This window comes from Leptonotus elevatus, chromosome 16 (assembly GCF_054856555.1).
Source record: "Leptonotus elevatus isolate MCC_2025b chromosome 16, RoL_Lele_1.0, whole genome shotgun sequence".
NCBI classification, from domain to species: Eukaryota; Metazoa; Chordata; class Actinopteri; order Syngnathiformes; family Syngnathidae; genus Leptonotus; species Leptonotus elevatus.
The window spans coordinates 10,957,274-11,215,297 of record NC_141254.1 but is presented as its reverse complement, the minus strand read 5'-3'; the positions used below and the strand labels follow the sequence as shown (position 1 = coordinate 11,215,297).

At 40.8% G+C, this 258,024-nt stretch overlaps 15 protein-coding genes and 1 pseudogene across 34 annotated transcripts in view; 5 read left to right on the top strand and 11 right to left on the bottom strand.

Annotated features, from left to right (window-relative positions):
• Positions 1 to 14,899: 14,899 nt before the first annotated feature.
• On the bottom strand, positions 14,900 to 79,490 carry rapgef6 (Rap guanine nucleotide exchange factor (GEF) 6). Of its 8 annotated transcripts, none has more exons than XM_086098488.1 (32): positions 79,069 to 79,490; positions 69,089 to 69,159; positions 67,895 to 67,951; positions 67,687 to 67,770; positions 59,358 to 59,427; positions 56,687 to 56,827; positions 54,766 to 54,783; positions 37,462 to 37,593; positions 36,360 to 36,540; positions 35,299 to 35,435; positions 35,053 to 35,211; positions 34,488 to 34,640; positions 32,474 to 32,638; positions 31,075 to 31,182; positions 30,791 to 30,994; positions 29,588 to 29,696; positions 29,241 to 29,484; positions 28,723 to 28,734; positions 27,619 to 27,776; positions 27,450 to 27,464; positions 26,071 to 26,311; positions 24,093 to 24,476; positions 23,815 to 24,026; positions 23,345 to 23,468; positions 22,223 to 22,246; positions 21,081 to 21,301; positions 20,831 to 21,004; positions 20,494 to 20,751; positions 20,160 to 20,412; positions 19,007 to 19,515; positions 17,844 to 18,134; positions 14,900 to 17,009 (listed from the first exon to the last, which is right to left on the bottom strand). In XM_086098488.1, exons 1-32 carry the CDS (start codon positions 79,141 to 79,143, stop codon positions 16,987 to 16,989), a joined length of 5,007 nt encoding a protein of 1,668 aa, XP_085954614.1. In that variant the 5' UTR covers positions 79,144 to 79,490; the 3' UTR covers positions 14,900 to 16,986. The 8 variants fall into 8 exon arrangements, with proteins under 8 accessions (XP_085954614.1, XP_085954619.1, XP_085954617.1 ...); XM_086098493.1 differs by having other exon boundaries at positions 17,844 to 18,071; XM_086098491.1 differs by lacking the exon at positions 22,223 to 22,246.
• A 1,069-nt stretch (positions 79,491 to 80,559) lies between these two features.
• Positions 80,560 to 107,863, bottom strand: fnip1 (folliculin interacting protein 1). Of its 3 annotated transcripts, none has more exons than XM_086099060.1 (18): positions 107,661 to 107,863; positions 99,660 to 99,789; positions 97,596 to 97,739; positions 97,412 to 97,512; positions 97,272 to 97,346; positions 97,097 to 97,191; positions 96,056 to 96,139; positions 93,912 to 93,983; positions 92,016 to 92,151; positions 91,685 to 91,886; positions 91,294 to 91,379; positions 88,725 to 88,871; positions 87,008 to 87,177; positions 84,485 to 85,703; positions 83,620 to 83,785; positions 83,306 to 83,506; positions 82,170 to 82,285; positions 80,560 to 81,978 (listed from the first exon to the last, which is right to left on the bottom strand). In XM_086099060.1, exons 1-18 carry the CDS (start codon positions 107,750 to 107,752, stop codon positions 81,900 to 81,902), a joined length of 3,315 nt encoding a protein of 1,104 aa, XP_085955186.1. In that variant the 5' UTR covers positions 107,753 to 107,863; the 3' UTR covers positions 80,560 to 81,899. The 3 variants fall into 3 exon arrangements, with proteins under 3 accessions (XP_085955186.1, XP_085955188.1, XP_085955187.1); XM_086099062.1 differs by lacking the exon at positions 107,661 to 107,863 and adding an exon at positions 103,921 to 104,468; XM_086099061.1 differs by lacking the exon at positions 96,056 to 96,139.
• A 201-nt stretch (positions 107,864 to 108,064) lies between these two features.
• On the bottom strand, positions 108,065 to 110,840 carry LOC147160718 (uncharacterized). The gene is made up of 8 exons (XM_086057941.1): positions 110,776 to 110,840; positions 109,837 to 109,968; positions 109,701 to 109,735; positions 109,485 to 109,622; positions 109,289 to 109,328; positions 109,178 to 109,212; positions 109,051 to 109,094; positions 108,065 to 108,658 (listed from the first exon to the last, which is right to left on the bottom strand). Exons 2-8 carry the CDS (start codon positions 109,863 to 109,865, stop codon positions 108,437 to 108,439), a joined length of 543 nt encoding a protein of 180 aa, XP_085914067.1. The 5' UTR covers positions 109,866 to 109,968; positions 110,776 to 110,840; the 3' UTR covers positions 108,065 to 108,436.
• A 661-nt stretch (positions 110,841 to 111,501) lies between these two features.
• acsl6 (acyl-CoA synthetase long chain family member 6) lies at positions 111,502 to 149,875 on the bottom strand. Its single transcript, XM_086057940.1, has 22 exons — positions 149,672 to 149,875; positions 137,089 to 137,224; positions 129,853 to 130,073; positions 128,541 to 128,655; positions 128,396 to 128,460; positions 127,894 to 127,995; positions 121,107 to 121,206; positions 120,644 to 120,822; positions 120,240 to 120,272; positions 118,888 to 118,939; positions 118,505 to 118,578; positions 118,337 to 118,414; positions 117,573 to 117,707; positions 117,083 to 117,217; positions 116,871 to 116,966; positions 115,598 to 115,670; positions 114,359 to 114,447; positions 113,986 to 114,102; positions 113,773 to 113,916; positions 113,467 to 113,568; positions 113,324 to 113,395; positions 111,502 to 112,313 (listed from the first exon to the last, which is right to left on the bottom strand). The coding sequence occupies exons 2-22, from the start codon at positions 137,132 to 137,134 to the stop codon at positions 112,173 to 112,175; spliced, it is 2,169 nt and encodes a 722-aa protein (XP_085914066.1). The 5' UTR covers positions 137,135 to 137,224; positions 149,672 to 149,875; the 3' UTR covers positions 111,502 to 112,172.
• Positions 149,876 to 151,128: 1,253 nt separating this feature from the next.
• Positions 151,129 to 155,711, top strand: irf1b (interferon regulatory factor 1b). 2 transcript variants are annotated; one of them, XM_086098370.1, is made up of 9 exons: positions 151,129 to 151,272; positions 151,619 to 151,712; positions 152,268 to 152,367; positions 152,446 to 152,607; positions 152,690 to 152,721; positions 153,378 to 153,651; positions 154,583 to 154,605; positions 154,691 to 154,772; positions 155,061 to 155,711. In XM_086098370.1, the coding sequence occupies exons 2-9, from the start codon at positions 151,626 to 151,628 to the stop codon at positions 155,234 to 155,236; spliced, it is 936 nt and encodes a 311-aa protein (XP_085954496.1). In that variant the 5' UTR covers positions 151,129 to 151,272; positions 151,619 to 151,625; the 3' UTR covers positions 155,237 to 155,711. The 2 variants fall into 2 exon arrangements, with proteins under 2 accessions (XP_085954496.1, XP_085954497.1); XM_086098371.1 differs by having other exon boundaries at positions 155,028 to 155,103.
• An 11,569-nt stretch (positions 155,712 to 167,280) lies between these two features.
• Positions 167,281 to 171,994, bottom strand: slc22a4 (solute carrier family 22 member 4). The gene is made up of 10 exons (XM_086098578.1): positions 171,587 to 171,994; positions 171,258 to 171,361; positions 171,017 to 171,171; positions 170,184 to 170,355; positions 169,973 to 170,099; positions 169,269 to 169,369; positions 168,612 to 168,826; positions 168,091 to 168,273; positions 167,860 to 167,995; positions 167,281 to 167,784 (listed from the first exon to the last, which is right to left on the bottom strand). Exons 1-10 carry the CDS (start codon positions 171,992 to 171,994, stop codon positions 167,709 to 167,711), a joined length of 1,677 nt encoding a protein of 558 aa, XP_085954704.1. The 3' UTR covers positions 167,281 to 167,708.
• Positions 171,995 to 172,987: 993 nt separating this feature from the next.
• slc22a5 (solute carrier family 22 member 5) lies at positions 172,988 to 177,155 on the bottom strand. The gene is made up of 10 exons (XM_086098638.1): positions 176,520 to 177,155; positions 176,347 to 176,450; positions 175,392 to 175,546; positions 175,152 to 175,323; positions 174,956 to 175,082; positions 174,578 to 174,666; positions 174,285 to 174,499; positions 173,554 to 173,736; positions 173,332 to 173,467; positions 172,988 to 173,218 (listed from the first exon to the last, which is right to left on the bottom strand). The coding sequence occupies exons 1-10, from the start codon at positions 176,907 to 176,909 to the stop codon at positions 173,107 to 173,109; spliced, it is 1,683 nt and encodes a 560-aa protein (XP_085954764.1). The 5' UTR covers positions 176,910 to 177,155; the 3' UTR covers positions 172,988 to 173,106.
• On the top strand, positions 173,399 to 189,140 carry LOC147160713 (organic cation/carnitine transporter 2-like; annotated as a pseudogene). The gene is made up of 11 exons (XR_015097400.1): positions 173,399 to 173,421; positions 178,522 to 179,012; positions 180,876 to 180,979; positions 181,191 to 181,345; positions 182,785 to 182,956; positions 183,032 to 183,158; positions 184,430 to 184,521; positions 185,235 to 185,449; positions 186,368 to 186,550; positions 186,673 to 186,808; positions 187,731 to 189,140. The product of XR_015097400.1 is annotated as an organic cation/carnitine transporter 2-like (transcript).
• Positions 189,141 to 189,347: 207 nt separating this feature from the next.
• On the top strand, positions 189,348 to 195,680 carry LOC147160712 (solute carrier family 22 member 4-like). 2 transcript variants are annotated; one of them, XM_086098465.1, is made up of 11 exons: positions 189,348 to 189,642; positions 190,650 to 190,832; positions 191,348 to 191,451; positions 191,531 to 191,685; positions 192,203 to 192,374; positions 193,239 to 193,375; positions 194,481 to 194,568; positions 194,629 to 194,843; positions 194,933 to 195,115; positions 195,217 to 195,353; positions 195,432 to 195,680. In XM_086098465.1, exons 1-11 carry the CDS (start codon positions 189,436 to 189,438, stop codon positions 195,486 to 195,488), a joined length of 1,638 nt encoding a protein of 545 aa, XP_085954591.1. In that variant the 5' UTR covers positions 189,348 to 189,435; the 3' UTR covers positions 195,489 to 195,680. The 2 variants fall into 2 exon arrangements, with proteins under 2 accessions (XP_085954591.1, XP_085954590.1); XM_086098464.1 differs by having other exon boundaries at positions 195,420 to 195,680.
• Positions 195,681 to 196,379: 699 nt separating this feature from the next.
• Positions 196,380 to 199,140, top strand: ufm1 (ubiquitin-fold modifier 1). Its single transcript, XM_086098762.1, has 6 exons — positions 196,380 to 196,445; positions 196,549 to 196,605; positions 196,991 to 197,048; positions 197,301 to 197,340; positions 197,918 to 197,950; positions 198,850 to 199,140. Coding segments are annotated over exons 1-6 (294 nt in total). The 5' UTR covers positions 196,380 to 196,443; the 3' UTR covers positions 198,954 to 199,140.
• A 1,463-nt stretch (positions 199,141 to 200,603) lies between these two features.
• On the top strand, positions 200,604 to 208,829 carry smad9 (SMAD family member 9). 4 transcript variants are annotated; one of them, XM_086098881.1, is made up of 10 exons: positions 200,604 to 200,778; positions 200,952 to 201,164; positions 202,664 to 202,858; positions 203,113 to 203,367; positions 204,339 to 204,554; positions 205,428 to 205,697; positions 205,958 to 206,065; positions 206,142 to 206,363; positions 206,741 to 206,997; positions 208,176 to 208,829. In XM_086098881.1, the coding sequence occupies exons 4-10, from the start codon at positions 203,172 to 203,174 to the stop codon at positions 208,317 to 208,319; spliced, it is 1,413 nt and encodes a 470-aa protein (XP_085955007.1). In that variant the 5' UTR covers positions 200,604 to 200,778; positions 200,952 to 201,164; positions 202,664 to 202,858; positions 203,113 to 203,171; the 3' UTR covers positions 208,320 to 208,829. The 4 variants fall into 4 exon arrangements, with proteins under 4 accessions (XP_085955007.1, XP_085955006.1, XP_085955005.1 ...); XM_086098880.1 differs by lacking the exons at positions 200,604 to 200,778; positions 200,952 to 201,164 and adding an exon at positions 201,881 to 201,990; XM_086098879.1 differs by lacking the exons at positions 200,604 to 200,778; positions 200,952 to 201,164 and adding an exon at positions 201,888 to 201,990 and having other exon boundaries at positions 202,660 to 202,858.
• rfxap (regulatory factor X-associated protein) lies at positions 208,693 to 210,213 on the bottom strand. The gene is made up of 3 exons (XM_086098884.1): positions 209,534 to 210,213; positions 209,141 to 209,251; positions 208,693 to 209,049 (listed from the first exon to the last, which is right to left on the bottom strand). The coding sequence occupies exons 1-3, from the start codon at positions 209,960 to 209,962 to the stop codon at positions 208,942 to 208,944; spliced, it is 648 nt and encodes a 215-aa protein (XP_085955010.1). The 5' UTR covers positions 209,963 to 210,213; the 3' UTR covers positions 208,693 to 208,941.
• Positions 210,214 to 210,776: 563 nt separating this feature from the next.
• dclk1a (doublecortin-like kinase 1a) lies at positions 210,777 to 240,477 on the bottom strand. Its single transcript, XM_086057869.1, has 17 exons — positions 240,244 to 240,477; positions 239,581 to 240,021; positions 238,546 to 238,913; positions 231,837 to 231,936; positions 229,634 to 229,735; positions 224,285 to 224,382; positions 217,363 to 217,444; positions 217,098 to 217,270; positions 215,989 to 216,108; positions 214,749 to 214,895; positions 214,544 to 214,677; positions 214,383 to 214,460; positions 214,213 to 214,309; positions 214,045 to 214,125; positions 213,788 to 213,895; positions 212,766 to 212,839; positions 210,777 to 212,441 (listed from the first exon to the last, which is right to left on the bottom strand). The coding sequence occupies exons 2-17, from the start codon at positions 239,981 to 239,983 to the stop codon at positions 212,384 to 212,386; spliced, it is 2,223 nt and encodes a 740-aa protein (XP_085913995.1). The 5' UTR covers positions 239,984 to 240,021; positions 240,244 to 240,477; the 3' UTR covers positions 210,777 to 212,383.
• Positions 240,478 to 241,587: 1,110 nt separating this feature from the next.
• On the bottom strand, positions 241,588 to 244,380 carry ccdc169 (coiled-coil domain containing 169). 2 transcript variants are annotated; one of them, XM_086057874.1, is made up of 8 exons: positions 244,184 to 244,380; positions 244,024 to 244,106; positions 243,834 to 243,944; positions 243,238 to 243,278; positions 243,035 to 243,133; positions 242,897 to 242,950; positions 242,724 to 242,797; positions 241,588 to 242,336 (listed from the first exon to the last, which is right to left on the bottom strand). In XM_086057874.1, the coding sequence occupies exons 1-8, from the start codon at positions 244,252 to 244,254 to the stop codon at positions 242,171 to 242,173; spliced, it is 699 nt and encodes a 232-aa protein (XP_085914000.1). In that variant the 5' UTR covers positions 244,255 to 244,380; the 3' UTR covers positions 241,588 to 242,170. The 2 variants fall into 2 exon arrangements, with proteins under 2 accessions (XP_085914000.1, XP_085913999.1); XM_086057873.1 differs by having other exon boundaries at positions 242,897 to 242,966; positions 243,036 to 243,133.
• Positions 244,381 to 244,811: 431 nt separating this feature from the next.
• On the bottom strand, positions 244,812 to 253,569 carry LOC147160706 (SEC14-like protein 2). Of its 2 annotated transcripts, none has more exons than XM_086057871.1 (13): positions 253,503 to 253,569; positions 252,731 to 252,941; positions 251,641 to 251,716; positions 249,378 to 249,421; positions 248,817 to 248,879; positions 248,536 to 248,724; positions 248,353 to 248,448; positions 248,192 to 248,252; positions 248,026 to 248,109; positions 247,842 to 247,948; positions 245,560 to 245,699; positions 245,237 to 245,406; positions 244,812 to 245,138 (listed from the first exon to the last, which is right to left on the bottom strand). In XM_086057871.1, exons 2-13 carry the CDS (start codon positions 252,782 to 252,784, stop codon positions 244,987 to 244,989), a joined length of 1,236 nt encoding a protein of 411 aa, XP_085913997.1. In that variant the 5' UTR covers positions 252,785 to 252,941; positions 253,503 to 253,569; the 3' UTR covers positions 244,812 to 244,986. The 2 variants fall into 2 exon arrangements, with proteins under 2 accessions (XP_085913997.1, XP_085913998.1); XM_086057872.1 differs by lacking the exon at positions 253,503 to 253,569 and adding an exon at positions 253,235 to 253,431.
• A 230-nt stretch (positions 253,570 to 253,799) lies between these two features.
• The window catches only part of sparta (spartin a), a 9,672-nt gene continuing 5,447 nt past the window's right edge, over positions 253,800 to 258,024 (bottom strand). The window contains exons 5-9 of one of the 3 annotated variants that reach the window (XM_086057953.1): positions 256,683 to 256,877; positions 256,441 to 256,599; positions 254,948 to 255,038; positions 254,787 to 254,864; positions 254,377 to 254,518 (exon numbers count right to left, since the gene is read on the bottom strand). In XM_086057953.1, coding sequence (XP_085914079.1) covers positions 254,819 to 254,864; positions 254,948 to 255,038; positions 256,441 to 256,599; positions 256,683 to 256,877 — 491 coding nt within the window. In that variant the 3' untranslated portion in view covers positions 254,377 to 254,518; positions 254,787 to 254,818. Of the gene's footprint in view, positions 254,519 to 254,786; positions 254,865 to 254,947; positions 255,039 to 256,440; positions 256,600 to 256,682; positions 256,878 to 258,024 lie in introns of all 3 variants that reach the window. The other 2 variants (XM_086057952.1, XM_086057951.1) reach the window with 2 other exon arrangements.

Genomic DNA, 258,024 nt, shown 5'->3' with positions numbered 1-258,024 from the left:
GTTCGCAACCGACCTTTTTTTAGGTCGGACCAATCGGGCGTAGTTTAGATTGGGACATGCAGCTGTGACGAAACCAGGAAGTGCCAACGGCGGGGAAAACAAACAAACCAACCATAGGCGAATGGACGCTGAAATTAATTCTGTTCTCGCAGAATTACTCACCGTTTCCTTGTTGAATGTTGAACAGCGAGAGGCACGAAACTTTTTACCTGCTAAAGATTTTCGTGCTGTTTTTTTTTTTTTTTTTTATAAGACCAGACCGAAGACGACATTGTCATCCGTTGCCGTAATTGGTCCAAACAAACGGGCACAAGGGCATCGTCCCATCGGCTCGAAGTATTGTACAGCAAGTACGGAACTGCCGAGTGAAGTTCCAGATTGAGAATGTGAAGAACTCCCTCGAGTGAATCGCAATTATCAATCTGACTTGTGAGCTTACATCATTCAATGCGTACATTTGAATAATAGGTTTTTGACGAGACATACTGTATGATCCAAAAATTCAAGATTCATATTATGGCTAACACTTACTAACACGTAACAACATCAGGCAAGTGCTGGGGGGAGAAAAAACTTCTAACACGAGCAGTCATCAGCTGCGGTGTATAATTGCGTTAAATCCGCCTGATGGCACGTGTGAGGAAACATCTCCAGGCTGTGACAAGTGATGAAAATCGGGCCAGATTAAACTTGTGCCACCTGAGCCCTTTACGAGCGTACGACGCCTCCGCCATCCGTCCTCACCAAATGCAATAAGCGCCTCCTTCTTAAGCCGTCTTTGCGCGTCTGACCTTTTCCGGCGTACTGAACGCGCAAATTATTCTTGATTCGGTCACCGGTGAACCCCGTACCCCCCCCCCCCCCACCCCCCACCCCTCCTTCCCCAATCTCCCCACCCTTTCTTTAGTGTCATCGCCGCGAAAAAGAAAAACGCACCAAAGCGCCAGTCAATTTCCCGTCAGTCGAGTCATACATCATGTTTGGAGTGTATGGATTTCTAATATCTCGCTAGAGTGCTCAGGATGATGTCATGGTTTCTGAGCATATATCAAATATGACCCTTAAAGAATATGCAAAATGGGCACCGAGAGAGAGACTATTAATAAAGATAGCCTCCGATACCTTGGAATTGCATCGCACCGTTGGGGATTATTAGGATATTAGGCAGCGGACATTAACAGCCAGCAATGAGAATAGCAGTCATCCACCAAGGGCGAGCAATCTACTTTGGATCTTCATGGATATGTTCTGGACGGGAATGAATTTGAAATTTGAAAACATTTTGGAATCATTTGCGGGGAAAGCTTTAGGACGAGAGGACGAGCTTTGGTTTGGCGTTAATGGGATTCAGGGTTTGGGGTTGGCATAGGGTTCAAGTTAGGTTAGGGGTTAAGGGTAGTGGAGTTTGGGGTCAAGGGTCGGGTTAGTGTAGAATTCGTTTAGTTGAATAGAATGAATTGCTGTAGAATCCGTTAATACTAGAATTAGAACAATATAATAGAATACAGGAGTTACGTCGTAATATTTAATTAATATTTGAATGACATTGAATTAGTTCATATTAATTCATGCAACGTTTTATGGTTGGATTAGTGTTAAAGTGACAGTAAGGGTTAGGTTGAATATACGACTTCTGGATTAGGTTTAGGCTATGGGTCGTCAATTTGACCCATTAAAGGTTTAGTCTTATTTCATTCTTTAATATATTTCATATTTCATTCTTTAAAAGAAAAAATAAATGAAAGGGGACAGAAAGAAGAAGAAAAACGTATGATATATGATCATCAACACACACAAAAAATGTAATAAAAAATAGTCAACACAAAATAAATGACAGCAAACAGTCAAGACGCTTTCAAAATCATTCCTTGTGCTAATGATATTTTTCCAGCAATTGTGCTCTCATACTTTTTTTTTTTTTTTTTTTTAATACAAATGGACTGGAATGATTTCGTTTTATAATCCAGATTGTTCTACAGACTGACACCTTAAATTGAAATACATCGTTCTTTTGTTTTGTTCTGTATTTAGGTTTGGAAAAAATATCTGTTCCCCTTAATTCGTATTCACTTTCCCCCTTTTTTTAATTTTTTTTTATTTGCATGTTAATTGGTAAGATTTCGTGATGGGCTTTATACATTATTTTAAGGCGATTATCTATTCATTACATTTTAAAGTTTTAAATTGTATGGATATTGGATTAGTGTGGTCTCTCTATCCACAACCGAAAATGACACAAATAGCCCGTTTTCGTAAAACAGTCTTTGAAAAATATACTTAATAATTGTCATTTTAAAACATCCGCTCCACGATGAATTTTTGTGATTCTGCTTTTCCACATCTCGCTGCGTGAAACGACGCGTCAAAGACCTCCTCACAAAACGCCTTCCTTCAGCAGAAAAAAAAAAAAGTGTTAACCTCCCAAAGAAGAACAAACATTTGACTTTGACGCTCTCGCCGCGTTCCTGACAGGGCGTCTTACTGGGGTTTTGCGCGCGTACGCCATCGCAGCGGGGTAGCGACAGGTATGTGAAGCGCTCACAATGCCGGGGCTTCCACTGATAGTCAGCACCGGCAATGTGGGGGGGGGGGGGGGGGGGGGGTTTGCACGATGGAGCGAGAAGGTCCCAGCAGGAGGTCTTTTACTGGGGAGAAAGGGGTGGCGGCGGAGGATGATCCTAAAAAGGTTTCTTTCTTGACTTTTAATATATAGCTTGCATGCGAATAAGGTTGTCCTTGCAAATGTTCCCGCTTACCTTTCATCTCATTTACTCCCACTCCAAATAGCCAATTCAGCAGCTAATACGTCGCCGCGAGGTGCCGCTGAGTGCAGCGTTCTGTTTGTTTGGAAAAGGTGAAGCGGGGGGAGAGGGCGGGAAGAAAATCATTTCCCCCCGTCAAATACCATCAAAGTGGCGCGGGTGAATGTGAAGGACGGCAAGTGAAAGCGAGGTGGGACGGAGATGAGGTTTGGGGGGGGGGGGGGGGGGCGAAAACCTCCCGCTTGGCTGCTGGCGTTAGCCACAATGCTATTAGCAACGATTAAAAAGCCATCATGCTAACAGCTTGAGAGCTCAAATAATCACCGGGTCCTCTCTTCCCGATGACTCCCCTCCATTTTGTGATGAGACAGGAGTGCAGGTACTTTTCCGCCGTGGTCCCGGAGGAGCCCGTAATTGCCATTAAGGCTTCCTTCCGGGCGTCGCATCATCCCAGCAATCATCTCAGTTAGAGTGCCTACCCAACTATTTCCCAGCAGGACGTGACCCTCACTCATCCATCTATATATTGTAGATAGAAAACCGATGAACGTATGTTCAAGGATTTATTAAATAGGGGTTAGGTTTAGGTTTGTGTTCTGGTTAGGTTTGTCACAATGACCTTGAGTGCGAAGACTCATTTCTAGTCGGCCAATTTGCAGTGGATTTACAATTTGTCCGTCTAAAAATGCGGAAATGAGATTAGATTAGATTAGATTAGATTAAAGTTATGTTTAGAATTTAGGGATAAGGGTGACGATATTGGGCATTTTGACGAATATCGGTGTTGGCCTTTTTTCCCCAAATCCGATGGATAAAAGATTAAATTTTCAGTTAATTTTATAAAAGATGCAGCTGTCCCTGGGAACTTTTCGAACCTTTTTTCCATCCATCCATTTTCTTAACCGCTTGTCCTCACAAGGGTCGCGGGGGGCGCTGGAGCCTATCCCAGGTGGCTTCGGGCAGTTGGCGGGAAACACCCTGAACTGGTTGCCAGCCAATCCAGGGCATTGAACCTTTTTTGTTCAATATTAAAACAAAGAAATGTGAAAGTTTAAGATTTCTGTAAATTTTAGGAAAAAAAACGAGCTATGGTTTTTACTTGTTTAAGTTTCCATTTAACTTTTTAAGACGTACTGATAACCTTGGGGGCTCCCTGATTATTATTATTTTTTAATTTAAAATGAAGTGTATTGTAGATGAAAATAAATACATAAATAAATAAATAAATAAACTTCTACATTTTGAAAAGTCTGAAAAATTGTTCAATAAGCATTAATGCTTTAAGACATTATAACAAAGTCAAGATTGGCATTTGTATTATATTAAATTATGACGCTAATAGCCCCCCCCCCCCCTTTGACTGAAAATGAATATCGACTTCAAATATCAGTTGACAACCAACATTGGTATCGGCCCTGAAAAAAACACATCGCTCTACTACAGATGGGGATTATTGGCATTGAAGGTTATTTAAATTTTGAATTCAAGTTTGCTATCAAATGGGCGCGAGTGCAGAAAAGCAGCAGGCAAGTTTTACTTTTAAACACCAAAGAATCCCAAACCTCCGCTACTATACGGGAAGGAAAACAACAATTTTAGACATTTGTTGTGCGCCACGGAGGACGACAAACGCGCCGCCGAGGCGTCACGTGACGCCATTTGCGAATGATGTGCAAAAAAAGACGGAGTGAGTCATCACAATGGAAGTCTGGCCTGGGAGAAGATTGTGGAGTAGAACGGATGAAAACGCACACGTGCAGGCCACCTCATCAGGAATAGCAGCACCATCTAATGAATGCTGCATCAAAAATTCTTACAGGAAGTGAGCCTGCCGCAGAGAGAGAGAGAGGTGGGAAAAAACAACAACTTTTTTTTTTCCCCCAATAGCTGCTTGGTGACTGACAGGTTCAACATGCATTGCCCCTGACCTTGGAAGAACACTGCTGCTCCCACTCAAGTCTTCAACATTTGGTGTCAAGTGCAACTCAGCACATTCACGCTTTTTTTTTTTATGTGGCACTACATGGTCAAATAAATAAATACATAATGTGCTGGCAATATGAAGGACAGGAACAACTCACAGGTAGCCATTTTATTCCACTATATCGCTGATCTGAAGAAACTGATACACTTGAGCAAACCATACGTAGAATTTTATCTATTTCAATAAGACTGAAGAATGATGCCTGATAAGGAACACTGCGAAATGGAAGCAGTTGGATTTCTCACATACGCCAAACTGTAATTGATTTGGAGTTACAGCCCGGCGTTAATGCCGAGTCAGCATAAAATGTATTCAATGGATGCATATTGGTTGTCCCAAGGAGAATCATAATCGTAGTCTAAACCGAAACGAACCGAGTTGACTTAACCTGAGATAGGAAACCGCGTATCTGGTTCCAGAACACTGTAATCGGGTTCAATCGCCTGTCGTTATGCTCGCCTCGAGTAAAGAGCTCGCATGACCACAGCAAAACCGCATATTTCCCCGAGATATCCATTCACCATGGCAACAAAGAGAAAAAGGTCAAGTTAGCTTTCCCCCTTGGAATTGGATGCGCTAGCGTAAGCAAACGATGAAAATAAATTCCATAAGAAATCAAATCAACACTGTGGCCGCCGCGAAGCGGCGTGGGAGTACATTGACGCACAAATCAATGCTTAGATTAGACTGCACAACTACTCGATGCGCCGACGGATATTGAATAATATTTGATTTTGTACTTTATAAAAGATGTACAGCAATATTAATTATTCTTTGCAGGGGATAATAAATATATGCCTGAGTATTGTTCTACCATCTATCTACATGCGCTGATCCACTGTTTGTGTTCAAATATGAGTTTGTTGAAGGGTTGCAACACCGATGCTATTCGTTAGCCCATATATGGCGTTTGACATTGTTTGTTAGCATTGAGCTTAACGGACTGATTAAGTTTGCTCAACACCCGCCGACCTTTTTCATATCGTTCCATTTACTGACGTCTGCTAACCTCAACTTTTTGCGTCCTCGCCCTTCCCACACACACAACACACGCTCACAAACACACACACTGCAGCGCAAACCCGTGGAGAGCAAATCCCGTCGGCCTCTGGCAAGAGAGTGCGGGCTGATGAGGTGAAAGTAATCTATCGGGCACGGCATCATCACACCTCCTTGGTGGCATATGGCAACTATTGCGCTGGAAATAACCAAAAACATGAGATGGGGTCAGCAAGCGGTCGTAACTCCCCCCCCCCTTGTAATTGCAAAATTGAAGGAGTCAAAACAAAGTCACCAAACTGTTTTCTGTTTTATTTGGGCGCAGATGAGCGGGCCAGAAGGTGTTTGTGTCTCCGTGTTTGCACATGCGTGTGTGTATGGGAAAGATGCCCCCGCCCTGAGCTGGTTGCTTGGCAAATACAACGGAACGCCAGCGCCAGATTTGACTCTTCCTCAAGGACACGCTGACCCGGTCGCCACGGACGCTAAATGAGGAGGGAATTGGGAGCAGGTGATCCTTTTGGGAATTTTAGGAAAGAGGCAAGCAAGCAACACAGGAAGACGTTTGATAGTGATGGATGTTTTTGTAAAAAAATAAAAAATGAATTTCATACAAACAAATGCATAACCTCTTTTGAAAATGGCAAATGTTTTTTTTTTATTATATTTTTTGGGTGATATAAAAATTGGCACCATTGGGAAACTTTTCCTGCAATTGATGGAATGTAAAACCTGTACAACTCATATTTAATTTAAACCAACAAAAAAAAAACTGAAAAAAATGTACTTGCACAAGTGTACACACCCGCAACTGGGATGTTGCTGTATTCAGAATTGACCAATCACAATTAAATTATGTTAAATAGAAGTCAGCACATATCTGCCACCATTTAAAGTGCCTCTGATGGACCCAAAATTAATTTCAGATGTTGAAAAATGTCCTTGCATTTCAGCTTGAAGGTTTTGTGCTTTTTCAAATTGTTCATCATTTATTGATTCTGAACATAGCCACAACTCAGTCAGAAAAGAAAACCAATTGAGTTGTCCATGTTAGAGGTCACGCAAATGATGGAAAAAGTTCTGAATTCACCTCGGCCTTTTAATCACAAAAACCTGTGTGCTGATTTTCTTTTTTATATCAAAAGCATCTAGCTACTGATCTATTTATCTAAAAGAAGAAGACATCCTTTTGGGTTTATTCTTTAGTTCAAATGAGATTTTACAGAGGAAATACTGATATTTAAGCTTTTTATTTCGTATTATTCCCCATGCATGTTAGCCATTTACCTTTAAAAAAAAAAAAAAGAGAGAGAGAGGGAGAGCAATGATGATGACATGTCAAATCGGTAAAATTACCGAATGAACAATATTGAGCTCTCCCGGGAAAAAAAAAAGCCATTTACCTGCATGCAAATTGAGTTTTATCCCAGTCAGAATTGTATATTTTATTTAGCTTTCCATTCCACATCAAAACATAAAGGTGATAGATCATCTCTAGAATAATCCCCATATTTCATTTTTGATCAGATGGAGGAGAATAAAACACAAAAGGGAAGGTATCAAGGTGAGCAAACTATTTATCGTTCCCCAAAAGGCAACAAGTTGGAAAGTTCCAGAAGGAAAAGATGTATGCGGAGATACTGTATGCCATTTTCACTTAGCCCCTTTAGCCCAACAATTTTCTTTTGGCTTTATCCTTGGCTGGGTGCCACGCTGATGTATTCATAGGAAACAATAAGCGCTCCTCCGCATGCTCACAATGGCAAATCTCGGCCGGTAACCTCCCCTCTGTCACTCCCTCCCCCAAGGCTGTGCAGTATCTACACAAATGTAATCTGCGCGTCTGTATTAAAATTCATGAGGGGGGCGATAAGAAGAGACTTTCATTAGTGTGGAGTTAGCGCTTTTGGATAAAGTTGACCAATCCCCCCCACCCTAAAAAAATAACTTTCAAGGAACCTGAGTGAGGTTGAAGGTGTGAGGTCAAAAGAGTGAGGTCACAGGAGTAAAGTGTTGTGTGGCCGTCACATTGAGGCGAGGAGTGCAGGCAGATGAGTGAGGTCATCAAAGTGAGGTCATCAAAGTGAGGTCAGATGATAAAGGTCATAAGAGTGCGAAAATGAGAGTAATGTTAGAAGACTGAAACTTAAAGAGTGAGGTTATAAGACTGAGGTTAGGTCGATTATTAAAATCTATATTTTTTGTTAATAGTTTTCTTATTTTATTTTTGTAGTACTGTATTTCTATGATAAAAATTTGCTAATTCTTATCTGTCAGATATACGCAAATATAAAATTGTATATAAAATTATATATAATTATAATGTTTTGACTTTAAATACTAAAAATAAGTAATATTGCCATTTTTAAAAATTATTTAATTCTAATATATATATATATATATATATATGATTGACGGATGTAAACCAGAAAAATCTGCCAAATGCATTCCTTTCGTTAAAATTATGTCAATATTGACATTTTTTAGATTATTTAATTTTAATTTAATAATTTAAATATATCTGCTATTTGCATTCCTTTCATTAAAATGATGTCAAAGTAGCAAGTGAAAAGTAGTAAAGTAGTAATAAAGTGACATCATACAGTAGGAGTGATGTCTTTGCTTTGTCCAATGAGAGCTTTGCACAAGTCACAGTTATATGGGAAATATTCCTCCATCTGTTTCTATTGTATTGCCTTGAGTCATTAGCACACTTAATGTCTGCTGCGCTTAGTCCAACCCAAACAAAAGTTGCTGGTGAAATGTGCTGAGTCCTGCCTGAAATGTTAGGCACTTAGCAGAAAACAATGTTTGATGCTCGCCGAGGTAAACATGGCTGACAAATAAAAGCCATTAGTGCGAGGCGGCGGGCGCTAAGGAAGACAATGCCTTTTACTTTTATGCCGTTTTTTTTCTTTTTCTTTCCATTATCTCGATTAACATTGAGCGGCCTACGACGCCGACGGGCTGTTTTGCCCCACTCCAGTAAAAGCTTTACGGTTAATTAAGTCATCAAATATGTTGTTGTTATAAACTGGATGATGCACTTTTGGGGGAAGTATATAAAAACGACATGAAGTGTATTAATGGTGGGAAATAAGTTGTGTAGATAAATAAAAAACACAAATCCGCAAAACTCTCACCTCAGTGTGACACTTTCCCTTTGCCGCGCTAATTGAACATAGCGGCAAATTAGCAGACATGACTGTATGAAAAAATAACGTTTTTTTTTTGTTTGTTTTTAGCAGGATGAGACTAACACCCACCCACTCGAGCTAGTTAATGCAGATGTAGCTAATAACAGCTAACAGTCAAGAATATACCGGGAGTCGGGACTGCATTTCATGATTGATTAGACAGCTAAGCTACATTTAGAAGCTAATTAGCAAATGTAGCTTCTATCTGTATACAGTACTATGACATTCGCTTGTCATTGCTTAGCCTGGTCTAATCACTTATGTAAAGCTGTACACATTTGTGTTGAAATTTGTTTGCTGTGAATTTGTCACTCTAGTCTGACATTGTTTAAAGCTAGCCCTAACCCAAACTTTTAACCCCTAACATTAATCTACCCTAACAGCCTACCCTAACCCATTAACACTAAGCCCCCAACCTTAGCACATCGCCTTATTGGACAGTTGTGGCAATTTTCCTTTAGACAGTTTAATCAGTCTAATTTGATTCCTCCCTCACGCTTTCCTAAAAAAAAAAAATAATAATAAAAAAGCAAGCAAAGTGTTAGAAAGTGAGCATTGAAGAGCGTCAAGGAGATAAGCCGAGCGACTTTTTGTGACGAAGACAGTAGAAGAATCAAAAAGTCACATCTTGCGTGCGACGGTGCGAACTGAGGTTTGTTATCACGTTGGAACAGTGTGTGCGGAAATGTATTGCTTTTGTGATGCCAATGCCAGCGGGAAGCAGAGTTGCGCAAAAGATATAGAATAAAGACAGTTTCCCATGCATGAAATTGGAACTGATTTTGCGATATCAACGGGAGACAATTCAGGGATTTTTTATATATATATATAAAAAATTTAAGAGATTAAAAATAAAATCTTGATCACCCAAAGTCAATAGATCTTTGGACTGTATTGACTTTTGTTTGAAAAAAAAATAAAGCAAAAAAAAAATAAAAACACACATTATTTTGTAGCTACATTAGAGGTGCGGTATGTCACAATGTGTTAAAGTCAAGTTTATAAGTCCACCACAAAAGAGTCTCAAACGGCTTTCACAGGCCCACAGTTGGCAAATATTAGCAACATGTCCTAAACTAAACCCCACAACCGGTTGGTTCGCTAGCTAGCAAGCCAATCAGACAAACAGAAAAACAGACAGACAAGATAGCAAGATAGATTTATGTTGTTTTAATGGCCAAGCTGACCTGACTTTCAATCCTCTTACACGAAAACACAATAAATCATCAGCATCTGCGGCACAGCTGACTGGCAGCATCCGCGATCATTTTATTTGTCAGGAAAATTGATATTTTTCTCCCCACGCATCACAATGCGGAAGATTATTAATAACAAAAGAAATGCCAAGGCACACACAATATGCAGGCTTAATCCTGTTGCTCTTAGTTTTTTTTTGTAGAGGGGGGGGGGGGGGGGCTGCTGTGTCATTGGCCTCTATGACAAACTCATTCAGTCATTAAACACAGCCACACAGGTAAAAACAAAGAAAATGCTTTACAACAAGCAGTGTGAAAGGGGGGGGGGTGCACCACGTTTACATAAAGCAAACATGTAATACACCATAAAGTAGTCAAGCTGCCCGTTCTAAGTCGTGACTGACTTAGTTAGTTCAAGGTGGCAGTATGAAAACAGGGTTAAGGTTAGGCCTTGGGGGAGGTTGCCACCAGCTCTACATTCATTTTAATCACAACAAAAGTAAGTGACTTCAGATTTCCAATGCACCCGAAGACATTTTAGAAATGTCTTCTCGATGCAAACGACTGTCTGCAGGGCTTAATGAGGTTGAGACTGAAATGCGGATCAGATATGGGAACAGCGAGTCTCGCCCCACTTCTATCCAATCAAGCGTCTAATAAAGGCCTCCCCTCAATAACGAGTAAGTAACTCCGCCGTTCATTTGTAACGAGGCTGTCAGGTTGGCGACATTTCTACCTCAAGGTCGTGGATTAATTTCCTCCTTTCCCGCGGCCCTCGAGCATTTGCGCCGTCGCTCAATTTTTAAAAGGCTGCTTTTTTCAAACTCCGCCACCGCGTCTGTAATCAGCGGCTCACGCGGAGAGATTTGGTCGGCGCGGGCGACTGCTTGCTTGGCCAGTCGGCACGGTTACATTTTCAAGCCATTCCAAATGATGGACTTCTTGCAAATATCACTCGCAATAACCAGCTATTGATTGCTTGGAAATGTCACATGCGACCTTGCGGGCCGTAAACATACAAGGCAAGAAAGAAACTGCACGGATATAACAAAAACAAAAAAAAAGGCCTTTGCCTGACCTCTTTTGACTTGAGTGAATTACGATTTTATTGTAGTGATATTTCTGTAAGAAAAATGATTCAGATGCCTGGCAGCTAAAACCTAAGAAGCTTGGGGACACAATTGGACAAGAGTGGTCCTCGAAGAGCTGCGATAGTTAACTTGCTCATTCACTCGCAGCCATTTTCATTGAAGCAACCCCCTTCGCTCCCGGCTGTTTACTGGATTTTGACGGATTTTGCAAGGCCCACCGAATATTGTGTTCTATTGCTATAAAAACATGGAACCTACCAAAAGAAAGATTAGAGTCATACATTTGTACCCGTTTCCGTTTTGCAGCAATTAGCATTAGAATATAGCTAAATTTAATCAATGTTCACATTCCTGGTGAAAACACTGGCAAAAAGAGCTTGTTGCAACATGGAACCAAAAAAAATGTATACGGTATACATTTTTGGGAGTGAATATCAAAGTATTAAAAAACATATTTACACGTTTTTAGGTTTGAATGAGTTAACTTGCAAAAACAAAAAACATCAACCCAGATTAAATCCCAGAAGAAGACAAGTTTCTAGAAATTTGATGGACAATGCTGGATCCTCTACCCACTTAAGAAACCCAAGAATGTTTTTTTGGACTCAAGGACTATGACAAGGGCACTCGAGAGTGGTTCTCAGAGACTTGAGTCTATGACTAATGCAGAACCATCAGTCCAAAGGGTACACTCACGTAGTGATTAGTTAAGAGGGGCGCATAAACAAATCTCGTGGGACCGAGGTCTTGGAATGGGATGGGGTATAAATCGACAAGAACTTCCCACTTTTTGGAGGTCGTATCTGAGGCAGGACAACACTGACCCTAAACAGGATAAGATTATAGAAAAGGGGGCGATCAAAGACGTTTCAGGGCACTGGAAGAAAAACTGGTGGATTCGGGCAAACTGGTGGTATGAGAAAAAGCATCCATGAGGTCCAAAAACGGAAGTCGCAGGTCCTCTGTCGACACTACAACTTGCTTCGGCGTTTAATGGCGACATCTTTGTTATCGTAAGTCGTACAATTAAAACAGGTGCTGCTTTAAAATAACCAGTCGGCCCATTAAAATGCGTAGTCAGCGGACCGGGGTGTGCGAAGTCATCATCCCGTGGGGGGTGGGGGGGGGGGGGGGTTTTCTTGCCTAGGTGGATCTTTGTCTGCTTGTCGGCCCGTGAAAACGTCGCAGCAGGTGCAAGATAGAGCAACTATCTGGCAACTCAAATTATGCTAATAAGTGTGTCTTGCGTTTTCCAAGATAGCAGAAGTCATCTGCGACATGGGCAGAGTGCTCATTATCTGCTAAATTACCCAGGATCCTTTGGGAGGAACCGGCTGGGGAGATGTGGGTAAAGTGACATTTGATAACCGGACTCTGCTCGCAGCTTTGATTCCGGCGTGAAAATGTCCTGACAGGATCGGATTTGATTGGCGGATGATGAGGCCCGACGGAATCTTGACGCTGCACTCGCTGTTTAAATGTCAACAATCAACTATGGCTTCCACTGCATTATTTCTTATCGGAAAATTCAACCAAAGTCAAATCAAATGCAAAATGTGCTCAATTTATACATCACATATCCTATACTGACATCATCATCATCATCCCGCACCCGGAAGCAGAAAAGTTCAAGCGCATATTGATCTGAACAAATGCCGATTTTAGCAGGGAGGCTGTCGTTTTAAAGATTTACAGATTAATCTGTTGATATTTTCAAGCATGAAACCATTTCAGCTGCATTTTAGGTTTGCCAGCAGGCCAAGCCAAGGTGACACCTCGCTATCGACACGGCCAGCCGCAAACACTCAAAAGAGGCGCCCACGCGGACCTGCTGAAGCGTCTTGCGTGTCATGTGAATGTATGCGATGAAAATATGGAAAGAAGGGAGGAAAGACTGGATGAAGCATCCCATCATGACAGTAATCTACACTCTGCTGCGGCATACTAAGCGCTAACGCACGCACGCACGCACACGGGCAGGTGTTGGTGCCTCGCCGCTAACACGAGGTGACATATAGCAATCTATCACGCATAAGCTTGGGCGATATGGTCTGTAAATGACTTTTTCAGTCAAATCTGATTTCTGATTGTAATCAATTATTCCCATTCACTTAAAGAAAACAACAAAATAAATTGATTTAGCTTGATACCAAGTTCAGTTGGAAGTTATGGGCTCGAGGTGGCTTTAACATGAACAGTTCGTTTTACACCAACATGATTAACATTATGAATGCCCTAAATTAATGTGACGACCTCGTGTGATTTATCAAGGTGTTGCAACAACAGATTATTTACGTTGGTTCCTACGGGTTTGAAAACTGTTTTGGGGATAGAATTGTCTTTTAATCATGCCATAAATAAACATTCTCCCAAAGTCCATTATGTCAATAATAGGAACAGGACAAACAAAATGACCTTCTGCCACAAATCTGAAGTGTTTTTGGAAAAGCAGCACTGCCCCCTGATGGTCTCTGGGGGAAGTACATGATAAAACTGCACAATATTATTGTTCTCGGCAAAAGAAAGGTATCTTACGGATTTGCCGGCAGCAGCAATTATAAAAAGAAAAACAAGATAACGAAAGACGGATTGTGTGAGAATCCGTTTAAGTGTTACCTATCTGATTTTGTTTTAAATATTGTAAGTACTTAGTAGGCCTACTGGTGGTGTCAGCAGTATTTACCTCAAGACAACACGTCTTTGAAGCCAGGGTGGTCTTGTCTAATGTTCAGCTTTCAGGAGACCGAGCAAATACGTCTGAAGAGGACAAACAAGACATTTGTGTCCATCTTCTCTACTCTGTCAAGGTTAAGGAGAGAAAATATGACATTTAAGGATATATATATATATATATATATATATATATATATATATATATATATATATATATATATATATATATATATATATATATATATATCACATAAAACTTTCAAAATGATGTTGAGGTTTCTTGTGTAAATATTAGAAATGTTTATTTTTCCTTCCAATTTTGTTATTTTAAAATATAACTTATTTCTGTGTAAACTGTGTTTGTTTTATGCAAATTTCCTTAGCATTAGCAGAGCTTTAAAACACGACTTTCAGGTCAAGTTTTATCTACTAAAATGTGTAGCTTTTCGGATACTTAATTTTACACACAAAATAATAATAAATAAAAAAAGACAAACAAAATGACTCTCTAGTACTCTTAAGATGTGTAGTGTAGTAAATGTAAAATGAGCGACTTTATGTTGTCGCATTATTGTGACAATAAAGGGAAAAAAAAGAAAACTTGACGCAAAGGGCAGCACAGAACTCTTCCATTTGAATCACTACTGTTGCTTTGTAGATGTTTCTATCATTTATTTTACGTCCTGGCGCTCTAAAGTCACGTCGTCAGGAACCGTCGACTTTATATCGCTGTTGTCGATGAGGCACTAAAGTAGTAGTAAAGGTGGCCAAATAGTCCAATATCAGTTTTGTACCATGCGGATGCGATGCCATTAAATAATAAATATGAACACAAGAGGGCGCCCAATTTACATCCATGGCGGAATGAGAGTAGCTGTACTGAGTTTGCCCACCCCTGACCTACTTGTTGAAGAAGGCCAGGGAGTGAATGGGAAGGAAATGAAAAGTAAGTGTACCTTAAATTTAAAGTCACAAATCCAATAATCAAGCCAGAGTATCCATTTTAGGATTTTATTCATTGTCCAAATTCTTATCAGTAGACTTAAAAGGAAATAAAATGTCCTTTGTTCTTCTTTGTTTTAAATCCTTTGTACATACACATCCTCTTAAACAAAAATAGAACAACTATGTACAATCCACCGGTAAAAAATATACATATACAAAGCGTACGAGGCCAAAATGGAGTCGTCTTTGTAAAAGACATAAAAAACAGCAACGAGACGAGTGCCACTTGCACGCACACACACACACGGAACGTTATTTGTGCAGCCAAGACTCACTTTTACAGCTTATTGTGCATCCTCGTCATCGCTTCTCATTCACGTCGCTTATTGCATTCTTGTGGGGGGGGATAAAATGGAGGGCCAGGAATACTACATGGAGGTTTAAAACTCGTGAATCGACTTTGTACAAAAACTCACACCTGAGGAGGGTTAATACTGACACGTGGTTTGGAATTAGAACGTTAGGAGTGGAGCTGTGCAAAAAAAGAAGAAAGTGTCAAAATGGCGACTCAGTCCGTGTGGAGGATCAAACCTGGGGGGTGTTGTGATGGGGTTTATTGGGAGTGTCGGGACAGCCATAAGCAGACCTTACCAGGCTAAATAACACACATGAGCGGGTCCAGGAGACCTGGAAGGCCTACTAGGGGCCAAGAAAGCATGCCAGAGGTCTAGAGACCCAGCTGGGTACCAAGTGGAGAACCACGAGGAGTATCTGTGACATAAAAAGAGGGTAAAGTGACCACAAAGGACCCACAAGGGTCAATAGCTAAAAATGCACCAAGAGGACCCGTGAGAGTTCCAGGTGGTGACCTATCAGGGGTGTTTATATGACAAAGAAGGTGCCGAGGATCGTGGGGACACTCACTGGAGGGCCACAGGAGGTCCGACAACAAAAGGGGCCTAGGAGTGCTAAAACAGTGGGCAGGAGACCCAAGAAGGGACCTTTGGAGATCCAAAGAAACCCAATGAAGCCTGAGACCCAGATAAGGCCGTTGAGAACTTTTTGTTATGAGTTGTAAGATAAATAAAGCAATAAAAATACACCCCCCCTAACACACACACACACACACACACACACAATCACAACCACACACACAGCAGCGTCTATACGGCTACGAGAAGCACAAGCGAGGAGCCAGCAAAGAAAATAAAAATGTGTTTTTTGTAACAAAATATTCAAAAATCTATACACCATTATTAATTTACGGCAAAATCAACGACAAAAAAAAAAAAAAAATATATATATATATATATATATATATATACGCTTCCATTCATGTATTTATACATATGCAAACATGTTAGCATTTCAAGTCTTCCGAACGATGCTAAAGGAGCGGACGTCAGGCGGCAGGAAGACCAATCCTTTTTCTGTATATTGAACACGGCAGTGGAGACGCACTTCCTGTTTGGCTGCCATTAAATAAAAGGGGGCGGAGCTAGCGCTCATCCAATCAACACTGTAAACAAAACACTCCCTTTTCCCCCCCTTCGCTTGTCTGCGCTTGTAAAAATAAACAAAATAATGTGTTGGTTTTTTTTTTGCCCCTAAAAGGTCCAGGAGGTAGCGCGCCATTCGAGTAGCTAGTTTCAGGAGGCGGCCATTTTGTTTCATCCAAGAACAGTAAGTGCTCCACAAGTTGCTTTAACTCATTCATTAACTCAGTCGGCCATCTCGTCTCGAGGAAAACATGGTGCAAAATAAAACTGATCAAAGAGTTAAAAGCTTAAAAAGCATCAAACGTTTTTCTTTCTTATCCTGGTCTGAAGACTTAAAAAGTTTCTTGTTTTCAAGTGAAACAGGCACAAGTTTCGGGGAGTGTTGGCAACAAAAAGAGACATAAATCCTGGGAGACTTCTGTCGGCCATCTTGTCCCAAAGAAAATTTGATGCTAGTTCCGAGGTGCAAAATTAAAATTATTTTAAAAAAAAAGGTAAAAGGTTCAAATACACCCCCCCCCCCTTTCCCCCAGGTCAGAAGTCTTTAAAAAGTTTGGTATTTCAAGTGAAGCAGGCACGAGTTCCAGGAGGTGGTCAGAATTGTGCTGAACCATCGTCCACAGTCCCGTCGTCCACGCGTCTACACGGCGGAAACTTGTTCGTCTGCAAGACAGCAAAGACAACAAAGAGGAAGTCACATTTGAGGTACGTTTTTTTTCATTTTCTTTTGACATTAGAAAAAAATTCTACAGGTTTAAAAGGGGCGAGTCGCCTGGCATTATGAAGGCTGTTAGCACTTTCCACTTGTCATGATCCTCTTCAAATCTTTATTGGCATTAGATTTTTTTTTAAAGGGTACAAACACCAAAGTATCATTTTTCAGTGTCACTATTGATTTCTGAAAAGCATACATAAGCTCTTCGCGTATTGCTTTGGAAAGGGTACAAGACAAAGTGACATTTGTAAACATCAGTCAGACAACACACCATATTGATTTTTAAAGGACCCAAAGTGTCATTTAAGATTTTTATTTATTTTTTACAGATTTTGCATTAACTACAATAATATCTGCGTAAGCTGCAGGTATTATTTTTGTGTTGGGTTCTTATCCTACTGTAGTTTCTTTGATTTTGAGTGTGTATGGCTTTAAAAGGTGGGGCCTGTCCTGGTGAGTGACGTGGGCGTCAGCGGATTAAGACTATAGAATTGTCTGCCTGTTTTCTGGATACTGCAGGTTGAGTTTTGGCCACGTGTAGCTCATGTATATGCTTATTACATTTTTTTTCTTCCTATCATTAGTTCAAAATAGCCGAGCCAGCAATACTTTAAGCTCCAAAGAGCGATGCTAGGCTATATTAAATTAGCTCACATTGATAGTAAAAAATGCGATTCAATGAACCTATCAGATCAAGAACCTTAATTATTTTTGATGGCTTTTGACAGTTTGGGAATGACGCAGCAATCCCGCATTGCCGCAAAAAACAACCAATGACGTACCGTCCTCACTGTCAGCCATGTCGCGAGTTCCCAGACGGCTGCCGGCAAGCCTGCGGGCCTGGGCCAGGCTCCCAGCGGCTCCCGGGCTCTGCAGCAGTTTGCTCCTTTGCATGGCCACGCTATAATCGGGCGGTTTGAGGTGGGGAGGCCTCGTAGACGGTCCCGCCGCCACCACGACGGCGCCACTGCTTCCATCTTTGACGTCACCCAGAGTCAGACCCTGGTATCCTGGAGGGGTGGGAGGAGGAGCTCGGTAACGCTCGTCCTTGGCGGGGGAGGTGATGCAGTACACTGGATGGAGGCGATGGAGGAAGAAAGAACAAACAAACAAAAAAAGCAACAGGGAAAGGAGTGAAGGGGGGCAACACAAGAAAACCATGGAGAAATTAAATGGTGGAGACGACTGGGAAAACACCATGAAGCAAAACATGACGAGAAGCAGTGAGATGAAGTAATGGCAGCTCACATGTAAACATTACTGCAACGAGCGCTACCTCGTTACAACTTGGAGCTAATATTTAGTTAGCATCTTTAGCGCCAACTACCAGTGAGACTTATTTATAAAACTAGCTAACTACGCTCCTCTAATATTCAGTTTGCACTTTTATAACTAACAGTGACGCTAACATAACCTAAAACGAGCTTACCAAGTTAAAACTTATTTTGTTCAATTAGCATTTTAGCGCTAACAATGAGGCTCAAACAAACATTGATTTGCACGAGCTAACCTCACAACTCTTGCTAAAACTATGAGCTAACGTTCCGTTAGCATCGTCAGCGCTAAATACAACTGAGGTTAACACAAACACGCCCTTACACCCAGTGTTAATTCAATAACTTGCCGCTTCCCCTAAGATTCAGTCAGCATCTATAACACAATTTACAAGTGAAGTGCATACAAACACAAATTTTTGAGAACTGAATCGCTAACCTTGTTAAAGTTATTAACCAAAGTTTAGTTAGCATCTTTAGCACCAAATACAAATGATTAATTTTTACAATTAATGCTAATTCCCTAACCATGCTAAAACTACAAACTAACGTAGTTAGCATCTTTATTGCTAGCTAAACACATTTTACATCTACTTCGCAAATCTCACTAAAAATACCCACGCTAATGTTGAGTTAGCATCTTTAGCACTATCATCCATCTGAGACCTCACCTATGAGCCCCTTCTCCGTGCTGGACGTCACAGTTTTGTAGGCGGGGTCTGTGTTCTGCGCTCCCTCGTCATTGGTCGGCGAGGCGGTGCCAGGCGGCGCCTGCTGCTGCTCAGCCGTGTTTCTCCGCTTTACGGTGCCGTAATTCCCCTCATACGTATCCGACAAGGAGCCGGACGACGCCCAGCTCTGCCGCGACTGCTTGGCCAGCTCCGAGTCGCGGGCGGCGTCTGCCTCGGCGATGGTGGTGCCGGCCAGTCGGTGAGCCAGCGCCAGCGGGTGCCCATGGACGCCGTGGTCCCACGGGCGGCAGGAAGAAGCGGGCAAGCTCTGGAAGGAGTCGTGGGAGTTGGAGGAGCATGACGTCCAGCTGCCTCGCCCGCTGTCAGCCACAGAGTCCAAGGAGGCCAGGTCGGGCGTCAGCTCCTCCGTGGAGACGGACGACGTGAAGGTGGAGCCTCGCGTGGCGTAGCCCCGAGACAACAAAGCCGCCGCCGCCGCCGAAGGAGAGCTGCAAACAAAAAAGTCAAGATAGTCAATCCCTATGCAAAACGATGTACTAGGACAGATACAACCAAGGGATCAGTTGACAATCCATAGCAGGGAACGTCATAACATGCTTCGTAGGGATGGATTAAAAAAAAATAATCAAAAAATCAATATCGAATCAATTTTCCTTTTCAAGCCCGATATCCATTCATAAAACCATGAATAGATTATTTTAATATCTCTTTTTCCCATAAATTCTTAAGAAAATAGAATTTTAAAGGCCATTTCCCCCCCTTAGTTTTCTTGAAATTTACTGTTCACATGAAATTGAAAAGTATTTTCTTACATTTATGACTGACAATTCAGAATATTTGTCATTTATATTTACAATTATTGAATTAGAATTATGGAAATGTTTTCAGTTTGTGTAACACTTAAAATTTAATTTGTGGAGTAAAATGTTTTTTTATCATTTTATTATTTTATCATTTAAGAAGAATTGATGTTCAGATTGAAGTGAAGTGAATTTAATCGAATGGTGAAAAATCAAAATCACTTTTGTGAATCTAAATCAAATCGATCGAGGACATTAGAATCGATACCCAGCCCTAATGCTTCAGGCTTGTAGAGTAAATATCAAATATTGACTAGCTCAAGTGGACTTACCTGGTGCTGGGCTGGCTGTAGTCCACATTTAAGTGCGTGGCCGCTGCGCTCTCGGGCGTCGGCACGCCAGCCGGCACGGTGGGGGCGGCAGTGGCGGACGCGACGGACGTCCTGGCGCCGACGCTGTTACAGCGCTCCTCCAGACCTGGAGCGGGCACAGAGTCCATGGAGCAGATGCTGGAGCGAGATGAGATCTCGCTATGACTGGAGTCGGACAGGTTGTCCATTTTGCCCGGGGGAAGCAGCGCGTAACCTGCACAGTGAAGAAAAAAAAAGAAGAAGGTTCGTTTGAATCCTAGCCCCCGATGGTTCGGTTGGGTAGGGCTGGCCTTACCTATGCCGTAGCTGCGCAGGCTGATTGTGCTCGCTTTAGTGCTGGCGTCGCTGGTCAACGACGACGACGAGCCCGAGAGGTTCATCTGGCCCGAGCAGGTCTGGGCTTTGGCCGAAGGGCCTTTGCGTGGCGAGCCTTGCGGCGACACAGTGGGGCTGGACGAGATGGTGGACACGGTGTCATCCGAGGGCCTTTTTGAGGTCCACTCGTCCGCCGAGCTGGCGGGGGGCTTCTTCACCACCTGAGGGGAGCTGAAGTCTGGAACGAAAGATACCACCTGGGTGTGAATTTTTGGTGCCATACTGTGGATGCTTAAGCCAGCGATCCAGGTACTCACTGGGCGGGCCTACGTCCTTGGCGGAGCTCTTCTTGCGTAGCGGGTTGAGCGGCACCTGCACCTGAAGCACCTGCGACACCCGGTTCTGGGTCTTCCCCGAAGGCAGCGCCGACCGCAGCGACACAGGCGACATGTCCGACTTGGTGGACCGCCGGTCGCTCAGAGTCTTCGAAACTAACAAAAGAAGGAAAGTTGTAGCTTAACTGTAATGACCAGATGCATGATTGGAGTTTTTCGTGTGCGCACTCACTGGTGGTGTAGGCGGGCTCGCACTGCAGCGACATGATCTGGTGCTTGTCCTCGTCCGTTTCCACCGCCAGGTTGGAAAGGTACTGCTTGACTTTGCGTGCCATCTGCGCGTCCTCGTACAGCTTCTTGGCGTTGAGCAGCGAGCTGCGGCGCACGCGCTTCTTGTGACCGCCGCCCTGCACGTCCAGCATGTTGGAGTTGGTGCTGCCCTGACTCAGGGACCTGAAAAGAATTTTACAATATTTTGTTACTTTCAAATGCAATATGTAAGTACTATTAAAGCAAGTTGGAGAATTTTTTTTTCTATATGTATATATATATATTTTTTTTTTTTTTTTCATATTTTTTAAATTAAGGAACAAATTAGCAACATTTTGTTATAAACATACAGTACTACAAAAATAAAATAAGAAAATGTAATGTAAAAAATATGAACAAATAGTCATAATATTTGAATAGAAAAAATACATACACAAACACTAACAAAACTTGCAAAAACTTTAAAACAGTACCTTTTCAAATATTAATCCATTGAAATTATGATGAAGATTAAATAATAAATGTATGATGTTTTTAAATTTTTCATAATTTCTAAAATATCAGTAAAACAATGAATGTGGGGAAAAAATAAAATGCTAATGAAGTAAAAATATAATACTTTAAATAAATATAATAGGAATATACAAATAATGGCTGATTATGCTGGTGCACCAAATGCTTGAATATACCCAATAAAATGTTGTTGTCATTATTAATATTAATATTATAATAGCACAACATGTCCATGCAGCTCGCCACGCCATGCTGTATACGTCAGGAGGGTTAGGGAGATGGTGACAACTGGATACGGGGAATATTATGGGATGCAGAGTCCACGTAGTACCTTCCGGCCATTCGTTTATTAGCCTGTTAGCATTTGAAGCTACTAAAGGACTCGCACACACAACGGATGGCTCAATGGTGATGGGATGGATGCTGTGAATGGACCATGTTAATGATGCACAAGCACAGGCAAACATACACTCAAGTCAGTTTCTTCGCATGCTTTTTTTTTTTTTTCTGGGGAGGGGGTAGCCGATGCGACAAAATGGCGCCTGGGTGGTGAGGTTGGGTGAGTGGGGGTTGGGGGGGACAAAAACTTACCCTAAACTCTTCCACCTCTTCTTCCTGCAAGCAAGAGGCGTGGAGATCGAAGCGTGAGGACAGAAGTTGTGTTTGTTTGTTTTCCGGAAGGGTTTGGGTCATGAAATGGAGGTGAAAAAACAAATGCAAAAATGTGGTGGGATGTGACCGCAGACCAGGAGTGGGCAGGCGTTTTGTGCTCAAGGGCCACTTTCAATTTTATAAAATGGACAGAGGGACAGTTAACCAATTATGTAATAAAATGGTTAAACTTCTATAAATGTGTATGAACAAATTTCAATCCTATGTAGAATCAATTCATCAATAAACTATTCAGTTAAAAAAGTAGATGTATAATTTTGAATTTTATTCATTTTTATTTACAATAAATCAATTGACCAATTAGTCAATTACATAAATTTGTCACAAATATAAACTAAATACATGCACATTGTATATAAAATCATAATTAACTTTGATGCTTTCATTCTATTATTTAGAATCAACAAACCAATTATTTAATTAAATAAATGTAATTTAAAAAAATGTATACAACATATTTAAAATGGTTTATTCTAATAATGAATAACAAATTTTTAAGGATTTTTAAAGGTTAAATTAGTTTATTTGAATTATAAAGTAATTGTTAATTCTATTATGTATCAATAATTATAACAATTATTTAATAAACAATTATTTAATAAATATAATATATATATATATACATACATATATATAACTGCTATTTGTACAAATACAGCAATTATTTATAATTATAATTTTAATATAATTTTCATTTACCTGAGCGCTATAGTAAATGAACGGATGGATTTACTAAAACTGGCTAAATTAATGCAACAATCATTATAGCACTTCTGATAATGTAAATAATATGCCCACACCTGCATGGACAAAAGTATCGGGACACCTAATAAGAAAAGTCGCAAGCAAAGCGTCCCAATGCTTTTGTCCACTCGGCCATCCACTCTTGTAGTACACCAAGAGGGTCTGCGGGGGGCAGTGGCGCTCCTCTACTGCAGACCCCCACATGCTGACATTGTGACAGAGAGTGGATGAATGTGGGAGGATGACAATTACAATACCCCCACCCCCTAACATGACAGGACTACAAAAATGGCTGACCGTTGCCTGAACATCAGGGCGGGGTCCATGTTGGCCGACGTCATCCGGACCACGTGTCGGATCTCCTTGGCGATCATCCGCAGCTTCTCGAAGTTCACCAGGCCATCCACCATTGAGTCGTTGCCTGGTGGGATGTAGTATCGATATCGATTTTGGTATTGATATTGATTATTGCTGCGTCATAGCTGTTTTTTATTGATTATCACAAAAGTTTATTCATTGATTATCACAGTTTATATGGCTATATCATGATGATACTATGATTTGTGCAGTATCATATCCAATTCCTTGATAAGCTGAAGTGAGCCTGAGCTGGTTTTGGGTTGACTCAGAGTGAAATTTAATACGCTTAATGGCGGAAGCTTTAGCAGAAGTAAAGCTGCTACTGAGCTCCAAATAACACCAAAGAGGAAGTCGACAATTCAAAACCCACGCAGTTACTTATTTCTTGTATGACAAAACAAGCGCACCTTCATGCAGGAACGTGAGGTCCTTCTTGATTACGGGGAAGAGCGGGATGACGGGCGGCTGCATGCTCTGGCCGCTTAGGACGTTGCGGTACTTGGACATGTTGCGCGACGGGTCAAACACGTCCTGCAGGTCGCTGAAGAGTTTCTCGTACTTGCTGGGCAGCTTCTCCCACGAGCTGCGAAGGCGAGCCACCGGGGCCAAGTTGAGACCGCTAAATGGGACACAAATAGAAGATTCAGTACATCTTGTTGACGTCGACATTTTTTCCCGCCCGTACCTGATGATGGCGAACATGGAGTTGAAGTTCTTGCACTCCTGGCAGTGCAAGGCGATCTTGATAAAGTGCTTGACGGTCTTCATCCTCTCCCGGGCGTTGGGCTCCTTGAGGATCTCGGTGGCCACCCAGAAGGTCTCCTGGTTGATGACCTCCTCGAAGCGCTTCAGGTGGCCTTTGCCCGCCGCCGAGTCCAGCTTGAACAGGTCGTCCACGTACTCGGTGGACTCGATGTTCCTGAAGAGCTCAAAGTCCCGCATGGAAAGCTGGGCGGCCACCTCCATGGTGCTGAGCTGCAGCAGCGAGATGTGACTCTCGCGCAGCAGGTCCTGCGCGTCCTCGTCCGAACACAACGTCTCCGTCTCCATGTTGTTCTTTAGGTAGTACCTTGCACATGAAACACACTCGGGTTAGCAACATTCAAAAACAGTGGTTCTTCGCCTTGTTGGAGGCTGAAGCCCACCAGTTTCATTGCACCAAACACTTTTATTGAAAAAAATTAATAAATACAATTTTTATCTCAAATTCAAGACATAAATACAGTCGGGATAGACCGATTATCGGCCCGGCGACAAATATCGGCATCTGCCTTTTTATGAATATGAAAGCCTGAATGCTTGCGAACGTAGCGAATTTAGGGTTTTCATCAGGATTTGTCAGCTGTTCACAGGCAGGTTTTACTTGTCGCCAAGACATTTTGAACATATTCAGACAATTTTTTGCTGTCTGCGAAGATCTTTAATTCAAACATTTTACGAACCTTGACAAAAACCCTAAATTAGCTACATTCGCATGCATTTGTTGCTCAGTGAAATACAAGGAACTTTCATATGGATTTATTTAAATTTCCACTTTAGAAAAATGATGCTGACTCCCTACACTTTTTATATTTAAAAATTAAATAAATAAAATTAAGATATGTTGAAATTTTAGAAAACTTTATTTACAGTTGCTTGCTTAGTTTTTAATTTAGCTTAACAGATGCTGATGGCCCTGGAAGCTCCCTGCAATTTGTTTTAATCTTCATATGTTTAAAATTAAAAGAAAATGTTTTTAATTTTGACGCTAATATGTTATTTTTTACTGCAAAAGAATATCGGCTTAAAATATCGGTTAACTACTAATCATATCGGTCATCACTAAACTATAGCTGCTTACAGGTGAAAAAAATTAACCGACTCCCATCACTCAACTCTATATCTATATTTAAAACAACCACCACAGATACAATCAAAACTGCAGAGGCCCCAGAATTGAACCCTGTGGAACACCATACGTTCCGTTATACGTCAATTCATATTGCACAGATTCATCTGATCACTTTTTTTTTTTTTTGCACGAGTTAGTATGAAAGGATTACAATAATAAAGAAAAAAAAATAACACGATGTACCATCACAGCAGCCACATGTCGACGACTGAACGAATCATTTGAGATGAACCACCTGAGATGGACTCACCGAACCATCTTTTACAGGCTTTGATTATAGAAAGTGATGATAAACGATATCATCTCCAATAGGCTTAATAATAAAAAGAAAAAATGGCACATGGAGGAAAGAAAGCGACTTTACTACAGGAAAAAAAGCAGTGAAGCAGGACCAAGTGAGTCACTGAGGCCTGTGTGTGTATTTGTGTGTCAGGATACACTCTGTTACACTGTAGAGTGTTTTGGCGGGTAAAAACATGTCCAGCTGTCAGCTTGACTGCGCCCCGACTGGACCTGCTGCCAATCACCAGCCAGGTAGGAACAGCTAGCAAACTATACCAGCCGCACTATTCCACACAATTTCTTCTCCTACGTTTTTGAACATTCAACTCATTCATTCATTTTTGATTTTTTTTTGATTCAACACCCAAAAGCCAGTTGGCTTGGACAGGTTGGAATTCAGCAGATCATGAGTGTGCCACACAAAAAAAAAAGTTCTCACGAAGGCCATTCCCAGGTGTCTTCCCCTTCGAAAAGCGACACACAGTCTTACCTGCCGTTGAGCTGAATGCGGTCGGCCAGCTTGGAGAGCTGGTCAGGCAGGCGGCGCTGTTTGATGACGCCCTCGGGGCTGACAGACACCTCGCACAGCGAGTAGTTCTCGGCGGCCGGCGTCAGTCCGAACTCGTTGACGGCGTGCGCCACCACATCCTTGGCGGTGGTGTCCTTGCTGATGATGATGTAGCAGCTCTGCTGGTCCGCCTTGAAAACCCGGATCACCTGGTCTGGAATGTCTGGAGAGGGTGCGAGAGGGACTTTAGAGGACAAGAGACCAATTATGTGTCACTTTGTTTGTTTTTTTTGTTTTTTTGAGCATGCAACACTAAGGACATTTTGTCATTTTTGTTTAAAGCGGACATTTTAGGGACATTATGTGTGAAGCATGCTTCTTTTTATTTTTTCAATTCAGCCCCCAAAGCCAGTTTTTCTCTTAGCAACATCAAATTTAGTAAGCTAGTCCATCACCTGTAGACCCACAAAAAAGTACGTCGGCCATTTTGGCTTTCAAGAAGCCATTTCAGGTTGGCCATTTCCCAGGGGCTTTCAGGGAATTCCCTTAACTTGTTCTACAGATTTTTGTCCTCTTTCTACCATACTAGAAAGACGTTTGAGTACGGTAGTGATTTTGCATGTTTATGTCATGAGCAGACCAATAAAAAAAAAGAAAGAAGCAAATTCATGCCCAAAAACACACAGCAAGTCTGCCATTTTGCTATGAAGCTACCATCTCAGGTTCATTTTGGCCCTATAAAAACAAACCCGTCTAGTGATTTCGTCCCATTGCTAGACAATTTCACACTCGTATACAGATTAGCTCCACAAAGTCAAAGCTTGACCAAACATCTTGTTTTTTTGACAATTATATGTTCTATGCAGCCCAACTAGTCTAAATGTGGTATTCTAGTTGATATTGTGTTAGTGGAATATGAGTTAGGCAGCAAAGTCCAGCCGTTTTTATCCATCTCAGGGGACGGCCATTTTGTCACTTGCTGTCGACTGAAGATGACATCACAGTTGCTCAGGGCTGAGGCGACGACCAATCACAGATCACCTGTTTTCTGAAGCTGAGCTGTGATTGGTCGTTGCGTCAGCCCTGAACATTGATCTCATCTTCAGTCGACAGCAAGTGACAAAATGGCCGCCCCCTCGGATGGATAAAAATGGCTGGATTTTGCTTCATAACTCATATTCCAAAAATGTAGTATTAATCAGAATGTCATGTTTAGACTTTCACATATAACATATTATTGTAGGTTGACTGGACATATGAAACAAAACAACCTCAAGGCCTGATATTGTTTTCAGACAAAAGCGCATGCAAAAGACGACATTTTAGACATGGACAGAACAAAGACAAGCGTCCATACTCACAGTACAGTCCCAGTGCTGGACCAGCAAAATGAGAGAAGGATGACAAGGAGAAGAAAACAACATGAGAGGAAAGAATAAAGGCCGTGAAAAGACGAAAAGGTCGGTGGAAAAACTCTTGTCTCCTGTAATCTATTCACGTAGACTTGCGTGCATGGTGGTGGTCTCCTACCTGCTGGGTTGGAGAAGTCCAAGACGCTGGTGGCGGGCTGGAGGAGGTCCGGGCTGCTTGACGACAGGCTGCCGGGGATGGGCATGATGGCCACGCTGTGCCGACACTGTTTGGTACCCACGATGCTGTCGTCCTGCGACTGACCCATGCCGCCGTCGCTGAGGGTGGAACAACACCATATGCCATTATTTGCAGCTCGTGCGCAGAAGATTTCCATGGTAACGGATGGAGATGTTACATAACATGCAAATGTTCATTTCAAGACGTAAGTGACAACGGGAATGACATAATGGACTGTGTATAAAATACTTTTTACACAAAGATTCAAAAGTAGGTCATTCATCTAAAAGTAGGCTAAATCACTACTTTATATGACCTTGGACAACTAAACTGAACTAAATCTAAAGTTTACTTCCCGTTTCATTTCCCCTGCAGTCCATTTAGGCGGGTTGTTGCTAATCATCTGAAAAACCTTCACTACCATGTAAGGCCTTGGCCATCTTGCGCCTTAGTGAACTCAAAATGTGCCGCAATGAACTCAAAGTACCCTCGTAAGGCTTAAACAAAAGTGTAACTATAAAAGAAAATGGACTCAAATAAGTACTGTCAAGATAATAGTCTTAATTTATAATCCAGATTCAGACCATCGACATTTATACAGTTCAATTCATTTGAATACTTCATTGTTCCTTTTAAAAATTTTGTTTTAGATGAAAATACTACTAAAAGGCAGTGTTTTACATTTGTCATCTTAAAAGTAGGACATGACTCAGCAGAATCATGGAAGCAGCTGAACAACCAAAATGTTATGAACAATGCTGCATGTGTGTGGCCATTTTTTGTTAGGGAGGCAAGTGTGCTGTTATTTCTACTCTCCAATATTCATTTTACATTTAATACAGAGTAGTCATTCCATTGCGAAAATTAAAGTGAACCAATGAGCTTGTGTCATAATTCACAAACTCTTGGATTTGGACTATTTGCAGCCGAGTGTTGCCTGGTCAACCCCTGTCAAGTCCGCCTAGCAACAAGTGGCCGAGAATTGGATTGGCTGTGTGTGTGTGTGAGCGCATGTGTGTGTGTGCACTGAGCATCAAGTCTTACCCAAAGAGGCCCCTGAAGCAGCAAAGCAAGGGAAAAAGAAACAGAAAATTTTAAATAAAATTGAAATGTAACAAAAAAAAAAAGACAGGAGCGGCACCGCTAAATTCAGGGATAAAAAGCACGGCAGGAGCGGCAGTGTGTGTGTGTAGGCGTGTGTATGTGTCCATTCATAGTAGCTTGCGTGAGGAAAGTATGCATACGTGCAGGGAGAGGACATGCAAATGCTAAAAAGTGATGTTCCTCCTCCACGCATGAAGTTTATTTCTCACAGCGACTGTTTGACCTCATCCGAAATAGAAAGGTCACGCCGAGTCAGCACGTTGCAAAATGAATGCTTTTTAAAGTGGACATATGATTGCGTGTAGACAAATAGTTAAAGCATGTGTGACATTAAATATTTATGTCAATATTTTGTTCTGTGCCTATATCTGAAAATACTCCTGTAAGTGACAAAGTGCAATTTGCTAATTTGTCGTGGCCTTTCCCGTTAGCGTCCAGCTTAGCCTAGCGCGTCCCACCTGAAGGGCTTGGGCGGCAGGATGCTGAAGCGCGTCTTCTCCAGCATCTTGCGGATCTTGTTGCGGCCGCCCGACACCGTGTTGGCCTTCATCTTGCGCGTGGTCTTGTGGTCGGTGGCGAACTCCATGTCGCCGGGCAGGTCCGGGATGGAGAAGCGGTTTCCCTTTTTCTCCTGGATCTTGGGGATGTGCGGCCCGCCGTTCTTCTTCTCGTGCACGATCCGGCTCAAGAGCTCCTTAAAGACTGCCGCGCCAATTGATGGACGACATCACGTTATTCACATGTCGGCATATAATATCATGTTATGGAAAAATGACTTTTGGAGTAATTTGGTTGGTTCACCCACCAAATATGTTGGTCTTGACCGTGAGGGACAAGTGCGTGTTGTTTCTCAGGATGTCCACGGCTTTGGAGAAAGAGATGTTCTCAAAATTCTGCCCGTTGATCTCCATGATCTGAAATGGACATGGCACATTTTAATGTATAGAGATGAAACTCCGGTAGCAGTTTTAAAGGGTAACAAAAAGTCACCAGCGCTTGTTTATTCACACTAAATTAAATTAAATCAAATTCTTTGGCTGGACTTTGGCCGAACTAGTGTCTGAAATATTTAATTGCTGCTCCTAAAACCACAGAAAAAGGACAGGGAGATGCGGAAGAAACAAAAAAAGGCAAATTGAAGTGACTATATTCAACAAAAATATAAATATAATATAAACACTTTTGTTTTTACTACTATTTTTTAGGAGATGAACTCGGCTCTAAAACATTTACCACATACACAATATCAGCATTTCTCTCAATTATTGTTCACAAACCAGTCTAAGGCCTCGTCCACGCGGAAGCCAGTTTCAACGTATCCTCACAAGTTTCTTACCGTTTAGGCCGTTCGTCCACACGATGGCGCGGTTTCGGAGCTTGAAAAACTTTTGAAACCGGGCTCCAGAGTGGAAAGATTTCAAAAGGCGTCCGTCCGCACACCATATGCAGGGTACTCCTCAAATGATGACGATGCATTGTCGCAGATTGATGACGTATGCGCCAATTCTCGCGTGACCGCACGCGAACCGTCAGTCTGTCAACAACCGGTCGTAGTCGTTTTGCGCAGCCTCCTTAGCTTGCTTATGCAGCAAAATATTTAGCTTCTTTATTCCCATGTTCGACAATCGGTGTTGTACTTGAATCGCCCGCCATTGTCACTTCTCTCGTGTGTCTTTTTCATGTTTGCTCTGTAGATTGCAATAAAGTTGTTTGCTTTCTTCTTCTACGCTTTTCATCAACTCCCTGTGGCTGCGCATCAGCGCCACCCCAGACTTGGCATATACATTACAGCCGTTAATCGTCCTCAGCGTTTTCTTTTGGACACATGCAAGTCTTGAAATGCTTCTGTGTGTACGAGATTTGTTTGAGGAACGAAGCCGGCTTTGCTTCCGTCTGGACGGGGCCTTAGACATCTCATAAAAAATGGGTTTATATTTTTGTTGAGTATATACAAGTACGCCTCTCACTGGCCTCAATGTAATTGTGAGAATCCCCAATTTTGTCTCACCTGGTCTCCGCGTTTGAGTCCCGACTCGGCCGCTTTGCTGCCGTCCTCCACCGACTCGACGAATATTCCGAAGCCGCGCTCGCTGCCACCCTGCACGCTGAAGTAGAGCGGCGACTCGCGCGACGCCTTTTGCAGCGTGATCTGCCGCCACTTGGCCTTGGCGGCGCACGCGATATTGAGCAGCCGCAGGTGGCCTTTCATTTTCTAAAGTAAAAAATAAATAAAAATAATGTAAAAACTTGTGCAAAAGCTTCAAGGTGACACGGTGAGATGCGTGAGCTTACGGCGACTTCCAGCAGCTTCTCAAAGTCCTCCAGGAAACGCGTCATGGCCGTGTCGCCCTCAAAGTCGTTGAAGTGGTTGTTGACCCACAGCAGCACGATACGAGTCACCTGCATTCCAAAATGTATGCATTTGAAATCAATCCCTTCAAATTTGACATAAACAAAACACATTTTTGTTGCGCTTCCACTGCACTCGTTTGCAGGGTAAAACTTGACTGCTATTGGCAGAAGTGTGCACTAATCCTCACCCGAAGCCCCTACGGACAAGCAGAGTGTCGGCCGTGCACTATAATGGCCGCCAAGCTCAAGGACCGCTGAGCCTGCTGAACGTGCGTATCGATCGAAAACACAGGAATTTCAACAAAGCGCATGAGAATACTAAATAAAAAAAAGAACACACAGAGCGCTGAGAGAAGCATAAAAGACGAGCACGGAAACAACAATGTGCTAGGGATAAATGCATAAAGTGGCATTTTGTTTTATTCATACGGTGCATCGGAAAGTATTCACAGGGAGTCACTTTTTTTGCATTTTGTTTTGTTCTTGTTCTTCAAATGTCTGCAGGATTACAACAGGAAAATGTTTAATCTGTATGCAAATTTACCTTCATAGCTGACAAGAGGTTTGCTCTTAAAACACCTTCAACACTTCAGATGAGTTAATCATTTAAAAAAAATAATTATCAATATATTCTTTATCCTCTGTGAAGAGGAATTAACTCATTCACTCCCAGCCATTTTCACTGAAGCAATCCCCTTCACTCCCGGCTTCATCAGGGAAAAATATATATATTTCTATCTGTTTCCATTTTTGCATTAGAATATAGCTAAGTTTCATTTTATTCACAAATCTGCTTTAAGTTGTGGGGAAATTAGCTTGTTTTCAACATGGCCCTGGTTGATCTCTTCTATGCTGCTGCCACCTGTTGGCCGTTTTTGTAATAACTACCATTTCTTCAACCGTTTTGTGCAGTTGAGAGGCTGCATCAAAGCCTTCTGTATACTCTTGCATAATTTTTTTTTTATAAATACATCTTTGGGACACTTAAAACATTTAAAATAGAACGTATTTCTACGTTTTTGGGAGCAAATGAGTTAATATTACTGTGGTAAGCTTACTGAGGCGTGACTGTCTCCCATTTGTAGCAAAATATTGCGCAATGCTGTGAATATTTACAAGTATGTACATTATTTTTATAGTGCAGTTATTTATTTTTAATACCTTTTCAAAAATCTCATTAAAATGTGTAAAATTATTAGAAGAAAAAAAAATAGTAACAAAGCTGACATGCGCTGTAGGATGCACACACACATTCCTTAGCATCGACTGACTACTTGACATTTCCACAAGTGCAACACACAGAATATAAACAAACCTGTTTACACACACACACACTGACCGTGTCTCGGAGCGTGTCCATCTGGAACCAGTCCAGCAGCTTCTTGCCCACTTCCATGGGGCTGGACACGAAGGTGCGGTACGTGAGCAGGAAGTCCTCGATGAAGGTGGGGTCCACCACCGAGGGCTCCTCCACCAGGTGCATGATCAGACGCTCGGGGGTCCCCTGTGGGTGACACGGAGCGGAGCGCATTTACAATACGGCAGGTGGCCAATAAACCACTCGGCAACATGTTGACATTAATCATATAAACGACAAGGACATAAACTATTAAGTCAAAGCTGTCAGTCAAGAAAATGCACAGTCTGCCTTTTTGTCGCCTTGGTAATGCGGTGCTTTGTTTTATTAATGTCTTTTTGACATTTTTATTTCTTCTTCTTATAATTATTTATTTTACTTTTTTGGGTAAACGTTTTATTTTTTATACATAACATTTGTGGAGCTTTTTGTTATCAATGCAGTAAAAGTTATTTTCAATTATCATTATTTTACTTTCAATATTTATTATTTTATGCACTTATTCATTTACACAAATAATTATACTTTTTGTGTTATCTTTTTCTATAGTTTTCATTGGCTTGAGTCAGTTTGCAGGCAACGTCCTCTCTACAGACTTTAATATGACAGGTCACCATTCATCCTTCCTTAAGCCAAAATATTAATTGTAAAAACATACATCGGTTTTTTTTTTTATTCATAAATCGAGTACAGCCTTTGAGAGGGGAAAAAAGATACACATTAGACTAAATGGAATCCTCTGGAAGGAAACGATTCTTTTTCGGCGAGGAAGCGAAAGTAGCAAATCATATCCTCTCTTCTCTTGGTCCGACACAAAAAGAACAACAGAAAGAGAAGCGGAAAAAAACAAAAAACTCCAAAACACTCGAGTTGAGAATCGACTGGTCTACACTGGATGTGTTTTTGGATCGTTGAGGCCCATTATATGATCAATATCCGACTGGCTCTGGAGAGTCTGAGAAGCAAAAAAATAAATGACGGAAGATCAAAAGGGGCCTTGGCGGACAAGAGGAGTACTAATCGCGCTAACTCTTCCTCTAAATTAGCAACAAAGAGCGCTGAGCCGGCGCATTGATGTTTCAGCAAGTAGCTGCTGATCGATCGGCGATAACCTGAAAGATGCGAATTAGCCGCTTTGGGCTAGCAGCCTTGTACTCTTCTGGTGTCGGCATCCAAGGTCGCAAAATCAGTGGTTGAACTTGAACTTTGAACTCAAATGGCAGCTTCCACATATTCTCATTTTGCGCTAATGCTACAAAACAGAGATAACGTGAATGAGTTGACCTTAGCTAAATTGTGTTGGCCACTCAAAAATCAAAAGCACGCTTGATTGAAGACTGAACATTGATCCTGAAAGGTTTGAAGACAATCCGGTAAAAATCGGAGCCTGGCATAGCGCACAAAATAACTAACTGTGTCCTTTGATGGTAGCTAAGCTATTTCGGATGCAATGAAACCCCCTAAACTTTGTGGATTAGCACTCAAAAATCAATAAAACACTTGCTTGGAGACTGAACAGCCATCCCTACATGTTTGAAGACAATCCAATAAAATTATGGCCTGGCATAGCTTGCAAAATGGTAAATGGACTACTTTTAATCTCGCACTTAATCTACATAACTAGTCAATTCCTTTGATGGTAGCTACTAGCTAAATTAGTTCAGATCCTATGAAACTCCCCAAGTTTAGCGGAATAGCACTCCAAAATCACCCCAAAAATTTGCTTGGAGACTGAACAGCCATCCAGAAATATTTGAGGGCAATCTACTAATCTTCTGGGTTGGCTCAACAAGCGCAAGAAGGCCAAGGACACCCCCGTAAATTAAGCAGGATATTGCTTCAATCAAAAAAACAAACAAAAAAATCAATAGTACACTTGTTGGTGATGGAACAATTCACATTGGGTCTGATTACATTCAAAACCATTCTTGCTCAAATAAGACACAAAAACTCTAGTTCGGATCATTCTAATTATCATTATTATTATTATTTTCACCTTGATGACAATGTGCCCCTTGCGGGTGCCGCTCCGGTCCAGCTCGCGGTGCTCCTTCACCATGACGATCTCGCCCTCCTCCTCCACCTTGTGCGTGTTCTTCTCCACGTGGTTGAGGATGCGCCAGTAGTCCTCCTGGGCGATGCACACCAACTGCGGGCGAGAGCGCGGGCGGGTGAACCGGCGGCTGGTGCGTGGCGCATAGTGACCCATGTGGCATCGGAATAAAAGCAGTCAGACGACTTTCTAGTGCGCCCGCCGCATGAAAAAAAAGCCAGCTTCCCTTTCTACAAATAGCAACTTTGCTGACTTGCTCAAGGTCTGACGACAGGAAGTGATGCGTACTGCACAGAAAGTGGGCGACCACTTGATGTGTATGTGACTTGAAATGACCATCGAGTGCCTTTTAAGGAGACCTATTATGCCTTTTATTTAATTTAAACATGCTTTAGTGAGGCTAGCAGCTAACTAACCCATGATGTGCTGCATTATGTAAAGAAAAAAAGAAAAGAAAATGTAACTTCAAATCATTTTAAATTAATAGTAACAGCATCCTCGCTCTTACCTGACAGTCGTCCCCTTTGGTGCGCACCTCGCCGTTCATGTACTGTTTTTGCAACGACGGCGAAATGCCGAAGCTGTTGCCCATGCAAAGCGTCTCCGCCCGGCCCTCGGGGCGGCCGATATCCACCGCCCCGTTCAGGATGACGTACCACAGGTCCAGCTTCGGTGTGAAAACACGGATGACATCATCATCCATGTATGGTGGTGAGTCGCCATTTGGGTTTTGTGCGTTAAGTGTGGTTCTGACCTCCTGCTTGTCGTGCAGAATGACGGTGCCCGCCTGCTCGACCACCTCGAACACCATCACGCCGCACAGCTCCCGACGCACCGACATGGTCATGTTGGCGAAGGCTGGCAGCTGGTGCATAAACTCCAGCAGTTGCTCTGCGGACAGAACATGAAATATGCTACATTAGAGTTGCCTAGAACATTAAATACCGCTATGGAAATATGGCACATTAAAGTTGTATGGAACATTAAATATGATGGCAACATTTAACTCTTTTACTGCCAAACGTTATCCAAAAAGACAACCCCGACAGTGCCAGCCCATTTACAGCATTCACTCATCTTTTAAGGCAAACAGAATATTGTGTGCTATGACTACATAAACATGGTGGATACCATATGAAAGATTCCAATCTCATATTAGAAAAAAAAAAAGTATGAATCTACCTTATTCCATTCACCATTTGAAAATAGGTAATTTGAGAGGCACCAAGCTATAGTGAGAAAAAATAAGGAGAAAAACTTTTTATGGAAAAAACTGACTTTGACACTAAGATTTTTTGTGTAGTGACGCTCTGTGAATTAGATTTAATGTGACAAACGCTTTGATAATTCACGTCATCCTTGAAAACGTATTTCCTAAGATCTGCCATGCTTTCATGTCATTTGATCCACGGGAGCCCATTGAAAAGAGATGCAATGCTACCATCTGCTGGTCAAAGTTAGTGGGCGTTTTTTTTTTTTACACTCTTTCATGAAACCAGAGCTTCTCAAGACGTTGCGCTGCCCATTGGAAAAATAACAACACAGTTGACGTCATTTAACGTTATTGGTGGTAGTCGTTTTGATTTCCGTTAACGTTAATTAACGTTCTTGGCATGAAAAGATTTCCTGATATAAATAGAACATTAAATATGACGCAAATGTGATGCATTAAATTTGTATAGAATGGAAAATGAATGAATGTACGTATGGTACATTTTAGCTGATTAGAATAGAGTTGTCTAGCACATTAAATACCGAGTAAATATGCTACATTAGAGTTGTATAGAATACTAAACATGATATGTATTCACTGACCGATGTCGTCATCGTTGCGGTCGGCAGGGTCCTTCTCCAGACATTCGCGCACCAGGTCTCGGCCCCGAAGTGCGTCCGAGGCTCTGTCCAGGTCCTCGTCCTCCTCTTCCTCCTCCTCACTGTCCACGGGAGCCTCGGGAAGACCGGAAAGGTCCACATCGCCTAGTTCACTCTCCGTGGCCTGGATAGGGACAATTTCCAGTTTGAACGCTTGAGAAACTCTCAACGTCACTTTTCTGCCATTTCGCATCAATAATTCAGTTTAATTGGAATTGAATTCTGCCTAGCAACAAGTGAGTGTCCTACCAGATGGCACTGTGGTGAGGAATGTATATATTTTTTTCTGTTTCTACCATATCCCTCCGTCCTTTTTCTGCAACGTTGATGCAGTGGAGCCAGCAAACGAAAGGCAAAGAAACGTCTATGAAAGCCTCCCTGGCGGAGGTAATAACCACTATTACTCGGCCATTAACACCGTTTACGCCCCTCAATGGGGCCTCCACATTGATTGTGGAATCTCATTAGCTCGGAAGTTATCAGCCAGCTAAAATGCCTACAAGATGAAAAACATTTATCGGATTATATTTTGAGAACAAAGGTGCGCTGAAAGGATTTGAATGATTCAATATATGTATTATTGATTTGGAATAGCTGTGACAATATCAACAAGAACAACAAGAAGCTGAAGGGCGCGAAGCTTCGAGAGAAGTGTACTCTGCTCGGGAAAGGTCAGGGTTATTTCCTGCGTCAGACCTTTGCGCCGCCACATGAAGTAGCGAGCGACAAGCCGCCAACGCCGCAGCACCAGTGATAATTAGCTTGATGAGGAAGGAAGCGGGCCCCACCGTTGATCAATAAAAATAATTAAATTAAACATTAGAGTTGTATAGAACATTAATAAATACAATGCATTGTACATTATAGTTGTCTGGAACATAAAATATGGTAGGTATGCTTGAGTTGTAAAAATCATTTAATATGATGTAAATGTGGTATCAATACATTTTCCAGAAATATGATTGTACATTAGAATTGTATAGAACATCAAATATGAAGCACATGTGGTACATTTCTGTTCATATCGCTCCCCGGACTATCTCACCTGGTAGATGTCCGACAAGCTGCTGCTGCCGGAGTCGCTGGCAATGCTGCAGCCGGACTGGCTGGCGGGCACGTGCATCACCTGCTGGTGGGCGTGGTCCGTCAAGTGCATCTTATTGAGGTCGGCAGGAAGCTGCGCAGACGTACAGAAAGGAAAGGAAGCAGGCGGTATGAGACGACGATCAGGTGGGTTTTTTTTTGTTTTAAATGCAAAATAAACAAAACGCACAAACCACAACGTGCACACACATTTTCTAGCACCAAGCTAACACGTTCAACTGTAAACAATCAGACCTTGTACATTGCATTCTACTCTTTGCGATCCCTCCTCTTCCCTCATTTCTGCAGCAGAAGCTTCTGCACTGAATCACGATGAGAGACGTTCCTAATGTTGTGTCCCTCGTGGGGGCACTAAATAAGGTGGCCAAAATATTCCACGTTGTCCACATTCATACGCTGCTGCTTAAAGGGCCGGGTGCACATACTGTATACACACACATTCACAACTGTAGAATTAGGTATTCATTTTATTATTATTATTATTTTTTTTTTATGTTTATGAACAAAAGCCTTCACCTCTCAATTCTTCGCTTAATTCAGTGGTGGACAAAGTATGGCCTGCAGGCCGCAAAGGAAACGCGAGGGAAAATCAACAACAACGAAAAGTCAAATAGACAAACTTTTAAAATTAAACAATTGGTTAATTCATAGTTATTAAAGAAGACACAACATAATAATACATTATTTTATTTAAATAATTTGAAATAAAAGGTTAAAATATTACACCAAAATGAAATTTTACGCATGTATTCAACACATAATTGGTTCATTATTAACAATTACATCAATAATAAACAATATGATGTAAAAAAAATGCAAAAATAATTGTAAAATTTACAATTTTACATTTGTTTTATTCAATTACAACTAAATAAATTGCAAACAATACCATTTAAGAATTTTATTATGAAATTGAATGACCTTCCATTCCCTATTTTCATCTATCTATCTCCAAACAGCCTGGCCCATCCATCTGTCCATTTTTTAAAAATCAAATCAGTTGGCCCAGCCCTGGCTTGGCTTCAGGAACCACTCCATCAACTAAAGTCTTACCAATTTGGGTTGTGGCAGCGTCAAATTGAGCGACGCCGTCCTCCGGCGACACCGTGCCAGCCCGCACCAAGCGTCCTCCATCGAAACCCAAACGCCCGCGACATCCAACAACAAGCGGAGGTGGAACAGGGTGGAGAAGCCACCGTGCCCACATGAAATATTAAAGACATGGTAGAGGGGGGGCGGGGGTGTTCCTTTAGTACACCATATAATTATTGAGCAGAACCTCCGACCCCATGGAGGACACGGGAGCGCTGACATTAAATGTCATATTTAAGGATAATAAAGGCATTCATTTCAGAAAGTCCAATTTGCATCTTTCTAATTCATAATATGAATGATGTCATATTTTGCCATCATTGTTGGACAATGCAAGCCTATAACATTAGCAATTTCCAACCCATCTTGGAATCTACATAAACTAACATTCCTTTATGTTTTTTATTTTTATACAATTGAATAGATTAAATACATGTATATATTTTTACTAATAATTAAAATCAAAATAAAATAAGAACATAAACAGATTTTTTTCCCCATTCAAGATCTCAACCAGTAATTTTATGTAAGTAAAAAAAAAAAAACTGCCATTGTTTAGGTTGTGGATGTTTTTGAAAATGGAAGCATGGGTGCCTTCCGACTCTATTTTACACCCTTTACCTAATCCCGCCTTAATCCCCACGCACTAACGCACTTTCTCGCTCCCTGTGTGGGGGCGGGGCTCTCCCATTCGCCTCATGCATTAAAGCATGAGAGTCGCTAGATGAAATATAAATGTGTCAGCTTCCCTCAGCTGTACAATTACATTAAGACAACAGGGAGGACGGGCGGACAGACGTGCCACCGTCAAATCCAGAAAACACAATTTTACGCTCGTGTTTGTATGTTTGTTGCAGGTAGAGCTTGCACTCGCAACCAAAATCCACATTTGCTACTCGTTTACCATTTAAGCAGTGACTCCCACTCCCAACTCGAATGAGTTATTAATTGTCCACGTGCAGCCACGTCAACAAATGGATAGATTTAATCGTAATTAATCGCATAACTTCAATAGTTAACTCATGATTAATTGCAAATTTTATATCCGTTCTAAATGTACAATAAAATATTTTTTTCTAAGTTTTCATAGTCTTGTTAACATAAATATGGGGAAAAAATTATAAACTAATAGTAATATGGCTACATCTTTTAGTCATTGATACAGTAATTTCATAATAAATCATAAAATTTAGTTAAAATTTTGGAGAAAAAAAAGTGTAGTGTACTGTAAAAAAACGAATGTCATATTAATTTGTGTTGGTCATATTTCTGCCACTAGATGGCGTAATTGCATTTACAAGACGTTGGTAACAGCTCCGAGCATTTTTATTTTCATATTAAGAGCCATTTAATCTTTAACGTAACATTTTTAAAATTGTAAAATACAACTTGACCCCAGTCTCCACAAATATATGCATTATTATTACATTTATTACTGCTAAATTTTGACGTGGACGTGTCTGCTGCGTTGCGACTGGAATTCCCCCAGTACAGGCTTTTCAAGTAAAAGGCGGTCATTAATCGCGCGATAAAAAAAAATTGTGGCGTTAAAGGAACTTTAAATTAACGCACTTATTTTGACACCCCTAAAAATAACTTACTTTAACTTCCGGGATCCCTCACCGAACACTGGCCAACAGCAGAACCCAGGATTTTTTTTGCTTTTGGTAAAGTTTTAAATCCATCCGTGCTCTGTTGTACCAGCTAGCTACAATATTAGTTAGCACTAAGCTAACCTGGGAGGGTTAAATTTGCATGTACTAGATTACAACTATTATAACATCTCCTGATGTTAGCGTTTGATTCAGTCAAGTACGTAAGAGGTTTAAGGGATTTGTTACAGCTCTTCCCATCGAGTATTCTAGTGTCGCTCCAAAAGTCTTCATTCACTCTCACGTTAGCGTTTCATTCAGTCAAGAGTTGTAAGCAGTTTAAGGGATTTGTTACAGGTTTTAGTATTCCCAAGTGTTCCAGCAGTAGGTGCCAACACAGCTGAGTCCATACAGGCACATGGTGACAGACGGCCGGGTCAGTGGCTGGCCACCTGCCATGACCACACTTGGCCCGTAGGTGTCAGCACACAGCCAACCAACATCATTAAACAGTCTGAAATGAATGGACTCTGGCGTTTAGGCATGAACCCCACGGCTCTGCAAACACTCAAAGCAAACCCCCATCTTGAATCAAAATTGCGTCAACTTGACAATTTCTCCATCCTCGCAACGCTTCACCGCCTCGTCTGTCTCCGGCGGTCAGTCATTTGACTTCCTCGCCAGCTTTCTTTCAGCCAGTCCATCCTCCCTTTTCCTGGCATTTTCATCCCCCCCCAAGAACTTGAATTATAGATGAACTACTGCTGCCGCCACCGACGTGCACATGGTACGGCACATAGTAATCCGCAAAAGAGGAAGTGGATTGACGACGAGCTGCGAAAAATTAAGATAAAAACATCCCAAAGAATCCATTTTCCGACCGCAGTCCAGACCTAAATCGTATATTTCTGTGTGAAATAGAGAAGTCATTAAAAGGTAGCAAACTAGGTGAACTTTTAAACATCAATGTATGCAAAGTATCAGTTGGACTGCTGTGAGCCACTACTGGATGGATCCAATTCGTTTTTGTATGATCCATATTATGAGGCATTAACCGGGGTCTGGATCCAGCTGGAAAATCTGTTTTTATTATATTATTATTATTTTTATTTTATCAGATGGAAAATTTTAGTATCAGATCGAACTGTGTTCGGGATTATTATTTCACAGCCGCTCAATTATTTTAGCAATGCTGAGATCAAATTTATCTTGGCAAGCCACCAAGGACGATATTAAAAAGCATATGAACAGGCAGCCCACGCATACGTTATTAGAGTTTCATGTTTTATGGCCAGTCGTCAAACTTCACTGGTGTGCTACGCACACAACAAATGTCTGCAATTTAGTGTCGTCCATCTCAAACCATAATGACAGACTTACCGTGACTCTTTAAATCACGGGGAATATTCCTCGACCGCTCAATTATTTGAGCAATACACGCTCAGAAATATCTTGGAAAGCAACCAAAGGCAATAGTAAAGCTTCTGAAAGGCAACCTTCTCAAAAGTTATTACAGCTTAATGCTGTCCAACTTTGCCGGCATGCTCCGGCGACAAGCCACAACGGAAACTCAAGATTTCCACAGTTTGGCGTCGGCAATTTGTCAAGTATGCACCTGATTCAAGTTTGGTTGAATGTGACAAAAGGACCCCGGAAATTGCCAAAATGTTTCCAAAATGGAGCCTTTCAACCAATACGGCAGACTTCCTGTGTCTTTTCAGGCATGGCTTCTCAAAACATTTTTTGTGGGTCTACTCATGATAGACACGCCTACCAAATGTCATGTTGCTACGAAAACAGAATTGGGCGAAGCGGTCTATCATAGCAGGACACAAATCTCAAGGGCCCATGTCTGAAGTTTAAAAGGAAGTCAGCCATTTTGGTTTGAAGCAGCCATTATGGGGAGAATTCCATTCCCCAATTGATCCCTTATCGAACTGAGGTATCAGACAGACAAATGGGACACACTAATTTGCTCTTCTTTTTGCCATTGCCATATTTGGCGGGCGGAGCATGGCATCAAGGTTTGCTGATTTCATTTAAAGGAGACATCAGGAAAAAAGGGCCCTTTTCTTGTTGCTTTAATTTACATGTGTTCCGGCATGCCTGGCGAAGAAGGTAATCAGCACGGCTCAGTGAGACCTCGGGGAGTCAAGGGCTGCTCTTTGTCAGACGAAACGAGGGAATTCCTTCCATTTGGCAATCCCAACCGACTGTTTTGTGTGTGGCAGCAGATGGCAGCGGTTACCAGTACACCCTCCCCAAAATGTCTCTTCTGACGGGAATAGTCGCAGCCTATATTCCGCTTGGTGGTGAGGAGCTACAAACAGTGAGCGAAAAAAAAAAGCCTGCTCAGAGCACAAAAGCATTTTTAGATGTGATGTGTCAGGAGTGGCAAAGCACTGCAGAACAAGCCATTTTAAACACTCAGTCGGGCTTGTGTGGTTTAGGTTTAAAAAAAAGAAGAAAAAAAAAGAAGATTTTTTGTGTGTCTTTTTTGCCTTTACAAAATTCACCACCTTTTTTCTCATGAGTACGAAATGTGGCGACAAGCTGAATGGGAATCAGGCTTGAATTTATCATGAGAATGCTGTGGCTTATAAAGATGATACTTTGTTTCATGCTAAACGGACCGGTTTAAGGAAGCCAGCATGCGGATAAACACAAATTGCAAATGGGCGGGTAAATCCCCAGAGGAGCCATGGATCATATCATAATAAATACCTGTGGAAAGGGTGGGACACCAAAGTCACTGTCCAACTGGCACAGAATTTTTGGGGGCTTTTTTAGGGGGGTACGTACGCCTTTTTGGGCCCCTGAGGAAGGTGGGCCTGATGCCTAATAACCCGCTATGAACAGATGCTTCCTGCTCCATGCAGAGAGGCTGGCATCGATACCGCAAAGGGCCCAGGGGCCAGTCGAGGGGCTGTTTTTGTTCAAAATGGTTCCCAAAACTCCGCCCCTGTCTGCGTAGACAATAAATCACTAGCATGCCTCGGCAGATCAGGAAATTGACTTTTGTGGATGGAGCAAATTTTGGTGTTGATCGTACGTTTTTTTTTGACAAGGCAAAGGGAAGTCAAATTAACGAGCTGATAACACCACATGTTATCGAAAATGCTCCCAGAAGAAAGTGCTTTGTTGTTATTATTGAACTATTTTTGATTCAAATGTTGAGGGTTCTATGCCAACCTAGCTTGACCCATTCAATGATTAACAGGTGTGTCCTGAGACCTTTGTCAAGACCACAAGTGCGTTGCCAGGTTCGAAGTCACTTGGACAAGTTTGTCTACAAAGTCTTAGGAGGAGAAATTGCGATCCAGGGGAACAGAGAGCTCGAGTCTAACCTAGATTGACTCATTAATTGAATCATCTTTGTCAACAAGTGCATGGCCAGGTTCAAAGTCATTCGGGCATACGCACATTTCACAAGAGGGAGGACAAATTAAGATTTAGGAGGAATTTAATCCAACCTAGACTGATCTATACATTTATGAAGAGATGTGTCCTTTGACCTTAGTCACGTTCAAAGGCACTTGGGCAAGCAAAAATGTGCCCGTAAAGTCGCGATAAAAGCAAGAATTCAAATTGGGGCAGCTATGGGTTCTAGTCCAATCTGGATTGATCAATGTTTTGGTTAAAAGAGGTATTGTCATCCCAGAAGTGCATCACAAGTTTGTCCACAATGTCTTGATAAACAGACAAATTAAGGGGGAAGTAAGGGTTCTAGTTCAACCTATGATTGATCCGTCCAAACATAATCGACCTGTCCCATCTCATATTCATTAACGGCCTTGAAAACGATCCACTCAAGACCCTCTCTTGCTTTCTGGTTGCGCAGGCAGCAGTGTGGAATCAATAGCAAAGAGATAATGGGACCATATGAAATTGAGGTGGTGGGGGTGGGCCGCGAGGCGGTGGGTGTCATCATCAAGTGTCAAGGTCAGTGGGGACAGTTTTGAGTGGGTTAAGGTCATGTCTACTGAAGTCATAGGAGGGCATGATTTATGAGTACTGCAAGTCTGCTTCCATTATCACCACGCCGTTTGATTTTAGTGTCCATCGAGGACCTTTTATTGTTTTCTTGCATCAGGGCCAAATGGGGAGTCATCAGGTGGACAAAAAAGCTTGTTCATTGAATCAAAAAGTTTTTTTTCTGCTCAAATATAAGGCCTAAAAGGCATTTTTAACTGTGGATTGAATATGTGTCATTTTAGAGGCTAATTAGGGCTCACTATGAAGTTTTTTAAGGGTGCACTGAAACCATGTAGCTGTGCAAGGCACCAACGTAATCTACCAAAGTTCAGTGCAACACTGTGGCCCAGGACAAGACGGATGTCTTTTTGGTTTGTTTTGGCCTTGGCGGAGGTCTGTTTGTGGTGTAAAAGAATAGAATGCAAGATTAATCCGTTCTGTTAAGCTTTACAGTCGTAATTGGTGACTTGTAGAAGGCGACCTGGACACTGCCTGGTGTAACATGACCCGCATTGATCGTCTTTGCCGCGACTTCCTGCGCATCTGAGCTTCCAGACGTCCCCGCGGCAGGTCTTAAAAGCCCACAAACGCCCCCTCACTTGGGGCGGGGGTATGGGGCAGCGTTGGCGAGGGGGCAGCCCTCTAATAATGGTCTTAACTGACACCCCCAAGCCCTGCCGCTGACCCCCTCAAGCTTATATTTCATGTCTCAAAGGCCACATTAGCTGGCGTCACGTCAGCCTATCAATCAGGATGCCGGCCTGCCCGAGGCCGACTCGAGGCCATGACATCATCTGGCAAAGATCGCCCTCTTGTGGCATCCCCTCCCCCCTAAAAAAAAGAAATATGATGCAATTTTCAGTCTGCTCTGTTTGATTATATTTCCCTGTATTCCTACTTTGAGATTCCAGTCACTACGCCCCCATGTGGCAGTCCGTCCATCACACCCACGCGCCTGCCCTGGCACCGAATCCATCAACCTGTCTAAGTCTGGCTCATTAGCAGCCAGCGAAGCCTCTTCGCTATATTCATTGCGGCTCCGACACAACAACCATCCAACGCTGATCGTCGAGCAGCACCCCCCCAAAGCTAGTTTACCTTTACGACAGGAAATTTTGGTATACATGTCCATCATCCAAAAAAGTGTCAAAGTGCCATGCTTGAAAAGAAGTCCACCATTTCGGAGTATGACCAAACGTCACCATGAAAGATTCAAAGTACTGTGACTTGGTTCCAAGGATTTATTATCAACTAGAATCCTATGCAGTACATGTGAGATATACAAAGTGTTGGAAAATAGCTGATAATTGTTGCAGTCGTGTAAAGATGCTCGGTAAGACATGAAGCACCTGAGAAGTGAAGGTAACACCCGAAGAGGTGAAACAATTGTTTATGGAGGTGAACTAATGTAGCATTCCCAGAGTGTACACATCCTGTTTACGTCTGGACTGGCTTGCAATGTTTGTCTTTGCGCCCGTCATCTGATACTGTGGTTGCAGCCAATACTTCAATATGCATTATTTCATCTGACCTTAAGAAGCAGAGTGGTAGAAGTTCCACTCCAAGCAGCTAAATGGCAAACCCAGCCATTAAACATTTGATGGAGGACATGAGTCTGAAGGCATCTCAGCACTTGTCATGTGGGGAGGTTATTTAAAAAATGGCTGACAGGGCCTGACTCCATCGTGGAGTGGACTTGAGTTTCATGGTTTTTGGTGAATAACCAAACTTTGCCAACATGCTAAAAAAATATATATAATTTTGTCGCTTTAAAGCACAATGGTAAACTTCTTGTAAGTTTTTAGCAGAGTTCTTGAGATGTTTTTGTAGGTCGACTTATGCCAGGAAATCTTAATTAACCTTTTGCGACGGTGGCACAGACCAATTAAATACTGACTTCAAACGGGGCGAGCTGGCGGAAATCTACAGTATAGTTGTCGACAGCGTAGCTCTTCGTCCAGTTTAGTTTGACATTCTAAAACTACGGAGTAGGCTTCGAAGTGAAGTGATTTAAAACTCTAAAAAAATAATAATAATAAAAAAAGGAGAATTTGATCTTTTTCTTCTTTTGCAGCGACTTACTGAGACAAACTAACCTTGCGTGTAGCAGAAGACCTGATTGCTAATGTTAGCGCTGGTGTCCGTGCTCGCTGCAACATGTTTACATTAAAGCAGTGGTGTCAAGCATAAGGTCCGCGGGCCGGATCAGGCCCGCCGAGGGGTTTAATCCGGCCCGCGAGATGATCTTGTAAGGTAATTTTTTTTTTAATGTCGGACCAATTAATCTGACAGCTAACATCAAAACATACATTTGCAATTCCACACGCAATCCTCAGATGAACAATTCAACTTGTACACAGTATTGACCTGGATGTCATTATTTTACACACAACCTTAAGATACGGTTTCTTGAAAAAATAAAAACATAGACCAACATAAAACAAACGTGCTGAATGCGACATACATTCAGATACTAGTAACACAAACACATAACATGGATTAACATCCTATAACTTCATTAACTGCGCCACACAATGCATTCTGGGAACAATATATATCCAAAACAGGTAGCTATAACACGCCCGGAACTCATATGGGCCAAGTGTTAGCGCGTCCATTTGCATTTGTCTTCTTTTTTGGAACAATATATTTATTTATTTAGGGCTGGCCTGCACATCTGTGTATAACTGCCAATTCTTTTTAAGTTGTATATCATGATTTTACCTGTCTGGCCCACTTGGTAATATATTTTCCTCCAGGTGGCCCCTGAGCTAATATGAGTTTGACACCCCTGCATTAAGGTGACAGGATACATTTAGAACTGATATTGAACAGATTTAATAGTCGAAAAATCTGGAATATTTTATTTGCGGCAGTTAGCAACTGAGACCTTCTGTGAAAAGCGAAATTTCCTGAAAAACTGATCCTCCAAAAATGTTTATAATTGCCTATAGACGCCACAAAATGGTGGCAAAGCATTACAATTGTCTAAATAAAACTCCATAACACACTTCAACATAGCTACTTAGCATCGAGATGCCACAAGATAGCGGAAAAGCACTACTTTTGTCGAAATGAAACTTCTCAACTCACTTCAGTAAAGCTCCTTCACATCATGATGTCATCACAAGAATATGCCAAAGTAAAAAAAAAGAAGAAAAGATTACTGCTTTTGCCATGAGCATAAAAAGAGCAAATAGGGTGAGTCAAATAAGGGAGGGCAGGTTTAAAAATAGAATAGGTTATTTTGCAAATGCAGAATCGCAAATGCGTATTTCAATGTCTCACACACACACACACACACACACGGTCAGAGTCAATGGGCATTACGACATGGCTTACTTTGGAGGACCACGGCTGCAAGCAGTTGGCATAGCAACGGACCAGGAAAGCCATCTCTCCAACTGAGGGGAGGAGGAGGGAAGTTCCCCCTCGTTCGACCAAAGATGGTGAAAGAAAAAAAAAAAAGCAGGGACGAAGAAAAAATTAAAATAAAAAAACTCCAGATGGGATGGTATGCCCACAGAAATCCTCCCAAAATGATTTCAACTGGAAATTAAGGACAAGTAATCCTAGTTTAGAAGAGAGTTTTTCCCCAATGTGATGTCCAAGTTGAGTTGCCGGTTTTCCTTTTGGAATTTTCCCAGGAGAAAACCCCCCACGGTCAAGTCAATTGGATCAGAGTGTCCCTTCCTCGCCGTCAAACTCGCGCCGCAACTCTGCCAGCCAGCCGGCAAGTCTCCATGACCGGCTGCCGATCCCCCAACGTTAGGTACCACCCCTGCAACGCGGGGCTACGCCAAGTCCCCAGCCCCTTTCATGCCGGCATTCCGACGCTTTTTGGGGGGGTGGCGGAGGGGCTTTGAGACGCAAGCCGAGCCGAGGGTTAGGATGCTGTGCTGCCGTGTGCCGGGGTCGCTAATGAGCTAGCGGTGGAGGGAGGAGAGGGAATCCAGCTGAAAAAGAATGACATCACCTGTATAGCCAGCGAGCGAGGGATGGAGAGAGAGAGCGGGAGAGAGATAGGTAGGGAGGGAGGGGGGAACTGCATTAGATGGATTGGCTGGCCAGGAAAAGAAAAGGGAGCATCTTTATTGATCGGAAACATAAAGCTATCGAGTCTACTGGGGCAACAACAAAAAAAGCCACTCCTCCTTTTGTGCATAAATTACAAAGAAGAAGAAAAGGAGGGGGCGGTTATCCCACCCACCAACAGCCCCCTTTCCTGCCTTTTTGCTTGCACAAAAAAATGGGATGATGATGAAATGGGCTTCCCCCTTATATAAACACTTCTTGCTAAAAACATGTTGTTTTTGCTTTTAGCATTAGCTCAGGCATTTTGCAGCAAGCGGCTAATGTTAGCGTCAACCAGTGAGGTCATTTTATGAGAAGAAATGTGCTCGGTCACAACACGGACCGTGACGACAAAATGAGTTAATATTATTTTTAGCATTAGTCCAAACGTGTGGTAAGCACCATTGGCTAACCTTAGCATGAAGCTAAAAGCTAAGTTTGTGAGACATAGTCGCACACGCACAATGAAGAGAGTCACGTCACATCACTATGTTGTTAGCCTTATTTTTCAGCATTAACATTAGTTCAGACATGTAGCAGGGAAGGTCGGCGGCTAACATTAGCTTCAACTATTCAGTAACAAATTTTAGCATTGGCATAAGTCCAAACGTGAGAAGAAATGTGCTCATTAGTAATACAAGCATGTCAGTATTGTTGTTAGCCATGTTTTTAGCATTAGCGAAAATTATGCATCGAGTGCCAGCAGTTAACACTAAGTGTCAAGCGTTCTTGTTTGTTTGGAGACCTTTTGGCTGAAACAATAGTTCTGATCTGGTCTAGTCATGAATATCACCACAATAATGATTAAAAACCTCATCGAATTAAGAAACTGTGGGAATTCATCCCACAAGAAAAAATGTGCTGTGTGGAAGATGCAAAAAAAGTCCGGCATATTCTACAAAGATACCGTTTGCACACAACTCATACTCCAGCATCTGTGCATCTCAATTTGCACTCCCTCCGCCCCTCCCCAGCGCCAGGGTATGACATCATCTTTTTAGCAGGTGGCCAATGGGAGGCGAGCACATGGAGGCCTGCCTTCGGAGGAGCCAGTGTACACACAAGAGAGGCAGAGCAGACGGAGGATGGAAATAGATGGAGGAGGGAAAAAAGATGAAGAGACAGAGATGTGTGTATGTGTGTGTGTGTGTGTGTGCGGGGGGGGGTTTAAAAAATAGATCATACTTTTAAAAAAAGACTCCAAAAGGAGGGGAGAGGAGGAATTCTGATCCTAATGTGCCACTCAAAAAAGGCAAACATTTACATGAGCCAAACCGATTATAACGCATCGACTGGATTAAGGAAGGGGCCGTGCTGTTTTAACCAAATAAATAACGTTCAATAAGCCGTGAGAGTTTGCAGAAGGTTGACAATTGAGGCCATTTTGAGAAGATGACAAGAAACGTGTCGAATTTGGACCCATCTTCAGTCTAGGCATACTTTCTTTAAAATAATAATTTGAACTACACTAAGTTAGCTAGCACTGTGTGCTCATATCTGGATTGGAGGCCCAAACTTGGAAAGGGCACGTCGCGGTTCTGCCGATGATCGATTTCATTGCCATGATGAACATTTCTTTATCCTTTTGTGATGCACTCGCCGCCTCATGCGACACACACACACACGCACGCACAGAGTTACAGGAAATGTTTCCTGTGCGCCGCGCATCCGGTTGCGAGGTGCAGTCGGCGCCCACAAAACACGTCGCCTTTTCTTCCTCTGTCCTATTTTTGTGTTCACAACACCAAATACTTGTGACACACTTTCACAAAAGTAATCTGGAGCCCAAAACGGTGCCGTCTAGATTAGGCCTTTTTTGTGTTACTTTTGAAGAAACGATGGGGGAGAAGGGGCTGATGGTACCGCCCTTCTAGATAGTATAAGAATATTGTAAGTGTCAGCAATCTTGGCACTTGTGATGAGAAGCAGCCATTTGTCTGTCATTCATGAGTGACCGGAATATTCTGTAAAATAAATCCTTCGAAGGACCTGTTCACCGATCTCCAGTCTGTATTCAGAAAATCAACATTCTCTCCACCCGAAAAATAACGAACACGCGGAAGAAATGATACAATTCTTCAACAGTGGAAACAAGAAAAATGCCATAAAGTATTCTACTTGTTCTATTTTATTGTAGGGCTGCTCCATTACAAAGAAAATATTAATCACAAATATTTTGGTAATAATTGAAATCACGATTAGGATGATGATCATTTATTTTTTGGTACAAAACAAGGAAATGTTTAAACGTAAAAAATTATTAAGATAAATAAAATTCTTTAAAACACTAATTATGCAAGTTCCTCTTGGATGAAACAACATTTATTAGTTATTTTAAAATTTTAAAAAGTGCAAATGTATAAATTTAATATGTTAATTTAAAATGTATAAATTTTTAATATTTATTAAATTCACAATTTCTATTATAATCCTTTTTTTGCCGATTATGCTGATTTTGTAATTGTGGCATGTAACAATTGAAATAATTGAATTTCGATTAACAGCACAGTCCTACTCTATTCTCTTAAGAGTTACAGTAGAGATTGTCTGCATCTTAAGTCTCGACTTCCTGCTTCTCAACCACAGGCATGACATGCCACAGTATGGGGGAATCTTTGGCCTTTAAAGTGAAAATATATTAAATTGGCAGCAATAAGTCATTCATTTTCCCCGCAAAACGCAATGGAGGGGATTTTGTGAAAGCATTTGTTACGTCAGAAAAAAAGCAGCACAGAAACACGCCATCGGATGTTGCGCGTTTGCAGCGTGTGATGTAGAGCAAGGCAGGAATTCCTGCCATTTAAAGCGAGCCCTTCCCTTCCTGCAGTCGGCAACAAAAACAACATAAAAAATGTATCCCTGGCTCCCGATCGCCATAAACCAGGTGGAGGTCCTTTTAAAACGGGACGATGAAGGATTAGCAAGCAGAGCAGAAAGGAGGAGGATGGAGGGAAGATGGAGCTCGAGTTCAGCAAGGTTGTCATCTCAGTGCGGCTGATGTCATCCCTAAAATTAGCATCAGCAACCCGCCGTACTTACTGTACAGGCAAAAGACACTCGGCCTAGCAATGCAACAACATACGTTTCTAATGTGCTCTGGAGGACTAGCAAAGGAACCAACATTTTGCGTGCTCTTCAACTATTGAGTCGGACGTTCGAAAGTCATCTTGTGTTGGAGTTAAGAAGCGTGGTATAGAAAAACAAAAAAAAAACAAAAAATAATAATAATAATATATATTTTTTAAAAGAAGCGTGGTATAGATTTTGTCCCAAAGATGAGTCTAGGATTTTTGACTGCACCCCAAAGCTGACTCAAGACGCTTTGACCTTCTCGCTTTCTTTAACTTCAACCAGATCCAGAGCCAGTCAGGATTCCCTTTTCCATCTCGGTCACCTTGGTTTGGTCTCACTGTCAGGCTTTCATTTTTACTCTTTTTTTTTTTTAACCCTCAATCGTTTTTCTTAATAGTTTTCTTGTCCTGCTTTTGCTTTTCCATCATTTCTGCGTTTGCGCTAAACCCTTCAGTTTGTCCTTCAAGGCGACCTACTGCTTTCTTGCTTCTTTACACAGACGAGCCAAAACGAGACAATGATAGGAGAAAGTCCGAAAACGAACAACATTGATGAGCAAAAGGTAGGAAAGATTAAATGAGGAAAATAACAAGCCAAAACGAGAAAGAGAGAGAAAAATGGAAGTCCAAAACGTAAAAAACAAAACGGATTGGCCAAAAGTTGAAATTGAAAAATAGCAAATGTTTCCTTGTCTTTGCAATTGCGCTCACCCCTGTTTTTATTACTAGCGCAAGGGTTTCCTTGAGAATTCTCTCTTATTACCCTGCTCTCCGATTCTCCCGCAGGTCCTGCTCCGAGCTCCTTCAGGGGCTCGTCTGACTAAGACCAAAGATGAGCGACGGAATGGACTGGTCCCAAGGCTTTTCAAAAAAGGTCCAGGATATTGCTTTTTTTATTTTTTTTATAAATAAGCCTCCAACCATCTGTAATAAAAACAGTAATGTGGTGGTAAACCGGGTACCGTCATGAAAACCTTCTTGCGGGTGACTTTAAAACCCTGAAGGTTAGCGGATGACGCAGAGGTTGTTGAGTCACACCGGACGCATCATAAACCTATTCTCAAGTATAATTGCGTGAATTCTAGGTAACCCGAATCTTAACCCAAGGATTAATTAGGATTAATTTGTTTGAATGTTAGATAACCACTTCTTCTTTTCTTTTTTTACCAATACCTGTAGTACTTCTGATAAACAGTATAAAATTTCATTCAACACAAAAAAAAATTGTTTCTTTCTGACACAGATGATGATTGGCTGATGAGTCAAACAGCCGCAGTATAGCGCCAACTACTGATGAGGAGGACTTGATGTCGGAATTTTGTTTGCCTTAGGTATCAGTGACTAGTATCAGCAGCCTCCTATTTTATTTGTTATTTATTTATTTGACTACCTTTCAGGCAGCACATTTGGGCAAATTAAATGCAGTGTGTGTCAGCAAATTATTTATTTATTTTTAATACACTTTCTAGGGGTCACGAATACGACTGAAGTTATGGGGTGTTGGGGACCCAATTTTTCAAGCCAAATGAGAAAATGACTGAAATGAAAAGATGACAAGCCAAAATTTAAAAATAATAACCGATCGCGCCTTTTGACAAAACTTCTCTCTGCCAACCTGGTCTCGCGTCGAGGTGCTGGTGATGTAGCAAACCCTTGAGAGGGGTTGAGGAAATTCAAACATTTTGCCTTGTGACACAGGAAGCGAGCAAAGCAGAGCAAAGCGCGACCGTGAGATGGTTCCAGTGTGGCTGAACACACACACACAAAAATAAAAAACAATGCACCCTGCCCCCCCCCACCACAAAGAAAAAGTGCATCCAATTCCGCATTGGCCGATTCAAAGCCCGTCATGTGCAGACTTCCTATCAGATTAACGATTCCGGGAATGAAGACCCCCTTTCAAGCTTGTTTCTCCCCCCGCAGGCAAGCGAGCTGATGGCTTCATCCATCTGGCTTTGGCTCGCTCGCTCTATTGAACGCCGTAACCCGGTAAGGTCCCCGGTGCCTTAATAAAGTCCGCGTCTGTGTGTTAAACTCAAGCGAGTGGAGCTAATGCGAGAGTTGGAAATGGCGGGTGGTCGTCACTCGCTGGAAATGAAGTGATAAACTTGCGGATTTGGAAACGACGGGCCCAAAAATGAGAAAATGGTGGGCCAAAGCCAGAAAATTATGGGCTACAGCTACAAAATGACATGCAAAAAAAAAAAAAAACACTGGTCAAAACAGCTGATTCAATATTCAACACAACAAAGCCCTGCGTTCATAATCAAACTCGTCATCACCAAAATTCTTAGCAAAGACGGATTATTTATTGATTTATCAAACTCATCAAGTCATGTGGCATTTCCATAAGACGCCAAGAAACAAGCACAACCCTGCGCGTGTTGTTGTGTTATGTTATGACAGTCATTAGTGAACATAACAGGAAGACCACCGGCACTCCCTGCCTACTGTGGGGTGGGGGTGGAGTGGAGGGGGTTGAGATCTGGTTTCTGGATCAATATTGATCGATCATAAGCACGGTCATGGTGGAAAATGAAAAATGATAACGGAGCGACAAGGATATACTTTAGAGACGACATTCCGTAAACACATTTAGAGAGAGAGAAAAAACTGGAAAAGAGTTCCCGCCTCCAGTTCTTAGATTCAAGCCTGGAAAAGATCAATTCAAGCCTGAAAGACAAAACATTGGCTAAAGCGATTCATAGATTGAAAAGGTGACATTCCCCGCTGCCATTCATGGCCTGAGCATCTCCATTGAGTGCAGGGCAGAAGCATTAAGGCCGACAGCACGCACAGCTAATGGATCACTGATGTTATTATGTCTCAATAACAACATCCTGTGTCTTTATCCTTCGCGGCGTCTACAATACATTCAGAATCTGTGTACTGTACAATTCATAAATATATTCAGTACATAGCCAACATTAGACTGTAAAGAATGGGCAACCATTTTACGATGAACACCCCCTACAAAATAAAAAAAGTCACAAATGGGGACAGCTTTAAAACCTTTTCCCAGCATGCATCTGTTCATTGTAACGACAGCGCCCGCTTGTCTGTGCCACCCACAGTGCTTTCCTAACAAACAGGTGTACACACACACACACACACACACACACACACACACACACACACACACACACACACACACACACACACACACACACACACACACACACACACACACACACACACACACACACACACACACACACACACACACACACACAATACAGTGGAACCTCTAAAGTTGCACAAAACAGGACGTTTCATGATGACCACATTTTGACCCAGAAATGGATTACTTCTATTTTCGTTATTTCCCATTGGGCGAAAAAAAAATAAGAAACCCAGGAAATTTGATGTTGACGTGCACTGTGCTCGCCTTGAAAAGTTCCACAGTACTTAAGAATGTCATGAATAAATTCAAGGTCCTACCTGGTTGTTGACGTAATCCTGCAGGGGGAAAAAAAAGAAACAAATTTTAGGTCACAAAGAGTCACACTTGATGTCATAATATTTTTATAAACCCACACGAGCCCGAGTTCAGACTCGAACCCAGAACCTCATAACCGTGAGGGAGACGTGCTAAACATTACGACCCAGTAATGCCCCGCTTCTTGATTAAAAAGTCTGATTCTGCAACCTGTCCACATTGACCCCGCAGTAGAGTGGGCGGGCTCATTTGCCAGAGACAGACCTCAAACCAGGCCAATTGTGATAACCTTGATATCACAGCGAGGTGGCATGGGCAGGAAAAAATATTAAAAAATTTTGAAAAAACCTCTGAGTAATTCTCAGCAATGTGTGAGCGTGCGTGTGTGTGTGGTGAGTGGCGATTACGCGAGCCACTAACTGACATGACACACAGATGCTATCAGTGGGAGGAAAACTTGTACAACAAGCCTCATGCAAAAAAAGCAATATAATTTTTTCCGTCTAAAGAATTGTTGCTTCCTTTGCAAAATATTGTTAAATAGAAAATAGATTGATGGAAATATTGTAATCGTGGGAATGCTGCACTTGCGCGAATAAAAATGCCGATCGTGATAATGCCGTCAAGTTACCCCAAAAAAACCTGGACCCACATGTTAGCAATAGCATTTAGCCTTGGTCCTTGTAACATTCGGTTTGTTTCCCATACATCACCCAGGGTTTTTCCTGTGTACAAAATTCAGAGGCGGCCACCTCCAGCATGAGTGACTGATAATGAATGAATGCTTTAATATGATAATAGTCATATTCTTATTGGAACTATTATTCTTATTATTGAAACATGGAATTATTATATGTTGCATGTAAAAAATTGAAAGCGAGTCAGTTGAATTTACAGAATACATGCACGTCATGGCGCATGGTCAGGATTAGGGATGTACGATACCACTTTTTTCACCGCAACTGGTACCAGATGTCGATACCAGTAGTAAATAAAATTCCCCACCTATACATGACAGATGATTTTAAAGAAAGGCCTATATATCCCAATATATTATTTTTCCTTAAAATTGCATGAAGTTAATGACAACCTGTATTCATGTAATTTCTAATTTCTTGTCCCTGGGCGGCTGATAATGGTATCGGTCACCGCCTTGAGTACTTAAAATAAGATGAAGGGCTGGGTTTAAAAAAATAATAATCGATATTCCTTTTCATAGCCCAATATCGATTCATAAAACCATGAATCGATACTTTTAAATATGGCTACCAAATGCAAATGTCCCTTTTGTTGTTCAGAGTACCGAGTGTTGTTGGATTTCAATTATTATTTAGTGTTTTGATCAGGTCGTGTTCAGTAAAACATACATGATTAATGTAACTGCATTGGATTCAATTTTAAATGTAAATATTCATATATTTGTTTCATTCTAATGCACCAAGTAAGAGTAAGAAGTTTCTATTTGCGGCATTGATACTTCTGAGAATGTCTTCCATATAAAAGTAAAATTGGTACTGCATGAAATCCTTAACTGAATCGAAAATAAATGTGAATCGTGAATTGAATCGAATCTAATAGATTTTGGAAATCTGAATTGATACCCAGCCCTAATAAGACACCGATACCTGGTATCAATAGTCACCCCATCATAGTCAGGATGATACCACCTCTGCCTCAAGGAAACCATCACCAATTATTTTTTTACCCCTCAATGTATCGTTTACATCTGAATCGCGATTATATCAAGTTCTTCCATGATAATAAACATTGGCAATAGCTCAAAATTAAAAAAAAAAGCGAATAAATATTTCTCAACAAAAATCTTCATTGTTTAATCAATATCAAATAGATATTTGTATCGATTACCGCTGTTTCAATCATAGTTTTGTCACCTTTAGCATTAGCATTTAGCCTGGCTCCTACCTTGTATCCGGCAGGTTCTTGGCCGTCCGTGATCAGCTCCCGCTCACCCTTGGGGTTGATCCTGCGGAAGCGCCGGCGGGAGCGTCGCTGCGAGCCGTCCCGGTGCAGGAAGCCGTCGTCGCCCTCGCCGCCGTTGTCCACCTGCAACACACAGCAGGCACCCTCCTCAGAACGCAGAACCGACGGATCCGACGTCACTTCAGAACGGCTTCGCTGGAGAACTTTGCATTTCTCGATGTCCGTGGCCGAATTACGAGGCGAGGGATCCGAGTTCTGTTTAGTGAACTTGACTTTTGCAGTCTTATAATCCACACTGTGGTCCTCATCCTTTGCCGGCGCGTCGGTGGGCTCCTGGTTGAAGATCCAGTTCTTCCAGAGTGCCGACAGCCGATTCCAGCGCAGCCCACTCATCCGGACCACAGGCAGTATAAATAAATAAATAAATCCAAAACTTTCAGGAAAAAATCCTTTCTTTACATCCGAGTTGCGTCCGCTCGACACGTTGCCGAGGCTGCGAGTGGCTCACATGCTTGAGGCCAGGGCCGCTTCCTCCAGGAAACGACGCAAACATCCTTCTCACGAGGCGTAGCAACAAGAAGAAGAAAAAGAAGAAGAAGAAAAAAAACAAAAAGAGCAGATTCCGCAGATACTGAAAAAACTTCCCAGCAGAGTTTTTGTGTTGGCTGTTGTCGCGGCAGGAATGTGTTTTCTTGCCCTGTTGCGTCACTCAATGGTGTTATTGTGTCACCACGCGGGAGGAATTTCAAATATGTGGTGCTTAAATGTTGTTTACGTTCTCTTTTCAGAAAGAAGTCGCTTATTTTGGGAATTGGTAGTAGCAATTTTTTTCTATATTTGTTTTTATATATCTATTTTGTAATAAGGTTATTTTTGTTTGTATTCTAGCTACTTATATTGCTAATATTGTATCATTGCTATATTTATTATTTACATCATTTTATTTTATTTTATTTATATAGTTGTTTTTTTTCATTATAATTTGGGTAAGTATAGAGCCCCTCAAGTGGTATGGAGTAAAAAAAAAAGGTGAAATACTAAAAACGTTTTCTGATGAGAAATGTTCTCATCCTAATGAGAAACTTGTTTTTTTTGTCCCCATGACACTTAAGGGGCTAATTGTAATTTAATACAATTGTTCTTTTTTAACGTTTCAAAATTATTACTATTATTTTATAAATCCTACTATAATAATATGATCATTGTTTATACTGTAGTTTTTAATCTTTTATCATAATTATACATTGTTATATATGTTATTATAATAATATTCTGTACATATTTTATTAGCTTTTACTATAGTATATTTATTAGTTTAGATATTTTATTTATTATGATTTTATCAAAAATTATTTTATTATCATTATAAATTTGAACTATAGATTTTGTTTTGCAATATTATTTTGGCCATTAATTGGTGTATGATTATTGTTGCTAACAAAGCTTTTAAATCCACAACCACAGCGGCAACCACATTATTCGAATGACGATCAACGATTTTTGTGGCGTACACACTGAAGGGATCCACCATAAAAGATATGCGCAATAATGGCTTTGCTCGGCTATAAAAGTAAAAAAAAAAAAAAAAAAGGGCTCCAGTGTGTCGCTTTAATGAGCCTCATGGGACACACTGTAGATAATACGCACGACACAAACACACACTCGCACACAAGACACACACTTGTGTTAAATGTGACCGGACGATAATCCTTCTCGCTCGCTGCCCAGGACAGAACGACGCGTCATGTGACCATCGGCACGGCTGCAATGTGACCACACATCCTGTTGCCTCATAGAATGCATGAGTGTATAGGTGTGTAAGTGTGTGTGCGTGTGTGTGTGTGAAACTCATGTCACAACTAAGCATGACACGCACGCACACGCACGAACGCGCGCACACACACACACACACACACACACACACACACACACACACACACACACACACACACACACACACACACACACACACACACACACACACACACACACACACACACACACACACACACACAAACGGACGCACTTGCCGGTGAATGTCACCCTACTTTACCGCTATAACTGGACTATTCACCATGTTGCTAATTAGCCAATTGGCAGTTTTTCGGTACATCGACATGCTAGCTTGCGCATTGACTAGCCAAAAAATTGAGAGAAAATGGTTGAATTCCTGTTTTGCATAATTAAGGGTTAACTTAACGGGGCAACGTTACAAAACGTGCGCTACAAAGTTACGGATTTTATTGCAGAGAAGCTACAGTGCAAAATTGCACTAGAAAGCTAGCTAGCAAAATTATGCTGCAGAATTATGTGTCCACTATGCAGGCTACAAAATTACACAGAAAAGTTATCCAACAGTTACACATGAAAGTTACGTTACAAATTAGGCTACAAAGTTGTGAACTTCCTTCTCGAAAAGAAAAAGAAAAAAATAATCTCGACTTTATTTCTTCATGACATTTTATCTTTTTCAGATAGGGCAGGAATGTTTCAGGATTGCTGTTTTTCAACAAGGAAGTGAATAAAGTAAACGTGACTGATCTGATCTGGGATCAGCATCTCTGGGAGGAATTTCGCTAACGTTAGAGTTGTCTGGAATGCAGACCAAGAAGAAAGAAAGAGACAGATGGGAATCAAAAGAGTCTTGTCTTACCACGATCATTTCTGATGGCTCCAACGTGATGCATTCACAGCCTCGCCGGCCTCCCAGCTGCTTGCCGAAACTAAAGATGACACACACATGAACGCAAAGTGTGAACATGAGAGGCAAAACACAGCTGGAGACCGCATTTGCCAACGTTTACTTCCACGCAACAAAATGTAAAAATACATCTAATGGACTAAATAAAGTATTGGGACATCTACAGGTCCGAGTTTTTGGGGGAAAAAATACTGTTAAAAAAAAAATGTGTTCCCAAAAATAGGACTTAATTACGGGGGTTATTTCTTGTAAGATTACTTTTTTTTTAAAAATTTACTTTTTAAAAAAATTACTTTTTAACTTTTACCGCCAAAAACGTTAAATAACATTTACTAAAATCCAAATGAGTGCTGCCAAAAACGTTAATTGACGTTTACTACGTTTTTTCCCCCTCACTGGGCAGTGCAACGTGCAGCGCTGCCTTGGTCAATGGGCTTGTGAAATCAAAAACCCCCACTAACTATGGCCAGCAGATGGCAGCATTGTATCTCTTTTCAATGTTCTGTCGGTGTATGTAATTGCAGTGAAACAGATTGATGCGATGTAATAGAATGTTTTCAAAGGATGACGTGAATGATCAAAGGCTTTCTCACGTTAAATCTAATTCACAGAGCGTCACTGAACAAAAAATATTAGTGCCAAAGTCACTGTTGTGCAGAAAATGTATCTTTTCACAAACAGCTTCTTTTCTCCTTGATTTTCGCTCAATGTCACTCAAATTACTTATTTTCAAATAGTGATTTCTAAAGAACAGAATAAGGTAGAAACAGACTTTTACTAATGAAAGAATGGAACGCGATCTTTCATGTGGTACACATCATGTTTATGTAGTATAAGTACACAATATTCAGTTTGCCTTGAAAGATGAGTTAAAATCCTCGAAATCGGCTGGCACAGTAGGGGTTGATTTTTGGATAACGTTTAGCAGTAAAAGAGTTAAAATTCAAACGAGAAAACATTCTATTGAAGAAAAAAAAAAAGATTATCCTAACTCATTTGCTCCCAAAAACGTATAACTACGTTCTATTTGAAATGTTTTAAGTGTCCTAAAGACCTATTTATAATTTTGTTTTTTGTTTTGTTATGCTAGAGCATACAGAAGGATTTGATGCAGCCTCTTAACTGCAAAGAATGGTTGAAGCAATTATTACACAAATGGCCAACAGAGCAAAAGAGATCAACCAGGGCCATGTTGAAAAAAACCTATTTTAATCACATTTCTAAATAGATTTGTGAAAAATTATGACATTTAGCTACATTCTAAAGCTAATTGCTGCGAAACAGAAACAGATAGAAATATACTTTTTCCTGATGAACAAAAAGACTAATCTTTCTTTTTGTAGGTTACAACTTTTCATCATGAAAACAATGGATTTCTTGAAAAATGCAACAGGCTTTCTTTTTTTAAATTCTATTTTATTATCGTGGAAGTAAAAAAAAAAATCCTCAAGTTTACTGCTTATTTCTTTAAAAGAAAAAAAACACCACTAATAAAAAAAAACGTATTACTTAATTCCAATAAGATTACTTTACTCTTTTACACATGACAGAAAAAAGAAAAAAAAAAAGAAATTTTCTTGTATACAAACAGTGTGTCCTTACTATATTACATCCCTGCTAGTATAAAATGCTGTAGATGATTAGCAAACGTACGATTGTATGAAATGTTACTGAAGCGCTACGTGTTAGCAGTGTCCTCGTCGAGTTCGCACAATGCCACCTTTTGTCTGCTTTGTGTGATAAGAAAGCGGACGAAAGGGTGGAGGCAGGCGGGAACAGCTGAGCCCATGTGTGTTTGTCACATGGATTGGGTGCATGACGTCGGCCCGGGTTCAATCAGAGAGCGCGTGAGGTGACTGGAGAGCAACAATAAAACTAATTCATATACTGTAATATTACAATTAAAAAAATAAAACAATGTGTAGGCAACCATAAGGTATCCAACCCCAGAACGTTAAGAGTTGCTCTACCTAGTGGGCAAGTTGAGAAATGGCAGTGTATCTCAATAATGCAATAGTATCAGAGTCAAAAGTAAAATAACAAAAAAGTATATTTGCCAAAAAGACTTTCTTGTAAGACGACTACTTTAAAAAATATAGACAATTTTATTTTCCCTCAAAAAATTTTACATTTGTTTTGTTTTGTTTTTGTTTTATTTCAATTTTTTTTCCTTTTTACTTAAAAAAAGAATTTAAATTATGATTCCCTCCGAATAGGATTTATGCAAGTACTTTTGTGAATCCAACCCCCCCCCAAATAAGTATCTAAATTATTTTTCCTGAAAAAAAATATATATTTCTCAACATTTCTTAATGTTATTATTTTTTTTATATGTAAAATTCTTACATGCATTTTTTTTTATTCTAGCCAAAAGTATGATTTGGGGTGGGGCATATCTCTCTCCTCCCTCCACCATCACCCCTCCCCCACCCAAAAAAACTATACTCATTTGAAAAATAATTTGACTTAATTTTATTCTCATATAGTAAGATTTGCCTTTAAAAAAGACAACTTGTTCCTCCAAAAAGTAATTATCTATTCTTCAGAGTAAAGACTTGAATTGATTTAATTCTAGTAAGATAACCATTTTATTCTAGTTTCTTCTATTTTAATGAATCACTGCCCACATATTGCTGATTCAACAACAGTGGTGGCCTCACATAGCCAAACAAAAACATGCAACCTCATCATGGGAAAAGCCCTCAACAGCCTTTGATAAAACGGCAAATTTGTTGACATCCTAATTTTTTTTTAAAAAAGGCATCCCTTGTCATTGTCTGCTTAAGATAATTATAAACATGCTGCTGGTTTTCCCGCCTCGCCATCCACGACTGTTCATACGATTCCCTGCTAACAGATTGGGCGCACATGCGGCGCTGCCTTTGGCGATCTGGAGTGGCGACTCAGCATTGTTTGAGGAAGCATGCGGGCGGCTGCTGTTAATTACGGACGTGAGATGAGCCGCGGGGACGGCCGTCTGATTACGAGCTGACACTTTTCCACCCATCTTGTCTCCTTAAATAGTTCCACATTCCATCCTCGCCGCAGCTACCGGGAAACTGGACCTACACGTCGGTTATCCTCAATGTCGAGCTCAGACCTTGACCGAGTACAATATGACACTTTTTTAAATAAAAAAAAAGTGTAAGTTTTTTTAGTTGTTGACGCCAAGGTGGAGTATAAGCATGTGAACAATCGAAATTACATACAATATTTTTTGGAGGGTGTAGTTTTGTGAGAAAAGCACCAAAAATGTCGTAAAATGTTTTAAATGCACATTCTTTGTTTTCAGCAGGCCCCAAACTGATGCTGGGCTTGAATATGGCACAAGAAACATAGAAATCAATGGCAACACACTTTTTTGAGATGTGTTGCGTGGGAAAAAAATATACGAACCTGCTAGGAAATATTATTATATATATTATAAGACTCGTCTTTTATCGTAGTAAAGTTCTTTGTATGTTTTCACCTGGCTACCGACCAACACTCCTAGCTTGGGTGTGGCACATTAAAAGTAGATTTTTATTTTTTTTATTTTTTTTTTTTAAGTACTACTACTGCTAACTAGGGTTGTCAGGCGATCAACATTTTTAATTGTAATTAAACGCATCAATAGTTAACTCAAGATCAATCACAAATTTTATATCTGTTCTAAATGTACAATAAAATGTCCCAAAAAATGTTAAACTATTATAAATATGGCTGCATCTTTGAGTCATTGATACAGTAATTTCATAATAATTCATAAACTGGAGTTAAAATTAAAAATAATTACTGTAAAAAAAAAACTTTAAAAAAAACGAGTGTGATATTGATTTGTGTTGGTCATTATTCTGCCACTAGATGGCATAAATGCATTTGTAAGACGGTAACAGCTCAGTGCATTTTTCTTTTCATATTAAGAGCTATCTAATGTTTAATATGAAGTAACTTGTGAAATTCTGCACATTTTAAAAATTGTAAAATACAACTTGGCTGGACCCCAGTCTCCACAAATATATGCATTATTATTACATTTATTATTATTATTTTTACGTGGACTGCTGCGCTGTAACTGGAATTCCCCCACTACAGGCCTTCCAAGTAAGGGGCGGTCATTAATCGCACGTTAAAAAAATTTGTGGTGTTAAAGTAACTTTTAATTAACTCTCCTACTGCTAACCTTTGTAACCTAAAACCGAGTTACACTCCAAGTCAGTTTGGAGAGCGTTTTTGTCAAGTTTGATATTTCAGAACCCCCTGGTTGAGCGTGAACATTCCCAAAGGTGTCGTCTTCCCTACCAACTGATGAGATGCGCAATCAAACCCAAGTAAACCCTTCGCTAAAAGTTAGGATGACCACCCAGAAGCAACGCAAAGTCTACCCAGCACCGTCTGCAGCCTGGCTGGGCTCGGGACTTGTCGCCAAGCCCCTCCCCTCCTGGAGGTTAGGCCGGCTGGTGACAGATGTCTGCGCGCTCCAGCGAGGCGAGACTGTCGCAGCCTGCAGAGGTTGCCGGCCTGACGACTGACAGATTGCAGCGAACACATCCTAGAGATTTTGTCCCATTGCTCGCCAATGTTGTATACTGAACAAATGGATGACGCTGAATTGCGAAAATCTGGAGTATTTGTTAGTGAGTGTGGGCAGATCGTGATGACTCACACAAAGAAATGTTTTTGGAAAATTTTGCATGAAAGCATGACATTTAAAATCAAGCATAGACCCACAAAAAAGCCTCAAGAAGCCATGTCCAAAAAAGACACAGTCTGCCATTTTGGTTTGAAGCAGCCATTTTAGGGCTACTTTTGCCATTTCAAAAGGGGCCTTGAAAGACAAACTCCCAACAGATTTTGTCCAATTTATACCAAATTGGGAACAATCTTACTTTTGGGCATTGCGTATGCAAACAAGTTTGATGAACTCAAACCTCTCAGAGTTCCCGAAACTGAAACAAGAGCCGACATTTTTCATCTCATTTGGAAAGTACCGAAAACTTTCAAAGAGCCAGCTGTCAAGTTTAATCAAATAGAACCTAACAGGAGGACACTAATCCGAATCCATCCATCCTCAATATGTTCCTTCAATTACCACCACCCGTTTAGGCGGCAAACAAGTCAGGCCGATGACATCCCCTCTTCAAACCCAGCTGGTATGCTAACGATTGTTGATATGACAACCTTAAAACGTTATCAGACAAATGTTGTCCTCCAAACCACTTTGCCTGTGTGGAAGAAAGGCGGCTCAAAGTGTCAAGATTTCAGCAGGTGATGATTTTCTGTGCCGCCACACATCTTTCAGACCCGCTTTTAAGAAACAAGTGTCTGTGTGGAGGTAGGAGACTGGGAGGGGGGGGGGGGGGGGGTTGGTATGGTTGGGGGCTGACAGGTCCACTGACAGCTGCAGTGCCACGGGGGGCAATAAACCGTGACAGGCGGCGAGGAAGCCAGTGAACAACCCCCCCCCCCCCCCCCCCCCTCCTTCCACCACACACACAAACAGAAACAGAGTGCAATAATGTTGAGAAAAAGGCAACTCTTGAAGATGTCAAGTAGTTTGGATGTGAGACACAATTTGAAAGTTCTCTGAGGTTGTCTTTTCTTACTCTGTGGGTTATTTCTAGTAGTAAAAATCCTGCTTCATTTCTATTGTGCAAGGTGACGGTTATGAATAACTGGCTTCAACAACAAATAAGAATAAATGGATTTAAGTAAATACGAGACTCGCATGTGGCTGTGGGTGATTGAGCTCAGTGTGTTTTTATGTGGATAATTTCTAGTGTGGATTTTTATGGGCATCATGAATGACTGGCGAGAGATAGTGGATTGATCAAGCTTGCCGTAAACATTTTCAGTCCTGCTCATTACTATTGTGCAAGGTGACAGGTATCATGTTGATTATTTCTCACAGTCTGGTTGATTTCTACTGTGCAACGTTATGTTCTCGTCAAAAACAAGATTGCATGTGGCCATGTGTGCGTGCAGTGGACTTTTTTTAATTGCACATTATTTCTAGTCCTCCTGTTTCTTTCTATTGTACAAGGTGCCATTCAGTTGGTTTCTATTGTACAAGGTGGTGGTTATCATAAATTAACTGGCACAGAATGGCCACATTTCAGCCAATGCATCAATTCAAGTGAGGTGCACGTGTGTGATTGAGCTCGCGCTGAAATTCTTTGACTATGGATTACTTTACACATCACCCTGCTCATTTCTATTGTGCAAGATGAGAGACAACTTCAATAACTGGCAAGGAATAGCCGCACTCCAGTCATTATAAGACGAAGTGTGGGCCTGTGTGATTGAGCTTGCCATTGAATTCTTTTCTGTCGATTATTTTGAATCACCCTGCTCATTTCCATTGTGCATTGCTCCTTTTTTGTGTGCCTAAAGACTACATTGGTTAATCGAAATTCGACATTAACTTTTTAAAAATAAATCACATTTGTAAGAAATATTCCACAAAATAGCAAACCTGAGATCTCAAGCAAGCATGATTGAAATGTCCAAACTGGACAAATCTATTAGAGCGCAGACAGCATTTTCTATGGGGGGGAGGCGGGGCCAACAGCTCAATCCAAACAGAGCTGCGGATCCATTTGGTAACCACCGTTTCCATGGTTACCAGGACCAAGCGGAAAGGCAACAGAAACAAAGGACGGACACGCACACACGTAACTTTATGAGTCATTGGCAAAACAACAGCCCATTTGATTTTTGGAGCACTCATCAACCGTGTTGTAAATATTTCATTGGAAACAAGGAAGAACATTCCAAATTTCCACCATTTGGGAACGTCATCAGTGTAGTAGTTTGTGAACTTACATATTGACAATATATATCTCATGCTTGTGTATGTGTGTGTGTGTGTGTGGGTATGAGAGCTAAAACAGTGACATTTCTGCCCAATCCAGAAGAGGGTTAAGGAACATGCTGGGAGAAGAAGAAAGAGGGAGTTTTCAAACAGCTCACGGTAGGAGGCGGGAAGCAAACGACGGAAACCACAAAGTTGACTAACCGGGAATTTTATAGGTCCGCTTGTCAGGATTCCGTGGAAGTGGATGCAAATCCAGCATGTTATCCACAAAAGGCGGAGAAAAAAATAGGGATCCCAAAGTTACTCTGCCAAAAAGTTTAGGAGGGAGAATGTGTGTGTGTGTGTGTGTGCCGCCTCCTGCTCGATACTGCCCTGTCTGTCGCCCGCCTTTGCATGTGTGTGTGTTGCTCATTTCCTGCCTGATGTGCTGGCCGGGCTCCAGGCGGGCAGGCTGCACAGGAACACATGGCCGGCCACTGTTCCACCCAGGTCCACACATTCCACACGCACGCACAAACGTGCACGTACACACGCACACACTCTGACCTGCTCTTACACCCCCGACTGTGACCACTAACCAACACACACCCTCCGGTCATTTTGCATGTTTGAAAACCTCCCCCACACACTTACTATTACCAACCATGCACACATGCATGCCCGCACACACACATTAGCGGAGTATGTGGAGCTTATTCCAGCAAGTTTAACTAAAACATACTACACTCAATACTTTACTGTCTCTAAAAAAAACACATATTGTGGAAATAAGTAATTTTCTGTTGCCCTACAATAAGCTGATTTGGAGCGTTTTTTTTAGTTTTTTTTTAATAAATTGTAATATGTTGCTAAAAAGATAAATACATTTTTTGAGTGAATTTTGGGGTTCTGTGATTTAACAAAATTATTTATTTTTATTTCTAAATAGATATTTGCCAATTTTGAATATGGTATTTTTGTAAATAAATCATTTTAATAATAATTTTAGATTATTTCATTTCTGGAGATTTGGGCTACCATATTATTCATAAATTGTATTTGTCTATTTTTTTAAATTAATTAATGTGGGGGTGTTTTATTGTTTTTTTAATATATATATTTTAAATATTTATTAATATGAATATTTTGGTAGGAGTTGTAATTTCTAAAAATAATTTTAAATAAAAAATAAAAATAAAAAAACACATTTAAATAAACTTTTTTAATCATTCTTATTTATTTATTATTTATTATAGAACATCCGCCATTGAATCTGATTGTTCTGTGCAAAAATAAATAAATAAATAAATCTATATAAATTTAAAAGGGATGAGCACGGCGCAGTTTGGGAATCCTCGTTCATGACAATAGATGGCGCCACAAACAATCTCACACATGAACAGTGTGTGTCAACATGAAATACTGCAGTCATTTCCACGCCTCCTCGCCTAGTTTTAAGCATGCATGTGCATGCGTGCGTGCGTGCGCGTGTTGATGTGCACATACCAGCACCTAGCCAGGTACATGTGCTCCTTGACGAAGACAGATCCAGAGAGCAGGACGTACCAACAGCTGGCGATGCTGTCGGGACTGCACAAGAAGAAGAAGAAGATCTTGTTGAACTTCATGACGTATGAGCTAAAACCTGTTTTGAACCCCTAACCCTAGTTTGAAACCCTAACTAGAAACGCTCGAGTGTTCCGAATGTACTCACTAGAAGAGGATGCGGTTGGCCTCGTGTCTCTCGTACCTGGCCGAGGTGCACATGGACCTGAGGGAAGGGGAGGGAAGGGACAACAAAACATTGCTTTATTTGAATGGCAGTTTTCATACATTAAAAACATCAAAAAGTTATTCACAAAACAAATGATAAAAGTCTGTTTTGCACGGTTTGTAACTATTTTACTCTGTCGCTGGTTTATTTTGGGTGTAATTCTACTGTCGACCAATAGATGGCACTATTTTGTTAAACAATAAATTTGACTGAAGACGAATGAAAACCGGAAGTATTTCAAGTCAGTTTAGTTTTTTGTGAAGATTGTTGAATGCTAAATCCTCTTCAATCCTGCTTTTTATGTCTACAGAAAGTGACGTCTGTAGATTCATTTTAGAATGTACTTGCTGGGCATGAATATTGATGCAGATTGTAAGATGTTAAGTTTGTTACTTAAAAACGGGATTTGTATAGAGGGATCGGTACATTTTATTTATATATATATATATATATATATATATATATATATATGTATATATATATATATATATATATAAATAAATATCATAAATGCTATTTATGTATGGTACTGTATTCTATATCACAGATTTCACAAGGGTGGTCTGGAACATAACCCCTGCGATGGAGGCAGGATTACTGTATATTGTTTATTATTACTAATTGTCGTCACTGTCACCTGGCATCAGCTGAGGGAACATTCCGGACACGTCGCACATACTGTGGCCACATGCTGTAAAACCTGTTTGCCATGTTACCAAAAAAAAGCAAGCAATATCTCAGAAAAGTTGCACCTAGCGCCAGGGGTGTGCATACTTTTCTGATCAAGGGCATTGTTTGATTTTTTTTTTTTAAGGACAAGTGGGCCAGCAACCGATTAGTTAATCATGAAAAGTAAAAGTACAAAATTAATAAAAGTAAAATGTTTTATCCCAAAAATATTTGTTGGATTTGAATGTTTATAATAAAGTCACTAATTGTTTAATCAAATAAATGAATAAAGAATGATGCAATCTAATTTTAGAGGATAAAAATAGCTAAATCAATGCTTATATTGAAAGACTATTGATAATGCAAATGTTTTGGGTTAAAGAGCCCAGGCTGTATGTGACCTGCGGGCCATAGTTTTCTAGTTGCTATCGCTAGCATTGTAGCATTTTGTGTTAGCCAGCGGACCTTAGCTGGTGCTCTCTGAGGTGAGAGAGGACATCCATGTGGTAGAGGTGGCAGTAGATGGTGTGCAGGTCCTGAAAGACAGAAAAAAACATGAATTTATTGCATTTAATTCATCTAAATAATTATTATATTCATGTTCTGAGTTTTTGGAACCATGATATATGCGTTTTCCACAAAAAAACAGATTGTCCGGCGTCTACTGTGTACCTAAAATGTACAATATGTATTCGATCATAAAATGTTGAGCTGGTGTACCTAATAAAAAGACAGGTAAGTGTCTGACTTGTTTTCTTATCCATGCGTGTTTATCTCAATGCTGGGAGGCTGCGGGAATATTTCCCGAACGTCCTGACGCGTTAACGGCGTTCACCTCATTGATGCCGACAACACGCTGACAGAATCTGCCCGACGCGCTCCCGAAATAGCGCTCCGTCAAGGCCGGCTGTCAAAGCGCTAAGAGGCTGACAGAATGCGGACGCTTAGCCGATAAGCGGCGGTCAGAGCTCCGGCACGGCCTTCAGGAGGCCACTTCATTGATCAAAATGGAAAGCGCGACTTGATTTTATGGCGAGTCATCAAACACCAAAATTACCCTAAAATAGCAGACTTCAAATCAAAATGGTTTACTTCCTGTGTGTTTTCAGCCATTGCTTTTTGAGACTTTTTTGTGGGTCTAGTCAAGAGGGGCACGTCTGCCAAATTTGATGTTGCCAAGCGCAACTGGCTCCAGGGGCTGAATTTTGAAGTGCGCAGCAACGGTTCGGCGGCAGCGTATTGACTTGCATGAAGTGGGTTAGTGAGCACAATCAAGTGCTGCGGTAAGCACCCCGTTGTGTTGTCAGCTCACGCCCGAGGCAAGCAGCTCTCACATGTGAGAAGTCTGATTGTGCCACTGCCTCCCTACTGTGGCCCCTTCCCACACTTTCAATTTCCACCGCAGCCCGTTGATGCAGCAACGTACTTGCTCGTTCATGAAAATGCCAGGAAAAAAAATGCAGCAATGATGAAAGTTTCCATAACAGAAGTGAGGAAATCGCTCACTTCACTTTACTGCCTGAACGGGCTGCGGTAGAAGGTGGTCCTTCTATAGTTTCATCTGCAGTAAAGTTCAGACCTTTTTCCATTTTTACCTCAACCTGTTGACGCAGTAAACAAAAAAGTGTGCTTTTCCAGTCAGGAAAAAAAATCTGGAAATTGTCTCCCTCACTTCATATTTATTTTGGATTTTTGTCGCAGCCCATTGAGGCAACACAGTTTTTGGTCCTTCAAGAATGCCAATTTATTTTGTGCACTTAAGTTAATATCTTTCCATTCCTACCGCAGCCCGTCAAGATAGAGAGGTTCATACTTTGAGAAAGCATTTTTTTTTTAAATAACTTTAATTTTATTCACGTGGATGTCCTTGTATCTTCTACAAAGTAATTTGTTGTGTTAAGGTTTAATTGTATCCAATATCCATGTGTGTTTCCGCAGTTAAGTTAGGAGATTGCCTCGGGTTTTTTTAAGCTGACTTTTCCAGTTTGTACCACAGCTCATTTAGGCAGCAAAGTACTTGGTGCAACGACAAAAGAACTTTGAAATGTTTTTTTCAATAAAAAGTTAGGACATTCTGTCAGGAGATCACATCTCTTTTGAGTTTTGATTATGATTCACCGCAGCTCATTGCAGCAGCAGTCTTTGGGTTTTTTTTTATTTTATTTTTTCCAGAATGTACAATTTTATTTTATTTTTATTGATTTATTTGTTATTTTTATACTTAGGACATTGCATGTCTCTTCCAGTTGTCTTTGAATTTCTACCACAGCCCATTTAGGGAGCCTTCCAGAAAACATTTAAAAAAGGAATTAGTAGCTGCTAGTTGGTAGTCGGCGTGAAGCAGGAAGCAGCTTCAATGTGTCAAAAACACTTTTTCATCTCCCAAAACAGCAGCACTTTAAGTTGTTGCTATTTGTGGAACCAAACACTTGTGAGGTCTTTCTTTTGAGTCTGTGCTACATGTGTGTGAGGAGCATGACTGCAATGATGCTGCCACCTGCTGGCAGACACAAAAGCGGCACTCAACTCAAGCCAGTTGAAAAGCTGAAAGCAGCTGCTAAAAAAAAAGTCTAATTAAACGACTTTGACCTTTTCCCCGAAGTGGAATCCAATCTTTGTTTTGGCCCACACTAAATGCTACGCTAGCGGAGGACTTTTTATGTGCGTCAACTGGTGCTCGCACAAAAAGGCTCTTGTCGCCATGGACGCCCACTCCACGCATTTCTGATGTTCACAATTGAGAGGACGCTTTACAGTCACATGCTGGATTTGAAGTCATGAATGTGAAAGAAATGTTGATGCTAAGGTATTTAAACTAACTTGAAGTTTGGACACGTTTAGGACTTTTAGGGAGCTTTGTGAACAATTGATTTTCAAGACTTTGGGTGATGTTTCATGCACACTTTTAAGACTTTTAGGGGATCATTTTTAGACAAATTCGTAACATCTCAGCAAGTTTGTTGGATCCGGAGGAATATGCCGCCGTTCTGCTCACAGTCACACAGAGGCTATTGTGGACATAAGACACAGCGCGCCCCTTCAAAATGGCTGAACAAACATCTCGGCCGCATAGCTGACCCTCAACATTTACATCAACCTCCGACTCCTCCGGGCTTCGGGTCAACGTCGCACTCGGCTGAGGACAAACAAGGCCGAGCAATGTGCTTCGACGGGTCTGTTTAGCAAGTGAATGCTAAATGAAAAGGCAAAATCAAGTATTCATTAACGAGCCACAAACCGCAGCACTATGTGATCCTTCTCAAAAGTATAAAGAAAATTGACTTGCTCTCCTCTTCAATTCCTACCGCAGCCCGTTGAGGTAACTTGCACTTTGGAAGAATTACTACTCTTTTCTACAGTAAAGTTAAGGCAGAGCTTTGCTCTTTTCAAGCATACTTTCAATTTCTAGATTAAAGTTAATCATATCTTACTTTCAATGTCTATTGCAAACTGTTAAGGCAGCAAAGTACTAGATTCTACTAGAAAGCTCTGAAATCTAAATTCATTCATCTATATCAATACCTGCCCTAGCTATCCTGAAAAGGGTGATCTCTTTATTTGCATCTAGTCTTCTTTCAATTTCTACTACCACCCGCTTAGGCAGCAAAATACTGGCTCAAATAGACTGCTCTAAAATCAGACATCTGCATACATCTACTGTAGAAAGCAAGAAGAAGAGATTTTTAAAACTGCCTTGTTCTCTTGACATTTAATTCTATTGCAGCCCGATGAGGCTGCAAGGTAGTTGGTCCTTCTAGAAAGTTTTAAAACACACATTTTTTCCTCCGTGATAAAGTTAGGATATTGTCGTCCTCTCCTTTTATTTTGGATTCCAACCACAATAATTATGACATTGCCTTGTTCCCTTCACAATTACTTTCGATTCAGACCGTAGCCCGTTAGGGCAGGCAATTACTTGGTCCTTATAAAAAGGTTCCCATCCTATCCCTACACATTAAAGCACAAATTAATATAAACAGGGTAAATAAATTCAAGGATCTCATTTTGCTGTTTTTCAGATTTATCTTGGATTCTTACTACAGCCTGTTGAGGCATCAAAGTATTTGGTCCTCAAAAGTTCCAAGATAGTCCCTTTTATTTTAAATTTTCTACTGCAGCCCGTTGGTTGATGCCACTTGCACTTGGTGCTACCATGAAGTTCTCTATGATACTCGAGAGTCTGAAATCCTTCAAGTCAAAAGTTATCACAGGCAACATCAATGTGGGGTTACAAGAGCACTTGTAGCACTTAGAGCTAAATCCCCTCTCTGGGCCGTACAAAGGCGCTATTCTTAGCAACAAAGCTCACACATACACACATACACACACACACACACACACACAGACCCAAACATCGCTCGCCGGTGTAATTGAAGACACATGAGGGCGATCGGCCGGCAAATCGCTTAAAAAGTGGCACAGAAGCAGACGCGTGGAAAGAAATACGGGAAATGTGTGCAGTTTCCATACCCTGGAGGTCGGGTGTGCTAACTGGACATCATCAAGAGAAAGTGTGAAAAAGTCACCTGGAAACTTTTTGCATCCGGGGAAGGACCGATTGGCGACCGGGCCTGGAAAGTGGCCGCGTTGCCCGCCAAACCACGCAAAACACACACGCCACACGCACTGCAGTGGAAAGTATGACCTTTCGGCGTAATTTTAGATGACTTTTCTGCTGGAGTGAATGAAGTGGCAGGAGGATGTTTCACGGCTGTGTGCGCGGTCTGACGAGACCAAGCCACTAGATGTCAATGAAGGGCCTTCAGTCAGTGTGCAAAAAATAATAATCAGGCATCTTCGTCCTGTTTACAGCCATTTAGCTCGTGGTGCCACGTAGCAATTTAATTAATGTTACTTTCTATTTCAACCGCAGCCCGTTGAGTCAGCTAAGTACTTGTTTTTCTAGAAACTTCACACAAATGCTTTTTACTGCAGTGAATTTAGGATTGTCCTTTGTTCTTAAGTTTTTTGTATATATGTATTGCAGAATTTTGAGTCCTCTGTCCTTCTAGAAAGTTTTTAAAGTTTACTTTGGATTTCTACCACAGCCCGTTGAGGTAGGAAAGGTCATGGTCCTGCTAGATAGAATGTTAAAGAAACCTGTTGTTTAGCAATGTTAGCAGCTTGCCTTGCTCTCTTCACTTCACTTGGACTTTTTTTTTTTTACAGCAGCCCGTTGAGGCAGTATGGTCCCTGTTTAAGGTTATTCGAGAAAGTCGTAAAACTGCCATGCGGTCTGACGACGACAAGGCAGGAGATGTCAGTGAAGAAAAAATATCCTTGAGCTCTGTGCTGCTAACAGTTAGCTCAAACTCAAAGCATGCCATCAAATATTTGCCATTGAAATTAACATTTACTTTGGATTTACACCGCAGCCTGTCGAGGCAGTCAAGTTCTTGCGCATTCTATCAATTTCTAAATCAGTATTTTTTTTTACTGCAGTTAAGTTAGGACCTCTCCAAGATATACGTTATTCTAGAAAGTTTCAAAACATGTTTTTTTTTTTCCGGGAATGGTTGACGATATCCCCTTCGAGTTTACTTTGAATTTCGACTGCAGCAACATAGACTGTCCTACATATTATACAATTAGATCACAGGCTAATTTTACTTTTTATTAGTGATCTTGGCATAATAAATATGTCAATAAAATTGACACGCAAATCACATTCAAAGGTAGTCAAATCGCAGGTGATTTGAGAAAACAGGACTGCGCCTTCATAACTTCCATTTGTAAAGTCAAAGTGTGCTGAAGTCGCCATGTAAAAGTTCAACCCTTCACCATCGCGGCTGTGGAACCACGACTGAGTCACTTCCTGTTTTCCATTCAATTTCTTAAAAAACAGCAGCTTTTTATATTCTCTGTAACGGCGGCAAACAGGAAGCTTTATTTTTGTCTTCTGCTTTCATTGTTCGAGGGTAAACGTTCCGGGAATGCAGTTGTCACATTCCTAGCGTTCCCCACGAGACGGCAGGTGCATTCCTTTCAAACCTGTCAGGTAGCGTGTTTGAGAAACTCAAATCTGTCAGGTACCAAGGACACTCATGGCGTAAAGTTCGAAGAAGACTCTGTTGGTATTTGGAGTCATAGATTAATTCAGAATTGCGGCTGCCCGAGAGTGGACGCAAAATTTTTTGGGACCACACTTTTTATACCGGTCAAACTCAAAAGAATTGTTTCTGTAATATTAATCTCTAAAGTAGATGAGTAATTTATGACTTTCAATCAATCAAAATCATTGAAAAAAATATTCTGATCATTACGGTCGCATCAAATATTGAGACAGTTCCTGTCATCTATATGGCTGTCGTTGAATTTATTCAAGTCATATTATTAGGTATAAGGTATATAGGTATAAGTATCAATGCCAGATATTGCCATCGAATTGGCAAATAAAATCTGACATTGAGCAAGTCCTCCTCCTGGGCAGTATTAAATATCGATAGTTTTGCAACTACGCTGTTTTTCTTCCAAAGTAGGTATTACAACATTGTATGATCAGATGTAACAATACGGCATCGATACAGTATTGATACCAGCGCACAGAATATCGCAAATATTTTTCTTTCAATCAAATTAATGCATTACAATATTCTCATCAGCAAACTCTTGCGATATCATTGTATCGGATGGCAACGATTTGTATCAGTGCATGTAACAATATCATCACATAATTTAATCATGATGTCACTATTATCATTTTTAAAACTGGATGATATCATTGATGAGCATTAACACTGCAACATTAAATAGCAATATTTATGTCGTAATTTTCAATGTTTTTTTTTTATTGTTTATAAATTATTATAATAACTAATTATAACTACTATGACTATCCCAAAATCAAGCTCACTCTTTATCAGCAGACTCTTTCCTTTTAAAGGGGATTTGTAAAGTGAGACGGGTGAGTGAGTGAGTGGGTGGTCTTATGGTGACGGAAATTGCGTAAAAAAATGTGCGTCGGCAAACGACGTCATCCTCTGGTTGACCAACCTCCATTAATCTCTACCTACAGTAGCCCTGAGGGAGGTATTTCGTCTTCACGTTGCATCACAGGTGGGCGATGTCGCACCTGAGGGGGTTGTCATGTCATGCATGACAACACACTGCAACAATCTAAGACACGTCTGACGAGAAAGTCACAATGCAAATGTTTGAGACTTTCAAGTTTTGCTTTTGGTCTTTTAAACGCACGTAAACAAAAACTAGATCACGTTGGATCAGCAAAGCCGTAAATGGCTCATGCTAATGTGCGCATCCAACAACACCGCAGCTCTGCTTAGCTTCTGATGATGTGATAGCTGTTCCATGTAGTCCATCGGGACATGAAGATGGCGGATCTTTGCTCCAAATTCATGAGTGGTGGCTAGCTACCTGTTAGCTTACGCTACGCAATGCTACCAACAACATTGCAGCTCCGCTCAGTTTTCTGCTTTGATGAGATAAAGGTGCTAAAATTGGCATGGCCAACAAAGCTAGTTAACTAAAGAGGCTTAGAAATAACAACAAAAAATAAATACAAAAAATAAGCCTGTAGGGATACTTTACTTTGGCCCCACCCCTCGACTGCGATAATCTGACTACATTTTACTAGGCGAGTCTACCTGTATCCTCCATGCACATTCCATGCAGAGAGCCGTGTGCCTGTTGATGCCTGCTCTGCGGCATGGAATGTACACACACACACACACACACACACACACACACGGCGTGTTGTTAGCCCACGCATGCGCCAGCTATGACGCGAGGCCGCGAGGCCGCGACAGCGCGGCGGCCCGAGAACGGGTGCCCACAGGAAGCGGCGGCGTGTTTACTTTCAAACAATAGCCGGCAGGCACGGCATGGAACGGACGCTTCCTGGCTCTTTAAAACAGGTTTGCTTTTCGGAAAGGCTGCTGGAACACTTGCATTAAAAAAAATGGTGGGGGGGGGGGGGGTGAATAAAAACAAAACATGTCAACAACGTGAGCTAACTATCGACACATAAAGACTCGTTGTCAACTACCTTGTCAACTTTGAATTGACAGAATTGCTGCTAATCGAGAGCAGGCGAGAATCATGTACCGATTTGATCATTGATCTCTGCTACCGCTGCGTCAAAAATTAACATGACTCTAGGCATGGTATTGAACACAAATCCACAATAACCAAAGCTTGGCTGCTCGAGAGTGGACAAGAAACACAGAGTTGATCATTCGCACACATTAACGAGATTCCTGCCATGACTTGGAATTAAACAAAAATGTTGACAAAAGGTGTGATTAAGATTCATTCAGAATCTTACCTGATAGAGAATGGATAAGAAACTTGGCAGAGATCAAGAGCACTCACCGTGGATGGTCTATGCCTAACAATTAAAATCATCCGGGTTCTTGCTCTGACATGACGGAACATGAATCCCCAAAAGATTTGGAGTAAGAGTCACCCCGAATTGGTTCAGCTCAAGAGTGGACAAGAAACACCGCATACCTTTCTTTCACCACAAACCATGGATTCAAAATCAACTGAATTGTTGCGTTGAAATTGAACAATTAAAAGTTTTCTACTGATTTGGGGGGGGGGGGGGCTACTCGAGAATAATGACTGCTCGAGAGTGGACGCGAAACATTTTACTGAATGGATCGTTAGCTAAAGCTACCTTAAACATCTTCGACTGGTTATCCTGTAACAGCACATATTCATAGGACTTTTGCCCAGATCTGGAATAATAACCCCCAAAGATTTGGAGTAGATTCATTCAGTAATATGGCCAGTGGATTAGAAGCATGTGCAGACCAGAACCAACTAGAACATCTAGGATTGTTTATTATTCAAAATCAAAAGGACTATTTCCCTGACATTGGGAAAAAAAACCACAAAAGTTTGAAATTTTGAATTGCGGCTGCTCGAGAGCGGACGAGAAACATACAGATTGGCTCTTTGATCCCAGCACACAGCTGGCAATCAAAGCTGTTTGAGCTTGTTTTTCTTTTTAATGAACACATCCTGCAAAGTTTGATTTGGATTTAGAATTCACATAGTCGACCTTTTGACGTTCATTGGTGGAGCGAGCGCTTGTTATGGTTTGTTCACGTGCATACAAAAGCGCTCTATGGACGGCGTGAAAGAGGCTTTCTGGTTGGCGCGCCGATGCAAACAAACAAGGGATCAAGAGGCGTCAAAAGAGGCCCTTTATGAAAAGATGGAGGTACTAAAAAAAAAAAAGAAGAAAGAAAACAACGCTTGCCCCATTGCGTTTCCACAGAGGGGACGTGAGAACGCACCACAGATCGCACTTGCATCCCAAAAGGCCGTTGTCATCGGACCCACAATGCAACAGGGCTGTCGCTGTCAAAACGCACGCTGACAAAGCAAAAGTCAATGACGGACATCTAGGATTGCGTATCCTTCAAAAAAAAAAAAAACAGGAAGCGTGCGCAGAATTTGAAAGAGGAAAAGTTTGGAATAAGCTTCATTCAAAACTGTGGCTGCTCGAGAGTGGACGAGAAACATGTCTTGGTGGGACCTTTTCCCCAGCTACCTTGAGCTTCTTGGGTTTGGAAACTTCAAAATCTATAGGATTCTTGCTCTTTGAATGACTTATGCAATTTTGAAAAAAAATACGTTTGGCTGTGCGAGAGTGGATGAGACACGTCATAGCGATTGGACGTTTTAAAACAGGCGACTCCATCATCTTCTGTTAAGAAGCATTCTCCAAAATCTTTCGTAATCTTGCTTTGAAATAGGCCAATATCCCTGAACGCTTTCAAATTGAGACTGCCCGAGAGTGGACGAGAAACATGTGGGATTAGACCATTTTCCCAACTATCTTGAGTTTCTTGTGTTTGGAAACTCTTCAAAATCTGTATGCTTTTTGTTCTTGCTACGACATACACAATTTTGAAAAAGAAAAAAAAAAGTGGCTGCTCAAGAGTGGACGAGATGCCTTCAGGGACAGTCTGAAATAATAGACCAGCAATTGTCAGGTGCGCCCTTTGGGATCGTCTGACATTTCAATGTTGCACTCAGTGGCAATATGACGTCATAACCTTCCTCACACAACTTCATGTATTGAGGAGTTGCGTTAATGGACTGTCTGAAATCACAATATCCACAACGTAACTGACGTACATTTGTTCAAGTGTGGCCTTCAGGGACAGTTAGAAATCGTATCCTATTCTAACCCTCTTTGTTGTGTCTACTTTTAATGCGTGCAGACTGTAGCGTACAATATGTAACGTCCCCAGTTTGACTCGGCGTGGCTACCATCACAAACTCGGTGTTTGTACACGGCCATTTAGTAGTCCAAGCCATTTAACTTCACTTAACTCGCGATTAAATAGCATTTATTGCAATTTAATAACGTAATCCGATGGCAAAACAAGTGAGTCTATGAAGTTGTGAGCTAACTGAGGGGAGGGAAAAAAAGCGATGTGCTAATTTACAAGAGCGATGGCTTCACGTACCTCTGTCGTCCGCAAGGCGGGCGGCTTCCTCAGTGCCAGCTTGAAAGAACTTTCCATAGCTCCGGTCATTTTCATAACGTCGAATTGCAACTAGGAGGGATTTGTCCTTCCTCTTAAGTCGATTTTAAACTTTGGGTGGTGTCACATCTCCCGCGTTGAAGCTTGTCCTCGCCCGGGCGCGCATGGACGGTGAAGTTTTCCAGCTACCCGCCCCTCCAACCGGGCAGCAAAAACACGCAATTAAAAAAAACTCAAAAGGCGTCAGAAAAGATCGTTGTGATCCGGTTAAAAGTGCCACAAAGTTGTATCCGCGTCGTCATGGGTTCCGTACGTCCATCTCGACCGCCGGAACCGCCGCGAGTTCCATCTGAACGGTGGAGATTTTGGTTCCCTCCTCCCGGAGAAAGGAGCGAATGTGGCGAGTTGACGACATACATCTGTTTGCCAATAAAGTGGCGCTGCGTTCATGTACACCAGGACGGGGAGGAAACGAGTAACGGCGCATGGCGGCTTCCTTATAAAATTGACGTAAATCCTGATGAAGTAAATTCCTACTGATACAAACATATCAAACAAATTATCTTAACTTGTGTTGAGCTATTGAGAATTGACATTGACCACACTGTACTGGTAAAGCCAACTCCACCTAATTTTACGTAGTCCCTGAAGGCATCACTGACTGCTGACACTTTCAGTAGCTGTGAAGTGTAGCGAAATCTGACTACCGTAATAAAAGCCAAGAAGTTCATAAATAACACGATTTTATTATGGAAATTGTATCACTTATTCACTGGTCAACACACCGCATTATGTAATCGTGTCATGACAATATACGGTGCGTGTTCTTAATCTGAGTCACTTTCTTTGGACACTCCTTGAAGTGCTCGTCTTTTATTGCATAACTGGGGCGAGCGCGATCGTTTTACTCCACTTTCGCTACCGCAGGGGGGCGGCATCAAAGGGGGTTTAGGTTCACATGGTGATCACAATCAAACCGCCACCGAGTGAGGCGGTAATTGTCGTTTTTTTAATTTTTTTTTTATTATTTACAAATTTTAATATGACTAATTTACTATTGACACTATTTAAATTTAAATTAGTACAATAATAATATTGGGACAGAATAAAATGTACTTTACTTGAAGTCCAATAATAACATTGGAGCAGAATAAATATATTTTGAACTGTGATGATGTTCGTTATAATACTTTACAAAAAAAACACTTAAAAAAAAATATATATATTTTAATGTAAAAAATACAAAATATATTTTAAACTCAAGTGATGCTTTTTGGAAATCAAAATAGATTTTAAATTATCAAATAAAATATGCACTATTGATACAGCAATTTTGAATAATTTTTCAAAGGCTTTATGAATAAAATAATCCTAAAAATTGGACTTGCACTAAGTTAGTGGTTTAATAAAATGTGCATGGTTTTGTAAGCTGACAATTGCAAAAAACAATATGAAAAAAACCCAGGAGACTCCTTTATGTCCAAATGTCTGCATCTTTATTGCACAACATTCCCATAAAATTGGGAAAAAGATATTTGCGAGGAGACAATTGTTGAAAAGGTATAAATACATGGAAATGAATTGTACAGTCCACAAAAATAACTTAATCATATACAAAGGACGCCTTTAACACACAAACAACAAGCGCTAATCAACATTAGCGGCTGTTTGGAAGCCTGCGATGATATCGTCATTTCCCATTAAGACAAAAAGGAAGAAAGCACGGTTAAAAACAAGAAGAAGAAAAAAAACTCAGAGGGTTTTCCTGCATCTTGTTGCGGTTACTCCTTGCCGTAAACATGGTATAAAAGTGTGAAAATATTCAGCATTTTATGTTTTGGTTGTAAAATAGACCCAGCGATGATTCCACGACGGGTGGGGAAAAAGTTACATGTTGATTTAAAGAGTTAGAAATCCCTTTTTAATAAATGACCTCAGGGTAGTTTTGTGAATGGTGCATAAGAAAATCTTGAGGTAGAGTTTGGAAATTTTCGGAACCGGTTTGTCATGGTATATTTGAGTAAGAACGGGGGTGTAGTGGAGGGGGTGTCAAATTGGCTTGTAAAAAAAGACAAAAAAATTGGCATCCTTGTTTTAAAAGACTTCTTTCACCACGGCTGGCTTGTTGGAGATTGTACGGGGAAAAACACAAAATCGAATAGAAAATACCTCTAAGTGTCTTTCTTGGCGTTAAAAGTTAAACAAGTACCAAGGAATGCTTAGGTCCACAGTGAAAAGAGATTTTAAAAATGACATGGCCAGATTCAAGTCTGAATCTTACAAGTCAAGAATTAACAAGAAAAAATAAAAGTGGTATATTGAAGAATAAGCTCGCTTATTTGAGAACAAAGCACTTTTGTATCATTTTATCAAGAGAGAAATTTGCATATTTTCAAGAAACCAAAAGTTTAAGGTGATATATTTTTGACAACAAACTGTATTTAGTAATCTTGAGGGATTTTTATTAATTTTTTTGGAAAAAGTGGTATATTTGAGGCAAAAAAACTCAAAATATACACTTTATTTTTCTCCAAATAAATGTCTTAGTTCTCATAAGACTCCGACTTAATTTTGGTCGAGTATTATTTTGTTTCTTTTCAGTGTGGTCCTAACACTCCTTTCGTCATAAAGTCTTTGGCTTGGTGTCCGAAAGAAAGAAAAAAAACATTCAAACAAGAGGCTCTTCCTTTCTTGCCCAACGGCACCCTCCTGTGGTGTGTTGGAGTACTGCACCTGTCAGCAGCAACAGTGTGAGAGGTCCACAAAAGAATGAAAAGAAGGAAAAAAGGAAGCCGAGACTCGTTCCCTCGTCCTCACAGCAAGATCTGGGCCACGTATGGCGAGTGCGTGCTGGCCACGGCGGCCAGAAGCGGCAGGTCGCTCGATTCGATTCTGAAATAAACCAATGGCATCATCAGAAATAATGATCCAAAAGTATTTGGCTTTAATTCTGTCCCTTCTTCCTTGCTCATTTAAAATAAGTTAATTTCAAGTGTAGTGTGTATGGACTTTTGTCCCCCTACTTTATAATAATAATAATAATAACAATGATGATGATGATGATAACAATACTGGGTGCTCACCCTAAGACCATGCCCAATTCTTTGACATGGACTCTCTTCTGACCCTTCAGGTACTCGGCCAGCATCTTGCTCTTGAAGTAGATCTCTTGCAGGCGGTCCTCCAGGTGCATGATGCACTGAGGACAAAGAACATCCGTCAAGATATGCGCCGCGGAAACCTTGCTCGACAAGCTAAAGTCTCATGAGATTTGCTCAGGTCACAAAATATATATATTTTTTTTAGTTTTGCTGAAACTTTTGTGGAATCTTGTGAGATTCGATAAGTTACTGCAGTCTCATAAGCTTTGCTGACGTCTAAAAAGATTTGAAGTCTTAGGAAACTTTTCGAAGTCTCACAAGTAGTCTTTGCTACAGTCTCATGAAATTTTCTCAAGCCTCAAAGATTTTCCTAAAATGTTTTGAAATTTGCATCCGAACATTTGCTGAAGTCTCACGAGGTTTTATCAAACCTTGTGAGATTCGCTTTTAAGTCTACAAGATTTCTCAAAACGTGCACGTTTTTTTTTTATTCGAGTTGCGGAAGTCTCACCAGATGTTTTATCACCAGATTTTTTGGTTTTAACAACTTTTGAAGACTCGGGAGATTAATTTTTTTACAGGTTTAATAAGATTTTCTCAATTCTCAGAAACTTCTCTGAAGTCGGAACAGATTCTGGGAAGTCTCGGTATTTGCAGAAATCAAGAGTTTTTCTGAAGTCTAACATCCTCAAGTCTCAAAAAGACACTTGGCTAAAATCTCATTACAAGATTAGGGACAGTCTCTTTTGTGAGATTTTCTTCTGTTTTAAGAGAGTCTTACTAGATTTGCTGAAGTTTCACAAGATTATCCAAAGTCTGAAGAGATTCTGGGAAGTTTCGGTATTTGCAGAAGTCAAGAGATTGTTGACGTCTCACTGGATTTGCTCAAATGTCACAGGATAATCCAAAATCTCATGAGATTCTGGAAGATTTTTTATTTTCTCACGAGAAACAGAAGATTTATTTAATTCTTTCTTCAAATCTCTCATGACGACTGTCCCACCTCTAGATTTTCTCTCAAGTTATTTCTCTTTACATCAATTTCGGTAAAATTTCAAATTGTACCAATTTGGAGGTGAAAATATGTCGTCGTGTGGTTGCGTGTGTGTGCTACGTACAAAGTTGGGGGACATGTTGAGCTTGTAGAGCTGCTGCGTGGAGTGCAGCAATCCTGACACCAGGCTGGACACCAGCACCTCCTTGCCCAGCTTGCCCACGTCGGTGGCTCTTCTCTGGCTGCTGGCCACCTGCACCGTCCACTTGTCCGTGTCGGCCACGATGCACACGGCCTCGGCGATGGGCTCGTCCAGCACCGGATGCTGCGTACAACAACACCGGCTAACATTACACCACTTTCACTTTTTTGGGTCCAAGCACCCCTTACAAATTATTTGTGGCCCCCCATTTGAAATAATAAAATGTATTTGTTTACTTGGACGGCGTGCGTGAGTTCAGCCATGAGGCTCTGCCGGAGCTTGTCGTCGCTGGGCATCCCGTGCAGTACAAAGTCCGGCACGTAGGTGGGGCAGTAGCCGCCAAACAGGGAGCGGCCGAAGTTGGCGATGGTCGGCTTGGAGTAGTTCTCCACCAGTTTGGAGCTGCCGGTAAAAACAACACGTCTGTAAGTTTGGATGCACAATTGTTATTCAGCTTCGTGACGGTCTGATCAATGCATTCTTCCTGTGATACTTTTTCATTTATGTGGAATAAGAGCACCAGTAATTCAGGTCCAGTTAATATGTTGTCAATAGCAAGAGGCACTTTAACGCTATAAAGCCTGAACCATGAAATATATGAGAGAAAATTCAGATTATATGTAAATAGAGTATATATTGGTCCTTCCTTTTGAACACATTTTTTTTCTTTTAAATCAACTTCCACATATGACGTTTGATTTGTGTCATATTGGATACATCCGGTCACAATGCTGTAAATTCGTACATTTATAGCTGTCAAAAATATTATAATAAACAGACATATCAAACATTTAAGTATTTCAAAAAACGAGAAAGAACATTTCCCACTATCAATAAGTATAGGTGCCTCTCCTTTCTCAATTGGCTAAAAGCCATCAGCTGGGTGATACTGCCCTCTAATGGATTATCTGTGCAATGCATGTGTCTGATCATATACCCCAGGGTTTTAATGGGGAAATGTGGATTTAATATGGCGTTATAAGGTTAAATAAAATAAAATAAAGTCAGGTTAAAAGGAACGCAGAAACGTGGGGCAATTTGCAAATACTGAATCACGGTGTATCTAAGAAGAGTGTTTGATGCATTGAGACACACACTCACCCTGGGAATGGCACCATCACCTCCTCCTGCCAGTCCTCCGTCTCTTCGCTCTCGCTGTCGCCCAGCGCGCTGTCTGAGCTCTCGTTGCGCGGAATCTCCCAATCGTTGAGGGGAGCCGCCTTGCACTTTTGGTCCTCACCGCCACCTCTGCCGTCGCCTCCGTCCCGGTGGAGGACGGGCACGGACAGGACGAGTCCCTTGTCGCACGAGTCCGTCGAGGCGCACCTGCACCTCCTCTGCGCGTCTGACAAGTCGCTCGCATCCTCCACGCCGTCCTGGACGCGGCGTCCTGCCCCCGAAGGGTCCAGAAGGTCTTTGTGAAGACCGGCCATGGTACCGGCAGCCTCCTCCCGTTTGGCCACGTCGTCTATTGTCCTCGTTTCCACCGGGTTCTCCGGACAGAAGTACTCGTCAAATTGGCTGTAATCCGGAACGTCGGGGTTCCACTGGGGAAGTTTGCTAGACACCCGCTGCAGAGATGGGGGTTCCTGCGATGGAGGCGGCAGAAGCTGGTGGAGCTTTCTGTGCTGCTTCATGTCCTCCTCCACCTTCCTTCGCCGGCTGTCTGTGTCCGACTCAGGCGACATGGAGTCACCGATGAGGAAGGTGACTTTGGTGGACGGCTCCTCCGTCACAATGAGCGACATGGGGCCCGACATGGAGGTTCCAGGGGAGGAGTTCTTATCCGGAGGCTTCTTCTCTGGGAGGAAGCCTAACAGGGGGTCTGCGACGGGTTCCCTACCCAAACCCTCGTCCGGTCCACGCTCCCTCGGTGAGCACGAGCCCACAGGCAGCACCGTCTCCAACCGGGCCTCGGCAGTCAGCGGGCTGCCGGACTCCCTGTGAGGCCCCTCGGGTTCCTCCGAAGTCCGGCAAACATCATCCTGGAGAGTCCCGAACGCTTGGCTCTGGTCCTCGCGCTCGTCCTCGCCCTCGTCGTCCTTCTCCGCCAAGTAGTCGCCACCGGGCTTGTGCACCGTCACCAGCACGTAGTCCGACTCCTCCACCTCGCCCTTGCGCAGCGAGGTGGTGATGAGCGAGCCGGGCAGAACGATGGCCTCGTCCTCGGCGCTGTCCAGCATGTGCGTCTCCAGCAGTTCCGAGCAGCGGATGAAGTACGTCAGCACGTAGAGGAGGCGCTGCACCAGCTCCTGACGGCGGCCCACCGCCACCGTGCGCGCCAGGCGCACCGGAGAGCCGATGGCGCCGTACAAGTCACCTGAGAACGCATGATGTGACGTTAGCGACACTTTTAGCTTCTCCTTTTTTTTCTCATCACAAACAGCACAAAACACTGCGTCAATGACTGTTTTTTTTATGTGCGTGAATGCATTGCAGTTCTTAGCTATGACCACTCGATGTCCCCATGAACCTACTTTCAAATGCAGCATGCTAGATATAATTTTTACCTATTTTTATTGCGCTAATTATATAACTAAGTCTAGAAATATTTTTGTCAAACTATTTTAAACATTCACTATATTTGGAAGAAAACACCATATTTTGTGATAAAATTAGCCGTTTACATTTACTTTATTTTGCAACAAAACTCCATATTTGCACCCCCCAAAAAAAACACTGTATTTTGTAACAAAATAGATGAATTTGTGTAACAAACAAAATATGCCTAGTCAAAATTGAACAAGTTTTGCAACAAACACAATAATTTGCAACAATATGCCCTATTTTATGCAAATAACATCACTACATTTTGTAATAAAATTCATTATATACTGTAATTATTTCCGTTGCATATTGTTCAATTTTGTTTTGCAAAGGTATCAACTATTTTTACACAAGAATTCATCACAAATTTGTGAAATCGTCTTACAAAATTCACTACAAAAAATGACCACATTTTGTAATACAACATTTTGAAACAATATTTACCATTTTGCAATTTGCCATGTTTTTGCAACAAAATGCACTGCATTTTCTGGCAAAACGCAACACATTTTGTAATCAATATCACTGTATTTTCAAAAAATATGTGCTATATTACAAAATCTACATATTTGAACAAAATGTGACAATCCACTATTTTCACATAAATATTCACTACATTTTGTTATATTTGCCAAATTTATCAAAAAAAATTTAACTAAATATTTTGTTTACACTTACTATATTATAATTGGCCTTTTTTTTTCCCAAACAAAATTATCTGTGACAACATTTTCAGATTTTGCAACAAATTTCACCATACATTTAGTAACATTTACTCTATTTTGGCACATTTGCGTATTTGAATGAGCAGTAGGGCTTTTTTAAAATTCATTTTTATTATGATATAAATATAAGAAGAATACTGCCCAGGGGCATTGTTTGTTGTTTTTTATGCAAATCTAAATAAAGGCAAACATCCAGGAATGAGTTTCCAAGAGATGAGACTAAATCCAAATATTATTATGTTTCAGGTTTCCCAAAAGAGGACAGTTTGGCCTTTGCAGAGATAGAAAAAAGTTAGTTTGAGGTCATTTATTTATTTATTATTACATATATTCTATATATGCCGTCTCTCACCGAGCTGCGCCCACAGCGGGTTGTAAGGGTGCGTCTTGGCCAGCATGTCCACGCTGGGCGACGAGTGCTTCTCCAAGAAGATCTTGATGGGCGGCTGGCCGTTGGGCATGACCGTTGGCACCCAGGCCAAGTGGTTGGTCAGGACGGCCGTCAGCAACGCCGGGAGGAACCTGCCAACGTCACAAGATGGACAGGGTGAGCCGACGGGAAGGGAACGCCAACCTGGGGGCAACCGCGGGGGCTTTATCGCAAGTTGAAAAGGTCAAAAGTGGACAGTGAATAAACACACGCGCATAGACACGTTTTCACACACACACACACACACACACACACACACACACACTCATTCTTGCGGCATGATTCACTTCTCATTTCTAAACAAGCGTCTACTTCCCTTCCTGTCTCATGACTCCACTTTGACACGGTGGTCGACAACACAAACATTAGGAAGAAGCTAACACAACTGTATAACTTGATTACAGGATGAGGGAGAGGGAAAAAGCAATTAGAATTTACATGCAGGTATTAAAATTTGCATAAACAACGTTTTTTTGAATAACTGTCCTGGCGCTAAAATACAAATTGCTTTCTCCCCAAAAACGCAAATGATAATTTTTTTTGTCAGGAAGTTAAAAAATGGAAGAAGAATTACCTTTACCTTGGAATGAATAAAAAATATATATAAATAAATAAAGTAAAACTATTGGAGTCATTATATTATTATAAGTATTTTATAGTTATTAGCAAAAAAAAAGTATTTTTATTTTCAATATAATCATCTTGATTAGCATTTTAAGATTTTTAAAACTTTTTTCCCCCCTCTTCAGGAATTAAAATTTGTGTCAAACATTATTTTAAGCGACCCCGGTTCGATTCCTGGGCTGTGTGGTCCTTTCCTTCAGCTGTCCTGTCAATTAAAGGTTAAAAAGCCCCCCCCCCCCCCCCAAAAAAAACTGTCATTTCTGGTTGCTAAAACATGAATTTTTCTTTCGTCACAATATTTTTTAATTAAATTTAAAAAAGCTAAATATGATTTCCTAGCGATTAAAATTTATCTAAAAAATGTGTAAAAAGAAGAATTTGAAAAAAAATCCTGATGTATTATTTTTGTAAGAATTAAAAAAGACAAGAAAATAAACACTTACAAAAATAAGGGCCTACATTCAGATTTCCTTTTTTTTAAATTAATTACAGCAATTATCTGGTGTATATAGATAAATGTAGTTGGAAAATGTATACTTTATTTTATTTCCCTAAATTTAAAGTTAAAGAATAAGTACATTTTAATTTATTCTTTTAAAAGTTAAAATGTTGGTGTTCAAATGTGAAGTATTTCTAAACATTAGTTTTTTGTTTTTTTGTTTTTTAACTTATCTTCATTGACTGTTGTATGTGACTAAGGTGTGCAATCTCACCAACAAAGAAGTCACACTTCAACAAAGCCAAGCCTTGGTGGTGACCTAAATAATAAAGTAAACATTCTAACATGACTGAAATTTGTTGCACTTGATGCAGCCCTCCGCGCTGTGTGCTGAATACGTTTGCATGTGTTCAATACCAGGCCTTTGCTACCCAATTGAAGCGTGCACGAGCAGCAGCTCTCTGGCATCTTTTGTCAAGGCGACAATAAGCAATTTGTGACCGGCACGGACGTGGGTGAGGGGTGGTGGTGGGGGGCTGTTCAACCAGTCGGACAGAATGGAGCGTGCCACTCAACTGGTTCTTGGAGGCCTGCTCCATCAGCAGCGAGAACTCTCGCATGAAGAGGCTGCACAGGTGGTTCTTCTCCGACGCACCCGACATCATGGTCAACCACACGGGCTCGGCCACGCGAGGCATGCTGTACAGGTCGCATATGGTCATCCTGGAAGGGGAGCGAGAGAAGGAGAACAGACGCGTTATTGTCCGAGAACAAGACCTCGCTGTGGAGACCCCCACCCTACCCGCCCTACTGCAAGAAGGCCAGGAGTTTCCAGGGGGGGGGATTGGATGGAGGGGTGGGGGTTGTCGGGCACGTCTCGGCCAGACGCCAGCCTTGGACGCGGTGGTGGGAATCGCAGCGGGCCCAAGGAATGTCAGGCTGGAAGCACGGAGCTGCCCGAGACCCACTGACTGTTCAACTCGATTTAATGCAGTCAACAACTGCAACTTGGATGCTCAAAAAATGAAGCCGTTCTTATCGAACACTCTGGGTGTGTACGTGGAATGCGCTGAAACCACGCTCGGCTCGCAGTCGTCACAGGGGTTCTCCTCACCATGACAATGAGGCACTCTAAAGCGGCCATGCCAATCCGAAGCACCTCCGTCAGCAGCTCTAAACTTATCTGCTTGGTACCCGTTTAGTTCCAGAAATTACAAGTAAAATGAATTGAAAGTGGAACTTTATTTATTTTAACTTTATTTACTTCCGAGGTAATTCAGAGGGACAGGAGAAAACCATGCTCTGACGGGTAGTTCGTACTTTTGAGTAGTGATGTTCGATACCACTTTTTTTTTCAGACCGACACCAATACTCAACTCTTGAGAAGTCACCGATACCAATACCACTAGTACATACCCCCCCCCCCCCAAAAAAAAAGACCTATGAATTCAAATGGATGAAATTAATGGTAATTTTCTATTCCTCAAATTTTTCACGAGTACTGATACCTTAAAATAAGGCTGGTATCGGTAATGATCGCCCACCCCTACTTTTAAGAGGTCCTGCAAACTTCGGTGGAACTTTAGGGTGGAAATGCATTAGATTATTACATATATAGCAAGAAAAATGTAGGTAGGAAATGGCTGTCTGATATGTAATGAAATAAACTTTGGTGTATTACTACACATCATCATCTTATGTAAATAAAAGAGAGTATTTCACCCCCTGCCACTCTCACTTCGCCTGATATAGACGCTTTTTATGCTTTCGCCAAGTGCGCGTCTTATCTTTGTCAGCATGCGTTGGCGTTTGTGTGTTCCCACGTCACAGCTGCGTGGGCATGCGAGGGTTGAGGCATGTGGTGCTGTTTTGTAATGTTCCATGAGGTCAAAGGCACCCATTGAAAAAAGGCAAAGGCCAACACGTTTAAATTAAGCCCAAGTCTGAAGGTGAGATTGTGCAGGTATTTTGTTTGTGCCCGACTCTACTATTTGGAGTTTGGGGGGTGTCCGTTAGATAGGGTTGCCACTCAGGTGGGCCGGCTGCCATCGGGCATATGACTGCGACACGCAGGGGATCTCAAGCCCCGCTGCCAGCTGCTTGTGTGTGTGTGTGTGTGTGTGTGTGTGTGTGTGTGTGTGTGTGTGTGTGTGTGTGTGTGTGTGTGTGTGTGTGTGTGTGTGTGTGTGTGTGTGTGTGTGTGTGTGTGTGTGTGTGTGTGGCGACACGAGGTCCACTTTAACCCTCTTGTTATGTTGCAGGTCAAATTGACCCAGTGTGAAAAAAAAAAAAGTGACATAAGAGGAGGGTTAAAGTGGGCCTTATGTGCGTGCCAAGTCGAAGCATTTATCACACTCGGTCCATTTTCAGCCACTGCTTTTACTGCGGGTCAAACTGACTGACATTGTGCCATTGTTTAAAAAATAAATAAATAAATAAGCGACAGTGTGAGTGGGTACAGACAATCACATACAGATTAGGACCATTTTAGTGACCCGATGTCACCTAAAAAAAAAGTGGGTGGCTTAGTCACACACAGATCAGGTTCACTTTAGACATCAGATGGGTCAAATTGACACAATATCCCATTGTTAAAAATGTTGCGGGTCAAATTGGCCCCTTAAAAAAATTTTAATAAAAAAAAAGTAAGAGAGATTGTGTGTGTGTGTGTGTGGGGGGGGGGGGGTGTGGGGTGTGTGTGTTCAACATAGACACACACAGACATGCACAGACTAGGCCCACTTAAGCCATCCTGTCATTTTGTGGGTCAAATTAACACAGTAAAAAATAAATAAATGAATAAATAAATAATAATAATAAAAACAAAACAAAAAGGGATAAGACTTTTTAAAATTATTTCTGAATATGTAAACAAACTTGTTATCCAAAACATGTTTTGAAGGACATACCTCAGATCTAAAGTTTCAATCAAACTTTTGCAATATATAATTGGACATTGGAAAAATCATTGCGCTCATATTTTTTTTCTTAATAGGAGTTCCTATTGTTTTGTTTTGAAATAGTCACGAGAGGGGTCAAAAAAGCAGATAATGTTTACCACAACATTATGAGTAATAAAAAAAAAAAAATCCAGATAAACTGGATTGAATCTGCAAAGAACATAATGTAAATGACAGCAAACTACCTGAATTCGTTGAGCCCATCCACCATGCGACTGTAGGCCAAGGCCCTCTGGCTGGGCTCAGCTGACCGCCGGCTCATCTTCATGGCCTTGTGGGAGGGTGACATAACACACACACTTTTTTAGAAACGTGACACTTTGGAATTCATGGGAAGGCGGGGAGCGAGGAATGTGATGTGACCATGATGTCGCGTGAAAGTGCTCCGGAAATGTGACGCTGCCAAGTAAACAACATTTGTGAGTTACGGGTGAACGTCAATCACTGCAATATGACAGCTTACCGTTTTATTTATATGGCCATTAGGTATACCTGGAACTTTTCTGACAATCCTTGTCTAAAACCAGCAATATTACTGGGTAGTTAAAAAAAAACCCAACAACAATGGAGATTCACCTGTTCAATGGCGCTCTTGAGCTTGTTCATGTGGCTCTCGAAAAGCGGGAAGTGTGAGAAGAAGAAATCTTGGAATCGACTGTTCTCCTCGGTGTTGGACGATAGCGTGAAGATAACGCCAATGGCGATCTTCTTCTTGCGCGCCACGCCCAGGCTTTGCCCGCCGCTCTCGTCCGACATGTTGAAGCTCTCCTCCACTGACCTGACGGCGACCATGGTACAATCGTGAAATTGGACAAATATAACAGAAATGATTGCATTTGATGATGGTTTAATAGCGTCAGGCAGGTTTTAACTGGCCTGCTTTTCTGAATGAGCGCCATTCACTCACCAGCGTGGGAAGACGCCGTTCTCCAGGCTGGTTGTCTGGCTGCGCCGCCACCGCCGCTGGTAGCTGGATGCGCAGCTGCTGGTCAGAGACGAGCCCGGCGACGGGAAGGGCGTGATCAGGAGGCTGCTCAGAGATGCTGGAGGAAGGGAAAAAATGCATTTAATATTTGTTTAATTAGAAATATTAAAATGTTTTTTTTAAATCACAAATTCACTTATTTATTTAACCTTATTTTTTTTATTTCAATTAAATTAATTTAAATGATTATGCCAGTTAAGTCCAGGTCTCTCATGGATGGAGGGGTGGACATAATGAGCATGTAGAATACATGTAAAATTGTTTATTTTAATTTAATTAATTTTATACTTTTATTATTCAATCATAAAAGGGCTGTGCAATTCATCGAAATTCAATTCCAATTTCAATTATTACACCACAATTACAAAATCGGCATAATCGGGGAAAAAATAAAATAAAAGATTATTAATACTAATGTTGTATATATATTTGTACCTTTGTTATTTTAAAATGACTAATTTAATAAATCTTGTTTGGTCCAAAAGGAACTTGCATAATTATAACGTTTCAAAGAAATTATTTTGTCTAAATATTTCTTACAGTTTAAACATTTTGTTTTGTACCAAAAACAAATGATTGTCTTAATCGTGATTTCAATGAATCGTGATTAATATTGCCTCCATAATCGAGCTAAATCATAATGAAATGAAAAGAAAAATGTCAAATGGATTTATATCTAAAATGAATCATTATTACATGAGATCAAATTATAATTTGTTGTGTTTTAACATTCATTTGTAGATTAAGTTAAATGTATGTAAAACGTGGGAAATCGTTTATGAAATTATTTACCCTCATTTTTTAATTGCATTATTTGTGATGTATTATAATTTACCAATTATTTTAATCAAATTAATTCTCAAAAGACAAAAGTACAAATTGCACTATTATATTATTAGGTAAAAATACATGAATGCTAAATGAGCTGAAATAATTAAAATAATTAGACTTTTTTTACTTTTTCCTTAATAAATTGACTCATTGAAATACTTGCTGTGTCACACTTTGCCCACCATTGCGTTACTCAACATAGAAGTCAACCCTCCCTTAAATCCACTCTTTACATTTCTAAAGCTGTATTTCACAGAGACATCAGTTCGCGTTCCCATGAGATCTAATAGAGTCGCATGCTCATCCTATTGACGGCTTGGCACCCCAAACGCTGAATATGAGCCCGTCACATGAGGCCGTATAGGATTCCTGCATCGCTGAGGGGATCCGGTAAATAGGCTAAAGTGTGCTATGGACTTCAGGGGTGCGTGCGTGTGTGCGTAGCGATGAGATGAAGCCTGAATTAGAAGCTCATTTATAAGGGGCAGCTTTTTCAGAGCTGCTAAATTTAAATGCAGCGCATGATCGGGATTCGAGCAGAAAGCATCATAACCACTCATACCAGTCATGCCAGTGTGTGTGTGTGTGTGTGTGTGTGTGTGTGTGTGTGTGTGTGTGTAATGTGTACACTTGGAGGCAAACAGCTGATTTCTACTGTGCATGAAATTAATTTAATTTGCTTGAGGGAGCTACATATACAGTGTGTGTAATGTGTATTAGGGCTTGACCGATATTCTTTTTTTCCAAATTAACTCGGCCAGCTAATTTAATGCATAACTCTACCAATACACTTTAGACCCTGGCTTAATGTTGTTTTTTCCCCTCCACACAGTGCAACCCAAATAAAAGTTTTACAGACGAGTGTTTGCCCAAAGGGTAAGTGAATTAACAGCTTACGCACGGCAGGTCCAAACATAGCTGTGCTTGTGTAACTGTTCTTGACCTCCGACCCTTTTTGGGGGGGGGGGGGGTGTCTGGTGAGCGTACCTGAGCGGGCGATGCCGCTGTCCCTCTCGTCGTACAACCCTCGCCCCGGCATGTCCATGGGGTGACTGTGGCCTGGTGAAGGAGGGAGAGGGTTCGAGGGTGACAGGACAGGAAACGTAAGAAAACAAAGAAAATTGATAGCAAATCAGCACAAAATTAAAACAGGTGACTTTATAATACAAACAAGTGGAGGTGCCATCCTTGATAGTCTTTTTCCGTCGAAGGCTGGATTTAAACTGTAAAACTAAAATCATTTCCAATTCTTATAACTGAGCAAATACCTTTTGTTGGTTGTAATTGTAAAGCAAGGAAACTGAATCATAGACTAAATTTAACCCAATTTTAAAAATGTATATAATGAAGTATTTGTTTTTAAACATTCTGTAACATTTTAAACTCTATTTTACTTAGTTCTACTACATAACTGTATTTTAATAACGATACTTGGCAAGCTAAGGTTTTTTGAGGTGGTCATTTTTTGGTAAAAAGTTGAGGAACACTGGCTGCTCTATGCTCCTTTAGATCAGGGGTGTCAAATTTATTATTCAGGGGAGACTTTCACCTAAATTTGACCACATTGTCCATGGCCTAAATAAACAGGTCAGAATATTTCCTTTTTTTTGTGTGAAAATAATTACGAGTATATTCTGAAAACATTCAAATTTTTGGATTATCTTATTGCAGAGTCAATTTAAATTTTGTAACAGAAACGAGTGCAATATATTTGTTTCAAAAAGTGAGTAACAGCCACATTTCAGAATGTCATTTAAATGGTCATCCATCAGTGGGCCTTTCAGGAGACATAATTAGCAAAAACAGTTCATTTTATTTCAGGCCTGCTGGCTGTATTTTTGACAGATGTTAGCGAACAAAATTTAGACAATAGACCAGTAAATCCAGCCTTGTACAATCTGCAACTTTGTGTCATCACATCCACGACAACGCATCATGCAACGCTTCACACATACTACATGCAATGAAGAAAAAAAAACTGCACTTCCTGTCTTGTATAATCCGGACACGGGACTGATAATGCAACAGGCGCTGCTGGTAAAAGGCAGCGCGTAGTGATGGGGATGTTATAATATCAATTTATGAACTTAATGCTTCCACTACTGCGGTAATAAAACATTAGACACTGCGTGCGGTAAAGAACAAGTACACGTGTTGTTGACATTCTAACAAGTGGCCGCCCAACCGCAATGTGCAAGCGTGTTTATGTGCTCGGACGCAAAGCATTGCTCAGGTGGGTGATTTCCATGCAAGTGAAGAGAAAATCATTCATCACCCACAAAAAAAAAAAGCACACAATCATTAGGTTAGTACAAGCGTGAGTTAGTAAAAACTGCAACTAACACCTGGATTCACCCATGCGCGCTCCGGGAGGGCTTTCATGAGAATACAAGAAAGATGAATCAACCCTCCTGGTATGTGGCGGGTCAAAATGACCCACTTTGAAGTCTAAAACTGTTAGATATAAATAGTTGACATTTTCTTTGGATAAAACAACTTCTGCTGGTTTTATTTTCTACTTTTTATATATATACTGCAAGTTAGAAAAAATCAGTACTATATTACACACTTTTGCTATTTTGCAAAGTGTTTCTAATCATGTAAATAAATATTTCTTATTTTTCCCTCCATCCAAGTATATTGTTTTATAATATACATGGTATACAAGTGGCCACAATATGACAACAGCTTGTTAATTCATTTGCAAATACAGTATATATGATTGCCGTCAAAATGTTTAAAAATACAAATGCCAATTTTGACTTTGTTGTAATGTCTTGAAGCATTAATGCTTACTGAACTTTTTTTTTTTTTACTTTTCAAAATGTAGATAATAAAAAAAATCTCAGACAATATACTTTATTTTAACTTTCTAAAAAAAAAAAAAAGGTTCAGGGATAATCGGCCTGGTCTATCTTAAGTTTTCACCCCCCAGATTTTTTTATTTTTAAAGCGGGTCAATTTAACTCGCAACACAAGAGGCGGGTTATCCTAACCGCAAACCTGTCTGTCCTTGAATGCCCCCATAAAATGGCCATGTCAAGTGTCCAAACAGCATAAGCTGCAGCAAAAAACATGCAAGTTGCGTACACTGGTGGCCTGTTTTGTTTTTTTTGTTTTTAAGCGCCAACCTGAAAAGAAAGATGCGCTTTTGATGAGACGCAGCGGGCCCTGCTCAGAGAAGGCCCGTCGAGGGCTGCAGAGCTGAGAAAATCCTGCGCAACACAAACACGGAATAGAGAGAGAGAGAAAGAGAGAGAGAGGGGTGGCGGGAATGACGGGAGGGAGGGAAACGAACAAAAAAAGAAGAAAAAATGCTTGTTAGTGAATGAATAGGGAGGAAAGTTGGCGGCCTCCTGTCATCATAGCGGACCTTACAACAAGGAGCTTTTTAGTTGGGCATGAACAAAAAAAACTGCACTAAGACCTGCAGTCTGTCCCAGAGGAAGGCCAACTGCCATCTCACAGAAATGTCCTCACATTGAGGAACTAGAATACCTTGAGTATTTTCTGTGAAAAAGGAAGAATTTGCACAAAAATTTGCCAACAGTTCTTCATAGATTCCTTGTATTGTTTACATCACTCATTAAAAAAGATTTGCGATTCGGGGGAAATGTTTCAAGCGGAAGTGTTGGCAAAGTCTTTGGAGTTCTGTTGAAAAAATGTTTGAGGGTTAGCAAGAGAAACAAATGCTGCTGCATTCCCAATATCCCAAATGTCAAAATGTCAATCTGCCATATTGCACCTACACGCAATGGCAAAAGCTAAACATCCTCTGAAATTTAGCTTTGTCTAACACACAAGGCTAAAATTAAGTAGAAATTGGACATGTATTTTTATTTTATTTTTTAAATCCATTTACCCATATACAAGGCTAAAATTTGGTACAACATCTCTAGCCTTGCAAAATAGTCAAAGGAACCCTAAAATAGCCACTTAAAGCTAAACTGGCAGACTCCCTGTGTCTTTTCAAGCATGGCATCTTGAGACTTTTTCTGGCTCCTGTTAGACACGACGACCACATTTCATGTTACTTCAGTCAAACAGGCTTCAGGCTGAATTCAAAGAGAAAAAAAATACTCCTCCAAAACACACATTTTCACCAGGATGAACACGCCTCATGGTGACTGGAGGCTACAGGAGGGCTGTTTGTGTGTTGTTGCTATGGTTACCTATGTTCCCCAGGAGATTATTTGGCGTGGCGTTTTGATCGGGCTTCAGGGTGTTGCTGCTGTCCTGCGTAATAAACTCCAGACTGTCCTGTAACCTGTGAAAAAAAGCAGATTATCAGGAGATTTATGGGTGATGATTTAGATAATAATTACCCAAATGTGTGTGCGCGCTTACGTGTTGAGGCTGCCGTACACGCTGCCTCCCGTCCTGGCTGTGAACACCTTACTCAGCATTAGCTGAGGCGGCGACCTGTCACGATGAGGGACAGATTATTAGGTACACACCCTCACCCAAATGCATGCTTTCCTTCTTACCTAATCTGATGGATTTTCAGCGTGGAGCCTTTGTAGCTCATGGCCACTGATCCAAACATCATCTCCCCCAGCATGACCACGTCGGATGAGCACCTCGAACCCTGTCAATGTAGGCCGGTTTGAATGACTGCGGAGGAGTTCATTTTGGCAAACTGGCATGTTTTTGTTCTTGAATGGGCACTACCTGGAAGCGGAGACCCTGCTCTTTGTTTTCCCTGGATGTCTCGGACGCACAGGAGGACGAGGAGCTGTCCAGGGAGCTGCTGCTGCCCCCCGTCGGTCGAAGCCGGCAGCATTTGCCGAACATCTTCACCTGGCCCTCCGTGCCCTGTGGAGGTACGACAAGGCAGCAGGTGAGACAATTACTGTTCAATGTGCATTGACATTTCCTCTAAATTTTGTATATTATACATTTTGAAGCCACGTCACTTTTTCAAATCAGCAAAACTAATGTCATGTTGTCACTCAGGAGCTTGTTGAAGTTTTTGGTGTCACAATGCACAATAGCTATCAACAAAAATAACTACAAACAATTCACCCAAAAGAGGGCACACTACACACCCAGCAAATCATGGGTCATACACTGCCATTGACGGTTATAGATATAGATAATATATATATATAAACTAACTATTTCTATTAGTTTAACATTTTTTCCACTTTTGTTAACAAGAGTATGAAAACCTCGATTTTTTTTATTGTACATTTAGAACACATATAAAATGTGTGATTATTTGTGAGTTAACTTGTGACGTCATGCAATTAATTACGACGCTCCTAATTTCTAATAATAATTTTTTTTTATCGCATCAGGCAATTAAAATGTTTAATTGTAATTAATCGCATGACTTCAATAGTTAACTCACGATTAACCATACATTTTATATCTGTTCTAAATATACAATAAAAAATATATAGGTTTTCATACTCTTGTTAACAAAAGTGGAAAAAATGTTAAACTAATAGAAATAGTTCAAATTTATTTTTGACATCAATGGCAGTGAATGAGTTAAGGTGCCGGATCCACACACACACACACACACCACTTATTTAGGATAACCGCCACCTTGCACAATAGAAATCAGAACAGATAGAAATAATCCGGCCAAAATTCTCTCTGTCACATGGCACTCAATGGACGTGTCATAATTAATGTGATTGTTCCTCTTGCCAGTTCTATGATAACTGCTCCCTTGCACAAAATAAATTAACAGAACTAAATGCAAGCAGTCAAGAAAGTCCACAGCACACATTTTGCGGCTGACATAATTAAAGAAATGTCTCCTCTTTGTGATAAACACCACCTTGCCCTATAGAAATCAACAAGGCAAGAAACAATGTAGTCAAAAAAAAAAACATGATGCACACTGTCACACAATGGAGTTGTATTGAGGAATTAAAGTGATTGTGCCTCTTGTTAGTAATGCATGATAACCGACACACTGCACAATAGAAATCACCAAAACAACTAGAAATAACAAAAGTCAAAACAGCATAGACGCACATAGATAGCTTATCTGAAAGCAGCCTGTGTCATGTGCTTCTTGACTTTGCTTGTTAGGAGAGGCGTGTGTGTGTGTCTGTGTGTGTGCGTGATTTGTGTACACAGAAGCCAGCAGCAGCATGTGACTGTCAGTCATATGACTCTTGCAGGAACTCGTGAGTGAGCGAAAAAAGCAACACAACAATCACCGCCGCTGCCTCCTCTCCCTCCCTCCCTCCCTCCCCATCATCATCATCATCATCATCATCCCTTGTGTCCTTCCTCCTCCTCCTCTCTTCAGCCTCACTGTGGTCATGTGACTTCAGGTAAGAAGCAGAATGGCAAATAAATCGATTATTACGGTTGGCAGCGGCCCAAGACAAACGGCGCACGCAGTTTGCACTGCCAGGGCGGCATTAGCCAGCGGCAGCTGGCAAAGGAGGTGGGTGTCAGTTACATTCGGTTACTCAGGAAAACAGACAACTTGCACAATAGAAATCAGCACGTCAATTATAAATATCACACAGTCCCCAAAGAATAATCCACGCCACGCACACGTCACGGGTGTACAGTGTACATTAATTTGTTTTTCATTTGTTATGGTAACTGCCATCTTGCACAAAAGAAATCAACAACCCAGTAAAAAAAAAAAGAAAAAAAAGGTACACTTCAAATCTCATATAGTTAATACGATCTGTCCATCTGAGATCAGAACAGATGCCGCCAAGTTCGCCAACACACACACAATACAATCATGTGACTCACGGTGAGGTGGGCGTCATCCGTGCCCCTCTTCTTGGCGTTGGAGTCAAACAGGACGTTGCGGCCACGCCTCTCGCAGTCCTGGTACACAATCAGCCGGATGTGACTGGGTTCCAGCTGGGGGATCGGCCAGCTACGTGGAGAGAAGAAGAGTCGTTATTAAGTAGGCCTGAATGATTTTGAAAAATAATCCGATAATCGCCATTTTGCTCCCTCAATATTACAATTATGATTGAGATGATGTGAAGAGATTATTCTTCAAGGTCCTCTTCCCATGTATTCTTGATGGCCTTTCCCGCTTGAATAATGGCATACACTTGAGGTATAGACTCCACTACTAAATAAATAAATAAATGTGTCTGTGCCAAATGGTACTGGTCCTCACTAATGCAAAGCAATACAGAAGCAACATCAACAACACTAAAGCCCGTCGAAGACTCATCTTGTTGTTGAAAAGCCAAGTCCGGACAACGACACGCCGCCCTGATTTACACAAAATCAGACAGGGAAATCTAAGCGGTTTTAACCGGTCCGGTGCTGTTGCCAGGCAACCGGCGGCTTTATCGTGCCGCCGTGGTTGATCCGGTAAAGGATGGGGGCTTGCGTGCCTTAGAGATAAATGCTGCCAAGGTACAATCGGCGTGGTGGGTGGCTGCCCTTCACATAGTCCGGGGTAATCCCCGTGCTTTTGAGGAAACTCGGCGCGTGTGTTATTTAAGTGCAGCTGTAAAGTTGACAACAGGGAGGCTACATGGACACTAAATATAGCATTTTTATTGATAGTCTGGTATTATCATGGTTAGTCTCAAGAATAACCGGCAAAGTCAGTTAAAAATGACACAATGTGTTCTTATGTGGATTTACAAAGAAATTGTGCAAAAGAAACGCTGTTGTTGATTAGTTGAGTTGGCAGCAGCCCAAATCAAATGTCAAGTCACACAAAGCTTTTTTTCTTCTTTTTTTTTTTAACACAAATTTGCATAACCCCATTTGCTGGTGTTTTTACAGGAAATCCTACCAAGTTGTGGTCACCTCACGGCAGACTTCAAATAAGGGTTTCAGATCTGGGTTAGAGCTTGAAACCGTGGTTAGGGTTTCAAGCCTGGGTTACGCTCTCAAACAAGAGTCCAAACACACAACTGCTGTCACTGCAAACACTGAGTGAGAAAGGCCAGGTCATGTGACACAATCTTTGTTAGGCTGTCAAAGCAAAGTAATTTGTCATACTCAGGCCTTAACAAGGAAGTCATACGTTGAGCACTAGTTATTTTCTGAAGTTATCATGTGCTCTTTCACCTTTGCTTCCACTTGCGAGTCGACAATAACACTCGATCTTGCTGTCATGTGACGACGTGCCTGGGCCAAAGCTCTAACCTCAGCGGCTTGCCGGGTAGCTACGCTGCCGCATTAACACATCGCACGCGCACTCAGGGAAGATTAAACCACTACGGGGACAAGTTGGCAGCACAACCTCAATTAGGTGCAAAGCTAAAGGGCCAAAACTACACTACAACATTCTCCGTGTGTTTGTGGGGAACAGGAACACATGTTGGGAATGCTATTCAGCTCACGCTAGTAGAAGTGGGATTTGGAACGAGGGATGGGCGTTGATTTACATATTACCATCAGTACTGTCACCCACGTGCTAGCTAATAAAGCTAAGCTAAAATACAGAGCCACACTTTTAGTGGGTTGTAACAAGCCGAGTAGACTTGGGGCGGTCCGCTCAGGATCAGAAAAGAAACCAGAGCTTCTGGATCCCAAAAAGAAGCAGACTTTCCTACCCGAGGGGCCTGAAGGCAGGAAATAATCTGAGTGGGCCTTGTGGAGTTTGCTCCAGAGTCTTCATGAGAACCGGGACTATGAGAGGGCAAGGCAAGAGTGACTTGTCCCATTCAAGGAGCCTCTTGAGCATGCAACAATCCGACCACACCTGGACAGCTCTGTCTGGAGCAAAATAAAGGACCTTGAGCAGAAGTGTGAAATCCAGGTCCAGAAAGCACAAACCCTGCCACAGTTTGGCTTTAGCCTAACCCTACCCTACTCAACCGGCAGGTAAACTAGCTCCCCGGTGCCGGTTGAGTAGAAGCACCCGTGGCTAAAGCCAAACTATGGCAGAGTTTGTACTTTCTGGACCTGGATTTCACACCACTGACTTGGAAGGGGGCGAGGTTAGCATGAACATGCCAAGGCAATTTCTCATGAGAACCAGACTTTGAGAGGGTGACTTAAGTATGACTGTTCCAGCCAAGGCTTCTTCTGGGTGAGCAACAATCCGTGCAGGCTGCCACAGTTCACTCTAGAGCGTAACAGAACCGTAACAGACTTTGAGGGTTGAGACAAGCATGACTGACCCAACAGAGGCCACTCATGAGTGCGCAACAATTTGAGCTGGACTGGGAGGTTCGGTCTAGCGCTTTCCAGATTCGTATCGATTTCTCCTCTTGATCCAAGACCTGAGAGTGCTAAGTGTGTGACATAATGCCTACCTGGCCTACATAATGATCTCAGATAACACATTACCCCCCCCCCCCCCCCCCTCGTGAGTCGGTATCCAGCTCTTGTGTGTAAGATTACACATCAGGCGGTCATTTTAGTCAAGTCACATGCCTTCTTGCAACTTGGCCACCGCCTGCCCAGCCTGTTCGGTTTGAGTCACATTGCAAATGTACAGAATGTTCATATTCAATTTTCAAATAATTTAATATGGCTACATTCACTCACGCAAATGCCCTTGTTCCGAACACAACAACTAGCATGAGTTGAATAGCCTTAGTGGAATGTCAACTGTGCATCCATAATTACAAAATTTATATCATGTCTCTCTAGTTCCCAATTCTAGCTTCTAGTGTTAGCTAAATAATCTTGGCAGAAAGATAAACGTCAATCCCGCGTTCCAAATTTTAGCTACTAGCATTAGCGGAACGTGACATCCATACATAGTTTTGAAGCTTAGCTATTAGCAGAATGTAAAATATCCCTCCTGTGTCCAGAATTTTAGCTACTAGTGTTACCTGAATAGCATTAGCAGAATACCAAATGTCCTTAGCTTGTTACAAATCATAGCTAGAAACAATAGCAAGCCCGATTTGCTCCGAGATGCTACCATGTGTTTGCACTTTACATAAAATTTAGACAAATCCAGCCTGTTCAGATTTGGCAGATTAAAGACAAATTGGGGGATTTTTAAACTAATAAAAAATAAAAATCCAAAATCTATTTCAAGCATGAGCATTGAGCTAGCATAGCAACACTTATGGTTCTGGGTGGGTGGGGTATGAACTTTTCCTACTAAATCCTGGCAAGCGTTACATGAGTTGTTTACAGATTCAGGCCGATTCTCTGCACAATGCGGAGACGGCGAGTTGACTGCCGCCATTGTTTTGAAGATGACAGCTAGAGGACAGAGCCAAAGGAAGACACAAAGACATTCTGTCTCCGACTGTAAACAACAGCCAATGAAAATTAAAAATAATAATAATAATCAACAAAAATTAGAAGTTGACAAAATAGGGCTGGGCATTTGACTTGATCAATTATTTCAAGTTTGTCATTTTTCTTTATTGAACTGATTGACGTGGCTGCTAACAAAGAGGTGCTACAAAAGAAGTCAGTGTTCTCAAGTTAGCAATTTGGCCATTATATTTAGTGACATTTCCGACCCGAGCGAGGTTTTAATAACATTTATAAAAGCGCTCAATCACATTGATTATTCCAAGAGCCATGGTACCCGATTATATTATATGTTGCAAAACCAGGGACTTATCCACAATGGACATTTTTTTACCCTAAGTATGCGTTTCGAATCCGAAAATTTTGCTGTACAAGAGACCCGATATGTGTGTGGAACTCAGAAATCAGTTAAAATTGGATTTTTGTGGGAAACTAATCAGACATTTTATTCTCAGGCTATATCAGACAAAGTAAAAAAGACAGGGGTCACCCAAGTACACAAAAAAGCAGTACTGGACCCATGTGAAAGTGAGGAAGCGGTGATGCGGCAGAGAGCTTGTGACTGTCACAGAGCGGCGAGTCATTCATAAAAGCGGCACATGACTTCATGAGCGTCACATACTTGCACAGTTGCACTGTTGGCTCAAAAAATAACCCACCTTGATTATTTCCAACCGCCAACAACTGACTGTGTTGTAGTTGCTTTCGAAAACCCTCGATGGATTTCCTTACCCCGGATATAAACTACAAAGCAAATGATACACGCCAACCTTGTCTGACAGTAAAGACAAACGTATTAGCGGCTCCTTACCTGAGCATGGCTGTGACTGTGCCAGTGTTTCCGATGGGCGCTCCGGCCCCCTTCGAAGCTGCCTCTCTGCACTCGCTCAGCCTCTAAGAATAACGGCCGACTAGATTCGCACAACATGAGACATGTCAGGTGATTGCGGCGCAAGCGGCAGGCTTGGAGCGGCGGGCTAACGACGTGCTGCTGACTGCCTCTCCTCCCTCTCCCTTGTTTACAGCCCCTTTCGCGCTGCCCGTCAAAACTGGCTTTTTTGTTGTTCTGTGTTAAAGGTACAGTACTGAGGGAAAACAACTACAAAAGGAACAATGGGGGTGGACGGGTGGTTGAAGTAGCGCTGTAAATTACCCTAGCTTCTGAGGTAGTACTGCACTTGTTCAGGGCTGGACTGGCACACAAAAAAAAAATCAACCATGGAATTTTGACTTAAGGCCGCCGGCCCGACTTCTGACCACCCTTGCCTAACAACACATAGTTCTGCCACTGATATTGACTGATGTTGGCTCAGGTTGTTGTCTATATTCAAAATTGATTAATGGACTAGTCCCTCTAAATTGTGGGTCAGTCTCTTGGGGTAAAATGGAGGAAAATAATGATTAAAAAGCACTGCATTGCCCCCAAAAGATGTTGGCCCACCAGGCATCTGCCCTGAATGCCAGATGGCCAGTCCAGCCCTGCACTTGTTGCTTCTGTATGAAAAACCTAGGTGTGATAAATGCTGCCTATGATTCAGAAGTGTGACAGAAAATTTTCATTACTAGCGTAATGGTAGAGTATTCAACAGGGGTGATACCAGTATCAGCGTTGATACTGTATGCCCAAAATTGTACTTAAATTATTATTATTTTTAATGTTCCGATACTATGACACAGATACAACTTAAATAGCCTTCCAGGTAGTAGTTAAATGACAACACTTTTAGCCAAATTTTACTAAATGGAATCAGCTCGGGAACCACCCAGTGAGTTGCGGCGGCGGGACAACCAGCAAGCACAGTTTCGCTCTGAGATTATAACTTTTTTTCACTTGGGAAATCTGACAACCCCTGCATTACAGCGTGACATCCATGAATCCAAAAGCCATGGCCCAAAGATACTACGTGCCTGCTTGCATCGCAGCTTTATTCCACTTCTCTGACGTCAGCAACAGCCTGCTAACTGACCTCAAAGAGCCTGCACGCTAACGCCGCCACTGCCGCACTTGCGAGCACGCATTTGTGCAGCCTGGACGGTTACATAAATACCTCCTGCGACATTCCTCCGGACACATATCTCCCTCTTTTATGAACATGGCACATAGGTCCATTTTAAAAAATCAATTGGAATGCAACCGTAGACTTCCAAATGAATCCCCCACCCGCCCTGACGGAGGCGAACTCTCCCCTATTAGCCCGACTTGCCTCGAGGCAAAAAGCAGAGCACCTGACTACCTGCATATCTGCCGCCTTTGCCGCCGATGAAAGACATTTTCCCATGAAGCGCATCTGCATTCCTGCAATCACATGAGCATCAGGGAGGCGGTGGCCAAGTTCACTGCAATGCAAGCAAGCATGCAGCCCAATGTAGCGCGTTTGTCGTCCTTGTCTTTTGATAATTGTTTGCAGGGAAAGGCAGAAACTTTGGCATCCATTTTAAAGAACCGTGGGTCAATTTTATACATCTTTACCATGACCCTGTACTATTGAGTAACCAGAGCACGGCCACTTTAAATAACCCTGAAAGCAACTTGACAGCATTCATAGTCACACACAAACATGTATTCCCGTTGTGTTGTGACATGTACACACGCACGCACACACCCAGTTGACAGGCCTGTGATTGATGCAAGCCTCACATGACACGCTCAGTTATGCAAGTACAAACGCTGTTCGGGAATCAGAGACTTCTCGCCTGCCAACTCTCAAGTGAAAAAAAATGGACACTATTAATAAATTGGATTCAGGTTGTTTTTTTGTCCTGTCAATCACATGACCTCCGTTTCATATATGATTTATGGCGAAGCTTCCTCAGCAGTTCGCGAACAAATATGGGGCCGGACTCCAAGGATGATCCATGGTAGGGATCTGCTCGGTGACATGTACAGTATGCCCATTATGGGTCATGTGCCTCAAGCCAGGGAAACGGGAGAGGAGTCAGAGGTCGGCCAAGCCACCGGCCCGGCTGGTATTCCGCAGGGCTTGCGCTGGAGACGGGGCTTTGGGTGACGCGCCTTGGCCGTCCAACGGTCATCAGTTTGCAGTGGTGATGACGGCGATAAAAGTTGTGAGGATCAAAGAGCGTATTTGCCCCCTGAACGCTGCCAATATTTAGTGTGATGGGGTAGACAACAATAAACATATTACTGCTTTAATTTTTTATTATTGCATCTCAGAGTAAATTGTGTTAAAATTCAAAACGGGCAATTTCACCGTTTTAATTATTAATTATCGTTACTATCGTCTGTCTTGCTCTTTGAAAGAATCAATCACATTTTTTCAAGTTTTACTAATCGGAAGAAAGAAGAACCCATTTTGTATTAAATTCAGGGATCATACCAGGAATTTCAATTTGATTGGAAGCAAGTAAGATTATAGTAAGGTTGTTTTTTTTGTCGCCATCCAACACGTGTGGACGATGTCTTAACAATAATGTTATTACATGCAGCCTCACTAGCCTAAACACCGTATTCTGATTAATATTGAGTTTGTGGAATTTAAAGTAAGCAGCAAAATATATCCGTTTCAATCCATCTCAGGAGGCGGCAACTTTGCCACTTGCTGTTGACTGTAAATGAGATCACAGTTGCTCAGGTAATGTCCAATCACGGCTCACCTGTTTTCTGAGTTTGGTCATGTGACGTTCACAAGGTAAACCATGATTAAGCTAAACCTGAGTAACTGTGATGAGTCTTAAAAATAACAATGCCAGTTCACAACTGGCAAAATGGCCGCCCCCTGATGGGTTAAAAGAGGTGGCTTTTGCTGCTTCGCATATTCCGCAACGGCAATATTAATTAGAATGGCGCATTGCCGTGTTATGACTAGTGAGGGCGCAGACAACATATTAGTGTATTTAAAAAATAAAAAATAACGTTTGGGTTGACTTTCTTTGTAGACTCACTATCAATAAAAAGGGCTGATCATTAGGCGTTTTGCCTTTTATTCTGCAGCAGCTAAACCAACTGAAAGTGTTTTCATGCTTCAAGAATAAAACCTTACAACTTAGCAGATGGACGCAAGTAATGTGACGTCTCGGGCTTCAATTAATCGATAAAACTGCATTAACAACCGGTGGTCCCATCCACTGCCGCCCTGCGCGAGACGCGTAATGACGTCACGCACGCCAGACTTCCAGTCGCACACACCGGCACGTTCTGCACGTCGACACGAGATGCACTTTGAACCCATTCGAGTTTATACCGTCGCGCATCTTGTGAAATGACAACAAAAGAAGCCACGCGACTCGCACACTCAAACGTGGGGGTGTTTGAGGCATCAGAAACACAGTTTTAAGTCTTACTTCGACTATTTTACGTCAGACTTGAGTGGCGATAAACAGGCTAGCTTCAGCGTTAGCCCAGCTAGGTGCTAGCCCCCGCCAAGCAGGCTGAAACGCGTCGCCCGCTTACTAGGAGACTGAACTGACGTTATACAAAACCCGCCCGGTCCGAAATTACCACCACAACGCGTAAATCGACTCTTGACAATTATGGACATAATAAACGGCGCTACTGTACTTGTAACGTACACAGACATCCACATGAGGTACCTGAAAGCTGGCTCCTCTTTGTTGCATCTCTGCGGCGGGGGCGAAAAAGCGATTTTCTTGTTGAAAAGTTTGTGAAACAGAGTCGGAGGCATTTTGTACCAAGGAGGAAAGGTGAAAAAGAACAGAGTCCCTTTTCCTTTTTTTCAAATCCACGAGCGAGTCTTGTTCCTCGTAACTGTCTCCATGGTGGGTGTCATAGTCATATGACAGGCATTAGTCACGGGAGCCGCTTGGTAACCGACATACCCCTTCTTTTTTTCTGATTGGCCAACTGGGTGAGGGAATTACCCGATTGGTTGGCTATTTTTGGACCGCGCACCACGTGGTCAATGGGTAACCCCTCCCCAGTGTTGACGTTTTGTCGGGCTTCGTAAGGCACATAAACGTGTTGTGACGTCTTTTTTTTTTTAATTCACAGAAATCCAGCAGAGCAGCTTTCGAGACAATGAACGAAAATAAGACATGTTCATACAACTTATTTATGTTAATCAGTTTTTTTACAATCAAGGTTGCTTGTATTAATTTGATAGGAACATCTGTCTTGAAATGAGTAAAACATAACTAAATGGCGTACATTTAAATGCATAACTGCATGTGCAACTCTTGTTCATCGGGAAGTAACATGTCTGACATCTAGTGGCCATTCAGCAGATCAACCTTAGTAAATCTATTTAACAATTCTATGTTACAATCTATGCAATGTAATTATTTTCTACACGAGGTGTACAAATGTGCAAAGAAAAAAACAAAAAAAAGAGGGCTGCTCCAAAACAGTGCTAGGGGACATTTGGCCTCACGGGACGAAAGGAAAACCGGTGACCGCCTGTGAGTCGGGCGTGCCGCTCTCGGGCTTGCTGAAAGAACTCCTCCATGACGGAGGAGGAGGCAAAGTGGAAAAACCTGACTACCGGCCTCTGGCTCATCTTCTGCTCCGCATCCAGAGAGGTTTTGACCCGCTGAATCTTCCTGTACGTGATGGGCCTCTTGGCGACGGCAGACTAAACAAAAGAGAACGTTTATTACTTCAATTGTACGTCTACTATTCCTCCTGCTTTTAATCATTACCCCCCTCCATGCTTTCACTACCTTTAAGAGCACTACCCCTATAGCTCCACCACTGGTCGCCATGGTAACGGAAGACTTGGTGTTGGCCCCGCAGTTGAGGGTTGCAGGGTGAACAATGGCTTATTTGCATGAGACTGGTGAGGACTGCTACCGCAAAACGTATTTATTTTTGGGCTATAATTATTTATCTCTGGGGTAATAATAGCGCCCAGCCAATGAATCAATTTTTTTTTTATTAAGACCCCTGAGAACCGTTTCAAATTGTGAAGAAAAAAAAGTACGAAATGTGTCATTTTTATTAGTCATGTTGCCGTGATTTGCTTACTTCCAGTGACTTCCCCTTCAATGATTCGTCAGCAGAGTTGATGACTGAGATGACACAAAATTCAGTCAAAATGACACAAATTATTGACTGCGTTTGTTGCTATTATTATATGACGACGACCGTTTACCCAATGGAGTTTGATCTGCGGTCGCTCCCTGGTCACTGCACAAATCAGATACCGTGTTGGAAATGTGCATGTTTGTGAATTTATTTTGCAAATTGGTGGGGAGGGCCTCACCTTATCTGGTCGTTTGTGTTTACCAACATGGAGGGAGCACCTGAAAACACAAGTTGGGTGAAATGGCATGGTATGACCAAAATAACAAAAACAAAAAAAGCCTTTAAGAGCTAATATGATGGAATAATGGTATAGTCAGTGTAGTTATACTCGCAAAAGCCTTGGTGGAGGTCTCTCACAAGCAAGTTTTACTCACAAAGGATGGTGGATACATTGGGAGGCTGGTGTCTGGTGATGCTCTCGGCGTGGCTGCTGCCCAGCAAGGTGGAGTTCGTCACCCGGTGCTGCTGGACGTTCACCGGCGCGGCGGTGGCGTCCTCAGCGGAGAAATCAGCTGCCAACAAGTAGGGGGATTAAGTTCATCAAAGTATTTTTTTGTTTGTCACTAGACAGACTTTAGACTTGTTATAACCATTATATCTGAAGATCTCCGGGGAAGGAAGACTGCTGGAGGTTGACAAGTCGCAGACTTCATCATGGTCCGAGGAGTCACTCGAGTTCTCACCTGGTCTCACAGTCAGCCCTGCTTCAAGAGGGCTAGCCCTCACCTGACCCCCGGGATGATACAAAGTGACATGGTCGACCCTCTCAGCTGACGATGACGGCGACGATTTAGGCCAGACGCTGGTGGTGGAGCTTGGCTGAACCTGGGATTTGCATCGCGAAGGCCTACTGTCGGGCTGCAGGGATAAAAAGACAACAAGCCAGACCCCCACCAAGGCCAAACAAGATACCCAATATTATTGAAACGTAAGGTTTCAAAATGGAGTCCATTAAACGAATGGTAACCGTTTTGGACGTAAAAATGTCCAAAATTGCGCCTAATGAGACTGTTTGGCCCTTGAAAAGCATACTTGTACCTTTTAGGGACTCAAAAGGGTAAATTAAAAAATATAAACAAATAGTCCTTTTTGGACCTGTAAAGGTATCGAATGGACTCCAATAAACAGAAGGGGAATAGAAGAGGAAAAAAAACCTTTACCTCTGTATCAGGTCAGCTCTTTTCAGCCCTCTACACTCAAGCCATCTCTTCAACTGAACATTAGTATGTTCTTCGACGTCTATACCAGTGAATTCGGCACCAAGGATATTATTCTCGGACAGAATTTGTAGATTTAGCGCAATAGAAGTCTTGCTAGTAGACTAGTGTTTACATGCGTCAAGCATGACTGGCCGGCCGAGTTTGACCCCCCTCACTAAACTCATGAATATTTATTAAGTGTAATGACGTACGGTACCCCATTAAACATAATTTTATCATATCTGGACCAGGAACAGGAAAAATGGCATTCAATGAAGCAAACATACTTTTACATCAGAAAATTGTACAAAATGGCGTCCAATAAACATACTTGTACATTTTAGGACCTGGGAAACGTACAAAATAGCATCCACAATACTTCTATTTTTGGACGTGAAAAATCTACAAAATTATTCTGGAAAAGGTATTTTTAGTGTTTGATTTCAAACGTAATCAAATTACTCACCCGTAAGTGACCACTTTCTGCAAAGGTGTTGCATTTAGGCCCCTGTTCTGGTATTGCTTCAAGACGTCTCCTAGCTTTGAGTGAATTGCATGCATTTCGTTTATACAGGCGGTGGTTCGTGGTCAAATTCACGACATAGTTTCTCTTACCGTGTCGCCGCCGTGTCAGAGGCACCTTCAAGGGCGTTTCTACCTTATAGCGGGTCCTCGATTTCAACATTTTATTTTTTAAAGCAATTAACAAGCTGAGGCGTTATGGTCAGGTAGACGCTCAACTCGTGGCTAACGTGTGGCTAACCTGAGGGTCCTCACGTGAGCAGGGATGGTAAACTGCGGTCCTCGAGGGCCTTGCCTTAGTCCTGCAGGTTTCGACTGCAGGTTAGTCCTGCAGGTTTTAGAGGTGTCCCTACTCGAACTGCAGCTGATTCCAATGAACAGGTTTGTTATCAGACTTTTGCAGAGCTTGTTGATGAGCTGATCATGAATCAGTTGTGTTGAAGAAGGGAAATATCCAAAACCTGCAGGACTCCGGCCCTCGAGAACCGGATTTCGCCATCCCTGGTCTAGAATGTCAACTCATATAACTTCTGATGCATTTTATTTCATTGTCATTGCATGTTCATTTTAATCCACTCATCAGAAACCATGCGAGACAGTGGTTCAAAATCATTCCAGAATGTTGTTTTATTTCATGAACCAGGTCCCCCCCGCCCCTCCCACCCTCAAGCCCCAGTCATCGTCATCATTGTTATAATTATCATTACAAGGATATGCTGCTGATTCAACTGCAGGAAAAAAAAGAAAGAAAAATAAATACGTACAATTTGTCCCACTACACACACGCAATTAAAATAATAAAAAGTAATACAAATTTCATTCAAACCACCGACTTGAGTAGTCAATAAATAAGCTGACATCTATAGTGTAGCTGTCCTCATGTATGTACATACATCATTCATTTTCACACTTTGGGACAAGAATCAATCTTGAAAAGCTTCTACATTACATTACTCGTGTGTGATTTGGAAGAAAAAAAATACAAGCTGCTGTTTAATTCAAAGTGAATGGTCGCACTTTATTTTCACAGCAGGACAACCGCATGCACTGCCCCACCAAGTCCTGCTTTTGCCCTTTTTGTTGTTCGTTTTGTGCAAAAAAATAAATAAAAAAAATGACAGGAAAGAAAAGAGTGTTGGGTGTGCGCCTCAAAATGGCCACCATTACTGGTAAAGCAAGGAGGTACCTTTGAGTAAACCTACAAAAAAAAAGTCCCATCTTTGATGTTAAAAATGAAACTGTACTACATATTGAGGTCGATCTGGATGGATGGAGGGTGACTTTTTTTGCTGCTTGTTCCCGAATGCACGTTGTTGTTGTTGTTGATTTGGAGGTCTGCCCTCACATGGAGATGGTGCTGTAGAGTTGCTCGATCTTCTCTTTGAAGAACTCCCGCAGCTCGGGCCGCTTGGCCTTCAGCGTTGGCGTCAGCAGGCCGTTCTGGATGGAGAACATCTCGCTGTGGATGTAGATGTTCTTCACCTGGTTCCAGACAGGAGAAGAGAAGAGGATTTAGGGAAGGCGGACACGCATTTTGACAACACGACACTCAGGAAGAGAAAAGTCAATCATTTAAAACTGAATTGTTTATTTAAAAGCTAGAAATGTATGAAAACATGTATGTTAGGGTCATCGCTGGGCTAATCAAAGACACTTCAAAGATTCAAAATTGTGGGCTTTCACTTTGTAAGACTCAAAATCCTCATAATTGTTTACAAATACCCTTTGGTTTATCAAAGACACCAAATTATGTTGACTGTTTAGGGAAACACAGATGCTACTAGCTTAATTAAAAGATTACATCATTTTGGATATTTACAAAAAGACGTTCGGTTGCTCAAAGACTCACAATTGTCTTCGATGTTCGCAAAAACGTTGAGTAAAACATGCAAGTTAGCTTTAGCAAAAGACTCCAAATCATCCCTGATATTTATGAAAACACGTTTGATTCCTAAAAGACTCAAAATCGTCCAACGTTTTGCAAAATTGTGCATTCTGTTTGTAAATCATCTTAGTTGTTTACAAACGCACGACCCTTTCATTTATCCAAAATTCAAGATTGTCTTGTTTTGAAAAAAAAAAAATGTTTGCATCATCAGGAAAATATGTGCACTTGTTGAAATTCATCCAAGATTTGGAAATGTCTCTGACGCTTCTGATTTATCACAGACTTGAAATGGTCTTTGATGCTTATGACAACATAGACGCGAAATGATCTAGAATGTTTACAAAAACACTTTGTAATTGACATTATGTGCTGTTAACGATAACATTTTGTCCAGTTGGTCAAAGACTCACAATTATCGTTTCTAAAATATGTACGTCAATTCATCAAAGTCTCAAAAGTCGAAACCAACTTCTGTGTTTCCGAAAACAACTAAATAGCATGTTAGCTTAAACATAAAAATCAATGACAAGTCCGAGTCTTGTATTTTTATTTTTATTTTTAATCTATTTAAATAAACATGAAAAAAAAAAATCTTGTTAGTCACCTGCTCAAAGGAATGCAGAGAGCTGGCCTTGCCAAGACGCACCAGATCCTCGAGGATGGCCTTCTTCAGTTCCTATGAACACACGCATCACAATTCACGGGGTCCCTCCAAAATGCCATTTTGTGTACAACCGCGCCACCTACTGTGTTTTTACACAGGTCCTTGTAGGTGCCTAAGATGCCTTTCTTCTTGGCCCACGTGGGCATGACCTCCGGGTCGGGCACGACAATCCCCACCAGGCAGGACTGCGCACAGGGATCATATATGGGGAGAGATTAGTCTCAAAACTAGTTACGCCATTTTCCCCGTGTTTTTTCAGATCTACGTAAATATGCACATCCTTTCGTGGATATCAAAGATTATTTTACATTTGGAAAATCACAGAATCAAATCCCTCTCCATAAACATGTTATTAAAATAAAGATGGACATTTAAAGTGCGAAAGTGACCTGGAGGCTGTCCCCGTGCACGTAAAGCTGAGCCACGGGCTCGCTCCGGATGTAGATGTTCTCGATCTTCTCGGGGGAAATGTACTCGCCCTGCGCCAACTTGAAGATGTGCTTCTTCCTGTCCACGATCTTCAGCGTGCCGTTCTGCAAAAAAGGACAAGAGTACAATAATCAATCGACTATCAATGGATGGGGTCCATTTACGAAACGCACGGGCAGCCATTTGCCGATGTCGCCGGTGTGGAGCCAGCCGTCCGGGTCCAGCGTCTCGGCGGTCCTCTCGGGATCTTTGAGGTAGCCCTTAAACACGTTGGTTCCCTTCACGCAAACCTGATTGGAAAAACGTCAAATGCAAACAAGGAACTTATTTTAAATTCAAACATATTTTGAAAATGTCACATTTCTTTGTACTTTTGTGAACGTTAAGAAACTTTATTTGTGTTTGCAAAAACCTGTTAGGTTTGTTGAATATTCAACATTATTTTAAACATTCGTGATGCAAACATGTTAGTTTAATCAAAGACTTAAAATGATCTACATTTACCAGACTCATATTAGCTAAATGTTCTTCACTGTTTACACTTACCTCGCCCTCTCCTTTGGCGGCAAAGTAGTTCTTCTCGGGAACATCCACTAGTTTGATCAGGTTGCACGGTAGCGGAGCGCCGACGTGACCTAAACACCAAAATCAAACAACTTGTTAGGGGGCAAAATCATACAACATCTTCTTCACTAACAAAACGAGAATCTATATTTCAGCAACTGCTTCTGTAATACCAGTACTGTACAGCAGGGGGCAATGCTGGACTACATTATGCTACCAAGCTCAGTATCGTTTCTTTGAAATGTAGTTCATTTGCAGGAACAGGTTGCATGCGTTTAAACACACCAGCTACTCCGTCACCATATGATGACAATATGTTAAGATATGAAGCAAATTTTGCAATGATAAGTTTTTATAGTAGAAGCCTACTGTAATAAATAGACAATAATGTACTGTTTTTAATAGTAAATAGTAAATACATTCCTTATTTTAATAAAAAGAATGTAATCAATAAAATAAAAGTAGTTAAAAGAAATAATACAAATATTGCGATTATACTTTTTAAGTAATAAAAGCCAATCTAATAAATATATATGTATAGATTTTTTAAATAAATACAATTAATTACTTATTTGAATAAAAAAATAATGTAATCAATGAAATAAATTAAAAAAGAAAAAGTAAAATATAAAAGTGTTTTCCCCCCATTATTTTATTATGTTATTCACAATAAATAAACTAATTGTTTCCTGAGATAAATGCATAAAAGGTAAATACAAAAATAAATAAATAAAAAGCCCAACCGCAAATAGCTACAATCATCAAATAATATACGCTCCATAATTTGCCATGGAAAAAAAAACATTCTGGGGGTTAAAAAAAACAACAACAAAAACGCAAATAGGCAAATAAGTATTACTGCACTTTATATGTAAACGTATGACTTCTGTTTCTTTATCATTCACCATAGCTTTTCTTTTCATGCTTATGCAAGAAAGCAATTTTAACTCATCCTATAATTATTTAATCTTATAATGATTGGTTTGAAAGGTGAAGTTGAAGCGTCTTCCTTTTCAGTCCGTCATTCCAGATGAATTCACGTTTGAGTCATCACTTGAACATGTTGCGTCTGTAATGCTGCCAAACCAATCTCGTCTTCTTTGGCTGAGTTTGCGACCGCATTGCAACGCTTGTTAATTACTCGACTATTTTTCCGCGCCTTTCTGACCTATTGGATTAGGGTAAGGCCCGAGTCCCGTTGCATAAACAACGAGCGCTCACCTGGGGTCCAGTCTCCGGGCGTGGTGAAAGTGCAGCCGGCCGTGCACTCCGTCTGCCCGTATGCCTCGTACACCTGCAGGGGGAAGCATGGGTCAGTCTTATAGTGGATTTGATGATTTGTTTTAACACTTTTATGTCGGAATCAATGTTATAAAATGAGCCTGGAACAGTTTATCACTAGTGGGTGGAAGGTTAGGGAGAGAAGGCCTAAACACAATCAGAAGCAATGAGCTACTTTTACAATCTATATTTATAGTACAACCTAAAATTGAAGTTGTTTATTCATTCTAATATGCTCCATGAACTTGTATTAATTTATTTCCTAGTCTTTTTTTTCTTCATTTTATAGCATTTCTCTTGGCTGCTCTGTTTTCAGTACGATTCGGCAATATATCGCGATGTTACAGCGCGCAATCGATTTTTAAACATACATTGTTTATGGGAATATTCAACAAAACGTCTTACTTAGGGTTAGGATTCACACATTAAGCATGGAAGAATGTTATATTAATGGAACATTAAGCCTAAATATTTGATTTCAGTGCTGTTCAAACATGAAACAGACTGCAACCTGTTTGTTAAATGCAGTGGCTCAGTTATAAGCCAGAATTTTCAGATAAATAAATACATTTTCATACAAATCCTACAGTGTACATGTAGAAGTTTACTGATTACTATTTTCTAAATGTGAGTAAAAAAAAAAAATCGCAATAATCAATTTATAGATTTGTATCGGGATTAATCGGTATCGAATCGTGACCTATGAATCGTCATACGAATCGAATCGCCAGGTACTAGGCAATTCACACACCTAGCGGATACCAGTTTTTTTGTTTTTGTTTTTTGTACAATCAGATTTTAGTTTCTTGTTGTTGCCATGTCAATCTAATCTGCCTTGACAATAATCAAAGCTGGCCGATGGAATTTATGAGACTCTTTCTTAACCAATCAGAATTCAAATTCATCCACACAGGGCACTTGAAGATGTTCACATTTTTCTGTCCTATGATTGGTTGGTTGGAGCAAAACGTATTATGAACAACTTCAACTACCAAAAGACATCTATAGCAATGTGTAAAAATGTATACATTTAATAGCCAGCATCTCTGGTGAGTTTGATGTATTTTAGCCATTTAGAAAAAATATTTTTCTCATGTTGTTAGATAAGTATTCATTCTGATGCCATCCAAGGAAACATGTTCATCTGTGCGGCCACACATATTTCACATACCAGAAACTGCCGATGTGTGTGTGTGTGTGTGTATTGTATAACCTGGCATCCTAAAGCTGCTCTGAGGAACCCCAACACGGTAGGAGATGTGGGAGCCGCCCCTGTTATGATCATCCGCAGTCTCCCACCCAGGCTGGCCTGCAACACGCGCACATACAAACACGCCTCATACTTTTTCTTATCCTTGTGCTTGCAGAGATGAAAGGCATTTTTTGCAAGTCAGTGAAAAAATGGTAACAAAACAAAAGTGTTACCTGAATCTTACTGAAGAAGATTTTGTCCCAGACGCTGTCGCTGCGAATGATGCCGCTGCTGACCTCGGCGCCTTTTCTCTTGGCGGCAAAGTTGAGGAGCCAGCGCTTTAACGGGCTGTTGGCCTGGCTGAAGATCTGCAGACCAGAATAAATAGAGCCCACTTTCAACTAGAGCTGTCAAAATTAATTGATTAATCGACAAGTAATCCATTATCAAATTAATCGACAACTATTTTAGTAATAGAGGAATTGTTTGGAGAATTTCTTTTGGAGCCAAGTACAAAATAAACACCAATCACTGGCTAATAAAAAGCAATCGAGAAAAAATAATCTTTTGTAATACACTTTGATGCAAAATTAAAATTAATCCAATTAATTAATTGAATGAGCAATAGATTAATCACTTCTAAAAATATTCGATAGTGACAGCACTATCAACTTTTTTTTATTTTTTTTATCTTGTCAAACAGTGTGGAGTTCTCAAACGCACCTTGTCGTACATGCGGTTGAGCAGGCGGGGCACCACGGGAAAAATGGTGGGCCGCAGGGCCTTCATGTCGTCGGGCAGCAAGCGGATGTCGCCCTGGTAGAAGCCGATGCGCCCGCCGTGGCAGTAGACCACCGACTGGTTGACAAAACACAACACTTAGTGTGGCGGCGCTTGTGAACGCAGCTCATTTTCAATTGCCTATCGCTGCGTGACAAAAAAAAATTAGCAGTGGGACAGGTTATTATTGCTGAATTTGAAAAATTGCTCACCTGACAAAGAAATGTAACTAATTAATTAAACAATTAAATTTAATACAAACATATCCATATAAAAGTAAATAAATATATGATCCTAACTAAGATAAAAAATTTATTAAAAAAATTAAATCTTATGTACCCTAGCATATGTACACTTTTTGACATGTTAACTTGCTAGCTTCATGCATAGCAGTCATGAAAGAAACATTTTAAAAAATTGATGCAATTTTCAAAGTGATTATGAAAGAGAGATAAAAAAAAAAACACACACATAAACGATTCACGGTTGTTTTTTTTAAAGCTGAAAACAACATTTCTGTTCCCTTGCCTGAGCCAGACATGTGGCAACAGGCAAGTGCCCAAATATGGACTTCCAACAACCCCCTGTTGCAGGGCAGAAGTACAGTAAGTGGGTGGAATGATAACAGGGCCACTTCCTGATTGTTTGTGAGACGTGTGTATACGTGTCTGTGTGTTGGGAGTGCCACACACAGGAACACTGCTTACTTCGATGAGCCTCTCGAACATGTGAGCCAGCGGCAGGAAGGAAATGAGGCAATCGTCCTGGTTGGGGAAAATCACTTTCTACGAAGAAGAAGAAGAAGAAGATGCAGGAAAAACAGTCATGAAAATAGTCGAAAAAGTGAAATAAATGCTGTCGATTTGTTGACTCACATCGGTCACTTTGAGGAAGCCCGAGAAATCAGCCACCACGTTCCCGTGGGTGAGCATCACCCCCTTCGGGTTTCCTGAGCGGGACGGATAAAAGGTGAAGGTCAACACAGGGAGGGCCACTTTATTAGGTACAATTGCATTCACACATATATACAATTTTAATTGAATGTAATTCATGTATTTCATTTATCATTTATAGATTTTCTAATTTGATATTGAATGTGATTTGTTATTTTTATTTTTTTTATATATTTTACCTGTGTGGTGCACATTGAATAAAAAAAATAACAATGTACAAAAGCAGGTTACAGTGTTAAGTGTTGTTTATTATTTCCGAGTGATGTTTTGTGGATGGACTGCAGTGGTTGCGGGTCACCTCTCACCTGTGGTTCCACTGGTGAAACACACAATAGAAAGGTCCTGTGGTGAGGGCGGCTGTGTGGAGGGGAAAACAGTCACATCATCATTTCATATTCATGATTTCATCGACATCAGACTATTATAATAATGAGAAAAAAATATTGTGCGTAACAATTAGTGCTGTCAAAGTTAAAGCGTGAACTAATTAATCACAAAAAATGTGCGCATTATAATCATGTATTAATGCATGTTAATCGCACTATTAATTTTGACCACAGATGATCCTTTAGCTTGTCAGTGGCTGGTTACGTTAAAGGTAGCATAGGTTGTGTTTGACCAATAAACATAACTACATGCATTAAAGTCATTTTTTTAATAAAAGTTTCTGTATGACATTGAGAATATTATACTGTGGTAATTTTTTCTTTTTCCATTTTAATTAGTAATTAACTAAAAACTCAAACTCAAATTTTTTTGACAACATCCTCATAACATTAAATGTTGAAAGAATTAACATATAACAGGTGATCTTCAAATTTGGCGGGCAAAAAATGATAATAAAAAGCCTTTTTATTTAAGTGAGTAATCGTGATTAATCAAAATTCTAAGATGTGACTAATCTGATTAAAACATTTAATCGTTTGACAGCTCTAGTAACAACACATGAGTGGGGTGAAAATGCATGGCAAGTGTGCCAATATTTTGGAAAAAAATAATCTAATTTAAATATGTTTTTATTTTATTTTTTAAAACTACAATTAAATGTTCTGCAAAAAGTAGTTATTAAAAATATAAATAAAGGTGCATGAAAATAAAGTAGATAAAAAATGAAATAAAAGAAATGCTCTGCAAAAATACACAATAAGAATTCTCAGCAAAAACTGAGCTAAAACAAATGCAATATATAGAGAATTATTTATAGAGAATTCATAGAAAAATAAAATTTCCACTAACATTTTAAATATTTGAAAAGAAATGTGGATAATTTTGTTAAAAAAATAAAATACAATCTTTTTGTAAATTTTGTAAAACATAAGTAAACATTGCTCTGTAAAAATGCTTAGAAATAATAATAACTGAATGTTTTAATGTAGTAAAAATACAAATGGTTATGCACAAATTTAAAAAATAACATTTTTGAAAATTAAAGTTTTTCAAAGTTACAACAAATTTAAATTCAACAAAAAATATATAGTTTTTTTAAAGTTTAGAAAAAAATAAAAGAAAAGAAAGGAGTGAAAAATAAATAATCAATAAATAAATGGTGAGACTTGGAAAACCTGTGTTCTGCTCTTCCATTGGAACTCATTAGATTGTGTACCTAATGAAGTGGTTGGTGAGATGAAACGTATCCAGTTATTTTTTATTTACTTACAAAAGGTGTTTGATGGTGATCTCTGCCCAGTGCCTGTGGGCAGACAAGAACAAAGAAGCTATTTTAAACCTGTGTTTCCGTGTAAATCGTTTTGTGCAAAACACGTACAGCAGAAGTGACAAACCAGTTTGTTGTCTTTTGACAAAAGCTCATGACGCAATATAAGTGGCACAACAACAATGTTATTAGGTAGCATGAGATGTTATTTTTGTCACGCAATTAGACAGTACCCTGTCATTCATTAGCCGACAAACTCGCAACTGTGGAGCAAATGTGTTGAACTGACAAATGCTTATGTTGCTAATTGTTCGGCGTACATCTGCATTATCTTACACCACAACTCGACTGGCCACTCTTCGGTCTGACAAATGCTAACGTTGCTCAGCGTGGCAGCAGTGCGATACCTCCACTTCCTGCATTGCCTGCACGTGCACGCCGCAGCCGCGTCCACGTTCCACCAGGGCGGCGTCCAGGTCGTCCATAAGAACAATGCGGCGCAGGGCCGGCGTCTCTGTGCGCTCCACGTTAGCTAGCAGCACTTGCGCCTTGTCCACTTTGTCACAGATAACGGTGGAGATGTCGGCTGCGGGGATACAAATCGCACACTAACGTACTACCCACATCTACAATTATAGTTTTATTTATATAGCGCTCAAATTATATAAGAAAGTTGTTTTTTCCTTTACGAAAATGTCTAAATTGTCACAATCAAAAATCATATCATTGTCATATTAAAGCTTGTGACCAGAGCTGTCCAGATTTGTAATTATTTGTAATTATTGTATCAGTAAGTTATGTGTACATCTGCTCTTGTCCAGTTATAAGATCACCATGCCATGTTAGCGCAGCGGCTAATGAGTGTCTTACCCGTGTTAATGATGAAGCGTATGGCGTCAGGACCTAGCGTGTCGTAGAGGGGCACCACCACCATGGAGTATGTGTAGCACGCTAGCTCCGAGATTATCCACTGCAATAAAAATGCTATATATTAATACAGTTACAAATGCTAACATGTCAAAGGGAGTTTGCTTACATTAGCTTATAACAATAAACCCCAACATTAGTGGCTTACATTTGCTTACTTGACTAATTATAATCAAGTTTGTTCAGTCAGTTAACAATATGGCAAATGCTAACATTTGAATCCTTTTTTTATTTTATTATACGGTTTGGAAAATGGATGGATGGAAGATGATAATCTCTCAAAGCAAATAAAACTAACATGCTAATGTGCTGACAGGCAATAGTTTATGTTAGTGATGAGTTATTAACATTGTTTTTTAGTTTTAAATTATATTTTAGCCGTTTATAATTTAGTTAATTTAGTATGGCTGTATGAATAGACCTATATTCTTATCTGTGTTACTTTCATGAGAAAGAGCAACGGGTCTGTCTATTCATTCGTAATCTAAAAGGGAGTGTATGGGTCTGGTATCTGTCTCTTCCGAAGGAGACGGGCCGATGTGTGATTGTATTCTTTTAATCTGATTTATACCCATGGGAACGGATTCTCTTGTATCCAGTTGTAACCAGGTGTGTTGTGGGCTGACCTTTTTCTGAACCCTTTTTGTGAATAAATAACGATGTGAGCTGGAGAGAGGGAGCCACATCAGAACAGACCATCGCTTGGATGGTTTGTATATGTGGACCAGAAGCTTCTGTTAATTAAAAACCTTTGCAAAGGAACTCCTTCAACAGAATCTCACCATTCAGTTAATTGAACACGCAAAGAGTACAATACTTAATATTGTCTACTCTAACAAATGGTGACCGCCGACGCTGAATTATAACGAATGGTCTCCTCCGTTGAACCAAACGGAAGGTGTTATTCTGACGTGGAACAAGCTGCGGCGTTCAAAGACGGGCGGAACTTCTAGGCCTAAATAAATAAAGTACGGTAAGTGGAGATCTTTATCCACGTAGAAGAAGTTTTGTCTGTCTGGTCCGCTGCAGCTGGTTTTTTCGTCTTCCAAAATTGTCTAAATTTTAAAAGAGATCTGTGTGAACGAGTGTAGTTTGATGTCGTTCTATTGTGAGTTGTGATAATTCCGACGATATTGAACTAAACACGTCGTGGAGTGGTGCATTTGAAGGTGACGTGATGCAGACTCGAAGTGATGAAGCTTTTTTTGTACAGGAAGAAATAGCGGTTAATTTTTTGATTTGTTTTGTTTTTCGTCAACGCTATGAAGAATCCTTAGACCATAATATATATTGAAGATTATGGTATGCGCTCTGCTTTTTAAGCAGTTTTGGCCGATTTGGGGACGAGTATCATATTTGTTCATGGCTCTTATTGAAAAAGTCCTATTTACACGTAATATGTTTTTTTTTTTGAAAAAGCGCCTGTTTGAAATTGAACAGAAAGGGGTCCAGGTTGATTACAGCGATGATTGGATTTTGTATCACTGTATTTGCAATCGAGAGATTACGTGATTTATTTTATTTTGTAGGCGCTTCTACAATATGTAGTTTTGAGGTCAGGATTCCCGTTTGAATTCCTTTTGTTCCACGGTTGAATTCGTGAGCGCGTGACAAATTTCTTAAAAAATAAGCGCCTTGCAAAAATTTTGCAATAAAGGGAGAACAGTTTAGCTCAGCGGGATTGGGTAACCGCTGTGTATAAACGAGAGGTCACGTGATTCTTATGTGTGTCTGTGTGTGGCCATATGTGTTAACATATTGAACTATTAATACTAAAAGTGAGACGTCACTGTATTAAAACCGAATGTATACATCAAAAACTACAAACAAAAATGGAGGCGATTTCGACCCGGATACAGAATGGTTTGTCCTGAATGCGCTTCCGGTTCAGCGAAAAATAAAAGCGTCGATGAACAATGAAAAAACGAACTATGGATCGATTGTATATTAAGCTTTTGCTGGACAAAATGGTATGTCAGACTTTTGTATTTTTTTTGTTGGTAATGGAAAAAGGCTGAATTTGATGCTAAAATGACTCCAGCATTTGTGGAGCAGTTTACGGATGGGTTGTTCAAAGTTACCCGTTTACTGAAATCACCGTATAAAACTGCAGTTTGAATGCTATAAGATTTGTAGACAACGAATTGAAGGAATAACACCGTTTATTTTTTTTTATAATGACTGAAGAGTGTGTGCGTATGCATTTGAGTGTGTGACCTAGCTTCTAAAAAAAGGTGGGGGTTTGTAAGTGAGAAGTGTGCATATGGGGATTTTGTTTGTTTTTCTTTAATATTTTAACTAAGTTTGGTGTTGTTTTGTGTGAGATGATACTGTTGTGATAGTGGCGTTTGTTTTATTAATGGGAATATGATAAAATAGGTTTTGCGATTTATAATGTTAAGATTCCTCCCCCCCCCCTTCCCCCGTTTCTAGGTTAGAAAAAAAGGTGGGGGCTGGGCTGTGCGCTGTGAGCATAATGTGTCCTCGTAATGGGACTCTTTTTTTGTCAAAATGGTAAGAGAGGAATGATAAACAATATAAAATAAGTAATAGTATTTGACTGAGCTAATAAATCTTTACACTTTAATGATTGATGACGATGGTTAATTTGTTAACTTTCCCTTTTCGGGACAAATGAATAAAGAGTAATGATAAAATAATGGCATTTTGTTTGAGAGTTGATATAATTATGCCTACATCTTTATAGCTGTGGCTGGAAATAAGATAGTTGAATAAAGACATGTTGATAATGATTTTTAATATTTGTTTTTTCTCTGAGTGTGTCATTTCAGAAACTGATGTTTGAGTTCCAAGGCAGATGAGGGTTTGATGGCCTTCACTGATTACAAACTGCGAACGGGATGCGCCCCAGCTGCTGATACGTTGTATGGCTAGTAGCTATTTGAAGGGGTATTGAAAAAAAAAAAAAAAGAGAAATGAATAAAGAGGCTGTGTTTTTTACGAAACATTTTTGAGAAAGCAGGGAGTGAACTGTCTTGCTGTGATCCCATATCCTCAGTCTGGCATTTTTAAAGCATTGTATCAACGAATGTGCATTTTTTGATCAGGTGAGCTCTCAGAAAGACTGTGTGTCATCTGATCCACATTGCAGACAGCGTCTGAATGGATGTGGCAGAGATCAAAGGTCAAAAGCCGCAGAGCAACAGTCTTCTCGTCCTGTGCCTAAGAAAAACATGATGTTCAAATTCCTCGATGCCCAGTGACTGTGTATACGCCTCATTCTAGTGACTTCTCCCCTATGGCTGTTTTGCATCCAGAGGAAATCTAAATGCCTGCTCTGAACATTGCTGCCACAACAGCCGCCATGCTGGCCAGGACTGAACATTAACAACAGCTGCCGTCCTGCCTTTTGCTGGGGGTCTGGACAAAGAAAGTTGGTGGTCGGAATGAGATGTGATCCATTCAGTAAAATGCTACATAGTGATATGCAAGGCATTTTGATGTGTTGAGTGGGGAACTGTGATCTATAGCAAGATATTTCAGGAAATTGAAAACGACATATGTAAATTTGAAATGAGGGATTTGAGAAAATTTATTTCAATCTATAGCCTACTAAATTTTTGCCTATATTTTTGGGAGAATCAGTTTCTGAATTGGTACAATGGGAATTTTATTAATATGTTATGATATGATATATTTTTATTTTCCCCGTGAGGAACTTTTTTGGACTTCGTCCAGCTGCAGCTATAGTATAAAATAAATAATAGAATAAAATGAGTAGTAACAAGTAAAAGACTAACTAAGAGTTTGATGGCTAAGTTTGATATATATATATTTTTTTTACAGCACTGTGATTTATAAATCCCAGAAATATTTTTGTGTGCTGTGTTTTTTATGAGCCCCGCTAATATGTGAAAGATTAGCAGTTTGAAGATGATTTTATCCTCAGCCCCACTAATCTATAAAAGAGGTGAGGTTGATTGGCAGTTTAAATAATTTTCGGGACTCTAGGAGAATTAGAGTAATATGGTTACCTCTATTTTTATGGCCCCAAAGTCATCATATATTAGTGTCTTAAGTTGTATCTGCTTATGTTTAGTTTTATAGTGTTTTGTAGCTCTTTTGTTTATCTCATAGCCTGATTTAGAGGGTTGAGTTATTTATGACGTCTTTTGAGTCATGAGGTTTTTATTTTGTCCTCCCTTTATCTTGACGTGTTTGAAAAAATCAGTGGATCTTTGTCAAATGAGGGAGTTTATGTTTAAGAATTGAACCAATGTAGACGGTTTAGAAAATTAAAATCAAACTTAAAAACGAAATTAAAAAGGTTGTGGGGTATCGGCCTACACTCCAATTGACAGGATGAGTTTGAAAATGATAAATCCACAGTTTGAAGAAATCTATCAGAGGAAATCGATCGCAAAGTAAGTCTGAAGCAAGCAAGGACAATAATGCATATTCGCCGAATGAAGGTAATTATATTATATTATATCTTTTATCTCAGAATCATATTTGAAAAATGTAATGTTTGGAGCCCAGTATTTGCAAAAGAGTATAGATAATATGAATATATGTGAATTTTTCCCAGCATGCCAGGATTCGGCCGGTCATGGGATTCTGGGAAGAGAATAAGATATGAAAGGCACAGTTATGCAAATTTAGAACAAATTTAGTCATGGTAAAAAATTACCTATTATTGAACAAAACCTATTTGAAAGATAAATATTTATAAGCTCTGTCTTATATTAATGAATGAGCGAATGTCATTCAACTCAATCAAGGGCTGGGCTCTATTTTAATGTCACAAAAAATAGATCTTTTCCTGTTCCAACAGCACAGGACCTACGGATCTTAATCAAATAACATTTATTAATCCCAACTAACAAAACTATCAGGGTTTTTTCCTCCAAATAAAATTTATGTGAGTTTATGAGAAACTAAAAATGAAAAGTTTCTGCACTCAGGAGAACGGCCCCAGGGGGTTGATGAGGAGAAATTCCACAACTGGAAAGGAGACGTGTCAGGCTCGGCCATCTCATCAACTGATGCTCTCAGGTTGAAAGGAGAGACGAAATTCCACAACTGGAGCATCAATCTTATCACCTCCGACCTGGAGCCACGTCAGCTGAATCCGTGCCCGGTTCCGGAGCTGCCGTTTGAGGACATCAGTCAACGGATCAAGAGCAAGTGCCTTTTCTTGGGCAATCATTCCTTTGATCAGTCACATTTTGGGCAGAATAATCCCAGGTGACAAATCGAAGAATTTGGGTAGTCTACCCCAAATTCTTAAAGAAGAGACGAACTATTGCGACACTCTTTTCATTAAAAAAAAAAAAAAAAAAAAAAGACCTTCAAAGAACTTCATCACAAGATGGCTTCAAAGAACACATATTCGTCTGCCGATATATTGCGACACTTTTTAATGAACAACATTTTATGTTAAGCCTCACATATGCTATGCTTATTCCACTAAAAATCTTTTAAATGTATCAAATTGTTTTTTAATGTCATATGATTGCTAAATTACCTCCTCTTTTGCTAAAGGGATGTTTTAAGGATAATTATTTTTATCACACAACCATTGAAAAAAAAATGTTTTAATGTGTTGAGCTCTCAAGAGCTCAAATGAGGGAATGATGAGTTATTAACATTGTTTTTTAGTTTTAAATTATATTTTAGCCGTTTATAATTTAGTTAATTTAGTATGGCTGTATGAATAGACCTATATTCTTATCTGTGTTACTTTCATGAGAAAGAGCAACGGGTCTGTCTATTCATTCGTAATCTAAAAGGGAGTGTATGGGTCTGGTATCTGTCTCTTCCGAAGGAGACGGGCCGATGTGTGATTGTATTCTTTTAATCTGATTTATACCCATGGGAACGGATTCTCTTGTATCCAGTTGTAACCAGGTGTGTTGTGGGCTGACCTTTTTCTGAACCCTTTTTGTGAATAAATAACGATGTGAGCTGGAGAGAGGGAGCCACATCAGAACAGACCATCGCTTGGATGGTTTGTATATGTGGACCAGAAGCTTCTGTTAATTAAAAACCTTTGCAAAGGAACTCCTTCAACAGAATCTCACCATTCAGTTAATTGAACACGCAAAGAGTACAATACTTAATATTGTCTACTCTAACATTAGCTAATACTACTTACTTACTTACTTAAGTTTAACAAAGATTAGCATTGATAAATGATCCGTTTGCTATCATTACCTTACTTCAGTCAAACTGACAAATGCGCACGTTAGCGGCTGTTTGTTTACTTGAGCGGACTAGTCAAACTTGAATGATGAGTTTAGATAGAAGTTTGACAAATGCAAATTAAGTTGTCAAAGATAATTAGTTTACATGAGCTCACTTAAATGAAATGTTATAGTAGTTTGGCAAACGATAACGTTGCTGTTTTCAGTTTTCTGAAATGTTTTGGTTTATTGACTTTAAGGTAAATGCTGACATTAGCACACTTTATTGATCATAATAGAGTTCGACCAATGCTAAAATTGCTTGTTAACATTATGGGAAATACATGCTAATGCTAATGGCAGTTTGTTAACATCAGTTTATGCTACTAATTTAGGTATTTTGCATTCTTTATGCACTATTTATTGTTTATTAATGTTTAGTTAATACCTTTGGGATGGGTACATGTTACAATGACAGTAAAGCTATTCTATTCATAAACTGCAATGTCAACATGTTTTATGGCTTTCGGAGGCATTGGGTAAAAGTTGTAATTGGGAGGGCTGAGTGAGAAAAGGAGGACAACCTCGGGCCGGTTCTGAGCAAAGACCCCAATGAACTGGTCTGGACTGGCTTTGCAGCCCTGGTGTAGCAGGCCCGATCCCAGATGCTCGGCCCGCGACGTGACCTGCGTGGGCACCACATGACAATTACTGTATGACAAGGGAATTTACCACACTAGACACGCAGACACACGTTGCAATAAAACAACAAGTTCAAATGATCACTGTTACATCACTCACTTCTCATGCGGCTTCAAGTCTGACTGGAAGTCACATGACTTCTGCTAGGGAAGCCTTAAGTGCAATGGGACTTTGACTAGTAGCCAGGGCATGGAGTTATTGCATTTAAACATTTTGACAATAGGGGGAGTCTGTGAATCATACCAGGATATACCAGGCTTGAGTTTGGTATTATTCAGATATGGTCTCATAAGGACAAATAATGTCTTTGAAAGACCCCTGAAAATGGCTAAAATCACCCTAAAATATCTGCTTTAAAATCAAAATGTCGGACTACCACCTCACCTCTTTGTAGGACATCCATTTGTAAGGCTGGTTGGGGAGTCGCGAGCCCAAGCAAGGCCCGTCACCTGAAGATGACAGTTGTCACCATGGCAACCAAACATTGCATCGATTTGTGGGATCGATCGCTTCGATAGTCCTCGCTTACCTGATACATGGAGGCCTCGCTGGAAGACCTCGTACATTGTCCTAGCGTCGTCGTGGTAATGAGTCAGCAGCTTGGAACTATCCCCCATCATGGACCTGCGACCACCATCTTCGCGCTTCATTAAAAGATACACCAATACGAGCAAGTTATTTTTCTTTCTTCTATCTTTCTTCTTTTCTGAAAATTTATTTATGTGAAATAAATGTTAATATTAATTTAACAAAAAATACTAAATATTAATATATTAAATATTAATTTATGTAAATATTTGTCTTAGTGAAAATAAATATAAAAATAAAGCTTTTTTTTTAAACAGAAATCTTATGATAAAAAATTAATATACAACAAACCCAATTGACTTATACGTCATATTTAAGACCTTGTCGGCTGCTTTCTAGATGTGACTTATTTTGTCAATATCTCCGCATAGGACAGCAATATGACCAAAAAGTGTCTTTTTCATCACGACAATGTTCGAAATCTCAAGATTAAAATCAGTTTGCAATAAACCACATCAACTTGCATGTCATATTAAAGGCCTTGGTGGCTGCTTTCCAAATATACAAATATTTTGTCAATGTCTTCTCATATGATGACATTATGACCAACAAATTTTTTTGTTGTTGCGAAAATGTCCAAAATGTTCACAGTCAAAAATCTATTTGCAACAAACCACATTGACTTGTATGTCATATTAAAGGCCTTGATGACGGCTTTTCAGATATGCAACTATTTGTCATCATGTGATGACAATGTGACCCAAATTTTTTTTTTTGCAAACTCGACTCATATGTCATCTTAAAGCTTGTGACCAGTACTTTCCAGATATACACTTCTAATGCTGATGCAATAATAAAAATATTCCTATAATCTCACAATCAAATATGTGTTTTTAACAAACCTCATCAAATCGTACATCGTATAAAAGCTCTCGACCTGAGCATTCCAGATCTGTAATTAGTGTTCCCTCGCTATGACGCGGTTCACTTTTCACGGTCTCTCTGTTTCGTGGATTTTTTTTTCATTTTGCATGCATTTTTTTACAGTAATGTATCTATTTTAAAAAATGTATTAAGGTTTGAACATTGAGAATGTTTAAACAAGTGAGAAATGTAAGAAAATGTAAATGCCTTGATGAGAAAAGTGTATAAACTGTGTTGTGAGGGTTTATAGAGTCTTAAAACATTTATAATAAATGTCAACCATAAAGCTAACTATTTTGCGGATTAAATTTATTGTGGGTATTTTTTGGAACCTAACCCCAGCGGAAAACGAGGAAACACTGTATTTTCAACATTTGTGTACATCTTACCGGCACCTCCTCGGACTGGTGCAGGAGGCTGCATGGCGGTTTGATGGGGCAAGGCCTGGTGGCCAGCCAGTAGGCCAGCATGGCAGCGAGGGCGCCGATGCCCACCAGTGTGGAGGTGGGCAGCGAGCTGAAGAAGTTGCCCAGATCGTCCATGTCTGGCACCCTCAGGCCGCTCAGCATCTCCTGGGCCTGCATTTTCTCCATCAGCGTCGAACTCAGCTCTGTGGGACCGCAGGGAAATCGTCAACATCACTGCACAGCACCGTGCTGCGTTCACTGTCTTCCTAGGCTGTGGGAAATTATGTTTAGTTGGGTTGCCTTCAGTGTCTGATAAATAGGGATGTAACGATGTCCAAACATCACAATATGATATTATCACGATACGAGGGTCACAATATTGTGGGGAGGTTGGCGAAAGGTCACAATATTGTGAAAAATTTGCCCATACTAGAAAAAACACAATATTGTGCTTTTGTACATTGTAACAAAGAAAAATATAAATATAATATATCAAAAATATATAAATATAATATATATATATTGAGGCGCTTACTTGCTAATGCAAGCACACATTGGTTTCCTCCACATATCGCTTCACAAGCATATTACATTTCCCTTCATCTGACCATTAGCGTGGAATTTAAACATAGAGGGCCAAAATGTGCCTTGTGAAAATTAAACTGCACAAAAAAAAAAACTAGCCACCAAAGGGTGCCAGAACTGCACAAATGGAAATCAACCCACATTTTTTAACAGATGTACTGTTTATATATTATAATATCGTGACATGACGACGACGATATATTGCGGCAGTTTTAATATCGCGATATCGCCGTTATCGTTACATCCCTACTGATAAAACAGCAGTAATGTTTGTGTTTAAACAAATCTGAACATGTTGTGTTCAAAAGAGCAGCATGGTGTTGCGTTCACCCATTAAAAGTCAGTATGATGCCACCTTTGCCTCCATTTGAGCCAGGAAAAACCCTGCATAGGATCATTTGGTTGCATTCAGGGTCTACTTGGCGTTACTGTGTTGCATTCAGTGTCCAAGGAAGCAGCATTGTGCTGCATTCAGGTCTAAAAAAAAAACAAGAATCATTGTGATGTGTTCAGTGTCTGCGGTGACGACAAAGCCCGACAAGATTACAGTTTTTATTAAATGCTAAAACACAAAAGCCAATGTTATAAACCAAATGACCAGTCGTCGAAACACATTTTAATAAATGTAAACCTCATTTGCCAGTAGCATAAACACATTTCACACGAAGACACAATTCACAAAACACAATCCTCCGGTCTCATAAATCTTTGCAACACATTTTGCCTCGCCAAAACACAAGAAAAGAACTCTGCTCACATTCTCAAATGAAAGGTCACGTGGTGCAAAATTCTTGCCACAGTCAGCAATAAATAAATTCATTACACACAACAATTCAAAGTTGAAGACACTTTTTGCTCGTGATGTGACCACACCCATGCTGGGAGATTCCAAACAAACACAATGGATGAAGGCAGAGCCAGAGGAAGAGGAGTTTTCGAGTCAGAGGGAAAGGAGCTGGCCATGGAGGAAGAGAAGAAGATCTCGCACCATTATTACGGACGAGATGTGAGCAACTCTCATTGACCATGTCTGAAGTGATCATCTGGGAAAATGGCCGCTTCCACGGAACAAACCAAATTAGAAATTGGATCGCCACCAACAGTAAAGTTTCTACACATCTGTCTTCCACCTACTCGCCTTTCCTAAAGTTATATGGCCTGTGATGACATCCCAGTGGAGGCCTTCCAAGGATGGAATCGCCAATCTAGGACGTTTTTCCCGCGGTGCAACGGTATGGGAGAATATAGCCTATGATGTGGATGAGGTGATGTGGCCCGATGTATCTCAATGACATGATACCGCACAGTAAGTGTGATGTGTGGAGTGAATAAAGTCAATAAAAAAAACTTCACACCCTGAACATGTTTTCAATGAGTACTATTGTGTGCAATAGAGTCTCCAAGTTGTGTAACTTAATACTGTATTTTCTATAGATTGAAATTTTCCGTGAAAGTTAAAAAAAAAAATGCATTGGCAGTTATGAAACAAAAGATCTTCTCACAAATTGAACATTGTGTTTTGAATTGTCTTGTGTTATGACGTGTGCAGTGTTTACATTTTTGGGTGTGAAAGTTTCAGTTTTCAAGAGAAGGCGCGGTTGTGTTGATGTCGCTTTAGAAAAGTGTGTTGTGTTGAAACATCGGGGGAAATGTAGTTAAAGTTTGTGGAATATGTTTTAGCATTTGAGAAAAACTGTAATCAGCATCGGAGAACAGACACAGTCAAAGGGTAGAAAGCTGGCCGCCGAATCTAAAAATAGACGCGCTTCGTAACCTACTGGCATGCACACACAAACACACAATAACGACACTCTCCATTCATCATGACGGTGATCTGTCACTCGGTGTATTCTAAAGCAACAATGATGAAATTCTCCCATGAAGGTGAAAACGCTGACTAAACAGAACAATTAACATTTCGTTGTAGGCTCAGCGCAACTACAGTATGTCCATAATATACTGGAACCTTGGAAGCAGACTTATCTAAAATTTTAAAAAATTTACACTCTAAAAACAGTTGGGTCAAAAGAAACCCAATTATGGATCAAAAATGGACCGATCCACTTTATGTGTCAATTCGACCAAACTTTCTGAGTTGTTTTATACAAAACGACCAAATTTTTTGACCTAAGTAAAGGATCTGACCAATATTTATGAGTTGTTTTGAACTAAAAGACCCATTTCTTTCTTCTTAAAGTTGGGTGAAATTGACCCAAGTAGTGGATCGGTCCATATTTGACCCAACTGTTTTTAGAGTGTACTTTTACACTGTTGTTTCACGTACTAACATTGTGTTCGCTTTAATTGCCTTTAGTGTCTGAAATAGCAGCACTGTGTTGCGTTCACTGTCGACTGGGAAGCATCGTGTTGTGTTAAGCGTCTAGAACAATTTAGCATTGTGTTGCGTTCAATGACTATCAGGCGGCATCATGTTGCGTTCAAGGTCCGACTAAAGAGTTGGTGTTTACTCAGCTGTGTTGAATGTCTGATATCAAACTAAGTGTCCTGTAGTAACTTCACGGACTCCCTACGGGGACACGCAGAGGTTGTGGAGTTCTTAAACACCGCCTGCTAAAAAATGTTGTTGCCACAGCTGTCGCCATGGCACCAACACAACATCTGCAACCATTTGGGAAGATTTAAAATAGTTCCTAATGAATAGTAGAATGAACATTTTTCAACAGCACTGGACTAGTTGTTGTTGTTAAAGAGAATGCCCATTTTTGGACTTCCTATTGAAGGTGCCGGAAGCACCACGGGTCCAGGTCCTGAAAGGTCCGCCCCATCAGGCCATCGAAAAGGCTGTTGCGGGTGATTAGCGTCCAGCTTGAGGATGTCAAAGCCTATTAGAGCTGAGACGGATGGACGCCTCTAACCTGGATCTCGCTCGCTCGCTCGCGCTCTCGTTCTCTTTCTGTCACTCTTTAGCTCGCTTTATCGCCACTTGACAGTGTTGTGAACAGATGTCAGGCTTTAAAAACCACAGTGTGACATCATCACGAGCGGACGCGTCATTTCCTGTTCCTTCCACGTGCATTCAGAGGTCGCGTCCTTCTAGAGCAGATGCGGGCAATCTCGGTCCTCGAGGGCCGGAGTTCTGCAGGTTTTGGAGGTTTCTCACTTCCAGCACAAGCTGATTCCAATCAACAGGATCCTTATCGGGTTTATGCAGAGCTTGCTGATGAGCTAATCATATATCAGCTGTGTTGGAGAAGGGCAACATGCAAAACCTGCAGGACTCCGGCCCTCGATGCCCACCTCTGTTCTCGAGACTGCTGTGGTGTATACTTTCAATAAAGCCAAGCTCCTCCTCTTAAAGGAACAGCAAACAATTTTGACATTGTTTTCTGTTTTCTTGAAAAATATATATTATTCTGACAAGATTGGCAGTAATCTTTTTTTTTTAATACAATTAAAATTATAATAAAATTACATTACTAATTTTTTTTTTCTAAATACAATAAAATGCTTTCCTGAATCCTCTACTAGAATTCAACTGCGTCTAGTTAGTTGATGTCATTGATCAAGAAATCAAAAGTAACAATCTATGTTACGCTATTGTTAGCATTGTGAAGCTAAACAGCTAAACTTCATGCAGGCCCTTAGCGGTGATTAGCGTCTCATGGCTAATGGTGAGATTAGCGGTGAAGTGTGCAAGCAGTCACCTCATTTGGCCCCTCCCCCTCTCAGCATCCTCATACACACGCACAGCACACAGGTAATGGCAGAGAAAGTTTCTCCAAAGAAAAAGCAAATCTTAGTTTTTCAAAACCTTCATTTTTTCCTAGTTATGATTTTTCCATTTTTGTTTTCTACAGAAAATCATTTGATGCATTTTTCAAAGAAAAGAAGTCTTACTTTTTTCGTGGAGATTTTTTTTTTCCATTTTCGATGTGGCCCTATTCCAATACTAATACTACAATAAAATGTACATCATATATTTACTTTAAAATAGTCATTGTTTAAAGTTGAGTTAAAATTATGTCTTTCGTTATATTTACTCTGACACTAAACAATAATTTATCAATTTAAAATCTTCATTCTTGAAAATAACAAGTGTCACATACAAAAGCAGACATGCAAATTGCCTTCAATACAACCTCCTGTGCTTATTTGACTACACTTCCATGAGGCGTTTAGGGCCCGCATGTAATTTGCAAAATCCGTCAAAGTCATAAAAATGCAACACGAGTTGGCTTCAGGACATGTCAGCGGTCAGACAGACAGGTAACAGCCCCCCCCAAAAAAGGACAACAACTGACGTTTAGTGATAAAATTTTCCCGATTACATTGAACACACCGCAGAGGAACAAGCCTGAGTCAGCATTTACCCATCAGCCATTATGTTCCGCTCCGCCACGAGGTGATGAATGCTGAGGAAGCAGAAGATCACTTAAGAGCGGAGGTACTAACGTTGCAAGTCATTTTTATGGGAAGAAGAATAAAAGAAGAAAATCTTTTGATTTTAGCAGTAGTTTCGCGGTACTTTGAAGGTTTATAATTACTGGGACATTGATGTGTATTTCCACATTTCACATCACAATGTTCTCTACTATTTAGGGCTGATAGTGAAAATTTTCAAGCAATTGATGCCCACCCAAAAATGTTTGTGATCGCCTATAGGTGGGCACAAGATGGCGTCAAAGCACTTTTGTTCTATTAAACAAGGATATGGCCCGACTAAATGAAGCTCCTCCCCTCACTTCAATGTACTTCCTTGGCCCCAAGATAATGTCTTTTTTATTATTATTATTAATAGCAAATCAATGAGTTTTTCAGCAAAAAATTGGCACCCCCCTTTGCTACTAAAAAAATCCTGTGTGTGTTAGCATTTAGCAAGCGACGCTTTTGTTGTATAGTTTGGTTGAACATTTTGGTGCCTTTATGGTGTCCATTTGCAATGGCTTAAAACAGCAGTTGGACATCTTTAATTAAAATTTAAAGAAAAGGAGTATGGTTACACACATTGTGCTAAGCTAAGTAGCATGAATTTTTAATAGCGCACAGCAGCAGCAGCCAGGTGAAGGGATGGGACGCCGTAACAGGTGTCGGGTCATTTTTACGTTGTTTTTTTTAAGAGCACAAGTCAGAGTTTTCTGAGAAAATGCTAGTATTACTTTTTAGAGTAGTGATTCTCAAAGTGTCCATACCTAGCGGTATGTGAAAGAATTACTGAATTCAATGTTCAAATGATGTGTTATGTAAAGTGTGTTAAACTTACTTTTAATCCAGTACAGTGCATTTGTTAAGTACAAAGTTTTTTCAGTTCCGAATATTTACTTAGGTGTAATTTGCATTTCAATACAAATACCGTATTTGTATTTCGTATTTTATTCTTGTAAAATTGTGACTTATTGAAATAATCAAACAAATAATGTTGTACCACAATGCTGCATTTTAACTGACATTTGACAATACAAGTGGTGACTTCTTCTTGACCCCCCCCCCTTGTTTTTTTATTGGCTGTTTCTCAACTGCAGGCCATACAAGTGTTGACTTGCGATAAATTGGGTCATTTTATTAGATACGCGGTACTGTGCAAATTGTGATCCATAGGTATTTGCTTTTTTTTCCATTTTTTTTTTATCATTTTAATTATTTTTAAGAATATTAATGACTTACTACTATCGGTAACTACATTTTGATTGTTTTTTTGTGGCAAGACATTTTATAACTGCAACCTATTTCTTTCTCTCTCTTTTTAAAGCAACAAAAAAATCTCAAACAATTCATACTGGCTTCACTGATTAAAAATTATTTTTCACATAATATATTTTATATACATATGTATCACATATTGGAATATTTTTAATATAATGTTTAGAGTTATTCCAATGAATAGAAATAGAAGTGAACTATAACAATATTTAAAAATAAATAAATATTCATTACTGTTAAGGCTTGAAAGGGCTAAATTTAATAATATGTACATTTTGTTGACTACGTTCTCATTCATATTCATACAACTACATCCTTATTAAGTCACATTAAATATATATATATTTTTTAAATGCATAAAAATGTAAGGGGAAAAAAAGGTGGGAATTTATAACGTCCCACGTACAATGGGGAGGGTCTCCCTGTCCACATACAGGCTTGCTCTCCCTCTTACCCCCCCCCCCTCTTTTTTTTCAGCACCACCTCTCGCGTGGACAGCTCCCGCTCCATCGCCCAATCAGCTTGGACAACCCAACGTCATACACCCCCCCCCCAACCCCCCACCGCCTCCATCTCAGCTCGGCATGGTGGAGGACATTAGAACGAGCCGAACAACCTGATTTGTGCACTTTTCACACGCACACATACACGCGCACACAAACACACGCGGATGCATCCATCCGTTACTCAAATCCAAATAAGCATGTGCGGCCTTTGATGACGTATGTAGCCAACCACTAGCATCTCAGCTATCTTAGCATCTCACCATAAATGCATCCAATGTGACTCATGGTCCTTTTTTGTTAAAAATAAATGAAGACTCAATGGATTTAATACAAAAAAAAGCAATGAATGACGCACACTGCCGGCCTTGTGCGTCACCCTGCGCCCCCTCCCCTTAAAAAAACGCATGAAGGTGAACGAGGGAGGAGGACAAATTGTGATTATTGAGAATAATGCTGATGATAGGCTCACCCAAAAGGATCCACAACGAGCCGGACACCAGCACGAAGGCAAGCATGTCTGTCTCATGTGGACGCGGGGGGGGTCCCGGGTGCGGCGGCCGTGGACTGGACTGGATGCTTGCTTGCTGCAAAGAGGCACCGGCAATCTGGAGATTAAGGAGGGAGGGGGGAGGAGGAGGGGGCGAGTGGTGGTGGAGTCAAGGCAATGCAATGCAGCTCATCTCCTTTTTATAAAATAAAATATATATACTTATATATGAGTGGGGCTGATTTTTTTTTAAACCTTACGAAAAATTATTTGATCTTGGAAGCGTTTATTTATCGGCAGTTAAAAGGGGAAAGTGTGGGGGGGGTGTACGTCACTGATATGGGGCAACGTTGCGTCACGGTCACTAAGCCACGCCCACTGAACTAAAGTAACCCCTCCAGGTGGGCTGATGCATGGATGGAGACAGGATGTCACAGAAAGGATGAAGACGTAAATGCCAAAAAAACAAAACGTTTCATAAATATTATACATAACTTTAGAATTAAATTCATAAACAGCCCTGCTGAGATGATGATTCAGAGTGCATGGTGTTAAGTAAAAAAAAAAAGGTCCCATACAAAATAATACTTACATAGGCTATATTATATATATATATATATATATATATATATATATATATTAAAACAAATATCAATATTTGTGAAGCTAATAAAATAAATATTAAATAGGAAAAAAAAGCCATGGAACTGAATATCTAAATAAATAGTTTATTTCTAGATATATATTTTTTTTTTTTTTTTTTTTTTTTTTTTTTTTTTTTTTTTTTTTTTTTTTTTTTTTTTTTTTTCTTTTTTTTTTTTTTTTTTTTTTTTTTAAGAGCTCAGTATTGTTCATTCGGAAATGTCATCATCATTGCTCTTTTTTTTTTTTTTTTTTTTTTTTTTTTTTTTTTTTTAAATATACATATATATATATATACACATATATACATACATATATACATATATACATACATACATACATACTTTTTTTTTTTTTTGTGTGTGTGGGTGAGTATGTGTGTGTGCGTGCGTGCGTGCGTGTGTTTGTTAGCTCACCAGAAAACCTATTAGAAAAAAAAATCTTATACCGTTCACCTAAATCGAACACCAGGAGACCCGAGGGGACCGAAGAAAACCAAGGAAGGTGAAATCCAGCACCGACCAGACACCCCCCACCAGAACTCCTCCCCAGCCCAAGAAACATCCAGACCCCAACAAATCCAAAAAACATAAAGTCAGGGAGGCCTCAAGAGACCAACGGAGAGACCGAGAAAAGGAAGGAAGGACAGACGAAGCCGCGTGAGATCCGAGACACCAGCCTCCACCGATTCAATAACCTGAGGAGGAAACAGATTGTGTCTGAGTTTCGGTAGATGCTGGTGTGGTGGATCTGGCATGCATGAAAATCTCCACCAAAGAGGGGAGCCGTCGACCCCCGCCGGAACAGAGCAAGCGCAACACCTCAGGGCCCCCCAGGCCGCGGCAGCGCCAAAGGACGACCCCCGGGCCCCACCAGGGCCACCGGCCGGAGAGCAAACCCAGGAGCAGGAGCGCCCCCCGCCCCAACACGGCCCGCGCCCCCGGCCCAACGCAGCAGGACGGGGCACTGCAGGCCCACCAGGCACCCCACCGGCCCCCAACCCCCGCCCCCCCACCACCCCCCGCCCCCCATCCACCCCCCGCCACCCACCCCAACCCAGCCCCAGCCGCCCCCATGCCCCCAATCCCCCAGACACCCCCCACCCCCAGCACCCCCCCACCCCGCAACCCCCACCACCGCCCCCCCCCCAACAAAGCCCCCCCCCCCCCCGACCCCACCCCGACCAACCGGCAGCCCCCCAACCCCCAGCCCCCGGGGACCACCCGCACCCAGGCACCGGCGCCGAAGAGGGGCCGGACAGCGGAGCGGAGAGGGCAGCCGCGCCCACCCCACCCCCCGCCGTGTGGAAGGACGGAACACCGGGGGCAGAAGGGGGAGATGGGGGCACCGGAGGGCGGCCGACACCCCCGAACCCCAGGCCCAGCGGGGGAAGGCCCCGGTCGTCACCCCAGCGTTCTTTGTGAAAATTAACCCCTGTTACTGAGTCCGCCAGCTCGCGGACTGGCGAACTCTACCCCTAAACCGTGAATGTGACCCCACCCAGTGTATATACAAGTGTGTGTGTGTGGTGCATTAAAATTAGGAGCAGGTGAACCGGAGCCGATGGAAATGATATTCCCACGCTCCGATCCACCCGCCACCCAAGCATGTTGCTGAGTGTATGTGGTGCATTAAAAAAAATAGATAGGGCGGGGGGGGGGGGGGGGGGGCGGGTGGCGACACGGACAGGGGACCGCAGCACTGCTCTATACTGCGGCCCCCAACCGATGGCACCCCCACAAGCCCCCAAGCCCCCCCCCCCACCCACAAGTTGTGTGGTGTATTAAAATTGGAGGGGAGTTGTAGGGTGAAGACGGTGTTTCCACCCTACCCCACCCCCCAAAGTGTGTTATGTGCCCTATATGTCTATAAAAGTGTATTGTGCAAACCTAGTGTAGTGAGTTAAGAGGTGTGACCAGCGGGGCCCCCCCCAACCGGGCGGGGGCAGGAGGCGCACCGGCCCACCAAGCCCCCACCCACCCCACCAGGACCCCGGCGGGCATATGGGACCCGTCCGGCGGGGCGATAGGGCTCGCCCCCCGGATACTGGGTCCCGCCCGAGGTGTCAGGACGCCCACCGGAGCGGGGCGGGCACGACACCAAACCCCAGCCACCCCCGCCGGCCCCCATAGCACCGAGACCCGGGCCATGGATGGAGCCCCCGGCCCAGGGGAGGGGAAGGAAGGCGTACCGGGGAAGGGGAAGGGAGGAGGGAAGGGGACGACAAGAAGGGCAGGGGGCAGCGGCAGGGACGCAAGGAGAGGGGGAGAGGAGGAGGAAGGGCGACGAGGGAGAGGGGACAGGGAGGCGGAGGACGGGCGGGGAGAGGCGAGGAGGGAGAGGCAGCAAGGGGGAGGAAGGGGGAGGGGAGAGGGAACCACCGGGCACCCCGGCGGCCCACAGGCCCCGAACCGCGTCGCCGGGCCCAGAGCGACGGACCGCGCCGGAACGGCGCCGCCCCCGACACCAGGGAAAGCCCCGCAACGCAGCACCCCCCAAGAGACCCAGGGAACGGCCAAGACGCAGCCGCCACCCAGCAGCCAACAGAGGGGCAGACCCGCCCACTCCCCGCCAGGGGGGACAGCACCCACAGAATTAACCCACTGGCATGCCGTGAATCCGAATATCAACCCCTGGTGCCCATCGGAGGTGAATCCGCTCGATCCCGCTGGCAGCAGCCGGGTTCCTGACTATGGAAACACAACCATTAGTTACAAATTGCCTAATACAGAAACATCAATGCCAGTTATAACGCTGCTGTGGCTCTCGCTAACAGGCAGAATTAAAATCCAAGTTTAGGTTAAAAAATTCTATATACGTAGACCATGTTTCTTTAAATTTTGACATTTGGTTTTTATTTGAGGCAGATATTTTTTCCATTAAAATATGATTTATGAGGAGGTTAGACCATTGGTCGATATTCAAAGTTTGTTTATTTTTCCAGTTAACAAGAATTGTTTTTTTTGCGATAGTAAGGGCTACAAGTATAGATTGAAATTGTTTATGTGGTAAGTCAATTGTTGTTAAGTCACCTAGCAAACACAAGTTTGGAGAAAACGGTATCCTACAGTCCAAGACAGCGGAAAGTTTTTCTAAGACTTTAGTCCAGAAACACATAACCGGAGTACATAACCATAAAGCATGAAAATAAGTGTCTGTAGTGTTTTGTAAACACTGGAGACAAATGTCGGAGTCTGAGAGTCCCATTTTCTTCATCATATATTGAGTAATGTATGTTCTGTGAATAATTTTATATTGGATAAGTTGTAAATTTGTGTGTTTTGTCATTTTAAAAACATTTTCACAAACTTGAATCCAAAAGACAGATTCCGGAGCTATAGACAAGTCTGTTTCCCATTTTGAGATGGGTAAAGACGTTTTATCAGTATATGAAAGTAACTTATATATTTTTGAGAGTTTTTTTGTTGTTGTTGGAGAAAGCTTGGTAATATCTTTAGCTAAAACAGGCGGTTGGAGCGTACCCTGGAGTGTTGGAATTTGTTTCTTTATCATACTTTTAACTTGCAAATAATGTAAAAAGTTTCCGTTTTTTATTTTATATTTTTGGAGCAAGGATGTATATGATATAAACATATTATCTGAGAAGAGATGGTGGAGATGTGTAATTCCTTTCTGCTCCCACACATTCAAATAAAACGATTGGTTGTTAATTTGAAAGTCGGGGTTATGCCATAGGGGAGAAAGCCCGCTGGGCTCCACTTTGGCTTTTGTCATTTCTAGTGCCTTCCACCAGGCAGTCAGGGTGGCGGAAATCATTGGATTTTTAAAGCAGTTATGGCGCTTAATCGATGTTGTAATAAAGAGTAAATCTAGGAGTCTGAGGTTATTACAATCCTTCTGTTCTAGTTCCAGCCAACAGTTAGTATCTCTATTGGGTTGTGCCCATAAAATAATATATTGTAGCTGGTTGGCTATATAATAGTGCATAAAATTTGGTGCCTCTAGACCTCCTTTGGATTTATTTTTCTGAAGAGTAGATAGACTAATCTTTGCTTTTTTTTTTTTCCAGTAAAATTTTGTAACGGCTGAGTCCAACAACTGGAACCAGTTAGCCGTAGGTTTAAATGGAATCATTGAGAAAAAATAGTTTATTTTGGGTAAAACTTTCATTTTAATAGTGGCTATTCGTCCTATTAGAGAAATAGGAAGATTATTCCAGCGCTCCAAGTCACTATAAATGCTATCCAGAAGTGGAGTGAAATTTAAATGAACTAAATCAGTTAATTTAGGTGAGATTTTTATGCCTAAGTATTTTAAATTACCTATAGGAAATGAGTAGTATGGGTCCTGGCTTGCAGGGTTCCATGAATTTTCTGTAATAGGTAGAAGTGTTGATTTTGTCCAGTTAATAGAATAGTCTGATAACTGTGAGAATTTAGTTATTAAGTTAAATACTTCCCCTAATGAAATAGCAGGCTTTTCTAAATAAAGTAAAATATCATCGGCATATAGATTAATTTTATGTTCTGTTACCCCAGAGTGAATTCCTTGAATCATTCTTTCCTGGCGTATGGCTAATGCAAGCGGTTCAATAAATATTGCAAATAATAAAGGCGACAGTGGGCATCCCTGTCTTGTGCCTCTCTGTAGAGTAAAACTCTTAGATATAATCCCATTAGTAGTAACAGTAGCTTTAGGAGAATCATATAATACTGACACCCAGTGAATAAATGACTTCCCAAAGCCAAATTTATTTAAAACAGCAAAGAGGAAGGACCAGTTAACTTTATCAAAAGCTTTTTCTGCATCCAATGATATAATAACTGCCTTTTTATCATGCCGCTGTGACATACTAATAAGGTTAAAGAGCCTTCTAATATTATTAGTAGAGTGACGCTCTTTAATAAAGCCTGTTTGGTCGCTATGAATGATTGTCGGGATTACTGTTTCTAATCTAGATGTAAAAGCCTTAGTGATAATTTTAATATCAGTGTTAATTAGTGAAATCGGACGGTAACTTGATGGAAGGGTGGGGTCTTTTTCTGGCTTTAATAAAAGTTTAATTGCTGCTGTATTCATGTGTGGGCGTATGTGACCATTAGTTTTAATTTCTGTTACTACTCTTAAGAATAGTGGAGCAAGCATTGACCAGAAGTGCTTTAGAAATATAGCCGGATAACCATCAGGGCCGGGTGCTTTGCCATTTGGCATACTATCTAGAGCACTGTACAACTCGTTTATAGTAAGTGGTGCATCTAACATATCTTTATATTCAGTAGTTACCTGAGGTATACTTAAGCTACTGAGGAATGCCTCAATATGCTCTGGGTTAGGTTTATTAGTTTCTGAGTATAAATTGTGATAATAATTATAAAAAATTTGATTAATTTCTTCTGGTGATTGTGTACATTCACCAGTTGTACCTTTAATAGCCGTTATAAGCGATTTTTCCCGATTACGTTGAAGTTGGTTTGCAAGAAATTTACCTGATTTGTTATTATATTCAAAGTTGTTGTATCTCAATTGTTGTATTATAAACTCTGTCTTTTTAGTTAACATATCGTCTAACTGTATTTTTGTATTTTGTAAGTCAGTCCATATTTGGTTATTTGGGTTTATTGCGTACTCATCCGTCAGTTGTTTAATTTTATCTTCCAAGTCTTTTTCTAATTTTTGATCCTGTTTCTTTTTATAAGATGAATATGATATAATTTTACCTCTAATTACTGCTTTCCCGGTTTCCCAGAGAAGAGCTGGAGATAGGTCTGGAGAGTCATTTATTTCCAAAAAGTCCGCCCATTCTTTTCTTATAATTTTGTCAAATTCTGCGTCGTTTAGTAGTGAGATGTTAAAACGCCATGTGGGTGGTGGTTTAAAGGTATAATCAACTTGTAGGGAAAGGGAGACTGGTGCATGGTCGCTAATAATAATAGGATGTATTTTTGTAACGGTTTTATCAGCAATAGAATTATTTGTAAGAAAAAAATCAATTCTTGAAAAGGACCGGTGCACAGCGGAAAAGAAGGTAAATTCCTTCTTATTTGGGTTTTTAAGTCTCCAGCTGTCGACGAGGCCAAAGTCATCCATATATTCCCCTATTACTTTTGTGGATTGTGATCGCCTTATACATGTTGTTTTATTAGAACGATCTATTAATGGATTTAAGGTTGTGTTAAAGTCTCCTCCAATAATAATAGTAGAGTTCGCTGCTAATTCAAACAGTTTAGAGAAAAATTCATGGAAAAAGGCCGGATCATCATTATTAGGGGCATATAAATTACCGAATGTATATATTTTATTAAATATAGTCACCTGAATAATAATGTATCGGCCCTCTGGGTCTGTTATTGTATTATTTAGAGTAAAGAGTAAATTATTATGTATGAGTATACAGACTCCCCTTTGTCTACTGTTATAAGGGGCAGAGTACGCTTGGCTAAAATTTTTATCAATAAGTAATTTTTCTTCAGATTTTTGTAGGTGGGTTTCTTGTAGGAGGCAAATATCTGCTTTTAATTTTAAGAGATGGTCTAAAGTTTTTATTCTTTTTGCCTGTGAGCGAGCGCCACAAACATTCCAGGAAACCAAAACTAATTTATGCATACAAATAATATAAACACAGTCCTATGTATATATCTGTATAGGCCATTTGCCACCACTGGCATGTTATAGGATATTTATTTACATTATGTATTTCTTTAGAAAAAAATAAACAAGTGGAAATATTGTCTTTTGGTTTGTAAAATTAATCTGAATCTAAAATTATTTAAAATAAATTTAAAAACCACCAAAATTAAATTTTTTGTCACAAATAAAACAATAAATAAATTATGTATTTATTTTTATTGTAAATCAGATAAAAAAAAATTGGGGGGTTGGGGTGGGGTAATAAATTAATTTAAAAATAACATTTTATTATTGTTGTTGTTGTATTCAGGACTGAACAGACTTCAAAATTTTATTTTGGTTATTTGTGAAACAAAAAAACCCAACCATGATAAAGATATTTGAAAAATCTAGATAAAACATAATATTGAAAATATATAAAATAAAGAACTACAGTACATGAAATACTTTTCTTTTTTATATTAAATGAAAAAATAAATATAAAAAAAACAGTTATTATTTTTTGTCTTATCGAACATTTTAAACACGCAACCAGATATCATATTAAATATATGTTATTGTCTTTGCAGTGACGATCTAAGTATATGGGCTATTTGTGAAATATCTGAAAATCAATCTGAAATCTGAAAATCTTAAATCAATAAATAGTAAAGTGTTTGTAAAAAAAATAAGGGAAACAATAATGCTTGGAACAGTGGTTTGCGAAAGGGGAGGAGCTGAGGGTGTGAAGACCCCACTTATCCAAGGGGGGCATCCAAACAAAGCAGGTTGGCGTTAATTTGCTCCCCAGATGATTGATTGAAAAGTCTGTCTATCAGACCCAAACACCAAATTAATTGTGGAAAGGAATTAATTACATCATACATTTGTATTTCCTCCTTTTAGTATCAGAAAGCCTAATTAAATATTATAGTTATGAAGGATAAGGTGGAAAAAATCCAAACAAAATATTCAAATCTTATTTCATTCATAAACAGGCGTTGTGTTTCTTCACATGCGCACACACACACTAACGCTGGTGTTGTGGTCACGTGACTCATTAAAGATGTCAAAGTTCAACACGTCCCACCTGTCACTTGTGACAATGGGTCATGCCAACTAAAGGTTACAGCGCAAGTGTAACTAATCTTATGTCCGCAATCGTCCAGTGAGAGGATATCAACTACAGATTGTCCCCATGGGAAACAACCGTTGCTGCATCAACATATAACTTGGACAGGATCGTTTAAAAGGGAACATATGCTCAGCCGTTACAAAATTTTACTGGAAAAAAAAAAAAGCAAAGATTAGTCTATCTACTCTTCAGAAAAATAAATCCAAAGGAGGTCTAGAGGCACCAAATTTTATGCACTATTATATAGCCAACCAGCTACAATATATTATTTTATGGGCACAACCCAATAGAGATACTAACTGTTGGCTGGAACTAGAACAGAAGGATTGTAATAACCTCAGACTCCTAGATTTACTCTTTATTACAACATCGATTAAGCGCCATAACTGCTTTAAAAATCCAATGATTTCCGCCACCCTGACTGCCTGGTGGAAGGCACTAGAAATGACAAAAGCCAAAGTGGAGCCCAGCGGGCTTTCTCCCCTATGGCATAACCCCGACTTTCAAATTAACAACCAATCGTTTTATTTGAATGTGTGGGAGCAGAAAGGAATTACACATCTCCACCATCTCTTCTCAGATAATATGTTTATATCATATACATCCTTGCTCCAAAAATATAAAATAAAAAACGGAAACTTTTTACATTATTTGCAAGTTAAAAGTATGATAAAGAAACAAATTCCAACACTCCAGGGTACGCTCCAACCGCCTGTTTTAGCTAAAGATATTACCAAGCTTTCTCCAACAACAACAAAAAAACTCTCAAAAATATATAAGTTACTTTCATATACTGATAAAACGTCTTTACCCATCTCAAAATGGGAAACAGACTTGTCTATAGCTCCGGAATCTGTCTTTTGGATTCAAGTTTGTGAAAATGTTTTTAAAATGACAAAACACACAAATTTACAACTTATCCAATATAAAATTATTCACAGAACATACATTACTCAATATATGATGAAGAAAATGGGACTCTCAGACTCCGACATTTGTCTCCAGTGTTTACAAAACACTACAGACACTTATTTTCATGCTTTATGGTTATGTACTCCGGTTATGTGTTTCTGGACTAAAGTCTTAGAAAAACTTTCCGCTGTCTTGGACTGTAGGATACCGTTCTCTCCAAACTTGTGTTTGCTAGGTGACTTAACAACAATTGACTTACCACATAAACAATTTCAATCTATACTTGTAGCCCTTACTATCGCAAAAAAAACAATTCTTGTTAACTGGAAAAATAAACAAACTTTGAATATCGACCAATGGTCTAACCTCCTCATAAATCATATTTTAATGGAAAAAATATCTGCCTCAAATAAAAACCAAATGTCAAAATTTAAAGAAACATGGTCTACGTATATAGAATTTTTTAACCTAAACTTGGATTTTAATTCTGCCTGTTAGCGAGAGCCACAGCAGCGTTATAACTGGCATTGATGTTTCTGTATTAGGCAATTTGTAACTAATGGTTGTGTTTCCATAGTCAGGAACCCGGCTGCTGCCAGCGGGATCGAGCGGATTCACCTCCGATGGGCACCAGGGGTTGATATTCGGATTCACGGCATGCCAGTGGGTTAATTCTGTGGGTGCTGTCCCCCCTGGCGGGGAGTGGGCGGGTCTCCCCCTCTGTTGGCTGCTGGGTGGCGGCTGCGTCTTGGCCGTTCCCTGGGTCTCTTGGGGGGTGCTGCGTTGCGGGGCTTTCCCTGGTGTCGGGGGCGGCGCCGTTCCGGCGCGGTCCGTCGCTCTGGGCCCAGCGACGCGGTTCGGGGCCTGTGGGCCGCCGGGGTGCCCGGTGGTTCCCTCTCCCCTCCCCCTTCCTCCCCCTTGCTGCCTCTCCCTCCTCGCCTCTCCCCGCCCGTCCTCCGCCTCCCTGTCCCCTCTCCCTCGTCGCCCTTCCTCCTCCTCTCCCCCTCTCCTTGCGTCCCTGCCGCTGCCCCCTGCCCTTCTTGTCGTCCCCTTCCCTCCTCCCTTCCCCTTCCCCGGTACGCCTTCCTTCCCCTCCCCTGGGCCGGGGGCTCCATCCATGGCCCGGGTCTCGGTGCTATGGGGGCCGGCGGGGGTGGCTGGGGTTTGGTGTCGTGCCCGCCCCGCTCCGGTGGGCGTCCTGACACCTCGGGCGGGACCCAGTATCCGGGGGGCGAGCCCTATCGCCCCGCCGGACGGGTCCCATATGCCCGCCGGGGTCCTGGTGGGGTGGGTGGGGGCTTGGTGGGCCGGTGCGCCTCCTGCCCCCGCCCGGTTGGGGGGGGCCCCGCTGGTCACACCTCTTAACTCACTACACTAGGTTTGCACAATACACTTTTATAGACATATAGGGCACATAACACACTTTGGGGGGTGGGGTAGGGTGGAAACACCGTCTTCACCCTACAACTCCCCTCCAATTTTAATACACCACACAACTTGTGGGTGGGGGGGGGGGCTTGGGGGCTTGTGGGGGTGCCATCGGTTGGGGGCCGCAGTATAGAGCAGTGCTGCGGTCCCCTGTCCGTGTCGCCACCCCCCCCCCCCCCGCCCTATCTATTTTTTTTAATGCACCACATACACTCAGCAACATGCTTGGGTGGCGGGTGGATCGGAGCGTGGGAATATCATTTCCATCGGCTCCGGTTCACCTGCTCCTAATTTTAATGCACCACACACACACACTTGTATATACACTGGGTGGGGTCACATTCACGGTTTAGGGGTAGAGTTCGCCAGTCCGCGAGCTGGCGGACTCAGTAACAGGGGTTAATTTTCACAAAGAACGCTGGGGTGACGACCGGGGCCTTCCCCCGCTGGGCCTGGGGTTCGGGGGTGTCGGCCGCCCTCCGGTGCCCCCATCTCCCCCTTCTGCCCCCGGTGTTCCGTCCTTCCACACGGCGGGGGGTGGGGTGGGCGCGGCTGCCCTCTCCGCTCCGCTGTCCGGCCCCTCTTCGGCGCCGGTGCCTGGGTGCGGGTGGTCCCCGGGGGCTGGGGGTCGGGGGTTGGGGGGCTGCCGGTTGGTCGGGGTGGGGTCGGGGGGGGGGGGCGGCTTTGTTGGGGGGGGGCGGTGGTGGGGGTTGCGGGGTGGGGGGGTGCTGGGGGTGGGGGGTGTCTGGGGGATTGGGGGCATGGGGGCGGCTGGGGCTGGGTTGGGGTGGGTGGCGGGGGGTGGATGGGGGGCGGGGGTGGTGGGGGGGCGGGGGTTGGGGGCCGGTGGGGTGCCTGGTGGGCCTGCAGTGCCCCGTCCTGCTGCGTTGGGCCGGGGGCGCGGGCCGTGTTGGGGCGGGGGGCGCTCCTGCTCCTGGGTTTGCTCTCCGGCCGGTGGCCCTGGTGGGGCCCGGGGGTCGTCCTTTGGCGCTGCCGCGGCCTGGGGGGCCCTGAGGTGTTGCGCTTGCTCTGTTCCGGCGGGGGTCGACGGCTCCCCTCTTTGGTGGAGATTTTCATGCATGCCAGATCCACCACACCAGCATCTACCGAAACTCAGACACAATCTGTTTCCTCCTCAGGTTATTGAATCGGTGGAGGCTGGTGTCTCGGATCTCACGCGGCTTCGTCTGTCCTTCCTTCCTTTTCTCGGTCTCTCCGTTGGTCTCTTGAGGCCTCCCTGACTTTATGTTTTTTGGATTTGTTGGGGTCTGGATGTTTCTTGGGCTGGGGAGGAGTTCTGGTGGGGGGTGTCTGGTCGGTGCTGGATTTCACCTTCCTTGGTTTTCTTCGGTCCCCTCGGGTCTCCTGGTGTTCGATTTAGGTGAACGGTATAAGATTTTTTTTTCTAATAGGTTTTCTGGTGAGCTAACAAACACACGCACGCACGCACGCACACACACATACTCACCCACACACACAAAAAAAAAAAAAAAAAGTATGTATGTATGTATGTATATATGTATATATGTATGTATATATGTGTATATATATATATATATATATATATTTAAAAAAAAAAAAAAAAAAAAAAGAGCAATGATGATGACATTTCCGAATGAACAATACTGAGCTCTTAAAAAAGAAAAAAAAAAGAAAAAAAAAAAAATAATAAAATAAAATAAAAGGGAACATATGAAAAATTCAGGTGAGGAGGAGGAGGAGAAGTGGCGGTAAAACAGGCCGAAATCCAGATGTCAGTGAGTGAGAGACTAGTTGCTCATTCAGTGTGGTTTAAACAAATGCGAGAGTACAGAGATAAGTGACAAGTTCGAGTGCACACACACACACAGACAAAAAATCCAGGAATTTCGAGAAAGTCACCTGACTTCCATCTTCCTTCGTTCGTCCTCCCTCCCACGTACTCTCTCTCTCTCTCTCTCATTTTAGGAAAGTCATCTGACTTCCATGCTACTTTATTCAGCCACTCCTCCTATCCATCGCACACCCACCAACAAAGTGGGGGAAACCAGGGGATGATGTCAGAAACCACCTGGAAAAGTACACGGAACTCCACCGGACTCGACCCTCCAACCGGGAAGTCCCTAAAAGGACCAGCACACATGCGCCAGCATTAACACACTCGTGTCACGCGTATCAACAGAGGCGGGTGCCTCTATCTTCTTTCTGCCTGCTGCTGACGTCACACAAGTCGCCGCCCAAATCCAGCTCATGGACTCCCCCCAGCGGCCCCTTGAATTAATGCACCATTTCGGTGAAGGCTATCGGCTTCTCCTCACCAGACTTTTCTTTTTTTTTTCGAATACAGCAGTAAGACATTCAAACTCGGCATCAATCAGCAATCAATTTTCCATACGAATCAACAATAACTGCCAAGGGAACAGTAGGTTCTCCTCGCCAGACTTATTTACGCCAGAAACGGGGGCAGGATGAAGATGAGGGTAAAGACGACCATGGTGGCATAGCGTGGGTGAATTTTGGAATCTGCGGTTTCAAAAGAAAAAAAAAAGACAGAAAAAAACCAACACACGTGGATATTTTGTCATGTTCACAATTTAGAGCAGGTACGATTGCGGTTATGAAACCTGATGAAAATATCCTTTTGACAATGACATTTTGATTTATTTATTTACATTATGAATTTGTTTCATTCTAAGAACTACAGAACACACACATATATATATATATAATTTTGACCCTACCATTTTTGTATGGGACCTTCTTTTCTTTCTTTTTTTACCATGCACTCTGAATCATTATCTCAGCAGAGCCGTTTATGAATCAAAACGAGTCCCCGTTTTCTCACGTGACAACATAACATAACAATACCAAGCACAGCTTTTAATTAAGTTTAAAAAGGTTGACAATTGATAATTATTGTTAATAAACATCACAGAAGCTAACCACGCCTGGCTGAAACTCGTCGACTTCCTTGTCCCTTCAATCACGTGACTTCAGCGAAACAGCAGAGCGGCTGGTTGGAAACTAGTGCGCATGCGCAATACACTGTAAAAAAAAATGCTCCTATCCAATGAGACGCTATAGTTCAAGAAAGTTAATGCACACAAAAAAAGATGGACTATTGCTGTGTAATTCTCTGTTTGATACTTTTGGGTTGCTGCACACTCTAAATAAAGACGTTATCCAAGTCAAAATGTGAGTAAAATGGGCATAAGGACATATAATAGGCTTCAGTAAACACGCGATAACATACCAGGTGTTTTTTTGCAGCGGGAGGAGGGGCGGACACTTTCTTGCAGTGCGCGCCTCCGAGTCATGTGGGGGATTACCAACCTTGGCCCGCCTATATAAGAGAAACGAGCCGCTGCACGAGGCGCTTCTAACAAGAAGAAAGCAAGAATAAAGAATAAGAAGGTGCGGGAGAAACACTTCTGGAACAAAACTTGCATTAAGGATTATTTTTTTCCTGCCTTTCCTTTTCACCAGTGACCACAGAAAACCTTGTAAGTGGGCATGCTGTATTTATTTAATTGTATAGTTATTTATCTGCATTTAAAAAAGTTTTCCAATACACTTTTTGGGGAATTTTGCATGACTTAAGTGTTTACAATGTGATTTTAAGACAAAAAAAAAAGTCTCAATGAGTGCTTTGTTAACAAGTTATACGCTGCAACTGCACTCCTCTGCACGTCTGGCTGTGACCTGCCGATGCACTCTGACAAGCGATAGGCAATAAATCCTCAAGTGTGTGTGTGTCTGTGCGGGGAGATATCACCGCTTACTCCAAGATCGCACAGTAAAAAGAACGGAAATAAAACTTGAAGTAACTCCCCTGGGCGTTTTTTCAAGGTCAAAAATGCCCGTGTCCAGGATGAAAATGCGACCATGGCTGGAGAAGATGATCGAGTCCAAAACCATCTCCGGTCTGGCCTGGATAGATAAGGTGAGCACTTCTTCTTTTTCCTCTTCATCAGCCTGCACAAATATCCCTGCTGCCACTCACATTTCATCATTATTAGCTTTCTTGTCATTAGTATCAACCAGGTAGGAAAGCAACCTTTAAAAAGACATTATTAACTACTTTATTATCATTACCACCTTTTTCTTGTCTTCAGCCAGCAAAGGGAACTTCTGCTTCTTAAATTAAAGTGTAATTCTTCTCCATGGTCAACAGAGGGCATCTCCATGTCTTAAAATCTAAATTAATTCATTAATTTGCTCTATTGCAAAGCATTAAACGATTCTAACGGAAATACTAAGTCTATGTCATGTATTTTACTCAAAAATTATGATTCAATCCAATAAATAATATTATAGTTTTAATGGGTCGGTTGCAGGGCACATACAGAGAGTCACTGCATGGATACTGAACCCACACTGCCTGCATCAAAGTCAGCTGAATGAACCACGACACTATCAGCGATCCTTAAAAGAAACGAGAAATGAAAAATAGACACAAGAAATGTACAAGCATGACTAAATTTCTGTTGCATTCCAGGACAAGACCATGTTCTCCATTCCTTGGAAGCATGCGGCTCGCCACGGCTGGGACATGGACAAGGATGCTTGCCTGTTCAAGATGTGGGCCATCCACACAGGTGAGCCCAGACCCGTACCTGCACGTTGGCCGGCACGGCGGAATGTTAAGCCTGACCGTGGGTAAAAACCTTTCACAGGGAAATATGTAGAGGGTGGGAACCGCGACCCCAAGACCTGGAAGGCCAACTTTCGCTGCGCCATGAACTCTTTGCCCGACATTGAGGAAGTGAAGGACAAGAGCGTCAACAAGGGTCAGATGGCCATGCGAGTTTTCCGGATGCTGCCCCTGAAACAGAGAGGTAGGTCCAATTGACACCATCTCCTTGAGTCCGTTTCTGACTCCGCGTAAATTAACATCTCGACTGTTTTGTTCCCTTGCAGTGAAACGAGACAAAGCAAAGTCCAGGAAGCAGGTAAACACTTTCTTCAAAGTTTTTTTATGGGCAATATTTTATGACACTTGAGCAAACAGGTTAGAATATCTGAGTCATTGCTGTGGTACCTTCAGATTCTGCTTTTCAACACTATACCTTTTTGAACCGAGGTTAAAATTACCCGTGAGTCAAAAACCGCATGCCACTTCTTTCTCCTACGTATCTTGCAAATTCTCCGACCCTTTTGACCTTAGGTCCCAATGACCACGAGCCTCGAAATGAACGCTCCTACTTTTGATCTTGCCTTTAAGACCCAAGATCCAAAGTCAACACTGCAATACATGGTCGACACCGACTCCTCATTCATACTTTTACAGGAACACACCGCCACCTTCTTGATCAGAGAAAATGGTCCAAATGACCATGAGTCAACTGATCAGGTTCCAAATGGTCCACACACTTTTACAGAAATGTACTAGCACCTTTTTTGACCTAGATCCAATCACCATAATTCAACAACCTCGTTCCTTAGGTTACCAAACGGCAGCTATCTTAAACACCTCGTATCGTTGATACTTTCGCAGGAACGTACCCTCGCCCCAGAATAGGTTCTACATTATCAGGAATCAACAATAATAATCAGTAAGATTTACAACACGCCAACTTGGACCTCACCGCCTGTCTCCTTCCCACAGGCTAAGATCGTGGCAGAGGACACAGACTACAGCGATACCCAGTCCCCACCTGACTCATCTCGGCTGCACGACGACCCGGCATCCGCTCAGGACAACGTGGTAGACAGCACGGTGTGCATGGACTTCCAAGACAGCGGGGACCGGATGGCGAGTCGGATGAACGAGCCGGCGCCATGGAGGGATTCCTTTTCGGAGATCCCTACGTTTGGATTTGCGAACGACGTGTGCAGCAGCTTTGAAGACAGATTCCAAGTATCACCCGAACGCAGCCCCGGTAAGATGATTCGGCTTGGCCTCGTGTCTTCCTACAGTGTACATCTATCAACCTTCTCTTAGGTTTTCTTCTAGCCATCTTCTCTGGCAGTGCCATCCTCACCGTCCTACCGATATACTCACTATCTCTACTCTGGATGTGTCCAAATTAGTGCGTTCATTTTGAGTTCATTTAAAGTTGCTTTATCGCTACGATTTTTTTTAAAGCCTGTACTGAGGGAACGTCAAAATTGAGCAGTAATCAATTTGATAATAATGCCGATATTTGTGGAGACTGGGGTCAAGTTAAATTTGGCAATTTTAAAAATGTGCAGAATTTCACAAGTTACTTCATGTTAAAGATTAAATGGCTCTTAATATGGAAAGAAAAATGCACTGAGCTGTCACCAACATTTTACAAATGCAATAATGCCATCTCGTGGCAGAAAAATGACCTCAACACAAATCAATATCACACTCGTTTTTTTTTTTTTTACAGTACAGTACATCTTTTTTAATTTTAACTCAATTTTTATGAATTATTATGAAATGACTGTATCAATGACTAAAATATACAGCCATATTTCTATTAGTTTAATGTTTGTTCCACTTTAATGTAATAAAAAAATATGTTATTGTACATTTAGAACAGATATAAAATTTGCAATTAATTGCGAGTTAACTATTGAAGTCATGCGATTAATTGCAATACAAATTTTTAAGTCCAAACCATCAAAGTCTGCTCTGTCTAACCTTGTCTCCAAAAGATCTAACCTCGGTCGTCCCTCTGATTAGCTCATATCTGATCCTCACTATCTCTTCTACCTGCATGCCTCCACCTTGCTTCACTTTGATTGTACTTTTGGGCACGCCGTTGAAAACTCAGAAGTGTATGCTCATATTTGTCTCTCTCTCTCTCTTTTCCCATCCCTCCATGACCGGTCGGCATCCAGAGTACGAACGCGACATAGTGGAGGTGAGCCATCATCGTGGGTCCAAAACTGTCCGGCCACAGACAAACGGTGCAAGAATGCTAAACTCCTCCTGTGTCGCTTCTTTAGATTTGCAAACAGCTGGAGAGAGACACGCGGACGTTCGTGACTCCGTGCACCAGTCCGGGAAGCCAGTGGAGCGAGTCTTCAGGTAAATGGAGCTTGCCAGTCATGCCACACACATTTTTTTTCACAAACTTTTTTTTTTTCCTCCAGTTATTTGAACACGCATAACAGCTCACGCTTAGACACTCACACTTAGACTTGTCACTCTACCAGGCAGCTATGGTTGCGATATGGTAGATTTTCACCAAAGGGGGGCGTAGACCTCAATTGATTTTTATTAGAACATTTTGGTCTCTGGATCTCTGAGGCAGAATTTTGTGATTATAATGTGTCCTTCAAGGTTGTGACATTGCACCTCCTCTTGTTTGAACAGCCGATGATGTGGACGAACTGTCGCTGCCTCAGTACACCACCCTGAGCTCGGGTTCCAACATGCCGGCGGACGACCTGTGGAACAACTCGTGTTTCTCGCCATTCAGCAACTTCCGTTCGGGACTGGACGATGGTTACTCGTTGGACTTGATGGGCCCCTCGTCGTTTATCATGTGAAGTCCTTCCAACCCGCCCCGCCACCGTCCTGTGACCAAACTGGAGCGCCCTCTCAGGAATTGTTTTTTAAAGAACGGCATTTTGTCTCGGTTGCCCAAAAATGTTCTGGTTCTGCTTCTTCCATGCCACACACAGCTCTGTGGTCTTCATGCTGGTTATGCCTTTAACTACTATCACTGCAATCTTCATGGGCAACGCCTGAAGGAATTTTGACATGAAGGGACGCCAATGGACGAATAGTCTAAATCCCCCTCCGTTTCTGAGAGTCTGTCCGTCCGCAGCACTCAATCTTCGTATGTACAATAGCTGTTATTATGTTGTTATAATAAGATCTCATTCGTTTTGTTATGACCGTGGTAGCCAGACATTTAACCTTTGCTCTAAAATCCCAAATGTACAAGTTGTAAATGTTTATGAATATAGTTGTCTATTGTGTGTGTGTTTTTCTTAATAAAATGAAAAGAAATACAGTACACGTGAAGAGTATGTTTGCTTCTTTAATTCTAACACGCAGGAAATGATGCTTTAGAAAGTACGCAAACCCAAATGATGTATGTCACTGGCCAGTGAAAAAGGTGAAACTGAATTATATAAGTAGTCAAATCAATTGGAAAAAGGTTTTTAATATTTTTGCAACAGAGTTAACCCCCGATAAAGAGATAACCCCTGAAAATTTCCCCATACTGTAATTGTTTGACATAATTTTTTTAAAACAGATTTATATGAATGTACAGTCAAATAGTTTAAAAGCTATGAATGGTATTGAAAAAACCCAAAGTGAAAAAAAACTCCTGCTAAATGAATTTTTTTAAACTACACAAGCAAACAACCCCAGAATTTTCTGTAATATTTCAAACTTTCAATAAAATATTTTGCTTACATTTTTTTATACTTCTGAGGTTACTGAGGAAATGCATCATTTGAGGTTTTAGTTCAAAAGGACAATTTTTGACAGTAGTATTCTATGAAGGACCAAAACTCACCCAAAAAAGTAAATAAATGAAATGAATTAAATAAATAAATGACAGCAGTGTTTTATTTATTGATTGATATTTAATTATATTTATTTATATCTATGGAGGACCAAAACTGTCACCAAAAAAGGTAAATAAATACAATGAAATTAATTAAATAAATAAATGACAGCAGAATGTTTTATTTATTGATTGATATTTAATAATATTTATTTATTTGTTTTTACATTTATATTTTATATGTCGTTTATTTTTTGTAGTTTTGTATTTATTTTAACTTTATGTAACTATATTTTGTTTTTATTTCCATTCATGTTATTTTTTTGGTGTTGAATTTTGTAATTGTTTTATTGGGTATCCTTTTTTAATTTTTCCACTTATTGATGTAATTATTTTGGCACTTTTGGGCCTCCATAGTATTCAACATACGACATAATTTTTTCCCCTCTCTTTTTTCCTCATATCACCTGGAATAGTTGTGGTCCCATTCAGAGAGTTTCCCTGTCAGAAAAAGACAAACACCTTACATAACACGCACGCACACGCACGCACGCACGCACACACACACACACACAACTGTGTAAATATAATAAAGGAAGGTTTGACATTTCCCCATCCAGTGATGTCAAAACTCATCAAATTACACAAATAAATCCATAGTATTTAAAAAATGTTTTTTAATATCAATGTAATATTGTCTGATATTTTATTTAGCAACACAACATTTTTTGGGAGCTAATATCTTGTATTTTTATATCTAATGCGTGTGTGTACAACTTTGTAATATTTTGCATTTCTTCTAAACTGATATTTTTTACACTACTAATTTTCTTTCCTTCCTAGTATTTGCCTGTTTTTGATGATTGGCATGATTTGCCTCGCATGATCTAAAATTCAAGACGTTAAGAAGAGGAGCAATGTTTTTGGTGCTTTCCCTGTGGATGGTGTAAACATCAAACCGTGCTACCCCGATGAGTCCGCTTTTTTTAAAATGATATCAAGAATTCTTTGCCCAATATATCTCTTTTTATTTCTAGTGTTTCTGTATTATTTTTTGATGTGTTTTTGTGTGTGACTATTATTAAATCAGTGTTTAAAATTAGTTTTACCATTTGTATTAATACTTCTAACATATATTCAGGGGTTGCAATTAATTATTATGCGTAGATTTACTTTTTGATTAATGGATGAATTTGTTATAATTGATATGTAATTATAATAATAAATATGTAATTATAATAATAAACATCTATTTTTCAACCTTTTGCATCTTTTGCTTAATATTTTTGAAAAGTAGTTTCTAATGCTTCTGTGATTTTTCCCCCCAAAATTTTCATCCAATATTGTTATGAAATGCCAACGCTATTCCGGCTCTAATTGTGTGACTAATTTAATGACGGCACAGTGTTTACAGGACCTTGTCTAAAAATAAAGAAGTGAAGAAGAAGTGCAATATCTTTGGGGCTTTCCACAAAGATGATCATACCAGTCAGCTTCTTTTCTCTATTGTGAAACATTTTAATTCCAGCCCACACAAGCCAACCCCCCCCCCCCCCTTCCCCCTTTTCCTACTCGACAAAGTCAGCAACCTGGCATTTCCCAGGGTCAGACTCAACTACTGTGTGTGTGTTTATTTCTTTATTTTTAGATTAAATGACGTCAGATTAGAGAAGATGAAAAGTTGCTGCAACAAATCCTCACTAAGTATAGCGAAAGAAGTCCCAAAATGTTGTTACTGCAGTATTTGTGTAGCTACCTTACCGGAGACAAATTTCTTGTGTTTTTTTTTACACAAGATGATTCTTAATTGGCAAAACATCATCCCACTCCTGAAAAATTGCACTAAATACAGTAGCAATGCTAATTACAATTTTAAAACAATAATGCCCAATATGTGAAATGTTATCGGTTCATTGGTAAAGAGTTAATTGGTCGACCAATTAATGGGTCGGCCGATGAAATCTTTTAAAAAAAATCTCAGTTTTTTTTAAATAGCTCTTTTAAAATTGGTGGATTTTTGCTAATTGTCCCCCTCCCCCCAACACATTAGAATTTTTTTTCAAACATTTCTGTCAAAAAACAACCCCAAAAAAGGCCAAATAAATTGGCGAAATTTTCTCTCCAATGTATAATTAAACAAACACTAAAGAACAAAGTCTTGTAAAACAGTCAGATGGTCTACCTGTAATTATATCTTTATTTTTGTAAGCGTGAAGTGACCAAAAAAAACCAACTTGTTTTTTAAGTAACTGACCGATTAATCGGTTACCAGAACTACAGAACTCTCACAGTCCATCCGGGCCAGTGGTGGGAAATTGCTGCACTGCACTGTGCGCACATTTGCTCAGTCACGTTTCCTTCTACGTACGTTTGCCAGGGTTGGGGAGTCCAGGTCCAGAGAGAACAAACCCTGAAACAGTTTGAATTTAGCCACAGGTGCTCGCTTCTATGAGCTCGTTTACCTGCAAGTTAAGTAGAAGCACATGTGAGTTTTTACTTTCTGGACCTGGATTCCCCAACGCTGATGTTTGCAAAGAGGGAGCCTCATGCATGCTGCATTAGATGTGGAAATGACAAGAACGGATGTGGGGACGCCATTATACTGACTGCACTATGTTTAACACCAGCGACAGGAAGCAACGCAGGCGAGGCGAGACAATCCGAGAGCAATGTGCTAAATCCCGTTCAAATTCAAGCTGGGCTTCTCTGTGGGAATGTTAGTGTAAATATTGACGAAGAATTTCACCTAAAAGACCTAAAAACTGCATATTTAAGATCTTTTAATTCCCTATGAGACCTTCAGACCCCTCAAGTTGTTTCATGTTTTGTTAATATTAAGCTAGCAGACTTGTTTGATAAAATGACAACATTTTGGTGTTTAAATAGAACATGATTCTCATTTACTTAAAATGTCAGTTGAACAGTTATACTATCTCATTAGGACATCCGGACAGTATAGATGCCACAGCTACTTGCTATTATGTTTTCCGTTATGTGTTAGCTTAAGCATTAAGCTAGTTGACTAAAGGACAAGGCATGTGTTTGTTTAGTGTTTAGTGTCATATCTAAAGAAAAAAAATCTAAATAAAATAATAATAACAATAACATTTTATTTATGTATTTATTTTTGGTTAATCCATTAAGGTTGATCGTGAGTTGAATTAACTACTAATTATCTTCTGCGCATGACCATTATTAAACACCAACAAAAGGTAAACAAACTCTAACTACCATTTAGTTCACACAAAATAGTCCATGAGTAAAAGTGACGTCATGCGCGTCCCCGCGGCGCAGCAGACATGTGGCGTTGTGCTAGCATTAGCCTGTGGTGTTAGCTAGCGTACGACACTGTACGCATGAGCTGCTAACTTTCCACAGTTGGGATGCTGCAGTCACGCTTTCGGCCAGAGGTGGCAAGTGAGAATTATACTTGTAATTCAACAAAAGATGCCTCTGCCAAATCTAACATTGGGGTCTAAGGAACTGAGCGATAAAAGAAAAAGGGCGTTGTCGAAGCATCACATGCCGTCAACTTGTTAACAAATAGTGACCCCCCCTGCCAAACACCCTCCGACCCCTGGCCCTATACTAAAAGCTGTATACGTCTAATCTGTGCGTCTACGTATAGTTTATACAGTAGTCTGCTCGCGAGATGGGAGGAGCAAGATGGCCGCCCTGTGGCTTCAACGGCTTGCAAGGCCGTGTATGGGCTATCGGCTATCCGGTAATATATACAGATCAGTGGCGGCACACACAAGGGTGCAAAGTTTCGATCGAGGCAGACATTTTCAAAGTTCAACTTTTTATCCTCACCTCAAGTGTCTTCTTTTTAGGAAATTAAGGCTTAAGTCAAGTGTTTGCTATGCAAAAAATGTGCTGGAATTGACTAAAATGACGATTGTTTGATGCTACATGACTAGCTTATGATTTATTGACACAAAGCATCTGCTCGTGGTTGCACATTAACTTGACCACAAGCATTTATGACTCATTTTGAAGCACACTAAAACCTCTGAAGACGTCTCGGTCATCCCGCAAGATCCTCGCCTGATTTGGAGAGAATCTGCAGGCAAAATTATTTTTTATGAATTTATTGGCGCCAATCCAGAGCGGTTCGATGACGACTGCGAACGTAAGCCATGACATGTTGCCGCTGAGAATCCTGGCATAGTTTGGCCCAGTTTAATTAGACAACTACTCAACGGTTTTAAGGACGCTCACGCCCAAAAATTCACAATAGCCCAAGAAGAGTACCTGCAGGCAATCAGGTGTTTAAGGTCGACACTCCAGAAATAGTAAATTGGACATCCAAGTACTCAGTGCTGGTGCCAAGGTTTTATGAGGGAGTGTTGTCAGGCTGCGCTGCGTGGGTGTGCGCAGTGAGAAAGGTCAGCTGCTTTACAGGAAACGGCAAAACTGTTGTGGAAAGAGCACGGCGAGGGAGAAACTGTGCAGCCAGGACGCGCAGCCACTTCTCATGGGGAAGGGGGGGGGGGGGGGGTGCCCCCCCTCCCCATGAGAAGTGGCTGCGCGTCCTGGCTGCACAGTTTCACAATCTTTGAGAAACAAATAGTCATGAAATAATCCGATATGCCGTTTTGTAGTGAATGACATTTGTTTTTGGACAAAATACTCATGACAACAGAGCAAATGGAATTGCATTACTTTTTGTACAAATTCCAATGAAAAGACATTTATAGAGGTCCAACAATTCATGAATGAATCGACAACTAATCCATTATCAAATTAAGCGCAAATTATTTTTGATAATTGATTCTCCTAATCCTCGAAATTTCAGTTTCTCGTCAGTAAACTGCGATTTCTGTTGTCCTCCATGACAGCAGACTGATTATCTTTGTGTTGAAGCAAAATATAACTTTTGCTTTTACTTAGGAAAACAATGATCATGATTTTTGCCAATTTTTGCCAAAAAAACTGTAATTTATCCTGATTAATTCATATTTTCTGCACTGTTAATTTGATATAATGTCCTGTTTTTCAGTAAAGGAATGGAAATTAAGGGTTAGGGGTTTTAGTGCTTTTTAAAAATCCACTTCATCGAATAATCAACTAAATAATCGACAGATTAATTGATTATTTAAGTTAATCACACTGCTTTACTTTCGTTTTTGTAGGAATTGTTACTAAATTTTCATGAGAATTTTTGTACAAGTTCTTACTAAATTCTACGGAGCAAAAAGCGAAGTCTTATTTTGTTTGTTGTTTTGTTAATTTCTATTACATTATATAAAAATTTTTTAAAGACAGCTAATTACATTGCTTTACTTTTTTGTAGGATTTTTTCCTGAATTTAGATTTTTTTTTAAACATTGTTTGAAAAAAGAACTCATCTGAGTAAAAAAAGTATTTTGTTAAATTAATAGCATTAATTATGTACAAATGAAAACTAAATTCTTGTAGGATTTTTGGGAATTTCTGTTTAAATGTAAAAAGGAAAAAAAAATGAAAAAAACAACTGTACTAATCATATTAATTTTGTACAAATTCAGACTAAATTCTTGTAGGAATTTTTACAAAATTTATAAATGTAGGTTAAATTTTACCCCCCAAAAAATAATTATGCTAATTGCATTACTTTTTTTTACTAATCCATACATTTCTTGGATTAAAAAAAAAAAGTTTTACAACAAAATAACTGTACTAATTGCATTTACTTTGTACAAATTCATATTGGTCTGGTCTGGCCAAGACAACCGGCGTACGTCATTCTCAACGTCTGATGTTATATGCCTGCTCGGTTGCCGGCATGCCGAGCATGCTACGTGCGTGTGGGTGTATGTGACAGACAGTATATGTATGTTTCTGCGTGAGAGAGAGGAAGCCAAGGGGAGGAGGAGTGACAGAAAGTCAGGTGATTTAGAAGAACGGCCCAAGCAGCCGACTGCATGTGCCAAGAAAGATGGGAGGACGCACACGGATGCAATTCACCCCCACCCCACCAGTTTTTTTGCTCTTATCAAGACAACCACGCTGGAATGAACACACACACAAAGATGAGGGAGGGAGCGGTGCTTTCTGGCGGGATGGCAAGATGCCTGGAGTATTTTGGGGGGAAGGAGGTGAGGGAGGGCGAGGGGAGGGACAACACCAGGCAGTCCACCACTCAGTTGGATAAAGAGAGCTTCCAGCTTTGTGTAATGTTGCATCATCTTCACACAACGAGGTCTCCCTAATTTGTTGGAATTTAGATGCTCCCGGGGTTGGTGAAAGACTCTGGTTGGTAACTCGGTGGGTAGTAGGTGATGTCTGTTCGGTGCTGGATTTCACTTTCCTTTCTTTTCTTTGATCCTTCCTCGGGTCTCCTGACAACCTCACGACTCTAGCTGGATTCTGAAGTGTTCGGTTTAGGTGAACGGTATGGGATTTTTAATAGGTTTTAGGTGAATTAATGAGTACACACTCACACGCACACACACATGCACATACTCACCCACATTCCCCCCCAAAAAAAGAAAAAAAGAGAGAGAGCAATGATTATGACATGTCAAATCGGTAAAATTACCGAATGAACAATACTGAGCTCTCTCAGTAAAATAAAAAAAATAAAAAAATAGAGAGCAATGATGATGACATGTCGAATCGGTAAAATTACCGAATGAACAATACTGAGCTCTCTCAGGAAAAAAAAAGAAAAGAAAAAAAAGAGAGAGCAATGATGATGACATGTCGAATCGGTAAAATTACCGAATGAACAATACTGAGCTCTCTCAGGAAAAAAAATATTCGCACAGCGGGTCGTTAACACTTTAAGTGTAAATGAAATAAAAGATACGACATACAAAAAAAAGTGAAACAGTGAACCCCTGTTTATCGCCAGGGGAAACACAAAAAACAAATTGCACACATGAAAAATAATATGCATTTCAAACATCAGCAACTTAACATGAATTTGAACGCCCCAAGTTATAAGAGGGTGTGCACAATTGTGCAACCACATGATATATATATCCATCTATCCATTTTCTTAACCGCTTGTCCTCACAAGGGTCACGGGGGGGGGGGGGGGGGGGGGCGCTGGAGCCTATATATATATATATATATATATATATATATATATATATATATATATATATATATATATATATATATATATATATATATATATATATATATTCTTGATCCCAAACTCTCTCCAACAGTGAGAGTTGATTGTAAACCTAAGATATGCAATGTATGACTTTGTCTGTTATTTGCTTCCTTCCTGGGCGAGGAGGAGGGGGTGTCTCTCAAAATGACTTGGTGTGTCATCATCGCTTACAAATGTGAAGAGAAAGTCCTAGCGGCTTATGGCTAGCTAGCTTGCGGAACGCTCCAGTATCAAGGGATTCCTACGCCGCCATGCATGAATGATCCGTCCAGTTTGAGAAAATTAACGGCTGCTTTTGTATTGCTGGAATCTGAACGATCTTCAGTGGGGGGTCACACTGCGGTTAGCGCAGGAAGTAAATTGTTCACACAGCTGACAGCATGCCACACACACACACACACTTCCACACAACAATATTTACGAGTCGAACGGCACTCATGTAGAGAGTGGACTTCCGCCCCCAAATCTGTCGTAGATACACTTCCGCAAAATAGGTCAGGTTGTGTTGTAAGGATAATAAAAGTGATTATGTAATGGATAGGCCTATAGACACAAATTTGAGGTCATTGCTGTTCAACTGTGGCCTGAAAGATCGATTTAAGAACAGTACTGCAATTAAAAAAACAACAACATACACACAGCTATATTGTTATGTCATCTACAGCGTTTTGCAACGTGTACTAGCATTAAGCTAGCAGACTTTTGGAAGACAGGGGGTTTGGTTGAATACACTATGTGTAATTCTGTTTGTTTTAGGTTTAGTTTTATCGTAAACTTCAACTGGGAGCGGCCACAAACATCTTGAAGCCTCGTGCCTGTGAAGAGTTGTTCCCCCTGCTTCACTTTTCACAAATTTACCATTTTTGTTTTGTTTTTCCTGCAGAACCGAACCCCAGAGTTCACTGAAAACTCCACGTGCAGTTTTTGTACTCAAAAACACCCTAAGACAGTACTACCTCAAAAAAATATGAAACTTTCCAAGTATCAGCCGTGAGGGCTAACATTAAAATACTACGGCATAGTAGTGTTTGTAAAAAGTGTGTATGAAAATATATATATTTTTAACTTATATAACTCAGGTAAAATGCAAAGCACCTAAACATTAAATATTGCTCTATTGAAATTGTTCTAAAATAAAAGCTCAAATCAAACCATTCTTACATGAATTTGTCTCATGAAGAATGTATTTAAATCACGTTTCTATTATCGGTGCAATGCATGATGGGATATACTTCACTACTTTTTAACTGTGGGCACAAGAAAGGGACTAGCGTATACTCACTAGTCACTATACATTCAAACAGCACAACTAAATGGCTAATTTAATATATAGGGAATTAGAGAATGCATACAGAGAGTTTCTGAACACAGCCCATGATTGTTTAAAAAAAAGGCACTATCTAAACCAGGTTGTAGAACAAATAGGATACCAAATGGAATGTTTTTCTGCCTTGTCTTTCTGGGCAATCAAACCAGCGGACACACTGGTAACAGCCAATAACAAAAACTTTTTTTTTTAACATAAAGAAGACAAACGGCAACCTGTAGAACCAGTTCATATGCACCAACTATAATAATAATTTACCCCCCCCCCCACCCCCCTCTAACCCCCAGCAGGAGTCTGTAAGTTTAGGAGCCATTTTATGACATCAGGTTCAGAGTGACTGCAGTCTGATTTAGGGGAAGTCACATGACTTACAGCAATTGCATTGTCCGGCAGGAGGCGCTTGACAGCAGGCGTGCCGAAAGCATTTCCAAAGAAATGCTCCCTCGTGCTGGGAAATATGACTCTGGGTGAGTGGCTCACATCTGCCATCTCGTGGTTTGTACACACAAACAAATCAGAACACACCTACCAGGCCTTTTAATTCCATTCCAACAAAAATGACTGTATGGTAGGCAGGCGCAAATATTTGCATGGCGGGATTGTGACACGCATACGGGCCACACTTTGCAGCAGCCTTCACGCCTAAACAGTATCTGGGAATGTTTGCATGCCAAAGTTGACCTAAAAATATAAAAGACAAAAAAAAGAAGCATTTGTGAGGCCGCCATATTTTTATGTTGTGCACAGTTTTGGCAGCCTGGGTTTATTTTAAGAGTTTGTCAGTAATCTTGTAGCAAACTACATGAGCACACAGCTAAATCCTAAGCGTGCATAAGATAGGTGGGAAAGAAGATTCAAAGCACATAAATAGGCGACTTTGAGTTTGTTGAATCATCACGGGAGGTCGTCAGAAACACTTCCTTTATCCACATTCCTTTTGGATTAAGTAGGACATTGGATGGATGTCTTTTCTTCGTACTCTGGCACCATCTAGGGGGTTATTCCTGTCACAGCATTTTACACGTGACCATGAAGCTGGGATTTCAGCCTGTACCCTGAAGTAAACACCTGTATACAACAGTATAAATGATAAATACCGGTTGATGTTTAGTCGGTAGATGAGTTGTGTGAGGAAAGATATGATGTCAAACTGTACCTGCCATAGCAGTAAACAACTGTAAAGGACAGATAGAGTACTGCAAATCAACTGTGTGAGGAAAATTATGATTTTGCGCAGAACCTGAATGGAGCACCCAACTTTAGATAGTTTGGGCATCGTGCAGTCTGTAAGGGCAGCTATTGTATCAGACTGTTCCAGAAGGCAACGATAGATATTAGATGGACAAATATCTAGGTAGCTGACTAGCTAGCTATAACAATTATGATTCTTCTTTTAATATAATTTCACTTTTACTTTCTCGGCCACCGTAGTGGACAGACATCGTCCATGGACTTGTATTTGGCGACAACTAGCGGCTAATAGTGAGAAGGCAAGCATTAATTAAAAAAAATATATTTAAAAAAAATACTAGAACTGTACAGTAAATTAAAATCATGTTCTTAACATATCAGCACAGTGTGAAAAGTGGACAAAAAAACAAACAAACACACTTTGGACAGCTAATTTCCCCCGCTCAATTGTCCACATTAATGTTGAAATTATGGGTAAAACAAAACAACTTACCTCGAATCTGGCCAAGTATTCCAATTGTAGGTAGGAAAATTTTTAATAAATATACTAGCTAAGAAAACAAACGCTTCCGACAGACACAGCAAAAGCTTACTTTCCCCTTTCTTTCTGCACGCAGCATAGCAACTTACAACAAGTTACTTACAGTCTAACTTTAACAGTTTAAAAACACACACCCATACCCATACAACAATGGACAGACAAAAAAAACTAAAACACATCCAGGTCGACTTTTACGTATTGTAAATTTGATCTATTGCCGAAATTTGGAGATTTCACAACTTGGGCGAGAACAAAAACAAAACATTGTTTTCGCCGTAGCCAATCAAAGCGAAGGATTGACAGATGAGTAGTTGCATCACAGATGTTTCCGACGGAAGAAACAACGCTTAAAAATGTGTTCCTATATTTCAATTAGCTTTGTCTTATATTTCAATTCAACTAACTTAAAAAAACAATGAGATAATAACAATGTATTTTTGCCCAAATATGCACTGGAAGTCAATTTTGTCCAAAACAAGCCGGCGAGTCTAGCAAGCTACTTATTTTGTCCTGAACACATTATAGCATGGGGATACTTTTGGCGGCCATTTTAAATCTTCTCATGTTTTCAGTTAAACCTGTTAAGAAGTCAAGTTACTCATCATCATGGTTTTTGGGGGAAAAGGTGAGTTTACATGAAACAAATTTAGTACCCTGGTATATTTTGGAAACAGGTAGCCACAAAAACAACAACATATGTAACTTTTATTCGTAATATTAATGTTTACATCTGACAGATGAGCACCGGAGCAACACTATACATGTTTCTAATGTTTCTTGTGTGGACATAGCACTGTTACTGTGATTATACATTTTTGGTGATAGATTTTTGTGTGTGTGCTTTTCCTATTAGCAAAATGACTAATATTTTGTGTGGGAGAAAGAGGGACTGCATGGGGCAAAACACACGGGTACACCAGAAATGTACATGTATGTACATTCAATGTTGAAAGAGACCCAACATCCAAGAAAAGGCTCTTTTTTTTTTTAAACATCGCTGCAAAATACATCCCAATAATAAACATCACATCTGACAGTGTCACTGAAATGCATATTAATGGCAACAATTATGTTCCAAATGGCGCACGTGTAAAGCTAGCGTTGAGGCTTGATAAAATATTACCGAATTAGTTCTGTTAATCATTTCCAGTCAGTAGTAAAACGTTTATGAAATGAAGAGTTGGCAAAAGTTCTCACACTTTGTACTTAATTAGGACTGCAGGTACTTGTGTAAAAAAGAAAAAAAAATTTTTTAAGCTTTGTCCTTAGGGGAGGTCATAGTGTATTATACAAAAACACAGGTGACAAATCCAGAGTCCAGCATTGATTTACTACAACTTGGATTCTTTACTCTGACAATCTTGCACAGCTTTGTCGCCCACTTCCTTTTTGTCTTGAGCTTTTCGCCTGTGGAAACCGTGAAAAGACCATGTTTTTGGTTAGATTTCCAGATCTTGCATGGGATCAATACTCAAGACTTACCTGCATACGGTCTGCATTTGAGATAGGGTCTCCGGCAAAGGCTTCCCAAATGACTCTGGCAGCAGCAGACAGAGGAAGGATCCAGAAATGGCTAAAGCTCCCATCAAAATGTATGGCAGGGCCTTGTAAGATTGTCCTATTGTAGAGAAATCCACATTTTCATTCAGTTTAGTTCATTTTCTACCGTGGAAATCTGGTGGCGGGGGGGGGGGGGGGGGACACTGTACGCACCGAGGTAGATGATGAAGGGCGAGATGATGGTCCCGACACGAGCCGCCATTGAGCAGCAGCCCATGGCCGTGTTCCTGATGACGGTGGGGAAGAGCTCGGACGTGACGGTGTACACAATGCAGAAGGCTGACGTCACGCCGAATTTGCCCAGCATCTCCAGCAGCACGGCCACCCACTCGAGATCTGATCACATGACAACACAACAGGTTGGTATTGTAGATTTTGCATTTGCATTGCAGTGACCCATCAGTTTGATTTCTGCACCCGCGAGCTGGAGAATTTGCCAAATATTTACCTGTGAATAAGCTGTGTGACATTAGGAATAAGCGTAACACTGATGAGTCAATTTGTTTGTGGTTTAGAAATGTGTTGATTGTGAGAAATTTTGTTGAGCTAGCATTTGTCTTGATAAAGTTCAGTCTTGATGAGTTTTCTGGCTAAAGAAGCAGATTAAAACGGTGAATCTGTGAATAATAACGCATTGCAAATAGGCGCACGTCAAAGTATTGTGTCACGGCTACCTATGGGAATGAGGTGGACGCACAGGATCATGACTCCGCCCATCAGCAGCGTGGACGACTGACACAGGCGGCGGTAGCAAAAGTGTAGCAGCAGCAGGGCGATCAGGTACGCCGGAACCTCCGTTACCGCTGACAGAAAGCAGTTGAGGTATGGGTCGCCGTGAAGGTTGGACGTGTTGAGGATCAGGGCGTAGTAGCTGATGGTGATGACAAACCTGTGGGGCCCGATAAGGATGCCGATCAATGCATTTGCTATCATGTAGCATTATATACTGCTACTAAAGTTGGAGGTATTGGAATTTCGGATGGAATGATGATTAGATGCAGTGATTTTACAATCAATCTATTTAGACATAAATTACACGCTACAATTATGTTCTATAAAAAACTTTTAAGTCGACGTTTGTGAATAGGGATTCATAAATCGACGAGGGGCCACAGTACAATTGATACTAAAGATTTATATCAAAGCCTGTTAGTTCATCCATTCCTACCACCGCAAGGTTGTTAGCCTGTCTTTTTTGTCAAAGTAGCCCGAAGTTGAACAATTGCGCCTGTCGAAAACTCGCAGGTACTATAAATGAGGTTTCTATTATTGAACTTAGCCCGACTTTGATGAGGAGTTGCCCGGTAAGAACTCACAAAAGAAGGACATACCACAGAATTGAACACAACAGGGTGATGGTGAATATGTTACAGCTGCGCAGGATGGAGCCAATGTTGTATTTTATGTCTTTCTTCAGCGTTGCATCTTCAATCTGAAACAAAATATGCGATTTGAAAAACTCCAAAGCTCCACACTTGCAAATTGTTTTTCCAATGAAAGTACAGCAAATCGGAATATGCGTCTTTAAGGTGAAATTTTATTATGAACCTAAAGCACACTCGTGTATAACCTTTCCAAGTGAACTCAATTTGACCTTCTTTAAACTTTACTATGCACACGTCCAACTGTTCAATGTTTCTGCACTTATTCGTCTTTACATATCAATCGACCATCTGTTACTGTCTTGAGACTCAGAGGCGCCAATGCGAGAGGGAGGGGGTTTAAGGGCAGAGCAAGGGAAGGGGCTTTTTGGGATGCTGGAATTATAATAGTGATTGCTGTTGAGAGAGAAAATACAAACACACGGGGAATCCATGGCATTTGGTCATAAAATGTGTGATGTCCAGAAATTTCTGTAAAATAAATCCTTCGAAGGAACTGTTCACCGATCTCCAGTCTGATTTCACGAACACGCGGAAAACTTAAGGATTGTTTTCCATCAAGGACATCCACTTTTATGCTTCTCTGAAACTCCTAAACTCTTTTCACACTGCACTCAGTGTGAAAGTGTTGCAATAGACAATTAGACTCTTACCTCTGCCTCTGTGAAAATGGCCTGCGGCATGGCAACCTTATTCATCCTGGCAGCATCCTTCAGGATGGTCTCAGCTTCCTCCACTCTGCCCTGGGAGAGAAGCCAGCGTGGCGACTCGGGTATGAACCTTGTGCAAACGGTCGAAATTGGTAAAAGTCTGGCACCTCGCAAGGGAAGGGTACATTACTATGTCACCTTTACATGCCCTTACCACCATAGGGGTATGTAAATCAGTCCGCTGGCGGCCATAGGGATCAGAAGCAGCCGCCAGGAGCGCAGGAAGTAGGCCACGGGTGACATGAGCATGTACCCTATGGCTGAGCTCATGAAAACCCCCAGGGAGCAGAAGGCCACGCGGGCTTTGGGGCTCAAAATTTCTGTTCCTAAGTACAAAACATGCAAAAACTCCCCGTAAAACAATAGAAATGGCGAGTATAAGCATAGCAAAAATAGAAAGACTCCGAAAACTGGTAAATGCCAGTCGACCCATCAAGACGTCCAACTGCCAAAAATGCATTGTGAGATGTTATGAATTTCCTCTTCACTGCGATGTAACAGTTTGACTCATTTACATGATGCCGCCCCCACATCTAGTTTCACCACCCAGGACTTGCCAGCCAAACCGGCCCAAGATCCAGAACCACTTTCAAGTGACTGCTGGAGTCCGGAGTCCGGAGTCCGGAGTCCGGAGTCCACTTTTTGACAAAATATAATTTGGCGGCTTAATTCACTGCCAACAATATAACAATCTCTGTTTTGGAAAGAGCCTCAGTCTTTACAAGTTTAAAATGACACCTCTAATATAGATTTGTTTGTAGTTGATTTAAAAGAAAATAGTGGAGGTCTAGATCCGCTAGGTGCCTTAGCTCGGTTGTTATGGCAACTCAAGCTGGACTCTGCACATCCATGAGCCAGAGCAAACCTCCTCCACCATCCCAAACCGAAAGACGAATATCAAGAAAAAACACTAAGAAACTGTTTTGAATTGAGACAAAAATGCATATGTCTTCTTTTAAATCATAAAGCAGCCTTTAAAACATATACCCAGCACAAAGGCGATGATGTAATTGGAGAAACCGCCAGCACCCGCCAGGAAAAAGGTGAACGTGAAGATCTCCCAACTGTTTGAGAATAACTGCGCCGTTATGGCCACTGTCTGGAGGGCCATCATGATGAACAGCGCTGGCTTCCTTCCATATCTGTGTATGCCAAACACAGAAAATTCCTTGTTTTTGAATCAATGCTTGAATGCATCTTTAACAGCATACATGGCAGTTTTGCCCACCTGTCCGACACCTGGCCCGAGATAAATGCCCCCACCAGCACGCCCAGGTAGTGGATGGAGGAGGATAATGGGATTTTGTGTGCGTCCTCACAAACTAGATCCCACTGAAAAAAGTGCGCATGTCAACTGTTTGTTACCAAGAAGTAAAAACAAAGAAATTGAACTTTGCCAATGCTGAAAGGTTTTCCACTCAGTCCTTCAGCTGGGAGTCATGCACATTACAAAGTGGAACTGCCACACACTGATCCATTTGCTGAATCTGCTAGGTTCCTGACCCACATGGCCCCAATGCTTACAAAAAATAGGCTAAGTGAAGACTTTAAGCTCACCTCGGTGACAATGGTTGACTGGTAGATGTCTTTGCTGTACGTCCACCCATCTCGGCAGGCTTCTAAAGGAATGTCGGCCACATCAACCCCAACATTCGGGACCACGTGGTTCTGAGAGTAGTTCTTGACCATCTCCAGGTTGAGCCTGGTGCAAGACCTGGGCCTCGCGACGCCATCCACCATCTCCATGGGGATTGTCACGTTCCTCCATGCCTGACTGATATTGGAGTTCTCCGGGATGTGGCACTGGTGAGAAGGCGTGTCTGCGACGAATACAATGTAAATGCCAATGAAGCCATTGGGGTAGATGCTGATTGCCAAAGCGAAGAAAATCCTCCGCTGAAAAGCTCCCCACGGTCCCAGAAAGGACGTGATGCTATCGTAGTCCCTGAGTTTCAAGTCGCCCATCGTTAAACTTGCCACTAAGCAAATGATCAGACGACAGGCATCTGAGAGAGAGAAAAAAAACAACTAAGATGTCCTCATCTGTCAGGGGTAGTTAACCAGCAACTGTCGAGTCTGCACTTATTACTTAGAGTGATAGAGAATGCCCCTGTCTTGAGGGAATTGGCCTTGGACGATGTCTTGGAAAATGTGTTAATCATCAACAAGTCGCTGTACAACTGTCATATAATGCTTACTCACTCTTGACGAATTAGATTTTTTTCTCTCTTCAAAACAAGCTAATTGTGATTAGGTGCCGCATTGGAGTTCTCCAGGTACATCACGGTTTATTGTTTCTGTATGTCTCATGGTGCGCTTTTTAATGCTTAGATAACATGGTCTTATGCGTCAGCTTTGCACTGTCAGAGATACAGTAACAGTACCAGAGTACAATTATGTTCCACAGGTAGTTAAAGTTGACGGTTCTCTGGGTGAACAACTCCAAATCCAACCTAAAATGATGGTTTGGAAGTCAAACAAAGATCTAGAATTTAAACCAAACCTTGACAAGATTGCACACCAAATTGCAAATCACTTGCAGTTCAGTCGTACGGTTTGATTTGGCTCTTGGTTTTCATTTTGAATAGCGAACAGATGAACCTGCAATCTGCTTTGATGATCAGCTCAGTGTTGCTGATTAGGCATGCAATGTCATGTCTGCACTGGCCTTAGCAACGGTGTCTTTCATTTGACGTTTTTAGGAAAGCCTCCATACATTTATGACAGATTAGGATGCATTGCACTACACAACTACAAACTACAACCACCACCGTCTAGAATATTGATGGTAAACTCACGTTGTAGCCAGAAATTGTCTGAGACCTTGTTACTGTACAAAACAGTTGAGATTGTTGAGATTTGGTTTTATTTACATGTAAAGTAATTAAAGACAAGTGAGGTATCCATGGGTTTTCATGTCAAACACAAATGGAAAGTTCTACAAAGTAATTATCAAAATGCAAATCAGCAGCCATCAACCAATTCAAAAATTCTAAGATTTCAAGTAAAAAAAGAAAAAAAGAAAAGGAAAACTCAGATCTTTGACACACAAAATTTAATCAGTGCTATGTGGGAAGCTACAGAGTAAGACTTTGCAGGTCACTTTTGGCTTCATTTTGTTTGTGCAGGTTTCCGCTTCCTCCGTTTTCCGCATACCGGCAGTTCTTTTTTTTTGTTCCACAGCAAAACCTAGAGAGACAACACTGTTAGGGTGGTCACAACACAGAACAGATGCACTGCATACTCTCTGTCTGTTTGTTTCTTATATTATGTTGTAAATCTTTAGAGCAAATTAGCCATACCCTTGCCATTTCTGCATCTGTTCCAGAGTTTCCGGAAGGTCTCTGTTCAAGGTCTCTGGAAGGAAGATGTTGACCACACAGGAGCCTATGGTGAGACTTCCCATGAGAATGTATGGCAGAGCCTTGTTGTAAGTGCCTGCAAATGGAAAATGCAAAATGTGTTTTAAAAAAAAAAAACACGACAAGTGCGATAAAATACGGGAGCATGATAATGTGACAAGCCTAAATAGATGACATAGGGAGCTGTGATGCTTCCGATGCGAGCGGCCGACGAGCATATTCCCATGCCAAGGTTCCTGAGCACGGTGGGGTATATCTCCGCTGTGTAGATGTAGACTATACCAAAGGCCATGGTGAAGCCAAACTTTCCGGTCATTTCCAGAGCTAAGGCCACATACTGAAGACCTGGGAGAGAGAGCGACCCAAAATCCCCCAAACTTTTACCATTAAGTTGGAAACACAATAATTCAAAACGTCTTATTAATAAATGGAACACACCTCTTAAAGTCCCTGTAAATTGAAAATGAATGTCTTATAAGTTTGACAGACCCTAGAGAAGAGTGTTTTTAGCACACTTACCAACCCTGTCAAATTTGAAGAAAATATCGCTGTTGTTTGCTGAACCCACTGGTAACTGTTGAATGCCAAACATCTTTCTTACATGTAAACATCCCGATATGTCTGAGGCGTGAAAATATATGCGATTAAAGCCTTTGGTGGCTAGAATATATCCCACCGGATCCTCATGTTATCCACTAGCTAACTCTCGAGCTAACTAGAGCTCAGCTAAACCCAGCAACACATGCTAGTCAGCCTGCGGCTCACACTTCATGAGACATTTGAGCACATGCTTCCTGCCGTGTCATACATTTAGAACCAAATCTGTGTATTCGCTTCACACAGACTTGAAAGATTTTGGCATAGTGCTTGTGTGCACTACGCCCAAGACTTACTTGCCGGAATGAACTGGATGAGCAGCAGGACTCCTCCACCGATGACCAGAAAGGTGGACAGTAAAGCCCTTCTGGGACATCTCTTCAGGAGCCACGTGGACACAACGTAGGCGGGTACCTCAATAGTCGCCGACAGGAAGCAGTTCATGAAGGGGTTTCCACTGAGGTTGGATGTGTTCAGGGATAAACCAAAATAGCCCACATTGATGGCCATCCTGGTTGGGATAAGACGGAAAATTCAGCAGCAAGCATTAAGCTGTTGAAGTTCTCAGTCCATTGTTGATCGTGCTCACCACAGAACGAGACACATCATTGTGATGCATCTTACGTTCTTGGATCTCAGGACGTCAAGCATGGTGTACGTCTTGCTCGGAGGCAGCGACTGAAAATGCAATGAGGACCAAAATACATTGTCAACGCTTCTTTTCAAAGCCAACGTTCTGAACGTTACCAACATTGGTTATTGAAATGGACCTGTGAATTTCCTGTCTTTTCAGAGGCGGGGCATCAGCTGTGAGAAAAAGGAACCATGGAAAAGCCATGACCCAGTTTGACCCTTCCTACTCTGTCTTTTGTGTAAACTGTATTTGTCGCCATCTTTGCTATGCTGTTACGTCTCTGCGGAAAGTTAGTATGAAAGCTACTTGTAAAGTGCCACACGGATACTTCACCTCATATCCTCTGAAGATAACGAGCGGTGCCTCGACTTTGTTCTTCCGGGCGGCTTCTCTTACAATGGTTTCGGCTTCCGCCACTCTACCCTGAGTGATAAGCCACCGGGGAGACTCTGGGATGAACCTGCATGCACACAATTAAGAGTTATGACTTTAAATCCCGGTAGCTTCTTGGGGAACTTGGCTAGCGTACCACCACAGAGGGATGTAGACCACAGAGGTAGTTGATAGAACGGCAAGGAGGGTTCTCCACTCCCTGATGCTGTATGCAATCCATGGAAGAATCATGTAGCCGATGCCGTAGAAGAGGAACGCCCCGAGTGTTGTGAAGATCACACGAAGTGTCTTGCTCAACACCTCTGTTCCTGTCCAGGATGAATAAGAAGAGACGCCGACTCAGGACAGACACGAGGCGGGATAAACGAGACCGTACCTAGCACGAAGGCAGAGATGTAGAGGGAAACCTGCGAGGCTCCGACAAACACGTACATGATGCAGAACATCCTCCACGACAGGGAAAAGGACTGCAACAGGACCGAGATGCACTGAGCTCCTAGAGAGATGAAAACGATCTTCTTTCTTCCAAACCTAAAGAGAGAATAATGATGGAAACTTGGGGTTTTGTCCCTTGATGTCAAGGCTTACCAAAAATGTACGACAACTACAGATTTCTCATATAATGTGAATATTAAACCACTTGCCATGATACAAGTCAAATCCTTTGATCCAAGTTCTTATAGCTTTTTACATACAGACAAGTTATTTACAGATGAAGCTACTACTGCTCATATTTCCGGTTTCACTTTAAAGCTTTGTCTTCGCCAGATATTTTTTGCTAGACTCTAACTACTAATAGTTGGGAGTGTTGAGTGTTGGGGATCAAATGAACGATGGTTTGGAAGAATATTTGCCAAGTGTGCTTCTTTCTTGTTACTTAAATTCGCAAAAGTTCTAAAACTCAGGCTGCCTGCTGTTTGCACCCTTATGTCACACTCTCTGACCCTGCAGCTGGCCACAACTCCGGCGTGTTGCCTTTGCCTCACATGGTGGGGAAAAGGGCAGCTGGGGGGGGTTAAGGTTACACTATAGGGGGTTTTACAGCTGTCAAAGAATAGCATTGAGAATGAAAAGGGACGCCTCCAGCAATCTCCAAGATAAAGTACTTAGTCACTGTTAGCTCATCCTCAGTCGATGTAATTGAAACATTGCAAGACAAATGTTATCGATAGTGTACACCAACAGCAGATGGCGCTGTCTTGTTGAATGAATGCAACAGGCCCGGGCCACCACATGCACAATGCTCACAATATCTGCATTCCTATCCCTGCATTATTAAAAAAAAAAAAAAAGAGAGAAAGAAGCTGAGCTGATCATTGGGGATGAAGTACCTGTCAGAAAGCTGGCCTGAGATCAGCGATCCCAGGAGATATCCGACAAACAGAGTAGAGGAAGCAAAAGGAACTTTCCACTGGTTGTCACAGACCAAGTCCCACTGCAAAGACACGTGCAATAAATTCTAAACGAACATTTTACATTGTTGTCATGTGATAGGCATTCTGACCTCAGTGACAATGTTAGCCTGGTATATGTCTTTGCTGTAACTCCAGCCGTCCAAGCAGTTCTCCTGCTCCAGGCCCGTGAGGTTTACGTCCGTCCCCGGAGCATATCCCTCTGCTGAGAGGTTCCGGACCACGTCCAGCTTGTAGCGCCGACACTGGCTGCGTACCTCACGACCGTCTGTCTCAGTGATGGGAATGATGGCGTCCTGCCACGCTGCCGTGAGATTGACCTCTGGCACGAGGCAGCGGTGCTCGGGGGCCGCCCCAACGAAGACGATGTAAAGCCCGTTGAATCCGGTCGAGATGAACATGGTGTTGAGAAGCATGAAAGTAATCCAAAAGTAAGGTCCGGTCTGGCCCAGGAAGGCTGTGTCTTCGTTATAGTCGCCCATGTTGGATGGTGCGTGTGCTGTGGTGACTCTCAATCACTGAGCAGGACCCTGAGTGGGCCAGTGAATCCTCTCAGCCCCAGCAGAGCATTAAAACCCCCCTTTCAAGACGAACCCGCTCTCGTCTGGGGAAAACAATCAGGACTCATAGGAAGAGAAGAGTAAATGATTTATCCAGACACATCCCCTCGACCGGCTGATTTGATGTACTCGGATATGATCAAACGCTTTTTAAAAAAATGACCCAGTCCATCTACGTTAACCCCGTCCCACCACCGCGGCCACTTGCACAGCAGAGTGTGAATGTTTGCTCCAAACAACATTCCACACTTTTAAATACTCTTTAGACGTGCACGTGCTTGTACTCTGAATGGTGCTAAGTAGCTTTCAAGCACCCAAAAGAACTGTTGTAAGGCTACGCTCAGCGGAAAAACGCCATTTCAAAGTTCAGGAGAGTTTATGCTTAATTGTTAACATGGAGCAGTGCTAATGTAAAACGTAGGTCACATTTAAAATAAAAACACACAATCATTTCCTCAAACCTGTTCATCATCCTCATGAACAAGGAAGAAGCCAGCGAGCTAACAACACTTTGGTTAACAATTTCACCAGGGCGGAAATCTGCGCTGTACCGAGTGACATTGCGCTTGCATATGCTCATATAATAAACACCTTCGGCAGAAATGACTTTGCGTCATCAAAAGACACTCAGTTTTGGCACAGGAAGTGGCAAATTGGCAATGAAGAGATTTACTTATTAAGCCGCACTTGACCCAGGTCACAAACGACTGTTTTCAAACATAGATGATCCCATGGTATAGCAAATAAATATATCGTCACTGCTATGTGAAAAACACTTAGGTCCATATTTTTTTTTAGGTTTTTGGGGTAAAACTGAATGCAGACATCCTAAAAACTTAAAAAATTTAAAAAAGGAAGAAAGAAAATGGACACAAGTGTTTTTCACATAGCAGCGACGATATACAATTATAAGCCAACTATTGGTCAAATGAAGAGTCTACTTCAATCTCTTTATGTTATGCCTTGAAATGATAAATGTCTACCAAATTTCAAGTTGCTCAGTAAAACTGTTTCTGACATTGACAATGAGTTATTAAGAGTTCCCTGTTTGACGGCAAGTTATCCAACTTTACCAATATACTCATGCATTGACGAAAACTCAGCACCAAGCATATGTCTCGTATATGTGGTGGAAATTTGAGAGCATTATGGCAAAATCTTTTGGATGGTTTGTCTCTAAAGAACCACCTGGAATGGCCCAAATAGCCCTGAAAATTATTTAAATGAAAGAAAAAAAAATGAGATTTTTTTTGTAGGTCAAATCATGATAGATAGCTTGTCTGCCAAATGTAATGTTCCAGAGAGAATCTGGCTTGGGGCTGATATTTCTTGCATAGATCTCAACAAAATCAGTATATGGGTCTACTCTTGACTGACGTGGTATGCCAAATATTATGTTGCCAAAATAAACTGGGTTTGGTTGCAACGTTTTCTTAAGTCTTTTCCTCATGTTGCATTTCAGTACCGACATGAAACATCTACTAGTTAAAGGTGGACTTGAGTTAATGTTGTGCTTTTGTGTGCGTGTGCGCAGGAGAGTATGTGTGAGGGTGGTGGGATGGTTTCACTTGAGTGGACCAGTCCTAACAAAAAAAGAAAACTCCACTCCAGAATCAGCCGCCAGCGTACAGCATGGACAGCGTGAATGACTACGAGGCCGACACGGAGTTCTTGGGGGACTGGGGGCCCTTCCAACGTCGCCTCTCCCTGCTGCTCTGCATCACCATGATCCCCAACGGTTACGGCAGTCTGGTGGTGGTCTTTGTGGCCGACACACCGGCCCACCACTGCCTGGTACCCGCGCATGGGCTAAACCTGACAGAAGAGTGGCGCAACGCCAGCATCCCACTCGAGGAGGACGGGCGGCCCGCAGAGTGCTCCCGGTACCGTTTGGACACTCTGCGGGCTTACTCAGAGGCGGGCTTGCTGCCCTCCGAGGTCAACCTGACCGCCGTGCCCCGAGAGGGCTGCCTGGACGGGTGGGAGTACGACCGCAGCATCTACACCTCCACCATTGTGTCTGAGGTTAGTCACATTTTGAGGTCCTTGGAATCCCTCAAAACTCATTCATTAATCAATTCGGGGAATATTAGGTCCGACACAAGTCTTACTGATTGATAAGAAATTGAGTATGGCGGACCAAAACTGCCCAAATTCAAAATAAATAAACAAATGACTAAAAGTGAAAATAAAAACTGATATTAAAAAATGTATTTTATATTTATATATATATACATTTGTATTTAATTTTTGAATTATATTTTTATTTTCACTTTTAGTCATTTATTTATTTATTGATTGATTTAGTCATTGATATGTTAATTCAGGCAGTTTTGGGCCATACTGCCAGGATGAAATGTTATTCAAATGAGGGGGCGGTCCTAAGCGTGTCTTGGGTTGGACTCCGCCGTTGGAAACTGCCTTTCAATGGTCGAGTGAGCAGCTCGGCGAACAAGGAAGTCACGCCGCCTTGCATTGTAGAACTCCAGCAATGGACGACTATCTTGTCCACTGTCCCCACAACTTGCGACTTGAGTTGCTCGACAACAAGTTGAGGTGACAGTTGACCAGATAGTCGTCTATTGCTGGACTTTTTGGGGATTTCATTTTTGAATTCTATTTTTATATCCATTTTTATTTTCACTTTTTGTTAATTTTTTTTTAATTTTGGCAGTTTTTGTCCTCCATAATTGAGTATACATGTCAGGATGCATGAAAAAGTCTCAGGGTCTAACCCTAGAAATTCAACAGGAAGTTAGCCATTTTGGTTTGAAGCATCTAATTTGGGGCAAATTGTGGGGCTTGCATTGGTGAAAATCGACAGCAGGTTCACTGATCAACATGAAATTCGTTGGACTCTTTGATCATAACTGAATGCAAAGAAAATACGGAATTAGTCCAATTTGAGGCTTTATTGGAAAATTAATTCTAGCTGTAACTAATACGAGTGACACCTTTTACTCGCCCAAAATGCTGATTCATCAAGCCTTGAATGAATCAGCAGTGTGGTGGTCGTAACATGCAAAAAAAGATTTACAAAAATGTGCCTCCTAGTTTGACTGATATTGATATGAAATTTTCTTGGAATAGTCTATCATAATACGACACATACAATAATCTCAGGGACCCATACCTGAAATTGAATGGGTTTTTGGTCTGAAGCAGCCATTTTAGTCTGAATTCCAGGAGTTGCCATAAAACGCAAAAGGATCACTGTGGATCTTGGGAAAGTTTGAAAAAAAAAAAAATCAGCCCCCTAAATCGGTTTCGCCAGTTGTCATCAAATTGGGTTGGCTTGTGTATCGTAGTGTACTAGGGGCTGCGTGGATTACTGGTAAAGGGGTGGTCTCCTAACTCAGAGGTTGTGGGTTTGATCCCATGCTATTGTGACTCCGTCGAAGTGTCCTTGAGCAAGATACTGAACCCTGAGTTGCTCCTGATGTAGTAGGTGGATTAGTAGGCAAATGTAAAGCGCTTTGAGCGCCTTGTAACTTAGGTGGAAAAGCGCTATAAAAATGAAGTACAATTGACCAAAACAGTCTGCAGGATTCATGCCCAAAACTGGACACAAAGTCCACCATTTTTTGACTGAAGCAGCCATTTTGAGGCAAAGTCCTTCTAGAGAATTCATAACAAGCCCAATTAAGCCATAACAAGAATTCCTACTGTGGAATTCGCCCAAATGAGCCCCATTTTGAAGACCGGTGGTTGATTAGGTTTGACAAAGCCTTCACATATACTCAACCTAATGTGGCTGAAGAATGGCGTCAAAGTTTAACCGTTTTTCAGGCGCATTGTTGTGAAAAGGGGGTTGTGTCAACTTGAATTTGTATTGCGTTGAATTTTTGGGTGTATTTTCGGTCCTGCGTGTGCGCGTCTGTGTCGCAGTGGGATCTTGTGTGTGGGCAGCAGTGGAAGAAGCCTCTGACGACGTCGCTCTACTTTTGCGGCTTCCTCGTCGGATCCTTCCTGTCTGGCCAGCTCTCTGACAGGTTGATGCACATGCACCGTATTCTCTGAATTGCTTCATTGTAATTTCATGAATTTTACCCATTGATTGCCGGTAGCTATAAGTGACTGTTATTGAAAAAAATCCCTAGATTGTATTGCTGCTATACATTTTTAAATCACTTAAAAAAAACTTTCCTCCATTTTGCGCCACGTAGCTACCGGTTGATTGATCTTACTCTATGCCTTGTTCAGGTTTGGCAGGAAGATCGTGATGTTTGTCACCCTCGCCAGCCAGACGTTGTGCACTTTCCTCCAGGTCTTTACTCACTCCTGGATGGCTTTCTCCATCCTGTACTTCATCGGCGGCATGTCGCACATCTCCAACTACCTGTCCGCCTTCGTGCTTGGTACGTGTCACAAACGAACGCTCAGGAAATCCTGAACAGTTTTTCCCCCCAAAAGTTTCTTTAGTAAGAAGTTGTAATCTCCGAAATATAGTCTTAAGGACACACTTGCACACATGGTGTATATGTGACTTACTCTTCTTGTAAGATTCTGACTTTTTACCTGGAAAAAATAGGGCTTGGTATCAATTCTGATTTCCTGAATCGATTAGATTTCGAAGAGTTCAATTCGATTCGATTATTCCCGATTCGGTACACTTCACTACAATCTGATATTGATTAATTATGGAACATCAATTCTTCTTAAATATCAAGGACGTGATAATAATAAAAATAAACTCCACAAACATTCCAAATTAAATTTTGCGGCGGAGGCAGTAAGTGGTTAAATGATTTAGTAAAGCTTATTAAAAGGAACCCCAACTGTAATGACAAGTTTTCTCTATATTATTTATTTGGTTGTTACTAACATAACTATGAGATGTATTTTTCAAAAATAATTTCCAGTTTCATACGTTTGGTAGAAACTTTATTTGGATGTACACCGCCATTGTTATTTATATTTATTGTTATAACAGTGCATAGTGACGTAGAATGGCGGATGGCTCTCTGCCGAGCAATGTGAAACGTCTATAAAGAAAGCAAGTTAAGCCTCGTAGCGTTCCTAAAGAAACAACATTCGATCGGGAGAGTCACCCTCCCCCACGCCGTGCTCTCGTTGTTCACCAAGCGCATTCAAGAGTTTTGACCGTTTCTGTAGGAACGCTTACCTTGCTTTCTTTATAGGCGTTTCACAGCCTGCCGCCATTCACATCACTACGCACTGAATGCGTTGCGACGTAAATAACAATGGCGGCGTACGTCCAAACAAAGTTCCTACAGAATGTATTAAACTGGAAATGATTTTTGAAAAATAAATCGTTATGTTAGTAACAACCAAATAAATAATATAGAGCAAACTTGTCATTACAGTCGGGGTTCCTTTTAACTCATTCACTGCCATTGACGACTATAGACGTCAAAGATCCATTTGAAGTGGGCTGGCAGTGAATGAGTTAATGGAAGTAACGTGTTATAATCACTTTCCGCGTTACACAACCGTTGACATCAGCAAGGATGAGATAAAAATATTTTCACAAATCTAATTCAATAATTGTAAATATAAATTAAAAAGATTCACAATTGTCTTAAAAGTGCAACGTGTCAAGTCTTTCACAAATGTAAAAAAAATGTTTTTAATTCATGTGAACAGTAAATAAAATTAAAAAAAACAGTAAGATGCAAAAAAAAAGAAATTATGGGAAAAAGATATTAAAATACTAAATTCATGGTTTTATGAATTGATATCAGGCTCGAAAAGTAATATCGATTTGATATCGATTATTATATTTCTTAAACCCAGCACTTTTACCAATGAGTGAGGTGACAGGTTTGTCTTCCAGGTACGGAACTCCTCAGTCCTAAAGTGCGGCAGTTCTTCACCACGGCGGGCGCGTGTTTATTCTTCGCTTTGGGCTACATGCTGCTGCCACTCCACGCCTACTTCCTGCGAGATTGGAGGATGCTGCTGCTGGGCATCAGCACGCCCGGCTTCCTCCTCTTAACTCTCTGGTGGTAGGTTCTGGTGCGATTTCATATCCTGATGCCGATTTAGCCGCCCAATTCTTTGAAGCTCTTGTTACCTCGCAGGTCAATCCCCGAGTCTCCTCGTTGGCTATTGTCCCAAGGAAGGATCGCCGAGGCCGAGGCCATTGTGAGACGCGCCGCCAAGAGGAACAAAGTAGAGGCGGCGACAGAAATCTTCACTCCCTTGCAGGTTAATGTCTGTCTGTGCACGACAATGCTGAACAACCGTCGGGAAGAGGAAATTAGTGCTCAAATGATCAATGTAGAGTTATTGATTTTCAAACGCTTATCTTGAGGATCAGTGGTTTATATTAGTTGTAACTCACAGGATTTAAATCATATTTATATCAAATTTTTTTGTGGTATAATCTTCAGAGAAAAAGTCAGAATTTTCAGAAATGAAATGGAGATTTTTGAGAAAAATAGTATGATTAAATTTGGGTTTTTTTTTGTTTGTTTTTTAGAAAAAGCACAGCATTTTACCAAAAAGGCCCTAACTTTACAAGAATGGTCTTTTTTTTATTATCAGTTTTTTATATTTAAAAGAAAAGCTTTTATATAAACAATAATGCCATATTTTTTGCCAAAGAAATCAATATCCTCTGTGAATTTTTTTGTTCCTAATTTTTAGGAAAATAAAATCTTTTTTTTGGTAGGATAATAGTAGACATTTTCTCAAAAACTAAGACTGTAACCGGAAACTAGAATTTCCAATAAAATTTTAAAAATCATCTGAGAAAAATGTTTGTCTTTCAGGAAATCATGTCGTAATTCTTGAGAAAAATATTGTTTTTTTCGGTAATAAAAAATTTCAGTTGGATTTTTACAAAAAAAAACAACCTACAATGAACATTTGAAAATCAACAACTCTAAGTCGATATTTTTAGGACTGACTTTCTGTTGATGACGATGTTAGTGAGATTGGCCATTTTGAACATACAATAACATACATACAAAGTCTGACTTTTCTTTCTTACGTACTTTTACAGTGTATACCGTCCATACGCACTTAATCCCAGCATGTCACAATCAACCATTAAGACACCATATCTGCAGAAGTTTTTGCTCTTGTAAGAGCTTTTGTTGTTTGTTTTTGCCCTCCTTATCTGGTTCACTGCTCAATGTCCAACTCTCGACAATAATTGACACGCTGTCGCACGCGTGTGTGCGCGCTTATAAGTGGAAGCCAGCAGGGGAGGCAGAGGGCCCGCTGGAACTGGAATGTCTGGCAAAACGTACACTCTCTGACCCCCAACATGTTACGACCCTCAGCCTAATTTTTGCGTGTGTAGCGCCACTCGCAGAGTCCAATGAGAGTCGATGCAAAAACTAATTTACTATTATAAAGATGTTAATACTAATGCTCATATGCCATATTAGTTGTACCGTATTAAATAAGAGTTTGAGTATGTGTGCTCTTATTGAAATGAGCGTTCATTGACAATGTTTACTGTTCTGTAGAAAGAATGTGGCTCAGAAAAGACGTACAACATCTGCGACATACTCCGCTCTCGCAACATCCGCTGGATGTCTGCTGTGCTGTGGTTTGTCTGGTGAGTTGTGCACACGCACGCACGCGCACGCACGCACACACCTAATGACTTGTCTGGTGCTGTGAGGCTCAAAAACAGAACACAAATTTGGTTCTAATCAACCAAGGACTTCGAAAGACACACTAGGAAAGATATAGATTTAGGAAAATTGTTGCTATCCTTACAAGAATAAAATATATATTTTTTTACAGAATTAAAAATAAATAAATGATAAAGCTGGAATTTTGTGTGATAAAGTCTTACTGGAATAAATATAATAATAAATATTTGTTTGTGGAAAACCATCAGAATCTTACTAATTTGTTTTTTTTTTAAATGTGAGGAAAAAAATCACATATTTTTGCTCTTTTTTTTTTTTTACCGGAATTAAGTTATTTGACAGAGAAAGTTGGAATCTACCTAGAAAGGCAGACTCTTCGGAGAAGGTGTATAATGTGTTTAAATGTGTTTGCATTCTTTTAAAAGTGTGTTCAAAGACATTAAAACAAATTACCGGTAAGAGCCATAAATGCTTTAAAATATACCAAGAGAGTATTTAAATAGGGTATATCTCTATCCAGATCTGGAACCTATGAACCATTTTCAGTCCATCGTGAAATTTCACCCGAAAGCCCAATCTGTATCCCTCGGAAGAGGATGGATGAATGCAAGCCCAATATCCCAAACTTTTTGCGAGCAGTGAATGAAGCGGCGTCCAATCCCCCTCTCCGCAGGAACACGATAGCCATCGCCTACCTGGCCCTGTCGCTCAACACGCCCAACCTGCACGGCGACGCCTACTTCAACTGTTTCCTGTCGGGAGCGGTGGAGATCCCGGCCTACATCATCACGTGGCTCATGTTTCGCCGCTGCCCTCGTCGACTCACCATGGCCGGTAGTCTCTTCTCTTCGGGATTCTTCCTCCTGGTCATCCAGCTCTTTCCGGCAGGTACGGACCCCCCCCCCCCCCCCCCCCTCCCCGCCAGGCTAAAAATCCTTACACACTAAATTTTTGGTTAATAATTACTTATTATTAAAATGGGTTAATTACTGTTATTTGGCAGATTGGGTTGAATCCTTGCTCCCTATCAGAATCAAATCCTCAACCAGGTGCACTGGGGTATAAATAACCCAGCATTTACTCGGGCCCCATTTGGACCCACTGCTGGGTCAGCTTTAGGGCTACAAAGTATATGGAAAAAATATTGTCGTCACATTTTTGAGCATTTTGACTAGTGATTGACCAATATGTTTTTTTCAAGATCGATACCGATTAGTAGTCAATATTTCGAGCCGAAATTAATTTGCAGCAAAAGAGAAAATATTAGCGTCAAAATTTAAAAAATATACTTTTTCTTTTCATTTTAAACATATAAAGAATTGACATCTTTGTTTAAAAATTATAACAAAAAATGCAAGAAGTTTCCAGGGTCATCAGCATAAGCTAAAAAAAAAAAAAAAAGCAAGTAAATAGCTAACTAAAATCCTACTGTAAATATTTTTCCTAAATTTCACCATCATTTTAAATCTTTTTCTTTTTTTAAATAAAAAGTCTAGGGAGTTCCCAGTGTCAGCATCTTTTTTTTATAAAGTGGAAAAAGATACCAGCTTCATCGGCCTTCAGATTCCTAAAAGGGCAGATGATTGATAATCGGCCGATAATCGGGCTATCCCAAATTTTGACCCACAAAATACTTTGAAAAAGTACTCTCTTCTTTGATTAGAAAGTTTGCTTCCAGCTTTTTCCATTCTTTAGTGTTTAGCAGTAGAACTTTAGTCGACTTGACTTAAAAGTAGTTTGTTGTTTTTTTAAATTGTGCTTCAAACAAAAACAAGATTGTGACGAACGCTATCTCCCCGCCGGCAGACCTGCACTGGTTGGCGGTGACTCTGGAGATGATGGGCAAGTTCTGCCTGACGCTGGCGTTCAGCCACACCTACGCATACTCGGCTGAGCTCTACCCAACCGTGCTGAGGAACACGGCCATGGGCGCCTGCTCCATGGCTTCCAGGATCGGCAGCATCCTCGCACCCTACATCCTCTACCTGAGTAAGAATCAGCGCGAGTGTGCTGTAATCTCTCTCTCTCTCTCTCTCTTGCTCACTCTCTCTCTCTCTCTCTCTCTCTAACTTTTTGTCCTGCCTGGCGATTCGTTACCTCATTTGCCACAGGAAGCTATTCGGTGTCGCTGCCGTACATCCTGATGAGCGTCTTGATCACCACAGCGGCGTTGCTCAGCTTCCTGCTGCCCGAGAGCTACGGAATGCCCCTGCCGGAAACCCCCGATCACACGCAGCCCTTCCCCGGGTGAGCGGTCGCCGGGAGACCGGCCTCCCCGTCGCCATCCATGTCGGGTCAACGCCAACGTTTGTGCTCAAGGGCCACAAATTTTTTTAAGCAGCAGACGGGCCAGGCCATTAACCTGAACATATTGTTGTAAAAAAAGAAAAAGAAAAGAAAAGAAAATTTGACTTGACTTCGCCTTTAATGAGTTAATGAATGAATAAAAAATAAATGAACAAAAGTTAAAATGTGTAATGTTAAAAAAGTATTTTATCAAAACTGCTAATTCCCATAGATTTTTTTAAAATTCTGAATAAATGTACATAATTAAACAATTATTTACTAAATTACATGTTTAAAATTGTCAAATCTAATGTCTATGTATAATTGTTTATTTTCATCAAATTTTTTTAACAAAAAAATCTATTTGGCCCTTTATTTAATTCGAAATGAATGAAAAATAAATTAAAGGAAATACATTTATAAAATGTTAATTATATTTTTAACTCATTCAAAGATAAGATTTTTTTTCAACTTTAATATCTATTAAATGTACAATACTATTTTTTTAATCAGTTTTAATAAATTTATTTCTAATTGATAAATCATACAATAAAATGCATTTCTATAAATAGTTAAACGGATGTATGTAAAAAATATTAATTTTACAAATATTTGTTATATTCACAAATTAACCAACTATTTGAGGAGATAAATAAATACATAAATACATAGATTTTTCATCAAACAATTTTAGAGAAAAACAAATTGATAAATGAATGCTGCAAATATTACAAGAAATCTTAATAATGTTAACGCTTGTTTAAGAATAAGCGTTAACATTATTAAGAACGTTTTAAGAACGCTGCCCAAGTCCGTACTTTGCCTACTCTTGGTCAAATGCTGATTTTATTTTTTAAGGTGTAACTCTCTTTTTTTCCTCTAGGTGCTGCCGAAAAAAGCATCTACAAAAGCACACACACCAAAGAAGAAGAGACCTAAAGGAAGTCCATTGATGTCCAGTGAATGTGTAAAATGTCCCTAATAGAAATCATTCCAACTATTGATAATTAGTGAATTTGGGATTTTATTTTTATTTTATAACAAGATTTAAATGTGTTTTTACACCTTTTTATTCTTCTTTGGATGTAGAAATAAACATACTAGTTGTCATCCAGAACTAAATATATGTATAATGCGTACCATACATGTACACAATTCAGTTCTACAATTTATCGGTAAAATCCTCAGTGTGATAACACAGTTGGTTTGCAGTTGGAGGTTTTTCGACTGCCACTGTACAGAAAGGTCACGCTGCAGGTAACCAAATTGGGTTATGCGTGTACACATTGCGTGTGTATGCAAATTTTCACTGAAGCAATACCCTTCGCTCCCGGCTGTTTTACTGGATTTTGACTGATTTTGCAAGGCCCACAAAATATTGTGTTCTATTGCTATAAAAACATGAAAGATTAGAGTCTCTTCTTTCATCGGGGAAAAAAAGCACATTTCTATCTGTTTCCGTTTTGTAGCAATTAGCATTAGAATATAGCTAAGTTTCATCATTATTCACTAATCTGTATAGAACCGTGGGTAAATGAGCTTTTTTCAACATAGCCTTGGTTGATCTCTTTTGCTCTGCTGCCACCTGCTGGCCGTTTTTGTAATAACTACCATGTCCTCAACCGTTCTCTGCAGTTGAAATGCTGCATCAAAGTCTTCTGTATGCTCTAGCATTTTTTTTTTAAACAACGTATAAATACGTCTTTGAGACACTTAAAACATTTAAAGCAGCTTCCTATTTGCGACACCATGACGCAGGTCCCGGATGTTGCGTTCATAGTCCCGCATAGTCCCTGGTCAAGTAACTTATTTGGGGGAATTATCCATAAATGCAGCTGATGTATATACATTTGTTTATTTTTATAGCTGGATGGATGTTTATTTTTTACGCGAGAGAACACTCACACTCCCTGAGGCCATTAGTGTTAATTGTGTGCAAGTGTGCACAGAAGTTCACAGATTCAATGTCACGGGATGAATCATGATTATTTTGGCACACAAGCATTCATTTATTTTGCCTTCGATGATGATGATGATGATGACGTCAAAATCCACATTTATATTGCATGACTTTAAAGTGTCAGAAATTGCACTTTAAAACATTTTTTAAAAAATGACATGAACAATTTAGTCAAATATCAGAAAATGACATAAGTGCAAGGCAAGACATGTTCAAAAAAATGCAATTGTTTAAAAAAAAATGGTTATAGATTATTTTCCCATGTCCTCAAATTTTTATTGTAAATTGGTCATATCATATCATTTAATGCTAATGGCCTTCCTTGTGTTAGTCTTTCTACACAGGTTGTTTTGTATCTCAAACGTTATGCAAATATAAAACATCTTATTATAAATTCAAATGTGTTTGTTTTTCTTTTCTTCATTTTTTGTTTGCTCTGCTCTTTAATGAATGTTTTTAACTGTCACACAAATGTCAAAGGAAGTCCAAAGTTTGCGGGGGGGGGGGGGGGGGGCGGATCTACCAGATGGGTTGCCAGAAATAAGTTACTTGTCCAGGCCTGTCCACCATTTCAGTGATATAAAGACGTTTGATTGTTACACCCGAAGAAGTCAGACGGACACAGACCATGCGGGGCTACGAAGGCAGCGTGGACTTCCTGGGAACGTGGGGTCGCTTCCAGCTGATGGTTTTCTTCCTGCTCTGTTCCACAACCTTGCCCAACGGGACAAGCTCCTTCTCGCTGGTGTTTGTCACTGACACGCCCCAGCACCGATGCCGGATTCCCGAGGCTAACCTCAGCCAGGAGTGGCAGGATGTTGCGGTCCCTTTGGAGGTACGCTTTTGTTGTCATCTGTCACTCAGCATTCACTAAAACATAAACAAACAAACACCAACAAAAAAATAAAGTCCAAAACAATAAGAAACACTCTGTGCTATGGGAAGGAATCTTTATTTGTTTATTTATTGTAACAAATAGCAATGTTCATTTCTCAGCCTTCGCATTACAACCAAATGAATGCCTATTTCTCAGCATTCGTTCAAAAAGTAGGAATTTATTTGATGCATGATTTGAAGGTATGAATGTTCACCTCACGGTGTTCAAATAAAACCTTAGTGAATGCTTATCTCTCTCTCTCAGCATTTATACAAAAAGGCAAAAGGAATATCCACTTTTGGGTGGACATTGTAAAAGTTTAAATTCATCTCTCAGCATGCATGAATGTTTATCTCAGCATCCACACACAAAAAAGTAGGAAGGAATATACTGTACATTTTTTACTTGATATGATTCTTCTTACAACATTCGCACAACATTAACCTTTTATTTCAGGGAGCTTAGCAGATGTTTTGCTAAAATGTGACGTGTTCAGAAAATGGATGGATGAGTATTTTACATTTTATAAAAAACATAAAATTACCTTTACCTATGTAAACACGTATGAATGGTGCTCTCTTAGCATTAACATAAAAATTAAGTTGGGAGTTTTCCTATTTGTGTTACATGAATGCTTGCCTTTGCATGAAATAACACTTAGCTTCGGGGCAATAACAATGTTGACGTTGACGTGCATAAATATTGACCTCTGGCTAATATATGATTTGATGTATTTATTCTTTGTTTAACCAAAGTACAGGAAATAATGAAAGTTTTCCATTTACATTGTATACATTCTTATAGTTGTGTTAGCATGACTCCTGATCTCACAGCATTTTGCCCGATGTTCTTTCTGACACAAAAATGAAGTAAGACTATCCATTTTTCACGACAAGCTGTATTGCATGAACGCTCGTCTCTCAGCATTCATTCACACAAAACATCCACATGTGTTATCTTCCAAGGTGGTGGACGGAGAGCTGCAGCCGAGCACCTGCCGCCGCTACCGGATGGACGTACTCCGCAACCTCTCGGCCGGCGGGCTGCTGCCAGGCCGTGACGTCAACCTGAGCACCCTGGCGCAGGAGGACTGCGCCGACGGCTGGATCTATAGCACCGACGTCTACCAGTCCACCGTGGTCTCCCAGGTCGATTAAAAAAAATAAATAAATAAATAAAAAGTTAACTTGAACCATGAAAAATATGAGAGAAAATTCTGATTCTTTGTAAATAGAATACTTTTTTTTTTTAATCAACTTCCAAAAATCAGAAAGAATATTCCCCACTATTAATAAGTATAGGCGTCTCTCCTTTCTCATTTGGGGCGATCTTGCGAGGTCGCTGGAAAAGCCATCAAATGGGTGATACTGCCCTTTAATGGATTATCCGTGCAATGCATGTGTCCAGATCATATGCAGTACGTCAGGGTTTTAATGGGGAAAAAAATATTACACTCATGAAACAGAGGGCTCAAAATGTCTTGTATTTAATATGATACGTTTGGCGTTATAAGGTTAATACTTCAAATAAAATAGAGTTTAGTGATAAAAAAAAAACAACAAGGTGAAGAATTATAGCCCAGTCTTACTTATCACCATCAAAGTGGCGAGGGGGGAGTTAAAAAGACTTAGCAAAAGTGACACCGTCAATTATGTACTTCCAGTTTGACTTGGTGTGCAACCAGCGTTGGAAGCAGCCCCTCACCGCCACCATTTTCTTCCTGGGGGTCCTGGTGGGATCCTTTTTTTCTGGAGTGCTTGCTGACAGGTACCAGCCTGGAATCAAGAATTCACAGGAAATAGGTAGCTGATGACTGTTTGGGACCCCCCCCCCCTCTCTCTCACAGATTTGGCCGTAAGCCGGTGCTGTTCGCCACCATCATCATTCAGGCTGTGTTCTCAGTGGCGCAGATTGCTGCACCGTCCTGGGAGGTGTTCTGCATGCTTCTCTTCTGCACCGGACTTGGCAATATCTCAAACTATATCTCCTGCTATGTGCTGGGTAAAAAATTTTTTTATTGTGGATGAAGAAACTTGTACTGAAGACAAGCTGTTTTGAAGTCGATTCCCTGAGCGATATTAGAGACCTGAGCAATATGGTCATATTTTCCTGGTTCTCTCCAGAACTCGAGCAGCAGCATTCAGTAAGGCAGCTGTCTGTGAGAAGGCTTTCACAGTCGTAATAATAATAATAATAATAATAATAATAATAATGCATCGGATTTATATAGCACTTTTCTATCTAATCAGTGTAACCTGCTGGAAACGTGCACATTGATTTGTCTCTCCAAGTCAAGTGAGGATATTCCTTTCATTTTGGCACCATTTTCTGATGCTAAAAAGTTGTTGCATTTAACATTTAAAAAAACAGACAGCATAAGTGTAATAATTTTCTCATTATTTTGTATATGACAAGAAAGGAGACCAAAGCACGTTTGGTTTCATGGAAAATAAAGCAAATCCTAAAAGGCGAAGAAAAAAATACTCCATACTTAAAAAACGTGTCTTTGCTGGCGCAGGCATGGAAATTCTGACAGGCAACGCTCGGGTGATTTACTCATCAATGGGCGTGGGTCTGGGTTTCACCTTCGGGTACATGACGCTGCCGCTGTTTGCCTACTTTTTCCGGAGCTGGAAGACTCTGCTGCTGGCCATTGGGCTGCCCGGCCTCTTCTACATTCCCCTGTGGTGGTACGCACACACACACACACGTTTATTTTACTATCTTTGTGGGGCCATCTCATTGACATAATGCATTTCCTAGCCCTTCCCCCTAACCTCAACCATCAAAAATGATTGCCTACCCCTATTCCTTACCCTAACCTCAACCATAACCCAATTCAAACCTAAACTCTAAAACCAAGTTTTGACCCTCAAAAAGAGGTCTAAACTTGTGGGGCCCAGCAAAACGGCCCCACGTGGACGGGTGGACGCCACAACTCGGTGAAATCCCGAAATGTTGGCCCCACTCTGTAACAAAACCAAGACCACACACGCACACCTAGCCCCTTACACTAACCTTAACCATCACAACTGACTGCCTTACGCTAACCCTAACCCAATTCAAACCTAAACTCTAAAACCAAGTTTTGACCCTCAAAAAGAGGTTTGGACTCATGGAGACCACCAAAATGTCCCCACAAGGACACGTGGTCCCCACAATGATAGTCAAAACGAAGAAAATGGTCCCCATGAAGTGATATAAGTAGGGTGACTTTTTCAGAGGAGTCGGTTTCGAAACGAGTAAAAAAATATGTTAAGTGCATCTGGCAATTCCCAGTCATTAATTCCTTCTACTCTAATAAGTTGTTTTCCCTTATCAATCTAATAATTCATGGATGCCGCCTTAATGCCTTGCCAGGCTGCTCGGAGGTTGCCACTGCTGTACTACATTTCTAGTTTATCCTTGTATTTTGAATACAACACGGCATATTGTTTTTTTTTAAGTTAGCCGGAGCGTTGGATCAGCACAATTTTCAGTATTGTATAGACACGTGAAAAATCGATTACAAATTCCCACCTCTGCATGTGTTTGTGTATTCATGTGTGTGCCAGGATCCTTCCAGAGTCTCCCATGTGGCTGCTGTCTCAAGGCCGAGTGACGGAAGCTGAGGCCATTATGAAAAAAGCTGCTGAGATGAATCGAGTGGTTGCACCAGAGAAAATCTTTGGCAATTCGAATTTGCACGCAAGTTGGACTTTTATGTTAATACACTCGCTGGCACTTCATTAGCAACATCAACACATGTGCTGTGTTGGGGGTGGGTTAAGAAACAGTTGAGCAGTTGAAAGATGCTAGCAACAAGTTGCTAGGAGCTAACCAGGCTAAGCGCTAGCAGAGTGAGTAGATAAGAGCACAAAAAACAATAACAACAAAACAATTGCGCTAAAGCTAATGATGCTGTTGGAAATCAGTCCTTGATTTCTGCGTGTTCAAATAAAATTCAAAGTTGAAATATGTGAACAAGTTTGCTAGCTTTTATTTCAGAGTCTGAAAGACATCAGGGCCTGCTCAATCATAGCATTTGACCCACAATGTGTCCTTCTCAAAGTACATGCATACATTTATACTGAAAACGTTCCCACCCCCTTCATTGACAAAGAAGTACCTTTTGCCCCTCCAGGCATAGCCCCCCATGTGACACTTCCTGCTAGCCCCCCCCCATAAAACCCCACACAGAGTACAGCCTTTGAGGAAGAGATTGTGCCCCCCCCCACCCCCTTTTCATCTTGTCCTGTCAGCAGAGTGAAATACAATTAGGTTATCTTCCATTCAGTTATTTTAGTCCACAACAAATGTGGGTAAACAATTGGCTCCTGGAGCCTCCTGGCACCAGAAATTCACGCAGGCGGCCTTTTGGTCAGACACCTCTTATTTAGATTAAATCAGACACCTTACTTCCTCAGGGAAGAGAACAAAGACTATCGGCCTTTTGGTCAGACACCTCTCATTTAGATTAAATCAGAAACCTTACTATGACAGGGAAGAGAATAAAGACTATAGATAAACTAACATATGGGGAACAGTTGTAACATATCTAACTAAAATCAAAAACACTTTTGAAAATATAAATTGAAACAGAAAAACAATGTTAATAATCCAACAATGCTAACGGCAGATTGGAGAGTTGCTAAGGGCCATTCAGGCTAAAAACCCGGCAGTTTCTAGGAAGGTTGCTAGCATCACACACCAAGAAGGAGAACAGATAAAAAAAGAACATAAAACGGAGTGTGGAACACATGCTTGTTAGCATAGTGGTTATCTGAATGCTATCAATCATTGTACATTGTAGGCAGATGAGATACAAGTGGAGCGCTACACTGTTTTGGACCTGGTGAAGAAAAGAAGCATCGCTATTACGACCATCCTTCTCTGCTGGGTGTGGTGAGTTCACACCCATCAAAAAGGTACGATCACGTGTTGACGGATACGAGTTGTTGGCAGGTTCGCGTTGAGCATCTGCTACTTCGGCCTGTCCCTCAACACGTCGCAGCTCCACGCGGATCCGTACATCAGCTGCTTCCTGTCCGCTGTGGTGGAGGTGCCGGCGTACATGAGCTGCAACCTGGCCATCCGATACCTGCCGCGACGCTTCGCCGTGGTGGTCGTCTTCCTCATCGTGGGCCTGGGGCTTTTCTCCATCCAGCTGGTACCTCGCAGTGAGTGTCACGCCAAAGCCAAAGAGTTGAGCTCAGCCATATTGTAGTTCAAAACCAGTATTGATGTTGTTGTTGTCCTTCAACCTCAGGCATCCTGGGTCTGGCCGTGGCCTTGGAGATGTTGAGTAAGTTTGGCGCCACGGCTGGAACGTCGCTGCTGTTCGCTTTCACGGCTGAGCTGTACCCGACGGGCCTGCGGAACACAGCATCCGGGACCTGCGTCATGGTGTCACGAACGGGAAGCTGCATTGCGCCCTTTGTCATACAGCTGAGTAAGCACTTTTTTTTTTTAAAGGGTGTTGGGGTTATCTAAACTTTCATTTTAACATTTTGCCTATGACTCTGCCACCACTTTTGTATCGGTACGGCACAGACGTCTACTTCAAGTATCTGCCATATATCACCTTGGGCACTGTGGCCATACTTTCTGTCCTGGCCACGCTTTTCCTACCAGAGAGTTTTGGGCAACCGCTTCCTGAGACCCTTGAACATATGCAAAAGAGGAAAAAGGTGGGATACCTTGTTTTTTTTTGCTACCAAAAACACTGTCAAATGATAGAAAGTACAACATGTTAGTTATCTATACAGGGAGTCCTCGGGTTATGGACGAGTTCCGTTCCTACGCTGGCGATGGTACACCATTGAGAGGAGCACTATGATGGTCAAGGCCTTGAAAAAAAAATGCTGGAAAGCAGAGCATAAGTGGAGAATCTTCAAATGTCTACAAAAATCTGTGATATGTTATAATGATAACTTGTACATAGATTGTATGCATGTATTTTTAGTTGTGTATGTTTGCTTCTACATTCATTGAATAATTAAATATGTAAAAACTCAGTAGCGTTGAGTGTGAAGCAGGCGAGAAACTCCATACCATTTTAATTTTGTGGAAATGAGAGCAGGTTAAAATAAGTGTTTGTTTTTTAAAGACTCTAGGCAACGAGGAAACCAGCGTCTTCACCAATGCAAAACTGAAAACACTGCCATCTTCAGGCCAGAAAATGCCATTGCTGTTTAGGTTTGATAATATAGGCTGATAGAAGGGAGCGCAACGCTAGAGCCAACTTCAGCGTCACTGCTCGTTTAAGTAATCCATCGTTTGTAGAATACATAACTAATCCGCACATATATGTATAATATAGCATATATGACATATGTTACAAATTATATTCCTAGTTCTATTCATATTGTGTATATTTTTTCTAAAAAGAAATAATAATGACAATTAAAACATATATTAAAGTAAATAAAAGGTGTCTCAAAAAAAATCTGCGTTTAAATATAAAAACAAATACACAAGACAATTTTAAAGCGTGGTTGTCAACGTCATTTTGCCATTTAAGGTAAATATTAGTAGGCCGTAAAGAATGCCTGTTTCATAAGAATTTAACTAACTCACCTTCTTGTATTATCCATGTAAAAAAATGTTTAATTAAAATATTTTAAATTATATTAAAAATAGTTAATTATTGTAAAACACCAAATGCGCATAGTTATGTTATCCCAAAATCAACCTAAATCGATGACGTGTACGGAGGGGTCCTTCCGAACTTCCGGGTGTGTGTAAACAGCTCACAAGTCGAGTCGCCTCGTCTGAAAAATGTAAGTTTCGACTATTTTACCTTTGACAATCTATTTAATTATTTAAGAAAATACGCGTTTAAAACTGAGGTGAAGACTGTGCTATTTTTGTGCACTTGTCCAGGTCTAAAGTCACGTTTAAAATCACGCTGACGTCGGACCCCAAGCTCCCGTTCAAAGTGTGAGTACTTTACACTGCGAATAAAATCCATTCAAAATGTGACTTTAAAGGATTCATCTTCTATATTTTAGTTCAATTTCTCTTCTTGTTTTACTCTCGGGACGTTGTTTGAATGTACATATTAGTAGTAGCTCGTCACTTACAGCACGACTTTTAGTGCAAGCATATGCTAGCCACCAGTAAATGTACCGATACATGCTAACTTAAGTATATACAACAAAAATCTTTTCAAACTTGATGTGTAGGCAGGAGCTCTCGACACATGGTTTGGCACTTACAAACAATGAAAGTCAATTTTCCATGCTAAGATCCATGTAAATACAACTTGAAAAGCAATCCATTTGCCTTTATAAAATGCAGTATTGTAATGTTTTTTTTTAAATAGATTAAGTGTCCCAGAGAGCACCCCGTTCACAGCAGTTTTAAAGTTCGCCGCCGAGGAGGTAAGACAACTTTCAACCCCTCAAGCCACTGTTCTTCAAAAAAGCAAACTGGCAAATTTAGTTTCTGCTTAAAAAAACAAACATGGGTGGAATCAGTTTCACAAACTAAAAGAAGATTCAGAGAATATCCCCAACTGAGATCCAGTAATATTTGTTTCATGTTTCCATAATACTTTGTCTGGAATTGCAATAAGCAGGTTCACTGTCTTGAAAATGTGTCTTCATGTCATTTCCACATGACCGTCTGTGCAGTTCAAAGTGCCGTCAGCCACCAGCGCCATCATCACCAATGGTGAGTTCTTGCATTGTCCCCATCTGACGTGACGTTGAACCTTTTTGCTCGTGCGTACTGCTGAACAATTAATCGAATTCAAATCGACATCTTTGTTTATCTTTATTATTTTTCAAAATTGTTCAGCCCTACATGCGTGGCAGGAATACACTTTCTATATATTACACAATGTAATGTTTTTGGGTATTCACGACCCATCATTGAAGAGTGACAGAAACAGAGTCACACATACAGTCTGTAATGTAATTTATCAATTACCCACTAGGTGGCACAACTACATTCTTATTGATAGTTATTTTTTTCCCATCCTCTATTTAATAATGAAGCATACAAATGACTGAATGAAAATGCCAGGTAGGATACATTATGGTCTTCAGTATTCCTATTTATATTTAGAACATTTTTAATGCATTGTGGCGGGTGATTGTAGCTGCTTGACAGTGAGTGTTACCAGGTTAGCGTTTATTTTTGGTTGTTGTTCTGACAGCATCACAGCTGTATTGGCCATTATGTCTGTAATCGTTGTCTTCATTTTCATGACATGTTTTATTTAACACATGACATTTTCTCCTCGCAGATGGAATCGGAATCAACCCTGCGCAGACAGCAGGTGAGCATTGATGTGCATTCATTTTTCAATTATACCCTACAGTGCTCACACACGAAAAGAAGACGTATGAGTCTTCAATGAACTCAGCATGCATGTTTTTGGAATGTGGGAGGGAAGCATGAGTAGCCGGAGTAAGCTCATGTAACATGCAAACTCACAGAGGAACCCAGATTTGAAATCAGGTGCATGCAAGGTTTAAGACAATATTTTTACAAGTGAATTTATAATTTTTTGTTCAATATTTTCTACCACATTATTTTTTGTGCAACAAAAAAATGTTTGAATTTAAAAAAATATATGTAGAATTTAAAAATATATATCCATTTTAACTAAAATAAATGTAGTTTTTTTGTAAATAACATTATTATTATTATAGTTTTTATTTGATTAAATAAAAATATCCACACAAGAATGTAGTATTTTATTGTAATGCACAGTAAGTAATATTTTAAAATAATGATATTATCCTAATGCAATATTTTAATGGAAAATGTGTTTAATATTTTAATAACAATTTTACAAAAAAAATAATTATTTTAATGAGAAAAAATATACTAATAAAATGCATTTATGTTAATACAAATATGTAATATCTTAATACATTTTTTTAATTTAAAAATATATTAATGTTAAGATATTTGGTTATTTTTATGCAAATATAAGTAAAATATCTGTCACATTTTATACAAAAAAATAGTTGTTTAAAAAATACATCATTTTTACTTTATGGAAAAATAAACTTTTTTTCATAAAACATAACAAAATGGTGTGCTGTTTTGTCACATTTTAAAGATGATTCAAATCTGCTGTCTCAACAATCCCGTTGAAAGGTGGCACTCTTCCTTCACGTTGTCGCTGTGTCTGTGCCGTCCTCACATTTTTCTTCCGCGTCTTTGCAGGCAACGTGTTCCTGAAGCACGGCTCGGAGCTGCGCATCATTCCCAGAGACCGAGTGGGAGGACGAGCAGAGGGATGCTTCTCATCTCCGCCGAGGAGACCGTGACCCGGCCTCGCCTCGCCTCGAGTCCTATTTATGTACTGCTCTTCCGTGTGCGTTTGTGTGTAGATGTACATTCGTAATGACACGCCGCACGCTGCCCACTTAGCATCCTTCAGTAAGTGTATGTAAACAACATCTTCATTTTTAATCTTCATTAATGACAATAAAACCCCAGTCACATGACACGCAACACCTTGGACCATATTTGGTAACTCATTACACATTCCGGCCTCAGGAACTTTTGGGGAACCTTTTGTCAAATCTTAGTTCCATGCTAATTTACCAGGACTTAAAGAAGACCCTGCAGGGTGGTGGTGTAGTACTTTCAAGATCGAACCAGTGGTGCTACAATTGAAAATTCAAATATATACGTTTAACCACAGACAATTGTGACTTCATCATTGTGATCATAAGGTTTTTTTTCCTTTCTTTTGAAAAAGTGAATCATACAAATTTTTGATTGGTGGATATAAAAAGTCCAAACACTCCTGGATACAAATGCCATGTTTTTGTGATATAAAATAAAATAAGAAGAAAACTCATTTAAATTTTTTAATTAAAAGTCATCTTAGCCATCACTTGGCCTTAAATAAGCTTTAAGTGGCAAAGCTACTCATAAAAAAAATCTGAAAAATGTTCCATTGATTGAGATTTTTTTTAATTCCAAAAATATCCATTTGCACTGCTCATATTTGTCCACCAGATGGTGCTATCTCATGCCACTGGCATGTCTTTTACTTTTTTCTGCTGTCCCAACTTAATAATGCCAACTCTGCATTCTGGGGTTAAAGTCACACGTTATATATATTTTTAATCTAACTGTGAAAATGTGTAAAAACAATTCATGTGTCCGCAAATCATTGGCCTGTCTTTACATACTACTAATCTTTTCAACAGCCTGTCATTAATAAATGGATAATTATTTCTTAATGTTATCAGAAACAGGAACAGTATTTTTGCAGGTGCAGATTTTGCACCTTTGTCACCCTCTGATGATATATTTATGATCATTCACACTTTTACTCTTTTACTGTTCCAAGGACCTGTGCAAATGTGGTGAGAACGCGGATAGTTCTCTGGACATTTACATGACTTTTGGGCTCTTTTTTTATTTTTATTTATATGGTTAACCTGCCTTTCAAGACCAACAGGAGCATGTTTCTATGGAACCTGTGCAAATGTGGGGGGAACACAGACAGTTCTAGGGACTTTTTTTTTTAATTTTTTTTTTTTAATCATCCCTAACTGTCCAATAAAAACACATTTATGGCACGTACAGTTTCAAGATTACTTGTGTAGCCGTTTTACTTGCACTGTGCCATGTGAAAAAGTATTCCGGTTCAGTCTAGGAAAAGTAATCACATTTCAGGTTAAAAGTGAAATGGCTTCGTAAACAATGCGGTTCATTTATACGGTATTGCTATATTTATGCAATGATGTTCAACTGTACCACATCATACTGATAGAGCTTGCTACTCGGTTCAAGTGTGAACTATCTTCTCTGACTTGGATCCAGCTCGACAACGGTCTTAGGTCGCGACCCGAGGCCGGCGCACCGCAACCTCTTTGCGGGGTCGAGGACGTCGGACGCTCCGCTGCCACACCAGACGAACCGCTGAGCAAAACAAAAGAGGATACGATGCTTTCCCCCTCCTCCTGGCAGCGGTGGCGGCGGGGTGACGTTACGCGGCAGTTGCTGTAAACTGTGAAAATGTCAAACTTGCAGACTGAGCGTCGCCAGCCAGGCTTGCGTCATTAACCGGACCAGACCGCCTCACGGCGTCGTCCTGTCTCCCTCCGCCTTCCTTACCGGACTCCCCAATCAAAGGTAATCAAGTAACTTTCCGGTAACACACAATATGGCCCAAGCTATGTGTTTTTATGTTTGTTTGTTTTTTTATAAATATTTTCCATCCAATTCCGAGCCGCTTACGCTTTTCGCTTAAAATGAAATGATGATGCGTTCTGACTTGAAGCGCGCATGTAAAACATGTTTGTCAGGTGGGAAGGCGGCGGAGGGATCTGGAGCGCCGGCGCTCCGGTTCCAGCCAGCCTGACGCCGCCGTGGCTGCTGTGTGGCGCTCCGACTGGAGCCTGCAGGAGCCCAGCAGACTCCAGCGAGCCGGTCCGCCTCGGACCTGCGGCGATAAGGTGGCCACATTACCACCGGAGGCGGTTCCGTGTGCCCTTCACAACAATAGCCTGCTAAGTCAAGTGGGTACTGGTTTGGTAAAAGTTATTTTTACATTAGGTTTTAAGTGTTAACTTTTAAATTAACCTTTTAAGTTTTAAGCAAGTCCCAAATTACTGTGGGGGAATAATAATAATAATAATGAGTTAGCAATAGTCCACTTGTAGTGAATGTCCAGGATGATCCTACTGTGACTTACAAATTAACTTATAGTTTGACCCTCTCTAAACCTTTGAACGCACATGTCCAACTGACAATGCTTCAGTATTTTCGCACGGTTTGCACAACTTCCTGTTCTCTGACAAGGAACTGAACAGCAACATTATATAGATTCCATAATTTTATCACTTGTGACAAGACATTTTATCGCCAAGAAGCCAAGAGCATGAGATGGCCAAATAAAGACAGCCTAAATTTATTACGTTGTTTTTAACATTATAACCAGAAGCTTATGCTTGTAATGCTGTTCGCTCACGCCAATATGTGCCAACACTGCAGCTCTTCTTAGCTTTTGTCTTTGGCAATGCTAGTGCTACCTTCTTGGTGGAGCAGCGTGTTGTGTGTTGTAAATTAGCCCCACTCTAATGTCACAATATGGTGTAATACGCATAGGTTGGCTCACAGATATTTTCAGAAATAAGACGTTAATATGGTTGTATTTCCATAATGCATAGACTGTTTTTGTTTTGTTTTTAAATAAAGACTCTTATTTTGAAACACCCACGACGGATGCTAGCCATTCGAGTGTGCTACAGAGCAAATGTGTACCGTGACACTGACTTCAGTCGGGTTACACCGCGTGGACTACTTACTGCTACTACTACTACTACTACTACTACTAACGTGGAGGTGAGACTTATTAATTAATATTACTCTAGTCTGTGGATATTATTATTCATATTCGAACCATTAAAAGTTATAAACCTTATAGTTAAATAGTAGTTTGGGGGAGTTTTGCATTTGATGCCACTTGCGTTTGAGCTTTTAATGAAGAAATTGATGACACAATTAATTTGAACAATGCCTAATTCATCGTGCGTGTTGTTTATGAATGACACTGGCTGTTGCGTTCACTTGTAGTAAAAGGAATTTGGCTTGTTTACTTTTTGTCGAGGAGTGGGCGTGAGGAAGAAGAGGAGGAGGGGGGAAGAGAGAAAGGGGGGGGGGGGTTCCTGGTGATAAAGCATTAGGTAATTGGACTATCTGAGCCGGCAGACTGTGTGACGCCGGCCTCCATAAAGCAGTTGTGTGTGAGTGTGTGTTTACTAGGCTATAGTTTGCATAACCAAAAACATTTTTTTTTAAGTCATCATGGAACATCATTATGAGTGTGACCTGCTCATTTCCGGTAAGATGTGGCATCATTGTGAGCAGATGGTTTGCTGGACAAGCAGAAAAATAAACACGCGCACACACGCGCGCGCGCACACACACACACACACACACACACACACACAAAACACACACAGCAAACGCTCACACCCCTCCTCCTCCTGTCCTGTGATGTGTTCTGGCCAGACAGTTCGGCTCCTGGGCGTCTTCACAAGAGAAAGAGAGACGCCACAAGAGGACCTTCCTCCTCCTCCTGCCTGGAAAACCTTCTTCCTCCTCATCACTGGCATCATCTCACCTCTCTCATGACCGAGGCACAAGACTTGACAGAACCATTTAGATACTAAGGCGCTTTTCATCACTGCATCCGGAAAAAGTCAAAAGGGTGAGTGTTTATTATCTGTTAACAGTTGTGACCGTGTTGTATGGCAGTGAACCAACCATAAGTTGCTAAGAAGTCAACAATAAGTCACTATTACAATTTTGAAAAAAGACAAGTTGGCACCTTCATCACCACATCCATTATCAATAGGCGAGTACATATTTTGTTACATATTGACAGTCGTTAACTTCCTTTTCACTTTTTTTAAGACGATAAATCAATAGATGGCACCATTATCCTCTCGCTTCTCTTAACAGATGCAGCAAACCTAGACCAGGATCCTCTCGAGTCCAAGCATCGGAAACCAAACGGGACCATGAACTCCTCCACGTCCATCACTTCGCTCTTCTCCTTCACCAGCCCGGCGGTGAAGCGTCTGCTGGGCTGGAAGCAGGGCGACGAGGAAGAGAAGTGGGCCGAGAAGGCTGTGGACTCTCTGGTTAAGAAGCTCAAGAAGAAGAAAGGAGCCATGGAAGAGCTGGAGCGGGCCCTCAGCTGCCCCGGACAGCCCAGTGAGTAGCCACTTCATTACATACATACGTACCACCCTAATGAAATCCAATGAGGGGTGAGGGGGGGTGTAGAGAATAGCTCTTACTTCAAAATGTAACCTGCTGATAGATTTATGGCCTCTGATTGATTTGTGACTCAATAAAATTATTACATGTCATCGTATGAAGTTATGAAACCCAGATGCAGTGAGTTGGAAATAACAGTAAAATGACAGTTGATTTCTGGCCCTTGAAGATTTATGACCATCAGTATAACCATCTGTACTGTGATATTTTGTCATTAGGTAGAGAATGGCTGTTATTAAAACAATTACCATTGATCTTTTTCACATCATAAAATCCACAGGTTGGAAAATACAGTTAATCAAAATAGAAAGTTGTGATAGATGTATGGCTTCTCATTTATGACAACCCTAATAAAGCAATCTTTTAACAACATAAATCATAAATATCCAGGTGGAGAGAGGTATTCCAATAAGACATATACTGCTAGATTTATGGCACCTAAACACAGCCACCAATACAAGTAATGAACACTCTATGGTATGTGTTAATAGATTTATGTCTTCTGATTGATTCATGACAACCCACTTAAAAACAATTTGACAATAGCAGGTCATAAAATCCACATGTAGCGAGGTAGAGAATGCTGACATAAGCAACAAGGAATGTCCTGAAGATTTATGGCCCCTTGCTGATTTATGACCTCGTAAATACAATCATTACATTTTAATATTTGACAACATGATGCCATAAAATCCAGATGTATATTGATAGAGAACAGCATTTGTCAAAATAAAAATGACTTGTTGATTTATGACCTCCTCATTAATTTACTACTCTTTGATCATTTGGCAACAGGGTGTCACAAAATCTGTAAAGACAACTTGTTTGTCATGGTAAAATGCTTTTGGTTGGATTTCGACTGATGTGTACCTAACATGATGTAATCGTCATTTATCCCTTATCAGGCAAGTGTGTGACCATCCCCCGCTCACTAGACGGGAGGCTGCAGGTGTCGCACCGCAAGGGCTTGCCGCATGTTATCTATTGCCGGGTGTGGCGTTGGCCAGACCTGCAGTCGCACCATGAGCTCAAGGCGCTTGACTGCTGTGAGTTTCCCTTCGGCTCCAAGCAAAAGGACATCTGTGTCAACCCTTACCACTACCGGCGCGTCGAAACCCCAGGTAAGACTCATTCTGCCTAATCGGGCTGCTGTAGCACTCCGAAAAATGAAGTAAAAGGAATTATTATTACCGACAGTTACATTTATCTAAATGCTCGTATTGACACGGTTACACCAACACAAGGTGCCATTCATTCATGCCCAATGATTTTGCCGCCTAAACAGGCTGCTGTAGAAATCAAAACAGGAAGTAAACAGTAACATCACATCACAAATGTGATCAATTATGGTATGTAGTCACTGCATCTTTATAAAGAACAGAACAGTGGCAAATTCGGACGACCCAATTAGTTTGGTGCCTAAATGGGCTGCGGGACGTAAAAGTACATACACTCTATTTGGTTTTGCTTTAAACGGTTTGAACTTACTGAAGTGCTTCGTAATTACATCACTTGAGTATACAGTATTGTACACTATCGACAGAATGGGAAATGGAGTGTGGTTCCGCAGGTGGGGGATATTTGCGCGTAAATAAGTTTGGTTTCATTTGCTAAACTGACAAACTAGACCTAGCTATTTCCATATATTTCCAATACAAAGTGGTGTTGATTGGAATTTGGTTCCAAAGCTAAGTGAGGTTAGCACATGAATACATTTGTTGTTCATGTGCACAGCTTACTGTTACTGCTAGACTTAGGTCTTGATTTTTTTTCCAATTCCTTTTCCAATTCGCATTTTACTGAGTGGCATAAACCGAATGGAGTGAGGTTCCAAAAACATGTAAAGTTAGCGCGTCAGCAAATTTGATTTTAACGGGACTGTCACTAGATTGCTTTCACATGTCAACATGTTTGTCTAGCTCTCTTCTCTATTTTGAAGATGTTTAGCTCAGAGTCTCAGGTACCAATTTCTTTACTATTATTTTCCCTCCCAGTGCTGCCGCCCGTCCTCGTGCCACGCCACAGTGAGTTCAACCCGCAGCACAGCCTCCTGGCCAAGTTCCGCAACGCCTCGCTGCACAACGAGCCGCTGATGCCGCAGAACGCCACCTACCCGGAGTCCTTCCCGCCGCTACCGGGCTCATCGTCCTCCTTCTCGTCTTCGTCACCGTCGTCCTCGTGCCATGGACGCTCGCCCGCCTCGCAGGGCTACCCCGAGTCCCCCGGTGGCTCCACCGAGCCGGGTAGCCCCTACCACATTGCAGGTAAGACACCAGCCGGCTAAACGGGCTGCGGCAGAAATTTAAATTTGAACTGTTTTGTGATGATGGTATGATGTGTTAAACACGTTTCTTGATTTTAGAGCAAGGTTCCCTACGCTGACAAAGTTAGCATATGCTAATATTTCTCAACAAGAGGCAGCATGTTTGTTTATTGTTAATTTGACGATGAACTTGGAACTTCAGGACTTCCTGATGTTTGGCCGTGAAAAATTAACAACAACCCCCCACCCCACCTCTGTTAGAGACTCCCCCTCCACCGTACAGCATGATGGAGTCTAGCCCCCAGGAGGACGTGAAACCCGGCAACACCACAGAAACCACCAAGCTAACCTTCTCCGCTCCACATAGAGGCAAGTCCAAGTTCTACCGTCACTACCGGATGTTCTGGTGGAAGGATTTCCTCGTTCACACTTCCCTTTCCTCCAGATTTGCGTCCCGTGTGCTACGAGGAGCCCGAGTACTGGTGCTCCATCGCCTACTACGAGCTGAACAACCGGGTGGGCGAGACTTTCCACGCGTCGTCGCGCAGCGTGCTGGTGGACGGCTTCACCGACCCGTCCAACAACAAGAACCGCTTCTGCCTCGGCCTGTTGTCCAACGTCAACCGCAACTCCACCATCGAGCACACGCGGCGACACATCGGCAAAGGTCACCATCGTTGCTGTTTTTTATCAGACAAATTTGGAGGGTTAAAAAAAAGAAAATAAGTGATATTAGTTCACACCTTATCCGTTAAAGGATCTTTGTGCAGGTTGTCACTTTTTTTTTTTTACTCGCGACTGCCACCTCTGGCCCAAAGCGTAACTGCATCATCCCAACTGTGGAAAGTTAGCAGCTCATGCGTGCAGTGTTGTACGCTAGCTAACACCACAGGCTAATGTTAGCACAACGCAACATGTATGCTACTCCACGGGGATGCGCATGATGTCACCCATTTGAAACTTTTTGTGTATTAATCATTCCAGCCGTTGATCAGTGACATTTTTTTGAGCTCATAAATCAATGCCGCTCTCTGTCTCTCCCAGGCTTGCACTTGTACTACGTGGGCGGCGAGGTGTATGCCGAGTGCCTGAGCGACAGTAGCGTGTTCGTGCAGAGCCGCAACTGCAACTTTCAGCACGGCTTCCACGCCACCACCGTGTGCAAGATCCCCAGCGGCTGCAGCTTGAAGATCTTCAACAACCAACTGTTCGCTCAGCTGCTCGCCCAGTCTGTCAACCACGGCTTCGAGGTGGTCTACGAGCTCACCAAGATGTGCACCATCCGCATGAGCTTTGTCAAGGTAAGACGCGCTCGGACGGATGTAAAAGCTACCTGTTCTGATGGAATCTCTTGGGGTAGTCTTAATTTTATGACCACTGTGAGGCAAGTTTAATATGCTCACATAAAGGTACCAGGAACCAAAAGTTTGAATTTTCAAAATAAGAGTCTGATTGTTGAAAAGGTCGCTTTTTAATTAGGTTGAACAACAAAGCTATTGAAAAATTATGTACATCTTTTTTTTGCCACTAAAACTTATAATAGGTCTAAATTTTACACATTTAAAGTTTATGACCTCCAATCCAGGGGATCATAAGTCATCCCATAATTTTTTTGTGGTGCCAAAAAGTATTTGTAATACATGCTCATGTTTGTGGATGTTATATTCTCAAAAGATCAATGTTTTTTTTTTGTGTAGAGCCATCAATCTTTTCACTTTTGAATCGTTGGCAATGTTATTGTGTAAATCGGGTTATACCCTAAAGCGATTAGCATGGATTTTAAGACCCCCTGTTGTCAAAACATTAATATTTTTATTGGGTTGGTGGCCGTAAATCATTCCAACCTTTGACAGTTTTATTGGAGGTGCTATAATCTAATATCATAATAATATCCCCTTTTGTAAAAAAAATAATAAATATTGGGTGGGTGGCCATAAATTATTTCGCTCTTTGGCCTTTGCCAGTTTTATTGCAAGGCAAAGCACATTTCCGGGATTTTCTCTTTTTTTGTCCAAACATGAAAGTTTTTTGGGGGTTGGACCCAAAAATCTTTTTCTTCGTTTATTGAACAAATAATGTTATATATAGTCAATACAATTATGTGTATGATCCACTGGCATCTTTTGTTGAATTAGTTATAATTATTTGATTTAAAAAAAAAATTATATATATATATACAAGTTTCCTCCTGTGAACATCATTAAGCATTGTATACATGTATTTAAGGCAAGTTGTAAAATGTCTGAAGACCTCTTGTTTAAGTTTAACAAATTAAAACACCATTAATCATGCTTTTTCTACTATGTACTGTCTCAAATGTTCTCCAATTTGGATAATGTAAATGTAGAGGATTGTAGGCTGAGAAACGTTTCTTGGGAGGAGCAATATGGCGGCTTCAAAAGTCTTGGCCTTTCGGCTATCCAGTCAGTCATATATTGAAATCAGTGGTATGATCCAATTGTGCTGTGTCTTGTCCTAGGGGTGGGGGGCAGAGTACCACCGCCAGGACGTGACTAGCACCCCCTGCTGGATTGAGGTGCACCTACATGGGCCCCTGCAATGGCTGGACAAGGTCCTCACACAAATGGGCTCCCCGCACAACCCCATATCCTCCGTGTCGTAGGAGGCAGGCGGTTGGGGTGGGGGCTGGGAGGAGCTCCTCCAGAAGCATCCAGGCTGTGGTGCTTGTTTACCGTGAGACTGACTTCTAATTTGGCTTAGTTGCAGCTTTTGTCATTTTCTTGTGCATCCCCGCGGCACTTCAAGATCGTCCTTGTGTGTGTGATTTGTCTTTAAATGTTATTTTAATGTATACTGACCATTTTTTGCGTTTGTTTGTACTTATATTAAACTTTTGTTCAAGGCTAAAATGAGATTTGTGCTAATGTATTCACAGGTAATGAATTATCTATGCTGTTAGGCTCATGCTAATGTTAGCCTAATACACAAATCGATGTGATCATAGATTGAAATCAATATGAAATCAAGAGTTTCAATCGTTGCAATATTTTTTTATTTCACTTGTGTGGGTGTGTCACTGAGCTCGAATATATCCTTGCAACATTAACATAAGCAAAATGAATCTGTTTTTTTTTTAAAGCACAAAACTCCAGTTAAAAACTCCTGACAACAACAAACACCATGAAATAACACAAAGGGCCAAAAAGAGGCAGCTTTCATCACGCTTTCTCTTCTTATTTTTAAATAACATAAATAAATAAAAGTGGCGGCGTATTAGGAACAAGTCAGCATCCGCTAAAGTTGTGCTGCAGCGCCAGACTTCGACTCTGCACCGCCAGGATGTGCTGCTGCTCTTGTAGGAACTGAATCACCTCGGGACTCCTCAGCAGTGACTGGTGGACATCAGCGCAGAATGTGAGAATGATAAGCAGCAAAACGACAGCGTTCCGCTCAGTATGTTATTTTCAACAGGTGATAGCTTACCAGCCTTTTTTGGTTAAGCACCTGCTCGATGAGGGATGGTCTGGCCGGCCGGTCCCCCATTGCCCCCAAACGCTGCTTGTTGACGGACACGGGACGCTCATCACAGCTGTCCTGAAACCAATAAATCAATCAATAAACAGATAGTGGAAAATCTTATAAGAAAAAACATGCCAATTGTGCTTGCTTCAAGTTGTATAATTCTACTTCCAGTTGACGTTTACTGTATAACTAAACAAAAGTCAAATGAGAATTACACATTGCATATTTACCTAAACCACAGAACTGACTAGTCCACTCGTTTAGCGGTATACAAAAAAATCCGCTTCACGGAACAAATAATTGACAGATTACAGATTATTAAAAGAATCAAGTGCATGTTGCGTGTGCACCTACGTCCATTTTGTTGGTGGACATGGCCTGATCGCTCTTCTTTTTCTTGTACTTGTCCTTGTACATCTTGTTGCGGTGCTTCTTGCACATCCACGGCTTGCGCTGCTTGGCCACCTGCGTGGTGGTCTCGGTGCAGCCGTCGTAGGTGCACTGCTTGGGCGCGGCGCCGTCGCCCTCCGACGCATCGTCGTCGTTCAGGTCCTCCGGGCTGGCGGCGCCGTCCCGCGGGTCGGACGCGTCCAGCACGTCGCTCTCCTCGTCGGCGTCGTCCAAGTCCATGTCCATGAGGTCGGCGGTCTCCATGGGGATGAGCGTGATCACGTTGCGGTTGTCCACCGATCGGCTGTCGCCTACGATGTATCGCTGGCCGTCCTTGGTGAGCAGGATGGCTTTGGAGGCGTCCTTGCGTAACGAAGCTTCGTCGTCGCTCATCTTGTGCAAGAAAAAAAAAAGCTAGCGGCAACGAGCTAAAAGATGCTAAAAACACGCTCGCGGCGGCGGCGTGCTAGCGTTCACCTCCAGCCAGTCTGTCTAGCGGGTTGCCAACATTTCACGAGCTTATTTAAATTAAATAATAGCCGGAAAAGAAGGTTGCGGTTCATAAATACGACGTTATATAACAATAGACGTATTTACTAATACTACTGTTATTGATAGCTCTTTCTTCTTCGTTTCTTTTTCCTTCTTCGCCTCACATCAGTTTCCTGTGCTTAGAGCGTCCTCTAGAGGAGAAAGGTTTAATTACATGCAGGGTTTTGTTAAAAAAAAAATATTCAACAGAATATGTGTTTTACGTTCATGATAAAAAAAAAAACTATATATATATAATTTAAGATAAGTATTCTTATATGTATTAGGACAATACAGATTTTTTTAAAGCACATTCTATGAAAATATTTTTTTCCCCCAAAAAAAGTGAGAGACACATTTTTGGAGTTTTTCAGTGAAAAGTAAATTTTAAAAAACATTTGGAGAAAGACAAATTTTTCCTCAAGATAAAAGTTTGATATTTTTGAGAAATGATTGTTTTGTATTCGGTGTTTGTTTCTTTTCAAGAAAAAAATAGCCTATGTAGTTGTTTCAATAATGTTTTAATTGAAAAAAATATTTTATTCTTGAAAATTTCAATTTGTGGACAAAAAATAAAAAAGAGTATTTAAAAAAAAAATGTTGCTTTTAGGAAAAAAACGGTAGGACATTTACACATTTTCTGTAATATTCTTGTATTGATATTAAAAGAGACATGTTTGTTTTTGAAGCATTTTAATAATCCTTTAATAGAATGTTGTTATTGATAGAGCACTGTTGAAGAGAGGTACATGTATTGGTATTGCAACAGGCGTAATGGTGTCGGGCAGCTGTCAGCACTTTGGTGAGCGCTTGTTGCCTTTCTTGCTGTTCGTTGACCGCTTGGTATTGGTCGCGATCAATATGGCCGACACATCACAGGAACCCGCAGACAAAAGCGACGACTGCCCGGGAGATCATCGGCCCCCACACGAGCCACCAGAAAAAAAGACACAGGAAGTCCGCCATTTTGCTTTCAAGTGGCCATTTTAGGGTCACTTTGGCCATTTCCATGCGTCTTGATCCGATTGCTACCAAATTTTAATCATGTACACTAAACAGCGGGTATGATAAATTGCAGTGTGTGGGCGGAGCATGACGGTGATGTTTGATGACTTGCTATTTATTAAACAGGAATCTTATAAGGAACGTCAACGCCAAAAGAGTTGGTTGGTCAGGCCATACGCTACCATCTTGAAAATGGATCCCCTCAAGCCAGTTTTACTGATCTGTATGAAATTTGGTAGGCGTGTCTCGACCCACAAGACACAGGAAGTCTGCCATCTTTGGTTTAAAACAACCACTTTAGGCTCAGTTTTACTACCATTTCCACGGCTTCACTCCTCCTAGATTTTGTCCGATTGCTACCAAATTGTCACTCGACAAATGTATGGCGATAAGTTGTCAAATATTTTGGTTGTTGTGTTGGCGGAGCATGGCGGCAAAGTTTGATGTTTGACCAGATGATCTCCCCTTTTTGCCAGTCAATCCTAAAAAAAACATTTTTTTTTTAACAATATTCAACATTATTAATAGCTACTGTGTGTCTGTTATGCTAAACAAACGAAGAAAGAATGAGACTGAATGAGGTTTGTTCCAGGTGGCGCAAATCCACTTGAGTGCTGCTGGTTCTGCATGTTTGACATCAGCGAGGTTACACCTTTGTCTGCTTCAGGGCGGGGAGGCTTTTAGTGTGGTTGAAGGGGGGACCATGTAAACATGTTTGCTACACACCAGCAGTCAATGAAGCGGCACTCAAACGTACGGAAGGCCACCGAACGCACCGTCCGTCGGCATCTTCATGGAAAAGCGTCTACGCCACATTTTTTTCGTCAAAGTCTACGTTTGCCTACCGCGAAAAACACCGACTTCATTCCACCGATAACAACATATTTCTTTGAAAAAAGGAAAATAAGTACAATGTGTATATATATATATATATTTATATATATATATACTGTAGTGTATGTAAAAAAAAAAGATGAAGTTCATTGGTCCATATTGCCAAGGATGTTCCATCACAGAAGGGGAACGACGAATGTCGGATGAGACAGCGTGGATAAAGAAAATTGATAAAAAATAAATAAATAAAACTTCTCCTCTTGGAAAGAAAAATTCTCACGCTCAGTTTTTTTGGGGGGTGGGGGGGCCAAAGTTTTCACCATTCCGAGAAATCCACAAAGGTATTCCCGCCATCTTAGAGCTGATGGAGATGTCGTCAGAGTCACGTGGGAGGCTGGCGTTTGTTTGGGCGGATAGGGAGGGTCTGGAGCCTTTTTGTTGACATCACATCCTGGTGGCGTCCTCATCCGAGAAGCGACCTCTCCTTATCAACATGGGAGGTCTGAAGGAGGGGGAATGGACTCATTAAATTCAGCCCTGAAAAAGTTTCACTCAGTATCATGACATTTAGTTGACGGATTTATCATGAGGAGAGCCACAAAAAAAGTCAAACTGGAAAAGAGACAGAACATCTACATTTTTGGTAGAAATAGTCCCTTTTTTTCTTTTTCTTTATTAACATTATTAATTTATTTATTTATTTAAAAAAAAAAAGAGAAAGTGTGACTTATTTTCTTTTTTATTATGTATTATATATGAATTTTTAAAAAGTGTCACTTTTGGGGCGATTTGGGTGTGTGATGACGACGGTCTCAGCCTGGCCTACCTGATCCAGTACATGGCCGGGTGCTGATGGAAGTCCAACGAGCCGGATCTCTGCATAGAAAAGCTTCCGTCCAACTGAGCACAAACGCACAACACAGCAGAGTCACACACACACACAAACAACAACAACAACAACACACGCCATCAAAACATTTTCATCTCTTCCTGCTGGTGGACTAAACCCAAACCTTTCTTTGAAATCCTAACCCTAGTTTGAAACCCTACTTTGAAACTCTATCTGTATAGTGCCGTAGCAACATAAAAAAAAACGCCTCACTATATACATGGTCGTTTGACAAAAAAAAAGCCTTATTATACAGTCATTTTTTAAAGGCCTTACTACACATGGTTGTTGTAATTGTTTTTTTTTTTTTTTAAACGCCTTACTATAAATAGTCGTTTAAAAAACACCTCGTTTAAAAAAAAACGCCTTACTATAAATTCTTGTTGAAAAAAAAAACACTATACTGCTTGGTCGTTTAAAAAAAACGCTTTACTATATACAACATGGTTGTTGTAAAAAAAAACACCCTACTATATCCATGGTCATTACCCCCCACCTTACTATACATAGTTTTTCTTTTTTTTAAAGGCCTTACTCTACAAGGTGTTTAAAAAAAAAACTTACTATGCACGGTCATTTAACCCCGCCCCCACCCACCCACCCACCTCATTAAAACATTTTTTTTTTTTAAAGGTCTTATTATGTATACATGATTGTTAAAAAAAAAGCCTGATTAAAAAACGTAATTTTTTTTAAAGACCTTACTATGCATGGTCATTTTTTAAATAAAAAAACAAAACGCCTTACTATACATGGTCTATCTGTTGGACCTCTGGGGACCCCTGATGGCATGCTACGCCTCTGTATCCGTACTTTTAAACCCTTACGTTAAAAGCCTAAATCTATTAAAATCACAAACTGAAACCTTAACCGTAAGTTGAAACTCCAAATCTCGTTCAAAACCCTACTTTGAAAACCCCGAGCCAACCTGCAAATGTAAATTTTTGTTTTCCCCTTACCGAAATGAGTGCCTGCGTGTTGTCGCTGTCCTTTGGTGCGGTGTTGAAATGCTTCTTGATCTTTCCTGCTACCGACAGTTGGCGGTCGTTCTCGCAAAGTCCTTCATCCTGCATCCAGCAAGCGCAACAAGCGTCAATCACGTCTTAAACTAACAACCAATCATTAATTCATGCAAAACTGCAAAAAAAACAAAAACGATCATCGGCGGGAAAATAACGGTAAGAACAGAAAATGCCTTTCAGTCAAAAGCTCTTACAGTGACCCATGGATGCTCCAGGACCTGCAGGGCCGTGTACCGCTGGTCCACTTCAACCTCCAGCATGGATCGGATCAGCTCCTGAGACAAGAAAATAAACCAAAAAACATGAGGAACATCCCAGCCACATTCAAGAAGAACCAAAATTCCTTCCAAACTGCCGCTCACCTTGGCCGTGTCCGACACGTTGTCCCAATACGGCAGAGGAAATTCCACCTGGCCCATCAGAATCTGGTCGAACAGAACCTCCTGATCCTCGCTGCTCCTGCAAGCAAAGGCGCAGTGACGTCAGCCACCAGCAGAGGGCGGTGGCGTCGTCAGGCCGAGGAGACGCTTACCCTCGGAAAGGCGGGAACCCGCACAGCAGGATGTACGTGATCACGCCCGCCGCCCAGATGTCCACTTTAAGCCCGTACCTGCACAAACATGCTCCGTCACTTTAAAAAACATAAAAAAAAAAAAAAAAGATAATTTAAAAATAGGGTTAACCCTAACCCACCCAGTTTCTGCAATGATTTCAGGTGCTACATATGTGGGCGTGCCGCAAACAGTGTAAAGAGGTCCGTCCACCACCGTGGCCAAACCGAAGTCTCCCAGTTTGAGGCTCTTGCTGCCGTCTGCGTGCTCGTACACCTAAAAATGACAACAGCAAGCTCATTTGGATGTCGACTCATTGACCCTGTGACCTCAGGAAGTGACCTCACCAGAAGGTTTTCCGGCTTGATGTCCCGGTGCACGATGTTGAGGCTGTGGAGGTATTTGATGGCGTTGGCCAGGTTGTACAACATGCCGCTGGCGTCTTTCTCCGTGTAGTGGTTGGCGGAGGTGATGGCATCAAATAGATCTCCCCCCTGTGGACAAACCGAGTCATGATGACCAGATTTGTCAATTTGGACTGGAATCCCGTTGGGAAAGAGGTTGGACGGAAATTTATGACGAAAAGATCAAAGTGAATGAAAATTAGTCTAAAATGGAACTAGGCTGATGTTTTTTTCAAGGCCGATGCTGATACAATTATTAGCACATTCACTGCCATTGACGACTACAGACTTCAAATAAAAAAAAATTCTGGGCTGGCAGTGACCAAGGAGGCCGATAACTGATATTTGGAGCCAATATAATTTTTTAGTAAAAGGGAAGCAAACAAATATTGGCGTAAATTTTTTTTTAAATACAAATTTGTAAAAAACTTTTAGATTTGCAAAATGTGCAAGTTTTCTTTATTCTTTATTTTCCCCAAAATTTTCAAACTTCAGAAATGTTAAATTTTTACTTTGTTATCAATCACAAAAGGTGCAGAGCGTTCCCCGGGTCAGCAGCATCTCTCATAAAGTTAACTGGAAATTTAGCTAGCATAGTTTTGAATAGATCTATTATTGGCCGTCAAATTTTTTACTCAGGCCGATACTGATATTCGTCAAAATGCGATAATCGGCCTGGCTGGTAATCGGTCTACCCCTAATATTAAATGAAAAATTAATGACATGATAAAAGGTAAAAATGGTCGAGGTCTACTCTCTATGATTGCCCCACTGTCATATGGTGTTCCACAGAGTTCTATTTTAGGGCCCTTCCTGTTTTCATTGTCATAGTCAGAATCGGGCGCAAAAAAAATGTCATGGGGACATCCTGGTGGAAAAAGATATGACTGCCAACTTGCAATCTTGTATTTAAGAACGAAGATTTTAGTCAATGGCGACGCGTACGACGGCAGCAACATTGCCATGTGTTCTCTCGGCCTTCCTCGCTCTCATTCATCGTCTCCCAGCCGGCTCACACGTACACGTCCTCCCCTCGTCAAACAGATGGATGGCATTCACGCTTCATCAATTATGCACCGACGCTTCCCGCCTCCTTTTTACATTCAAAGGCCGCGGGGCCATCGCAAATCGCTTTGGAATTCGCCGCTCGATCGTGTCACGTTCCGCGGAAGAATAAACGTACCTTGACCAGCTCCATGACCAGGTAGAGCTCGCCGTACGTGTCCACCTCCTCGATGAGCAGGACGATGTTGGGATGCTTGACTCGCCGCAGGATGGCCACCTCGTTCTGGATCATGTGCTCCTGCAAGCGAATGTTAGCAGCGGAATTCGCCATTTATTCGTGTGAAAAATTACGGAAGCGTATTGCATTCACTTGAAAACAAAACAAAACAAACCTCTTGTTTTTCTGACTAATGTTGTTGTTTTTTTGTGTAATTTCAAAAAAAAAAGAAGTTTTTCTGAATAATTTTTTTCTGTTTTACTGCATATTTTTTTCTGTTATAATTTTTTTTTATCCGAAAAGCAGGAAAAAATATTCAGAAAACATGAGGGAAAATTACTCAGAAAAACAGAGGGAGGGGGGGTCATAAAACAGGGGAATATATATATATTATTTTTTAAACTGAATAATTTTATTACAATTTTTTTTTTCAGAATATTTTTGTTTCTGTTTTTCTAAAAGCGTATTGCATTCACTTGAAAAAAACCCAAACCTCTTTGTTTTTTTGTGTAATTTTAAAAATGTTCAGTTTTTCTGAATATTTTGTTCCTGTTTTACTGCATATTTCTTTCTGTTATAATTTTTTTTTATAAAAAGCGGGGAAAAATATTCAAAAAAACATGAAGAAAAAATATTCAGAAAAACAGGGGGGGGGGGAATCATAAAACAGGGAAATAATTATATAAAAAAAGAATAATTTTAGTATAATTATTTTTAATCAGAATATTTTTTTCAGTTTTTCTAAAATAATTCCCCCCCCTGTTTTTCTGAATATTTTTTTCTGTTTTCTGAGTATTTTTTCCTCTTTTTTTTTTAATTTTCCCACCCTTCCCGTTTTTCTGAATATTTTTTTATGACAGAATTTTTTTTAGTAAATCAGAAGAAATATTCAAAAAAAGCAAAAAAAATACAAATAAATAAAAATTACACAAAAAAACAAAGCGCCCTGAAAAAAATAGTCAGAAAAACTGAAGAATTTCCCCTCCCAAGTGAATGCAATACGCTTCAGTAAAAAATGACAAGCTACAATAGACAAAAAAAGATCAACCAAGTTGCGAGCAGCATCTGACCTTTCCTCTGCATTTGCCCTTGTTGATGATCTTGAGCGCGTAATGGCGTCCCGTGGAGTGCTCCGCGCACTCGTGGACCACCGCGAAGTTGCCGTCGCCCAGCATGCGGCCCACCTTGTAGCGCTCCGATATGTAGGCAGGGACGGCCGGAACCTCGTCCACCACAACTTCCTCTGCGGGACGGAAGCGTGAGAGTTTAATTAGAATAAAATCAATTCAAGTAGTTGATGATAATTTTTTGGGTTGATAAAAAGCTGGTCCTCACCATCGGTCACAGCTCCGTCGCTGTTCAACGGGCTGGACCCTTGAGTGGAAGACAGAGAGGAGGAGGAGGAGCCTTGAGAACCCTGTGGATGAAATCAGACCATTAAGTAAGTAAAGCTGTAACGATTGGCCAATTGGCATCTCAATTTTTGACTCATGATTTTAGAATTATTGTTGGCCTGTTACAAAAAAAAACCCGTCATTTTGGACTCTTCCCCTGAACGTTGACGTTGCCAGACGCATGAGTCCCTCTTATTTCGCTCACCCTTTCATTCTCCTGTGCTTCGTGTTCCTGATTAGGCCAGTTGAGGTCGTCTCCATGGCAACAAGACGATATGTTTTGGTATGCCAGGAGGGACAGACCCATACACGCTTATGCTCACAGAACGCATTCAGTTTTATGTCATTGTGTGCGAAGGTGTTTTTTTTCTCCAGATCTCACACTGTGCCCCCCCCCTCTTTATTGCCTATAAGTTTCTTTTTTTATATATATATATATATATATGTATTACAATTAAATATTCTTCACTTGCATTCCATTTTAATCATTTTTTCTGTTGATTTGAAGTTAAATACATTAAAATTATTGTATTTTTTTAAAATTTGAATTAATTTCAAATTCTGATCAATATATTCAATTTTTAAAATAAATTTGAATTAAGTTTTTATTATGATCTACTAAACAAATATATATAATTTCAAGCCTAGTATCCGGCTTTCAGGTTTTGCGCTTATTATTATTATTTTAGACATTTACTACCACTATGATATTACATAATTGGTTGATGTTGTCATCTTTGGTCAGATTGAAAGTAAGTTTTACATGTACTGTGCATCAAGACCCAAATCAAATGTATAAGAATTACACATACTCAGAAGTTAATTTAATCACTTATCAATTAAATTAAAATGATATAGATGACTTAGATGTTTTAAGACATCTCTTTACTATTATGCAATTACGTAAATGGTTGAGGTGGTCATCTTTTTCTGACCTACTGGGAATAAAAATGTCCTGGATGTCTTATGTAAGCTCTTTTTGTTTTCTTTTTTCTTTTTGTGGGCCAATCAGCGTAAAAGCCGCTCTTCTTCTTTTCCTTCTCTCATCCTCATCTCTCTTGTGGCCTCATCGCACATGCAGCCGCTCTCTTCCTGCCACAAACACCGTTGCCATGGAAACTGCTGAAAGGCAGCTGAGGATATGGTCGTTTCCTGCCGCCTGGATGGGGGGGGGGGGGTGGATGTGAAAGGGGCAACGGGGGGTGTGGAGGCTCGGAGGCTCGGGTGCTCGGGGCTTGTCTCTTTTTGAGAGATGTTTGTCTGCGCGGTGAAAGGCGGGACATGTCTGGCTGTTGTCACACTGAATGAAAACAGGAAGTGCTGATATTGTTGACCTTAAAAAGCTTTCGAGAGGACGGTCACGCATTTACGTAAAAGCGAGTGAGCAAATCCAATCCAATTCATAATGATAATATGTCGTAATAGGAATAGGAAAATGTAATGTGTTAAAAATAGGTAAACGTGATCAAACATAAGCTCAAAGGTGTATGTGATCAAAATGTTGAGAAGATCAAAGCAGACAATGATTTTACATAACTTCAAAGGTAAACAGGAGACAATTTAGAATAAGCCTTGACGTGATCAAAAATGACGAAAAGATCAAAAGTAAAGGTGGTTGAAAGTGACGATAAGAAGTTAACGCAAGTCCTAAAGGAAGATAAGATCAAAGGTAAAAATTATCGGCTCAAAGGAAAACTATGTTAAAAAAAAAAAGACAATAAGATTTTAACGTGATTGCAAATGGCGATAACATCAAAGGTAAACGTGGACGTAAAGGACCATAAGATTAAAAGCAAATGTTGGCAAAAAAAAAAGATATAATCAAATTAAGCAATAAAAAAACATATGATCAAAAAGAACAAAGGTTGTCGAAAGTAAAAAAAAACAAAAACATTTACATATTTGTTTTTACTATTAACTCATTCACTGCCATAAATTCATTAAAAAAAAGATTATTAAAAAAAAATTGAGGCAAGAGGCGATTAAATGTTTTTAATTGTAATTAATCACATGACTTCACTAGTTAACTCACGATTAATCACAAATTCTATATGTTCTAAATGTACAATAAAAAAATTATAGGTTTTCATACTCTTGTTAACAAGAGTGGAAATGAACTAATAGAAATAGTTCAAATACATTTTTGACGTTTATAGCTGACAACGGCAGTGAATGAATAAAAAAAAGAAGAAGAAAGAAATTATTATCAAAAATTCGCATGTCTTCACTAGTTAACTCGTGATTAATCACAAATTTTATGTACAAAACTAAATGTACAATAAAAAAATCTAGATTTTTAACAAAAGTGGAAAAAAATGTTAAAATATTAGAAATAGTTCAAATACATTTTTGACGTTTATAGCCGACAACGGCAGTTAATGAGTTAAACTGGGGGTGCCATAATCAATCACTACTTTCCTTTTTGACAAAAGTGGTATTCTCTCCCTCTCCACTTTTATTCGTAAACATCTTTCAAATGTTATTGCTCTTTGTTTTGCCATCCAAACAAGACAAGTAATAAGCCTGGCACAGAAAAAGATATAAGCAATAAAAGTGCGCTTTGTTTGTGCAGGAGGTGATTTGATGACTTTCTGCTGTCTAGACGGCAAAGAAATCCCATCGCGCTTCTCGTCGGAAAAGATCAACGCTGTCGACGGGATTACGTCGCTGATCCCTGACAGCTGGACGCCAAGAGAAAAAAAAAAAAAAAACACCAACGCCAAGGGATAAGGCAACACGGAGAAAGATTCAGGCCACCCAACCGTAAGGATGCGCCATGTCACTCATTTTGTTGAGTTAAAAATATATTTTTGTATTTGATCACGTTGGCCATGTTGTGTGGGTATTCTCACTGTATATATAAATATATATATTAGGGGTGTCAGGTGATTACAATTTTTAATAGTAATTAATCACTTGACTTAATTGCCAATTTTATATCTGTTCAAAATATACAATAAAATATTCAATAAAAAAAAAAATCCTAAGTTTTCATACTCTTGGTTAACATCAAAGTGGAAAAAAATGCTAAACTAATAGAAATATGGCTACATCTTTTAGTCACTGATACAGTAATTTCATCATAATTCATAAAATTGAGTTAAAATTAAAAGGATGAACAGTACTGTAAAAAGTAAGTGTGATAATAATTTGTGTTGTGGTAAATTATCTGCCACTAGATGGCATAATTGCATTTGTTAGACGTTGGTGACCGCTTAAAAGCTATTTAATCTTAAAACATTAAGTAACTTCTGCACATTTTTAAAATAATAAAATACAACTTGACCGCAGTCCCCACAAATATATGCATTATTATTACATTTATTACTGCTAAATTTTGACGTGCTGTGTTGCGACTGTAATTACCCAGTACAGGCTTTCCAAGTAAGGGGCGGTCAGTAAAATTTTGCATGTTAAAAAAAATTTGTGTCATTAAAAGAACTTTAAATTAACTCAAAATGAAGGCACTCATTTTGACACCCCTAATAAATACACATATACTGTCTACATTTAAACATGCAGAATGTGTGTGTGACAGACAACAAAAAAACACATGAAATGAAACACACAAAACAACAAATGTGTGCAAATGAGATGACAATTTAATGACAACACACAAATGGAAATTAAACCCAGATGGAAATTAAAACATGAACAAATACAACCAAACAGAAAAAAAAATGTCGGTGACATGATTCAACATGCAAATCTGATTTTCTCTTGTCATTTCATGACCTTCCGCAAATGCGCATTGACACATTATGACAAATGCACACACTCTCACACCCGCAAAATAAAAGGTGAGTCATGGCGTCAGCGCACACAATATGGTGAGGATGGGGAGCGAACAGCGGCTCGTTCCCGTGATTTATGACCGCCGCCTGTGTTTTTCACACTTAATGGAGCGAGCAGACGCCAAGCGACCTCGTAGCGACGCTCGCAAATCCGCTCAGAATGTCGATGAGATGCCCGAGCGTCGCAGGAAGTCGGCGAAGGCGGCTTCGATTCATAAAAATGGGTCACTTGAGCCTCGCATGTATAAAACATGACAGCGTGCAAATGGCTGCTTCATTGGTGATGTTATCTATGATTGTGTGCGTGTGGGGAGAAGAAAAAAAAACGACACAAAACGAGGACTATGTCTTCATGTGCTTCGTTAGGTACACAACTAATAAGTAATTGTAAATCCATAGTAAATGTTCACTATTGATTGACACTGTCAGATGAGTGAGAATCCTGCCTGCGGTGGTTGATTTATGGCACTTTGATTTGATTTATGGCATTTATTTATGATTTATGGATTTAATCAATCAATCATTGATCTTTTGACAACATGATAAAATCCAGACGTAAATATATTCCTTTACGGTTTTAGGGGCGGGCTTATAAATCATTCTACCATTTCAGCTTTGGCTCAGAGGTCATAAATCTTGGTGGGTATTTCCATTCTAACATTTGATATTGGACAATTTTACAGTTTTTGAGGGGCTTGGCGTAAATCAGTCAAAACTGAATATGGTAATTGGTTTATGACCTCTGATAGATGACATACCAACAAACCCATACATCGAATCTTTAGGAGGCCATAAAATCCAGCGCTGCTTTCCTTCATTCTTTGATAGATTCAATGAGAGTGCAATGAACCATTCAAACTATTCGACACTTGCGTGGTGCGGTGATGGATTTATGACACCAATAAAGTATAAAACAGGCAATAAAGCTGTCAAATATTTAAAAGACCAGTGTACATTGATTTATATTTTTTTGTAGGCTTATAGATGCCATAAATCAACTTCTGTGGTTTGGTGATAGATTTATGACACAATTACGAGTGTAAATAGGCAATACAACTGTCAAAGATCCAAAAGTCCAGACCACATTCCTTTTTGACAGTTCCTTTATGGGCTTTAGGGGAGTACCAAAAACTACTCTAAAATGTTAATATGTTCACAACAGAAGGTAAAAATGTTTGGATTTTCTTTTTTTTAGATGAACTGGATTTGATTTATAGCCCCAGTAAAAGTGGCAATAAAAACTTCAAAGATCCCCCAAATCCAGTGTACAATCCTTTTTAGTTTTGTGTGAGGGACATAAATCAACGGATGCTTTTAATTTGGAGAACGGGAGGTCATAAACATCAGGTGAAACCGTTCATGTATTAAATCTTATTAGCTTGCGCTTCATCTCAGAGGAGCGGGACCAAAACATGAGCGGATGTTCTATTTATGGTGTATTCAAGAAAACTGGAAATTGGACATTTCAGACCTAAAACTGAATTTTTTTCCGACTTCCCAACAGCAGAGTACAGATGCCGTCATATGATCAGAATCATGTCTTCCTGTGAAGCTAATCGCATTCACAGAAGTGGGAATGAGATTCCGAAGCAGGAGCAGAGACTGACATGTCGGTAAGCTCGGCAGGCTGCAGCGGAGAGATAATGCCGCCGTGTCACAGACGCCGCCGACAAATGGACCCTCGACGCTGAGCTCTGCAGCTGAGGCGTACACTTGGGACACGCTGCATTCAGCTTTAATAATGCTACAAGCTAATGGCGCGATTGAGAACATCAAAGTGGAAGTGTATCAATGGTGTAGATTGCAGGGCTTCCTTGTTCTCAAAAGATCAAAATGATTCATGTGTTTTGCAGGTGCCTCACTGCATATTAATTAGGGGCCATAAATCAATTCCGCGCTCCATTTAGTGTGCTATTTTGTACCTCTCTAGATTGTATGACTTAACCTAAGAAGTGTTATCAACATTTGTACATCTGTATTTTATTACCTCCTATTATGGTTTTATTAGGTGCCATAAATCAATTTTGGGCCATAAATCAATCACCAAGATAATTTTCATAGAAACGGTATATGCTACCCTCCTATTTTTATTTTGTTTTTAATTAAAATTTAGAAATTTTAATTTTAATTTTAATTTTATTTTATTTTAAAAATAAAAATATATTTTTTTATTAAAAATGTATTTATTTTTTAATTGATTTCTAAGGGTTGTGGTTGCATTGGGATGTCATAAACAATCTGGGGCTAAAGATCATCATCAAACCTTTTGACATAAGTGGTATGCTCTACCACTCTACATCTAGATTTTATGACTTCTAAATGTCAAAAATCAAAGACTAGTAGTTTAATTGTGATTCCATTTCGGGCTACTGTATGCACTACATCTCTATATAGGTAGATTTTACGACCGCATGTTTAAAAAAATTATACAAAAGTGCAGTTACATATTATTTATAATCTGGGACCATAAATCAATCACCACACTAAATTTGGATCTATTCTCTACCTCTCTCCTGTCTTAATTTTTTCGCCATTATTGACTACTTCCTGGTTAGCCTTTCGCTACATATGCGAAGCGAAACAACACATACAGGACGCATGTTTTGCACAAATAAATAAATAAACAGAGCCAAAAACACACACACACAAGACTGAGGTCTTGACATGACATATTGCACAAATTAGCACAAGTACAAATTCTAGCTAGCAAAGGGCCCTGGTGGAAACACTGACTACCAAAAAGAAAAGAAAGAATATTGATGGGTGTGCTGTGATGTCGCTCTAAGATGTAGTCGGCCTATGCTCGTCTTTGTCCGTTTCCTGTTAACATAGAGCGTCGTTTAGTCACACGACAACAGCGATTCACCCAAATGATGATCTGAGTACAACTTCATTGTACATTACCACAAAAGTAAAATACCATAATTTCCGAGCTCCTTGCAGATGATAAAGAATCTACGACTGTGTGCACTGGTATAGGGTTAGACATGAGTTTCCCATGATGTGTTAGCATTAGCATTAAGTGTTTTATCTGTTAAAGGTGCACGCGCGAGCCAGTGCGCTCCTTACCCGCCGTTGCTGGCTGAGACTGGCCGGGCTGGTTGGGGAGGGGCTGGGCGACTTTGCCGTCTGAGGCGTGGACAGCTGACTGGCCGGCGTCCCGTTCACTGGAGGGAAAGTCGAGAAAATGGAGCAAGAGTGCGTCAGGGGGACACAAGTCAAACAGCAAAGAGCCATTTTTGCATGTCAACTACTTGAGTACTTCCAACCTTAATCCTGGTGCAAAACCGTAGCCCTTCTTTCTATCTTTTCAAATGCTAATCCAGGTTTGAAAGCCTAAACCTGGTTAGGAACCTATAACGGAAGCTTAACCCTTGTTTGAAACCCAAACCTTGGTAGGAAACTCCAAAGTGCACTAAATTGAAACCCGAACCATTTTTTGATTGCTTGAAACCCTAATTTGAAAACCTGTCCTTTTTTTGAAAAACAAACCCAGACCTTAAGCCCTTATTTGAAACACATATTTGAAACTGTAACCCTTGTTTGAAACCCCAATTTGAAAAACCTAAGCTCATGCTTAAAACCCTAACTGGAAACCCAAACCACGACAGGAAACCCTAAATTGCCCTAATTTGAAACCCTGACCTAGATTTGAAAACCTAATTTAAAAATCAAACCCTGGCAGGAAAGCCTAAACAAAACTTAAAAACTTAATTTCGAACCCTAACCCTTGCTAGTCATTTTAGCTTATCAGCCATTTTATTAAAAACTTTTCAAATGATGATTATATTACGCCTCCATTATCTATTTGATTCATATTCATTCCCAGTCGCATGATCCATCCCATAATGCTCATGCGAGGAGCCCGTGTGACCTGCAGCACGGTGACCTCATTAAAGGCGGGCGGCGGCGGCGTTGATTAAAGCCGAGCAGCGTCTGCCGGTTTCATAGACGGCAAAACTCCCCAAGAAGAAATGAACGCCACAAAATCAGATTTATCGGGACATCTTTTTGAATCGACTGATCCTCTGCAGCAACGGCCTTCGGTTCTTGGGGCAATTTTCCTTTCAGTTTTGTCTCCAGTAAATCAATCAATCTGATATAGATATTCTAAAATTATAGCTTACTTCAAACCTTAATCCCTATTTTGAAACTACCTTCAAACCCTAACTCGTGTTTGACGGCCAAACCCAGGCCTCCAAACCATAACCCTTATTCCCGCACCCTAATTTAACCCCCCGTCCCTGATTTGAAAACCTAACCTAGTCTTGAAACCCTCATTTAAAACCCCAATCCAGACATTAAAGCCTAACCCATCCTTAAAACACTTATTTTTTTTAACAAACCCCAACATAGACTTGAAGCACTCACTGAAAACAAACTTGAAAGCTTATTTGAAACCCTAACCTAATCTTTTAAACTGCACCCCTTAACTCTGTCTTGAAACCCTAATTTGAAAGCCCAACACTCCATTAATGACATATCCAGGACTGAAAGCCTAACCCTGATTTGAAACCATACTATGAAACACAAACCCTTATTTGAAACCCTAACGCAGTCATGAAAACCTCATTGGAAAACCTCACCCTTGTTTTCAATCTCCGTCTTGTTATCTAGCTATCTATCTATTGTATGTATATAAGTAATGCACACGCACACACACACACACACACAATATTACACACACACACACACGCACACGATTCTAATCATATTCTTTTGATGTGTCCTGTTTATTCCCCCTCGTTGCGAGCAACACAACTTTGTGTGCATAATTCACCAGTGGCCATCCACAGAAATAGATGTTACACAACACAACACACACTTCTTCTTCATATGACAACATCACAAGCGTCTCCATTGAAGAAACCCAGCCACACACACACACACACACACACACGACGTTACACAACATGTCTGAGTGACTTCATCGATCGAATCGTCGCAGATCGGCGGCAGAACCTTCTCACGAACACACGCACGCACACGCGTCCACGAACATTTTTATGCGGGATGCCCTACCTTCCTCCCCCGGCATGATGAAGATGGAGAGCACAGTGCGAGTGGACCAGGAGGAAGAGGAGCAGCTGCCTGGCTACTAAAGTGTTGAATGGGAAGACGGCGGCTGCGCTGTACTATACTGACGTGCACAAACAAGGAGGGAGGGAGGGAGAGCGAGGAGAGAGAGAGAGAGAGAGAGAGAGAAACGCATCCGGCTGGGAGAGAGGGAGGGAGGATGGAAGGAAGGAAGGAAGGATGGAGGGATGACAATCCTACACGGCCAACATGAATTAAGTCCACATTTGTAACAACGAATGTCGAGCAAGAGAGCCTAATGGGCCAATCAGAGGGCAGGAGGTTTGCAAGTGATGATGTCATAGCATAGCTGAGTGGCCAACTTAATAATTGATCATGAAACGTCGTTTACATGCAAATATATGTGCTTAATAAATGATATGGAAACCCTAACGCTGGTTTGAAAGCTGGATGTGAAAGCACAACCGCAATTTGAAATCTTGGTGCTTACAATTGTTACCCTGGCTTGAAACCCGAACTCAACTTTGAAATGCACAATCTGACTTTAAACCCTAATTGAAACTTTCATTTGAAACTCTAACACTGCCTCAAAACCCTAACTTGAAACCCAATTTAACGCGAAACTCTGAGATTCAACCCTAATGTCAGCGGCAATTATAATTTAAAAAAATCAACCAAACACGAGTATATTATTTGTGGTTGTAGTTAAACAGCAATGCAAGGTTCAAGTAAGCCTATCACTGCCCCCTGGAGCACTGGAGTAGAATGACCAGGAGCACCAAGATTTTTTTTTTTTTATGTTGTTACATGAATGTTTTTGTTGTCCACATGAATGTTGGACTGGATGTACCGAGTTGTTATATGAGCAAAACAGACAAACAGGAGCTTGATCGAAAAGCAGCTCCAAAGAATGACGTATTTGTCATATTTGAAGAGATTAGTAGCACACTGACAAAAACAACAGTCCCGAGAACAACATCATGATGAGGATGGTGAAGAGGAAGGTTTCCCAGAAGTGACTCAAGCGATGGGCCAGGAAGTTATTGACATATATGGACGTGCTGTTGTTTTGTGGCTATCTGTTGCCGTGGCGACCGTGGACCAGGCTGACACGTGCACGCACACGCTACTGAATTCACGTGCACCCATCTATCCAGTATGAAATTCCTTCCTAAACTCTAAAACCAAGTCTTGACCCTCAAAAAAGAGGTCTAAACACGGACGGGTGGGCCCCACAACTCTGTGAAATCCGAAATGTTGGCTCCACTATGTAACAAAAACAAGACCACATACACACACACAATCTTGTTTTACTATCTTTGTGGGGCCATCTCATTGACATAATGCATTTCCTAGCCCCTCCCCCTAACCCCAACCCTCAAAAATGATTGCCTACCCCTATTCCTTACCCTAACCTCAACCATAACCCAATTCAGACCTAAACTCTAAAACCAAGTCTTGACCCTCAAAAAGAGGTCTAAACTTGCGGGGCCCAGCAAAATGGCCCCACATGGACGGGTGGGCCCCACAACTCTGTGAAATCTTGAAATGTTGACCCCACTATGTAACAAAAACAAGACCACACACGCAATCTTGTTTTACTCCCGATATGGGCACACGCAGTGGACATGATGCCTTCCTTTACCCTTCAGCATCACTTGTGACCAGGACTGGCACAAAAAAAATTTGGCCCTGGCATTTGATCTAGGCCTGGCTTTGGCCCCGACTCCTGACCACCCCTGCCTAGCACATAGTTCTGACACTGATATTGACTGGTATTGGTTCAGTTTGCTGTCTATATTAAAAATGGATATAGTCACGAGCCCGTCTAAATTGTAGGCCAGTCTCTTGGGGTAAAAATGGAGGAAAATAATCATTAAAAAGCACTGCATCGGCTCCAAAAGAGGGCGGCCCAACGGGCATCTGCCCTGAACGCCAGATGGCCAGTCCAGCCCTGCTTGTAACTCACTCAATTAAATTGGAATTTACACACACACACACACACACACAATCTTGTTTTAATCCCTTCATGGGCACCCACAGGGGACACGGTTTCGTCCTTTATCACTCAATGAACCTCACAAGTACGCGAAAACGAGAATCCCCTCTCTCGCGCACACACGTTCTCGTTAGCTTTCCCTGAGCTGCCAGCCACATCAGATGGTGTTATGACTCACTCCCCGTAACCTTTCCCCCCCCCCTCTCCAAAGCATCTCGCCTCAACCCAGACACAACGATACGGCGAGGACGTCGTCGGCGCTCCAGACGGACGCTTTGGCGTGCGGAGTGCTTGTCGCGCAAGCTGCGGCGGGCGCCGCCAAGAGAACAATTGCCTTACAAACGCGTCCTCCACTACCCATGATGCACTTTTCCTGCTTGCGACTTTCCGCAGCTGCAGGATTGAGTCAGCAGGCAACCTTCGTTCCCCGTTTGCCTTTTTCTTCCCCCTCTGGATATCATTTAAATGCGAATTATGCATGATGACACACACACACTCACGCACGCACACACAATATGCCCCCCCCCCCCCGCAGTGGTTTGTTCACGCTGTTCCCATGCTAATGAGCCGCCAAACAAAAAGCAACACAACAGGAAGTGCAACCACCAATAGTAATATAATCCATCCTAATTGTGTGATAATAAATAACAGTTGTAAGATGTCAACAAAATCACGTCAATTTGATAACATTAGTTCACCATACCGCTGCAATATTAAGCCACAGATAACCAATATTTGGCTAAACACTGTTTCAAAAAACAGAAAGTAAAATATAAATTTTGAAATGTCTTTTTTTTTTTTTACAAAGTAAAAATTAGTCATACTCTGGAAAAAGTCATTAATTTGGATGTTTTTTTTATATTAAATATTTTTTTTTGTATTTATAGAATTGTTTTATTTTTATATATTTGATATTAGATTTCAAAATTCTGATTTTTTTTTAAACATTGGAACCAAGAAATGTAAAAAATCGTTGTATTTTTTTAATTCCTTTTTTTAATACATTTTTGTATAACAGAAAAATGACACAAAAAATGGCAAAGGATTGTGAGACTAAATAATAAAAATTAATCAGTAACTTTTGCTGAAAATGACACTGAAAAACAGCAAAATATGTAATACTGTAATTAAAACAATAAAAATGTATTTTTTTTCTTCTTTTTTTTTGTGGGTGAAAATGTTTTATGCCATGCTTTAAACCCTGCAAATCACTTTGTGGCCTGTGTCTGTGAAAAGTGTCAAGCTTACTTACTTACTTGGTAATATATTTGTCTAAATTCTAAATTTGAACAAAAACTTCCATGTCGAGTGTGTATGTAGAGTTTAGAACAACATTTTCAATTTCTCTCTTAATGCCATCAGATTGGTGTTTGTTTTCTTACCGGACGCGGGGGACCTGCTGCGTCGGGTCTGGATCAAAGCCTTGGGGGAACTTCGGATGGAAGACATCTTGCCGTAGTTCATCGGACGCATTATGCGACACTCTGACACAACAGAATACATTAGAATGCATTAAGACTTTTATTTATATATTTATAATCCTCATTTTGACCTTTTATCGTGGCATATGAAAAGGGCTAACGATTATAATTGTAATTGTTTTGCTGCCATTAGGGTGACATTTCACAAAAAAAAACACGTGTGATTAACGAGCCGCGTGACATTCGCTTCTCTTTCTTGCGCTAGTTAAGGCGACGGCCTCGTTCCGGCTGATTATCGAGGAGAGCGGAGAAGCACGTGCTTGAGCGCGTGAGGAAAGGATGCCGATTGAGCCCCTGAAAACTGGAGTGGACTAACTCCACTTGAGTGATGAGGGTGAATCTCCAATTTGTGGTACTCGTACCTCTAGCCAGAGCCGTATATAAAGAGAGTTCGGCCAACTCGGCTTCGGCAGGGTAACAAGATGGCGTCCATATGTCATATGACCAGCAGTGATTAGTTGACTGCCTCTAGCGCTACCCTGGCACCCTCTCGTGGTACATGAAAGAATAACTGATGAACTGTTCTACCGGTGCATCATTTGATAGTGTCTTAATTAACAAATAAAAAAAACACACACACAAAAATCCAGTCCAGTACATTTATTACGAACAGTTTAGTTGGGTTTAACTTTTATGTCAAATTTATTTGCATGTCAGCTTTTAGTATTGTTCACCGCCCAAATAAATATTTTGGGTGGTCCTTAGAGAGGCAACTACTTTTTGAGTTGGTATTTGGTGTAAAAAGTTGGAGAGCTGGATTGAAGGGGATGTGAAGTTCAACAATAATCAGCAAAAACTAGACTGAGCTGAACTACTTCCTGTTTTCCGACTTCTTCTTTCAAATGTCATAATGAATATAGTGCCGCCATCTATTGGTCAACAATGGAATTACACCATTGTAACAGTAGGTAAAAAAATATATAATTGCAGATTGAAGATTTATTTAGTTTAATGTTTAAATAAGTCATTCATTTTTATGTGTATTATATATCATAATTAACATTTTTTTAATTGGATGAATTAAATACTGTAATTAAAATGTGTGGCTGTGGAATGAAGTGCAGGTAAAACAAACGGACAGCGGCACACTGCGGGGTGAAGCCAGGTGAGCGGGTGTCCTCAAGCGACCGCCGAGGAAAAAGTGTGTGTGCGTGTGCGTGTGTGTTGGCGGGACGTCGCAAGATGGGAGGTGCGAGACAGGCACAGGAGGAAAGCAAGAAAATGCACCGTGCGGTGTGGGGGAAAAATATTACAAGATTACTCATATTTTTCTTCAAATAATGAGGTCAGATTTTTTTTTAAGAAAACAATTCCCAGTATTAAGAGAATTAGGTTACATAGAACATATATACATATACATATACATATACATATACATATACATATACATATACATATACATATACATATACATATATACATATTTTCTTTTTTTAAAGAAAAATAAAAGTCACAATATCACTACATTTTAAAGATTAAAGTGGTATTTGTCAGGCTAAAATATCAAATCAGATTTTTCAAAAAAAAAAGTCAGAGTATTACAAAAATAATGCTCTATTTTTCAAGATAAAAATTCCCAATGTTACACAAATAGTTTTATAAATTGTATTTTTCTACAATTTCATTTTCCAAATCATAAGAATATTTTTTATTTTTCTATAAATGTTGTTCCTACTATTTTTCTATATATTCACTTTGGAAAAACACACATTATAACATTAGTCATACTTTTTCTTGAAAAAGTCAGAATTATTATGAAAGTAAATTATTTTTTAAAGATAAAATGCTATATTTTTTAAGAAAAAATGTCCAATATTAAGAGAATAAAGTTATGCATAATATACTAAGAATAGTCCGTTTTTATAGAATAAGATTTTTTTTTTAAGATTAAAAGTCGTGTTAAGAAAAGTCCTATTATTACATAAAAATGTTCAAGATAAAATTATATTTATATTGTTTTCTGGTACCCCCCCCCCCCCATTACAATAATACAATTAATAATATTTGGACTCTCTCACAGAGCTAAATATCTTCTAAATATCCTAAACCACATTCGTAAACACAGTAATAAAGATATTAAAAAATCCCCAAATAAAAATCATACCCGTCTCATCCAGCATGAGGTCATCTTGGTAGCGCAGCTTTTCGGGTCCACATGCCACAAACACGTCCTCATCGCCGAAAAAGTCCTGCAGACACGTCACCTGCAAGGAAAAATACATTTCTTAAATATCCATGAGAAATAAAATCAGAAAGTGACTATTTGTTTGCATGTTTGTGTCAAACAATTTATTTGAGTGATTTTCAAGAAAAAGCTGCACTAAAACAGGAGAGATATTAGACATCACCCTTAGAGCTGTTTCTAATATTTTGACCTTCTGGAACTGCTCAGTAAGCTAAAAAAATAAAAATGTTGACTTGCACAGTACAAAAGTATTGGGACATTCTACCATTAATTGGTGGTGAGGTGCGTCACAATACCTTTGCCCATATCTGCTACTATTTGGGACAGCAGAAGAGAAAAGTGTTCGATTCGTTTTCACATATAAACCACACTTGACAACCGGCTTGGTGCTAGGAAGCCACAAGGCGGCAGTGTTGGACAGCACTGTCTGGAAGCAGCCTTCAGAAAGAAAGCAACAAACGTCGAGCAGGATTAGCTGCTTTCAGTTAGCAACGTGACATTTGAGACATGTCAATCAAGAGGAGACCCACAAAAAAAAAAGTCTCAAGAAGCTATGCCGTAAAAAACACAGGAAGTCAGTCGTTTTGTTTTGAAAGCAGCCATTTTAAGGTCAACATATAGTTGTTTTCCAGCTGGCCAATTATTGCCGGGCTGAGTGGGAGTTGAATGTTTTTGCGAGTTGCTAAATGTAGTGCGCGTGGGAAACGTGCCGGAGGAAAAATAATTGCATTTTACTGTTATGGAGGAAGAGGAAGTCTGTTAAAAGTTCTGGTGAGGAGCTGGAGGCCAGGGGAGCTGGCCGTGGTGCTGAATTCATTTGCCCTGACGAACACAAACTCGCAAAGTTTTGGAATTGTTTTGACTTTTTAACAATTTTAAGTGGAGTTGTCCACATTATTATTCAAGCATACATTGTTACCGCATTGAGGGCAATGACCAGTCAAACTCCCAAAAAAGAAAAGGTGGGGGAAAAAAAGGAGCATAAAAAGTTATAATGATGGAAAAGTTAAATAAGAAAAAAATGTATGAAACAAGTTAGTCGTCCAAAAACGTTGCATAAATGTAACACATTGATTTTGGGTTGGAAAAAATCTTTTAAAAGTTGGAGATTGTAAACACAGTAATAAAAACCTTCCAAAACGTAAAAAAAAAAAGAACAATTGATAGAAAATAAAAATGGTGAAGACAAATTTACTTTAAAAAAATGTAAAACAAAAATTACATTACATATTTTCCCCCCACACATTTTTCATATACATAACAAGTTACAAAGTAAAAAAAAAAAAAAGGTAAAAAAAGACCCAAAATTGAGAACATGTTCTGAAAGTGAAAAAAAATATTTGTGTTATTAAAGTAAAAATATATATTTTTAAATGTATACATAAAAACAAAAAGTTGTACTCTAAAAACAAGTCAAATAATTCAGAACACGTCTGCATTAAAAGTTAAGCATAACAAATGCATTTAAAAAAAGTCAGATAAAAATGATTTTTAAAATTGACAAAAGTGAACATTGCATGAACAAGAAAAAATCAAACCAAACACATTGCTTAAGAAAGAAAAAGTTAGCAAAGTAAAACAAAGCAAAGTTTTAAAGAGGAAGTTGTGATGACCCTGAACAGCCCTTGTGGCCCATTTTGACCTCCATCTTGCTCAGGACTGTAAACACCACCTGGGGACCAACAGACGGCACCGGCGTTACCGAGGTCACCTGAACGCACCGGTGGTGGATTGCATAATCATCTTATACAAGATGTCTTTTTCCCTCTTCAACTTCACTCGTTTGATGGTTTTCACTGCACGCGTGCGACAAAAGTGACAAATAGGACATTTTATCCCACAATGCATTGTTTTATCCTTACGCTGCACCCCCCCCCCCCCCCCTTATGGTCTCCTCAGCTTGATGGCCTTCTTTTCTCCTTTGTGGTTGGTCACAACATTAGGTACACCTAAACTACCTCACTGATGTTATCCTAATGACGCATCCAGACAAGGTCATTATAATAACCAAAGAGATACAAATTAATGTTCTTATAGTCGTAATATAAAATGACACAAGTTACGTAGCTGCACTACAACAAGCTACACACACACACACAGAAGTGCTGAGTCACAGTGACTCAGCAGAGCAGCAGGATCCGACGCACTACAGCACCAAACATCAATCGTCATCGTCATCATCATCATCATCATCATCATCATCATCATCCAAATATCAACGACCGGCTATGCAAAATATTACGCTTGTTTGCATAAATGTTCTTGATGTTGCTTGTGGTCTTTATCTTGTTGATGAGGTTTATTGTCAGGGTCACTGCAGTGCTGGATGCAGAAGGAGGAGGAGGAGGAGGAGGAGAAAGATGATGAGGCACAAAGAAAGATAGAACCAGCACTGCAAATCACTGGAACCTGAAAAGTCCAATTACCCCCTAAAATGCACAGTATGTCGATAATGAACCTAGCGCTAAACCCTAAATGAGCTAATTCTGGACACGAGACAATCCTAGCTTTAAAAACTTGCACTCACAAGTTCTAACCTTAAATAAACCCAGTTCTAAACCCTATAAGAACGTATTACACCCTTTTTGCTAATCTAGTCCAATACGCAGAGGTGGCAAATCCAAATCCAGAAAGTAAAAACCCTGCCACAGTTTGGCTTGAGCTCCTTATGCTAGCTAGCAAGCCCCCAAGCTAGCTCCCCGGCTGCTGGGTTACCCGCTAAGGAGCTAGCTAGCTAGCATAAGGAGCTCAAGCCAAACTGTGGCAGGGTTTTTACTTTCTGGACCTGGATTTGCCACCTCAGCCTATAACCAACACAAATCTAGTTCAAGACCCTACACCATCATGACCATAAACAAAAAAAACATTTTACCCTACACTAATATAGTCTAGACCGGACACAAACCTAGTTCTACACACTAAACTAATTTATTTCTAGACCCTACGCTAAGTTAGTTCTAGTTAGCAAACAAACCTAGCTGAAGTCGGTATAAACAATACAGGTTATAGTGTGTGTGCGTGTGTGTGCGCAAACACAGCTTACCACAGTATTAATAGTGGAGCCGTGGCTGTGCTCTCTAAGCCACTTAGAGCTTGTCTATCTTCTTGATCAGAATCAGCGTCACGTACAGTAGAACCCGGCGGCTGTTGCTCGGCAACCATGGAGTGCGAGGTGAAAGAGGAAGCGGATACCTTCTTGCTCAAGTTACAAGCTGAAATGTGACACCAGGAGCCTCAGAGGGGCGCTAGAGAGCGGAACCTGGGCGGGGGGGGTTATCGGGATCGGGTTCTAGTGGAGAGACAGTTGCAGCCTCTCATGGACAGCTCCAATTAGCATCTTGGAAAATGTAGCATCTTGGAAAAGTTTCAATTAGAAATGTGTATTTAATAGATCTGCATATATGAGTAGCAACACAAAAAAAGTCTCAAGAAGACACAGGAAGTCTGCCATTTTGATTTGGAGCGGCCATTTTAGGGTCAACAAACTCCACAAGGTCACTGCTTGACCAAGTGTTTCGAAAATTCAGCTCTCAAAGCCTGTTTCACTTAGCAACCTGAAATTTGGAAGGCATGAGTAGATCCACAAAAAAATGTATCAAAAAGCCACGCCCCAAAAAGCACAGGAAGTCAGACAGCCATTTTGGTTTGAAGCCGCCATTGCAGCTCGTGTACAAATGTTTCACAAATTTAGCACCTGAAGACAGTTTTCGCTTAGCCATATGAAATTGCCCATCATGAGCAGACCCACAAAAAAAAGTCTCAAGGAACATGCCTGAAAAGACACAGGAAATCAACTAATTTGGTTTGAAGCAGCCATTTTATTGTCAACACCTACTGTAGTTCGAGTCCACAAGATCCTGTAAAATCTTGACCAAATATTTTCAAAATTCAGCCCCTGAAGCCAGCTTCACTTAGCGACATGACGTTTGGTAGACATGTCCACCAAAAGTAGACCCGCAAAAGATGCCACACACCAAGTCAGCCATTTTGGTTTGAAGCGGCCATCTTACACTCTAAAAACAGTTGGGTCGAAAGTAACCCAATTATGGATCAAAAATGGACCGATCCACTTTATGGGTCAATTTGACCCAACTTTATGGGTTGTTCTATACAAAATGACCCCATTTTTTTTTAACCAAGTAAAGGATCTGACCAATATTTATTAGTAGTTTTACACTGAAAGACACATTTCTTGACTCAAAATTGGATCAGATAGACCCAAACAGAGGATCGGTCCAATTTTTGAGCTAACTGTTTTTAGAGTGTAACGTCAACAATGAAGCCAATTTCACTTAACCACACAACATTTGGTCCGCACTTGTAGCTATACGAAAATTTGGTAGGCTCCCCTCTCACGAGTCGACCCACAAAAAGAAAAAAGAAAAAAATCTCAATGAGCCTTGTGTGTCCTCATTAAAAGAGGTTAATGACCGCATTGAGATGAGTGAGCCGTTTGGACGTCATCTCGCTTTCTCTCTTTGGACTCGTTGGTTCTGCCGGGACGCCGCGTCACAAGCGGCAACCTAGAAACCCACTTCTGACACACACACACACACATAAAGTCAACCAATCTGGGCGTGCACTCGGGTAATTACTTTTGCACACAGTTGATATTCAATAAAGCGTCATCAATGTTTTATCAGGTCATCCTCCAGCTGTCAAATATTTGACTTATGATGACATCAAGTAGAAGTGTGAAAAGGATTTGGTATAAACCATGAAAGGGTCTACAATCTTTTTTTTCCCCTTCCCCATAAACCAGGCTGTTTTAGTCGCGATTACAACACAGATTAAGCGCATTTCACAGCGGTTTAAACTAATCTCCTATTTGTCCGTTGTGCTTTCGTGATCTTTAATATTCGTTAAGTTTGAGAAGGGGGAAAAAAAAAAAGTGCACCCGACCCGGCTGGTTCGCGTGTTGCCATGCCCGCTGGCCCAATCGATAGAGCGGCTAAAAATAGCGCTGCCATAATAGCCTTACTTGCAGAAAGAGAAGAGGGGAGTTTATTGTGTAATCTCCCAGACAACCGTAACCCGTGGCAACCGGAGAGCCAGCAGGCGTTGGGAGGAAAAGTGAGATTTTAAATTTCGTGTAGGAGGATTCTCAAAGAGAAATTATTATTTATTTATTTTTTTTTTTTTATTTTTTTAAGAAGTGCAGATCCGATCTGGAATCTGGAACGACGCCCTGCTGGGTTAATCATGGCCGATCGTTAAATGGATTGTGTGAGGTCAGACAGGATGCGACGCCCGTCAGCGTTAGTGGACGAGAGGCGCACAAAATGATGAGGAATGCTATAAGAATAAAGACGGATTTTGAGAAAGAAAAAGTCAAATTTGGATTAAGAAGAAAAAAATTACTAAAAAACAACAGAAAACCTTGAAGTTATAATCGAAAAATCTCCTTCCTAAAAAAGAATCATCCACGTGAAGACACACTAACTGACTGTCATGTACATGCCAAAGCGACAGGTGGCGCTATAAAACAATACTGCAATGCCATTGTAACCAATGGAAATCCTAACAAACCACGTTTCACTTTCCAGGATTATTTTTGCGTTTCTTTTAAGAAATCCATTGACGGGAATGAATGAACGGCACAGATGAGCAAGTGGGTGGACCTTGAAGGGCCCGTGACTCAGATGTACACCGTGATGCTACTTGTATTTTATGTGGCGTGGGCGACCACAACAATGGTCACACACCATTCATAGCTCTCTCTGCACTATGGAATGCGAAAATGCTCTTCATTCACAAAAGTCTATCTATTAATAGTTATGAACAAAAACAACAATGACTATTTGACTACAATTTTTATGACTGTGGATTATTTTCAGTCCTCATTTCAATTGCGCAAGTTGGCAGTACATAACATGTGTCTGTGCATGACTAAGGGTGCAGTTTAGTTTTTCTTTTCTTTTTTATTACTGTGTGTGGATTATTTGTGTTTATTTCTATTCTGCAAGGTGGCTGTTTTATTGAATGGTCGCCAAGGATCAATCATATTATAATAATTCTGTGACACGTTCCCATGTGTGACCAAACATACTGTAGATTATTTCAAGTGATTTGGTTGATTTCAATTGTGCAGAATGTTTCTTTACTATGGATTATTTTTAGTGGTGGTATTTATTTATATTGTGCAAGACAGTGCTTATCATGAATAATGCTCAACTCAACTCAATTACAATCAGATTAGATAAAACAATAAAAGTGAGCCAGGGTTGCCGACTTTTTTTTGTGTGGATTATTTTGAGTAGTCATGTTGATTTCTATTGTGCAACGTAGCTGCTTAGCATGAATAGATGGTAAGGAAGAATTACACTGATATTTATTTTTTCCATATGTAACTGTAGATTATTTTGAGTTCATGAATAGGACAACAAAAATATGAGTAAAATAATCAATTGTACATTTTTTTATTTGAACAATTGGTCAAAGAATTATAATGCACCCATACACAGAGAGGATAAAGAATATATGTCTGTGAATGTTGTTATATTGTCTGTCCACGTGCTGCGCCACCGTTTGTGTTCAAAATCCCGCATTTTAATTAAAGCATTAAGATGATGCTAATCGTTAGCGCGCCGCCATGCATGGCCATTTGAATTGTTAGCGTTTGACTCACCAGCTTCCCCTCCAGCGTATAGATCTTCTTGACCACTCCGGAGTCCAGCTTGATGGCGTCGGTGATGTCTGTGAGCACCTGCTCGTACGAGTGGGCCGTCTTCTTGTTGAGTAGAACCCGGACCGCCTTGCGGGGCTTCATGCCGCTGCGCACCACCGTCACCAGCTTGGGCCGAACGAAGTCCTTGCTCTCGCACAGCCCGCCGCCACCCGTCCCCGGGGGGCCCGCCTTGGCGCTGCCCAGTGAGGGGGGCCCGCGGGCCGAGGCGGCCCCCGACGCCTTGACATTCACCGACCAGTTGGGGCTGATGTTTTTGGTATAGTCCACCTTTTTGTAAGCTTCCACAGAGCTGCATACGTAGCTTTCACCTGAAGGGGGCGTCAGGAGGTTCGTGGTGAGTGACATCATGGACAGAAAGGCTATGATGTCATCGCATGTTAAAAATTACTCTGTCAAATAAGGTAGCGCAATACTGCTTATAGACACTAGGGGGTTTGTTTAAGTCATATTTGCAGGTTATATGTTGCCATGAAGTACTGTATTTGATTTTTTTTCTTCAAATGTATTTTGTATTTTATTAATTTATCGCATTAAAAAAAATCAAAAGAAAGAGTAAAAAAAGAGAGAGACAGCAAATAATCGGTGAACTAACAACTTCGAATAAGTTAATATTTCCAAAATTACAAATCATGGAAAATACATTTTAATTTCAGTTTTATTATTATTTTCATTTTAAATTAAGCTAATGAATTTATCGGCAAGTTAATGATACTTAAAAATATTAAGCAAGGATTTTTATAATAAAGAGAAACAATTTTATATAAAATGGAAAAATTTAGAAAATGGCCCATTTTAATGAATTAATTAGCCCTATATTCATAATGTAATCAATTTCAAGTACAATTAAACGGGAGGTCAAATCAAAACTTTTCTTTTTCTTTTTAATGTTCACTATTTGTCCCTATATGTGTTGTAAAAATAAAACTTTGCCCTCAGGCACAAAAGTTGTCTGCTCCGTGCCAATTCCTGACTAACCTTCGACCAGCTGATCGATGCTGCCGACGCGTCCGGATCCGTCCAGCGTGTAGATGGTGCGCACGCCCTGCGGCAAGTTGACGTTGTCCGACAGGGCTCGCGTCAGGTCAGCCAGCAGCGCGTCGAACGTGCGGAAGCGATCGGCCGACACGGCGTACACGACGCCGTGGAAGAAGCGGTCGCCGTTGCGGTAGAATCGAACCTTCTTGGCGCGCTTCTCGGCGCTCAGGGCCTTCAGGCTGCGCGGCGCCCGGAACAGGCTGCAGTGCGCGCTGTGCGAGGGGCTCTGCACGCCGTTAACGCGCGCCCCGGCCGCTCCGGAACCCCCGGCGGCAGCCGATGCCGACCCGGCCCGGCCGCCGTGGCGCTGAGCGCGGTCGTCGAAGTGCTCCATTTCCGTCATGTGGCCCGGCGGCACCACCAGCACCACCGTGGTACTGTCTGCCACACACACGCGCGCGCACACACACAAGCACACAAAAGTTGTGAAAGCAAAGCAAGAAGCGAGCAGGCGCGCGTCCTGGATTAGAACCCTAATGACAGATTAAGTCTAATCCGGTCGGACTGCCAACAAGCATGCATGCGTGGCTGGATGGAGCGACCGCACGCGCCCTCACCCCGCACGACATCCCAGAATACTCCAACGCGTCGTCAGTGACTTACCGATGCGAGAGCAGAGCGCCCCTGTCACCTCCAGGCTGGCCGATGGTCCACAAAAAGCAGGAAGTCGGCAAAAGTTTTGGGACAGCGGAGCCCGCCTGCTCACTCTGTGAGTACGTGTGCGCGGGCGCGCGTGTGTGTGTGTGTGTGTGTGTGTGTGATGACGATGGATAGAAGAATCAGAAGATGAGCAGCACACGAACTTGGAGCAGATGCACCTTCCTCCTCCTCCTCCTCCTCCTCTTCAGAAACGTCACTCGTGTCTTGATTTCCATTCAACACACACACACACACTTTCACACACAGAAAATCTCTCACGCTCGGCCGTTACAACATTTTACTGGAATAAAAAAAAAAGAAGCAAAGATTAGTCTATCTACTCTTCAGAAAAGTAAATCCAAAGGAGGTCTAGAGGCACCAAATTTTATGCACGACTATATAGCTAACCAGCTACAATATATCATTCTTCTTTTTTTTTTAAGACCTAACAACAATTGATTCACCACATAAACAATTTCAATCTACACTATCGCAAAAAAAACAATTCTTGTTAACTGGAAAAATAAACAAACTCTGAATATCGACCACTGGTCTAACCTCCTCATAAATCACATTTTAATGGGAAAAATATCTGCCTCAAATAAAAACCAAATATCAAAATTTATAGAAACATGGTCTACGTATATAGAATATTTTAACCTAAATCTGGTTACTTAATTCTGCCTGTTAGCGAGAGCCACCGCATCGCGATAACTTACATTGCTGTTTCTGTATTTGGCCATTTGTAACTAATGGTTGTGTTTTTATAGTCAGGAACCCTGTTGATGCCAGCAGGATCGAGCAGACTACATCAAACGACACCTTAATCACCCACTCCTCAAGATTCACCTCCAATGGGCACCAAGGGTTAATATTCGGATTCACTGCATGCCAGTGGGTTCATTCTATAGATGCTGTCCTCCCCTGGCTGGGCGTGGGCGGCTCTGCCCCTCTGTTGACTGCTAGGTGGCGGCTGTGTCTTGGCCGTTCCCTGGGTCTCTTGGGGGGTGCTGCGTTGCGGGGCTCTCCCTGGTGTCCGGGGCGGCGCCGGGCGGCGCTCCGGGCCCGGTAACGCGGTTCGGGGCCTGTGGTGTGGTAAACTCTTGAAGAAAAAAATAAAATAAAAATACAATCTCTCACACACACACACACACATTCAACACAACTCAACACACACAGTTAGAAACACAACATACACACAAAACATACAGAAAATGAGACACAAATCATTTTCAAAACACAAGACACATGTACTACACACAGATACACAAATACACACACACACACGCGCCAAATGATGAGCACGTCTTCAAAAAAGACACTTGCTGTTTATTAGCCTTCCCAATTGACGTTAACTATTTGAACATAGAACAAAGAGAAATACATGAATAAAGAATAACCCCACAATTTTGAACGTCTGCTAGCTTAATGCTAAAACACAATGCAAAACACCATAGCGAGACTAACAAATAGCATCTACATGGTGGCATTAGAACATTTTAAGATATGTATATTTGAACACAAAAATACTCAACTGGCATATATTCTTTATCCTCTGCAAGAAAATAAAAAAATATTCCTGCATCGTATGTCTGTATGACTGCATTATACTGCCCTAAACATTTAAGTATAATAACTTTGATATTGTTTATTCTAATACAGATTTCAAGGACCTTGAAAAAACAATCGCATAATAAATCGCTATCGTAATATTAAGAGAAAAAAAAAAGACAAATGCTAATTTTTCACAAAAAGTAGTATCTTACGCCGGCGGCGTGTACAGGCATGTGGGCGTGTGCTTGTGCGTTGGAAGCAGCTTCACTCACGTAACACGCGTGTGGGAGATTGATTATTTTTATTTTTTTAAGTGTGCTGGTTCGTGTTGCGTTAGTCAGTGTTTCACGTGATGCTTGAGGGTGGGCAACCTGCGTCCAAGGTGGGATTTCTTCACTTCTCCTTTCCCTCCTCCTCCTCCTCCTCCTCCTCCTCCGGCGTCATGCTCTCGAGCTTTTCCCTTCTTGAAGTCGGCCTCAGACTTCCTGCTTGGCTGCTTCGCTCTGCGCACACACAACAGAAAGACACATCAACTACCTCGGAGTTACACTTCATTCAAAATGGATCGCATTTATGCGATTATTTCAAATTTGGGACCAGCCATGTTATATTTGTGAAAAGTAATAACATTTCCAAACTACAATACAGAACCTGCTAAAAATATATATATATTTGAAAAAATTTGACCTGGAAAAGAAAGGACCAAAAATCTGCAAATAGTTGATGACACCATCTCCCCAACGGTTTGTAATGACAAAAAAATGCCACCGGATGGTGACAAAGCATTTAAAACAGTATCAACACCAAAACGCATGAATCCATGTTACATATACTACTTATTAAAAAAATATATTGAGTTAAAATTATTCAGTTCTAAGTACTTGTTATACCTCAGTTTGCTCTCTGTTGCCCTCTGTGGCGGCACGGAGCACTGCCTCCTCTGGGCGTCCACAGTGGAGGATAACTGCAGAACAACATCTTGATTCAACAGTCGTATAAGGCCGTGTTGTCGGGGAAATGTAGCATCTTGGTTGTCATGGCAACAGATTAAGATAACTTTTACCTTGGCTATTTCTGCGAGGTACGCTCGCCTCTCGTCGTTGGTTTTATGGAATGCCTGCTTGTCCCCCACCCAAAAATAAAAAGAGGAAAGTTTGTATAGAGCAGATGCACGGAAAACAGTAGGTTCAGTCTGACTGACCTTTGACTCCTGTTCAATGCCAACACGACAGTCGGCCAGTTGACTCTGCAGGCCGGACTTCTCGTCCGTGAGCAGTTTGAGGCGATGCCGCAGCGACTCCTGAGAAGACAAAATGGCGGCTGACGTCAAAGGACTTCTTCGATTCTGTTTGTCTGTCATTGCGCCGCTCTCCACTGGCGGGATAGAGGATAGTCAACACTCACGGGTGGCATGTCATCGTAGGATCGGATGGAAGCCAGTCGATCTGGGGAAAACAACACAAATTATTACACACATACAAAGCTCACAAGTCACTTCATTAATAAGTACAACAGCTAACAAGTTCCAATGAGAGTTGTACCAAAAAAGTTGAAAATGTTTGACAGAGTAATCATTCAAGTGTAGAGACCTTAAAATATAAATACGAGTGTATGTGGGCTTTCTAAATAAAATGCATTCAAGTTTTGAACAGATTATTAAATGTTTTGTCGCCATCTTGTGACGTCTAACCAATTACAGCCTTTTTGTGTAATTTTTTTTATCTCTTTTATGAACAAACACAACTTCATATTATTAGACTCAAAGTCAAATAGTAGTTCCAGAATTATTTGTAATGGCCAAATTCAATCAAAAGTCACTGTAAAGTCTTAATCCCAAGAAACCTGTTATTGCGTGTAGTACGCAAAAGTGTTAATTCGGGAAACAATTACCAATCGCTCTACGTTGCCACATCCAATATGGCGGGGGCGTTGCCGTACGTCTCAGTGCCCAAGGTAGTATTTACCTATATTCTAATTAGCGGACCGTCGTGTCAGCTCACCAACTGGGTTCCCACGCAGGTCTTCCAGTTTCTCGTGGACAAGAGTAAGTTGCCTTTGCAGCTTTACGTTGAGTTCAGTCTGAGTTTCATATCTTGTTTTCCACTCGTTGTCTGGTCCAAACACAAACACGCAGAATGGCGTAACTAATGGCCACAGTTGACCCGGAGATTATTTTCTCTAAATTGTTACCTTCCCCGTCGACGCCATTAAGTTTGTCCTGAAGTTCCCTCATGGTGCACCTCAGGTCCCGTACCGACTCCTCCAACATGTCTCTGAAAACCAAAACATTAACAACAAAAGAGCGTTCACCGTGACAAACACAAGTGGAAAACAATTTGTAAAAACTCACTTGATTTCTCGTTCTTGTTCTAGTTCGGTGCGCAGGCGCACCAGGTCATATTTACAATAATCTTTGCTCATTTTTGAAATCGCCAAACGGAAGGGAAGTTTTAAGTTTGTGCCACCTGGTTTCCATGGAAACGTGCGCTTCCGACGGTCGTGTGGCGCAGGTTTACCACTAGGGGGCAATGCCGTCTTTGAGCTCAAGCGCCAACGAGTGAAAAAAGTGTGACGGGATTCTTTACAACTGTTTAGAACGTTTCATGTCAAGGCATTTCATCTCAACATCTCTTTTTGCAATATAAATAACTTTAAAATGTATATAATAATTTGAAAAACAACAACCTGTTGAGGAGCAAGCAACAAGTTTATAATTGTCATCATTTTAATAAAATACAAGCTTGGTCTGTTAAACAATATTAATATAAGCATAATCTATTCATTAATCGTGTGCACTCGGCTCACGTGAGCTTGTCGGTTGGTTTACATCCTGGACAAACAGCCATTCGCACTTGCATTCAAACCAATGGTCAATTTAGAGATTGTGGGAGGAAGCAGGAGTACAGTACATTGAAATGTATAATAATACAATAAATCTATTGTACTCACTTAGTAAAATACATAAAATAACTTCAATGTTATAATGTAGTAATTGTTATCATTTATTATAATACTGTTACTGTAGTGATGACAACATCCCTGGAGGAGGTATTCATGATTAAACATAAGTTTCCCTGGGAACACGAAAACATTCATCACTTTGGTGTGCTTCAAGTAATACTTTTTTTCCGCCAGTGCCTCTAACTTTATTGGCTACGATTGGTTGCTTTCCGTTGAGTCTCGATTCTGATTGGTCATTGCAACAGCCTGTTGCACCTTCAAGTGGTCTGGCAGCAAAACCTCGACGGTGAAGCTGATCCTCTTGGCCTGGAAGATGCTGTACGTGTTGTCGAATCGCAGCACGTCTGCGAAAACATTTACACAGTGTTTAGGCTGTCATGCTCATAAATGTATTTAGCCACAGCAAGAAAATCAAAACGTCTGAGAGAGAGCGAGCACTAACACACGCCGGGGTGCTCGCACGTCAGCGAGCCGTCTTCGGGCACCAGGTGAGCGTTGTAGCGCTGACTCGGCACCACCGCCTGCATCTCGGCCGCCTTTTTCCGCTCGCCCATTTTGGGCTTCAGGAAGACCCCGAAGCCGATGTCGGCGCCCTCGCTGGAAAACTGCCACCTGATGTTATAAACAAGCACACCCAAAACAAATTAAAGCCAATTTTAAAATACATCTCCAGATACAACTACAAAAAATAATTTTAAATGTTTTTTTTTTTTATTGTTAAAAAACATTACTATTGCATGATGTATAAGACAAAAAACATCCGACCTGAGGACGCATCCCGGAAAAAGAATATCGTAATCCAGTTGTCGCGTGGACCCTCGTTGGACGAGCAAACACTGATCGTATTCCACCGATACGTGATCCCGCACGTAATAGGAGGGAGGAACCGGACCCACGTGGTTGATCTGCGGGAAACAAACAAACAAAAAACATTAATATTGGTGAGATTTTTTTTTTTAGGGGGGATAAAGATAAAGGTTTACTCACATGAAGAAAATCACCATTTGTATGCATGTTTGCTGGCACACAAAATTGTTAAGTGTGTCACAAAAACATGACAGTGTTTTACCAACAGGGGGCGATGTAACAGTGCAGATTATGTGCAAATTTTAACAAGTCTTCAAGTGATATTCAACATGTGTTATTTTCATATATTTTTTTGCCTAATGACACAAAGCTGCATTCATTTTATTTCCATAAAAGGTGGATCACAACTAAATATTTTTTCTATACATTTACAGTAAAAAAAAAAAAAAACGTTTATTTTTCAGCAATATAAATACAATTGGCTTCATACAATATTTGATCAAATTACCAACAATTAATAATCAATAATAGTCAAGGTTACAAAAAATCTAAATTAACTTAACTAACTAAAATTCAAAAAACTATTTTGTCAATGAAATAAAATAAAAACGAAAATGCTTTTTAAAAAACTAACTAAAACTAACTGTAGTTATAGCAAAAATGACCTTCGTTTTAGTCTTTGATAATTAATTTAATGCATGTTGCATTTGGGCATGATTTTAAATGTGATTTTAAGTATATTTATTTAACCGGAACAAGGACGTTTCAAAGTGTGTCATACATAAGTGACGTCATCTAGCAGCAGCCAATAGAAAAGCACCTTCAGATGACGTCGCTTTTTCATGAACTCAGCCGAAATGCAATGTAATTTTCATTTTACCATGGTGTTAATTAAATATTGCGCACAAGTAATTAAAAAAATTAAAGAAAGAAAGAAAACTAATACTGAAACTAACTAAACCTAAACTAAAACTAAGCATTTTTTTTTAAATAACTAAAACTAATAAAAGCACCCTGAAAACTAATTTAAACTAACTAAAAAAAAAACTAAATTCAACTCAAAATGAAATCAAAACTAATGGTGTAAAAGGTAAAATACCGGTTAAAGCCAGTTTTATTGTCGTAAAAGAGACCATTGGTGATGTGAAGCAGCTTTCAAAAAGAGCATTTATTCTCTAAACGGAACTACTAATGGTGATGTCACACGGTAACAATCCATTTTGCTAGCTTACAAAATAAAATAAGAGAAAGTGTTAGCCTTTCATTTGGGTGACTTCCGTCCATGCCTCACTTGTCCTGCGCCCAATTAATTATCTACAGAGACAGTAAGAGAGCGGCAACATGAGTGATTATGACGACGTCCCCACCGCAAGCAAGCTACTAGCGCCAAGCATCTCTAAAATGCTAACTTTAGCGAGCTGCTACGGCGTTGTAACGTCTACGCCAGGAAGCGGGTGCAAATTGCTTATTTATCTGGTGGTTTCGTTCTGCAATTTCCTCCACAAAAACGGGAAGATCCATTCTGTTCTTACAAAATGACCGTTTGTGACATCGTTTTACAGCTAACTCGACAGTGATGTCTTGACTTACAAGTTCAGTTCCTTCCATGATCACCTTATTGATATTAAAGGATTTATCACTTTTAGCCCCCAAAATACCCCGCAAAAAAACTGTCATGCGTTTTAATAAAAATTGTAACACTCTGCAGTATGTTACTGTAATACACTGTTCATCGTGATTTCATGCATTAATTAAATGGCCGCTGTGTGTGCTTCGGTTACTAAATACATATTTCTGTATTATTAATTTATTACTTGATATAATATTACTATCAATATTATTATTAATTTAAGTAACTGAAAAAATATATATAATAATTTCAATGCCTAACCGTGAATATGCGGGGGTCCATTCTGTCCTTTCCGCACAAAAAAAAGAAGAATATATGCTCATGAGTTGTTGTAAACTCTGTCTGCATGTGTTGCTATAGAAATCTTTTAAAATGTTTCTAAGTACTGCAACATTGGTGCTATTTTCGTTAGCCACTCTATGGCATTTGGCATTATGTGCTAGCATTAAGCTAGCTGACTTTCACAATGCAAAGTTAATGTCAGGCTGATTAAAAAAAAAAAAAAAATACAACTTCAGTCACCATCCAATAAAAAAGCATTTGTGGAAAAGTGGCCCGCCCAATCTACGTCAAGCAAGCTCGTTGCGCTCAACTAACGATCCAAACTCACTCTGGTCTGACAGCGAGGGTCTCCATCAGGGTCCGTCATTTTCCCGCCGTAAATGCCGGGCAGCTGCTCAGGCTCGATGTGCCTGAGTAGCACTTCCTGCCAGTCGGCTGTGGAATCAAACACACGCTTGTCAGGTCCGAATCCAATCTCGGCAAACCCCGAACGAAAGCCGCGTGCGCCTCACCGCCGAGGATGAAGATCTTCTGCCGCGTGATCTCGCTCAGGAGTTGCTTGATGAGGTTGTAGGCCACTGGGAAGAGTTTAGGAGCTGCGGGAGGGTAGTACGTTCCGGAATGATTAGCGGTTTGGAAAGGAAGCTAACCTGATGTCGACTCCTTGTCCTGGGGTACCTTTTATGACAAACAGCTTTTTGAGGCCTTCTGGGTAGTTGTCCTCAAACATCTGCAGGATCTGAAGACATAACAACAAACAGCACAGGACTTTTGGGACCGCTCTCAGGCCCCTCATAAGAGTGGCAATGTGTGAGAGTGCAAATATATGAGAGCAGGACCTCGGCATAAGTATCAATGGCAGGCTTCCAGAGGTGTTTGAGTCCCAGGCCCTCCACGTCATAGATCATAGTGATGGACTCCACGTTCTTGCCCAGCTGGACCGCAATACACATGCCTTTAGCTGTTAGCCGTTAGCATTAGCCACCCCACCTTCCCACAATGCACGGCGGCGCAGCACTCGCCTTCTGCGACTGCGCGGCGCACTCCCGCTGCAGCATCTCGCAGTCTCGGATCTTGGAGCGGATGAAGTCCTGCTTGGAGGCGGACAGGAAGAGACCTTTGGGGTCCACGGGACCGATCACGTCGTACCACACCGGGCTGCCGTCGCGGTCGTAGCCGCACATGCCGCCCGAAAGGTACTTCTCAATCACCTGCACAGTTTGGTTAGTGTGGTCCGTTTCTGTTCTTGTCATTTGTTTAGGTTGTTACAATTGCCGTTAAGTTTCTATTGTTGCTGAGTCACCTCAGGCGGCCGCCAGTCACTGATGATGGTGTCCACCTTCATTTGCTTCCTGAACTCCACATGCTGCAAGAAAAACACAACATGTCATTAGGTACACCCACCGGTGCTTGCAACAAAGCTGACAAATATTATTATTACTACAGTTGTGGCATTGCGGCAGTTAAGAATATTTTAACAGTCTAAAAAAGGAGCTTATCGAAATATTAAGAACAGCTCCACAATAGGATGGTGTACCTAATAAAGTGGCCGGCTTGTCAAGTGTTGCGTAACTTAAGGTTATGCATAAGATAGGAAAAACTGTCCGGGGCAAGAGGAATTGGAGTCGTTGCGTTATCAGTACACACTCACACACCACACGTGATAGTATAACTGATTAGAACATAATGAAAGCATGTTCGTGAGCCTTATGATTTGCTGTCGTTGCACGACGCTAATAGGTAGCCTAGCTTGAACATGTGGACTTTATTCCTTTATCTTATCTTATTTAATAGTGTTTTCATTGCAATGGCGTCACAAAAGTGCACGGGGAAATACAATGGCGGCATGGAGCAGCAAGGTTACCTTTCGTAACATGGCCTCCGACTTCTGCACGTTGAAATTTCTGGCTAATAGACAAAAGAAAAGAAAAATAATTACTAGGAAAGTTGCCAATAAAAATTATTTTAAATAAGAATGATTGTAATAAAAAAAGAAGTTTTTTTTAACTGATTTTAAGAAAAATATGGAAAGCTAGAAAAAAAAAAAGTTTTTGTTTTTTTTTAAATATCAAATATACAACTTGTTGACTTTCAGAAAGGAGCTAATCAAAAACACAGCTACATAAAATAAATAATACACATTTACAATAAAAATATTGCTTTAAAGTAACAGGCCGAGCCGCTTCCTTGAACGGCTTGTGTTTGGCTTTGGAGGCTCTGCTGCAAGCGACAATTCACGTACAGAGAGACATGACAAGAAACACAAGCTCCCACTGCAAAATGTGTGAAATGAACATTACCCACTTTAAACATTAATGTCCACACAAAATCATGTGGAACCGAGTGTACAAGCGCTCCAGTGTGTCACTATGTCAGAGCAGCTGACATCGTGCTGCCATGATGGTAAAATAAAAAAAACAAAAAAGCAAAAATATAAAATAAATACATTTTAAGGCAGTGACCGTTTAGAAAATTCCACGTGGAAGTCACGTGTACTCTTTTTAAGTTAGTGAAACAACAATTTCTGGGAAGTATTCATTCAGCAGTATACAAGTTATAAGTTCAAGTCCTCTATAGTTTCTTTATAAAAACATACAATAATGCATGCATTCACTCCTTCTGGTGTGTGCGCCTTGGCCAGTAGGGTGCAGTATAACACACAAATAATTTGTCGCTGGGTTATTAGGGTTAACAAAAAATGAACGACAAATTAAAAATGAAAACTCCTGAACTATTATAATAACCTTGGTCTGTCTACATGTGTTGCCGCACTGTTTGCGTTCAAACATCGGTTGCTTAAAACGGCACAACATTGACGCTAGTTTCATTAGCCTGTCAATAGCGTTTTACATTGTGTGTTAGCAATTAAGCTAGTTGGATGTGGTTTTGTTAAATATACGATTTGTAATTCTCAACTCCCAAGCATTGGGATTGGATGTGAGATTTGTTCTGGAAGCTTCTCGTCAAGTGTCATCAAGCGGAAACACGGGGCAACACTGCGTCTGCCCTTTGTGTTATCGGAGTGCACCTTTTAATGCGATTAGCTGCGGATTAGCCTGTAGCACACAGAGTCCAGAAGGTGGGCCTTCATGCACCGCCACTAATCACAACAAGAACTCCAACTCAACTGCTGCTATTGTGACACATCTTTGTATCTTCATTTTAGTATATTCACTAATTGCTTTCAATAAACATTTGAAATCTTTTTAATCAAACTTTTTGACCCAACACATTTGTACGGCAGTTTAATCCTATTTATATATATATTTTTTAAGATAATTATGTGTATTTTTTTTATATGTATTTTTGTCATTTTCTTCCAGTGCATTTTTTCCAACCTCTTATTACTTATATTTTTTCCTAATACATTTGTATTTTTTTCCCTAATATTTTTCCTACTACCTTTTCTTTTCCCCCTTTTTTGGGGTGGTGGGGGAAGGGTTATGTTTTTGAGCTATTATTCTTATATTTTTACCTGATACTATTGTACTTATGCACTAGCATTTCTTCCCTTGTAGTCTAATATTGGAGCATTTATCTAAAGTATGTATATTTTTAATGTGGCATACATATTTAGATTTTTGTCAAATAATTGTAATATTTAATATATATATATATATATATATATTAGTGGTGTATTTTTGATAACACTGCCCCTACTATAAGTAGACTTTTGTCTCATGTAAGTTTGTTTTGTGTAATATTTTGATAATTATTGCTTTGGCTCTTGTTGGATTGTGCAAGTGTACCTAAAGTCTATATCCATGATATACAATACCATGACAACCCATGTAAACGACATGTACTTTTTAGGTTATCTGAATTTATCTTTATTTCATAAAGCTTTATCTAATTAGCACCCTCATTCAAGCTGATGCAACAAAGCCATAAACTGAGAAACTAGTTCAAAGACTTTGAAAAGAGAAGCTTCAGGATGCAAAGCAAGTCCTGGGCTAGGCAAAAAGCTAAATAAAGAAGAAACAAAGATTTAGTTTTGAATCTTGGAGTGGCTCCCAAGCAAAGTACATTTTATTTTTTCCCCTAATAAAATAGTTTTGAATCTTAAATTTTAAAATAAATTTGTAACGCATTTGATGTCTCCAATCTCAGCACTTTTGAGCGCTCACCTCTGAGCCAGCGCAGCAGAAAGTGGTCATGCTGGGCAGGAAGTTGAGCAAGAACATCTTGAATCCTCTCTCGGAACTAAGAAGAGACAAAAAAATGCACATTTGAGAAAAAAAAAACATTTGACGTCCAGGTCAGACATCTCGTTCCATATCTATGACTTTTATTCATCAACATGAGCCTGCGGGGCAAAAACAAAACCAACAAAAAACAAGTTTGACGCTGAAGCTTGTGACTAGGTAACTAATTACTTTGCACACTTGAATGTGCCCGTGTGTAGCAACAAAATGACCCTTGTGAAAATGCTGCAAATCGTCTTTATTAACTGTCTTATTTGCTGCACTGGAAATAGAACCAAAACAAATTCAATCAACCTCAAGGAAAAGTTGCACAGTCACTGCTATGTTGGATGCCTCAAAGTCTAACTTTGACAAACTATTGTATAAATTGAGCAAAGATTTGTGTGCACTTTAATGCACTTATTTTTGACCATTTTAAGTTGCTGTTTTTTTTAGTTAACCTTTGATATGTTTCATATACACCTGCAAAAATAGTGTTAAAAATTAATGCTATGGTAAAATCGGTGATGTAACATTGGATTTAAAAATATTTGTTCATGATTTTTTTTAAATTACACATTTACACATTTGTTTTAAATAATGCATGTTAATATTTTCTATATATTTGCATTTATTCATTGACTTAACCTGGTGCACTAAATTAAGACCATTTTTATTTCTTTAAATATTACAAAATAAATATTAATATTTAAAATAAGTATTATTGTTGCTTCGTTGTTTTTATTTAGTATTTAAATATATATATATATATTTTTTTTTTAAATAACAAATCTTATGAAACACTGCACAATACAGTAAATACTTTAAAACCAAATAGTCTTTTTTTAATATACAGTGTACAATATTCGTTTAATATTTCGTGGTGCAGTGCTGCTTTAGCTTCTTTATTTTTCGTAATAATATTACAATAAAAATATAAGAACTTGTTATCTTACTCAATACATATGCCTGTTTATTTTTTTATTTAAAAATAATAATAACATAAAAGCCCAATGTATAATAATATTCTTACCTGTCGAAGTGCTTCAACCTGTTTGGGGTTGAGCTCTCCAAGCCTGCCGCTCATGTCTGCTGGCGGACGATAAGCGAACGTAGTAATGACGGTGATGACTCGGAAGTGCTGACAAGAACAAACCGGCTAATCAGGCAGCCAGACAGGCGGCCGGACGCTCGCCCCCGTGAAGCACACCAACAGCCTCCGCCGAGCACTCGGCGGCAGGTGACTTGTTGAAAGAGAAAGAAAGGGAGTAAATAAAGAATGTAAACATGACTCCTCTTGTTCATCTCCTCCTCCAGACGTCACCGAAGAGTGGGAAACACGTCAAGAGGATTACTCGCTCCTAGCTAGCGAGATCGGAAGCTAGCTGTGATTCGTCACCTGTTCAAATTCACGATTATATATTTAGATTATTTGTGTTGCAATCTTGATGTTTAATGATACATTTCAAATAAATCACGATTAAATCGCAAATAGTGTAACACACGTGAAATTGTTTCAAAGCTAAACCAAACTCACTGCGTTGGAGTTAACGGAACCAAATTTCACTTGAAGATCAAATGTAAGCATAAAACAATTTGGAGACTGCGAATCGCCTTTAAATCTGCAACTGAATGTCTTTGAACTTCCGTCCAAGAGTAACAAAATCCAAGTAGGCGAAATTTTGGCTCACACCACATTTGTGTAAACAGTTTACACACTTTACAATGAGAGTAATGGACTAAAGCATGCCACAGTTTCCCAGTTAGGAAATGTTACTAACAAACGTCGCGTTATTTTGGGCTACCGGCAGGTGGTGATTCTTTACGTTCAGCAGAGATGTATCCCACGCCCAAACGTAACCGGAAGTGAACGGCGTTTACCCTCTGTTACATTCGCCTTTGCCCAAGTGACGTCAGAGAAACGCGCAGTGGCGTCAAAGTTCAGTACAGTACACATTAGTTAGCCGATTATGAACAGTTATGAGTGTAATAATTAACATTTTATTCTACTGCAATGAAAAAGAGGCAATGAAAAGAGAATTTTTAAAAAACAGTTCAAAAAGCAATTTAATTTTACTAAGTTGCATCCACTGACTGGCCACTTGATTAGGCACCATCAATCCATCCACAGGCGGCGTAGCGTAACAACTTGTGGTTTTGGGGGCACCAACAAAAAAGACGGCAACCAACCATGCTCAAGGATTAAATACACCATCACTGATTTCAAAGACAGGAATGGTTTAATCCATTAATAAAATGTAGCAGATACAACTGAATATAGTACCAACAAAAATATACTCATCATTATTTTGTACAAAACTATTCAAAACAATTCTACATCAATGAATTAAACAGGTAAACAAACATTTTTATGAAAATCTCATGAGCAGAAAATACGGCACAGCAAAAGAAAACAATACTCATTGTTTAAAGTTATTATATAAGAACTACTTCATTTTCCCGAAAGAATGTGCATCGATAAGCGACATAAATAAGGACTGAGAAAACTCATGTGATAAAAAGAACTACCACCTCTGCGATATATCAAGGCTTCTTTTCGCCCTCGTCCATCTTGTCTTTCTGCAATTGCTTGTCCGTGTCGTCATTGTTGGCTGCCTGCGCTCCCTGCGGCGTCCCGTCCGCCCCCGCCGCCACATCCTCTTTCCCCCTGGAGTTCTTCACCATGCCCTTGGCCATCTCCTTGCCCGTGGTCTTCAAAATGGCCTTCAGGCCCAAGTTGTCCACGTTGTACGCCGTCACGCCAACGTTGGTCACCGAGCGCAGCGCCGTGTCGGTGGCCTGGCCCGCATCGTTGCCGTACCTTGGCGGCGAGGAGGTCAAACGCAAACAAAAGTCAAACGTGCGGGGGAGGGGGAAATACATGTAAAAGTGTGGAATGTGATTTGCATTTTTCTTGTCATAACGATTCTGTATTTTACATACACAAAGTCAGGGATATTAGTATCAATAAAATGTACTGACTTATATTATCCAATTTCCTTTATTTGTTAGCAGTACCCAGACATACCCGAAAGGAAAATGTACAGAAACACATCCAGTGAATCACTCTGCAAGCATGAATACATTACCCAAAAGCCAAGAGACAAATGGAAAAGAAGCGTTAGACATCACCGGGCGTGTTTAATAGCTTCCCTAAGCCCCTAAATCTGAAAAGATGTAAGTGGAAAGAGATCAGCGGGTTCCCAAACAGGAAGTGAGCCAGGCAAAAGGTTAGGAGAGGTCGACTCACTTGTACGTCACCGTGTTGACGGTTTCCGATGTCACGCTCTTGCCGATGAGCTTGGCTCCCGTCTCCAAGCTGGTCCACACGGTGGTGAAGCCTGATGTGTGCGCGTGAAAAACACAGAGTAGATTATGATGTTTTTTTTTTTGTTTTTTTTTTTGTTTTTTTTTTAGTGACTCTTGTTCTGTCTGGTTCTGACTCAGCAAGTCTGTTATTTTGGTTTGAGGTGGCCATTTTAGGATTCTTCCTCAAACTTGTCCCGAATATATTGTTTGATTGCTACAACAACAAAAATCAACCCCTGAAGCACGTATTACTTAGCACCGTTTATCATGAGAAGACCAACAAAAAAGTCTAAGGAAGTCTGCCATGTTGGTTTGAAGCGGCCATTTTGTGATCATGGGAGCTTCAAAAACAGACTTGGCCTGAAGATTTTGAAAAATTAAAATCAGCCCCCAAAGCCAGTTTCAATTAGCATCATAAAATTTGGTAGACATGTTGTCTATCATGAGTACAGCCACACACAAAAAAAGCCACAACTGAATATGCACATGTAGTCGGCCATTTTGGTTTGAGGTGGCCATTTCAGGATTCTTTCTCAAACTTGTCTCGAAGATATTGCCTGATTGCTACAAAAAAAAAAAAAAAATCAGCCCTCGAAGCATGTTTCACTTAGCACCGTGAAAACGGGCAAACATGTTTATCATGAGTAGACCCACAAAAAAGTCTCAGGAAGTCCTGCCCAAAAACAGACAGGAAATCTGCCATGTTGGTTTGAAGCGGCCATTTTATGATCATGGGAGCTTCAAAGACAGACTTGGCCTGAAGATTTTGAAAAATTTAAATCAGCCCCCAAAGCCAGTTTCGATTCGCATCATAAAATTTAGTAGACATGTCTATCATGAGTACACCCACAAAAAAATTCTCAAGAAGCCACGTTAGAAAAAGCACAGGAAGTCTACCATGTTTTAAATTATTTCATTCATTTTGGCCAGTCACTAAATTAGAAAAAATCCGCCCCCAAATCCAGTTTCACTTAGCAACATGAAATGAGATAGGCCTGTCTATTATGAGTAGACCCACAAAAAAATTCTCAAGAAACCAGAAACGACACCAGAAGTCTGCCATTTTAGCAAAATTAGAAAATTAAGCCATGAAAGTCAGTTTTACTCGCCAATGTCCGATTTGGTTGGCATGTTTAGGAAGGCAGCCATTTTGGTCCGAAGCAGCCATTTTAGGATCATTTTGCCTGTTACCTGGACCCCTTCAAAGATGAACGCATCCTAGAATTTGCCCATTTGTTACCAAATCTAAACATTGTATACTACCTGACCTTTTGACCGATGTGAGTTGTTGGCAGCTATTTTATTGACTTTTATACTCTGGTCTGGATTGGACAAAGTTTTAGCGCCACTTAGGCATGCGGCACCCTCCATTCATTGAGATGGAAAAGTGGAACTATGATAGTTGGCTGACGTGATTCGTGAATTCCTGATCACCTTGCCAACCTCTGGCAGCCACAAATTTGGCTCCCTCCGCATTGGACGTCTCCCCCTCTTTGCTCTTCATGGACTCGGGGATCAACTTGGCGCCGTGTTTTTTCACTTGAGGGGCCACCTTCTCCGACAGATGTTCAGCCAACGTGCTCACGCCATCCACTGTCAAAATACACACAAAACATCACAAGCAAAAGGACAATTATCATATTATGGTACTTTGGCGAGTCTTTCTGACAGCTCACCCAAATACTGGCTGACGCGCACAGCGCCCCCAGTGGCCTGCTTGGCCATATTCAAGCTCCTGGTGACGTGCGGGCTGACTTCCGAGGGTGTTTCCTCGGGTGTCAGGTGGTCCCGGATCTTCAGCGCCCCCTTCTGAATGGCTCTGGTGGTGGCCTCGGCTCCTTTGACCACCCCGTGGCCCAACCGCGTCGCCCCTGGAGAGACATGGATGTCATTGAACAGCAGAACATTTTGGAAAATTCAGCCCCCTGAAACTTAGTAGCCACATCCACTAGGGGTAGATGCACACAAAAAAAAAAGTCTCAAGAAGCAATGCCTGAAAAGATACAGAAAGTCAGCCATTTTGTGACGAAGAGGACTTTTAGGGCTATTGCCAAGCATCTTGATTGGCAGCATTCCATTTCGCAAGTCATGACTCGGGAATAACTGGCGCTCCTTACAACACATTAAGATATTTGGTTGTAAATCATGAACACATTTAATATTTACAAATGTCAGCTCTGACTTCATTGTTGTTCTAATATCAGAACAAAGTCACCTTTAACACACGTCATCGTTGTTTGTTTACATTTAAACGTCAAAACGCCAGACATGCTTTTAAAATGGACTCGGGTGCATGAAAGTCAAATTGAAAGTACTGAGCGCAGAAAATTCCATTTCGAATCGCTACTGCCACCTGTTGACAAAAAATGAGACTGCACACCCCCTTCTTCACATTAGTGCTAATTTTATCTGCCATTTTTAAATGTTGTCACAGTTTTAGTCCAGTTTCAATCACGTTTGTTAGTTATCATAGTTAGTCAACCTTATCCCGTTTTAATTTAGTTCATTTTTAGTCGACATTTAGTCTTTATTTTATTCCAAGGAAACATAATTTTATTTGTCTAGTTTTAGTCAACAAAAACTGTCCACGTTTTAGTCAAGACAATCATTTTACCCCCTGCATTTTTTTTGTCAAGGGATTATGTGGAACATTTCGGATCTAAAACTATTTCACATGAAAATTTCTCTCATTTTTTTGATGAAAAACAACTTGACACAATTACAGTATAGCAACAAGTGGCTGCTATGCCGCCATGCTATGAGCTAGTAAATTAGCCAGCATTAGTTAGCGGTCGGATTAACATTATTGTTGGATCGTTATAGCCGTTAGAATAATGTGATGTTATAGCTATAATTTACTTTTATTTTGTACCTTTGACCGTTTGTGCATGTTGCACTCGCTAGCTGCAGATCTGAAAGGGGGAGTCATTGTGTCACATGACAGATTAGCAGAGACAAGATTTTACAAAATCATATCATTTTCGTCTCTCGTTTTTGTTCATAAACTCAAATGTCCAC

Coding starts and splice junctions, on each gene's coding strand:
- rapgef6 (XM_086098488.1), bottom strand. CDS start 79,143: ATGAAAATGACCGGAGCTATGGAAAGTTCTTTCAAGCTGGCACTGAGG. Junction 59,428..67,686: donor ATGTACCTGGCTAGGTGCTG/GTATGTGCACAT, acceptor TGTCATCTTTAG/TTTCGGCAAGCAGCTGGGAG. Junction 31,183..32,473: donor TGGACACGCTCCGAGACACG/GTCAGTGTGTGT, acceptor TTTGGAATGCAG/GTGACTCGTATCGTGCTGCT.
- irf1b (XM_086098370.1), top strand. CDS start 151,626: ATGCCCGTGTCCAGGATGAAAATGCGACCATGGCTGGAGAAGATGATC. Junction 151,713..152,267: donor GTCTGGCCTGGATAGATAAG/GTGAGCACTTCT, acceptor GTTGCATTCCAG/GACAAGACCATGTTCTCCAT. Junction 154,773..155,060: donor CCAGTGGAGCGAGTCTTCAG/GTAAATGGAGCT, acceptor TTGTTTGAACAG/CCGATGATGTGGACGAACTG.
- slc22a5 (XM_086098638.1), bottom strand. CDS start 176,909: ATGGGCGACTATAACGAAGACACAGCCTTCCTGGGCCAGACCGGACCT. Junction 174,667..174,955: donor TTATCTTCAGAGGATATGAG/GTGAAGTATCCG, acceptor TTGCATTTTCAG/TCGCTGCCTCCGAGCAAGAC. Junction 173,468..173,553: donor TCCCTATGTCATCTATTTAG/GCTTGTCACATT, acceptor TTCCATTTGCAG/GCACTTACAACAAGGCTCTG.
- ufm1 (XM_086098762.1), top strand. Junction 197,049..197,300: donor TAAAGTTCGCCGCCGAGGAG/GTAAGACAACTT, acceptor CCGTCTGTGCAG/TTCAAAGTGCCGTCAGCCAC. Junction 197,951..198,849: donor CAACCCTGCGCAGACAGCAG/GTGAGCATTGAT, acceptor GCGTCTTTGCAG/GCAACGTGTTCCTGAAGCAC.
- dclk1a (XM_086057869.1), bottom strand. CDS start 239,983: ATGACGGAAATGGAGCACTTCGACGACCGCGCTCAGCGCCACGGCGGC. Junction 217,445..224,284: donor GTCTCAGCCAGCAACGGCGG/GTAAGGAGCGCA, acceptor TTTCATCCACAG/GGTTCTCAAGGCTCCTCCTC. Junction 214,126..214,212: donor ACGTGTCGGACACGGCCAAG/GTGAGCGGCAGT, acceptor TTCTTGTCTCAG/GAGCTGATCCGATCCATGCT.
- rfxap (XM_086098884.1), bottom strand. CDS start 209,962: ATGAGCGACGACGAAGCTTCGTTACGCAAGGACGCCTCCAAAGCCATC. Junction 209,252..209,533: donor TGTCCACCAACAAAATGGAC/GTAGGTGCACAC, acceptor TATTGGTTTCAG/GACAGCTGTGATGAGCGTCC. Junction 209,050..209,140: donor TGCTTAACCAAAAAAGGCTG/GTAAGCTATCAC, acceptor GATGTCCACCAG/TCACTGCTGAGGAGTCCCGA.
- smad9 (XM_086098881.1), top strand. CDS start 203,172: ATGAACTCCTCCACGTCCATCACTTCGCTCTTCTCCTTCACCAGCCCG. Junction 204,555..205,427: donor CCGGCGCGTCGAAACCCCAG/GTAAGACTCATT, acceptor TTTCCCTCCCAG/TGCTGCCGCCCGTCCTCGTG. Junction 206,364..206,740: donor GCGGCGACACATCGGCAAAG/GTCACCATCGTT, acceptor TGTCTCTCCCAG/GCTTGCACTTGTACTACGTG.
- slc22a4 (XM_086098578.1), bottom strand. CDS start 171,994: ATGGGCGACTTGAAACTCAGGGACTACGATAGCATCACGTCCTTTCTG. Junction 171,362..171,586: donor AGTCAACCATTGTCACCGAG/GTGAGCTTAAAG, acceptor CACTTTTTTCAG/TGGGATCTAGTTTGTGAGGA. Junction 169,370..169,972: donor CCATTTTCACAGAGGCAGAG/GTAAGAGTCTAA, acceptor ATTTTGTTTCAG/ATTGAAGATGCAACGCTGAA.
- ccdc169 (XM_086057873.1), bottom strand. CDS start 244,254: ATGAGCAAAGATTATTGTAAATATGACCTGGTGCGCCTGCGCACCGAA. Junction 244,107..244,183: donor GAACAAGAACGAGAAATCAA/GTGAGTTTTTAC, acceptor TTTGGTTTTCAG/AGACATGTTGGAGGAGTCGG. Junction 242,337..242,723: donor GCAACAGAGAGCAAACTGAG/GTATAACAAGTA, acceptor GTGTGTGCGCAG/AGCGAAGCAGCCAAGCAGGA.
- fnip1 (XM_086099060.1), bottom strand. CDS start 107,752: ATGCCTCCGACTCTGTTTCACAAACTTTTCAACAAGAAAATCGCTTTT. Junction 92,152..93,911: donor CAGCGGCATCGCCCGCTCAG/GTACGCTCACCA, acceptor CCCTTCCTCCAG/CATCTCTGAGCAGCCTCCTG. Junction 91,380..91,684: donor TCAAGAGCGCCATTGAACAG/GTGAATCTCCAT, acceptor CCCTCCCACAAG/GCCATGAAGATGAGCCGGCG.
- LOC147160706 (XM_086057871.1), bottom strand. CDS start 252,784: ATGAGCGGCAGGCTTGGAGAGCTCAACCCCAAACAGGTTGAAGCACTT. Junction 248,253..248,352: donor CCATTGATACTTATGCCGAG/GTCCTGCTCTCA, acceptor TTATGTCTTCAG/ATCCTGCAGATGTTTGAGGA. Junction 245,407..245,559: donor TTTCCGGGATGCGTCCTCAG/GTCGGATGTTTT, acceptor TTATAACATCAG/GTGGCAGTTTTCCAGCGAGG.
- LOC147160712 (XM_086098464.1), top strand. CDS start 189,436: ATGCGGGGCTACGAAGGCAGCGTGGACTTCCTGGGAACGTGGGGTCGC. Junction 190,833..191,347: donor AGTCCACCGTGGTCTCCCAG/GTCGATTAAAAA, acceptor ATGTACTTCCAG/TTTGACTTGGTGTGCAACCA. Junction 194,844..194,932: donor CATCCAGCTGGTACCTCGCA/GTGAGTGTCACG, acceptor CTTCAACCTCAG/GCATCCTGGGTCTGGCCGTG.
- LOC147160718 (XM_086057941.1), bottom strand. CDS start 109,865: ATGTCACTTTGTATCATCCCGGGGGTCAG. Junction 109,329..109,484: donor CAATGTATCCACCATCCTTT/GTGAGTAAAACT, acceptor TTGTGTTTTCAG/GTGCTCCCTCCATGTTGGTA. Junction 109,213..109,288: donor AACACAAACGACCAGATAAG/GTGAGGCCCTCC, acceptor TGATTTGTGCAG/TGACCAGGGAGCGACCGCAG.
- acsl6 (XM_086057940.1), bottom strand. CDS start 137,134: ATGCTTGCCTTCGTGCTGGTGTCCGGCTCGTTGTGGATCCTTTTGG. Junction 117,708..118,336: donor TGTTCGAGAGGCTCATCGAA/GTAAGCAGTGTT, acceptor TTTGTCAACCAG/TCGGTGGTCTACTGCCACGG. Junction 113,569..113,772: donor TGCACGGGGACAGCCTCCAG/GTCACTTTCGCA, acceptor CCCTGTGCGCAG/TCCTGCCTGGTGGGGATTGT.